This window comes from Ceratotherium simum, chromosome 5 (genome assembly GCF_057802395.1).
Source record: "Ceratotherium simum simum isolate JZ-2026a chromosome 5, ASM5780239v1, whole genome shotgun sequence".
Lineage (NCBI taxonomy): Eukaryota > Metazoa > Chordata > Mammalia > Perissodactyla > Rhinocerotidae > Ceratotherium > Ceratotherium simum.
Window position 1 is genome coordinate 21,234,983 of NC_141904.1, and position 251,178 is coordinate 21,486,160.

Here is a 251,178-nt window from a genome sequence, read left to right on the forward strand (position 1 = left end):
ATGTATGTACACACACACCCCTCCCCCAAAATGGCATCCTAGAAAACATACAGTTTTAAGTTGTTTATGATTGTATGGTAGAGACTAGGGTTGTCAGATTTAGCAAATGAAAATACAGAGAGCCCAGTTAAATTTTAATTTCAGATAAACAACAAGTAAAAATTTTTAGTATAAGTATGACCCAATGCTGCATGGGACATAATTTTACTAAAAAAGTTATGTGTTGCTTATCTGAAATTCAAATTTAACTGGGCACCCTGTATTTTATCTGACAACCCTGGGTGGAGACAGACGTTCAAAATGATCAATAACAATATGGTACTGTATTTGCAGTAATGGAAGTCAAGACACAGGTTGAGGAACCACAGAGGTGAGATTGAACCTCTGTCATGCAAATCCAGGAAATGCTTATAAAGCAGACGTTTGCACAGGGACCCAATATATGAACATGAGTTTGACAGTTGGAATTATAGAAAAATGGCAGGAAAGAGCATATGCAAAGGATAGAGTTGTGGAAAGATTGAGTGGGTTTGGAAAATAGTATGATATTTAGTGTCATACAGGTTTTAGTGCCCAAGAAGTTTGTAGGGGTAAAATGGCTGGAGTAGGAAGAAGCTAGAGGAGAGGTGGGTCAGATTATGAAGAATCCTATACACAAACTAAGAAGGGGAGTTATTATTCTATAGACCAGCATTTGCCAGACTCCTCCTACTTCTCCCTTTAAGAAAGAAATTCTGGAACCCCTTTCACAGAAATACATTATCTTCTTATTTTTATTTATTTGTTTATTTTTGGTGAGGAAGATTCGCTCTGAGCTAACAGCTGTTGTCAGTCTTCCTCTATTTTGTATGTGGGTCACCGCCACAACATGGTTTGATGAGTGGTGTAGGTCCGTGCCCAGGATCCGAACCCACGGACCTGGGCCGCTGGAGCAGAGTGTGCCGGAGTAGCAGTGTAGTTAACCACTACACCATGGGGCCAGCCCCCCAGAAATACATAATCTTACAAATCCTTTTTGGATTTATTTTTTATCATTTTTATGGTGTATTATAATTGAGTGAACTGAAGCAAAAATATATAACTATTGTATAATAAAGTTTATTTTACATACACTCCTAGTGTCAGTAATATATGAAGACAAATCTTGAATATTCCCCAATTAACAATGAATGCATACTGTTTAATTTGCTTTTAACTCTGTAATAAGTGTGATTTGTCAACTAGTAAATTAGGTATATGATACATATACTAAAATGTGGAAATGAAATTTAATTTTGTTCTATGGCATCCAAAAGAGTTCAAGATTTTTTCATGACCTGATATTTGGTATTCTTGCATTTTTGCAGTTTTAAGATATCAACAGATTTGTGTTTATCTTTTTATGTTTTGCTTCTTAATGACATGATAGGAGATAAAATTTCCGACTTCTCTTGGCAAATAACACATGGCTGGTATGCATGATGTTTACATCCAGCAAATTAAATTACATCCCAGCCAAATGGACTATAATTACCACTATATTCCCTCTTTTAACACTGTTTTTGTAATTACTTGATGGGCTCTCAAAGCTTTTGATAAGAATCACGCAATTTACTGATCTGTTGAAGTTCCGCTTGAGGCAAATTAGCAGTATTATTATTTTTTATCCTTATCATCTTGTTATATTTCAATATTTATGTTCTGTAGGCTTTCTGTCTTTCACCAATGGTCCAAACAGCTTAATGAATTATTATAAAGCTAACATCCTTGAAACCACCCATCATGTCAGAAGACAGGGACTTTCCTACACATGTCCTGTCCCAATCTCAACTCAGCCTTCCCTCAAGAATAAGCACTATCTTGACTTTATAATATTTACTTCCGTATTTTTTACAGTTTCATAATTCAAGTGTGCTACAATCTAAACTAAACTCTGTAATTTAGTTGTTGTTTTTTTTTTTAAGGTTTGCCTTTCGCGTCTCTTAATTTACAGGTTTCCTCTTCATCTCTTTTTTTTTCCTTTTCCCTTTTCCTTTTCATCCTTTTTTTCTCCCAATTATTTGTTGTAGAAACATGATGATTTCTCCCACAGTTGCCCACAGCCTGGATTTGCTGATGATACTCCCCTTTGAACATGTTCCTCTGCCCTTGTATTCCTGTAAACTGGTGTTTGGATCCTGAGGCTTAGTCAGATTCAGATTTGATTGTTTTAGCAAGATTATTTCATAGATTGAGGTATATTCTTCATCCAGAGGCACACAATGTCTGATTGTCCCTCTTTTTGTGCCCTGAGCAGCTATGAATGCTTAATATTCAGACAATTTAATTCCCTAGGAGTTGCAAAATGGCAATATTTCCATTCCTGCTTTACTACTTCTTTATTTATTGGAAATCATTTATAAAGAGAAACTTGGCCTCATCTATTATTTGATTATGTAGTGACACAGGAAAAACATGATAAATAATTCTTTCCTTTTATTTATCAATTTCCAAAATGAATAGCATCTCCAAGGTGACCAACTAGCTGTGTGTGTGTGTGTGTGTGTGTGTGTGTGTGTGATAATGAGCACATGGGTTTAAACACTATTTGATGTGTTTAGACATTCTACAGATATGACCCTTATTCCTACAAAAATTGTCCCATCTTTGGGACAACTCTTCTAGTAGGATCCCATGTCCTCGGAAGATATATTTTTAAAGTTTTTGTAATGACAAGAATCTGGATGCAAGAAAAGACCACAAAAGAAATAAGAATTTTGCACCAAAAGGATTTGGTTTGGCTCACTTAAGGAATTCTGTTTTGTCGTGTGTGCATACGATATTTTACTGGAAATTGAATTTTCTTTAATATTGTTAGTCTCATGCCTATGTGGGTGGCAAGATTTACCAAACGGAAGCGATATTAGAATGTGAATCACAGAAATTCTACCTGATTTTAAGAGAAACAAGAGGTTGTCTGACAGGTCCAACTACCTTTCTTGCTGAGAAATAACCTTGGCTGGCCTTGAAGAGAAACCACCCTCCGCTCTAGGTGACTATAACTGAGCTTTGACAATCATTCACTGCCTCTGGAGTACCGGCGCTGTCTGGGTCCATTTATGCCCTCAAGCCTCTTTGTCCTTGATTGCAGCTTCCTTACTAGGGAAGCTCTATGTTTAACTCCTTTGAAACTGCTTAGGATAGAGAAGTGTTTGGTATTTTACTGAAAAAAATTTTTTTAAGTTAGCTTTTTTTTTCTTTTTGTGAGGAAGATCAGCCCTGAGCTAACATCCATGCCAATCCTCCTCTTTTTGCTGAGGAAGACTGGCCCTGGGCTAACATCCATACCCATCTCCCTCTACTTTATATGGGATGCCACCACAGCATAGCCTGACAAGCGATGCGTTGGGCGCGCGCCCGGGATCTGAACCCGGGCGGCCAGCAGCGGAGCGCGTGCACTTAACCGCTGCACCTGGGGCCAGCCCCTGCTGAAATATATTAAACATACAGAAAAACAAAAAGAGTAATGTTACAAATATCTGAATGGTAACTATCTAGAATTCACAAATTTTGTTATTTTGTCATGTTTACTTCAGCCCATTTTTAAAAAGAAAATATTAAACATATGGCCCCCTTTGGACTCCACATTAGTCCTATTTACCTCCCTCACTGTAGAGGCAACCACTATTCCAATGTTGATGTATATCCTTCTTCTGCATATTTTTATGCTTATGTTCTATGTGTACGTGCCTATGAAAAATATTTAGAATTGTGTGTTTTCAAAGTTTATCTAAATGTTATCATACTGTATGGCATCTCATCCCTAACTTGCTTTTCTCACTGAACATTTTGTTTTCAGACTCGATCTATGTTGATATGTCAAGTTTATTGACTCCACTGCTACATAGTATTCCATCATTTGAATATATATGAATTTATTTATCCATTCTCTTATTAATATACACTTACATTTCTAATTATTTCCTATTATAACACAGTACTTCAAATAACATCCTTGAATCTGCAGGTGGGAGAGTTTCTCTAGGGACATATGTAGAAACAGAATTTCTGGGACATAGAATACCATACATTTCAACTTCATTAGAGATGGCCAAGTTGCTCTCTGATATGGTTCTGTTAGTTTACACGACCACCAGCAGGGGCTGAAAGTTCCTACTTCCCCTTATTCAGTGTTATCAGACTTTAAAATTTTTGCCCGTCTGATGGATATGAAACGGTACCTCACTGATGTTTTAATTTTTATTTGCCTCATTGCTAATGAAGTTGATATGTTTTCATATGTCTATTGGCCTTTCTTTTTTTTTTTTTTCTTCAGTGAGTTGTAAGGCAGTGCTCTTCATATTGTTGGGGGCGATGACTGTAATGGGGATAACCAGGGATAGGAAGGACTTACACACTGGCAGTCCTCACTATCCTCCTTCTCAATTTACATCTTTTCCTTAAATCTCTGTGTCTCGCCATTCTCCTGTACATTTCTTGTGTCAGGTATCTGAGAGAATAATATAAGGCAGACGAACTAGAATAAAAAGGAAAAGTAAGAAAATAAGTTCAAGGTTAACAACAAAAAGAAAGATAATAGAGACACTGAAATCTACTTGGCCTTAAGCATTATAAGTCTCTCTCACCCTCTATTGTGTCCATTGGGTTGACATGACCACTAGTACAGTTTTAACTAGAGAACTAGGAAGGGAATTATAGAATTTAGATTCTAGGCTTTGCCTTTACACTCCATAGCTTTGCTTTTCAGGGTTTCCACTTCTCTCTTCACAGCCTTTGAAGGTACATCTTCATTGCCTGGTGTTTTGGGTAGATGAACAGATTATCCTCTGAGGTGGGCTATGTTGTGGGTAAGAATGGGGTTCTGGAATCAGGTACCAGGTTGATTGCTGGTTCTGTCACTTACTAGCTGTGTCAACTTGGAAAAGTTTCTTAACCATTCTAGATGTAGTTTTTCAAGATAACAATAGTACCCACTTCATAGGGTTGTAGTAATGATTTATGGAGGTGGTATGTGTAAGTACTAAGAACAGTGCCTAGGATACAGTAAGTCCTCAATGTCAGTTATAATTAATAATCTCAAAAAATAGCACATAAATGAAATATAAATGATATATAAATTCAACATTCTTATCTCACTGGAGAACTCTGCAAGCTCATATGACATTCATAGAAGTATCATGGATGTTTTCCATGATTGATAGATGTACCAGTAACTTTAGAGTGATTTCAGTGCAAATGATTCAACTGCTATTAGAATTTCAGCTCAATGTTGGGGAAAAGATGACTACATTATGAAAGCATTCATTCATTCATTCATCAAGCATTGGTTGAAGACTTACAATGTGCCATGAATGCCCTGTACAAGACAATGGGGAAATAAATAAGTTAAATGATACTTAGTATCTGCCTTTAAGAAGTTGAGTAGGCGAAATAGCCACATAATTAAATAATTCAACAAATTTCACAACAAGGGTACAGTGGGAGAACAAAGACGGCAGTTGCCAATTCTACGTGAACATATTAGGAAAGCTTCTAGAGAGAAGCAAGTAATGAGGAAGGAGATGTCCCCATTGCCTTTCAAATTATAACAAGTAGTTGCTGTTGGGCCAAGCCAGCAGGGAGTTCTATGATGAAGGGTGGTTTTGGGAGGCAATGCCTGGGAACAAAATCAAGGTAGGAGGGTGCTTGAACCCCGTAGTCTGTGGATTCATTGCTAGGCCAGAGATGCAAGGTAGTCACTGGGAGAGTCCAAAGTTGTGACTAGGAATGTGAAATCATGGTTAAGTTCAAGGCAGTGCCAAGGCCTATCTGGAAAATAATCAGTGGAGTTGGAGGTCCAGCCTGAGAAAGAAGAGGAGGTTTGTTGTCCATATTTAGCTGGAGATTCAGGCTCATTCAATCAACGAGACTCTTTGGCTGTGCCAAGTGCCAGCCTTGGATAGCGTGAAGTTATTTCAAGGAGTCCTGCCAAGTTGAACAGATGCCGCCTAATTTGCCATCTCATAAGTCTGGTTTTCTGGTTATTTTTCCTCTTTATTCTAGTTCATGTGGGTACTCTCATCCTTAGCACAATTTTTGCTAATATGTCCTAAAATTTTAAAATCCTGCTTAAAAATAGTCTTATTTCCATCAAGCCATATTCAGGCAGTGAAATACATGACTTATCTGTGTTATCTGAAACGTGTCCTATGGAAATTGTGTTTAGCAGGTTAGATATAAAATTATATCATCCTATTTAAGGGCTTAATGAGGGATTCCAGGAGAAGGTGACCAAACTGGGATGATTCAACGTGGAGGGTGGCCCAAAAGAGGGAGTTGCTTGATGTCCCAGCTACTGGATTAATAGGCCAGATTGAAACACTGAAAGCATGGCCAGTACTGACATCTATCACCGAGTGCATGCCAGAGCAGTGGCCCACTTGGCAAATAACCCACATCATATGCCTTGTCTTCCTACTTGTGCTATTAATTTGCTTTCCATGGATCAATGACTGTAAAGCATGATGAGAATTCTGGCCAGATCAAGAATGATTTATCAGTCTCTACAGGAATGGCCAGCTTGCTGGAAGGGCAGTAGCACTTCTGTAACTTTGCCAAAGTTCACAACTGGCGAGGGATAATTAAACCCAGGCACGAATCTCAGAAGTCTTTGAAAGCTTCTCATAAGGTTACCTTCTGCTTCAGGATTTGAGGCTGAATTCAAAGGTCGTCCTCTGAAAAATCAGAAATCATCCAAATCAGCACATTTAAAATAATACCACTAATATAACCCCAGACAGCTTTCTTATCATTAATTCAAAGGACACCTGTCTGTCTCCCTTCACATCTTAATAAATTACTTTTGCTGCTAGACAAAGATATCCTCTGTCACTCTGCCAAGTTCTTACCTACACACTGGATCCACGTTAATGGAAGAACACAGATGGATGTTAATTGCTGCTGTGAGAGAGCTTAGCTTTCCTGGATATGAGGAAATTAGCTCCTTTGTGGTTTAGATCTTTCCTGGAATTCATAGTCAGACATAGTACAAAGCTACCCTGAATCTAAGTTATGAAACTGGGCCGGAAGAACCTTGCTCACACTAAGCATAGTCTTAAAGTTCTATATTCTCAATTTCCCACCTGTGGCAAAAAGCTTAGCAGGGAAGAGCAAGGCCAGCCCAACTTGTTTAAGTCCCTATGACCTGACAGATGAAGGCAAGTGGTGTCTGTGTGGGTGGTGGTGGGCAATGGAAGGACATGGTGTGCTACTCAATGTAGTTGAATGAGAATCCAAGACCAAAGAGGAGGATCTAAGTAAAAGTCATGAGAAGGTATATGAGAGGATATTATAGACAAATCTTGAGATATATTGTTGTCAGTTGTGTGCTTGCTTTGCCCTTTGTGGGACAATGCACAGGTAAGTCAGACCCATCTAAAGGAACAGCGTGGGGTCTGTTTCCTTTGATTCCCTCTGTTCATTTGACTTGACGTGGTCTGTTACATTCTGTTTCCAAGGTGAAAGGGAGAATTCCATGATTCTTCTTTCAGCCACTCCCTTCCTAGTGAACCAAGCACTGGATAAGCTTTGATGTCCTCAGGAACCCCCTAGATCTTCTCAATCTTTGCTCACTGGGGCTTGGCACTGGGGTATGAAGCAGAGGATAGGATCTTCGTGGCCAGGAGAGAATAGTGAAATTTTAGTGGAGGCCCATGGAAGAGGGGTGCTGGACTACAGGTGACAGGGCAGACTATTTCTGTTATTCAGAAGTGTTCCTAGCAGAGGTCCTCTGGTCTTTGGCATAGGTGGGGGGATTAGCAGTGGAAGGGGAATCAGTCAGAAGCTACCACTTTGAGTTTCTCTATGCCTGTTGACATGTTCTTTGGCATGCAGGTCTTCTTGAACTGTAGGTATCTCATCTTGGTAAAGACTGGCTCCTAATTGTTATGAAAGGTAACAGTTACGGGTAGAGGTTGCTATAAATTGTAGCCAAATGTCATAGTAACTAGATCAGCCTTTAACTCTAGGAGTGCTATCTCAGCAGCTGTAGAAATGGAGAAACTCTGAACCCAAATTTTGTGCTCTATTAGGTAAAATTGTTTATTGAGGGTGGGAAGAGGGAAGGTGGATGGAATTTTTTGAGATCTTTGAATAGCATCCTACAAAATAAAAATATAAAGAGGCTGCCTGAGTCAGAGATTGTGTAGTTGGCTCTTTCATGGACAGGGATGATTTCCTTGATGATAAAAGAGGCAGTAGCAGGTACATATGATGGAGGAAGACAAAGGTGGAAGGGGACATATCCATTCTTTTTGAGGATAGTCACAAGTAGGAGTGTCCTTGTATTGGGGGTGCATTCTGAAATGAAGTTCATTGCCAGAATGTCCCCATTTAGATTTAGAACTGGGAAAGGATATATCAGATCCTTACATTACCTTGGCCTATTCCTAACTCTCAAAGTCTCTGGTGGTTATGTTAGGGTTTTCACGGAGTTATCGATGGTAGTTCCTGGATGAGAGTCTCTCAGGCTATGAAACAGAGCAGATCATCTTACTAGATTAGAGGCCTTTGAAGCCCTTGACCCTTAAATCTCCTTTGCTCTGGAGCTCTTATAAGAGCTATTGCATATTTTTGGTCGCTGAAAACCGGGGCTGGATGGCCAAAGATTTCTTACACCAATAATTTTGCAGGGTCTGGTGGCCTCCCATTATCATCCATTTTAGTTTGAATTTTCTGCCTGGTGAGGCCAGAGCTGGACAAGGAGAAGCCAGGGATTCCACCCCAGGCTCTCTAGGACTTATTTCCTGGTCTGGCCCCCCAGTAGTCCTATTGTCATCAGTCAAAGAATACTCAGATCAGGGAGTTTTGTGATGCCGGGATTGGTGACTGTCATCTATGTTCTGTGGTACTCAAACATGGAGAATCATCAGAATCACCTGGAGGAGTTTTTATAGAATTCCAAACTTCTGGAACTTGTTTTATAGAAACAAAAAAATTAACTTTCCTCAGGTGGTTCTTATTATCAGCCAGATTTAGGAACCACTGTACATAATAACTTTTGGATCCAGAATATTTAGCAGAAGCCTGTAATTTAGCAAATTATTGTTCTTGCTAAACTGGTCAAGATTGTTGGTGCCCTGGAGCTTTAGGTAGGTCAGGGCTGCCAGAAAGGCAGGGATCAGAGGGTACTTAAGTTGAAGCTGCTGTAGTATTTTATATACATCGAGTTTCATATTCTTCTTGATACTTACGGAGGTCCTGGTTTTCTGGAGGACACCCTAGTGATGAGAGCTTGCCTTAGGATCCATCAGAGCACATTTGTAATGGTCAAGTGGATGGAAGAACAGCTTGTCAGCTTCCTGGTCTGATGATATTTCCTAGTGGTCATCATGAGCCTAATGTTCCAAGGGTCTATCCTGGTTTAGATATGGAGGTGATTACCTCCCAGCCTTAGTTTTATAAGAATGTATTGTCATTTATACCTGAGGTTGGAATATAACAAGGTATAGGAAATCTCTAACCAATTTCCTTCCTCTCTATTAACTGACCAGGTGAGATCAAATAAATAGGGAGATGAAAAAAGTGTACAATGAGTTAATTAAGGCAGAGGAAGTAATGGTGATGGTGGAGGTGTTGGTGATGGTGGAGAGGGTGGTTATCTTGGTGACACTGGTGATGGTCATGCTGTGGAAATGGTGGTTATAGTCTAGGCAAATGCCTGAGATGGCAGCTTTGCCTGGGATGGCTTTTATTTGATCTTTTTTCAGACGATGGGTGGTGGTGACTCAGCTACTTTTAAAAGGCTAAGAACGGAATGAACAATATATAAATCAAAGTTTTATAAATTAAATATTTCTAGTTTGACTCACACTATAATTTCAGAGGCATTAAATCTTTATTTCTGAATGACCTTTCATTGTCAGTGATAGAATATTTTAGCCTTAAGTTACTCTGCACTATTTGCCTCGGTAACATATAGTTACTCTGTAAAGGAACGCCTAAATGATTACTGGAACTCTTATTTAAAGAATCATTTTGTAATGAGTAACTGGCATGTGTGACAATCTATTAAATATTTCTATTTTTCATCAGATAAAATTTTTTTACACTGGGAGTTCTAAGAGAAATATACTATACCATCCCTGGGGCTACATAGCTCATGAGAAATAATATTTAAAAGCATTAAAAGACAAATTATCTACATATTCCATTTTTTCCTTGGGATGTTGACAGATTATTCAGTTAGGAAATGAAAATAAGTAGCAAAAATGTGATAATGATATTCTAGACATTAAAAGGACAAAAACAACATTTTGTAACAACATGAAAATTTTTCTCTTTGAGGTTTAAAAGTGCTGAAGGTACAGTATTAGAAAAAACAGAATTCTTATCAAAGGGGATAATTTATTCAAAGTCAATTAAAAATGTATTCCACCACCAACTCTCCAATGTAAATTTCAGTAAGATAAAACGATTCAACAAACCTAAAAACAACTCAGTCCAACCTAAAATTATTTTAATTTTTCTGTGCTCCTTTTTAGTCCTTTTTGTCATTATTATCATCATCCTGCTATTTTTTTGTTGAGCAATATTATACGCTTGGCATCACGCTGAACGTTTTACATATATGATCCCTTTTAATGCTCACAACAGTCCTATGTGGTTTCTATAATTTTCTCCATTTTACAGATGAAGAAACTGAGGCTCAGAGGTTTTTAAGTAACTCATCCAAGGACACATAGCCAGTGAGTGGTCACAACAGGGATGAATCCAAGATCTGAATAAGACCAAGATTAAGTCCTAACTACTATGTGATAACGTGTCCACAAACATACATAAGTTTTACAGAGTATCTGAATTCTAATTTTTTTTTCCACTTAACCTTATGTTACGTGGAAAACATTTTCCATGTTTGCTGCATAATCTTAATCCAACATCCTGGGAACATCAACCATGATCCTGCACTGGGATGCACTGCCCTCTAGTGGAATTCTGTTTATAAAGAGCTTTCACCCTCTCCCCAGCTCCCAGGGTGAAAAGGAATTTTCTATTGCATAACTATCTATTTTTACTATTTTATCTTAAATATGGTAAAATGTTAAAAAATCTTTTTTCCTGTCTGCTTTAATGTAGAGAGATATGATTATTTCCAATTTTGGGGTTAGGGATTGAAAATAAAGTGAACCCTAGAGAAGTTCAGAAATGCATTCCAAGGAATGAGATAAGAATTCATTATTCTTGGTGCTGAAATCAACATGGCTGCTCTGTTCACTGACGTAACAGGATATTTCAAGCATCTCCCTTCAAATTACATTTAAAGGCCGAGGATATGTCAAACTGTGTTAGGGCCAACACTGAAAGACACAGTAGACTCTCCTAGAATCCATAAAGAACTTGAAAATATGTTTAAAACACAGAAAATTCAAACAGATCAGGATTTGTTTTCTCCTGAGCTCACATTAATTCTTCAGTTTTAAATATTTTTCTAATGAATCTTTTCACTTTGATATTGTTAAAAATCCTCATAGTATTAAAATGCTTAATTGGATGGCCTTGGTTTAATTAGGAAGGACTGAGGTCAATATCGGATTGTTTTGGAGAAAGCAACAGGGATAGATTTTTTTTTTTTTTTTTTTTTTTTTTTAGTGAATTAGGCCATTATTTCTGCAACTGTTCATCAAAAGAGAAGCCCTGAACAAAATTGCTGATGCTATCACATAGAAAAGGGCTGCCTGGTGAGTTGCAATTGCTTTGTGTGTGCAGCCAGTGGGGCATACTGTGGAGAGGAGGGAGAAACCTGCCAGTTTGATCTTTATTAGAGACCTGGCTCTTGAAAATTAGATGTATTTTTATGCTTAGTGAATGATCAGTATGAAAAAGGAGAAGCAGCAAAGACAGTCTTACATGGCAGGTATAATATTTAATAAAAGACAATAGTTGTCCAAGTATTCTCAAGGAAATTACATCTCTTCATGCCCCACATTAAAATTGTTGATTTCGTCTGAGCTTAGATTTCAGCATAGGGGAGAGGAAGGTCAAAAGCTAATAAAAAACAGTTTTTAAGGCAAATATTCTTCCAAATATTACAGAAATAAATTACCTGCACAAAGGGTAAAAAAGTCCATGACAAAAATGTTCTTTAAGTGTAGAAATATAAGATAGGTAAAAGTTATGGAATATGCATTTAATAAACTCATTTTGTTCACTGAGGGTTTTTTTTCTTTTCTAGCTTTAAGATATATTTGACATATAACATTTTGTAAGTTTAAGGTATACAAGGTGTTAATTTGATATATATATATTGTGAAATGATTACCTGCACAGTGTTAATTAATACCTCCATCACCTCACATAATTACTATTTCTTTTTTGTGATGAGAACATTTAAGATCTACTCTCTTAGGAACTTTCAAGTATATAATACAGTATTGTTAACTATAATCACCATGCTGTACATTAGATCCCAAAACTTATTAATCTTATAACCAAAAGTTTATACTCTTCGACCAGCATCTTCCCATTTCCCTTAGCCCCTGGTAACCACCCTTCTACTCTCCGTTTTTATGAGTTCGACTTTTTTAGATTCCACATATAAGTGATATCACACAGTATTTATCTTTCTCTGTCTGACATTTCACTTAGCACAATGCTTTCAATGTCCATCCATGTTGTTGCAAATGGAAAGATTTCCGTCTTTCTCATGGCCAAATAATAGTCCATTGTGTGTATACCACCTTTTCTTTATCCATTCATCCGCTGCCAGACACTTAGATTGTTTCCATATCTTGGCTATTGTGCAAAATGCTGCAATGAATACAGAAGTGCAGATACCTCTTCGAGATCCTGATTTCATTTCCTTTGGTTATATACCCAGAAGAGATTGCTGGATCATATGGTAGTTCTTCTTCTTTTTTTTTTTTTTTGAGAAAACTCCATACTGTTTTCCATAGTGGCTACACCAAATTACATTCCCACCAACAGTGCACAAGGTTTCCTTTTCCTATACATTCTAACCAACACTTGTTATATCTTGTTTTTTTGATGACAGCCACTCTAACAGGTGTGAGGTGATAACTCATTGTGGTTTTGATTTGCATTTCCCTGATGATTAGTAATGTTAAGCATCTTTTCATGCACCTGTTGGCCATTTGTATGTCTTCTTTGGGAAAATGTCTAATCAGTTCCTCTGCCCATTTTGTTTGGTTTTTTGCTGTTGAATTGTAAGACTTCTTTACATATTTTGGATAGTAACCACTCATCAGATATAGGATTTGCAAATATTTTCACCCATTCTATAGGTTTTTCATTTTGTTAGTTGTTTCTTTTGCTATGCAGAAGCTTTTTAGTTTGATGTAGTCCCACTTATTAATTTTTGCTTTTGTTGCTTGTGCTTTTGGTGTTGTATCCAAAAAGCCAGTGCCAAGACCAATGTCAAGGAGATGTTCCCCTATGTTTTCTTCTAGGAGTTTTATGGTTTCAGGTCTTATGTTGAAGTCTTCAATCCATTTCACAGGAATTTTTGTGAGTGGTGTAAGATAGGGGTCCAATTTCATTCTGCCTGTGTTTATCCAGCTTTCCCATCTTCCTTTATTGAAGAGACAATCCTTTCCTTATTGAGTCTTTTTGGCTCCCTTGTCAAATATTAGTTGACCATATATGTGAGGGTTTATTTCTAGGCTCTTGATTCTGTTCCATTGGTCTATGTGTCTGTTTTTATGCCAGTACCATACTATTTTGATTCCTATGGCTTTGAAGTACAACTTGAAATCAGGAAGTGTGATGCCTCTAGCTTTGTTCTTTCTCAGGATTGCTTTGGCTATTTGGAGTCTTTTGTGGATCCATACAAATTTTAGGATTGTTTTTTCTATTTCTCTGAAAAATGCCATCAGAATTTTGATAGGGATTGCATGGAATTTATAGATGGTCTTGGATAGTATGGACATTTTAACAATACTAATTCTTCTGATCCATGAAGAGTGTTTATCTTTCCGTTTATTTGTGCTCATTGAGAGTTAATGTTCAATATCTCATATTTGGCAAAAAAATTTGCCTAAGTATGACCTTTATTATTTGTAGACCATAAATAGTACATAACACCAAATATCAAATAAAATCCTTCTGTTGGAAGACTTCTAAGATTTTAATGTTTTCCATAGGTCCTTCTACCCTCTATGTAATTATTCTAAATACTTGTAGAGTGTTAACACACAGGATTTCTCAACCTCTATTGAGGCTAGTTCTTCCTGTGTGTGTGTGTGTGTGTGTGTGTGTGTGTGTTTGTGTGCGTGCGCGCGCGCCTGTTCTGTGCATTGTAGAATGTTTAGTAGCATCCCTGGCCTCTAACCACTAGATGCCAGTAGCAACCTCTGCCTCTCCTCCCCATTGTGACAAAAAATATCTCTGGACATTGTCAATATCATCAGAACACATACATATGGCATGGCTATTCATTAAGGAGTTAGGGTGCTAGTATAGCATGGCAGATTGTGTTTTCCAAAGATGCTTTCCCAATGTATATATATATCTCATCCTACTTGCTCTTCTTATAATGTGACCTTGTTATGCCTCCATTGAGAGATGTATGGACAGAAGAGGGGTCTGTGTTCCTTTCCCTTGAACCTGGGTGGACCTTTGTAACTGCCTCACCCAATATAAGGTGGTGGATGTGACAATGTGCCACTGAGGCTAAGTTATAAAAGGAAACACAGCTTCCCCTTGGCTCTTTCTCTCTGGGTGCCTGCCCTTGGAACCCATCCACCATGTTGTGAGGAAGCCCGGGTCACATGGACAGGCTGTGTATGGGTATTGCAACTGATGACCCCAGCCAAGCCTCCACCATGGCCAGGCCCAACTCTAGACATGTGAGTAAAAGAGCCTTTAACCTCCAGCCTTCAAGTCTTCAGCTGAGGCCCTAGATGTCATAGAGCAAAGAAAAGCTGTCCTTGTCTGAACTCCAGATCCACACAAACCATAAGAGATAGTAAATTCTTCTTATTTTAAACCACTATTTTTTGAGGTAATTTCTTATACAGCAGTATATAACTAAAACATGTAAGTTAAATCAGGTACTTCTCCTCTGAAATATATATAAAATATATATATGTAAATGATAAAGAGAGTCTAATAGGATTAGGATTAGCGTGTAATACTGATCTTACCCTGTCCTTCCCTGCAATGCACAGGTGTTCCAAAAAGAAAGGAGTCTCGATCTTCCTGAGTTCCATTAAAAACAAAACAAAACAACCATAACCTACCCCATAACTACCAGATTCTTCCCTATAGCACCATCTTTAACACTATTCACAAAAACATCATGGTATTGATTCATGATATGGCAAGGACTGTCAAACTGAATCAATTAACATTTCAGGGGAATTTCCATTCCTACAAGCGAACCACATTCAGCTGCTAGAAACATATGAAGCAAAGGCCATGGGTTTAGTTTTATTGTTCAAGCCATGTGGGCATATCCACCTGCTACAAACAAGAGAACTGTAAAGGTCAGACTGTAATATAAAAGTCATCGCTAGTACAATTGCAAACTCTGAACAGTGATGTCCCCTGGAATTAGGTGACTTTAAAGTTCTAGAGCAAGATAAATTAATTTTTCACAGTACTTTATCAGTTAAGGAAGATCTTCGGTTACAAGTCACAGAAAATCCAACCAACGATGGCTTAAACAAATGTTTATTTTTCTCATGTAATGAAAAGTTTGGAGATTGAGGCTGGTGACATTGATTCAGAGGCTCGACCATTATCAGGGCGTACATTTCTGTGATTCTCTTTAACTTTTACTCATGCCTCTTGAATAGAGATCACATTACGGCTAATGCAGCTCTGGATATCGATCACATCTGTGATCAAGGGTGGAAGAAGGTCAAAGGGAAAAGTTTGTGTCAGTAGATTTCTTCTTACATCTCATTGGACAATGTTGGAGGAGGTCATCGAGAGGACGTGACCACTGGTTGACCTGTGAGCTAGACCCAGGTAATCAGAGGCTCCTCACCCCCTCCTCTGTCCTTGGAATGTACGTTCCACTCACCATTCCCATAGTGTGAACCGTTTTCAGGGACTCAGCCGTGAGAGAGCAATGTGTTGTTGAGACCATCTGGATGGTATACGTGACTGAACCCAGTTAAGGCCTCTATATAAATTTTAAGATTCTGGCAGCAGGGGTGGAGATCTATTCGTCTTGAAGACACTCAAGACGAGCCTCCTATGTAAGTTCCCTTGCTTATTATTTATTAAACCTGCTACCTACCCATCTGGAGTGGCCTGCTTCTATCTTTGGTCTCTCCTTGCCCTCTGTGTATGGAGGCCAGTTTCAGATTTCACCTGGGGTAATTCCCTAAGTTGCAAACCTACAGGCAAAATATCCCATGGCCAGTCCTAGCGTAAGGGAGACTGGAAAAACAAGTATTTAGCTTTTACAGCCTCTATAGCAGAGGCAGGCAAGGGAGAAGTTGATTGGAACTGGGTGCTGGATGAGCCTGCTATGTCTGAAATTATTACAAAAATGACAATTTTTCTTGGTCAAAAACTCATAAAAACATTCACCAATAGAATGTAAGATACATAGGGCCTCATAAACTCATCCATCTGACTATAATCTATATACATATACACCTCAGTTTCCAAAACTGTGTGGATTTTTCATTGATTAGTCAGTATGTACAGTATGATTCCATTTTTATGAAAAATAAATATGAACAAATAAACATTCAAAACAATGTGGAAGGATAGATACATACTAAAATATTGACGGAATTGTGCATCTTCCCCTCTTTTATATTTTCTCACTTTTCTATTATAAAACATATTAACTGTGAGTAAGAAAGAAGAGTGATACATACAGAGAATTAGCATTTAAAATTTTAACTTTTAAGAATATGAACTAATAAGAGATAATCTCTGTTAACAATGGTATATAGTCTCTCAACTGGATACACACACACACACATTTAAACATTTAATGTGTCAAAATCCTAATATATGTTAGTATTATTTCCTTTAATCTGAACAATTGTGTGATAAAGTTACTACAGGGAATCTTCATTTCCCATGTATTTATTATCTAATGCCCAAAGTTACAATGTTGAACATGAAAAGCTACAATCATGAAAAAAATAATAATCACTAATGAGCAGACCACCAATGAACTTACTGCCTGGTCAAATATTGTTCTCCACTCAAAAGCTAGCACATATTCTTGTCTAACACATCAATATCTTTGTGTTTCTCATTTACTACTTTTAGACTTACTAAGAATGTGATCTTAGGTAAGTCATTTACCTCTCTGTGCCTCCATTTTATCATCTGAAAAGTGAGAGTGTAAAGGTACCTACTTCATGGAATTACTGGGTAGTTTAAATGAATTAGTATCTGGCATACTTTAAGCCCTATAGAAGTGGTAGCTTTTAAAATCAATATTACATGCTCAAGTGTAAAGGTCAAATAGATACTGGATACCTGTGCTCAGGGGCTGGGTAAGAGTTTGAGAGGAAAAAATTTAGCATTATCAGCATACTGGTGATATTTAAAGCCACAGAACTGGAAAAAGTCACCTCGAAGGGAGTTTAGATGGAGAACAAGTACCTAGAAAAACAGAAGATGCTGCAAGCATATTACTGAATTGGTTTCAAGTGGTAGGCACTGTATTTTTCAAACTATTTACCTAACTCTATAGAAGAACTCCGCTCATGATGCTTACTTAACATGTTAACCAATGTCTTTTGTGTAAAGATTCAAATGAAAAATCCCACTTTGAAGTTGGTCTAGGGAAAAAGATTTCTTTCTATATTAATTAGTTTATTTCCCTTTACTGCACAATGAGAACTACATAAACCACAAATTTACCTCTTGGGATTAGTTCCCGCAATTTCAAAGCTAAGTTGAAAATTCATCAGAAGTTCAATTCACTAATTCCAAGTCCTATTTCTCTGATCCTTTTAATGAATATTTCTGGTTTCCATTTTCATTGTCTGATTTAATTTTGTAAAGTCACTTCAGATCCCCTGTGGAAGAGAATTGGTGGAGGAGTAGGAGCGGAAAAACAGAGGCAGAGGAGAGGAACAGCTTTGATATATGGGTTCTGTTTGCCCGCCTCCCCGACCACAGCTGGCATCCCTCACTGTCCCTCTCAGCCCCCCACACTGGCCTTCTCTTTGTTCCTAACCTGTCCAACTTCTCCCCACTAGGCCATCACATTTACTCTTTCCTCTACTCTTTATGTAGCCAAAACCTTCTCATGTTTGAAGTCTCCGATTAAGTGCCAACACTTCAGGAAGGTCTTCTCTGAATGCTCCCCCCCAAGGCTCCCAATTCTGTAGTCTCACAGACCATGTGCTTTTTTTTCATAGCACTTATTGTCATTGAAATTGTTTGATTTTGGGGGCAACAATCATCTTTTTAAAAAAACTTTCTTTAGCCCTTGCATTCCCATTTATTCAAGAATAGAGTTTTAGCCAAGATTATACATTCATAGATAATTGGAGTCGAGCTCTCTCTACTCTTTGTTCACCAATCCCTCAGCGTGTAGTGGTGAAACAGCTACAGGTCAGGCAGCTTTGGTGTTTTTAAAAGACCTGGAGAAGTGACAGCAGAATGAAATAATTACCAATTTTTAGAAACATTTTTGCCATTTCTTTCTCTCTAGAATATTCAGTCCACTTTCAAATTTCCCCAATCATGCACAAAATGCCTTTTATAGTTTCTAATTCTGGATCAGGTTCAGGGTCACATATTGCATTTGATTTTTATGTCTCTTTAGAGACTTTGAGTCTAGAAAAGTCTCTTCATTTTCTTCATGGTATTGACTTTTTTTTTTTTTTTCTTAGGAAGATTTGCCCTGAGGTAACATCTGTCGCCAATCTTCCTCTATTTTGTATGTGAGCTGCTACCACAGCATGGCCACTGAGAGTGGTGTAGGTCTGCGCCCGGGAACCAAACCTGGGCCGCCGAAGCAGAGCACACCAAACTTAGCCATTAGGCCACCAGGGCTGGCCCCATGGTATTGACTTTTTGAAGAGTCCAGGCTAATGTTCCATTTTCTAGATTTGTCAGATAGTTTCCTGATGGTATCGCTGAAATTATTCTTCTATCTCTTTTTATTTTTTATAATCTGGAAGTTAGGTCTAGAGCAGGGCTATCTAATAAAACATATAGCATGAGGCACATATGTAATCTAAAATTTATCTAATAGCCACACTTAAAAAAGTAGAAAGAAATAGATTAAATTAATTTTAATAAGATATTTAACCCAATGTATCTAAAATATGATTTCAACATATAATCAATATTAAAAAGACATCAATGAGACACTTTTTTGATTTTTTTGGTACTAAGTTCTTTAAATTCTGTGACTTACAGCACATCTCAATTTGGAGTAGCCACATTTCAAGTGCTCAATAGTCAAATGTGGCTAGTGGCTATCATATTGGACAGTGAGATGTAGAGGCTTGATTAGATTCATTCTTGGTAAGAATGCTTCGTGGGTGATATTGTATACTTCCCATTGCATTGTGTCAGGAGCCTCATAATACCTGTGTCCTACTGTTAGTGATGTTAAGTTTATCACTTGGAAAAAGGGTTTACTGCAAGAGTTTTCCACTATATAAGACTAATTTTTTTTCTGCTTTATTGTGTGGAAAGTAATCTGTAGTATTCCTTGGGCACCATGAGTCTATCTTGTTGACCCACATCCTTTTGTGCAATGATTTTAGAATCCATTGAACTTGTGGCAACCAGTTATTACACTGCAGGTTACAAAATGGTAATTTCTTATAATTCCTTTTACATCTATTAGCTGACAATCTTCTACAAAAAGAGAAACTATTTACTATTAACTGGAAGGTATTTACACCAGGGATTCTCTTTACTCCTTTTCCTTAGGATGGAAGGATTTCCTTAGTCTAATCCTGGACACCTCACAGGATTAGAAGTGCAGTGGTGAGGTAAGCAGCCCGGGGGAGGTAGGGAATGAGTAGAGATCAGGATGATGAATGTATTTGTTAAGGTAAGTTTAACTGCTGTAGCAAATAAATGTCAACGTGGCTTAACACATAGGAGTTTACTTTTGCTTATGTAGAAGTCCTATGTGGGTGTTCCTGCTTAACAGGTGGTCTTTCTCTACACTGTGATTCAGGGACACAGGCTCCTACCATCTTGTGGCTCTGGCATTACCTAAGGCCTTGAAGTCCCCTGCATCTAGGCTTAAGAAAAAGAGAGAGTGGAGAAGGTCATTTACCTCTTAACTGCCCTGACCTGGAAGTGAAACACATAATTTCCACTCGCACTTCATAGTGAGAGCTAGTCAAATGGCCCCACTTATATGCAAGGGGTGGGGTGCGCTGGAAAATATAGGTACAGCTAATTTCCAGAAACATCTATTTTCTATAGAAGGGACAGTTAGCCATCACTGCCACAATGCAGCTGAGAGACTTTTTGCCAAAGGATGGAAAAGTGTTTGCTGGCTCTTTTTTCTTTTTACTCCACCAGTGGCAAGAAAATTTAATTTTTTTATTTACTCTGAAAAGGACTAGGTGAGATTCCTTTAAAAAAGCCTCCATGGGCAGCCGTGTTAGCTATTTAAAAATAGAAAAAAGAAAGAAGGAAAAGAAAAGAAAACCATAGAGCTGAGTATAGAAGGCGTTGAAAAATATTTTATGAGTTATTTCACGAAATGTGGTGGTGGGGAAAAATAGATGTGGGGAAAATGTGGGAGTTATCTAAATTGAGACAGATTTATCACATTTCTACAACATCAGTTCTCTATTGGAGAGATGTTTAAAGCATTTACATACATGGTATTCGGAGTCTGAAATACAAACATAATCTTAGAATAGTATGTGCTAAATAACTGTGTGCATGTACTAATTCTTCTATATATTTTTGACATTCCTGGTCCTGAGACTCGTGATATTGGCCGTAATGGTCACAAACCTGACAAGGCCACATCTATTGATTCAACAAATATCTATGGAATGTCTACTATATGTCAGATACTATTCTAGGTGTTGGAGACGCCCTGGTGAATAAGAATTACACAACGACTGCCCTTATGGAGTTTATGCTACGGTGGGAAAACAGACATTAAGTATATAGTTACCACTCCCCCCCAAATCAAATGAATTCAATGATAATAAGTGCTAAGAAGAAAAAACTGAGGGTCCGTGAGATTACACAATGGGGATGGAGGCTTCAGGGAAGACCTTCCTGAAGTGTTGGCACTTAATCTGAGACTTGAAAGATGAGTACGTTTTGCTACATAAAGAGTAAAGGAAAGAATGTTACAAGCAGAGAAAAGAGTAAATGTGAAGGCCTAGTGATGGGGAGAAGTTGGACAGGTTAGGAACAAAGAGAAGGCCAGTGTGGGTGACTGAGAGGGACAGTGAGTCATGCCAGCTACAGTGGGGGAGGTGGGCAGGGGTCAGATGATGCAGGGTCTTGTAGGCCAAGCTAAGGATTTTTAACTTTAGTCTAAAAACAAGGCGGGAGAATCTGGAAGAATGCAAGCATAGGTTTCTTATGATTATAGTTGTATTTTAAAAAAGATTACTCTGGCAGAAGCCATGTTAGACATTAAAATGTTTTACAATGAATAAAACAGTACCAGCAGATGAATTAAATGGCAACTAAATGAACAGAAGAGAAAGTCCAGCAGAAGACCCAAATAGATATATAGGAAATTTGTATATGGTAAATATGAAATTTCAAATAAGCAGGGGAAAAATGGATTACTTGTTAACCTTTTTGGATACCTGAGTATCCCTCCAGAGAAAAAATAAAATTGGACCCATAATTCAGAAATTTAAGAACACAAAATGAAGTCATAAAATACCCAGAAGAAATCATGGGAGAAGTATGAAAAATAATATTATGGGTGAGGAATGTCTTTTCTGAGTAGGTTTCAAAATCCAGACATCATAGTAATGATGGTGGCTTGGCCTAGGCCATGGAGAGATGGCAGTGGATGGCTTCAAGACATATTTTGGAGGTGGAATCAGCAAGAGCAGGTGATTATTGAATGGGGTGGGTGAAAGGGAGAGAGTAGAAAGATGTCAAGGATGACTTAGTGACTTCCAAATTTGTGGTCTGAGGAATCTGGTGGGTGGTAGTGCTGCCTGCTGAAACGGGGAAGAAAGGCAGAGGGAATGTTGCAGGGGTGATAAAAAAAATTCAGCTTTAGATTAAAATATTTTGTGTTTCAAAGGACACCAATAAGGAAGTGAAGAGACAACATGGAGAAAAACTGTTTGCAAATCTGATAAGGGACTTTTATCCAGAATACATAGAGAACTCTTCATTTATTTATTTATGTATTTTGTGAGGAAGATCAGCCCTGAGCTAACATCAATGCTAATCCTCCTCTTTTTGCTGTGGAAGACCAGTTCTGAGCTAACATCTATTGCCAATCTCCCTCCTTTTTATTTTTTCCCCAAAGCCCTAGTAGATAGTTGTACGTCATAGTTGCACATCCTTCTAGTTGCTGTATGTGGGACGTGGCCTCAGCATGGCCAGAGAAGCGGTGTGTTGGGGCGTGCCCGGGATCCGAACCCGAGCCACCAGTAGCAGAGTGCACGCACTTAACCGCTGAGCCACGGGGCTGGCCCCATAGAGAACTCTTAAAACTCGGTAATAAAAAGATAAATAACCCAATTAAAAAATGGGCAAAGGATTTGAATAGACATTTCTCCAAAGAATATATATGAATGGGCAATAAGCACATGAAAAGATGCTCAACATCATTAGTCATTAGGGAAATGCAAAAACCACAGCGAGATACTACTTTATACCTGCTAGAATGGCTGTAATCTAAAAGATAGATAATAACAAATGTCAGTGAGGATGTAAAGAAATTGGAACACTCGCACATTGCTGATAGGAATGTAAAGGTGCAGCAACTTTGAAAAACAGCTTGGCAATTTCTCAATATATTAAACATAGAGTTACCATATGACTCCACAATTCCGCTCCTAGGTGTTTACCCAAGAGAAATGAAAACATATGGTCACACAAAGCATTATACACAAATGTTCATAGCAGCATTACTCATAATAACTAAAAAGTGGAAACAACCCAAATGTCCAACAACTAACGAATGGATAAACAAAATGTGGAATATTCATACAATGGAATATTTGGCAATAAAAAGAAATAAAGTACTGACACAAGCTACAACAGGGATAATCCTCAAAAACATGTCAAGTGAAAGAAGTCAGTCACAAAAACCACATATTCTGTATCTTATATAAAAATGTCCAAAATAGGCAAGTCTTTAGGAACAGAAAGTAGATTAGTGCTGGGAGGGGGAGGAGGAGTGGGGAGAATAGGGAGTGACTGCTAATAGATACAGGGTTTCAATTTGGGGGTCATGAAAATGTTCCATTTTATGGTTCATTCCAATAATTATAGGGATGATTGAACAACTCTGTAAATATATCAAAAAATTGATTTGTGTATTCTAAACAGGTGAATTTATACTATGTAAATTATATCTCAATAAAGCTCTTAAAAAATTCAACTTGGGATATATTAACTTTCCTAAATAAGCCTGTGAATTCTCTTAAAGAACTCTGTTCTGGTGTACTTGGGCTGGAGGGGGTGTCTCAACAGGTTCTGGGGGATGTCAGAAGCGTCAGGGTCTAGGCAACCAGGGGTAGGAGCACAGGATGGGGAATAAATTGTCAGAGCATGTAATTTTCTCTCTCTAGTCTCCCTGAGCGAAGCCACGCCCCTTCCTCGTTTCCTAGCAACCAGCTCTCTACTGCTGCTCTTCCTCAAGCCTCACTCGTTTGTCACTTCCGCTCCGCGACAGGAAGTGAGGTCAGAGCCGGCAGCTTTCCCTGGAGTACGGCGTTTGGGGTGTCTGCTGCAGCTGAAGAAGCGGCGTCCCTGGAACTGGCGGCGTACCCCTCACTCCGGAGTTCCCCCTGCCGCCCTGGTGGGGCGGCCCTCGAGGAGTCTGGAGGGCTTCGCGGGTCCAGAGATTCGCGCGAGAGGAAGGCGAGGCCCGGGAACGCGTGGCTCGCCGGGCGGAGTAGGGGGCTGGCGGGGGCAGCTTCCTGGGTCTCTGTGGAGGCTCTTCAGCCTGGCGTCGTCTGTCTGCTGCGGCCCCGAGAGCTTTCCCACTTCTCCCCCGCGGACCACCGGAGTGTCTTGAGATTGGGACTTCCCTGCGTCCCTCCCCCAGCATCCCACCTTCTGCCTGTGAAGGAAGACCCCTCATAGAGAGGACTTACCCGGCTGCTGACTCTCTTCCCCGCCCAGCCCCTGAAGTGACCCACCATGGCCTTAGTGTGAGCTAGTGACCGACTTGTGACACTTCCCAGAGTCCTAGGGTAAATGTTAATGTGTGCGCGTGGCCGTGCGTGTATGTGTGCTTTTTATTTCCTGCAAAATCCGGGCTAGGAGAATCCTGGGCTGTGTTTGGCAAGTGTGTATTTTGGTTTACTTTTCGTTAATATTTCCGCCGAGTTTCTTCCCTGTCGTTGTTGCAAACGAGACAACTTTGTGCCTTCTAGTAGCTGGGTGGGAAGGCACGCTGGAATTAAGCTGGAAGAGCCCGGGAGATACTGATTTTTTGGATCTTAGTCTGACTTTTGAGGAGTTCAATGACCTGTTTGTGTTAGGCGATTCTCAGTCAGTTTTAAGTTTTTAATGTGTTTGTGTTATGTATTCAATACTGCAGGTATTGGGTCACATAGCACTGTCGTGACCCTCATAGACCTAAGCTCACTACTGAACACAGTAAAGGCTCATTAATTTTTAAATTTAAATATCAGAATATACACATTCTAACATTTTCAACTTAATATTGAAGGGGCCTATTTAAATGTAGTTTAGCTCTTGGAAAGGACAACGTAAAATAATAAAATCTTTTTAGATGATGTGTCTGAAATTTAGAGGCTGCCTAGAAGGCTAGGTACAGTGCTCTCCATAAAAGAGAAATATGGGTGCATCTAAGAGACCAAATAATCGTGTTTCTTTGCTTGTTTGTTTTTTCTCCTTTCTTTCCTTTTTTTTTAGTAGGTGTTGTTTCCTAATTTACTGACCCAGAGGTGGTTGCTGCCATTATGGGAAATCAGCTTGCTGGCATTGCTCCTTCCCAGATCCTTTCTGTGGAGAGTTATTTCTCAGACATACATGACTTTGAATATGATAAGAGCCTGGGGAGTACTCGGTTTTTTAAAGTTGCCCGAGCGAAGCACCGAGAAGGCCTGGTGGTTGTGAAGGTCTTTGCAATTCAGGATCCCACATTGCCTTTAACCAGCTATAAACAAGAACTGGAGGAACTGAAAATCAGGCTTCATTCTGCACAGAACTGTCTACCTTTCCAGAAAGCAGCAGAAAAAGCGTCTGAGAAAGCAGCCATGCTCTTTAGGCAGTATGTACGAGACAACCTGTATGATCGCATCAGTACCCGTCCATTCTTAAATAACATTGAGAAGCGTTGGATTGCTTTCCAGGTTCTCACAGCTGTGGACCAAGCACACAAATCTGGAGTCCGTCATGGGGATATCAAGACTGAGAATGTAATGGTTACCAGTTGGAATTGGGTCCTTCTGACTGATTTTGCCAGTTTTAAACCCACTTATCTTCCAGAGGACAACCCAGCAGATTTCAACTATTTCTTTGACACTTCACGGAGGAGAACTTGCTATATTGCTCCTGAACGTTTTGTTGATGGTGGATTGTTTGCCACTGAGTTAGAATATATGAGAGATCCTTCAACTCCACTTGTAGACTTAAATAGCAATCAGAGAACAAGAGGAGAGTTGAAGCGAGCAATGGACATCTTTTCAGCAGGTATTTGAGTTTGTCAAATTTGCTAAGGGGGGAGGCACATGTATTTTAACTCTCAAACATAGAAATGTAGCTTTTTTCATATGTCAGAAAATTAATTTCTTGGTATGTCCTTATAAACTATTTCAGATAGATGCAGCATTCTTTCATGGTACGTTAAGTGCCTTGAAAATGCAAAGAGCGATTTATTCATTCAAACATTTAAGAAATATTTGACTACTGTGTCAGATACTGTCTTCAGCACTAGAGACATAGATGGATAATTATGTCCCTCTTTTCAAGATGCTTATACTTTAATGTGGAGATAGATATGATATTGAAAAAGGACATTTTGGTGCAGTGTGGTTTGCTAAGGTGGTAATAAGAAGAGGGTGCTGTTATAGGAACCTATAGATACTTAAATTAGTCTCCAAGGTGGTGATGGGTAGAGAGGCAGGATCAGGAAACACCTCTTTATTGGAAGGATGATATTTAAACTGAGACCTGAAAGATGATTGGGAGCTAGCTATGGTAGGGGTACTTTGTTTCAGGCAGAGGGTGTTGCTTATACAAAGACTTGAAGACCAGAGCATGATGCACTGATTTTTTAGGGCACTTTAAGTAGTTGAGTGTATCTGGAACGTAGATGTGAGGTAGGCAAGGCCTAGATCAAAAAGGGTCTGGGATGGCCATGCTAGTCGACAGGGATATTATCAGATATGTGTTTTAGATAAAACGCTGACTTGTGGCATGGAGAGTGGATTTCAAGGGAGCTACACTGGAGAGGGGAAAAGCAGTTAGTAAACTGCCACAGTCCAGGGAAGACATGATCCTGACTGGCTTAAAGTTGTGACATAGTTGGAGAGGGAGTCGAGAGAAGTAACGCTTAAGAGAGAGTTAGTAGGTAGAATTGTTAGGACTTAGTGACTGATTGGAGTATGCAGTCAAGAACACTCCTTTCCACCCCATCCTGGGAACCTGGGTGGATGGTGATGCTGGTCACTGAGATAGGAGACGCAGGAGGAAGAACAGGTAGGGGGTGGGAAGATGATGAGGTCTGTATTAGTATGTTGAGTTGAAGGAGTTTGGGGGATATCCAGGAGAAGATGTACAACAGGTGGTTGGTTATAAAGGTTTGGTGCATAAAGATCTGGGATGGAGGTGAAGATTTGGTAGTTATCAGGATTGTAACCAAGGGAATGAGTTTGTAGCCAGAGAGAGTTTGTAGAGAAGTGATTCTTAAGCTTTTTTGGATCCCCTTAAAGAATTTGATGAAATCAGTGGCCTCCTTCCCTGGAAAAAAGTACCATGCATTCGTATACGTTCTTTCACATACACAGACCACATAAAGCTGGGCCGTGGATTCCAGATTATGCATGAACTTCTGGGAGAAGTGGGCTGAGGATGGTATCCTAAGGAATACCATGTGAACTCTGGCATCAGTGCCACTGTTTGTAAATTTTGCAAAGGTTGGGTTTACAGGTTTGCTACAATGAAAACGTAAATTGAGCTGTATTTTAGATTACTTAAGAAAAGTAACATAATTAATGAAGAAGTTTATTTCATCTAGGGGAGCAAATAAGAGTTGTTACATAGGATTGCACCTCTGTTGGGCTGTTCAGCTCACTAATCTGTGTCCCACGATAATACTGAAAGGTGTTTCTGATAAGATAGAGTTGGCCTCCAGACTGTAAATATAACAAAGTTAGAAATGCAGTTCATCAAAGTCCCAACTTTCTTGATCAGTGAATTTATCTAAATTTTTCTTGAACCATTTTTACATTTTAAACTTACTAACTGTTCTGTAAATAGGGCTCCTTTAGCTTGGAAATGTGACCACTTTCTAGCTTCGGGGGATCATTTATAGGTTTTTTTTAATTGAGATATAATGGCATTATATTGGTTTCAGGGGTACAACATAGTGATTTGATATTTGTATGTATTTCAAAATGATCACCACAATAAGTCTAGTTAACATCTGTCACCATAGATAGTTACAAAATTTTTTTTCTTGTGATGAGAACTTTAAAAAATCTGTTCTCTTAGCAACTTTCAGATATGCGATACAGTATTATTAACTATAGTCACCGTGCTGTGTGTTTTATCCCCATGACTTATTTATTATATAATGAAGTTTGTTAGTTTTAAAATTTCAGAGATTGATGAAGAGTTTACATTTATCCTTTCTGTGCGCATTATAGTGTTGTAAAAACGTAACCAAATTTTTACTCAGCATTTGTTTTTCCAGACTAAAGAGACCTACATTGTTTTGGCTGAAGATAGGTCCTTTCATTCCTTTGAAAGTGGTGGGTGGGATCTGTCCACCTCCCACGGCTCCTAAGATTTGATTTAGACTCTTTGGGTTTTGAGTGGTACTTTTCCGCATCTTCATGCATATCCATGGTTCCTGGCTGCTAGTTTGGGAGAAGTGAATATATTCTCTCTGGTCACATATGTGGGCAGGGCCTTGTTTGCTGGAGATCTTTCATTCATTCACTTGAAAAATATTTGAGTATCTTTTATGTGTGAGACACTGTGTTGTGTAGATGTTGGGAATACAGCTGTGAACAATACTGACCAAGTTTTTGTCCTCATGGCGTTTGCATTCTAGTGGAGGAGAGAGACTAAATAAGTAAATAAGAAAGAAAGTTAATTTTGGTTAGTGATAAATGCTATGACTTCTAGGTGCTGTGACAAAGGCTGGTAGGGGATAACTTTAGATAAAATGGTCAGAGAAGGCCTCTCTGAGAAGGTAACATTTGAGCTGAGATCTGAATGATAGGAGTGACTCAGTGATGATAGGGATAGCTTGAACAAAGTGTTTTATAGGGAAATACCACCCAATAATACGTCTTCCAGAAAAACATTCTAAAAGTTGCAAGGAAAAAAATCCTATATTCACTTCTATATTAGTCTCCTAGGATGCCATGACAAAATATCTGAGACTGGATAGCTTAAAAATTCTGGAGGCAGTTCTGGAGGCAGGCAGTCCAGGATCATGGTGCCAGCAGGGCTGATTTCTCCTGCGGCTGTTCTCCTTGGGTTGCAGATGGCTGCCTTCTCACTGAGTTCTCACATGGCCTTTTCCCTCCTGTCCCTTCTTATAAGGACACCAGTCAAAATGGATGAAGGCTGCACCCTTATGACCTCATTTAACCTTAATTACCTCTTTAAAGGCGGTATCTCCAAATACAGTCACATCCTAAGCTCCTGGGTGTTAGGGCTTCAACATATGAGTTTGGGAGGCAGGGGACACAATTCAGTCCACAACAACCTCCATTTAGTTGTAAATAGTCATATGTAGCTGTGTTTCTTATTTTTATTTGGAAATAATTTCAAACTTAATAAGCTTTAAAAACTTGCAAAATTGCAAAAATAAATACAGTACATAGAACACCTGTATACTCTTTACCCAGATTCACCTGCTGTTAACATTTTACTCCAGTTGCTTTATCATTTGTACCTTTTCTCTGCACTGCCCACCCCGCCCGCGATTTTTTCCTGAATGTTACATACATCATGGCGGTTTACCCCTAAATACTTCAGTATGTATTTCCTAAGATTAGGGATAGTCTTTTATGTAACACTTATGTAACTATATGTGGCAATTATCAACTGCAGCAAATTTAACATTGATACAATACTTTACACTTTTTATTCTGATTTTGCATTTGACCCAGGAATATCGCTTATAGCATTTTTCCTGCTCCAGGACGGGACTCAGTCTAGGGTCAGGTAGTACATTTAGTTGTCACATCTCTTTAACCCCCTTTAATCTGGAACATTTCCATAGCCTTTCTTTGTTGTTATGACATTGACATTTTTTGAAGACTACCTCTCCTTTAAATTTTTAAAATTATTTTTATACTTTTTATTTTCAAATGATAGACTCACAAGAAGTTTCAAAAATAGTGAAGAACCCTTCACCCAGCTTCCCTCACTGGTGACATCTTATATGACTGTAGTGCCATATCGGAATTGGTTACTGACATTGGTGCATTGCTGTTAACCAAACTATAGATCTTATTCAGTTGTTATCATCTTTTACCTACACTATGTGTGTGCTCGTGTGTGCATGCACATGCATGTCACCCCATCCCTTTGTTTTTTGATAGAATGTTCCTCATTTTGGATTTGTCTACTGTTTCCTTGTGATTAGATTTAGGTAATTCATTCTCAGTGGAAATACTGCCTAGGTGATGATGTGTCTTCACAGTATCACATTTGAAGGCAAATTGTGTCTATTGGTGATGTTAGTTTTTATTGCCTCATCAAGGTCTTGGCCAGTTTCTTCCCTCTATAGTTACTTTTTTTTTTAAATCCCTTGCAAAATAAGCAACCTGTGGGAAGAAATTTTAAAACCATGCATACTCTGTCCAAGAATACTCTGTCATTCATCATAATTTCCTCCTTGATTTGGCACCCATTGGTAATTCTTACCTGATCCAGTCTTTACTGTGGTAGTTGCAAAATGAAGATTTTCCAGCGCCAGCACTTCCTCTACATGTATCAGTAGGCACTCAGCATTCTACTATACTCAGGTGTTCTCTGTTTTCCCTCATTTATTTATTTATTATTGGTATAGACTCCTTAATTCCTGCACTCAGTTTGCTAATATTTTTGGGGGGAGTTTTTTGTTTATATTCATCAGGAATATTGGTCTGTAGTTTTCTTTTCTTGTGATATCTTTGTTTAGTTTGGTATCAGGGTAATATGGCCTCATAGAATAAATTGGGAAGTGTTCACTCCTATTTTTTGGGAGAATTTGTGAAGGATGGGTGTTAAGTCTTTTAATGTTAGATAGAATTCACCTGTTTAGCCATCGTGGCTTAGGCTTTTCTTTGTGGGAAGTTTTTCATTACCCGTTCAATCTCTTTGTTTATAAGGTCTGTTCAGATTTTCTATTTCTTTTCAAATCAGCTTTGGTGATCTATATCTTTCTAGGACTCTATCCATTGCATTTAGGTTATCTAATTTATTGGCATACAGTTGTTCAAAGTATCCATTATAATTCTTTTCATTTCTGTACGGTTGTTAGTAATGTCCCCCTTTTCGTACCTGATTTTAGTAGTTTGAGTCATCTCTCTTAGTAAAAGTTTGTAGTTTTGTTGATCTTTTCAAAGCACCAACTTTTGATTTCGTTGATATTCTCTGTTGTGTTTTATTCCCTATTTCTTTCTTCTTCTTCTTCTTTTTTTTTTTTTTGTGAGGAAGATTAGCCCTGAGCTAATCCGATGCCAATCCTCTTCTTTTTGCTGAGGAATATTGGCCCTGGGCTAACATCCGTGCCCATCTTCCTCTACTTTATGTGGGACACGGGCGCAGCATGGCTTGACAAGCAGTGCGTCGGTGCGTCCCCGGGATCTGAACCTGCGAACCCTGGGCTGCTAAAGTGGAGTGCGCACACTTAACCGATACACCACTGAGCTGGCCCCCTCGTTCCCTATTTCATAAATTTCCACTCCAATTTTTATTATTCCCTTCCTTCTGTTTGCTTTGGTTTTAGTTTACTTTTCTTTTTCTTGTTTCTTAAGGTTATGGTTAGGTTATTATTATGAGCTCTTCCTTTTTAATGTATGTGTTTATAGTTATACATTTCCTCTAAAGACTTCTTTAGTTGCATCCCATACATTTTTGTATGTTGTGTTTTCATTTTCATTCATTTCAAAATATTTTCTTGTTTCCCTTTGATCCATTGGTTATTTAGGAGTGTGTTGTTTAATTTCTGCATATTTGTGAATTTTTCAAGTTTTCTTGTGTTATTGATTTCTTATTTCATTCCATTGTGTTTTGAAGAACATAATTTGTATGATTGCAGTCCTTTTAAACTTATTGAGACTTGTTTCATGGCCTAGCACATGGTCTGCTTTGGAGAGTGTTCCATGTGTACTTGAGAAAAATTTTGTATTCTGCTGTTGTTGGGTGGAGTGCTGCTTTGATGTCTGTTAGATCCAGTTGGTTTGTAGTATTGTTCAGTTCTATTTCCTTCTTGCTTATGGTGTTTTTAGTAGCTGTTTTAAGTCTTTTATTCTAGAAGTTGACCCTATATGGGTAGAAATTAATTTAAGAAATTTATTGAGTGTTTATTTTGTGTCAGGAACATAGTTGCTTGAGATTTTTCAGTGAACAAAATAGACAAAAATCCTTACTCATTGAGTTTGCATTCTAGTAGGTATATAGACAGTAAAGAAATAAACATAAAATATATAATTTGGCAGTTGTGCTCTGGGGAAAAACAGCAGGAATAGGAGAAAGGGAATGTGCCAGGCGAGTATGGGGTAGTTGTGGTGGGGCTTGCAATTTTAAACTGGGCTGTCAAGAAAGGCCTTACTGCTAAGATGACATTTGATTAAAGATCTGAAGGAGGTGGAGGCATAAGCCACATGGATACTTGGGGGAATAGCATTCCAGGCAGAAGGACTAGTAAATGCAAAGGCTGTGAGCTAAGGTTATTTAAGGATCTTTTTAAGATGTGTTTACATTCATGTCCTATAATGACTCAGTGAGACTGCTTTGTCCTTTTGAGAATGCAGATACTTTTTTATTCCTTATTCGAAGATTATGTAAGTGCAAAATGATTGGGTTATCTCTCCTTCCCTCTCTAATCCCACACTTCTTAGCACTTATCATTTTATAATTGTCTTTGTTCACTGGTTTATTTTATGTTTCTCCTCCTAGAATGAAAGCTTCATGAGGGCAGGGATTTTTATCTGTTTTATGCACTCTAAATATATGTGTATATATTACATAACCACATATTCATTTTTAAACTATAGAACTAGAAAGTAATTTTATGTGATTTAAGCTTTTTTTTAAGAGAGAGAAAAATTGGTCCTTTTTTGACTTTATGCTTTTAGAAAGTGATGATTAGACAATAGACATTTTCTCTGTCTTGCTTGATTGTAGTTGTATGTTGCATCAAAAATTTTAGTTCATTTTACTTTGGGTTTTGCATTTGGAGTTTTATGAATTTTATGAATTCTTGATCTATATACTGATGATATCTTGCATTTCATTTTTAATGAATTATATCTGCTACTTTCCAGGTTGCGTGATAGCTGAGCTTTTTACAGAAGGTGTTCCACTATTTGACCTCTCACAACTTTTGGCTTATAGAAATGGACAATTTTTCCCTGAACAAGTGCTAAATAAAATTGAAGATCGCAGTATCAGAGAATTGGTAACTATGCTACAAATATTGGCCGTAAAGTTTTTAATAGAACTGTGTTCTCATTTTTGCATTAGTTAGCTCTATGAAATGTAATCAGTTTGGAACAAAGCAATAAAGCCTCATAGACTAATACAAATAGCCTATTGTTTTTAACTTTGTTAGGGAGAAATGTACAATTATTTTCCCCTTCTCAGACATAGGGCTCATTTGACTTAATTTTACACACACACACACACACAAACACACACACACACACCTTCCCATTATAATCTGTAGCTCTGCTTTGGACAGATTTGGAAGGAGGTAAGGCAGTGCTAGGGGGATAGAGAGGTTGTCCAGGATAGAGCTTGCTGGTAAGAAATGAAGACATGTAGCTAAAATGAAGGAGACAGGAGACATCACCTTGAATATAATACAGCAGTATAGGGTCGTTTCCTATAGAAGCAGTTAGCTTTGTGTACCTCCCTTGACCCTGATGGCAGTTCTGGAAGGGGAGATATAGAATCACAAATTAGTATAGCAGGACAGATATGAGGAATTCTGTGGGAGGTCACATAAGCCATATATCCACATTACTGTTTGAGGGGATCTTTTTTAAATCAGTCAGTACAGTAACTGATGCTTAGGATGATGACTCTGAGGCATGGAAAGATTATGGTATATCTAAAATATTCTTTAGTAAGGTAGAGAAACATATAATACATTTTGGTTTCTTTTACAAATGGTGAATATTAAAAAATAAGATGCTTCAGAGCATCTTTAGATGCAAATTTAGCTCATGGTCAGTGAACAGTACACTGGTTTAAGAGTTGGCCTACCTGGCTGTTCTGCCTTAGGATATGGCATCATTTGTCATGTTACATTGGCTGAGTAACTTCATGAATTTGGGCCTACATTTTCTTAACTGTGAAAGGAGTGAATTTGACTAATCTTTAAGGCTTAATCCAAATGTAAAAGTAGTTCTGTTAAGTCACCTTTCCTTATTTATCGTACATTTGATTTCCCCAGTTTCAATACTAGGCTCCTATTTAGAATATAAACAGAAAGCTCAAATAACTAGGTATATTTTTATGATATTTTGAGTATTTAAATAATGACTGATACACTATGAAGGTCTAGGAGAGATTAAACTATACTCTGTATGTTGAAAAAAAGTATTTCCCTGTGATGCTAGAAGACAAAAGTTTACGTTAGGTATATCATTTCTAGTGTTTGCAGGATTTAACATCTGTTTAACATACTTGAAAAGTTTAAACCACTGATTTCCTTTTTGACTTGATTTTAGAACTACACTTAAACCATGTATTGGGGCCGGCCCTGTGGCTTAGTGGTTAAGTGCGCACGCTCTGCTACTGGCGGTCCAGGTTTGGATCCTGGGCGCGCACTGACGCACTGCTTGCCTGGCCATGCTGAGGCGGCATCCCACATACAGCAACTAGAAGGATGTGCAACTATGACGTACAACTATCTACTGGGGCTTTGGGGAGAAAAAGGGAAAAAAAGGAGGAGGATTGGCAATAGATGTTAGCTCAGGGCCGGTCTTCCTCAGCAAAAAAGAGGAGGATTGGCATGGATGATAGCTCAGGGCTGATCTTCTTCACAAAAAACAAAACAAAACGAAAACCATGTATTTCCTTGGATTTGTGAAAATAAGGCTCTAAACCAGAACTTTGATATGTAAATAGATTTCAGGGGTTCTGTGATTCTTTTCAGAATTGTGTGTAATTTTATATGCAAAAATTATTTGTATACATTTTTCTCTGAAGAAAATCCCCTTGCTTTCCTCAGATTCTCAGTGGTTTCTCCTGCTCAGAAAAGTTTAAGAGTCCTTGGGTTGTGGACAGCAGTATATCACTCCCTGGTCTTAAATGGAGAATGCTGAGCAGGGTATATCTCCTCTTTACGTGTCTGGGCCATTCGTAATACGTTAATATGTAATTTCCTGTTGCTTTCTAGGACAATAGTAGAGTCACATATTACTCAGTCAGGTTTCTGCAAGTAGTTTGAAAGGTGAAGATTGAGAAGAGTCAGAATTACCTCGAAAATCCTTTAAATCATATGTAAGTTGCCCTTGTAGCTTTCATCTGATCTAATTTGCTTTTCTCAAATCTATTTTTTACTCCCTTTCTCCCCTTGGTGTAGGTAACTCAGATGATTCACCGTGAGCCAGATAAACGTTTAGAGGCAGAAGATTACTTAAAGCAGCAGCGTGGCAATGCCTTTCCTGAAATATTTTACACTTTCCTTCAGCCCTACATGGCCCAGTTTGCCAAGGAAACATTTCTTTCTGCAGATGAGCGTATTCTGGTTATACGGAAGGATTTGGGCAACATTATTAACAATCTCTGTGGACATGATCTGCCGGAAAAAGCAGAAGCAGAGCCTAAGGAAAATGGGCTGGTTATCTTGGTGTCTGTTATAACGTCCTGCCTACAGACCCTTAAATACTGTGATTCCAAACTTGCTGCTTTGGAACTTATTCTCCATTTGGCCCCAAGATTAAGTGTAGAAATTCTTTTGGATCGTATTACACCATATCTTTTGCATTTCAGCAATGACTCTGTCCCTAGAGTGCGGGCCGAAGCCTTGAGGACGTTGACCAAAGTTCTTGCTCTTGTCAAAGAGGTTCCTCGCAATGATATCAATATCTATCCGGAATATATTCTGCCAGGCATAGCCCACTTAGCCCAAGATGATGCTACTATTGTTAGACTAGCCTATGCTGGTAAGAGTTTATTGTCCAAGTAATAGTCACTCATATTTTTGAAGTTAGTGACTGTAATACATCTTGTTTCTCTGATTTCTTTGGGAATTCCAAGAATGAACTTTGGTCCTTGAATTGTTTGTGTACATTTTAATAATATTTATAGCTGTTCTGTTCCTGAGGCTCAGCTTTTGCGTTTACTCTCATTTATGAAGTGATCAGGATTATCAAGTGGAAAGTATAATGCAGAATCTTATGACTTTACTGGGAGTATTAACGTTTAATTTGGGGTTAAGACTAATGTTTATAAGAATGTGCTTCTGATCTAGTGTCTTTAGGCCTTTATAAAGTTTCTCTGAACAAATACGCTTGCTTGAATATCAGTTTTAGGATACAACAGTCAGTTGATGTTGAAAAAGATTAATTTTGCTGGGTAATTTGGTGTTGAAAGAACCTAGCTTACTAAGTTACTGAATTTTAAGATCCTGTCAGTTACTATAGTGTTGAGGATGTGTGGCTTCTTTGTGATGAGGTGAGTATGTTGTATAACACACCTACCTCTTTTACTTGTAGTTCTCACTCATGAAATCAAGTGTTACAGATTCATGTTTTTAGCTTCCCAAGTTAATTCTGAATGCTTATTTCTGCATGGAAAATGTCACTGAAACATTTACATAATTTCATAATTTATTTCTAAAATGTAAGCTGATGGAAATCAGGGATTCTATTTTGAAATCTTTGTAAATAGTACAAAATGTATGCATGGTGGTGATATTGTCACTTTTTTGAAAGATACATGCTTAGTTCATTGATTTTATGATTTGCCTGTCATTATTGTAATGGAACATGTGAAAAATGGTTTGGACTCTGGCCTTATCTCTAGGCACAGTCACAAAGTGATTGGTAGTTGTCATCTTTGTCGTTTTTTTTTCCTATATATATATTTTTATTTATATTTATCCATCTGCCGATTTACTGATTTGTGGTTTCTGGTTTCTATAACTGTATAGGTATAAATTTCAGACTTAGAAAATCCAGGATTTCTTTAAGATTTATCCAACTTTATCATTTGTAACAAAGCATATTTATAATTTACTTGGCAAATATTAATAATTGAATCAGATAAAATTAAAGAAAAGTTTGTGGGTTTTAAAAACAAGCTGTATCTTTTTTTAGAGTTTCTTGACCTACTTTGGCTGAGTGTATCTTAGTCTGTTCTCATTTGTGTTAAATAGGTAGGGTTCTGATGTGTAGGTGCCATATTAACATGTTGACATTCAATTATTAATAGTCATAGAATAAAAGTAATAGTTACTATTTATTGAAAGATCTGCTGTGTGTCAGGGCATCTACTGCTCAAGGTTGTTGCAAGGGTTAGTTGCAAGAGATATATAGATTCTAAAATAGATTCTAGATTCTGAGATACATAGATTCTAAGATTTTAAGATCTATATATCTCTCAAAACTAACCCTTGCAACAACCTTGAGCAGAAGATGTTATAGTACCTTCATTTTTACCGGTGAAGAAATTGAGAATGGGGGAGGCTAAATAGCGTGTCCCAAATGTATCTGGACTAATTATTTCTCACTTCTCAGAGCTGCTTGTCTAGACCTTGATTTTGAAGTAGCTCTGCTTTCCTTTGTTCTTCTGGGTCTTTGTGGGTGAGAGTCCGTGATAACCCAGGGTCAGTGTCAGTACCTTGCAGTGTCCCTCCATCATGGCTTAGTGCATGATAAAGCTGCCTTTTTTAATAGAGCCGTTAAGTCTATTTGAACTTGTATGGTTGAGTATAATTAACCATACGTGTCAGTAATTATAAAAGTTTAAAATCAATTTTTAAATTTCTTTTACAGTATTCTTTTTAAACTCAGATGCTGGTATAGATTTATATGTTGTGTAAAGTAAACTTTCAAGTGTGTTGTGGTTTATGAACTTAAATGGGAAAATAAGCATACATCTACTTAGACTTTAGAGGTGCCTAGGAAAGTAAGAGACTTTTCCTGATAAAGATATGTTCGTTAAAGTGGAGATTCCATCTAGAATTTTGACTTATTATCAGAGGATGGCCCAGAATTCTCCTATCTTTAGGGTGAGCAGGCATTACAGGGTATTATATCTTGCTTACTTAGAGGTAAATTTTTGTTCTATTCACAATGTTGAACCCGGCAGGCCTGGGGAGTGGGACTCCAAAATGAAAGGAATCAGTCTTTTAGATAGACTCAAAAATCTCAACCATTTATTGTGAGATGCATCTCAATTTCGGAGGTATTAAAAAGCAAAGAAAATGGGAGTCTTAGAATCAATAAAATAAGGTAGTTAAACTTTATGTTCAGTGCTATTCACTGCGAAGAAGGAAAAGAGTGCAGTCTGGCTGGTATGGTCATACGTTAAGATGCACAGAAGTGGGAGGGAAAGAAAGAGACAGAGGAGTAAATAAAAATGGAAGGAAGAAGAAAGTGTGAGCAAAGAGCAGATACAATTGATAGCAAATGTGACAGCAGAAATTAGAAGTAGATATTTTGGGCCGGCTCCGTGGCTTAGCGGTTAAGTGCGCGCGCTCTGATGCTGGCGGCCCGGGTTCGGATCCCGGGAGCGCCCTGAGGCACCACTTCTCCGTCCAACGTGAGGCCGAGTCCCACGTACAGCAACTAGAAGGATGTGAACCTATGGCATGCAACTATCTACTGGGGCTTTGGGGGGAAAAAACTGAATAAATAAAATCTTTAAAAAAAAAAAAAAAAGAAGTAGATATTTTCACAGTGGCGAGGAGTATCAGATAGTCTTAATAGATTATCAGAGAGAGAAAGGAGAAAATAGAGACAACTGCAGAAGTGTGGCAAACAGTCTCCCACTTGTCACTGAGAACTTCAGAGTATCGCTTGTAAAGTGGTCTAATAATGGTGATTCAGTTTGGTGATGGCTCTTTGAGGTAGATGTGACTCATTGATGTGTGAAGAAACTGAGACTCAGCTTGGTTAAACAGCCAGCCGGTGAGTGTTAGGGTCGAGATTTGAACCAAGACCCAAAGCCCAGCTTGATTTGTTATTTTAATGTGGAAGTGTGTTTCTCTTTTAGTCTAATGCATGTGTCTCACCTGTTAAGATACTGTTTAAAGGGTAGGTCTCTGTAGAAGGATTAAGCTTTTTTTGCCTCATGTTATATTTTGGGTTATTTTTGTATTTTTTTCCAGTTTTATTGAGACATAATTGACATACATCACTGTATAATTTTAAGGTGTACAGAATAATGGTTTGATGTATATATATTGTGAAATGATTACTGCAGTAAGTTTAGTTAGCATCTATGATCTCATCTATAGATACAATAAAAAGAAAAAGCAAAAAAAGAAAAAATTTTTTTCTTTGTGATGAGAACTCTTAGGATTTACACTTTTAACAACTTTCATATATATCATACAGCAGTGTTAGTTATAGTCATCATGTACATTTTTGTATTTTTTAGAGAACCTTATGTTTTATTATTAAAACTGATAGTTTGGGGGTAGTTGTAGATTATGAGATTAGTTACTGAAAAAAAATCGGATTAGATTAAGTGCTAAATGGAAAAGTCCTTTTCCTCTTAGGTTTTATGATGATTATTTATATGTATAAAGACTTAGGGAGGAAAAGTTATAAGCATTACAAAAATTTGTGATTATAATTATTATAAATTTTCTCCCTTTTATAGAAAACATAGCTCTGCTGGCAGAAACAGCTTTGAGATTCTTGGAGTTAGTACAGTTAAAAAATCTCAATATGGAAAATGACCCAAATAGTGAAGAAATAGATGAAGTTACACATCCCAATGGAAATTATGACACAGGTAGTATAATTTTCTCTGCCAGATTTCCTATTATTTAGAATAAATTGCTAATGTGAACTTGGAACAAACTATCATTTGTAATTTTCATGTAAGATGAAAGAATACCAGATATGTAGATGGGAAGGGTCCCTGGTGTCTGATTGTTCTCTCTATCCTCGTACACTGTTACCTAGTTAGAAATGATCAGCTTGACGCCACAGATTCTAGGCTCAGTTGTTTTTTAGCCAGAATTGATTTGTGTCAACAGTAAAGCTATCTGAATTATATAATTCTTATAAGATAAAAGAAAAAAATATTGGAAACTTCATAGCTAAAGAATCTAGGGGCTGGCCCGGTGGCACAGGTGGTTAAGCGCGTGTGCTCTGCTGCGGCGGCCCGGGGCTCGCTGGTTCGGATCCCAGGCGTGCACCGACGCGCTGCTTGGCAAGCCATGCTGTGGCGGCGTCCCATATAAAGTAGAGGAAGATGGGCACGGATGTTAGCCCCGGGCCAGTCTTACTCAGCAAAAAATGAGGAGGATTGGCAGATGTTAGCACAGGGCTGATCTCACACACACACACAAAAAGAATCTAAACCTTTTCTCCTTATGTGAGTACAGTCATCTCTCAGTATCTGTGGGGGATTGGTTCCAGGACCCCCATGGACACCACAATCTGTGGATGCTCTAGTCCGTTATATAAAAATGGCATAGTATTTGCATATAAGCTATGCACATCCTCCTGTATACTTTAAATCATCTGTAGCTTACTTATAATACCTAACACAATGTAAATGCTATGTAAATATTATACTGTATTGTTTTGGGAATGATGATAAGCAAAAAAAGGCGATGCATGTTCAGTACAGACATAACCATCGTAGGCCTTTTGAGGCCTATCTGAGGCAGAACCCACAGATACGGAGGGCTGACTATATTCTGAGTATCCTCAATCATAAACTGTGTTTATTTCATATTATCTGTGATTTACATATCAAAACCCACACCTTTTACTGTATAGGAACAGATGTGATGGTAGACTCTTTGAGGTCAGAGTCCCTGTCTTAAGTTTCTTTACAGCCATACACCTTTTAACAAGCTTTCAGTTGATGTTTATTGAGTTAAAGATTTATAAGTAAAATAATATAATTAGATCTGTTCCAAGATGTTTCTAGATCAGAAAAACTAGAGAAATCTAGTTTTCAGATTTTTATGCTGTAGACAACTGTAATGGCTCTGTTACTTGTTAGAATGGCATCATTTTAGACAGCATATAATATCAGGAGTTGAAGACAGTGGAATAATTTTGAACTTATAGAAGGATGTATCAGAAAGGAAATCCTTGCTTTTTTCGTGGAATTATGTAGAAAATAATACTTAAAAAAATTCTGCATTCTATAACCATGTAATTGGACCGTTTTAGATAATGAAGTTAGTCATTAAAATTTTTTGGGAGTTAATGTAAAGTTTTTCTTAATATGAACATAGAGTTTTGCGTATCAGACCGCCTTTTCCCTTGACAATGGCTGCATGAGTAGTGGCCTCTGCCCTCATTTAGCCACTGGATAATTGTTAAACATAAGCTCTGCCTCAGGCAATTATGTGCCTGCTCTGAGCACTGAGGATATGGTGGTGAATAAGACAGACGAGATCTCTGCTCTTGAGCTTACATTTTAGTAAGGAAAAGACAGACAACTAAGTAAATAAATAAATGAAAAGGGGTGGGTGAGTAGGAGATAAGGTCAGAGAAGAAGGCGGTGGTGGCCAGATTGTGTAAAGCCTTGACAGGACTTGCAGTTATTTTCTGGCTTTCTAAAATATAATAAACCGACCTTTAAAAATGCTTTCTAAAAGTATTGCCCTGTACCATCAGATTACATCCTGAGGCAATCTAGTATTTTCAAGTCCTTGATTAAGTTGACCTTATTGGGGCAGTATGATCTCCTTTCTGGTGCTTCCTCATAGTTTTCTCCTTGAGCCTCATAAATAGAGTTATTTAGTGATATAGTAACTATGCTTGTGGCATCTGCTTATTAGGATGTTCTTCAGTTTATATTTCATTTTCCCATTTATTCTTCAGATATTTGGTAGTGGAAAAACTTAGTGATTATAGACTTTCTGTGGTGGCTTCTGTAATCATTTTATTTCTCCAAGGATAAGAAAAGTTTGGGTCTATGTGTATGGGGAAAAAAAATTGATCCTATCTTTCCTTTTTCTTTTAGAGCTCCAAGCCTTACATGAAATGGTCCAGCAGAAAGTTGTCACTTTGCTAAGTGACCCTGAAAATATTGTGAAACAAACCTTAATGGAAAATGGAATAACACGGCTGTGTGTATTCTTTGGACGTCAGAAAGCCAATGATGTTTTATTGTCCCACATGATCACTTTCCTAAATGATAAGAATGATTGGCATCTGCGTGGAGCTTTTTTTGATAGTATAGTGGGTATGTTTTTTTGTTTGTTTTTAAATTCATCTTTAAGATTTTGCATTATCTTCTCAAATACTTCCATGCAACCTGAAAGGTGATGATTCTACCAAATTTTATTAATAATGAAATGAGTTCCTAGTATTTCTGTCTGTCTTCATGCTGCTTTTGGATAAGAGAAGTATCTTAGCTGATCAAGGGATTAGTTAACTGAACTGTGATACATCCCATATGAAGGAATAGCATGTGGTCATTAAAAACTGTTTTAGGGCCAGCCCCAGTGGCCTAGTGGTTAAGTTGGGTGCACTCCACTTTGGTGGCCTGGGTTTGGTTCTCAGGCACGGACCTACACCACTTGTCTGTCAGTGGCTGTGCTGTGGTGGTGGCTCACGTGCAGAAAGAGGAAGATTGGCAGCGGATATTAGTTCAGGGCAAATATTCCTCAGCAAAAAAAAAACTGTGTTTTAAAAGACTGTTTAATGACTTGGGAAAGTACCATGAAATATTATTACAGTGACTGAAGTAGGTTGTAAATCTACCTAAAGTATGATCCCAGTTGTGTAAAGATAACAGTAACAAATCATATATGCTTATAAAAAAGGCCGGACTATACTAAGAGGTGAATAGTGATTATCTCTGGGGCTGGGACTATAGGTGATTGTTTTCTTTATATTTTCCATATTTGTCAAATTTTCTACAATAAAAATGCATCATTTTTAAAATCAGAAAATAAAGTTAAAGTGTAATTATGATTGAATATCAGTGTTCTTGGAAAGAAAATTAAAATTTACAGGCTTTGCTTTGTATTAAACTGAAAACTTGTGAAAAATTAAGCAGGTTTTTTTGCTGTTTTTTCAAAATATTGCAATTCTTGATTTTCAGATTTATCTAAAGAAGGACATCTTATATTTTATCTGGATGACTCCTATTACATTTAGATTCAAAATTAGAAATAAAGTGGATTTTATTTTCAATAGATTAAGTCACGTTTGACATAGGATTTAATATTTTCCCTTTTGAACGATAACTGTCCTTTCCACCTGATTGTACTGATCTTTTCAATTTTAGATTTGGTCAGTTATGAAATATATGCTAAAACCATGTTATTATGATTAACCACGAATCCTTTTTATTTCATTTCGCACGTGATCGTAACAGCTTGTCTGTTAACGCAAAAGGTTTAAAGACTCTTCTACACATTGGAAAGCTTCGCTGGTGTCCAAACTTTCTCATGTAGTAGCAGAGAGCTCTAGGGTTTAGATTTTGGTTCCCAGTAATCTGGGAAAGTAACTGCTGAAGGGTTTGCTGTTGGATGTTTTTCCTAGAAAATAAAAAAAGGAAAGAAACTCGCATGGCAACAGTATTGATATTTCTGCAAGTGCTATCATATAATGTTTTGGAGATAAGGGTACTTCCTACTTCGAAAAGCTTTGCAGTTGTCTACTGTTCTTGCTTTGTCATGACTGGAGATTACTGTACCTCCTCTTTTCAGACATCTTTAGTTTGTTTTTTATTTTTGCATTAGTGTATTCATCTCAGTCTTGCGTGTCGGACTCCATCTAACTCAGTTCCTGAATACAGTGCTTTGCTTCTCACATCTTTGTGTCTTTCTTGCTCTCTTCTTTTGTCAAACAATCTATTTCTATTTCTTTTCTCGAGAAAAGGTGGTTCTTAGAACTGCCCCCATCTATTGGTCAATTCATATGTATTTTGAAACATGCCTTTGTATAAGTTCTTTTTTCATTTTAAAATAATTTTCATTGATTTTTGTTGTTGTTTATAAAAGGAATATGTGCTTGCTGTAGAGAATTTGGAAAAGTACAGAAACTAAGAAGCATCTCTAATCCTACAACCTGTGTACAACCTCTTTCCATCCCATCTGTCCCATTCTGTCATATATGCTTAGAGACACTATCATATACTGGTTAAGAGTAGGCACTCTGGAGCCAGACTGTTGGGTTCAAGTTCTGGCTTTGTCACTTACTAGTTATGGTTTTGGGGGAAATCATTTAATTTCTTTAGTGCTTTAGTCTCCTTATCTTTAAATGGGAATAATAATAGTATCTATCTCACTGGTTGTTGTGAAGATAAAATGAATTAACATATGTAATAGTGCCTGGCACATAAGTGCTATGTATATTATATTACCTCTTAATCTTATTTTATTATTTCTTAAACCTTTTTTTATAACATATATTCTAAACATTTTCTCATGTTATTAAAAATTATTTGAAACCATAATGTAACAGATCAAAATATTCCATTGTATAGTTTTGCCAAAATTTATTTAACTCTTCTTTTGGATATTTAAATTATTAAATTTTTTTCTATCAGATACTTTTACATAAATATTTATTTCTGATTATTTTCTCAGGATAGAAGTCTGAAATTTTAATTACTGGGTTGAAGAATGTGAATAAATTTTAGAAACTCTTTACACGTTATAAGCTTTTCAAAAAGGTTGTATCCTTTTCCACTCTAGTCGCCATTGTTTGACAGTACTGCACACCCTTCCAGCATGCAGTAGGCTTCAGTTAATCTTTGCCTGTTGGTAGGGTAAAATGATAACTTGTTTTGATGTATATTTATTTGCTTATCAGTGAAAGTGAAAAACTTTCCCGTGTTGATGACTCATTTGTATTTCTTATTCTATGAATTTTTTTTATTATTTTGGCCCATTTTTTCTGATGGTGTTATGCTTGTTGATGTTTTTGAGCCTTTTGTATGTATACATTAAGAACATTAAATAACTTTATAATTTCTATGGCAAATACTTTTCTCGAATAACTTGATTATTATTTTTTATGTCTTTTTAAACAGTTTTTATGTTGTCGATTTATTTGATCTTTTGCGTTGTGATTTTGTTACTTTTGTGCTTAAAGTCTTTTCCCATTCCAGAATTTGGTTAATAACCTATTTTGTGCACATCTTTTTTTTTAATGCTTTATTTTTCTCCCTTAATGTTTAATTTGGGCTGTGGTGTGAGATGAAATCTAATTTTTTCTCAGAAATATAACCAATTTTCCCAATACTATTTATTAAGCATTTTATTTCTTTTCCATTGATTCGTGAAGCTTCTGTTATGATCTGTTGCATGCTTATGTCTTTTTGGGTCACTTTTCTGGGTATTTACTCTGTTCCATGGATTTCTCATTCTTGTACTCAATATTATACTCTCTATTCTTATGGATATATCATTTTTAATTATTATATATTTATAAGCAACTTTAGTGTCTGGTAGAATAAGTTCCCCACATGTCACTGTTCTTTTCCAAAATATTTTGAGCTATTTTAGCTCATTATACATTTCAGTTTGTAAAGTTCCTAAATATAATCCACTGGAATTTTAGATAGTATTTTTCCTTTTATTACAGAAAAAAATTCAAAGATTATTTTTCAATTAATAGGGGAAATATGCTTTGGTAAATTATTTAAAATTTATTCAAAATTTATAGAGTAATGTATGATAAGCAATAGTTATATTTTCTAGAGGCAACTACTCTGGTTTGTATTTTTGTTTTGATATCTTTAGGTGATTATTGCCATCTCTGTAAATAATATTTTCATATTACTATTTTTAGAATTATCGACTTTAGACTTTATTTCTTGACTTTTTTCTATGCCAGATGAAGATTTAGCTCACTTGTATCATGACCCGATCCCTCTTCCCTTCTGTTTTTGAGATGTAGATCACTATTTTCAGGGCTTTACTTTTTATTTTTTTATTTATTTATTTTTTTGTGAGGAAGACCAGCCCTGAGCTAACATCCATGCCAGTCCTCCTCTTTTTGCTGAGGAAGACTGGCCCTGAGCTGACATCCGTGCCCATCTTCCTCCACTTTATGTGGGATGCCGCCACAGCATGGCCTGACAAGTGGTGCATCAGTGCACGCCCAGGATCCAAACCCGGGCCGTCAGCAGTGGAGCGCACGGGACTTAACTGCTACGCTGTGGGGCCGGCCCCCAAGTGCTTTACTTTTTAGTTTTTATAACTTTAAATAATTAAACCTATTTCTTTCTTTCTTTTTTTTTTTTGTGAGAAAGATTAGCCCTGAGCGAAGTCTGTGGCCAATCCTCCTCTTTTTTTTTTTTGCTGAGGAAGATTGGCCCTGGGCTAACATCCATGCCCATCTTCCTCTACTTTATATGGGATGCCACCAACAGCATGGCTTGACAAGCGGTGTGTCGGTCTGCGCCCAGGATCTGAACCTGCCAACCCCGGGCCACCGCAGCAGAGTGCACGAACTTAAGTGCTATGCCACTGGGCCAGCCCCAGTTAAACCTCTTTCTTATTGATCTACTTCTGATTTGGACTACAAGATTAGTGCTCCTTTCTCTCTGCCTCTCTTTTTTTTTTTTGTTGGTTGATAATTCAACTAATTGTTAGTTGACAGTTTAACTAACAGTTGCATTGTCATGGTTGATAATATTGACATTCTGTTGTGTAATCATAATAATGACTTGTGCTTTGTATAGACTGGCTCTGAAAACTCAAAACAAAATTTACATGATTATGAATGTGTAAATTTTTTTAACTGTAAAGCCAAATAGTGTACTATTTATATTTGCTTTGCTATAATTCCAGTGGTGTGACTCCTTTATCACTGGATGAGAATTTTTATAGCATCAAGGTCAGTGGATTCTCCTTTTTATCCAATGCTAATTACTAAATACATTGTACATTTTATTTCATATTTATACCATGACTTTCTTGAACAATTTTTTCTTTGTCCTGGAGCTTCAGATTCCTTTGTCTTCCTTATAGAGAGAAAAGTTATATACCTTCTTCATCTTATCTATAATATCTAGCCAATTTTATCTATTGCTTGTAACATATTCCATTTTTCTTCTTGATAACATTTTTGAAATTTATTGGCTTATAGTTCTAATTGGGGCTGATTGATTTCTAGATCTTTGCCAACTATTATCCCTTTTTTCTCCTTGAATTCCTGGATCATGTCTACCATTTTGTACATTCTACATCTTTGTTTTGCTGGAGTGCATCCTCAAGAAACTTTTATCAGAAAGGCTTGCATGGGAGATAAATTTGTATAGTCTTTGCATGTCTCAGAATGACACAGTACTGTTACTTAGAGTAACAGTAAACAGTAAAGTCTCTTACTTTACTGACAGTTTGGGTATAAAATTTCTTTCATAACTTTGAAGGTCTTGCTGTGTTGTCTTCTAGCCTCCATTGTTGCTGAAGATCATCTGATGTCGGTCTGATTCTCTTTCCTTTTTAGCAGACCTGTGTTCTTCTTTTTGTAAGTTTATAGGATCTTTTGTTTTCCTTGGTGTTACAGAATTTCCTGATGATTTGCTGTGGTGTGAGTCTTTCATTTATTATGCTGGGTAGGAAATGCGATGTCCTCTCCTGGATTGTTGCTCAGTGTATTTGGGTTTGGTTAATTTTATAGTTTTACTTAATGGCATTTGTACTTTTGGTTATTTGTAGAATCATGTAATGTTGCTTCTCTTTTTCAGGTGTTGCTGCCTATGTTGGGTGGCAGAGTTCCTCAATTCTCAAACCCCTGCTGCAACAAGGTCTTAGTGATGCTGAGGAATTTGTTATTGTGAAAGCTCTTAATGCCCTTACCTGTATGTGCCAGTTAGGACTGCTACAGAAACCCCATGTCTACGAATTTGCCAGTGATATTGGTAAGTTTCTGTTTCTTAAAATTAGGATGAGAATTCAGGGTGTGGGAAGAGGAATAACAACTGATAGAGCACTGTAAAATTTCTAGGCAATAAGAGTCTGATTTTCAACTTTATTGTGCCTATTGTATGTGTGTCTATGTGCGTACATGCATTTGCATGCTTATGCATGCATGCTGTATGTATGTGAGAGACAGGCAGGCAAACAAACAGGATCATTTGGTCCTCCAGTCCAGATTGGGAAATATTGCTTTGTTTTTATCTGTAGTTAAGTCTTTGTGATCCATGAAAAATGAAGATTTTATTCTGATTTTTGTTTTTTTAATACGATGTGGGTAAAGTCTTTAACTGCTCTGAAGAGTCAGCTTATTTTTTTGGGCACATGACCACTAGTCCAGTTGAAGTTGGATGTGGAGGACTGTCTATGACATCTGTCATTGCACTGATTGCCAGTTAAGAATTCATAGTATTGAAATTACTACTGTTAGTAATTTTATTAACTGATGAAAGGAGTTAATTCCTTGACACCTTTATACACTTATTTCCCTCAGCTTAAAATCAGAATCAGAACAAACAAATAGATATGACACATTCTAAAATTAAGACTATTTGGAACTTCTAGTCTTCTTAGCACTTGATTTTAAGAAAGTAAGCAGTATAAGATTGCAAGTTAGTTCTGTACTGAGAGGACATGAAATCTTAGAAAATTACCTTTTTAGGTAAAATAGTTAATTGCTGCTAAATGCTTTGCCAAGGAAAATTAATAGAAAGCCAAAACTGGTTAAATTTGGTTAATAGGTTTTTCTTGAGGCAGTCTTCAGAGAAAAAAGACAAAGGAGTTATTGTTTATTTTGGTTGTCGAGATAGTAGATGACAGCTAGTAGAGATGTATAAAATATCTGGAAATTTTTAAGACATGAATGTAGCTTTTTTTTAAAAAAAAATTGTGGAAAATTTAAGTATATGTAGGTTTCTTGTTTTGCTTTAGAGTATCTATAATCATTCTTTTAGTTTGTAATCCTAGTTTGGTTTGAATTTTTTCATGATTATGTTAAAAATGCGAATTTAATAGAATATTGTTGAGTATTGGCAACACAATCATGATGAGAATCTCTGTGACATTGAAATGTTTTTGATTTTTCATATAAGCTACAGAGTGCTGAAACTTGAGGGATTCATTGTCTCAACTTTTTTCTATTTTTGTAAGAGCTAATAACTTGGGAAGCATAATTATTAATATTATAATAAAACAAAAGATAGTAGAATTCTTTTTGAATTTCTAGTCCTATGTGGTGTAAGGCACATATAGAAAGCACCCATTTTCATAATAATAATAAGAAAATGTATCATCTTAACATGCCTGTCTTGCTACCTGGAATATTTTCCTACTCATTCTCACTTTCTGAATTCTCACATCAGTGCTTTCTTTTTTCTCCTGTGCAAGTGGCGTTACCTCCCAAGGGTTGAGGTTTTCTTGCTTTTGACTTTGATCCTCTTAATTTTAGTAAATATACTCTGTATAAATATGTACTTTTATATTCTAATTTCACATAATACATTCTTTCTGTTGCCTAATTATTTGGATATTATTTTTCAGATTTAATGTAGCTTATAATTAGCATTTTATTTATCTGAAAAGTGGGTGTCCGTTATTTTTAAGCAAAAATCATCATAAGGATAGTTTTCTACCCCTCAAATTTTGCAGAGATTTTTCTGGGCCCTACTGTTTCTAGTCATTGATCATGGGATGAACTTATGGGGTACTCATGTATCTTTAGTTTATCATCAAATTAAATGATTATCTTTAGGTATAGAATAAACCCAATGTGGTAAAACTTCTTGGATGGGGAACTCCCTTCGAACTGGAACTGAATTTGGTACCAGCTATGGGGGAAAAATGCCTTGCTGAGAAAAATCAAGTAAACAAGCATTTGTTGACACTTTAAACTATTTAAAAGAAAAAACAGTTTTTAGTAACTTAGAGACACTTAAAAGAAATGATAAACCGTATACATCTCTTTGTTCCGTCTTTAAACTGTGCATTGTCTATTGTAGTGATTCTTTTACTAAAGGGAATGGTGGTGGTGATGATAATCATGATTTCTTTGGTAGTTCTTTTAAAAACTACACTCTTCCCACTTAGATAGGAATACTCACCTTCCCCCATGCTTGTCTCCAGATAATTAGAATGTATTGGATGGAGAAAAGATTGAGTACACTGTTTTATAGGAAATCCTCTTTATTCTGGTTTCTTGTTTTTTGAGTGTCTAAAGTTCTTTGTATCAGTTAGCTGCTTACTGATAACAGTAATGCTGTACAACAATCAACCACAGAATCTCAGTAAATGCTTCAGTGAAGTTGTCATCATGCATCTGCAGGCTGTATGGGTGACTGCTTTAGGCTTTGGCAACTCCAGATTGTCTGTGGTGATTGTGATCCATGTGTCTCATTCTGGGGCCCAGGTTAGTTCTGGGTGATGGCAGAAGCATGAGAGAGCAAGTCTAGCTATACAGCACATGTCAAGCCTTTGTTTGTGTTATATCCTCTAACCTCCCATTGGCCAGAGCGGGTAATAGGACTGAACCAAAAGAAAGGGGCAGAGAAGTGCGCTTTGTACACCATGAGGGCAAGGCAAGAGTGTGGTTGTGTCATATAGCTAACATAAAGAATTGGGACCAATAATTCAACCTCATACAGTGCCTGACTCTGCCAAGTCGTTTTGGGTTTAGTTACTTTTTGGAAATTTTTCAATGTTTTTCCAGTCCTTGTTTTCCCTGTTGTCAAAGGAAACTACCAGCCCTCCTTTGTTGGATGTATTAGAGACTACAGGATGTTTATGAAATAATCAGAACCTTCTCCATGTGTAATTAGAAGAATTGGAAATGGGAGAGCTTTGGAGACAGATATTTTGAACAAATCTTTTCTCCTTCCTCTTTTTATATAAGTAATATTAGGATGTAACAGTATTCTCTTTTAGCTTGGATTTCTTATAAAATCAGTATCCTCTAAATGCTGATGATTTTGCATACTCAGAACTAATATAATTTTTTTTTTCTTTTAGAAGTTTGATTTTTATTCTAAATCAGGTTAGTTTAGAAGTTTGAATTTTTTTCTGAATCTTACTTGGATTAGTTGAAATCATTGGTTTTAGGTGTAATACACAAAATAGTTGAGAGGTGAAAGACATTCATTTAATTTCCTGGTTTAATCTTGTATTTTAAACTCTTTAAGAATGGGCACCATGTTTTCTGCCTTTTAATTTCCATTCATAATACCTTGTGAATGAATTTATGACTATTGTATTAGATTTGATCAGACCTTTGCATTAAAAAGAATGTCAATTAGGTGAAATTGTTCCCTTGATCTTAATGCTATGGCTTAGAGGAGAAATAGCTTCTCAGTTTCTTTGCCCTTTATGTGGTAGATGGTATATCCTTGGACTTCTGTGGGTTAGTGGGTGGGAGAGTAATAATTTGCTATATACTTTTTTTTTTTTTTTTCCCTGTGAGGAAGATTAGCCCTGAACTAAAATCTGTCACCAATCCTCCTCTTTTTGCTGAGCAAGACTGGCCCTGGGCTAACATCCATGCCCATCTTTCTCCGCTTTATATGGGACGCAGCCACAGCATGGCTTGACAAGCAATGTGCCCGGGATCCGAACCCCGGGCCACCGCAGCAGAGCACGCACACTTAACCGCTACACCACCGGGCCGGCCCCTGTTGCGACTTTCTATGTCTCTGTCCACTGGTTTTTAACCCAGTCTTATAAATGAGTAGATGCTCACCCATCTTCATTCCTGACTAAAAAATATAACTTTAAATCCTCAGAAAGTAGGTAACTGTTTTTATTCTTTTATGGTATTGCTGCTATTTATGATACAGAATATTATAATATCAGTATGTTCACTTAGTTAAGTTTATACCTCAGGATAATTGAGTATGTGAAGGCACTTGATAGTAACATTTGGTATAATCCCTTTTTCAATGTGTTATAAGGGCAAAATTTATTTATCTTCATAGTTTGAAACTATTTATGAACATGATTTAATCCATACCTTTTTTTCCTCTTTAGCCCCCTTTCTGTGTCATCCCAATCTGTGGATCCGCTATGGTGCTGTGGGGTTTATCACAGTGGTAGCTCACCAGATAAGCACAGCTGATGTCTACTGTAAACTGATGCCTTATCTTGACCCATATATTACTCAACCTATAATACAGGTATGCGTGTTCTAACGTGGCGTCAATCCTCCCTCCAAACTGTGCTCCTTTAAAAAAAGGACTATCTAAAGATAGTCCTATTTTTATTTAAATTTTTAAAGATTTAAATTAGGCTCCAGCGTTTTCACATTCCTTTCAAGCTAGCTAATGTTAAGGGAATGAACACTTTTGAAGATGAGAAAAGGTAAAGAGACTATTAGGTTATACATCATGTTATGCATAGCGTAGCACTCAGTGGTTCATACTTCCTTTTCTTATGTGTAATGTTGTAAAGCATCTGCTGTTCAAGTGAAATATAGCAGAAATGTGTGTTGATGGACCTCTGCTTTTATTGTAACAAGTATAATTGATTTCAGCCTAAGTCAGCATTTATAAAAAAATAGAAAAAGCCCTTTTCAAATGTTTGTTATTTAGATCTCTGACTGGTTCTGATTTCCTTTTTTTCAAATCTAATAACCACCACCCTCCTCCCCAGCAGTATAGCACTTGATGATAAACTTTGGGTCTTTGGTTTGTACAAGGCAGTTATTATTATTATTTTTTTTGGTGAGGAAGATGATCTCTGAGCTAACATCCATTGCCAATCCTCCTCTTTTTGCTGAGGAAGATTGGGCCTGGGCTAACATCTATGCCCATCTTCCTCTACTTTATATGTGGGATGCCTGCCACAGTATGGCTGGATAAGCGGTGCATAGCTCCCCACCTGGGATCTGAACCTGCAAACCCCGGGCTGCCAAACAGAGTGCATGATCTCAACCACTATGCCACCAGGCCAGCCCCTGCAAGGCAGTTATTTACTCAACTTGTCAGTATTCATACCCTTCATTTTGCTGGACAGCCAACCACCAAAATAGACATTTAAGTTGAATGGACTGTTGAGAGATGATTCTGGCTGTTAAAACATCCTGAAATGTTCTGTTTTTACTAAAACTCCATTTCCCTTTTGCAAATCGACATGCCTCTCTGGCTTTCTCCAATGTTTATATCCCAGCATGCCTTCCCTGTGGTTGGAGATAGTGGCCTTGGATATCCGCCGGAAATGAGGGGGCTTTGGCCATGTCTTCAGTCCTCACTTTTCCCCATAGATTCATCCATTTCTGGGTTCATCATTCTTTATTTCATAGCGTTTGTTGAATTTTTTATTTTTACCCCAAGGATAATTTATATATACATGAAAGATGGATAATATTACTAGGAAGTAATGCCTTTTTTTGGGATTTCATTAAAACTTGCTTGGAAGTCAGATCTAGAGATTCTACTACTTTTGACTCCTTATTCTTTTGGAAGTTTGTTTAGTAAACTCTTTTATAACACGATGTGGAGAAAGTCTCCCTGGGATTTAAAAATTGCGTGCATTTGTAATAACTTTTAGTTGTGGTTTACTAAAATAAATCTGACGTAGAAGTGGTTTGTTAGAAATCTGCACCATTCTCTTTGGTTTTTCAGAAATTATTATTATCATTTTTATCATTATATTATCATTGTTTTGTATTTTGAAAGGCCAGGATCAGGAGTTGAGAGGCTAATTATCCGTATGCTTCATAAATCTTATCTTTCTCCAGTTTGGATTAGACAAAAGATACCCCTTTATGCTGGTTTCCACTGGCCAACTCACCAGGTAGTTAAATATATCTAAAGAAAGTCCTCTTGGTTACATTAGTAGTGCTCATCCTTTTTATTATTTTTGCATTGACAAAGAAGAGTCTTCTTAGAAATAATGAACAATTTTATGAACTCTGTGGAGACTAATGTTTTTTAGAAATGTTTGAAGCTACTGGGAAAACCTGATGACTGAAGGGAAGCCCTGTGGCTATTGAGCATCTTTTCTGGTTCAGTACCTATTGGCTACTAGACCTGTGAACGGCAGGTACTTTTTAGATCTAGGAAGTCATGTGGCATTTTGGGATCTAGAAAAGACTCTCTTCCATTTTCTGAACTTTTCTAGCCTGGGTAGTTAATCATTAGTCTTCCAGTATGATAGACGCAGATGTCTATGCCACAGATGTCAGATGCCTAACAATGAAAGAAGAAATACCTGTGCTCTTTAAAGGTCACTAGTATTCTTTTTTCTTCTGGGCAAAAATTGCAGATGTTGATATCTCCCATTTTCTTAGAAAATAATGCAGATGTTAACTTTACAGAGGTGGTATTTATTGAATTTGAAAATAACTGTACTATATGTTGTATCTTTGGCTGATTGTTTTTATTTTTCTGATATAGATTGAAAGAAAACTTGTTCTACTCAGTGTTTTAAAAGAACCAGTAAGTCGTTCTATATTTGATTATGCTTTGAGGTCTAAAGATATTACTAGCTTGTTCAGACATCTTTACATGCGTCAGAAGAAACGAAATGGGTCTCTTCCTGACTGCCCTCCACCTGAAGATCCTGCTATAGCACAGCTTCTGAAGAAATTGCTCTCACAGGTTGTATCACCTTTTTGAAATCTTACATTTAAATGCAAATTTCATAAAAACATTGAAGCTTCCATCTGGCTATTAAAAATATTTTTGGTTGATTAGGTTGCATCATAACAAATGAATAAATAAATCTAGCAAATATGTTATGCATTTGCTTTGGTATCTGGGAGATACTACGATGATGATAAGGCATTGGGTAGAGCTAAATAAGGAATCTTGGGAGACCTGTTAAGTTTTCTTTGTGATTACTGGCTATATAAATGATGGAAAGAATAGATATAACCTTAGATGTAAGTAATAAGTCTTGATTCAGTTCCATATTTCACCAAAAATATAATGAAATTCAATTAGAAGAAACATTACAGAGCACAGATGTAACTCAGGAAAATCCTGGTTTATTTCAGTCTAAATTTAGAGTATTCTTACTACATACAAACAGCTAAAATAACAGAGATTTATAATGCGTCTTAGATTGAATAAACTAGCAGTTTACTGCTGTGTCTTAAAAGCCTATGAATTTGGTTAAATTAACAAATCTTGTTAGAGCTAAGATGTAATCTTTTTTATTATACTTGACATTTGTAAGGCCTTTTTAGAAATATTGTCTAGATTCAGCATCCTGTTTTAAGAGGGATGTGTGGAATCTAGAGAAGTCAACATAGGAATTAAAATGGTTATTTTTATTGTATAAAGAATACAGTTTCTGAATAAATGCTCCATGAGCCATAAAACAAATACTGAGAGACAACTTTCATGACTGTCTTTAGGTCTGCAGGACGCTTTAGTTCTTGTTGGTCATATCTTAACTAATGAGAAAAGAAGAGGAGAAAGTGCTTCAGTTGTAGGGAGAGAATTTGATCAGCTTTGGGATGTAGATCTTTTCATGTATTTTACTTGTTACTGAATATCCAGTACCGTTTGATGCCCAGACATTGGTTTGAGTTATTGAATATTGAAACAGGCTCCTATGAGAGGGTGTTTAGTAACCATTTTGGTTCTTTTAGGTCTAAATTTTCCTGGAGGCTGGAGCTGCCTCTGAATGTCCCTTCTAGGCCGGTGGTTCTGTTTCCTATGTTTTAGAAGCCTTAATTTTATGTGACTTGAATTGCCAAAGAGCTTGTTCTTTGGGTTTTCTTTTAACCTTGACTCATACATTAGATGTATTTTATATTTTAGAAAGCAATTTATGGAAAATTGGATATTGAGTCACATTTTTCTGTTGTTTCGCCTGAGTAAGTAATCCTTATCAAAAAGATTTCAGCATGCAATAAAAACCTTCCAATTTAGATGTTTCTTCAGGCTTGGATGGTGTGATTCTTTGTATTTCTCTTCCTCCTTCAAATCCTGTATATTAGATAAAAAGCCTCTATACTGAAATTTCCTTTTCATTGTAAGTCATTAGTTACTTCATGGAACCACCCTAGCCCCTAGTTCTTGCTTTTCACCTTATTATGGGTGTAGGTTTTGCCACTGCCATGGGTAAAAGGAGGGAGAGGGAAGGAGTAGTTTCCATAGCCTTTCTTCTTTCTGCTTCCTACTGTTGTCCCAAACCCTTCCCGCATTGTTGCTCCCTCAGTGGAGCCTCCATGACTGGGTGCCATGATGAAATCACCAAAACCCACTGACCTGTATTCCTGAAATGTCAGTGCTTCATGTATTCATTTGTCCATCATTTGTCCCTTCATTTGTGTAAATGGGAAAAGGGGAACACATAATCCCCTGTTTTATGTTGTTTGTGTAAATAATAGTTTTAGAAGACTCCTAAGGGTTAGGAGTACTCTGTTTCAAGGGACAGGTACTGCTAGTAGAAGGGAGAGCAGGCCAGAATCTCTGAGGTTTTCAGAAGAAGTAACAGCAGAACAACACCAGCTTCCAATTTTTGAGAACTTACAACAAGTCTACCACTGTAATTAGTGCTTTCCATATTTTATGACTGCCCTTAAAATTAGCTTGAATGATAGATATTATCCTCTTTTTATAGATAAGGAAACTGAGACTCAATGAGGGTAGTTAACTTGCCTATGCTCACACAGTTCAGTAAGTTTCAAAGCTGACATTTGAAGCTAAACCTGTCTAACTCCAAAGCCCATCCTCCTACACTATGCCATCTTGCCTCTCAAAATAAACGAAGGACAGGGAGCTTGCTTGGGTTTTATATAGACTGAGGAAGAAAGAAGTCCATGTGCAGCTCATCTCCGCCAGCCCCTTGTAAGCCTTTTCTCTGCCTTCACTTCTTTTTGGTCTCTGTACTACCTGAGTTTCTTGGGCTTACTAGCAGACTTGGAGCCAGGGGAGGCTTTGGAGGTAGGAATTAAGTCCTTGTTCTTATTGTCAGGGATACAGAGGGAAGAGATGTTTTTAGCCTCTGCAAGTGCAAATTCTGAACACTCCTACAGCATTCTTTTTTACTTGGGGTTCTACAGTGCTCTTTTTTATATATCATGGGTAAAATAGGCCTTTCTAGACTGGCCTAGCATTGTTTCTATGGGAAAATATGTTCAGAGTTCCAGATAATAGACTTAAAGTACACTTTTGGAACATTATCCGTATGGCAGTTGGAATCTGCCTGAACTCCAGATTTTCAGTAGGACTTAGCATATGGAGATGAGACGTGGCAGGGCTGTTTTAGATAGACCTCATCTACAGGAGCTGCCTGTTTTATTTGTATCCATTTAATCAGGCACTAATACAGAATACAAAATGATTTCACTCCCTACTTTAAAAAATGACAAATACTTTACATTTTGAACTTTTTAGTGATTTTTATTTTAATAATTTTTCACTGGATAGTATAGACACAAGGTGTAAAATTGAAAAGATATAAGAAAATATATAGTAAAATGTAAATTTTTCTCCCATCTCTGACCCCCAGCTACCCAGCTTTTTTCTCTGTTGATTGTAAATTTTATGTTGTTAGGCGCTGAATTTCTATATATTTATATATATAGGGTTTGTTCTGTTGTATGTTAAATTACTTGGAATCAGTTTGATCCTTTTAAGCCTTGCTTTTAAGCTTTGTTAGGACAGATACAGAGCAACCTTTGGTCAATGGCCAATTTAGCCCAACTACTAAGGACTTCTGAGAACATGATGCTCTGTGTAGTAAGAGGTCTTTCATCTCTGGCTGGTGGGAACGTGAATGATTCCCAGCCCCATGTGAGCTCTGGGAATTGTTTGGCTTACTGATTTCTGGTTGCTCTTTCCCTGGCCTCTCTCACACATACGCAGTTCAATACTCAGTCGAAGACTTGAGGAGACCCCGCTGTAGCACTTGCTCTGTGCCAGATCCCTCTTTTCCAGTTCTCTGCCCTGCACATTTAGCCTTTATGGCTTCCTTGAACTCTGATTTGTCTCTTGATCTCTGTTTGAGTTCCGCTCCTTGTGCCCTGGCCTGGAAACTTGCTCCAGAGGGGATACTGGGACAGTCATAGGACTCATCTTTGTCTTGGGGATCACAGCCCTGCGCTGCTTGTTGTCCAGGGCCTGAAAAGTGTTATTTCATGTTTCTTGTCAAGCTTTCAAGTTGTTTAAAGTGGGAGGGTAAATTTAGTCCTGTTACTACATCATGGCCAGAAGCAGAAGCGCGTGGATATGTTTATGTACTTACTTTAGTATTGCACTTTCTTAGGCTTGATCTCTGGTTAGAGCAAAGTCTCCCAGCTTGTTTTTCTTTTTCAAGATTGTCTTGGCTGTCTTTGGTCCTTTGTATTTTTCCATATACATTTTCCATATGATGTTTCCAATTCAGCTTGTCACTTTATACAAAAAAAAAATTTGTTGATATATTGGTTGAGATTGCATTGGAACCTATAGGAGAAAATTGAAGTTCTGACAATATTGAGTCTTTCAGGTAATGAACATGGTATGTATCTTCTTTTAATTAGATCTTCTTTAATTTATTTTAATAATGTTTTATGGTTTACTTTGTAGAGTTTTATACATTTTTTTTTTTTTTTTTGGTGAGGAAGATTAGCCCTGAGCTAACATCTGTTGCCAGTCCTCCTCTTTTTGCTGAGGAAGACTGGCTCTGGGCTAACGTCTGTGCCCATCTTCCTCTACTTATTATGGGACGCTGCCACAGCATGGTTTGACAAGTGGTGCGTCGGTCTGCGCCCGGGATCCGAACCTGCGAACCCCAGGCTGCCGAAGTACAGCATGCGAACTTAACCGCTATGCCACTGGGCCAGCTCCCATTATACATCTTTTATTATAAATATTTTGGGTATTTGATTTTTTTAATGCTATTATAACTGATATATTTAAAAAGTTATTTTTGTAGCTGGTATATAGAAAACATTTTTTATACTAACCTTGTAAAACTTACTTATCAATTCTAATAACTTGCTTATGTGTTTCTTTTGAATTTGTATGTTTGCAGTCATATTATGTGTGAATAGTAACAGTATTATTCATTTTTTTCCATTCTGAATACTTTCATTTTCATTTTCTTATTTAAATGACTAGCATCTTCAGTATAGTGTTAAATAGAATTGGTGATAGTGGGCATCCTTGCTTTTTTCTCATCTCATTGGGAAAATTCTCAACATTATACCGTTTAGTGTGATGTTTACAAATAGCTTTTTTATATAGTCTTTTCATCAGGTTAAGGAAATTGCCTTCCATTTCTAGCTTACTAAAAGGATTATTATGGAAGAATGTTAAATTTTATCAAATGTCTTTTCTTTATCTCTTGAGATCATTGTATAGTTTTTCGCTTCTGTTAATGTGGTGAACTATACTGATTGATTTTCCTATGTCATCAACCTTTTATTCCTGGAATTTTGGACTAAACACAACTTTATCATATTATATTTATATTTAAGTAATTTTTATTATAAAATACATAAATATAAATATAAATATACAATATATAAAATAAAGTGATATAAAATTATGTAAAATACATTTTAATATAGGCTAGATTTGGTGGTTTGCTGATACTTTATTGAATATTTTTGTATTTAGGTTCATGAATGATTTGTCCTTCAGTTTTCATTTCCTGTAATGTCCTTGTCAGTTTTTTTTTTTGATGGTGCATTTCTAACATTTTTTATTGAGATATAATTCACATATAATAAAATTCACTCTTTTAAAGTATAAAATTCATTGGTTTTTAGTATATACACAGAGTTGTGAAACCGTCACCACTGTCTAATTCCAGAACATTTTCATCATCCCAAAAAGAAACCCCATGCCCATTAGCAATCATTCCCCATTTGCTTTTCCCCTCAGCCCCTGGCAACCACTAAATCTACTTTCTGTCTCTACAAATTTGCCTATATTGGATATTTCATATAAATGGAACCATACAATATGTGGTCTTTTGTGTCTGATTTCTTTCACTTAGCAAAATATTTTCAAGGTCCCTCCCTGATGTGGCATATGTCAGTACTTCAGTCCTTTTTATGGCCTTTATGATGGCCCTACCTTTTGTGGACTGAAACAGAGCCCTTTCTCTTGTGAACTAAAACATAGACTAACGAAAAGAGTAAAACTCTTACTATAGCTATAAAATTGTCTACGTTAAGCAAATTTTAGAAGGAGAAGTGAAAATAAAAGAAAAATTTCAGGTTAATATTGGAAAAATTTCAGTCAAGAACTCTATGATTATTGTACTTTAATGCAATTTTCTTTCATTATTTCTTAGCTTGCTAACTTTCTAGGGTTTGTGTCTTATTGTTCCTGTGGATTGTGAATATTAATTTAAATTCCAATGGGATTCTAGATTGATGCCTCAGGGGAATTGCCATTTTCTTAATTTTTTCATTTGCATAATCACATTCTAGAGGATTCTGTGGATGGTTGGAAAGTTAAGAAAATGCAGAACCGTTCCATTTATCAGAATATTTGAGTTTCATGTTGAATTATTTAATATTTATTGGCTGTCAATTTCAAGTCTTCTAAGTGTCTTGGGTAGATTAACTTATTAAAATTTCATAATAACCTTATTTATTTATTTTTTGAGGAAGATCGGCCCTGAGCTAACATCTGCCAATCCTCCTCTTTTTGCTGAGGAAGACTGGCCCTGGGCTAACATCCGTGCCCATCTTCCTCCACTTTATATGGGACGCCGCCACAGCATGGCTTGCCAAGCAGGGCGTCAGTGCGTGTACGGGATCCGAACTGGCGAACCCCGGGCCGCCACAGCGGAGCGTGCGCACTTAACCGCTTGCGCCACCGGCCGGCCCTCATAATAACCTTATAAGACAGGTGCTAGTAATCTCATTTTATAGATATATAAATAGAGGTGCAGGGAAATTGGGTAACTTGCTCAGGGTCACACAGATAGAAGTAATGGAGCTAGAATTTGAACCTAAGCGTTCTGACTCCAATAATACCATTATCCTAGACTGCTAGTGAGTGTGTTGCTTACATTTGCAGTTCAGCCAGCATGCCTGTCAGTTGCTGAGGTGTGTAGAATGTTTTCTATATCATACAGTGCCTTCACACACGCTGTCTCATTTAATATTCTCAACACATCTAGGAGTAAGGTTGAAGTAAGTACACTTTCTTTTGCTTAATATTGGATTTCCAGAGTTTTTGTTTAGATACCACTGTTTGTTTATTCAAAGTTATATATTAAAGATCTACTAGATACTGGGAACTGTATTAAGTTCTTTGAATATTTCAAAGATGAAGTATACTTGAATGCTCTCATTTAGGACGTTAAGATATAAATCATGATTCAAAGTAGAAAGTGTTCTGGGAGATCAGAGTAGTGAGATGTTGTTCTGTATTGATACTTTCTTTTTCTCTTGCCTTTGCTTGCTTCATTTTGCCATTCTGACTCTCAGAATTTTAAATTGGATGACGTGAACCTCCATTCTGAGGCCTGTTGTTATGTTTTGCAAAAATAACCTAGAACCTATGGTTTTATTTGGTTTTAGGGAATGACGGAGGAAGAGGAAGACAAACTTCTGGCGCTGAAAGACTTCATGATGAAATCTAACAAAGCAAAGGCCAATATAGTGGACCAGAGCCATCTTCATGATAGTAGTCAGAAAGGTGTAATTGACTTGGCAGCCTTAGGCATAACTGGGAGACAAGTTGATCTTGTTAAAACCAAACAGGAACCAGATGACAAGCGAGGTTAGTGTATTTATGTGTGTGTGTGTGTGTTTAGCTTGTTATTATTAGTTATTTTATAAGGCTGGTTTTAGCTACTGAGTAGTAAAATAAAAAGTCACATTTCCCAGATATAGAACTTTCAAAATACAGTGAGTGACTCCATTATATAGCAGGAAGATTTGAGGGAGGAAAAGTGGAGAAATGAACTAACAGTTAAGAGATTAAGTAACCTGCCAAAATCATGGCTCTGTATGTGTCAGAATCAGGATTCAAACCAAAGCCTGACTCCATAGCCCTGCTCTTATAATAAAATCATGTTGACTCTGTGGAGGTGTATGATTGAAGATGAAATTCTGTTTTTTAATCCTTTAAACACCAACCCAAGGCCAATAGTCTATGTAAAATGAGATAAAGTTTTCTAGTTTGTTATTAGTCTGGTCTAGTAGACTTATTAGTCTAGTCTTTTAGTCTAGTTTGTTATCTCTGCCAGACTTGGCATAAAGTGTTTGCAACTTAATTATCAGTGGTTTACATCCATAATATGTAAAGCACTCATACAGGTTATTAAGAACTCTAAAAGGAAAATAGTGAAGGATTTGAACATACAACTGATAGAAGAATAGAAATGCATGTATTTGAAAAGGTAAATAAATGCAAATTAAAATAATGAGATGCCATTTTCCACCTATGTGATTAGCAAAGACTGATGATACCTAGTGTTAGCAAGGTTGTAGGGAAATAGGCATTTTGTTACACTGTTGATGAGATTATAAATTGAACATACTCTTTTTAGAAGGCAATGTCCTTACTCTTTGACTTGCTGTTTTCAGTTCTGGAAATTTCTCCTAAAAAACACTGACAGGAATGTGAAGAAATATGTATAAGAATATTCTCAAAGCAACAAAGGAAATACAGTAATTCCCCCTTGCCTGCGGTTTCGCTTTCCGTGGTTTCAGTTACCCACGGTCACCCATGGTCCAAAAATAATAAATGGAAAATTCCAGAAATAAACAATTAATAAGTTTTAAATTGTATACGTTCTGAATAGCATAATGAAATCTCACGCTGTCCCCCTCCATCCCACTCGGGATATGATTCATCCCTTTGTCCAGCGTATCCGCACTGTGTATGCTACCCGCCCGTTAGTCACTTAGTAGCTATCTTGGCTATCAGATCGACTGTCATGGTATTGCTGTGCTTATGTTCAAGTAACCCTTATTTTACTTAAAAAATGGCCCCAAAATGCAAAGTAGTGATGCTGGCAATTCGGATATGCCAAAGAGAAGTCTTAAACGGCTGCCTTTAAGTGAAAAGGTAAAAGCTCTCTACTTAATAAGACAAGAAAAAAAATTGTATGCTGAGATTGCTGAGATCTGTGGTAAGAACGAATCTTCTATTTGTGAAATTGTGAAAAAGGAAAAAGAAATTTGTGGTAGTTTTCCTGTCACACCTCAAATATGTATGTATAGAAAACAACATAGTATATATCGGGTTGGGTACTATCTGCAGTTTCCGGCGTCCACTGAGGGTCTTGGAATGTGTCCCCCTGTGCATAAGGGGGGACTACTATAATTGAGGTGTCCATTAATAAGGGAATGGTTACATAAATGTTCGGTGTATTTAGTTAAGTAGGAGAAAAAGGAAGTTGTGAAACAGTATATATTATTTTATTATTGCAAAATAATATAGTAGTATATCATTAAACTACTATGTAGTTTATGAGGCATACAAAGTTATCGGGGCAATTTGTGTTATATTTTGGTAATGCTAGAACTTTGTGTTACTTGATATACTTTTTGTAATTAGGCAAAAATTAAAAAAAAGGATTTCTCATCTGTTTATAGTCAGGAGGCAGCCATATAGCAATTGATATTTTATTTCTTCTATTTTTTTTGTTTTTTTCTTATGTAACTGACGCTGGAAATAGAGAGGTCATATTTAGCAGTGTAGTCAGTGACATTTGAAAAAGTTGTTTTTATTGTTGGTTCTTCAGATAAAGAGGTTCCTTGAGATTCAGCTAGCCTGAAACTAGGAAGCAATTGTGTCCAATTATTAATACTGTTGAAAACGCATCTGTTCCATCTGCCCTAGAGTTGCAGTGAGAGTTCATGAGTTGATATATAAGTATAAATAAATTGAAGATCATAAAGAACAAATAGGATGTGAAGTCCATTGCTGTCCCTCTCTGACCAAAAAAGTAAAAGTGAAAAAAAAGAGCAATAAAAGAACATATTGGTTTTAGAGGCTTCCTTCAGACTAACTATTCTGAATCTGTTTTCATAGCTAGAAAACATGTAAAACAAGACTCAAATGTAAATGAAGAATGGAAAAGCATGTTTGGATCACTGGAACCACCGAACATCCCACAGGCCCTACCAAAAGGGAGTGACCAGGAGGTGATTCAGACTGGGAAGCCTCCTCGTTCTGAGTCCTCTGCTGGCATTTGTGTCCCTTTGTCAACTTCTCTGCAGGTACTATCAGCTAAGCAATAGTATTCCTTTTGTCTTGCAATCCCATTCTAGTGTTTTAGACTTTTAAAGGCTGTGTACTATACTAGAAAAACCAATATAGTAACTTGCCCTTTAGGGAGGACATGTTTCTTTCTAAGACAGGTTAAACCTTTAATTTTATAGCCAAAGGGAAATTTAGTTATTGAAAACATCAAAAAAGGTCTCATTTTAGAGTACTCACCACCAATAAAGTGATCTGAAATTGTAGGTTGAAGACATCATTATGAACTGTGATTATAATTAGGCTGTAGTGAACCTTTTAAATCTCCTTGTATTCTTTCTCTAATATAACATGGTTATATGAGTAAAATAGCAAGAATACTTCCGGGAAGAAAAGTCCCAAATTTGCCATGTGTGAGAAATGTCATGATGATTTTGATAAATTTGAAATAAATTTGTAATTTAAGGTAGCTTTTCCCTAGCCAATCATATTTTAAATGAAAAATATTAACTGAACCAAGTGATAAAATTGTATTTCTTCTTTCACTTAAATTAATGAGGATTTTTGTTTAATGTTATTGATGCACTGATAATTTTTTTTAATAATGTAGAGGTTTGGAAATATAATATTTGTGGTTAAGCTTCATTTTAACTAGATTTTCATTGAAATAATGTCATTGTATTTAAATGGATTTAAAAATTAATACATAGTGGTCCGGCCCGGTGGGGTAGTGGTTAAGTTCGCGCTTTCCACTTCGGTGGCCTGGGGTTCCCAGGTTTGGACCCTGGGCACGGACCTATGCACCGCTCATCAAGCCATGCTGTGGCAGTGACCCACAAACAAAAAATTGAGGAAGATGGGCACAGATGTTAGCTCAGGGCTAATCTTCCTCAGCAAAAAGAGGAAGATTGGCAACAGATGTTAGCTCAGGGCCAATCTTCCTCACTAAAAAAAATATATATATAAATAAGTAAATAAATAATAATTAATACATTAATAAGGACAAAAAGCTGATATGAATAGAGAGAACATGGATACATTTTTATCATCAACTGTACTTTGCTTATGACATAAATACCTATAATTATGTTTGTTTTGCAGGTTCCAGAAGTGACAAATGTCCAAAATAGAAAACCAACAATACAGGTTTTAAGTAGTACAATTTTACCATCCACCTACCAGATTCGGATCACAACTTGTAAAACTGAACTTCAGCAACTCATACAACAAAAGCGGGAGCAGTGTAATGCTGAGAGGATAGCTAAGCAGATGATGGAAAACGCTGAATGGGAGAGTAAACCACCACCACCTGGTAAAAGTGCCATTGATAGGTAGTTGTATTCCAGCCCAGGCACTGAAGGCTGGAATCTAATGCAGGGTACTGATAATGAATTACCAGGCAAAGGAAGTCAGAACAGAACTGTCACTTTGGAAGCCCAGAGGAAGAAGCAATAAATGAGAAATCTTAAGTCATTATTTGTGGAGTTTGGATCTTCCTAATTCTGGGGACAACTTGCAGTGTCTTGTTTAGACCACTTACTGTTTTGTATTTTAGCCTGTCTGTGGTCCAAAAATGGACCCATATGTGGTGCTGGGTTTGACTTGCCTGCTTAGTGTCATGCCAATTTCTCGTTGAATGTCAGGCTTCTTGGAGTAAACTCCGGCTTTTAATTTCTGAAGAGTTTAACATCTATTAATTTCCTTTAAAAAAAGATAAAAAAATTCAGACAATAATGGATACTTTTAAAAAGAAAACAAAATCACCTATAACCCTACACTCAACAATTATCAACATTAAGATTTTGGGGAAACACTGCTATATTCTGAGAAAATTTAAAAGAAATTTAGAGGTGTTTCAGATGAAAATGTGGCTCAGTTTTGTTAACAGACTGGCTCAGTGTAATGTGGTAGAGCAAGTCTTTGATATTAGATTTGTAGATTTTGAAAAACATTTTTAATGAGTTTCTATATATAGATTTTAGTAATAAAAATTTAACTTGAAAACTCAGAGGAAATGCATAGTGTGCTTAAATGTGGAGATTTAAAAATTATGTGAATTCCCATGGACTTCTATTGTGAACTTGAGGAAGATGCTGGTAGAGATCAATGATTTAAAGATTTGGAAAATATTGTTAAGTAGTAAGTGGCATCTCTAGTCACAGAAATTTTCTTATCAAAATAAATGTCCTGGAATATTTAAATTGTTTCTGTAGTATAGTTTGATATTATTTACCAGCCCTGCTTTAAAAACAAAAAAAGTTGACCACAAACTATTTTATGATAGAATCAGTCTTTATAAGTGGCATTTTATACTTAAGTGGAGCTGTATGTTTTATTCAGTAATCACGGAAAAGGTGTCAGATTTTGTGGTTCTAGAAATGTGCAATGACTGTTGGACTTTTGATTTTTTCTTTTCACACTTGAGTGGTTGTGTGAAATTGATTTTTTCTGGAGGGAAATGTTCAACCTAGCCTGGTAGATTATCTAGGCTTCACTGGACAGTGTTTTTGATCACTTTCAAAGCCAGCATAGCCTCCTTAAAAATTGCATTCAGCTGTTCTTCCCATACATGTGGGCTAGAGACTCAAGAGGAAACATTGTATTTTTTTGTCTTAGAGTAAGCCAGGTTTGGCAGTAGTCTTGGTTTCATTTTTGTTTCTTGGCAAAAACAAGTAATTTCATCCTAAAATGACATTGTTATCACTTACTTAGGCACAATGCTGACTCCCAATATAGTATGATCTTCAGCATAGCTTTCTGTTTTGTTTTAAAATAGATTAATGTTAAATATTATTAAATGTTACACTTAATATAAAAGTTTATTTGTCAAACATTGAAGACAGTTATATGCAAGGACGTGCTAGATACTGTGAATGATTCAGAATGGATAAGACATGGTCTCTGGCCTCAGAATTTATCATAAAGGAAATTAATCATACACAAAAAGAATATGCATAGTAAAGCAGAAGGGTATAGATGTCATAAAGAAAGTACTAGAAAATCCATAGGCATTCTGAGGCTGTAATTTGTAATACCATTTATACTAACACGTTGATACCATAGGATAAATGATTGCAGATAGAGAAGAAATCAATATTTGGGAGTTTACTGTGGGCCTGGGACAATGTTAAACTCTGTATACATCTAATTAACCATATAGTCACCCTTTGGATCTGGGTCTTTGAGACTTTCAGGCTCTAGCTGCTTCCCTAGTGCCTGATTTCTCTAGGTCGGGATAGTCATTACCTCTTGCTACTGAGCAAGTAGTCAGGGTTTTTCTGGGTAGCAAGTGACTGTTGTGCCTTCTCAGACACTAGAGAATGGCCCCAGAGGCAGTCTTTCTAAGGCTATTTGAGCAACACTTAATTGCTATCTTGGATGTCTAATCTATTATCAGTAGATAATAGTTTCTGTCATGGTCCCAGTAGACCATTCTGTATTGGCTGGCTATTGGTACCCTTTGTTTAGTCCTTATGATTGTTCTCATGCCGGTTGTTGGTGACTATAGCTGGGAGGCTAAGGGGAAGATTGTATTTGTAAACTATAGTTTAAGACACGTTGCTTTGCTTTTCCTTAGGGTGGCGTCCTAAAGGGCTGCTTGTTGCACATCTTCATGAACACAAATCTGCTGTGAATCGAATTAGAGTCTCTGATGAACACTCACTTTTTGCAACATGTTCAAATGATGGCACAGTGAAAATCTGGAACAGTCAAAAGATGGAGGGGAAAACCACCACTACCAGGTAACATATGCTTACAAGGAGAATCTGTTCATTCATTTAGTCAGTCAACGAATACTATTGAGTGCTTACTCTTTGACAGGTGCTGTCTTAGGTGCCAGGGACACAGCAATGAGAAATGAACAAAAACACCTCTTCTGTGGAGCTTTCCTTCTAGTGGGAGGTGACAGACAATAAACAATATAAGTAAAACATATAGTATGTTAGATGATAAAAAATTGTTATGAAGAAAAGTATAGCAGGAAAGAGGGATAGGGAATGCAGTAGGGTAGAATTTTAAATAAATTGGCTAGAGAATGCCTCACAGAGAGGATGTCATTTGAGGAAAGACCTGAAAAAGGTGAGGGAAAGAGCCATGTGGATACCTTGGGGAAGAGCGTTCCAGGAAGAAGAAACAAGGATTTCAAAGGCCTGAGGCAGAAAGATGTTGGGCACGTTGGGGGAATAGCAGAAAGGTCTGTGTGGCTGGAGCAGCGTGAGCAAGGGGGGCGGGGGGTAAGAGAGGGCAGATTACATAGGGCTGTGTAGGCTGTTGTAAAGGACTTTTGACTTTTACTCTGAGTAAGATGGGGAGCCTTTGGAGGGTTCTGAGCAGACAGACAGGATCTGAGTTAGATTTCAACAAAATTACTCTTCGCTTTTCTGTTGAGAATAGACAGAAAAGGGGCAGGACAGAAGCACTTGGGAGGCTATTACAGTAATTCAAGCAAGAGGTGGAGTTAGTGGGAAATGATCAGATTCTGAATATGTTTTAATGGTGGAGCCGACAGGATTTGCTGAATCTTGAAATTTGGGTTAGATGGAGTGTGAGCAAGAGAAAAGTAAAAAAATGATAGAATGGCTAGCTATGTAAGGAAAAAACATATTATACCATTGCCCCACTGTTATGATCAAGATGGAGATAATTTATGACTTGAAATCCCTAAGACTTTTTAAATACGCATAATGTGATTTTGATAAGTGTGATTATAAAAGGTATTTTAGATTTGTACAACTTTATAGTTATGTCCCTACTTGATATGCAGTCTGTTTGTCTGCCCCTCCTCCCATCTCCCAGTTCTCCCATCCCCATCAGTTCTACCATGTTTATATTTGTTCAGTGCCTCGTTTGGTCTGTCTGAGAAGAAAACTACTAGAAATTAAAATTGAATCTCATGTACATAAAAAGATGTGGGGAATCTTTGATGCTTTTCTTGTTATCAGTTCATTGACCATAGTTAGCCACAAAATCATCAAACAAAAAATCTTTGATAACTAAAATAATTCAAAAGTTTACTCCTTACCAAATTGATACTATTTTGTGCTATTTATTTTTTTAAAAGAGCTCTATATTTTTACACCATGCTTAATTATTATTTTCACATTCGTTCTGTCTTGGCATTGCATTGGTCAAAGCATAAATCAAAGACCAATAAAAGAATTCTGGCTCCATGTAGCGATTTTTTGTCAGCATTTTATTATGAAATTTTTAAACCTATAAGAAAGGTTGAAGAGCTTCACAGTGAACACCCATGTACTTGCCACACCGATTCTATAATTAATAATTTTACTATTTTGCTGTGTCATATAATTATCCATCCTATCAATTCATCTTCTTAAAATGTATTTCAAAGTAAGTTGCAGACATTAGTACACTTCCCGTAAAAACTTCAGCATGCCTATCATTAACTAGAATTCAGTATTTGTTTATAGTTCTTTCTTTCTTTTTTGGCATAAAATTTGTATGCTATGAGGTACACAGTTTTTTTTTTTTTTTTTTTTTTTTCTGTGAGGAAGATTAGCCCTGCGCTAACATCTGTCGCCAATCCTCCTCTTTTTGCTGAGGAAGACTGGCCCTGGGCTAACATCAGTGCCCATCTTCCTCTGCCTTATATGGGACGCTGCCACAGCATCGCTTGACAAGTGGTATATCGGTGCACCCCTGGGATCTGAACCCCGGGCCGCTGCAGTGGAGCGTGCGCACTTACTGCGCACACTTAACTGCTATGCCACTGGGCTGGCCCCATGAAGTACACAGATCTTAAGTGAACCGTGCTATGAGTTCCAACAAATACATACACCATGCAACTTAAACCACTCTCAAGATACAGAACATAACCATAACACCAGAATGTTCCCCTCATGTCTTTTCATGCAAAATCCCTGCCTCCTCCCTGCTTACAACCATTCTTTTTCTTTTTATTTTTTTTAATTAATTAATTAATTTATTTTTTGTGAGGAAGACTAGCCCTGAACTAACATCTGATGCCAATCCTCCCCTTTTTTCTTGAGGAAGATTGGCCCTGAGCTAACATCCGTGCCCATCTTCCTCTACTTTATATGGGATGCCGCCACAGCATGGCTTAACAAGTGGTGCATCGGTGCATGCCCGGGATCCGAACCTGCGAACCCCGGGCCGCTGAAGCGGAGTGCACGCACTTAACCGCTTGCACCACTGGGCCGGCCCCCCATTCTTTTGATTTTTTTCCCACCACCATTAGCATTTTGGTAACTATTTTAAACACCTCTTCTGATAATTATTTTCCAAATGGTTCTTTGTTATCATCATCATCACTGCATTCATCATCCCGTTTATTAGTAGGATAAGTTTAATTGACATGAGTAAACTTCTCAAGAACTTGGAATCATCTGTTAGCTTTGCAAAAATCTCACTTGTAAATTCTCAAATAATTTTTGTCACAGAGTCATGCCTTCTGTATCCCAGTGTCACATATTTTAGGCAGTGGTATCACAGTGTCACATTTCAGACAGTGGTATCCCAGAAAATGTAGCAGTTTGGCTGACTGTATAGTCATTGAGAAGTTTGTGTGATTGTCAGGAGATTGGATTTTCTCTGGATGCAGCTGCTCTCTTATTGTGGAGTGCAGTAGGCCTTGGCTTGGAGGTTTCATTCCAGATCCGGGGGGGAAAAGGGAAAAGGAACAGAATGTGTTGCCCTTATCACATGCCTTCGTGAACTGATGAAGGGAGAAGGAGGCCATTATTTTTGCCAGAACCAAGTGGGAACAGCTGGGGACTGGGAAAGAGTAGCAAAACTGATGTGTTTTCCTAGGAAATGTTACTGGTACATTCTGACTGCTGATGCTTTTCCCCTATGTATTATGTTGGCTGACCACCCAGTTCCTAGTCCTAACTTTTCTCACTGAAGTATGATTGGTAATTTAGGCCACTTGGATTTGGCTCTGCCATTTTCTTCTTTCTTATTTGAGTTAAACTTTTAGTTTGTCCACTGGGGACTAGTTCTTGAAAAATTGCTGTTTTTCTAAACTTTCACACAGATTTTTCAACTTAATCTTTTATAGTATTATAAGTTATATTTTCCATATATACTTTTTATTCTACCCTATTTTGGGCTCATTTAGCTTCTCAATTTTAGGGGAGATGGGTGCATTTGCTACTTGTTGAATTTGATGGTAAAACATCTAAGTGAGATTTTATCCCAAAGAAGAATTGAAACAATATGAGAGATGTACAAGAAAGTTACTAGTATTAGGGTTACATATTTTTAGAGTGACTGATAGTCTTGGAAGTCAAAGTTTTAGAGTAGTATGGCTACTCTGAAGAAAAGGGAATGTAAAGAGTTGTAAAGGCTTGAATCTTAGGAAATTGAGTTTTGGGGACCAGAAGAGAGGGGTCTGAAAAGGAGAGAGAAGAAACTATTAGACTGCAACAGAAGAGAGAGTTTTAAGAAGGGGATTTATAGGCAGCTCTTAAATGCAATAAAAAAGCCAAGTAGCGTGAAAACCTAATAAGGCCGTTGAGCAGTCTCACATAGTGCCCTTCAGTGGAATGCAGTTGATACATCAGTCATCCCTGGAGGACTTTTTGACGATATATATCACAAGCCTTATGATGTCCATATCCTAAGGAAATAACTAAGAATAAACTCAGATTTAGTTTTAAGGCAGTTCAGATTAGCTTTCTTTATAATAGTAAAAAGTGAGAGGCAAACTAAAGGTTTAGCAGTAGGAATGAAGTTGGATAGATAAGTGATTATGCAAATGTAAAACTGATGTTGTGGAAATAAATATTTTGATATGAAATATATTGATATATTGTGTGAAAAGTAGTTGTTTAAGAAGAGCTTGTTGGGTTTCTATTTTTGGAATGAGGAGTAAGGACTTCCCAAAATCTTCTCCCCCATAAAAACAGTGAGAACACTGACAAAAACTGTCAGAATCAACTTTTTCAGAACTCTAGAGTTAGCTAAAGTCTTGCATCAATCCAAAGAATGTTATTCAAGAAATACAGCTGACTCTCAGAACAGTGAGCCATGTGCTCCCTAATTTAATCCCCCTCTACCAAACTCTCTGGTAGCTTTGAAAACTAACAGTCTCATCACTAAGGTAGCCATGAAAAACCAGCTGCTTAGTAGCCACTGGAGGGGTCATAATGGCCTTGGAAACTCCGCAAAAGCCCCATCTCCAGAGAATTGTCACTATTTGACCTTTCTGCCAGCTTGCTGAAAAGTTCCATCTCAGGGCCTGTCTTTATTTAATCTGACTCATACCTCGTTCTTTGAGAAAAACTACCCACAGGACATTGTTGAAATTATCGGTGTTCTTTATTTAACATTGCAGCTGCCTGAGGTGGCATTACCAGTTGTAGCTAGAAAGAGGCTGACAAAAAAACTTAAAAGGAAGAACTAGGGAATGAGATGTCCATAGGGGCCTTTGAAAAGTTTGGATGTACTCATGGACATATATAAGGCCACATGGATGTGCAGGGTTGTGCACATGTCCAGGAAACAACTGAGAAGAGCCTGAATTCTCACCTCCAGCTAACCTTGAGATTCTGTGCAAGCAAGAAATGAAGGATGAGGCAGAGTTGTGAACTGCTTTGTTGAAGGTGTGGCACAACACATAGAGAGCCTCCCCAAAGGCTAGAACACTCAGTTCAAGGCTTGTAAGGAAATGTCTTTGCAGTCCCTAGCTGACCGCTAAGCTAATTGAACAAGGACTTCAGTGGCCACACTGAAGAGAAAGAATACAGACTTTATGGAATCAGTCCACACGTGTGAAAGAATACAGATTTTATAGAATTAGTCCAGGAAAGCCACTAAACAAACAAACAACAACAACATTAGAATAATCTTATTTCCAAAGTTGACACATATTAATTAGGATGTCCAGTTTTGAATAAAAAATTACAAATCAGGCAAAGAACCAGGAAAGTATGGCCTATACACAGGGAAAAAGCAGTCAATGGAAACTGTACCTCCGTAATCCCAGACATTGGACTTACTAGGTAAAGACTTTAAATTAGCTATTAAAATGTGTTCAAAGATTTAAAAGGAACCATGTCAAAGAATTAAAAGGAAAGTATGAGAAAAATGTTTCACCTAATAGACAACTATCAATAAGGAGATGATAAATAGAAATTCCGGTGTTGGAGAGTATAATAACTGAAATGAAAAGTTCACTCAAGAGGCTAAATAGCACATTTCAACTGGCAAGAAAATAAAACAGAGACTTGAAGATAAATCAGTTGACATTATTCAGTTAGAGGTACAAAAACTAAAAAAGAATAAAGAAAAATGAACAGAGCCTCAGAGACCTGTGGGACACCATCAAGTGCACCAACATACATTTAATAGGAGTCCCAGAAGTTGAGGAGAGAGTAAAAGGAGTAGAGAGAATATTTGAAGAAATAATGGCTGAAAACTTCCCAGATTTGATGGAAAACATTAATCTGCACATCTAAGAAGCTCAACAAATTCCCAGTAGGATAAAAATCAAAGAGAGCCATTCCAGACACATTTTAAGCAAACCATTGAAAGACAAAGAGAATCTTGAAAGCAATGAGAGAAATATGACTCATCACAGACGAGGGATCTGCAATAAGATTAACAGCTGACATTTCATCAGAAGTGATGGAGATTGGAAGTCAGTGAGATGACATATTCAAAATGTTGAAAGAAAAAGACCGTCAACTGGTAATTCTATATCCAGCAAACCTGTCCTTCAAAAACAAAGGTGAAATCAAGATGTTCCAAGATAAATAAAAACAGGGAATTTATTACTAGCAGATTTTCCCTGAAAGAAATACTAAAGGGAATCTTTTGTGTTCAAAGGAAAAGACATGAGACAGTGACTTGAATCCACATGAAGGAATAAAGAGTATTGGCAAAGGTAAATACATAAGTAAGTGTAAAAGTACAGATTATTTTTCTTTGAGGTTGTTTTTACGTGCTGTCTGATTTAAAAGATGACCTATAAAGAAATAATTATAAAACTGTTTTGATGGGCTTATATAAATATGTAATTTGTATGACAATAATAGTACAGAGGAGGGGGGAGGAAAGAGAGATATATTGGAGCAAAGTTTTTGTGTATTATAAGTTGGTATTAATCTGCTCATTTTTAGATGTTAATTGTATTTCCCAGGGGAACCACTGAAAAAAAACCTTAAAAACATTTAGTAAAACTCAAAAACATATAGTCAGAGAAACAACAAGGGAATTAAAATTCCCTTGGGAATTTTACAACAACAAGGGAATAAAAATTAAAAAAAGAAAATATCGTTTTAGCACAAAAGAAGGCAGTAATGGAGGAATAGAAGAACAAAAACCTGCATAAGATACAGAGAAAACAAAAAATTTTTTAGCAAAATACGAAATAGCAAAATGTCAAACATAAATCTAACCTTATTGATAATCACATTAAATATGTAATCAAAGGCAGAGTTGGCAGAAAGGATGAAAAAACATGATATGACTATGTGTTGTCTGCAAGAGATACACTTTAGATTCAAAGACACAGGTTAAAAGTAAAAGGACTAAAAAAGATGCATCATGCAAAGAATACCTAAAAGAGAGCTGGAGCAGCTGTGCTAATATCAGACAAAATAAACTTTAAGATAAAAATTGCTACTAGAGACAAAGACATTTTATAATAAGAGGGTCAATGCGTTAGGAAAACATAACAATTATAAACACATGTACCTAACAACAGAGACCCAAAAGGAAGCAAAAACTGTGACAGAATTGAAGGGAAAAATAGACAATTTAACTATAGTAGTTGGAGACTTTGATACTCCACTTTCGATATAGATCAAACAACTAGGCCTAAGGTCAGCAAGGAAATAGAAGACTTGAACAACGTTGCAAACCAACCAGGTCTAACAGATATCAATAGAGTACTCCACCCAACAACAGCAGAATACAAATTCTTCTAAAGTGTGCGTGGAACACTTTCCAGATTAAACCATATATTAGGCCATAAAACAAGCTTCAATACATTTAAAAGGATTGAAACATGCCAACTCTAACTACAGTGGAATGATACTAGATAATGATAATAGAAAGGAATTTGGGAAATTCACTAATGTGGAAATGAAACAACACATGGCTAAATAACCAATGGTTCTTCAAAGGGAAATTAGAGAATACTTTGAGATGAATGAAAGTGAAAATATAATATACCAGAACTTATGGAATGCAGCTAAAGGAATGTTGAGAGAGAAATTTATAGCTGTAAACCTCTCTATTTAAAAAGAAGAAAGATCTTAAATCAATAACTTAGCCTTAACCTTAAGAAACTAGAAAAAGAAGAGCAAAGTAAACCCAAAGCAAGTAGAAGGAAGGAAATAATAAAGACTAAAAAGGAAATAATTGAAATAGAGAATGCAGAATAAAGGCAAAAAAGTCAACAAAAGCAAAAGTTGGTTCTTTGGAAAGATCAAAGTTGACAAAACTTTTCTACAATAACCAATAAAAAAAGAGAGAGGACTCAAATTACTAAAATTAGGAGTGAAAGAGAGGACATTACTATTGACCTGACAGAAATAAAGGAACTGTGAAGGGAATACTATGAATAATTGTATGCCAACAAATTAGATAACCTAGATAAAATGGACAAATTCCTAGAGAGACACAAGCTGTCAAAAATGACTCAAGAAGAAATAGAAAATCTGAATAGACCCATAACAAAAAGAGATTAAGTTAGTAATTTAAAAAAACTTCCCCTAAAGAAAAGTCCAGGCTGAGATGTCTTCTTGGTGAATTCTACCAAATGTTTAATGAATTAACACCCATCCTTCAAAAACTCTTCCAAAAAATAGATGAAGGAACACTTCCTACCTCATGCTGTAAAGCCAGTATTACCCTGATACCACAACCAGACAAATACATCACAAGCAAACAACAGACCAATACCTATAATTAATACAGGCATAAAAATCCTGAACAAAATACTAATAAACCAAATCCAACATATACCATGACCAAGTGCAATTTATCCCAAGAATGCAAACCTTGTTCAACTATGAAAATCAGTCAAATGAATATATCATATTAATAGAATAAAGGACAAAGACCACATGATCATCTCAGCAGACTCTCAGAAAGCATTTGACAAAATCTAGCACCCTTTTATAAAATTAAAAATAATGAACTAGTAATAGATGAGAACTGATAAAGGACATCTACAAAAAACTCACAGCTAACATCATACTTAATGGTGAAGGACTGAAAGCTTTTCCCCTAAAATGAGGAACCAAGATAAGAATGTCCACTCTTGCCATTTCCATTCAGCATTGTACTAGAGGTTCTAGCCAGGGCAATTAGTTAAGGAAAAGAAACAAAAGGCATACAGGTTGGAAAGGAAGAAGTAAAACTATGACAGCGTGATCTTTTATATAGACTATCTTAAGCAATAAAAATAAAAACTTATTAGAACTAGCAAATGAGTTCAGCAAAGTTGCAGAATACAAGATCATGCTGTATTTGTATGTACAGAAATCAATTGCATTTCTGTATGCTAACAATAAACAGTTCAAAGATGAAATTAAGAAAACAATTCCTTTGACAATAATATCAAAAAGAATGAAATACTTAGGAATAAATTTAACAAAAAAAGTACAAGACTTGTATACTGAAGACTGCAAAACATCATTGAAAGGAATTATAGAAGACCTAAATAAATGGAAAGACATACTATGTTCATTCAGTGGAATGCCCAACATTGTTAAGATAGCAGTACTCTCCAAATTGATCTACAGATTCAATGCAATCCCTATGAAATTTTCAGCTCCCTCCCCCCCCCAGAAATTGACAGTCTGATCCTAAAATTCATAAAGAAATGCAAAGGACTTAAACAGCCAAAACAGTATTGAAAGAACCAAGTTGGAGAACTCACACTTCCAGATTTGCTACAAAGGTACAATAATCAAGACAGTATGTTACTGGCATAAGGATAAATGTGTAAATCAATGGGATAGAACTGACCTGCAGAAATACATTTATGGTCCCTGCTTTTGACAAGGGTGCCAGGACAATTCACTGGGGAAAGGAATACTGTGAACAAATGGTGCTGGGATTATTGGGTATCCACGTGCAAAAGGATAAATTTCCAGAGAATTTTTCAAATGGATCATAGACCTAAACGTTAAGAGCTAAACTATAAAACTTTTAGAAGAAAACATAAGCACGTAACTCTTCATGAGCTTGGATTAGGGAAGAGTTTCTGACATATGACCTCAAAAGGCACAAGCAACAAAAGAAAAAATAGGCAAATGAGACTTCACCAAAATTATAAACATTTGTGCTTCAAAGGACACTATCAAGAAAGGGAAAGGACAACCCACAGAATGAGGGAAATATTTGTAAGTCACATATCTAAGTTCCCAGAATATCCAAAGAACTCTTTCAACTCAACAATAAAAAGACAACTCAATTAAAAAATAGACAAATGGAGGCTGGCCTGGTGGCATAGTGGTTAAGTTCGCATGCTCCACTTTGGCGGCCCAGGGTTCACAGGTTCAGATCCTGGACGTGGACCTATGTACCACTCATCAAGCTGTGCTGTGACAGACGTCCCACATATAAAGCAGAGGAAGATGGGCACGGATGTTAGCCCAGGGCCAGTCTTCCTCAGCAAAAAGAGGAGGATTGGCAACAGATGTTAGCTGAGGGCTAATCTTCCTCGCATACACACAAAAATAGACAAAGGATTCAAATAGATGTTTCTCCAAATAGGACCAATAAGTATACAAAAAGATGTTCCACATTATTAGTCACTAGAGAAATGCAAACCAAAAACCACAATGAGATACCACTTCGAACCCACTAGAATGGCTGTAATCAAAAAGACAATAACAAGTGTTGGAGAGGATGTGGAGGAATTAGGATCTTTATTTATTTTTTTTGTGAGGAAGATTAGCCCTGAGCTAACATCTGTCACCAGTCCTCCTCTTTTTGCTGAGCAAGACTGGCCCTGGGCTAATATCCGTGCCCATCTTCCTCTACTTTATATAGGACACTGCCACAGCATGGCTTGACAAGCGGTGCGTCGGTGCGTGCCTGGGATCCAAACCCTGGGCTGCTGCAGTGGAGTGCGCGCACTTAACTGCTACACCGCTGGGCCAGCCCCTAGAATCTTTATACATTGCTGGTGGAAACGTAAAATGGTGCAGTAACTTTGGAAAACAGTTTGGTAGTTTCTCAAAATGCTAAACATAGAGTTCCCATATGACCCCACAATTCCACTCCTAGGTATAAACCCAAGACAGTTGAAAACATATGTTCACACAAAAATCTATACACTGGTGTTCATAGCAGCATGTTTCATAATAGCCAAAAAGTGGAAACCACAGTGTCTATCAACTGTTGAATGGATAAACAAAATTGGTGTTATATCCATAAAATGGATTGTTATTTAGCCATGAAAACAAATGAAATACTGATACATGCTACAACATGGATAAACCTTGAAAACATTATACTAAGTGAAAGAACCCTGATCCAAAAGCCAGCGAGCATATTGTATGATTCCATTTATGTGAAATGTCCAGAATAGGCAAACCCATAGAGACAAAAAGTAGGTAGTTGCCAGGAGCTGGGGGGAAAGAGCGTTGGGGAGTGACTGCTAACGGGTAGAGGATTTCTTTTTGGGGTGATGAAAATGTTCTGGAATTAGATGATCATGACGGTTACAGAATTTAGTGACTATACTATAAATCCCTTTAAAAGAGTGAATATTGTGGTGTGTAAATTGTATCTCAATATTAAAAGAGGGGAAGAGAGAGAGTGAGAGAAAACAAGCAAGTTCGAGAGACCGAGCATACTGACATTCCCATCTCTCCCATTGCCTTGTCTCTGGCTCTCTCTACTTAAATGCCATACTGGCAGGGCCCCTGTAGGCACTATGTTTGAGACGTATGTCCCCTCAAAGACTTATATAGAAATGCTTATAGCAGCATTATTCATGATAGGTAAAAGGTGGAAACAATACATATGTTCATCAGCTGATGAATGGATAAACAAAATGTGGTATATCCATACAATGGAATCATATTTGGCCATAAAAAAATGGATGAACCTTGAAAACATTACACTAAGTGAAAGAAGCCAGATACAAAAGACCACATAATGTGTGACTGCATTTATATGAAATATCCAGAATAGGCAAATTCATAGAAAATTTAAGTAGATTAGTTGTTTCCAGGGGCTGAGGGGAGGGGAAAATGGGGAGTGAATGCTAATGGGGGTGAGCTGGGTTTTTTTTTTAATTTCTTTGGAATGATGAAAATGTTCTGGAATTAGATACTGATGATCTATGCAGAATTCTGTTAATATACTAAAAATCACTGAATTGTACACTTTAAAATGTTGTTATACTTTATGGTATGTGAATTACATCTCAAGAAAGCTGTTATTAAGAAAAAGTGAACTAGAGAGATATGATTAATAAAAAATATAAAATATGATTCCATATTTATTTAAAAAGCAAACATGGGTATATATGAATATAATATGCATAGAAAACCTTTTGACAGGATGTATGATAAAATGTTAGCCAGCCCTGATGGCCTAGTGGTTCAGGTTTGGTGCTCTCCGCTTCGGTGACCCAGGTTCAGTTCCCAGTTGCGGAACCACACCTCTCATCTGTCAGTAGTCATGCTGTGGCAGCAGCTCACATAGAAGAACTAGAAGGACTTACAGCTAGCGTATACAACTATATACTGGGGCTTTGTGGAGGGGAAAAAAAAGAGGAAGATTGATGACAGATGTTAGCTCAGGGTGGATCTTTCCAAGCAAAAGAAAAAAAAATAATAATAATAAAAATAAAATTGGGGCTGGCCCAGTGGCACAGTGGTTAAGTGCGCACGCTCCGCTTCAGCGGCCCGAGGGTTCTCAGGTTCGGATCCCGGGCGCGCACCGACGCACCACTTGTCAAGCCATGCTGTGGCGATGTCCCATGTAAAGCAGAGGAAGATGGGCACCGATGTTAGCCCAGGGCCAGTCTTCCTCAGCAAAAAGAGGAAGATTGGCATTGATGTTAGCTCAGGACTGATCTTCCTCACAAAAAATAAATAAATAAATAAAATAAAATGTTAATAGTGTTTCTCTTTGGGTGATAGAATTATAAATGTTTTTACTTTTGTGTATTCTTTTTTGTATTTTAATAATTTTTATACATTTAATGTGTATTAACTTGTATAATAGAATGAAATGAGTTGCACAAGGTAGAGATTAATAAATTTAGTGATTAGGGGCTTGTAACCTTTTAGAGCTATGGCCCCTTAGAAGGGTGAGTATGCAACCTCTGTGGAAGCTAATGAAGGAGGGAATTGGTGATAATGGGGGGCACCCTGTGTAGATCATATATTCAAGAAGTTTGGCAATGAATTTAAGGAAAGAGGATAGACAGTTTGAGAGGTCAGCATGTGTGTGGGAGAGACTGAATATTATAGTAATATTTTGCATTTATGAATATTTTATGATTTATATATTATTTGAGCCTCACTATGTCCCAGTTAGATAAGTTGGGCAGTCCTTGTTTTATAGATGAGTAAACTGAGACACAGAGTAGGTTAAGTGGCTTGACCAGGATCGTATAGGAAGTCAGTAGTAGAACTCAGCTCTTTGGTGTCAAAGCCAGTGCTTTTCCTGCTGTGCCAGGCTGCACCTGAGGGATATAGAATAACTGAAGGGAGGAAGAGTAGAGTTTAAGGTTTTGCAAAAGTGGAAGGAGAACTGGATCAAGACCACAAATATGGGAGTTTCAACTGGAAAGGAGGGAGGACAGTCTTTCTATGATGGGAGAGAAGTGTGTAAAGATGGCCATTTGAAAATATCGGAAGAAAAGGTGATTTTGTGCCAGGGCTTTTGAGGGAGATTCTTGTTTTTGTTATGAGATCAAGGAGATGAAACAGACCTCAATGTAGTAATTTTGTTTGTTAATAGTCATGTGGATATTTATTTAATATTAGCAGTCATAATGCTCTTCTGGCCCTTTCAGAAATGCAATCTTATTTTTCTTTCGTGCAGATCTGTTCTCACATATAGCCGCATTGGAGGGCGTGTCAAGACTCTCACGTTCTGCCAGGGTTCCCACTACCTGGCCATAGCGTCTGATAATGGTGCTGTCCAGCTTCTTGGGATTGAGGCTTCTAAGCCGCCCAAGTCTCCTAAAATTCTTCCTCTACAAAGCAGGTATCTATCTTTTGTGTTTTTTAAACTGCATTTAGTGCACTAGGGTAATTTAACCCCCCCCCCCAATGTAGTTTGGATCAACTGAGGGCCTATTACATTGTACTTAAACATATGAAATAAATAAAGCTGCATTTCCAACTCAAATCTATCACCTGTAGTTTCAGAAAACTATGTCTGCATATCTCATTTTCTGCCAACTTGTCAGTAGGTCAGAAGGGCAGCTTTGAACTTGTGGCTCATTCCAGTTGGGAATGTGTCTGAATGACTTAATTATCAATTATATCTTCTGTTTCAACTACTAAAAGCACAACTCTGGCTGGCTGATTTTGAGAATATGAGTGTTCTTCATTAAAGAAAACTCAAACGTTGTCAGCATTTTGTCACTTGGCATTAAAACCGCTGAAGTTGATGGGAAATGGAGTGGAACTTTTAGTTAGATGATTTACTTATCATTTTAGAACAAAATACTGGCTGGTTTTATTTAAGAATTTCCTTCACTTCTTATAAATTGTGGTTGCCTGTAGATTAAATGCATACAAGGTAAGATATTTAAAGATAAAGCAGAACAATTTTTCAGCTGACCAGTATGCACTACACACTGAGGATTCCAAAGACAAATAAGACGTGTTATGCTAAGAAACTACAGTCTAGTGGGAGAAACATGATTTCAGTGCAGTGTGATAATGTGCCATATTACGGGGGCAGGGAGAGCCAGCTTACAGGGAATAGGGAAGAAGGCCTGGAGGAGGGGAGATCAGTTGAAGTAGAGTAGTCACGTACAGCATGGCAGGCAGAAGTGGTGGACCCCACAGGAAGAAAGCAGAATGAGCAGATACTTACAGTTAAGTGGATTACAAGTCATGGCCGTAGGGTAGCTAAGGTAGAAAAGGATGTTTGTTGGGTCACCTACAATTTTATTTGTTTGTATTGTTTTATTGTTTATTCTTTATTGTTTAATTGCCTTTGCAATTAAAAATGTGTTATTTTTAATACATTCACTAAATAGATTTGGGCAGCTTTTGTCCAGTACATATTATGTATGGCCTTTAACTAAAAAACCAGTACCTTCTAGTTTTCTTTGAAATTGTTTCAGCAGAGGATGACTGTTCTGCGGTATACCTACTGAGTTCCATGTAAATTAACAAAGAGCTGTTGGCAAAATGTGTTGTGTGGTGACTGCTGACAGGACACCCACACAGAGCTGTGCACATTCTGTGCTTGGGGACCTCTCAGGCGACAGTGCTTTTCACTATGAATATTATCTTTACCCTAAGCAAACAGTGATTACCTATATTGGGAGATTGTGCGAGGATGATTAGATTTCACTCTGCCTGACAGCAGTGTGCTCCAAAGAAACCTTGCCGTGAGTCTTTTTTTTTGGTTTTCCTCGTTCAATCAGATCAGCTATTGTCATGGCTGTTAATAATTAGAATTTGTGGCACCTTTTCACATTTTATTTGGCATTTGGACTTTTCATCATTTCTCTAGGGGAAGTATAGTCCGTATTAGAATGTTTGTAAATATAATTGTTTATCTAAGTCAGAGGCTAGCAAGCTACAGCCTACCGTATGGCCCATAAACTAAGAATGATTTTTGCATTTTCAAAGGGTTGTTAAGAAAAGAAAGAATATGTAATAGAGACGTACGTGACTTGCAAAGCCTAAAATATTTACTCTCTGGCTTCTTACAGAAAATGTTTGCTGACCCTTGATCTAAGAAAGAAAACTAAAATAGTGTGTGCAAAAGCATGATATGTACTGATCAAGGAGGCTTGCCTGTATGTTTATGATCTTCTTTTTAGTTTAAAAATGCCTCAGCTTGAAAAAAAAGAGTATACCCATACAATGGAGTAGTACATAAAAAGGAATAAAAAGGCATCAGTAATATTTTATTACTTTTATCAGTAATAAAAAGGAATATGCTATTGACTCATGCAACAACATTGATGAATCTTAAATCCTTTTTTCTAATGAAAGAAGTCAGACCTAAAAAGCTATATATTGTATGTTTCCAATTGTATGACATTCTGGAAAACATAAAATTATAGGGAGAAAAACAGACGAGTGGTTGCCACAGGTTGGGAATAGGGGTAGGGGTTGACTACAAGGGGGCTGCACAAGGTAATTTTTAGGGCGTGGAATTGTTCTTTATGATTCTGTGGTAGAAGATAATTGGCTTGCATTTGTCATAACGCATAGAGCTGTGTACCACAAAAAGTGAATTTTGCTGTGTGTAACTTAAAAAATCAACCAGGATATAGGGGGAAAGGTAGAATGCAGTTTATGACAAATCAATCTAAGTGTTATACAGATGAATGATATAGTCACAGTGAAGAATATGGGGAATTAAGGAGCCAACCAAATAACTTTGGAAAACAGTGGTTTAATTGGATACTACAAGTCTAATGACAAAAGGAACTGAACTTAAACATTGTATTCTAGTTGGTTGTTTTTCACAGGAGTGTGGTTTAACAATTCCAAAACTACTTTATTTGTATACTAGGGTTGAACAAATAAGTAAATTTATTATAGATAATGAGAGCCAGGTTTCTCACTGTTGAAGAGAGAAGTTACAAATAAGGAAGGAGGCATGGCTAGAATGAATTCTGATGCTGGATAGATATCAATATGGACTCAATATCAATATGGACTCAATATATATATGCATGTACAGACATGTATATGTACACACACAAATAAATAGATACAGAAATACAGATGTGTCTGCATGCATGAGGTCATATACATAATGTATTTCATAGCTCTGGCCATTGAGAGGGGACTAGAAGCATAGCAGTGAGCACTTAGTGCACAGACCTTGGTTTTTAAACACCGTTCTCCAATAAAAGGAACCAGGGCTCCTTGGAGAACTAGTTGATTCCATGGCTGGGGCAGGGAAAATACAAGATGAGTGTGGAGCATCTTGTGATGCCAGAAAGTTAGGAAGTGCTCCAAAAAAAGCACATTGAAAGAGCATTGGAGCCAACCTGAGAGAGCTTCCCATGGCCAAACTCGAGCAACAAAATAAATAACGATAGTATTGGGTTATAACTCAAAGAATAAAATAAATATCCGAGTCCATAATGATATGAATAAATGAATAAATAAATAAATGGAGAAGTGACAACTCATCCTTACAGAAGAATTCTAATAGTGTAGAAGGAATGAGGGAAATAGAAAGTGACCATTAGAACATCACAGGCATGATCTGTCAACAGATCCTAAAATTAGTGGACAGAAGTGTGATTAGAAACAGGATTTTTGCATAGTCTCAAAAGTATTTCCCCTTGGGGCCAGCCTGGTGGCGTAGCAATTAAGTGTGCACGCGATCCGCTTCCGCAGCCCGAGGGTTCTCAGGTTCAGATCCCGGGCACACACCGACACACCACTTGTCAAGCCGTGCTGTGGTGGTGTCCCATATAAAGTGGAGGAAGACAGGCATGGATGTTAGCCCAGGGCCAATCTTCCTCAGCAAGAAGAGGAGGATTGGCATCGGATGTTAGCTTAGGGCTGATCTTCGTCACACACACACACAAAAAAGTATTTCCCCTAAATATTGAGTACTTATAAATGGAAAAATAATGAGTTTACTGTGGCGAATTCTGGCAGATGCCACCTGAGCCAAATGATCAAGGTTAACATCGCCACTAATACATTTATGAGAGAGCGCCATACCCTCTTATATGCACTAAGAAAGGCACATCACTTCTGTGGTCTCCTTCACAGTAAGGCATAAACTCAGTCTGTTTGTGAGAACACATGAGGCAAACCCAAGCTGAGGAACATTCTATAAAATAACTAACCACTACTCTTCCAAAATGTCAAGATCATGAAAGACTGAGGAAGTCAGCTAAATGCCATGTGGTTTCTTGGTTTGGATCCTGGAACAGTAAACGGACACTTGTGGAAAAACTGATGAAATCCTAATATGTACTTTACTAGTATTGTACTTTACTAGTGTTACTGAACAATGAGCTCGCTCTGCTCCACAATCTGAGCCAATCAATCACGAGTTAGGGACTGAGAAAGGAAGTTTTAATTCGATTAGCTGGCACAATCAGGAAGATGGTAGACTAATGTCTCAAAAAAACCAACTTCAAGGATTACAGAATCTTGAGGTAGTTATACAGGGAAAATGGGCAGTGAGGAGGGGGTCCAGGGATGTTGGTCTCTAGGCATAACGGGCTCCAGGCATCACATTGTTCCATTCTTCTGTCAGCTGTGATGGATACCTAATAGGTGTGTTTCCTGCCTGTGGTCAGCCTGTTCCTGGAGAGAAACTCATAGAACACAGTTTTAATTTATTACGCTATCAGGGAGTACATACGTAAACAGAGGCCATAAATCAGGAGAGCATGTGAATTTTTTTAGAGTACCTGTGAGTAGTCACACAGAGGAGAGGTTAGGCCATTTAATGTAACAAGATGGCCTCACTTATGTTCACTCACACTAGTACTTTACTAGTACCTGTACTTTACTAGTATTGTACCAAGGTTAATTTCTTAGTTTTGATAAATGTCCTATGGTTATGTAAGGTGTTAACATGAGGGGAAAGTGGGTGAAGGATATACAGGAATTCCATGTACCATTTTGGCAACTCTTCTGTAAGTCTAAAATAATTTTTTAAAAATGCCTCATCAGGGCCGGCCCTGTGGCTTGGTGGTTAAGTGCGTGCGCTGCGATGCTGGTGGCCCGGGTTCGGATCCCGGATGCGCATCGAGGCACCACTTCTCCGTCCATCCTGAGGCCGAGTCCCACATACAGCAACTAGAAGGATGTGCAGCTATGACATACAACTATCTACTGGGGCTTTGGGGGGAAAAAAATAAAATAAATAAAATCTTTAAAAAAAAAAAAAAAATGCCTCATCTATCATTGTCTTGATGGGTCACAGTTTTTATTTCTTGACCATGGTTAGAATATAAATTCATCTTAAATGGAGACTGGTGCTATGTTTTCAGTGACTGGAAAAGTCTTTGCCTTTTGCCTTGTGTATTTCTTTAGAATTCTAGACCAGAAGGAGGATGGTTGTGTCGTGGATATGCATCACTTCAACTCTGGGGCGCAGTCGGTTCTGGCCTATGCCACTGTGAACGGCTCTCTGGTTGGCTGGGACCTCCGGTCTTCAAGCAATGCATGGACATTAAAGCACGATTTGAAGTCAGGCCTCATAACGTCTTTTGCTGTGGACATCCACCAGTGCTGGCTCTGCATTGGTAAGTTGACTTTCAAGTCGTTGACTGGCTTTTGAATGCCACTAATGTCTGGAATTGCCTTCTTGTGAAAGCTTTTTCCTTTTTCTTCATTGGTAATTTTTTCCCGTCTCCTTTTTTTCATATTGTTGTAATTACTTGCAGTTTAATTTTTTTTTCATTAAAAAACAGATTTGAAAGAGTGAAATTAGTATCCCAACGCATAAAACAATTTCCTCTTTCTCTTTGTTCTTAAATGAGCCTCTTTACTTTATAATCATTATAGTGATCAGATTTGCTGGCATTCTCTTATTCTGCCAGCGAAGCAGCAGGCTTGGTTTATGGATGAGAGCATTTGAGTTTGGGCTGACTCACTTTTAAATTCCAATTACCTCAGGCAAGTTACGTAACGCCTCTAAGTCTCAGTATCCTCATCTTCAAAAGGGGCTAATCCTTTCAGGGGCTGCTTTGTGGATTTAATGTGGTTGAAGCATCTGTCACAGTGCCTGGTACAGGAGAAGGGCTAAGCCATGCTTTCTTGCCTTACTATTCTTCCCTGGCCCCTGTCCTCAAAGGCTGAAGGTACACCATGTGATCTTGCTTGCTTCTTTCCTCTGTTTTAGTTTCCCCCCCCCCCCCCCCCCCGCATAGGGCTTTGAACCTGCCCCTTGAGAAGGTACCGCATCTTGTTTTTTTCCCACTTGACACTCTTTTTTCAGAAGAATAATAATTTGCTGTGCTTGAATTTTGTTTTCTAGATTCCTTAACTTGTATTTGTGACATTATTAAGTATCTGCCCTTTCCTTTATTACTTTTTATATAGTTTATGTAGAATGTATTATTTTTTGCCTTTTGTGTGAATAAACTGCACAAGTATAGGAAGATGTAATGCTAGGCCTAGAAGAGTAGATATTATATACACTTAGCAAATTAGCAAATGGCAGTGATGGCTCTCAGGCACCCTGCTCAGCTTTGAGGAGGGCAGCCAGTACTACCTGTGGGTTTTGAGCCATTGTCCTGGAGTGGGGCATGGTGACAGAGGGGCCCTGTTGCCCATTCTGTCATTTCCCACCCCCAGTCTCTCCACTGGAATTGGAGACCAATCCAAAAATATGCTCTGTGCCTCTGTCACAACCAGCTGCTTAATGTTAGGGTAGGTGTTATTCTTTTGGGATGGGGGGTCCTTCTCTGGGGTTTCAGTTGTCACGGGCAGGTGTGCAGGTACTCACCTCAATTTCTGCTGTGATTTGGCACCCATACCTATCTCTAGAATGTTTTGGAGAAAAGGGCACACGGAAATGATTGAAATCTGATGATAGCTACAAAGCTGCTGCCACTTGAGATTGGCAAAGTGATCATTGAATGCCAGTAAAATATCTCTGGTTATTTAAGGCATTCTGAACATTTTGATTTGTCAGATTCAGTGTATGTCTTCTCTAGACCTTTTGTTTTTTGTGGGTGCCTTTGGCAATTAATAACAGTGTCAATAATTAATGAATTATTCATTTTCAATTTACATTTGTTAGACACATTTGTAGTAGCATTGTGATAAGCACTTTATGTCCTTGTTTAACAACTAGAGGTGCTGTTTGAAACTGGGGAGACAGCTTCATGAGAACAAAGCCTTTTTCTGAGTGACTCAGTTTCAAAATATATTCATATAAAGCTAATGCTGTTTACCATTTGTATAAATGTGGCCTGATGTGCTTTAATCATCAGATGGTAATCTTTTTGGCTTTTTTTTCTTAAAGGTACAAGCAGTGGTACCATGGCTTGTTGGGACATGAGGTTCCAGTTGCCTATTTCCAGTCACTATCATCCTTCCAGGGCTCGAATCAGACGCCTCTCAATGCACCCTCTCTATCAGTCCTGGGTCATTGCAGGTAAAATGGAGGGCTGGCTTTCAGGTGTGGGGGGTTTTCCTGGAAAATGCGTAATAATACCCTGCTGCCAAGATTCATATTCTTAGGATTTTTATTCTACATATGAACCGAATGCTTGATTTTGTTCTGTTCTGATTATGGAAGTTCCCATTTCATATTTATTATGTTTAAAAATGATCTCATCAGTCACCACCATCACCTTCATTCCTGTCTGCCACTGTTTCCCCTTCCATTTGTTTTCTTTCTCCTATATTCCATATTTCTGTTAAAGCTGCCACCACTTGCTAGAAATCTAAGTTAGAAACCTTGACTCATCCTTTTCAGTCGTCATTTCTTGGACGTTGTGTTTCTTGGAAGCTTCTCTTCCCTCCCCTCATTGGGCATTCAAATTTTCTTGTACAGATTCTTGGGCAAGACACTTGGGCAAGTCCTTGAAACTCACTTTCCTCATCTGTAAAATGTGGTTAAAAATTCTTACCTAGCAGAGTTGTAAGAATTTAAGGTAAAACATGTAAAGCACATAGCCTAGCACACTGTTATTGCTTGATAAATAGTAACTCTTGTTATTCTTATGTTTCTTCATTGGTCTTGCCTCTAGGCTCTTTCTGGTCCCTTTTCATACCCATAGTCTGTCTCATACACTGCTGCTGTCAAAGTCACCATGTTGACAAATTTGATGGCCAATACTTGGCCTGCCTGTTATGTGACTCATCATTTGGTCAGTTGGTCGTTTCCTCTTTCTGAAATACTTTCCTTACCTGATTTCAAGGATATCACTCTCTTGGTTCTCCTGTTCATTGATTTGCTGGTTCCCCCCCATCCTCTGACTTTTAAATTGTGGCCTGCCTCAAGGCTCAGTCTTTGGTCTTAACCTCTTCTCCTTCTACACTCAGTTCCCTGTATGATCTCATCCAGTCCCATGCTTTAAATACCAAATTTACTCATATTTTTATATCTGTCTACTTAAAATCTCCCCTGGAAGGTCTAATAGCCATCTTAAACCTGACATGTCCAGACTTAACGCTTCGTTTTCTCTCTGCCGGTTCCTTCACCACTGCCTCTTATCCCAAGACAAACCTGCTCTTCCTCCAGTACTCTCCCAGTAAATGGCAGCTCTTTCATGCTGGATGCTCAGGAGGAAGCCTGCTGTTGTCCTTGATTCTTGCTTGTTTCTCTCTCATCCCACTTCCAGTCCGTCAGCCAATCCTGTATGTTCTATCTTAAAATATATTCAGAACCTGACCACCTTTACTATCTCCATCACTGTCTCCCTCGTCCAAACCACCATATCTCTTGTCCCTATTAATGCAATATCCTTGTAACTCCCTGCTTTCATCCTTAGGTCTTAAGACTGTTTTTTCTTCTGCTCAGTACCTTCCAGTGGCTTCTCATTCCAAGTAACAGCTGGGCTTCTCACTGTGGCCCAAAGGCTTTATGAGATCTGCCCCTGCTACCTCTCTGACCTTTTTCAGTCAGGGTTCTAGCAGTAAACAGATGGCATACTCAAGGTATGATAATTCGAGGAGGATTTATTTTCAAAGGAACTATTTGCAAAGGTGTGGGAGTATTGGCATCATAAAAGATAGTGCAATAAAATAGGGCTGGTACGCAGTAGAAGGCAGGAGAGGAGGGATGGTGACTGGAATTTAGAAAGAAGTTGAATAGAGAAGGCCACCTTGAGAGGAGCAGTGATTTTGAGGTGAGGGACACAAACAGCCTGAGGTGACTGACTTGACTTTCATCCATCTCTTTGATCTCCTACTGGGGCTTTCACGGGCCTGTATTAGTTCCTATGACTACTGCAACAAATTACCAGAAACTTGGTAGCTTAAGACAACATAGATTTATTCTCTAACAGTTCTGGAGACCAGAGGTAGCAAATGAGTTTTGCTGAGCCAAAACCAAGGTGGCAGCAGAACCACATTCCCCCTGGAGGCTTTAGGGGAGAATCCATTCTCTTGCCCTTTCTTGCTTCGAGTGCTACATGCCTTGGCTCATGGCGCCTTCTTCCATCTTCAAAGCCAGCACCATAGCATCTTGCTTCATTGTTGTATTGCCTTCTGCTGTTGTCAAATCTGCCTACCTCTTATAAGCACACTGGTGATTGCATTTAAGGCTCACTTGGACAATCCAGGATGATCCCTCCAATCTCAGGGTTTAATCAGGCTTAATTTAATCACATCTGCAAAGTCATTTTACCATATAAGGTAACATTCACAGGCTCCAGATATTAGGACCTGGTTATTTTGAGGGGGCCATTATTTAGCTTACCACAGGCCAAACCCATCTAGAAGGCAGAGGGCACAGGAGCCTGTTGATGTGGTCCATGTGGGTCAGCCTTAGAGTGGCAGGTGGAAAGTGACCAGCCCTGCTGCCCTTTTCCCAGCTAATCGCCCTTGCTCAGTGTGCTCCAGCCACACTGGCATCCTGGCTTTTTCCTTGAACTAAGCATATTTCTGCTTCAGGCCCTTTGCATTTTTTGGTTTGTTGTCCACTAGAATGTAAGTTCCATGAAACAGGAAATTTTTTTTGCATTGTTTGCCTTCTTTTCCTTAGTGCCTAGGACAGTGTCTAGCTCATAGTAAATATTGTTGGTTCAGTAAATATTAATGAAGGAATGAAGCCTGGGGTCTTGTCACTCCCCCTGCTCAAAACTACCTAAGGGGTACTGTCCCTCTCAGGCCTGCAGTTGGCATTTTCTATAATCTTGCCCCACCCTTCTTTCCTCTGTCTGCCTTCATCCCCCACTCCTCCCTGTCACAAATGTGCTTCAGTCAGACCAACTACTCGTTTCCCCAAACATCCACAGATGTTTGTTTTTGTGGTTTTTGCTCATTCCCTTCTTTCTGCCTGAAGTGATTTACCTGTATGCCACCTGTGTCTGTTCCACTTGACTTGTTCTTTCAGTCCCAGTGAAAACACCTCCACGAGGCAGACCTGATTCTCACCCACTGGATGTGATCTTTTCCTTGAGTTCAGGTGGAATTTTGCAGTTCTCTCTTTTTGCTCTCATTGTCTTATATTTTATATAAATATAATTTTTTTCTATAGTTCTAGACTGTAGGTTTCTTGAGGGCAGAATCCATTTATGATTTGCCTTTCCTCCCCACAATTCTCTCCAGGTGATTGGATACCAGTAAATATTTACTGGTAGGCTATTAAAAACGTTTCATTTTTGTCCTCCAGTGTGGTGACAGGGTCACAATTGTTACTTAAAAGTACTAGTACATTTCGTGCAGGATGGGAAAAAATGGAAATGGATGTAGGCTGACTTGGATTATCTACCAAGATTTGAAAGCTCTGAGAGCCACGTTCTTGTCTGAGTAATGGTTCTGGCCTTTCTTCCCCTTAGCTGTTCAGGGCAACAATGAAGTGTCCATGTGGGACATGGAGACTGGTGACAGAAGATTCACTCTCTGGGCCAGTAGTGCACCACCACTGTCTGAGTTACAGGTTTGTCTCTGGTTTTTATTATAAAGGCCAATATAATTCCCACATCCCAGGCACTCACAGGCATTTTACCAAACATGGTATCTATTGGGCTTTTGGGTTATGTTTTAAATAAGTACTAGGTGGCTACTGCTGCATGGGTGCTTTCCAGTTCCTTACTGGTGTCTGCTTCATTGGGTGTTTTGGTTGCTAGCTCCATAAGGTTTGTGATGTCTCTTTGGAACCTCACTAAAAACCTGGGCTAATTAGGAAAAGCCCAGATTGAAGTTTAGATCATAAAAAAATGGAACATGACCCTCTTACATTCTCTTTTGTTTTTAATTGTCATGTTACCAAAGGTGTTTCATTGGGGCAAAAGGTAGGAAACATTGTTTTCTCCTTTAGTTGGGGTCCTTTTCGTCCCAAACAGAAAATTTTAGGAAGCTGAGCAGGCTTTGCCTCTTTATTCAGAATGATACAAAGCAAATGCATTTTAAAGTTCCAAAGAAAGAAGTATATAAGACATACGTAATCGATCTCTCATTTTTTCAGTTAACCAGGTGCCTCTAAAGTCACTGACAGTTGACTTGTCTCTAGAAATGGCACCATCATTTATGGAATACACTGGTGTCTTTTGACTCTCATTTATTTCTTTTAAGCCTTCTTCTCACAGTGTCCACGGTATCTACTGTAGTCCTGCAGATGGAAATCCTATCCTGCTAACAGCTGGCTCAGACATGAAAATAAGGTACAGTGTCTAATAAAGAGTACTTAATATGTAACACTTAAAAGGAGAAGGATAATAAAACATAGATGGATACTACACTTAACACTAGGGTGTTATTTATTATAGATATTAGCAATATTGTAATGTTTAAAATCATCCACATCTTGCAGGGACGGCTGATAATACTTTATTTGTAACTAATTTTATGCTAGTCTAGAAAATCTCTTTTCCTAATGCAAAAGAAGATAAGCTATGCATTGATGAATGTGAGCCAAGGACCATTAGTTCCTCTCCTTCTCCTTCAGAGATTATCACCGTTCGTTTCCTCTCCCCTAGGTTTTGGGACTTGGCTTACCCGGAGAGGTCCTACATTGTTGCAGGAAGTACTAGTTCGCCATCTGTGTCCTACTACAGGAAAATAATTGAAGGCACCGAAGTCGTCCAGGTATAGGCAGTCTTTTTCCTTTCAACTTTTGTAGGTACAAAAATGCCTTTCATAAACATTGACTTGATTAGAATAAATGGCTTTGGTCAACAATGGCAGTATTTCTTTGAGTTTAAGAAATACGTTTATTTTCTCTTGGCTTTTCTGTATTTTTTAAATTAACTTAAATGTGCACTTTATTATACACCTTTATAAAAGTACACAGTTCTAAAGTAAGCACTTTATATATTTGCTCAGTCCTTAAAACTGCTTTATAAGGAAGTACCTTTATTACTTTCCTTCTACAAATAAGAAAGTTAAGCAGAGTGAAGTGAAGTAGCTTGTTTACCATCATCCAGCTAGTAAGCAGCAAAGCTGGGATTCAGACTTGGCTCTTGGGACTCTAAAGCTGTGTTCCTGAGTTTGGTAAAAACGTCAAATGACATAACATACCTGAAAGTGTCTGGGCCCGAGTAAGTGCTCAGTAAATGCAAGTGTGCTTCCTTCATGACAAATAATAATGAGCTTTGGAAATGCTAGACCATCTGATATATATTTACTTCCATATTCTGGTCATTTATACCTCTCAATTACATGCTTTGCCTTTTTTCTTTTGTTATTGACAAAAGGTAATATGTACAGATTATTGGCTGATTTATACATTTTCCATTTGTAAGTGGCTACTCATGGAATCCAGTGACTGGAAACCTAGAATGTCATTTTGGACCCACTCTTTTTCTTCCTTTTGCTCAGTGTATTTGTGAAAAGCAGGACTACTTCACAAGAGGTGTTAGCTTAACAACAACATATCCCAGAAGCAAGAATACTGACAACAGGTAGAATATGGTAGAGGCTTTTAACTTCTGGCTTTCTCCTTGACTTTTAACCATGAAACAGGAAATTCAGAATAAGCAGAAAGTGGGACCGAGTGATGACACCCCTCGGAGGGGACCAGAGTCTCTGCCTGTGGGACATCACGACATGATCACGGATGTCGCCACGTTCCAGACAACACAGGGCTTCATCGTAACTGCTTCTAGAGATGGGATTGTTAAGGTGTGGAAATGAAAACCTAGTGATTTGTATAATTTGTAATAAAGTTATAAGTATACTATAACTCAAGAGAAAAGGTATTTTTAGAGAACAGAATTGAGAACAGATTCATTTGCTTTATTTTCAAAATCATGTCTCTATATTGCTGTTTTGTGATTAAACAGAGCCCACTCAAGGTGGTTAAGGAAGTTGCACTCGACTAGTATACTCGTTCATATCTCTGCGAGAATCGGCCAGATGACAGTATCTGGGACTTTTTTATTGTATATGTCACAGAGGTGAGGAATTTAAAATGCTAAGACTTATATCATCTCAGTTTACTTTGTATTGAAAAAGATGGTTGTAAGCTATTATGATGTAAACACATTTTTGCTATTAAAAATGCTATTCAAACCAGCCAATAAACTGTATTCCAGCATCTTAAGCGTTTTTTTTGTTGGTGTTTTTAACAATAAACTTGAGCAGAAAAATAAACTCTCCCACGGCATCTGTTCTGAAGAAATGGACTCGGTGTCACAAGGAATCAGTGAGAGAACTAGGCCTTACGCCCAAATCCCTGGACTCCCAGTATTATGCTCTTTCAGCTTTATCTTATCTTTCTTCCTGTGTGTATTATAGTCTGCCTTGTTAGTTATTTAACACTGGGGAATTGATCTTCTGTGTATCAGCTCTTGGCCATCATTACTGTTTTTTATAGGGTCCATTATAAATTCTGAAACTTGGCCCATCAGCTTGCTTTTATCCAGTGTAGATATGTATTAAATGCATGAAAAAAATGGATTAAGCTGTTAAAAAAAATGCCCCAAATTTATATTTTTAAAAGACTAAAATTGGCCTTTCCCACTAAAATAAACCCTTCAAGGTTATCAATTTTTGTTTGTACAGAAACCTAATTCTCCACATTTAATTTTCATCTACTTGCAGAAAGATTTATGGTGTTCAAAATAGTTTGAAATTAGTTACATGAGTCTATAAAACCAAAAAGTTGAATAGATAATCTGAGCCTGCGGAAAATACTACTTATTTAAGAAATACTCCAAAAATTTAATTTTCTGTAATTACATAATTCAGTTATGGTACATGACAATTTGCAATGCATATATCTGGCTTCACGATTCAGTACACTTATGTTTAGACAGGTAAACAACAAAACTATTGGAAAATCTCATCATTCAGAAAGGTCCAAGTCAGGAGTGATGGACTCTGACTAGGCCAGATAGTTTAGTGGATCCATAGAATTTGAAAATTTGGCATTGACATTGTCATGTTGCCTTGCCTCTGTTTCCCTTAAAGTCTGCTAAGACCATATTTAGAGAGTTTCTAGCTACTAAGTCAGATTTAGAGTCTGCAGAGGTTAGGGGAAAGTTTTTTGAGACATAAACCGTTATGCTGAAAATGGGCTTCAAGCCTGGAACCATTAGATAAGCCATAAGACTGATAAACATGGGAATAGCTGAGGAAAAAAATGGAGTGGGCTGATGTTCTGCTCTTATCTCCCTACCACCTATTCTTCTCCCCGTAAAAAAACGCCCCCCTTTAGAGGTCATTTGGTTGAATTGTTACCGAGTGTTACAGTCTGATGCCATGTTGAGTTGCATCTCTTTTTGACTTAAACATTTTTTTTCTTTAACACGTTTGACTCATTGTTCAGTGCGGAGATAATAGGAATGTCCTTTATAGGCAATTTACGTGTTTAAACCAAGAAGCATCACTGCTTATTTGTGTGATTCTTGGTTTAAACAGGGTTTCATTTAACTTACACTCAATTTTTGGTGCTTTCCCCTTTTAGGAGAAAAGGATTTATTTTTTAAAAGGAACTTATGGGGCCAGCTGGTGGCGCAGGCGGTTAAGTGCGCGCGCTCTGCTTCGGCGGCTGGGGTTCGCAGGTTCGGATCCCGGGCGCGCACCAATGCACTGCTTGTTAACCATGCTGTGGCGGCGTCCCATATAAAGTAGAGGAAGATGGGCATGGATGTTAGTTCAGGGCCAATCTTCCTCAAGGAAAAAGGGAAGGATTGGCATCAGATGTTAGCTCAGGGCTAGTCCTCCTTACAAAAAAAAATAAAAATAAAATAAAAAGCACTTAATATTTGAAGTATGCTGCAGGCCCCTCACCTAGAAAGATGACCCAAAATGCTCAAATAATCTCAGTCACCAAGGGAATATTTATTTGGTGTACTTTACTTACCAATGCAGAAAAAATAAAAATAAACACATTTTTTAAACAATAAACGGAGTTTTTGCTTAATCCAAAGTTAACCAGAAAAATCCCTTTTACTAAAATACCTCTAAAATATTGCTCATCAATTTCCTGTACTTGAAACATAAATTTTTACTGAACCTCTAAGCACCACTTAGGATATATGAAGACACCTGATGTGCATTGTTCTTCTCTATTACCTGAGTATAAATATGACATTTTAACTCCTTACTCCTCCGAAGACATTGGGAGCTATCTCTCTGGAGTTGCCTGAGTAAAGATGGCAGAAGTGGTTTAAAAAAACACTGCAGATGGCCTTTCTTTCCTAGATTTTAAGAAGAAAGGTATAGAAAAGAAAATCAGACCATACCTACTGGTCTTATCACCAGTAACTATCTGCCCCATGCATCCAAGCAGGGCCTCTTTCCCTCCCCCAAGAGAGTGATATTCTGCCTGGCAGGGCCGTTGCTAGCAACTGTGGAGTCAGCTCTTAGAATCTGAGGTAAGGTCCAAACATTGTGTCTAAATTAAATAATGCTACTTTGGTGTTCAGTTGTTGAAAATATCAGCCCCATCATAAGATTAAAAATTAGTTCTGTGATCTGGATAGGGGTGAGGAGCGAGAGAGCCGTCATAGAATGCTGCTAGAGGTATGCATTCGAAGACCTTTCCTGCTTTAACTTACTCTGATCTCTTGTGCATCTCTGCAACCTTAATTTGTAGATTAAAACATTAACATTTTTCTTATCTTTTCCAAACTCAGTGTGCATTTAAGGCTCTTTTTAGAGCTCTGCCAGTCCTGTTTGGTGCTGTTCACTATTGACTAAATAGCTACCTGATGGGTAAAAGTAACTCAGAGCTTCACCCATGACAAGTTGTGTCTTTACTGTCCTTGTCTAGAGAATATATGGGTTAGTAAATAATAATAAATGACGATAATGGGAAAGAAAGAATAAAAGTCCATCAAAATGGCCAGACAAGAGGCTCCATATATTGACGAAAGAACTTCCAGCTCAAAAGCAATAATTTCTGTTCTGATAAGAGTTTCTCAGTGAGCTGAGGAGGATTTGGAGCTGGGGAAAATTACCCTTTGCTTCTCGCCTGTCTGAGCAAACAACTACAGAAGGTGGGAGGAAACTTTCCAGCACAAGCCATCGGAGGTCTGGTCAGTCCATACAGAGATAGTGACATGTTTAAAAATGGAATCGTCGTGGAAGGTCAGATTTTCAAAATTACGACATATAAACAGCATCAATTTCTAGGGTAAATGTTAGGGTCTCCCAAGACATGAACCTTTGGTTAAACAGATGAGCATTAAACTACTAAATTGAGAAAGAAGCTTGGTTTGCAGCAAGTAGACTGGACAGGGACCTACAATCAAAAGAATTAGCATTGGTCCGTGTACACACATGTGTACACTATAAAATTCACCTTCAAATTATTTCTCCATTAGACTTTTCAAAACACTTCTTTCATTCTTCCATCTTTTAATGATAACAGTTCTTGAACATACCAGTCTTAGAGTGCTGGAATTATCAGGAATGGTCAAATAAATGGACAAGGTATATCTTAATACCAATAAGTGCAAGGGGTCAAGTTGCCTGATAATCTACAACCTGTGGCTTGTTCAGCCCTCCAGAGTGGACCTCTGGATACAGGCAGATATCCAAATAAAAGTTGCCCATAGTTATGGCAGTGAATTTAGTTAAGTCCAGAGTCTTACCATGCTTCCTAAGGCTAAATTCTTCGAGCACTTCCTTTATCACGTTGATGGGGAACAGCTTTTATCACCTTTTTTCCATTTTTAAAGGTATAGAATGTGTTTCTGGTAAAATTTTGAACAGTATCACCTCTGCTGTCTCTTGCTACTATTGAAAGATATTTTTTATCTTGAAAGAATTTTGCCTTCTGTAATGCATCTTCTTTGAGGGCAGCTCTGTGTGGTCCAGGAACAAAGCTATACAACAAAAGAAGAGAAACATCATAGAAAATAAATGCCATTTCAACTTCAATAGACTCTATATTAATCTGTCTTCCTAAATTGATTGTTGCACCCATTCTTTGTTACATCCTTCCTTCAGGGTAATTTTATTAAGATTACTAAACTGGGGATTTACACTGGGCAGATACACCAAAAGCTGATGAATAAGACATCTTGCCAAAGTATGCTAAAGTATAACTTTGAACAGCAAAGTTTCTTCTTCCTGGAACGTGTTCCACCCAGAACTTCATAGGGTTGGCTCCTCATTATTTCAGATTTTGGTTCAAATGGTACCTCATTAGAAACCACTGTATCTATAGTTTTCCCAGTCCCACTTGCAGTCACTTGGCACAACATGCTCTTCTTTTTTCCTCAACACATCACTATTTGAATTTTTATTTACTTATAAACTGCTTTGTGATCTGTTCTCCACTCTTCCACCCTCTCAGAAAAAAAGTAAGTTTCACGAGACCATGTCTGGTCACCATAGTAATCCCAGGAACCTAGAAGAATGGTTAGCACGTAGTAGACACTCAATAAGTATTTGTCTAATGAAGGCATGAATGAATGGCACTCCCCTCGTTCCTCCCTCCGTCCCTTTCTTTCACCCATCCATCTATTCATCTATCCATCCATCTAAATGTTTACTCTCTGCTCTATGGAAGGCACTGTGTTAGGTTCAGTGGGGGACACAGAAATAGTGCCCAGTCCGGCAGGCACATAACAAGTTTGGGAGTCATGAGTAACCCAACAGTAAAGGAGAGCTGGAGTCAGACTCTAGAAGGCCTGGAGTGCCAGACTGAGAAATCAGGGAAACATAGAAGCCAAGTGGTGGGGCCGGCCCGGTGGCACAAGTGGTTAAGTGCACGCACTCCGCTGCAGCAGCCTGGAGTTGGCCGGTTCGGATCCCGGGCATGCACCGACGCACCGCTTGTCAGGCCATGCTGAGGCGTCGTCCCATATAAAGTGGAGGAAGATGGGCACGGATGTTAGCCCAGGGCCGGTCTTCCTCAGCAAAAAAGAGGAGGATTGGCAGATGTTAGCTCAGGGCCAATCTTCCTCACCAAAAAAAAAAAAAAAAAAGAGCCAAGTGCTGACTAGGCATTCTAGCCTGTCCAATAAACCCACAGGAAGGCAGATGGCCTGGGGCAGGTTGGACAGTTAAGAAGGAGTGAGGAGCCTGGCACATAAGCTCTTCATAAATATTTTTAGAATGAATGTGTGAGAACTCGATGGCATAAGAAGAGAAGGTTTATTAATCCTGATAAACCTCAGAAATTAGCTGAACTGTGGTCAAGGGAAAATTCAAGAGAACTCCAAAATGTTGAGACCAGGAGAACAGTGGCAATCTTCACCATGATCCGTTTCTTCACATTTGGATTTTTCTGCTTTCGCCAGCTATAAATCTGATCTCGCTCACAAAAACATCAATGCTTAGAAAATGAATAAGTGAAATATACAGAAAGAATTTAAAATTAAGTTATAAATAACCTTCTCTCTCTCACGCACGCGTGCACATTCACACACCACACGTTCCTTTTTCATCTATAAAGAGAGTTAGGGGTGAAGGAGACATCAAACCAACAAAGAGAACCATGCAATTGATGTTACATAGACCCTGAAGCCTCCATGCATTATATACTACACGTCTGGGCTTCTGAAACTCAAATCCCAAAGTGTATCTCAGTTCACTTCCGCCAGTGGGATTAAGAATGTGCTAAGTTGATCAACAAACTTCTCCCAGTTACCATGAACAGCAGCCATAGCTAAATTTCACTGAAAATATGATTTCCTAACATCTTCCCCCATTTTTGCTCTTTCCTGTATTTTCTTATTAATTTCCAGACTAACTATTATGAACTCAAATTCTCCAAAGTCGTAATTGTATGCACAGAACATGGCTCCACTGATCACGGAGAGTGCATTCTTTTAAGTCTGGAACATGCTGCTTTCACAGCTTGAGTTTAATTTATCTATACTGGTCTCCCCCCACCCCTACCCCCACTTCCCTTTCCATTGGATCCTTTGTATGGTAAGTTCAGATATCTAAAGATAACTAAACTTCTGTAGCATGGCATTGCTATCTTTTTTTCCCCCTCTAACTTTTTTTCTCAAAAGGGTTGAACATGATAAATACCATATCTCTGAGTCCCCCCCCCCCCGTTTTTTTCTGTGTTGTACATACGAGTTAGTATTTGATAAGAATCCTTTGATTACCCTGTTTGGGAATCATATAGACTTTATACTGTTCAGATACTTCTTTGCTGATTGGTAACCCCAAAGAAACAGGAATGAAACACAGTCAATTGTTTTGCAATTTGTGCCCAGCTCCAGTAAAGCTTGTGGAAGGAAAGACGTGGCAACTAGATGAAATGAGGTAGGTGGGACTAATTGTGGATTTCAGTTCTCTGTGCTCACAGATTCCTCCATCTACGCAGATAACCAGGAGTCAGCCATGCTGCATTTACTGGTTGGCTGAATGCACTCAAGCAGAAAATGCAGACAAGATTGCTTCTATTTCGAGAATTCTTTTTATCTTAATATGCATTTTGTGTATCCAGAAAACACACTTTGGAAAGCAGATTACAACAGATGTATTATTCACGTGGCATTGGTGACTGTGTCCATTTTTACAATTCAATTGTTCTGGCCTGTCACCACTTTAAAGTCTGGTACAAGTGCTCTCCTGACTGGATGAAGCAATAAGCAGGTGGCTTTCTGTCTTTTATCACCTCTGAGCGGATCTAATTGCTTATAAAGAGGCTGCCCTGCGATCTCCCCCTCACAGGCCATCTGTCTCCTTGGTTGCTTGTGGTTTGGTTCAGTTCCTTTCTTTTCCATCTGGTAAGAACTAGCTTCTACTTGTATTTCTCAAAATCTCACCAAGAAATAACCTAATTCTTATGCAAGTCACTCGGAGGACTTGACAAGTCACCTTCATGGCCAGGCCTCTTGCCTAGCAGGCATTCTCATCGCCCTCAATCCTGTGTGCTCAATTCTGCCTCACTTCTCTTGAAAGGCTCAGGCAGGGAGTTTCAGAAGTGGCTGTGTGGCTTGTTACCTTTCATTATAGCCCTTGGTCACTTAGAGAAGGCCTGGGGAGTCCAGCCTAACACACTGTCAGGGAGTTCACTGACAGTGGGACGGATTTCATGTCTCAATTCCTGATGCCCCAGCCACTACCTGACATTCTACCATTTCAGATACACTGGAGCAGCTGAGCCTCCAATATATCTAGGGCAATGGGGAGAGGGAGGAAGAAACCTTCCATCCAAAATCACTGTGAATCCCCTCCCCACTCACTGTTCTTCAAACAGAACGCATGGTGGGAGTGGTTTTCAAAAATGCCTTTTAATTAGAACAGGCTGGCTCCCGCATCTGCCCTGGCAGCCAAGGCCAGCTACATAATATGTGAGCCCAATGCAAATGCAAATGCAAACGCGAGGCCCCTTTCCATGCTGCCAGACACCTGCAGCAGGGGGAGCCCTGCTCTTGGTGGACTGACTGCGCAGGCCTGTTTTAGGCCTGACTTCAGGAAGCATTTGCTGCTGGACAGTTCCCCTGCCTCCCAGCAAGGTGAGGAGAGAGATTCCGGGCAGAGCTGGGGCTTCGGGATTGGAAGTGTCTCTCTGGTCCTGACCACCACACAGAAATGCACACGCTGCACAATAAAAGTAGGCACACTGTCAAAGGCATTTGCCTAAGTGTGATCCCCAGGGGCCGGTGCACATCTGATTTCAGTCAGTTGTGGGGCATGTACGCGTGCGAGTACAGCATGACTTACCACTGAAACAAAAACACTCTCCTAACTACTTGGTTTCAATTATTTCTACTTTAAGAAATGTAAGTAATATTCATACATGCAAACTATATGATATATATGTATATTATTAAGTTTTAAAAGAACAAACTTTTGCCTTTGTTGATATTCTCTCTTCTATATCTTAATAAAAAAATATTAAGTTCTACTCATTTCTTTCTTTGGCTATTGTATTTTTTTTTCCTGTAACATCTTAAGAGCAATGAGTAGCTCATTAGCTTTTAGAGTTTAAAAAATTTCCTGAACATGAGACTTAAGACTATAAACTTTCCTAAATTATGACTTTTAACGCAACCCACAACTTTTTTTTTTTTTTTTTGTGAGGGACATCAGCCCTGAGCTAACATCCATGCTAATCCTCCTCTTTTTGCTGAGGAAGACCCGCTCTGAGCTAACATCTATTGCCAATCCTCCTCCTTTTTTTCTTCCCCAAAGCCCCAGTAGGTAGTTGTATGTCATAGCTGCACATCCTTCTAGTTGCTGTATGTGGGACGCGGCCTCAGCATGGCCGGAGAAGCAGTGCGTTGGTGCGCACCCGGGATCCGAATCCCGGCCGCCAGTAGTGGAGCGCGCGCACTTAACCACTAAGCCACCAGGCCAGCCCCAACACAACTTTTGACATAAACCATTTTGATTATCATACAGCTCTAAGTATTTTAAAGTTTTCATTATGATTTTTTTGTTCCATTAGTTATTAGAAATGATTTTAATTTTAAAATATAGGCTTTAAAAGTATTGTTTTTATTAATTTCTAACTTCATTGCATTGTGATCAGACAATTTGGATTGTATGACACTGGTTCTTAGAGATTTGTTGACACTTGTTTTTATAAGTTAAAAATTGCACAACGAATACCTGTAAACTCTCCACCTTGATTCAACAGTTGTTAACGTTCCATGGGTTCTTCAGAAAAATGTCTCATTTTTCTGTGCAAGGTTCTATATGAGTCTATTAAATCAAGTTTGTTACTTGTGATTAAATTTTATATCTTTATTAATTTTTGTCTGCTTGACCAACCAATATTCAAACTGGTGTACTGAAATCTCCAACTCTGATGATAGTTCAGCGGCAATTTCTCCTTGTAGTTTTTCAATTGGCACTTATATATTTTAAGATTATTTTATTACCCTCTTACAAATTTAGAATTGTTATATCTTCTTCATAGATTGAACACTTTGTCATCAGGTAGCAATCCTCTTTATCCCTACAAAATGGTTTTGTTTAAAAGTATATTTTATCTGATATTAATATAGCTATTCCAGTTTTCTTTTTAAAATATTTGCCTGGCGTATTTTTTCCATAGTTTTACTTTCAACTTTTCCATTTCCTTATTTTATAGCTGTGTCTCTTGAAAACAGTTATAGCTGGAATTTATTTTGTTTCTGAAGTCCATCAGTCTCTGATTGGAACTGCCGTGTTTGTCTGTGTATTTTTATTATGGTTACCAATATATTGAAATGCATTTGAATCTGCCGTCTTACGTTGTGCCTTCTGCTTGTCCTTTTTTTCCTTTCTTGCCTTTTTATTTAAAAAAATATTTATTATGTTTGTTTTTATTACATTTTTCTTCAATACATTTTTGGTAGTTAGCTACTATCTATTTTTCTTTCTCATGTATGCCTTCAAAATTTTTACTGTATTTTTAAGAGAGTCTAAAGTTTTTCAACAGCCTAACCACCAGCCCAACCAATGCAAGTTCGTGGAACCTTTTACCCCATTTACCTCCCCATGACTTACATTATCATTGTCCCTTTTTTCAGTACCACTTCTTCCCCTTAAGGCTCAAGTCTTCATTTTTTTTTTTAATAACAAAAGATGATTTTATTGTTCAATGTCTTTTCTCATATTTAAATAATTAATACATAAATATTTATTAATATTTATAGTCTTAGTATGATGTTTTTTCTGTTAAAATGACCAGATGCCAAATGTTTTATTTTCATAGCCTTGTTAACAAGTACCTCTTTTTTGTAACCACACAAATTAGATAATTACTATTATTTAAAAATACAACAGGGGCTGGCCCGGTGGTGCAGGCGGTTAAGAGCATGCGCTCCGCTGCGGTGGCCTGGGGTTAACCGGTTCAGATCCCACACACACCAACGCAGGGCTTGTCAAACCATTCTGTGGCGGCGTCCCATATGAAGTGGAGGAAGATGGGCACGGATGTTAGCCCAGAGCCAGTCTTCCTCAGCAAAAAGAGGAGGATTAGCAGATGTTAGCTCAGGGCTGGTCTTCCTCACACACACACAAAAAATAATAAAATAAATAAATAAATAATAGATTTATCTAAATGTTGACCAATTTTTATCATTCACTATTCTTGCATGCCAGCCCTTCCTTCTGTGTTCATTTTTATTTTCCTTAAAGTACATACTTCTAAAGTTCCTTTAGCAAAAGTCTTTGTGGTGAACTATTGTTTTTTGTTTATCCAAATTGTCTTTGTTTTATCATTATTTTTGAAAGACAATTTTTCTAGGTTGACAAAAATTTTCTTTCACTACTTTAAAGGTTCTCAATAGTTTTATGGCTTCCACTGCTGCTACTGATCATTCAGCTGCCAGCCTAATAGTTGCTTTGTAGGTGATCTGCTCTTTCTTTCTGGCTGCCTTTAAGTTTTCTCTGTCTTGGTGTTCTGCATTCACTACACTCTGTCTAACCTTTGCTTTCTTTTTATTTACTCTGCCTGTTATATTTTGTATTTTCTTCATCTTTTGATTTATGTCTTTCATAAGTTCTTGAATATAAGTATCCCTTTATGTCTTGGAACATTGTCTCTCATTTATTATTTCTATTTTATTTTTGTAGAATTCCAATTAGATATAGGTTAGATCTTTCCATTCTGTTCTGTCTCTAAACTTCTTATATTTATCTTCTCTGCATTCTGAGTAATTTCTTCAGCTTTATTTTCCAGTTCATTATGTTTCTCTTCAGATGTGTATATCACTGTTTAGTCCATCAATTGAGTTTTACAAGTTATTTTTTTATTTTGAAAATTGTCAAATTCACAGATTATTGTAAAGAATAGAACTATGAATAAATATACCTTTCACCTAGATGATTCTCCAACTGTTACCATCTTGCTACTCTGTGTGTGTGTGAACACACACATATACACATATATGCACATATACACAAATATCCACATATACATGTATATATACATATACACATACATGCATATACACATACATACACACACATCCCTCATCCTTCTTCCCTTTAGGAAAACCACCTGAAAGTAGGCTGCAATCTTCATACATGTTACTCTTAAGTACCTCAGCATACCTCTCTCAAGAACAAAGGTATTCTTTTACACAAACATGATACTATTACTACGTATAAGAAAATCCACATGAATCAATAATATTATCCAACATATCGTTCATACCCAATTTCCCCAATTGTCCCCCAAATGTCATTTATATAAGCTTTTTTTTCTGATCTAATCAAGGTTCACACCATTAGATTTGGCTGTATGTCTCTTTAGTCTCTCCCATTCTAGAACAGTAAACCCCCACATCCCTCTGCTGTTCATGACATTGAAACCTATGAAGAATATAGGCCAGCTGTTCTGAAGAATATTCCACCTTCTGGAATTGTCCAATGGTTTCCTCATTATTAGACTTGGGTCAAACATTTCCAGCAAGAATCTCACATAGGCGATGTTGTGTCTCCTGCTGCATCACCTCAGGAGGCACATAATGGCAGATCTTGGTTAAGTGGGTACTGCCAGATCTCACCATGTAAAAGCATGTTTCTCTCTTTGTAATTAAGAAGTAAGTAATATGTGCATGGTCCTGTGAACGGCCTGCTCCTCAACAACCTGTCACCTAGTACTTTCAGCACTCCTTGATCCTTGCCTGCCTCAGTTATTACACTGAGGATCACAAATTGGTGATTTTCTCATTCTACCATTTCTTCTACATTTATTAGCTAGCATACTTCTATAAAAAAAGAGCCTTTACTCCCTCACTCCCTTTTTGGGTCTCTATGTAGACTTGCCGATTTTTAAAATTCAATGTGTTATAATTCATTACCATCATTATTCTTTCTGATGTTCAAATTGTCCAAAATTGGGCCAGTGGGAATTCTTTCAAGACAGCTCCTTTGTCCTTTTGACATGACACTGTTAATTTTTTTTTTTTTTGTGAGGAAGATCAGCCCTGAGCTAAGATCCATGCTAATCCTCCTCTTTTTGCTGAGGAAGACCGGCTCTGAGCTAACATCTATTGCCAATCCTCCTCCTTTTTTTCCCCCCAAAGCCCCAGTAGATAGTTGTATGTCATAGTTGCACATCCTTCTAGTTGCTGTATGTGGGACGCGGCCTCAGCATGGCCGGACAAGCGGTGCGTCTGTGCGCGCCCAGGATCCGAACCCCGGGTGCCAGTAGCGGAGCGCGCGCACTTAACAGCTAAGCCACGGGGCCGGCCCAACACTGTTAATTTTTGACTACTTTCCTGCTTTCTGGAGTAACAAATGTTCCAGACTCGCACTGTACTTTCCCTGCTTCAGCTGGGACTTAGCTATTTCTCCAAGAAACCCTAGTTCCTTTTAGTGGGGAATGATACTTAGAAATCAAGATCTGGTCATTAGACATACTTGTTGCCACTGGGGTGCCCCACTGGTTGTTTTATTGCGACAATTAGATTTCCCACTTTTAAAAAACTCTGGTTGTTTTTTAGATCAACCTGGTCATTTTTGATTATCTCTTGTTCCAATAAATTATATTTTAATATCATGTAGCAATAGATTTTTGTCCAAATAGGACAGAAAAGAAAGAAGAAGAAGAAGGAGGAAGAAGAGGAGGAGGAGGAAAGTAGAGAGGAGGAGAAGGAGGAAGAGGCATTTATCCAGTAACACCAAGCAGACAGTACCTCCGCAACTGCCGTAGAGGCTGCTTCATATCTGTAGAGCCGAGTCTATTGCACTTTGTTTTGAAGTGTATTGGTGGATATTTGTTGATTGCACCTAGAAAGAGGAAAATCTGTGATGAGTTTCTTATTTACGGCTATTAACATTACAGCAATCTACTCTGTATGCAGTGTCCCACTCACCGTTTTCACTATCCATCAAAGGAAGATACGAACCAAGATGGCATATGAGATGAAGGCAGATTTCTCAGGGGAATCTCTAAAACTGGGTTTTGAAAATATATCTCTGGCAAATTATAGGTGGAGAATTCCACTTACTTTTCAGTAGATGTCCTTGGCTGTTAAAATCAGCCAAGCATTAGAGGAGCTATCATGAGCCAGTCCTAAGATTCTGGCCTCTAATTGACATGAACTAATCAGAATAGTTATTTTTTATTTGCTTCTTTGGAATACAAAGGGAAAAGGATATTCCCTTTATGTTCTCTGTATCATTAGCAACAGTAGCAACAGCGCTATCTTGGATTTAATTCATTAGTGGCTCATTTCATTTGGCAGTATATTAATTTTTCAAAATAATAAAGCATGCCTCTTCCCACACCATTTAAACATTTAAAAGCCATTTTTTGATGGAAAACTTTTCAAAATGTATTATTTATTTCCTTGAAGCATTAAATTGAGCAGACTTGTAAAACAATTAAATCTCTTTCTGATGATCCAGGGTTGTCATAAGTAGCAAGTTTCTCCTGGGTTGTGATATGGCACAATCTCCAGAGCTGCTGTGGTAGATGGGGCTGTGTGCTTCTAGATTGAAGGGCCCAAGACTGTGACGTTTCCCTTATTGTGCATCTGATTTTTAATTTTTCTGTCTGTCTTAACTCTAACCATCAGGTTGTTTCTCAGCAGTTTTGTTTCTCTTAGAAAATGTGTTGATTCTGATGTGGACTGTGCTTGACAGCCAACTCTATCACAGCAGAGTGTTAAGTAAGAGCCACAATGACTTAGAGAGTGAGCTGGACTAGAATCCCCAGGAGGGCAGTGACCATGTCTGTTTTGGTCACTCCTTGATACCCCACACTGCAACAGTGAGTGGCTCAAAGCAGGTACCTAATAAATATGTGTTTATGTTGAATAGGTGTGTGTGAGTCTGTGGGCCTGCTATGGAATTAAGTATGCAGGCCTGAATATGATTTTGCCAAAGCCTTCTTCAACCTCTTGTACTTTTACAGCTATATTTTAAAGACTGGAGATTTTTAGATACTTAAGTTCTGGAAAAGTGGTATATAACTGTGTTGTAATTATAGTTTTCCAAAAGCACTTTATATATCTCTCACCTACCTCAAGTAATTCTTCTTAAAACACGTCTTCCCCTTTCCCTGGGTGGTGGTGGGGGTGTCATCTAATCATATAGTTTGCCTAATTACCATAAAACACAACTAAGAACTTTGGAGGACTGGGGAAGGAAATTCCATTTTAAACGTCCTTTCAACTTTTTGCCTCATGAGGAGTGTTTCTTTACAAGTTTCTCAGAGTCTTTCCAGTTGTTCCTTTGTTTTACCCTTACAAATGCCTTGTGATTTCTTCCTTCAAAATGACCCCTAGCCCCCACTTTTTTTTTCCTTCTCTTTTCTAGCTCCTCTTTCTGGTTCCTTCCTAGAACGCATCCACATAAATTTTATTCTGAGAGCTTACTGCTCCTATATCAGTGTTTCTCAAACCATAAAGTGCATATGAATCAACTGAGCATCTTGAAAAATACAGATTCTGGTGCAGAATGTCTGGGGTGGGGCCTGAGAGTCTGCATTTTTCAGAAGCTCCCGGGTGATGCTGATACTGTTGGTCCTAGACTCACACTTGGAGTAGCAGAGGACTAGAGGACACGACGACATCAGTCCCATGAACAATTTCCCAAGGCTCCTCAGGCCTCACCTGCGCTGACTAGTTTGTGTCTTTGCAGCCTTAACTCGTCCCACTGTGTAATGTCAGTGACAAGTTTGGGACACAATTAGAATCTCCCTTAAGATACACTCTTTAGCCTGTGTGTCCACTTTTCTTTATATGAACTTCAAGGTTCATTCATCATGAAAACGTTCAGAAACCTGACCGAGTGCTTTTCAACCTCCAGAGTCATATCAGGACACGGCTTCTTTTTACCCATCCTGTTGCACTTAAAATCAACTGCATACTTTCAAGGCAAGCTCGCTCCAAGAACTATAGCCTATGGTGGTTTTTTTTGTTGTTTTGTTTTGTTTTTTTAATGGGTACCAGTCACACTAATTACTGGCATCATAAAAAGTCATTAACAACGCTGAGAAAGTTTTGCAAGGATGTATCTTTCATTCTAACAGGTAAAATTGTACCTCCTAATACTTGAAACTCTGCCTTTGGAACTTGTCAAAGCAAAGCCAAGGATTGTTGGATTTTTCTTTGGCTCTCTCTTTTGGTGTGTTAACTGATGAAACTTTCCATCAAAGGGCAGTGTGCTAATGTTACATGGCAAGGGTTTCTACTTTGTAGCTGAAGTCCGGGCTGTCACTTCACACTCCCAGACTACACTGCTCCATGCAGACAGATGTGTGAACAGCTGCTTGTTATGATTGCTTCTCCATGGGAACCAGAGGCATAAAAAAGATGAGCCAGAAAATTAAATGCTTAGGGATCAGAGGTTTCCTCCCTCCACCATACATCATTACACATTTTCCTTTCTGACCCTGCAGTGACCTTGAAGACAGACAAGAGTTTTCCAAGAATCCATGTCAACTCATCAGCCCTTCTTTTGGGAATACCAAGGATACTCTTAATGTGCAAGAAAGAATAGATTTTACGACTTACGTCTGATTGAGTTTATAAAGGACTTCCCAAACTTCACACCGTATCTGTGGTCAGGTTTATGAATTCGGCCAAGCTGGACCAAGTGATGATCCAAAGGGTAGCTGGCTAGATCTTCCAGTTCCTTGTCATTCCAAGCAGGGCCAAGGGAAAACACAAATAGGGCATAACCTTGACATTTGGCTCTCAAGGATTCTTTCTTTAAGGTTTCCTTGTCCAAGTGACTGCTTTCCCCAGTAGAGATCACAAATATGACTTTGTTTCTTCTCAGATTGGGTGTATTTAAAAAGATATTGTCCAGAGCCCATTGTAAGGCGTGACCGATAAAACTGTCTCCATTTAATTGTTGAACTGATTCTTCCACGTGCCTCTTCATGAGGCGCTTACTGTTGTAGGTGGTAAGGTTGAACTCAGTTCTAACAGGACTCTTCTGAGTGTTGGGCAGGAAGTTGGGGGGAGCATGGCTTAATAGGGCCACTCTGTCTCCAGTGACAGAGGTCTCGGGCTCTGGCGTGATTTCAAAGTGATCTAACAGTGCTCCCAGGAAGCCTCTTACGTCTTCAAATTCTGCACTTCCCACATGCCGGGAGCCATCCAGAAGGAAAGCAGCATCCATGTAAGACTGCACAGGGGGTGGTCTGGCTTGATCACAAGAAGCATCGGGCTTGCATACATCTGCAGACCAAAAGTCGTTTAGGGTTACAAAACAGAAATGGACAGAGAAGGAAAGATAGCATCTCAAATATTTGGACCTTTGTAAACTGCATAATCTTTGATGTTAAAGTAGAAACTAAATGACTTTGATATCAACAACAGGAAGGTCTCCTAGTACATGATTTGCATCTATAATCAAAAAGTAGAGATTTTATACTCAGCCTGTGTTTTGAATTCCATTTACTAGTGCTATCTGACTTTTAAAAATTAGGCTGCTTTCGACAGAAGTTTAATCTCGGCTATGTTTTAAGTTTATAAAGATTGAAGTGGACAATTTATCTCGTGCTTCTAAGAGTATACTGTACGATATCAAGACATAAAAGCTAATGCTCTCTCTAGATTGACAGTATACAGGTTAAATCAATGGCCCTTATTATCTGCTCACACTGTTCTACCATGAAAAGTAATCTGCTTAAAAAGTAAGAGTGGGGGCCGGCCTGGAGGCGCAAGCAGTTAAGCGGCCCAGGGTTCGCCGGTTCGGATCCCTGGTGCGCACCGACGCACCGCTTGGCAAGCCATGCTGTGGCGGCGTCCCATATAAAGTAGAGGAAGATGGGCACGGATGTTAGCCCAGAGCCAGTCTTCCTCAGCAAATAGAGGAGGATTGGCAGATGTTAGCTCAGGGCCAATCTTCCTTACACACACAAAAAAAAGTAAGAGTGAAAAGCAATAAATCTTTTATTTCAATTTAAATAAAGGTTTATAACTCAATGTCTATCTCTGTAGAGACATTAACGACAAAGCTACCACTCACGTTTTTATCTCCATAGTGCTTCTTAGTAGAAAGATCAATACATGTTTGTTAAACGAATATAAATACTGCTTTTGAACAGCTTTCATAAAACATGACGTCATTTTTACAAATATGCATATCTCATTTAACAAAAGAATGTGTAGTAATAAAAACAGAGAGTGAATTTTATTGACTCTGACCACAATGAATAATCAGAGGAATAAAAAAATTTGGAAATGGAAGGATCTTAGAGATCACACAATCTTTTAATTTTACAGAAGAGACTGAGGGCAGGAGAGCAAAATCATTTTGCCAAAGGATACACCAGTATTTCTAGAAGTTTATGCATATGAAGTCAGTGTTCTATTGTTAGAGACAAGGCCATGTGGTACAGCAGTGGGGAGGCCCCTTGGCCTGGCAGCCAGGACGCCTGGGTTCTGGTTTACTGTACCCAGCAACAAACACACTGTGCACCCCTATCCAAGTCACCATTGGGCCTCAATTCTGCACAATTAGGTGGTTGGATATGATTCATCCAGAGAGCCCTTCCAGGCTAACATTCCTTAACCTTAGGTTTTCAGCATTAGTTGATGGCTAAGGATGAGAATGGCCTCTTTAAAAACTAAAGAGAAGAGGTGGCCAACCTGGTGGCGCAAGCAGTTAAGTGCGCGCGCTCCGCTGCGGCGGCCTGGGGTTTGCCGGTTTGGATCCCGGGCGCGCACCGATGCACTGCTTGTCAAGTCATGCTGTGGCAGTGTCCCATATAAAGTGGAGGAAGATGGGCACAGATGTTAGCCCAGGGCCAGTCTTCCTCAGCAAAAAAAGAGGAGGATTGGCAGATGTTAGCACAGGGCTGATCTTACAAAAAAAAAAAAAAAAACTAAACTAAAGAGAAGAAAGAGAAATGGAATAATGTGTGTGGACAGCTGGCACTTAGATATGGGCCTGGGCCACGAATAAAAGCAGCAAGATGAAAGGTTAATAGCCAGAATGCAGATCCTAGGGGATATAGCAAACTTCCTAAGTTTGTGAGTCTTGCACATGGACTCAATAAAGATGTGGTTCTGGACAAGTTATGTTTCCCTCATCGAAATTCAGTAAAATTTTATGACCTCATTTAGTGAGCAGATGACAGAACAGTCACCTGTGTGCAAGGCAGTTTCTAAAATCAGCGACAGCAGGCTGCCCATTTGCTCAATTTTGTGGGGTTTTCTAATTGCAGGAAATGACAGCCAAAATATCTTCCATTATATGCCTAAGAGACAAGACAAGGGTTTAAGCCAAGAAATGGAGCCAAAATCTATCCCCAGTCACACATGTGCAACTTCTGACGGTGCAACATACCAGCACCCTGCTGTAACGGACGTGTTTGAAAGCACAGCTGAGAATAGAGAGGGTGGGATGATCTCCCCACAGTACGTTAGCCCTGTAACTGCCTTAAGTAAGAATGCCAGTGCCTAACCCACTGACTGGGAGAGGGTTCCGGGGGTAGGGGCAGGGGAAGGGAGGGAAGGAAAGCAGGAGAAAGGAAGGGAGGGAAATGGAGGGAGGGAGGGAGGGAGAGAGATTGATTAGAGGGAAGCAGAGGGGAAGACAGAAAGCAGAGAGGGTTATTAGAAGAAATTCTACTTCTGCCTCAGAGTTACCACCTCCCTGTGAGGTCATTTATATGGCAAGTATTAGCACCTCACTGATACACAGGGAGAAGGAGAGGAATTAAGCATGTTATTCAAGGCCAAATACAGAGTTTCAGGGGGTAGAATAATGGGATCTCTGTTACTTACGAATTGTGGGCTTTTTAAAGCCAGCTTTCTTGGGTTTATCTGGCTGTGGGCAAATCATTTTATCTGTCTAAGCCTCATTTTCCTCATCTGTAAAATGGAGCTAATAATAGTTCAAACGTTTTAGGGTGATTATAAGGACCGAAAGAAACAATTAGAAGAGTGCTTGGAACACAATAAGCACAATAGCTTAAGTATTAACTGTCTCATCGCCACCATCAACGTTTTATAAAGCAAGGAGAACAGTGCATGGCTTATAATAAAGGTTTGATAACTGTTAGCTATCACACTCACCAGTAATCTCAGTGGCTTCCACTGTCTTCATAATTATCAGAACACTCAAATTATTTGCATACTCAAATATAGGTCTAGCTCGTTGTCTAGCTAGATCTATAGATTGTATATAAAACACAATACCAGACAAACCAGCACTGCAAATCTTTTTGATGCTTAACATTTGGGAGTCCAAGAAGCCTCTTTGCAAAGAGAAATGCATGAATTTCTGCTAATTTCCACTTCTCCTGTAAAGCATTTCTTTGGGGTTGTGAACATTTGAGATTTAGAAAACACATAAATATACTTTACAGCATGAAAAACTTGGCAATGAGACAGGCTAAGTTTTTCTAAAAATCATTACTGTTTCCTGGAATTTGCAGAGAGGCCTGGAATGTAATCCTCCTGCTGTGACATCTAGGAGAACTGCTCGCTGGGCTGAGAGGCTCCATCTGTGGCCGAGGCAGTGTGATGAGGTGAGCCCAGAGCCCCAGGGACATTCTCCCAAGGCCACTTATATCCCCGCTGCCAAGTTCCAGCTGCTCCTGCCAACGGTGACTCAATGTGCTTCACAGGCCTGATCAAATTATGTGCTCTCCGTGGGTCTTACCATAGCAGAAAGTGCACCGCTGGAGTCTCTCTAAGGCTGGCGTGGAGTCGGCCCCGGATTGAACCATTACTACTTGGAATGTGCCAGTGTCATCGATCTGCAAGAAGCAGAAGCAAGAGAAAGACAGCTTAGTGGGAGGGGCTGCAAGTATCACCTAGGTTTGTTCTGAGAACTCAGATCTGGAGAGAGCAACGCTGCTCCTTCTAAGGAGATCATGGGAGCTGCAGCATGTCAGAGTGGCTAAGAGCACTGCTGAGTTTAACCCCGACACTCCCTTTAGCTGTGACAAGTTAGTTTGCCTCTGTTTCCTCATCTGTAAAATGGAATAATCACACTACTACCTACCAGGGCTACTGTGAGATTAAATGAGTTCAAAATTGAAAAGTACTAGCTGGCACAGCATGGTGCCACATGGGTCATTAGAGACACAAAACAATTCCTATCCATTATCCATCAACCCAGTGAGTTCATTCTTACGTTCATCATCCGCATTTAACAGATGATGAAACCGAAGTTCAAAGAAAGCTTAAAGGATTGATCAAAAGACAGTGAACATGGAAACCATTTAAGGAAGAGGTTCAATGACCTCCCCCTTCTCCAGGTCCCAGAGAACCAGGTGCAATCACAGGAGGCACTTTACAGCTATCTTTGAGTCCTTCCTATGTACCAGACATTGAAGCTGACTTTGCACTGCAGACTGAGAGCCACGCCCAGGCAGCTCTCCTCTGAACAATTCCCACTCTTTCCAATTGGGCCCATTGTTAGTAACCTACCTGAGGCTGGAGAGCAGGCAGAAGATAGGGAGGCTCCAAATAATGAAGACTAATCAGCTTGTCAGTTAACTGACTCAGAGATCATTGACAGTTGAAGGAAAATTGTAGGTATGATCCTATCTAATGCCTAAGAGATGGGACAGACGACATTTAGTTTCCCCTGTGAATCCTACTGGCTTACTCCCCTCTTTCTCAGGAAAGAGTCCTTCCCACACTTTATCCATGGAGGTAGGACTTTGGCTGCCGTGTCTATTTGGGGTGACTCCATCTCTCCAAGCTGAGTGGATTGTTCCAGGGATGGACAACTGAGTGAATCAGATCCATTCTCTCAGGAAGTTGGAACTGGGGTCCTGAGGACAGTGAGTCTCCCCGTGTTAGTGGTAAGCACTAACAGAGCTGTGGGCTGGCCATGTTCTATCTTGTGGACTGAGGAGCAAGAGAAATGGGCAGGAAGAGGGGAGTGCTTTCCCTGAGGCTTATTCCTATTTCTCCCCATCTTTTATTCCGTATATAAGAGATGGAGAAATCTGTGCTCACCAGGATTCCTCCCTGGGAGACCACTGTGTTTGCCTTCATAAGCTGTCTGGGTTAGAGGGAGAGACTCGGAGGGAACATGGGGTAACTCAAGCTTTCAGCTAAATTTCTGGGCACGAGTATACAGAGAAAAGAACATGTAGTGCCCGGGAAAGACTGAGAGGGAAGAAATGTAAAGTAGTGAAGGTGAGTATTGCGTGGTATGAGAGAAGAGAAAAAAAGAAAAGAGCCTGTGATGGTAGGCAGTGGACAAGGACAGGGGCAGTGGTGACGTAAATGGGGACATCTTGTAGGGGAATTCAGCGCTCTGCAGCCCTCCTTGTGACTCAGCATCTTCGGTAAAATCTGCATTGCTCACTGATTCTTTGTGCAAATGGATTCTTTGAAGAAGTGCTGAATGGTTTCTGTGTCCACATGAGCATAAGGTGAAAAGAGGTTGCTTACCTGGACTCAGAGCCAGAGGACACCTGGGTTATACCTAGATCCTTACGATAAATTCCCTTGGGGTACGTACATGAGTGCACTTAAACTAGCTGAAATTGGTTTTGGTGAACAAAGAGTCTTGACTCTTAACAACACCAGAAACAATTAGTCTGTATTGTTAATGGCTTTTAATAGGTATCTGGGTAATGTTTCAAGTGAATCATGCCTTCCCTTCATCTGGATTATGATGAGTGACCGGAACACCAAACCCAGAGAACATGGATCAGACCACGTGGTAGGGACAAAGTGCTTTCCTATTGCCAACTACGAGATCAAAAAAAAAAAAAAAAAAAAAAATCACAGAAAGTTTGAGCTAGAAGTAATCTTAGAAACCATATAATCCAATCCCACCACTTTACAGATGATGAAAGTAAGCCCAAAGGGAGGTGGAGTATGGAAGCTCCAGTTTAAATTTTGCTCTTCCCCAATAAGACCTACCTTCCAGCTTCTGCATGACCTACCTTTATGATTGCAGTTTTGTGTCAGTGGGTCCTAACTTAATTCAGAGCAGTGTTTTCAAGATGTCATCCAGGCACTGCTGCAAGTTTGTTAACTAGTTTGTGTTCTGTATGTCTACAAGGTGACTTCATATTTCTGGCGGTGGCACTAGTTGATAATTTAGGCTTCACATTTAATCATGTATCAACGTGTTGATGTCAACCTAAACCATCATCCTTCTCATTGATTCTATTGCTTTACTCTATTGCTTTACTGCTTTATTGCTTTATTTACTGCTTTATTGATTCTGTTGCTTTACTGGGAGAGTCCACAGGGAGTCTGTGCTCTCCCTGCCCCGCCCACCCCCCCCCAAAGTAATCTCCTAATCAATAAAGTTTGGCAGATGTGGTTTTTGAGCTCACTCATCCTACCGCACGTCATTGGAGCAACTATAGTTAACTTAGTACAGAAAAGTCCTTAAGCTGGATATAAGTTGGGGATTTGAAATAAAAGGGTCCTATGGTTCACTTTTCTTACTTCTCACTTTCTGTGGCTTCAAAGAAGCACCAGCTTGGATGGAAGTACTGCTACAAAGTCCACAGATGGGTGATACATGGCATTCAGCAAATGGTTCTGGATGATACCCTGTTCTTTCTTTTGTAAACATCATGGGGCTCCATAAATTGGTGCATTCAAGAGAAGATACAATTAATATTATGTGTAATCTTCTTTCTTTAGACAAGTCTATATTAACAGAGGAAATCTTTTTAAAAATAAAAAGGTTGGGTGCTCAAAGTGTTCAAGTTTCCCATTAACCCCCCCCCCCATTTCAGCTCTGCCTCCAATCATCAGAATAGGTTGTAACATCAAATATTACACTTGATGTTTCTCTCATCTGTAGTGCTAAACAGCAGAGTAAAATAAAAAAATTAGACTAGCTAAAAAGAGACATTTCTTATAAGTATATTAGAAAGGGAGACCCACTCTACAGTAAAATTCTTAATGTGCAACGAGTAAAATTTCACCAGAGAAGGTAATCGCCAAAGAAATTTAGAAGAAAAACCTTAGTGACAAAACAAAGCTGAGATTGAGGTTTTTCCAGTTAAAAATGGCCTTCCATCTCAAAAGGGACGAACAGCTTGTCGCTCAACTTCATACTATCACGAAAAATTTCCAAGATGGTGATCACAGTCCATTTGCTAACGGACATGGGGAAGTCAGCCCATGTTGTCGGAGCAGCTGCTTCTGAGTCCTGCCACACATGTCTGCACAGGTCTCAAATTTCACACTGCACCACTGAACTCTCAGATGCATCAAGATTTAGAAAAGGCAGGATAATTATGAAACAAACTAGGATTTTAAAATATAGCCCCCAAGTAAAAATTCATTGTGTTGTTAAATTTTTGAGTTCTGTTCTTAAAACAGTAACAAATAATAGTTTAAGTATAGGTAAGCACAATTGAAGAGACTGGATAGAAGAAAGAAAAAGAGGGCAAATGAAGAAGTAGTAATGTAATTTCTCCTCTGTAATGTCAGGTGTTGGGTTCTCCCCAACTCGTATATATGCCTCTGTTTTGAGCCCTTGTAGACAACCCTGCTTAGTTCTATCCTCTAATGGTGGCTCCATGAGAAAGGGTCTTTTGGTTTCCTACTCTATTCCTGTATCCCCAGAGCCTAGGACAGAACCTGGTATATATGAAGTGCCCCCTAAACATTTGTTGGGTGAATGAACCATAGGACCAGTTCCAACTTCTGTCTGCATCTCTAACTCTTCTTCTGCCCAAGGGGTGTTTAGAGCCAACGCTGCTCAGATTTATGTGGGTCATTGTCAGGAATTCGAAACTTCATTGGTGCTCTTTTGAGATGAAGTCCTTTAGGAAAGGAGCAAAGAGTCTCTAGGTGATTTGGGTAGAATCTCTAAGTGAGATTAACACTCAAAAGATTTTTTAAAAATCCACAAAATACGTTTTCTTAAGTTATGTGCTGTGCACACACCTTTGAGTGGATGGTAGAATTGTGTCAGTTTACATTTATATCACAAGTACCGTCAATTACTTGCGCTAGGATATTAAGTTGTCTCTTGTTTTGCGACTAAATAAAGCCAAGGGACGATGGGGGCTCTCAGTAAACAGAGGGACTTATGAGGACTCTGTGTGTATCTGAATCCACTCATAGAATTTTTGAGCTGCTGTGTCTCATAGCAGCTTCATTTGCATAGTGCCGCCCTACTCTTTTCCAATGTGTGTGCATTTTCTTGTCTGAGCCCGATATATCAGCCTGTCCATCTGCACAATTCTGAGTTAGTTCAATGATGCTAACAGCAGTTTCAGCTCCTTCACAGCCTGGACTTCAATATTGTTCAACAGATTTTAGTTCAGCATCAAGCAAATGAAGGATAACAATAATAAAGCAAAGGCTACCATTCTTGAGTGCTTGCTGTGTACTAGGCATCGATGTGTGGCTTTACGTCATTCCCTCTTCACGGCAACTCTGGGAAACAGAAACGCTTTCCATATTTCACAGATGAGACCTCTACTTCAACTCTCTTTTGCTTATTTTAACACTTTTGCAGAAAATTATGGAGCTGGAAAGGGCCTCAAAAGGCCACTTAATCCAGGAAAGAGAGAAGTCACCTTTGCTGGTGAGTGACTGCCCCATGAAAGGCCTTCAGGAAAAGGTGGCATCTTGACCACCTATATTTAGCCATGTACTTCATGCCAACAGTAAATCAATCTGGCCTTCAGAAAGTTCTTACTTCAGTCTAACCTGAGGTTTCCTATTGCTATTACTTCTAGTTTCTCTAATATGAGATTTTGCTAAGTTGGAGTTCAGCTGGCTAATTTTCTCCAGTAATAATTTTTCACACACTTGAAGACAGTGATTCGGGTGCTTCTTACTTCCCTTTATCTAAATGAAATACTTTTCAAATGCTTGGCCTTTTCGTTCAGGTTGCATTTTCTAATACCCTTTTGCTGCTGCTTGGGGCGCCTCTTCATGGTTTCCACATAAATGGAGAACAAAACACCATGTTCGGTCAACACAGATGACTGGAAGGACAATTTATGGGTCCTGCAGGTCTTTTGTAATGGAGCCCTGTCACTGAGCCACCATTGACTGGGTGTTTAAAAGGTTAGGATGGCTATTACCAAAAAAGCAAGAAATAACAAGTGTTGGCGAAGATGTGGAGAAAAGGGAACCCTTGTGCAGTGTTGGTGGGAATGTAAATTGGTGTAGCCACTAGGGACAACAGTATGGTGGTTCCTCAAAAAACTAAAAATAGAACTACCGTATGATCCAGCAATTCCACTTCTGGGTATTTATCTGAAGAAAATGAAAACACTAACTCAGAAAGATACATGCACCCTCGTGTTCATTGGCAGCATTATTTACAATAGCCAAGATATGGAAACAGCCTAAGCGTCCAATGATGGATGAATGGACAAAGAAGATGTGTATTTATATGCAATGGAATATTATTCAGCTGTAAAAAGAAAGAAATCTTCCCATTTTCCACATGGACAGACCTTGAGGGCATTATGCTAAGTGAAATAGACAGTGAGACAAATACCATATGATCTCATTTATACGTGGAATCTAAAACCAAAAGGAAAAACAAAACCTGAGCTCATAACGAGAACAGATTGGTGGTTGTCAGGGGTAGGGGGTGGGAGGGATGAGTGAAATGAGTGAAGGGGGTCAAAAGGTACAAATTTCTGGTTATAAAATAAATAAGTCACAGGGATGTAATGTACAGCATGGTAACTATAGTTAATACTGTATTACATATTTGAAAGTTGCAAAGAGGGTAAATCTTAAAAGTTCTTATCACACGAAAATTTATAACTGTGTATGGTAATAGATGTTAACTAGACTTATTGGGGTGATCACTTGGTAATATATACAAATATTGAACCATTATGTTGTACGCCTGAAACTAATACAATGTTATATGTCAATTATACCTCAATTAAAAACAAAAAAGGAGGGGCAGGCCGGGCGGGGCAGCGGTTAAGTGCACGCACTCTGCTTCTGCACGCACTGTCGCACTGGCTTGTCAAGCCAAGCTGTGGCGGTGTCCCATATAAAGTAGAGGAAGATGGGCGCAGATGTTAGCCCAGGGCCGACCTTCCTCAGCAAAAAAGTGGAGGACTGGCATCGCATGTTAGCTCAGGGCTGATCCTCCTACCCAAAAAAGAAAAGGTCATCTTGTTCCCAGGTGGCTTATTTAGGAATGCTACACAGCAAGATTTTAATCCTTAACCTAAGAAACTATACTGAGAACGACTTTTCCTTTATAAAATTTGGATAGTTACATGATTGGTGAAGTTATAAAATCAGTCAATTTGTGTTCATCAGACAGCAACGATTACTACTCAGGCCATCTAAGTGTCCTCCAGGAATGTTTATTGTCCTTCCTCATTTAGTATCTTTACACCCAGAGGCAACTCAGGGAGTCCCTTGGAGAAGCACTAGAATAGCAACCCTGGGTTCAAGTCCAGACACTGCCACTTCTTAGCTGTGTGAACCTAGTTAACAGTGGTTAACTTCTCCAGGCTCAGCTTTCTCATGGAAGCAAGGGCGATAACAGTTATACCTATCTTGCACATGCTTCTTGTGGGAATTAAAGAAGATAACGCATATAAAGGGCTTAGCATGTTTCTGGTACATAGTAATAAGTAGCATAGTTCTATACTTTGTTATAGAGCCTTCTGAACATAGAGGCAAAAGAAAAAAAAAGTATGTGAAAGGCTTAACCCTCTTACCGTAAATGAACGCTTGATGGAGGGCACGTTGCTGAAAGCGATCACGACCGGAATGATGTCAAGGGCAGTGAACTCAATGGTGGCCGTGGTGACGGACTGGGCATCGGCAGACTGACCGCCGCTGAAAAATGTGGCGATTCTTCTTGTGTGAGCCCCTGGAAGTGTTCGCTTGAAGACATTCCTGGAAATAAACCTCATTGTTTTGCCGATATCCCTGCCGGCTGAGGATCTCTCGTAAGGAATGGCTTCAATTTCCCTGAGAAGTTGGCTCTTCTTGTAGGCGTCTGAGAAGCGGATGAGGTGCCTGGCGTGGGAGTTATAGGAGAGGATGGCAACGCGCGCTCCCACCGGGCAGCTGTTCTCCCGCACTCGGACGCCTCTCACGAAGGCAGATACCATCTCCTTCATCTGCTCAAATTCCTGCTCGGTCACGTCCCGGGACTGGTCTAACGCAAACACCATCTCGGTTGGATGCACCGGGCATTCTGGTTTTCCTAAAAGGCAAGAACATGCTCCTTATCACATAGCATGCTTACTTTAAAAAAAGGACACAAAGAAGGCAAAGTATTTTTAAATGTTAAATATTCATATATTTAAATATTAAATAGTTAATTATTTAAATATTAAAATAAGCATTTGAAATATTAAATATTTAAAATAAATAATTAAAAACGCTATTCTAAAAATTGAATTTGATCTTTTAAATAAAGCACAAGAAAAAGTCTATAATTCAAATTGAGGTTTAATGAAATTTGTAAGTTAATTACCAAATTCTTTCTAAATAATAAAGAACTCATGGACATGACCTTTTACTTACAGAGATTGGATCAATGGTATCATGTTTGTGGCTGGAACTTTACTCAGTTAAATGAACTAAAACGTACATTTTTTACTTAATGAGGAAATGTAACAGGGATTAAAAAAATGGGTGTGAAAACTCTGAAAATAATTTCAGAAAGATTGGAAGAGAGCTGACATACACTGTACAGAACTGACCATTAGTAGCAAAGAGAGTAGGTACCACAGGGAAGTGTTTAGAGCCCTGGCCCAACTACTTACTACCATGTGACCTCGTCCAGGTGACTTTTCCTCTCTGTGACTCAGTTTGCTCATCTGTAAAATGCCAGTCCTAAGAGCCTTTTTTCTTAGAGACATTGTGAAATATGATTGTTAGACTCGACTATAAGCGATAACTTTCGATTTACTCATTGATTCCAATTCATTCATTCTAATCCCAGTACCTTGCACTTATCACAGCTGACAATTTATATTTGCCTGATTACCCAATTAATGTTTGCCTCTCCCACTAATTTGTGAAGTGTGGAGACAGGGCTTGTGTCTCTCTTGATCCGGCAGATTATTAGTGCCTGCCTTATAGCAGGGATTTAATAAATGTCGACCGAATGAAAAGAACAAAACTAAGGACAGTTCTTTGCAACAGGTACAGGAAGATGGACAAGACCTGAATAATGGATGGGATGCCTGGGGTTGAGATGTAGGTTGGGAAAAGGAAATCTCAATGATGTGCTTCTCTCGGAGGGGTGGCCCTCTCATTCAGATGCCAGCCAGCTGAATTTGGAGATCATGAACACAGCGTGAGGCCCACCAGCTCTTCACGAGGAGCTCAGGATCTCAGACCTGCTGGAGCTGGTCCAGGAGAGAGTCCCTCTGCTGCGGCCTGCTGGGCCTCGTTTCTCCTTAGCGCTAGATTATTATGTCCTTCTGGCCCTGGACTCCACGACTTCAGAGGTCAAATGACCAGTAAGAATAAACGTTCAACCCCAGACCAAACTGTGCATTTCAGTAGAGACAGGACAGAATTTATTAGTCTCTGAGTCTAATTTAGAGGGCGGAGCAGATATTTAAAAAAAAAAATTGAAGTCATGTCAATTTTACAATAAAAAATGAGTAGAATTATGACCAAACATGAAAGTGGTTCTGCCAGCTTTTCTTTTGGCTGTTATTTGCATGTGGGAACAACAACAATGTAGCTTCAAGTGTAGTTTAGAGATAAAGGGAATAAAAGATTCACAGCAATGACTGAAGATATGAAAAAATTCAAGTTCTCAGGGAAAAACATCTAAGGGCTAATTTAACTTGCAAAATACATCCCTCTGAACTCCAGCAAGCTGGAGGGACCAGAGGATTCTAAAGCATGCTGGGATGGACTGGGTTGTGGTGGCACCTAAGCGACCCTCCTCAAGGCATGGATCGCCACACGAAGACTTAACGTGGCCACACCCTGTACACTGATGGTTGCTGCTTGGCACAGAGCAGGTGACGAGGCGGACAGAGTAAGGCAAAACAAACCACTGCCATGTAACTAAGACACAGCAATGGCGGCCCTCGTCCAGGCCACCACCATAGTTGCCTGGAATACCACAACACACTCCTAATTAGTTCTGTGGCTTTTACACTTATCCTCTCTATAATCTACTTTTCCATAGCAGCCCAAATAAACTTTACAAAACTGTTCATCAGCTCATGTTCCTCCCTTAAATACTTTCAATGAACTCTTTAATTCCAATTTGAATAAAGTCCAGCCTCCTTATTATAATTTACAAAGTCCAGCTTGATCTGGCCCCTGCCTGATCCTTCTCCATTTTTTCACATGTCAATCTCCCCTTCTTTATTTCTCAGTCATACTGGGCTTCTGTGGGTTTCTAGAAAATGCCTAAGTCAGGCTTCTTTTTATTCTTCACTTCAAACTCCAATGTCATTATTTCAAAGAGGAGCCCTCCATCCAAAAGGATTTCTCCTCTCGCCTACCATTATTCTGTGATGGAGCATCCTATTCTTTATTTCTTTCACAGCAACTATAGGATTCTGCAATTCTTTCATTTGTTTATTTGTTTATTATCTGGATCCTCCATTAGAATGGAAGCTTCTGAAGACAAGAATTACGTCCATCTTATTCAGCTCTGTATCCCCAGTGCCTGGGAAACAGACTGGCACATAATGGGCTTTCAGTAAATATTTGTTGAATGAGCGAACAAGCAATCAGAGGGCATGGATTGATGGGTTTATACAAAAGGTATAAAGGTTTAAGAAAGTGATGATGGGTTTATACAAAAATATCATGTAATAAGCACTTGTAAAAACTTGAAAACTGGCACAGAATGATATTAAGCCTACTTGATAATTAGCATCAGGCATGAGCTCTGTGGATTTTAGCACCATCCGAGCTACACATTCAGCTTACTTGCTGTCTGATCATCCCTATTTTTGTTCTTCATACTTCACCCTTTGCATCTTAATCTCTTACCACTAGACTACTAGAGACCGTATGACAAAGAGAAAGAAAATGAAGGGAGGGAGAAACATTATAAAAAAAATCTAACGTTAAATGGTAATGTTAGTCATTAAAATATTACTAATAAAAAAATCAAACCACTTGGTGGGGAAATAGCTGTGAGACTCAGCTAAAACTGTGTCATTTATCAGGGGCGGGTCTGTGCTACCAGTATGATGCAGCAAAGATAGTCCAGATAAAACTTATATCATTTGGCAGGCAACACATAAGTTCTAACTCATCTTTCCAGATGTACGACATTTTGGAGCTTGATTATAATATGCTGTAAATGAAGATTACTCACCACGTCCGCCAGCTGGGGAAGAAGAACAAAGGAGATTGGGTTATTATTTGGTAGGAGCATGGAGTCCTGTATTGTGTAGGGAAGTCATGGCAGCCGAGGCTTTGCTCTGGGTGCTTTTTGTAGATGACTCAAAACTCAAGGCAACAGAGAGGGTTTGGAGAAAATGCAGATGGATCTCAGCATCTTGATAAAAGCATTGTTCCTTCCAGAGGGAATAGGCTGGGAGAAGTGGGACAACATTCAGCCATACATCAGCAGCCTGCAGCCAGCTGTCAGAGGGAAAAGGCCTTCGCCTGAGAGGGAACATTATGTTGCAGAGAGGTGCACTGAATTGAGAAAGTTAAAGGTCCTATCCTCTCTTTATTCTAAATTTTCCCCATGTAGCTATCTATAGCTATCGATTTTATATATACACATATAAGTGTGTACATATGTGTATTTATATGTGCGTGTGTGTGTAAATAAATGTCAGAGGTGGATTTACTCTGAAGCAAATGAAGTTTAAGCTTTAGGTCTGTACTGCCCAATATTGAAGCCACTGTAGCCACATGTGGCTATTTAAATTTTAATTAATTAAAATTAAATGAAATAAATTCAGCTTCTCAGTTGCAGTAACCATCTTTCAAGTACTCAAAGTCACATGTGGCTAGTGGCTACTGTGTTGGACAGTGCAGTGGAACACTTCCATCACTGCAGAAAGTTCTATTGGACAGCACTGCTTTCAATTGCTCACCTGCTGGGATCCCTTGCAAGGCCCTGAGAAGGGCACTGGCCATGTGTTCACATGATCATGTGCTTGTATAAATGCTAAAGTCATTGGCTGCGATTTCCTTTCTTGTTCTAAATCACACTTACTTGAAATAATTTTGTATCTACTTTTGGATTTGTAATTTTGTATTGAGCCCCTCCAATTTTAAAAGATCAGGGCTTATCACACGTGGATCTACCCTTGAGTCATCACAGTTCGCGTGGCTCCTATGTCAGCCTACTGTGCTAGCTCAGCCCCAAAGCAATCAGTCTTCATGACCTAATGTATATATTTTGATTTCCACCATGGATGGTTTCATTCTGCTACACAAAGGCAGAGTTAAGATCAATACTTCACTTAAAGCTTTTAAAAGTCTGTGTCTTTGAGACGAACGCTCTCTACAGAAATGGGCTCTAATTTGTCTTTTTTTTCCCCTTAAAATGCCTTGAGGGAACTTTTGACATTCTTTTCAGTCATAGTGTTTATTTGGGGAGTGATTACACATTTGTAGATGAACATTAAAAGGTCGACTCTCTCCTCATCTTGTACATGGAATTTCTTTGATGGTGCTAACACATATTCTGATGGAAGAGGCTGCTATATTTTGAAAGCAAGTTCAAAAGAGCATTTGCCAAATCAAAATGTCTTTTTGCTTTTAAAATTATGAGAGAGAAAAGAAAATATAAGCAGAATGAATAGTTTTACAAGCAAATCAATCAGTCTAACTGAAAGTAATCAAGCATACCTCTCCAGGAAAGGAATAATTAACAACAAACCAAAGTCAGGGCTCCCACCCACCAGGACATCCAATTATCATGCTGTCTCTTTCATACTAGGTGAATTCAATCCTGCCAGTTATTGTCAGGTGTTAATAATCATTTTAAAATGTTCAATGTGACTCTCCATGGACTGATTTCACCATCAGGAGAGTTCTGACCTCATCTCTCAATTTTCCCTAGATTAAAAGCACTAGATAGATTATTACTTAGTGCTTGGAACAGGTTCCAATAGACATGCTGGCAGCCAGAGAGGGAGTTAATAGTCACCAGTCTATGCTGACTCAAAATATATGCAGTGACATCTCTAATTTTAAGAAATCAGCTGGTAAATTGTCTCAATTTTGAATGCAGAATTTGCTGCTTTTCTTCTATGAATGCTGACAACTTGAGTGATCATTTTAAATGGTACTTACGACTGTGGTCCCGCACATACTGAATGAGGTCACATGTCTACAGTTAAAAAATAAAACAGAAAGAATTAACCAACAGACTGCCAGGTCCTGAAGTTTAAAAATAAATAAATTTAATGGAGTGCTCAGAGCACTCTGTTGGAATCAGGAGATACGTACGGAAAGCGAAGCCAATCCTTTGGCCCCTTTCATACCCTAGGAAACAAACAAAAGTGGTTTTACCGCTCTAGACACACATATCAGTAGCCAGAATGTGCACCAACGTTACCCTAAGAAAGTGAAACCTTTAAAAGGTTTTTATTCTTATTAAGTTAGCAGGGAAAAAGGAATCCATGTAGGATACTCATCACCTAGTTAACAGTAACAGTCTAAGGGGAATAAACTCTAAGCAGCAAGCTTGACGCATACAAGCCTCCAAATGCCACTTTCCTCCAGCCCCATCTCTGGATGACAAGGGGTGTTCAGAATCTAAGGATGGAGCTGAGAACTTGACAATGGCATGGAGAGCTTTGGAACAGGCTTAAAGCTTAGAACTAGGTAAAGCTGAACCATCCGTGGCAGCTGCCCCTCCTTAAGGCAGATGTTCAGAGTCCCTCAACCCCATGCTTTGCCTTGGCCACTGGGCAGCCCCAGAACTGAACCTTAATCTGTTCCTGTCACTAGTTGGATGACAAAGGGACCACCAAACTCAAACCAAATATCTGGAAAGGTAATCCCAACTGTCTTCCAAAAATGAGTATAAATATACATATCTGTATCGGTTGGGGATAGAAAGGTCAAAGTGCAAATGGTTTTAATTTCATGTGTTCAATCCCATCTTTGGAACAGAAAGAGTCTGGCTATTCTCAGAGAGGCACCCAAGGAAAAATGCAGTGGATCCCCACCCACAATCCTGAAGACAATAAGTTCCATATGAATACAACTTTGATCTTTTATTCATTATTTATTAATTTCCTCTCTCTTTCATTCATTCACTGATCACTTATTGAATGCAAGAAGAGGGCAAGTATTGGACAAATAAAATTCACCGATATTTGAGAAATCTTATTTTAGTCTAATACTTTTGGTTTCCTCCCTCCATTGCCCCCACCTCCCAAGAAACGGCAGCTGATATTTAAACGGCATTTTTTTCCTTCTCTTTCTGAGCAGATAAAGGTGGAAAAATAGTGAAAATCGTTGCCAAGCTGCAAACACAGAAAGCACGCACATTTGGACAATGAAGACTCCATGCAATGAATTTTAATTTGGAAAAGGAGCTGGTGTGATTTATGGCTTTTCAAGTTACCTTGCGTCCGGGAGGTCCCAGCTCCCCAGGGGATCCTGGTTGTCCTGGAAGCCCAGTGGATATCTCAAAGCAGAATTTATTTATTTTAAAATTATATTTATACATATACGTACGTGTCTTTGTGGGTGTGGGTGTTTTAAATTTCAAAGACAATACACTTTCGTTTTAGAAAATTGAGAGACTTCCAAAAAAGCACACAAAGGAAAAAACATCCTCAGCAATCCCTTCTCCCCTAAATAATCTTTGCTAGGGCCGGCCCCGTGGCTTAGCGGTTAAGTGCGTGCGCTCTGCTACTGGCGGCCCGGGTTCGGATCCTGGGTGCACATCAACGCACCACTTCTCCGGCCATGCTGAGGCCACGTCCCACATACAGCAACTAGAAGGATGTGCAACTATGACATACAACTATCTACCGGGGCTTTGGGGGAAAAAAAAAAAAAAGGAGGAGGATTGGCAATAGATGTTAGCTCAGAGCCGGTCTTCCTCAGCAAAAAGAGGAGGATTAGCATGGATGTTGGCTCAGGGCTGATCTTCCTCAAAAAAAAAAAAATAATAATCTTTGCTAACATTTTGATGTCTTTTCTTCTAGTCATTTACTTGCTTATTCTTTCGGTATTAATCTATATGTTCTTTTAAAAATATAATTTTATACTTTTTCCTGTTGCCTTTTACTAAACTAAACTAAATATATATCTGTGGACATGTTCATATTACTAAATATCCTTTTCGCAAAATCATGGCTGCACCGTATTCTGTTACATGAATATACCATGATTTATTTAATCAGTCTGTTATTGTTGGTATTTAGGTTTGCTGTCGTTGTAATAAGCAATGCTACCATACAGTTGTTATATGTGCAATTCTGATTATTTCCTTAGGGAAGATTGCTAGAACTTGAATTACCTGGGTCAAGGGAGAAATATCTAAATTTATCTAAATTTAGTAAGTGACTAAACTGAAACACAAACAAATTAACAAAAAACCCAGAAAAACAAAAATTTAAGTATAAAAACCATGAAACAACAACAAGAAGAAAACGTTTAACCATTGGCTGGAAACATTTGTAGTGAATTGGGGAATAGCAGCAGTAATAAAACAACAGTTATTGATCACTTACTATACGCCAGGAACTTTTCCTTGTGCATTTAACAATATAATTTATCATAAAGAAAGCTAGAATTTATTTTAAAAATTAGGGCAATATTCCTTTGTTCATTCAAAATGCCACAGGATTTATAACCTTTATAGGAATAAAAAATCAAAGTTGTCTAAAATCAACTTAATTTGTAAAATCATTGCCTATGGAACAGAAAATAATTATTGATGTTCTTTTGGGTATTTCACAGTGTGCTGGTTGAGTGAAAAAAAACTTACTGATCACATTTTATTTAGAAGATATAGATTAACTTCCCAGGAAAAAGATGGTAGATTGAACATATGCATTTACTTTTGGTCCCTCTTACTAAAATGATAGTAAGTAGACTTTTTAAAAAGGCAAAAACCCGACAAGGATGGGGAGAATGAAAAAGGAGACAATAGCCATAAACCTTTGGAGGCTGGAAATCAGATATATATATCTGTTAAATGACTTAGCAGATCTGAAAAAGCTGAGTCCTAAACCAGCGGCAGGGAAAGCCAAGAATCCATGTGTGTTATAACACGTTCCCAGAAAGCTCAGGAATTGGCAGCACCAGGTGCCCCTAGAAGTGAAGGTGAAGGGGAGGGGCTAAATGAGGAGGAGTGGTGGAAAATCATTTGAGGAGCCCCCATATCTCCTCCCCATTCTCTAAATGTGGGTGAATGTCCCTTTTCCCATCTCAACAACAGACAGAGGTAAAACCGAGGTGTCTGCACTAGGCAACTCCAGGTAGCGTTGAGGGCCAACGGTGCCATCCTGAAAACAGGGAGGTTTGAGAGTGACATCAGCATCACGGCAGAGTGATGTTCCCTTTGTCTCTCCCCTCTAAGTTACAACCAAACAGACATCCATTGACTAACAGAGGATCCCCTACACAGCACAACAGGACACCTAAGAGATCCAGGCATCTATACATCTGAAGGTAGGTGGACTAGATCCCTGGGAGGCAGTGGAAGTAGGAGAGCAGCCCCCCACCCCCCTGGCAGGAGTGATCCAGGGTGATGCAGTGGCCCAAGTGACTGTGAGTGGGGGTGAGGGCAGCTGGGCGTCACACATGCATGAACACCTGTGGAGCAGCAGAAGCCCATGGCAGCCCCGTGTGTGCAATGGTTGGTGGAGTGGCAGCCCAACCCGCACAACTGTGAACAGATAGGACCGGAGCAGAAAGAACAGCCTCAGCACCCCTCCTCTCCAGTGGCGGCAGGTGGAAACTGCAACCAGAAACATCAGGAACCACAGCAGAACCAGTGACCCAGCCCCCAGTGGCAGCACCCCTGACACCAGCAACACCAGCAGTGGAGGCTACATACAAGTCCCTGGGTCCCCAGGCCCCACCAGTGACAGCAACACCTGTGAACCCAGCACCCCTGACAGCAGTGCAACCAGTACACCCAGACAACTTGGGAACAGCAGTGCAGGTGGTGCACGGGACAGCAGCATCTGAGCCCGCGGAGAGCCAGTGGAAGAATACAAGACCCAGGCGACCCTGGAAGCAGCAGAAGTGCTCACAGCCTAGTGACCCTGGTGGCATCCCCCAAGATTGCAGTGGTATCTCAGTAGCAAGGCACTAGCAACCCCAGAGGCAACAAGTAGCACAAGGAGGTCTGACAATGCTTCTGGCAGAGGCAGTGGAGGGCGGAAAGTGCAGGCTCTCAAATACAACCAGAAGCAGCTCAGAACCAAAGTAACAAAGCAGTACCCAAATCAGAAAAGGTGATTACTACCACAAAGGCACCAGCAGAGGATCAATTCATCAAACACCATGAAGAACTATAGTAACATGGCAGAATAGAAGGAAAATGACAACTCACCAGAAACCAAACCTGAAGTCACAGAAGATTACAATCTTTGGATCATACAGATTTGACAGAGAATTCAAAATAGCTGTCATAAAGAAACTCAACAAGTTACAAGAAAACTCAGAAAGACAGTTAAATGAGGTCAGGAATAAAATTAATGAACAGAAGGAATACTTCACCAAAGAGATTGAAGCTCTAAAAAAAAAAAAAAAAAAAAAACCAAACAGAAATTCTGGATATGAAGAACACAATTAATGAAATAAAAAAATAACATAGAAAACAGTAAAAATAGCATAGACCTTATGGAGGAGGAATTAGTGAGCTCAAAGATAGAAACCTAGCAATGATTTGGGTATAGAGAGAGAACTAAGATTTTAAAAAAATGAAGAAATTCTTTGAGAAATATCTGACTCAATTAGGAAAAGTAACATAAGAATTATAGGTGTCCCAGAGGGAGAAGGGAGGGAGAAAGGAGCAGAGAGCTTATTCAAAGAAATAATAGCTAAGAACTTCCAAAACCTGCGGAAGGAACTGGACATGCATGTACATGAAGCTAATAGAACTCCTAATTATATCAACGCCAAAAGACCTTCTCCAAGGCATGTAATATTAAAACCGTCAAAAGTCAATGACAAAGAACAGATATTAAGGAGAGCAAGAGAGAAGAAAATAACCTACAAAGGAACCCCCATCAGGCTTTCAGCATGTTTCTCAGCAGAAACCTTACAGGCTAGGAGAGAGTGGAATAATATATTCAAAATACTGAAAGACAAAAACTATCAGCCAAGAATACTCTATTCAGCAAAATTATCCTTCAGATATGGGGAAAAAATAAAATCTTTCCCAGACAAACAAAAGCTGCTAGACCTGCCTGACAAGAAATGTTGAAGGTAGTCCTCCTACCTGAAACAAAAAGGCAAAAGTTTACAAAGCTTTGAGCAAGGAGATAAATAGACAGACAAAACCAGAAAATTGCAGCTCTATATCAGAATAAGTAAGTAAACACTTAGTTATAAAATAAAGGATAAAGGGAAAGAAAGCATCAAAAATAACTATACACACTTCAATTTGGTCACAAACTCACAACACAAAAAAAGAATAATTTGTGACAACAGTCACACAGAAGGGGAAGAGGAAAGGGATGGAACCTGCTAATGGAGATAAGAGGCTATCATAAAAAGTACTAGCTCATCTATGAGATCTTTTATGCAAACCTCATGGTAACCACAAAATGAAAAATCAGAGCAGAGTCACAAATCATAAATAAAGAGATAACTGAGAGAGCCATCATAGAAAACCACGAAACTGAAATGGCAGACAGAAATACAAGGAAAAAGAAACAATGGAAATATAGAACAATGGGAAAACAAAAGATAAAATGGCAGTATTAAGCCCTTATTTATCAATAATCACTCTAAATGTAAATGGATTGAATTCACCATTCAAAAGATGCAGAGTCATTGGATGGATTAAAAAATAAGACCCAATAATATGCTGCCTCCAGGAAACACATCTCAGCTCTAAAGACAAACATAGGCTCAGAGGGAAGGGATGGAAGATGATACTCCAAGCAAAAGAAAACACGGAGATTCAATGAAGGCTGTAAAATAGGCGGCAAAATAGATGTGAGACCCCTCAGCTCTCCTTTTCCATGTGGCTCCTAGAAAGCTGGCAGCCAGACCTTCACCCTTGGGCAGGAAATTGAAAGAATCTTCTCAGGGGAATCTGACTAAACAAAGAAGAAAGACCTAAAGATACTGATAGCAGATGTTTGCTAAGTAAAGAACTCAGTCAGATCACTCTTCAGTGAAATTTGTAGTTGACCAGCTCCATCCATGTCCTCAGAGTTCCAATCAGTCTTTTTGTCCTCAATTGTTAAATAGGAAGAGATAGCCCATTCCCCAGACATGTGAGAAATAGAGAGGAAAATGGAAAAAAAAAAAAAGAAAAACTATAGGGAATAGACTATGTTGGGCAAAGAAGATTTAAACATTAGTAATTTACATTCTTAGAGAGATAAATGAAGATGTTCCAACCATGAAACAAGAACAGGATAGTATAAAAAAAGAATACTCAGAGAATAAAAATGAGCTCTTGAAAATTAAAATATGAGAGGAGCACTGTAAAATAAAGTCAAAGAAATCTCACAGAAAGTAGAGCAAAAAGACAACCTGGAAAATAAGAGAGAAGAGATAAGGGGCAGAGGGATTGCCATTTTTTCACAACAAACCTTGCAAAATTATTTGGCTCTTTAAACCTGTGGTTCTCAACTAGGGGGAAATTTGTGCCACCCCCCACGCCTGAGGGGCATTTGACAATGTCTGGAGATATTTTTGGCAGTCATACGGGATGGGGGAGGGAGGAGTGGTTGATGCTGACAGGGGGTAGAGGCCAAGGATGCTGCTAAACATCCTCCAATGCACAGGACAGCCCCTGCAAAAAAGAATTATCCAGTCCAAAATGTCAATAGTGCTGAGGCTGAGAAATCCTGCCCTGAAGTATGTGCATGTGTAAAGTTGATCAAAAATATACACACATACAAACATACATGCGTACACAAGATAAGACAGGGTAAAAATCATGGCAACTTAAAAAAAAATGCTTCAGTTGGGGAAAAATACAAGGCGAAGATTTAGAAAACTTAAATTAGGAGTGTAATCATTCCAAGAGAACCAAAGAGGCACTCAAAATTTAAGGCAAAGCTTTACCAAAATCTTCCAGTAGAAACTTCAGCTCTTTCAGAGGGAAAACCTGGATGTTTTCAGTCTCTAAACTTCAAAAATACTGACATAGATGTGGAAAAAGCAGGTTGGCAGGTGAAAAGAGCAAGTCATAAACAGTGACAAATTGTCCAGCATGGGAAAAAAAATTCAAGTAACCAAAAGCCAAGAGAAAACGTTTCTATATTTCCCAATAGTTTACTGTGTTTTAAACATGATTAATGTGCCCCCGGGGGGAGGGAACCCATCAAACAGGAGAACTTGTTAGAAGCTTCCAATGATGAAGGGTGAACTACTTCATTAACAAGCCGAGGGAAAGGATCCAGACATCTCTCAAAGCACATGACATCTGGATTAATTTGAAAGTCTTTTCCAATTATCTTTCTAATTAAATCAGTCCTCGTTTTGTTTTTTTGTGAGAGCATAATGTTAAAGGATAGTCATCCAAAAGCATGTATGAGGAAGAGAATCATAACTGGGAAGCAGTCCTCTTGGGAGAAGCAGAATGGAGGGAAAGAGTAGTTTCTTTATTTTGTACCCCTTGAAACCCAAATAAATAATCTCTATACATAAAGTTCTTGTTATATTTTACATAAAAAAAAGATCAGAATAGAATTAACTATGATGACAAAATGGGAAAACCATCTGAAGTATTAAGTTTTATCAGACTTGGTGTTTTTCTTTTCCTGCGAATTGACATGGTGTTAAGATGAGTTTACTTCATCAGTGCTGTTCTGAAGAAAAGAGACCAAGAATGTATTGAGAGACAATTATCATAAGATGGTCTCTCTTTTTTTTTTTTGTGAGGAAAATCAGCCCTGAGCTAACATCTATGTCAATCCTCCTCTTTTTGCTGAGGAAGACTGGCCCTGGGCTAACATCTGTGTCCATCTTCCTCCACTTTATATGGGATGCCGCCAAAGCATGGCCTGACAAGCGGTGCATCGATGCGCGCCCGGGATCCGAACCCGGGCTGCCAGCAGCAGAGCGCATGCACTTAACCGCTATGCCACGGGGCCGGCCCCAGATTGTCTCTTTTATAAAACAGCTCTCTCATTTATACACAGTCTAAGATATACAAAGAGTCAGCAAATGCAAAAATTTATTCTTAACCCCAGGATGCTGATGCCTATGAGATGTACTGGAGACTTGTGCTGATTCCAGTGATCCAAAGAGTTAGACAATATCTATGCCCTTCCACGGAATAAAAAGAACACACTCAATTACACAATACGAAATGAAAACAGCATCACAAAGCTTAGGAGGTACCCTCTTGAGCTAAATGAGGGGAGGATCTTTCAGGGTACACACCTCATTAAAAGCAGTTTAAGAAAACCTTACACATAGGGACAGAGATTGGATTGGTGGTTACCAGAGGGGAAGGGGGGAGGGAGGAGGGTGAAAGGCATAATTCGGTACATGTGTGTGGTGATGGGTTGTAATTAGTATTTTGGTGGTGTACATGATGTAATCTATGCAGAAATAGAAGTACAATGATGTACACCTGAAATTTTTACAATGTTATAAACCAATGTTACTGCAATAAACAAAAAATTAAAAAAAAAAAAAAAAAGAAAACCTTAATAGTGAAGACAAGATACGAGTGGGCATTAGGCTGCACTAAGTCAACTCAAATGATTGTAAAGGCATGAAAAATGACTTCCCAAAGTAGCTGAGCTCGTAAGGCACTGGAATCTAAGAAGCTTACCGTCTTGCCTCTAAATCCCTTGGGTCCAGTTCCTCCTGGACCACCAGGGTCCCCAATCTCACCCTATAAGTTCAGAAAAATAAAATACAATGGTTATTAAAATCAAAGAGATAGATCTCAATGTGTTTTTAAACTGATTCCAACATGAAGACATTTTTCATATACATTTTTATCTTGAACAGTGTTCTTTGAAGCACCCTCCCCCCGTTTTTATGGCTCTCTGCATAGCACACTGCATCCTCATTGTTTCCTCTCTGTCTCTCCAGCCAGAACACAGCCTCCTTAGAGACATGAACTGTGGCCTTCATTTTGTCCTCTGATCCTATCACAGGACCTGGCATTTACCAAGCTCAGTAAATGTTTCTAGCAAAAGCCTTACGGTAGAGGACATCGTTGCTAACATTATCTACAGGTGATTTATAAAGACATTGGGAAAATTGAGCCAGGTGAAATCAAGTAATTTTGGTTTTCCTTACATTTTACTTTCCTTTGAGCAAAGAAGAAAATACATATGATAGAGGGGAGGGAGCACATGTGAAGAGAAAAATAAGGATGATTTCTTCCTTTACCTATGAATTGAAAACTAGAAGTGAAATTTTTTTTTTAAAAATTCTGCTTCTTTCCTCCCTGCTCTCCCCCATAAAGGTTTCTTTTTATTCATAACATTTATAATCAACTCTCCTTCTATTGTCCTATGATACATTTAAGACCCCCAGCAGTAATTCTGATTGATCTCTAGTTAGTATGAAGTACATGGTACCTTAGGTCCACTTTCTCCAGGGAATCCTTCTTGCCCCTGTAATTGATAGCAAGGAAAATTAATATATGCACATATCACCGAGGGAGGTTTATATTCACTTTAATTTTACCTGCTGCCTTATTTAGTTTTAGTACCTCTGAACCAAGGAAAGGCCAAAACAATTGAAAATAAAACTGTACAGCACTATTTGAGAAACTAACTCCAATTTCTAAATTAAACTATTTACTGGTTTCACCAAAATATCATGACAACCTAAGATAAGTGGATAAATGTAGTATCTAAGGAATTACAAATTGGCTTGCCTTCTACTGTAAGCACATAACAGGATAGCTGGTGATTTGGCCTCGTGTCTCTGAAACAGTCCTCTGAAAAAGGATTTCAATGAAGAAATTTGGGAAGCCTGGAGTCTGAGGTTGATCATTCATTTTCTGGTCCTCTGTTTACCTTACTTTGTCCACAGACTATAGCTGAAGAGGTACTATAATCCTCATTTGATGAAAAAATATTTAAAACAAAATTTATTTTCTGATTAGTAAAAGTAATATCTCCTCAAACATATATACAACACAAAAGAACAGACAGAAAAAAAATCACCCAAATCTCACAACCCAGAACCACTATAAATATTTTGTCATTTTTTCTCTAAGCTTTTAAAATACACTTTCGCACAATCGGGATAAATGTTTTTTTCTGATTATATTCTGATTTTTTACTTGATATTTTCACATTATTTCTTTACATAATTATAAACTTCATATACATTCATTTTAAAGAGTGGCTAATATTCCAATGTTATAGGCTACTTAATATTTCCCTTTTTATCAGATATTAAAGCTTTTTTTCAATTATTCTCTATTCTAATGAAAATTTCACTAGAAATCCCTCATTGATTAGTTGTTTTTTTTTTCCACAGAAATTTTTAGCTTTTTTGGGTTTGTTTATTCTTCAAGACAGCCTCTTGTATCATTCCTGTTGGGATTTCCCTTGGAATCCTTTATAATGTTTTAGACTTTTCAACAAGAACTTGGTATGTCTCCATTTATTGAAGTTTTATAGCTCAGTATTTTTTTGTCATAGGTCTCAAACATTTTGTAGAAAGAATATTCTGAACTATATTATGTTTTTGTGGATGTTGTTATTATGATTTCTAAGTGGTTATTATTGGTATATAGAAATCACTGGTTTTGGTAAGTTTATCTTCCTTCCAGACACTTAAATATTTAGTGACAATGGAAAATTATAATTCTGATACCAAGATCAAAGGTTTTATTTTTAAGTCACTGCTTGGCCTGATGCATTTAGAAAGGCCATGAAAGACTTCTCACCAACGAGAGGTAAACCTAGTAAGAGGAGGACAGATGTTGGAATGCCTCCCCAAGGCAACTGGAGCCCAGAGCTGCTATGACTAGATGCATTGTCCAGACTGGAACAAGTCAGGCCCTGGCTGCACATCTCTGCAAAGAACAGAAAATTAATTTCCAAGTTTCAGGTGTTGCCTGCAACTTAACCCATCCAATTGTTTTTTCTTCTACCACATTCCTCATGGAATATCAGCAACTAAATTATCAAAATCTATCTCTAAATGTCCCAGACTGTCTTACTCCCTGTTTTTTTCCCTTAAATGTGGCAAAAAAAAAAGCAACAAAAATAAATGGAAAATGTCCAGCTTCCAGTCAATGTGTCTTACCTTTGCTCCTTTAATTCCAATGCTACCGTAGCCTGGGGTGCCATCATCCCCCTGTAGACAAAGTAACTAATTACAAACATCCCAGACTACAGATAGAGGCAGGATTATTCAAAAGACAGCAGGACAGCTAGGTTTTTGTTTTGATTAGGAGAAATTAGGAAGTGGGATTCTCCCTGTGGGGCAGGCCACCGACATTTGGTGATAGTGGTACTAAAGGCAGCTCTCAATAACAGATACAGACAATGCATTGTCCTAGTCTCACTTGTCTCACCTGTAAAGTGGGAATAATAATTATACCTATTCATGGTTTGTTTATGAGGATTGAAAGAGAAAATTTCAGGCACATAATCTCAATAAAAAGAGGTAGTAGTGTTATCTCTTCCAGATAACACTTGTATTTTCATACCTTATCTCTTACCCATTTTCAGTATGCTAGATAAAAATAAGACCTCCTAAATGCTTGGGCATTGGCTACTGTTGGACCCTTATAGAGGCCTTAGTGAGAAGTCCTGAGCAGTGGGGGAAGGTTGGGCTGGGTTTCTGATGAATGGATTCCAAGGTGAGGAAAGAATGTTATGAGGATGCTAAAGACAAGTTTTGTCCATTTTATCTTTTGGCTTCAAGAGCAACCTGGCCAGGATGTTTGGTACCCGGGAAGTTGCCACCTTGGAAAAGCTGGCCAAGGGACTAATCCAAGATGAGGATAATAACTCAATTTCTAGAAGACTATAAAGCTAGATTGGGATGGTATCTTTAACACTCTCTTCAGAGAACCACACCTGATATCTACTGAACTAAAAGATTCCAAGGGCCAGATCAAAAGTAGTGATAAAACGCAAACCTGCAAGCCTCGAGGACCGGGAAGGCCAATAGCTCCTTTTTCTCCCAGATCTCCAGGTTCTCCCTGTCAAACAGAAGAGTGAAATGTGTCCTTATTAGGTTGTTTTTGTAAAGGAAGTTAGAAATGATGGCACTAAGACAACAGTTTTTGACTGCATCCACACACAGGGACAACGGGTTCATGGCCACGACTGTGAGTTGTGCAAGCAATACAGAGAAACTGCTGTTGTTGGTCAGTGAGGTCTCCTCTATTGATAAATGAAGCCTCTGTAAGTCTGATGTATTGTTTAGTGCAAGTGGCCATCCTAGCAGCTCAGTGCCATGAACCGCACCCTTGGAAATGTCTTACCATGAGTCAAAGAGGAGCTCTGTATTGTTTAAAAAAAGTAACAAAACTGTTTTCCATGATGACCTATGCAAATCAACCGGCTGCTGCAAAGACTACAGACTTCTTAATTTACTTTTAAGGTTTTAAGTGTCAATCAAGATAACCAAGGTGGCATGACATCTCTGGCAATAGTTTCTGCCCTCTGACTAGCAGAACGTCTACTATGGGTTATACATCAATCCCAGGATTATCTTGAGGGAAGTCCAGCTCCTTGGGAAAGTTAACACAGGCTTACAAAGGAAGGTTAACTCCTTTTCTCAAAAATAAAAAGAACAACGTTTAAAGTTTTAGATTTTAGATGTATAGAAATGTTGTGAAGATAGTACAGAGGGAGTTCCTATGTAGTCCACAACTAGTTTCCCCTGTTGTTAACACTACGTTACATTAGTTACATTAGTAGGGCACATTTGTCACAACAAATAAATGAATATTGATTCATTATTATTAACCAAAGCCCATACTTTGCTCAGATTTCCTTAGTTTTTACCTCATATCCTTTTTCTGCTCCAGGATCCCCTCCAGGATACCACATATCATGTCTCCTTAGGTCCCTCCAGACTGTGACAGTTTATCAGATTTTCCTTATTTTTGATGACCTTGACAGTTTGAGGAGTAATGGTCAGGTATTTGCAGAATGTTCCTCAACTGGGGTTTATCTGATGTTTTTCTCAGGATTAGGTTGGGTTTTATGGGTTGGGGATAAAGACTGTGGGGCAAAGTGCCATTCTTATTACATCATCTCGAGTATACACTATCAACATGGCTACCACTATGATGGTAACCTTGATCATCTGGCTGAGGTAGTGGTAGTCAAGTTTCTCCACTGACTACTCACTCCTCCCTGCCCTTTCCATAATGTACTTTTTGGAAGAAAGAGTATGGAAGTGTGCATGGCCCACACTTAACGAGTGGGAGTCATTAACTAATTTTTAAGGACACAAAGACAATACACTAGGTGTGGGAAGTGCAAATGGACAAATGTTCACCAGTACTGAACTCTGGGGGTGAAACAGATTAGGGCTTTGGGGAAGGGAATCAAATCACCTGCCCCAATGCCTTTCTTTCAGGGCACTGGCTCTCAAAGTGTGCACTGGGGGCCACAGCCTCACAATACATGGGGTCTACATGCAAAAGGAAATTCCTGAACTCCAGTGGGATCAGTCTTTGGTAGTGGAGCCCAAGAATATGCCTTTTTAAATAAGCTTCTCAGCTGATTCTTATGCACACTGACATTTGAGAACACCTGCTTTAGGGTAGGGAAACAAGGGAAGCCATATGGCTTGTCCAGGGTCAAACACTCTGTCACTGGTACAGCCAGGCGTTGAGCCCAGGAGTAATTGCTGGGTTCCTTGCCTCCCTGAGAGCTTGAGCTTACTGGAGTAAGGTAGGAGTAAGTGTTTGGGGCTCATCTCAGTTAACAAGGAGTCTAGAGGGCTCAGTTCATCTTGGGGCTGTCCAAAGGGTTTGGGTTTGCTTTGAGGACACTTACCTCCCAAATTCTTATCCCCTCTCCTTTACAAGTCCTTCTCATTAACAATGATCTTCTTTGGCACAACTACCCTGCTCATATCTATTTCCTTCCACACTCTCACCTATATCCAGCTCTATGGTCCATGTTGGCCCCTTCTATCACACCCTATGGAGTGCCTTCATTTCACATGCAAACTTTCTCTATACATCCATGACATCTGCCCACACACATCCTTCCTCACTGTAAGATAAACTCGGTTTTCATCAGGGACACCACTTCCCCTGAAGCCTTCTCCAGGGCAAGAAGGCAGCGTTGTCTCTGTTCTAAACTTTCCTTTCCAGACCGTTATTGCTACACCACATGCTCTAGTAATCCCTTCTTTTTGGAGTTGATTATCCTTGTCATCCATGTATCTCATTTCATCCTCCAGTCACCTTTGGAACACTCCACTGCTGGCCTCCATCATTTCAGCCCTTCTTAGCAGTTCTCCATTACAATGCTAGCCAGCCCCTCCTCTTATGCCCTCAATCGTATCGCCTGTGTCAAGAAATTTCTCCATTAATTATCTCTTTCTTACATCTTCAACCTCCTTCTTTCTGTTTTCTCTTCTCTGCTCGTAAATATGCTGTAGTCTCTCCTATCATTGAAAACAAACCAATACCCCACTCCGATCTGTGCTACGCCTTGCCAGTACTAGTAGTTAATGTCTTTCTCCTCCCCTTCAAAGACTGGTTTCTCCAAAGAGTAGTTTACAGCTTCATATCCATTTGCCCCTCGTCAACACATTGTCCAGTCCTTGGCAGCCGGTCTCCCTTTCTTTCTCCTCCTCTCAATTGCTACATTTTCGAAATTATTCTTTGGAGAATCTTACCACCAGATGCAATGGCTTCTCGATTCCTCCCTTCCTCACCTGTTCTACACCAGCTGACACTCTTGACCTCTCCTCCTTGAACTCTTCCCAGAATCCAGTGTGCTTTTCTGTTTCTTTCACCTCCTTTCTAATAATTCATTGTCTGCCTCCTCTTACCCTTCTTACAAATAGACATCACCAAGAGTCTTTCTTAAAATGTAAATGACTCTGAAAACTGCATCTCCAACCAGCCCTAAACCCTTTCCTCTACCCCTCAAACCAAGTGATTTCCTTCACTCTTAAACCTGCTCCTTCCCTTGACCTTCCTGCTTCTGTGATGATGTTACCACTCATGTTGGAAGCCCACGAGTCATCTAGTCCTCTTCTCTCTGCCTCAGTTCCCTACTAGAAGAGTCCTACAGAATCATCAAGAGCCCCTCCTATCCTCACCCTGTAAAGCCATTTAATCATCGCTTGTCTTGGACAGAGAGACACAGAGAGAGCATTCCAACTAGTCTCCTAGCTTCCAATCTCTCAGCCTTCAAAATATTTCCACACTGAGTTGTCTATTTAAAATCTTCCAAAATCTGGCTGTGTTCATACACTCCATTCAAAAATTGTAAATAGCACTGTACTGGCTATCTAATAAAGTCAGTCATCACCGACTTTCTTGTTCTTTATGTGCGCACCAGACAGGATCATTTTTCATTCCCCAAACACTAGCTCCCAGGGTTTTCCAACCCTGTGCTTTCCCTCACACTATTTCTTCTATCTGAAATTCCACACACCTCCTCTCTGCTTGCCAAAATCCTTATTTTCTAAGGTCCACTCAAAGTCTGTATCCCCTATGATGCCTCTTTTCCCAGTCCAGAATTATTTCTATTAACACTATGTTTAAACCTCCATTTCAGTCCCTTATCCCTAACTACTTTATGTCATAGATTATTGACTTGAAAATATTCTAAATTCTGTGGGGTTCATTCCATATCTTATTTTTCTTTATACAACTCAGAAATTCTTTGCTTAAACAAACATTTACTAAGCACTTACTATGTGCTGGGTACTGTTCTAAGCACTAGAGATGCATCAGTGAGCAAAACAGACAAAGATCTCTGCTCTCCTGGGGCTGACTTTCTAGTCTAGCTGAATGCAGTGCCTTCATCTTAAAGGTGTTCAGCAAAGGTTTGTTGTATGAATGGAGGGGAGAAATAAAAGAAGAGAAAAAGAAGAGAAGGAGGGAGGAAAAAAGGGAGCGATGAAGGGAGGAAAAGAGAAAGGAAGGCCTGCCCCAGAACAGTCCCCCTTCCCTCAGATCTGTTAGCTCAGATTGGGTGTAGCCCCTTGTGAGATTATGCTGAGCTGGAATTCCTGACCTCATCCTGGTTCACACCCAGGTTTTTAGATGTTGCTGGATCTTTAAGAATCAAGCCAGGGTGTAGGGGCAACGAGATATGCTCTCCTTTGTGTTGAAAGGGCTCTGGCTAAGGTAACCAGACACACTTCCCTTGAGGAGAAAACCTCAACCTTGGTGGATATAAAGAATGCGACCTACTTTATTTCCTTGGCTTCCCAAATGGCCTTGACTCCCTGCCTCTCCTCCTGGTCCCGGAGGCCCCTGAAACAAAACAAGGATTGTAAATACAGCAGAACATAAAGCAACTTTCCTTTAAACAGTTTCTGTCTCTTCTAAGAGGAAAATGAGCCACAGATGGGAAAAGAGTTATGGCTTTATTGATTCCTGCTTTGGAAAAAGTATCACAGCTGTCAAATAAAGACTCGTAAATAAAAGAAAATTAATAAAGTAATTCATGCCAGATGTTGCCTAAATGATTGTGCTTCCTTGTGAGTCTTCTCTTCCAAAGAGATTTTAGGTTTTCAGTGTTTGGCTGTTAGAGCAGATGTTGCTCAAATGTCTAACATTTAAAGAAGGCATTCCAAATGACATTTACTTTGAACTATATTCTTCCTGGTTCTCCGCGTTGTAGAAAGCATTTTTTTTTTAAGGTAAACATCTTTATTAGCAAATAATATGATTTGTACAATAGAAAGCTCAAGAAACTTTACTAAAAATAATTAGCATTAATAACAAGATATGTTCAGGTGGTACAAGGTAAATATTCTGAAATAGTTTTCTCTTTCCTAACAGTAAGGTAGAGAAGTAAATGTAAATAAATTCCCATTTACCAATAAGAGAAAAAAATGTAAAATACTTAGAATACATTTAACAAGAGAGATAAAGGACCTGAATAAAGAAAGCTTTAAGATCTTATTGAAGAACATAATAATAAAACTTAAACAGATGGATAAACATACCATGCATCTATATGGAAAATCTATTTGATATAGTAGAAGTCTCTCCAACTTTCTAGAAAGCACGTTTTATTGGAACAGGTTTGGAGCTGAACATTTTTTTTCTTTTTTTGTGAGGAAGATTAGCCCTGAGCTAACATCCATGCTCATCTTCCTCTACTTTATATGGGACGCTGCCACAGCATGGCTTGACAAGCAGTGCATCGGTGCGCACCCGGGATCCGAACCTGCAAACCCTGGGCCGCCGAAGCAGAGCACACTCACCTAACGGCTACACCACCGGGCCAGAGAGCCCAACTGCCTTCCTATGTTATATGTTATCGACACTTGGGATCAGAGTTTTCCTTTGGGATACCTAAACGCACGGCAAGAGAAATCTCTTTTGGTTAAACTGTCTACAGGTATTTGTAAACAATCCCAACACCAGTGAATTTAAATCATTTTCACAATTTTTTTTTGCCATGGTTACTATAATTTAAAAATAATAAACCAAACCTATGTAATAAGCATGATACTTACCAATTAATTTTGTTCAGAAGAAAAAATTATGACATTAACCTTTTCATCTTTTAGAAAATTAAAAATGTAATAAGTTGGACATAAAAAGTTTCCTAATAGGACAAAATGTTTAAGGATGAATTGGTTACTAGGGAAGATAATAATGATCTTTCTACAACATTCCATCTTTTCCCCTCCCTTCTTCATGTTAAAAGAGTCTTAATTTCTTCACTCTTCATGGCTTCCTTTTCCCTTCTAACTTTCACTTCTACCATTGCATGGAGCTAGCTCCTGTGACCTTCATGTTCAATCCAGTCAACTTTTTTTTTGTTCTTACCTTATTTGAGTTTGATCATGTATTTTCTGAAATTTTCCATTAACTTCTGTAACACCAAGTTACCATGGTCTTCCTGGTCCCTCTCTGGTCTCTTCGCAGTAAACTTAGAAGACTCTCCTCCTTCTTTTTGCCTCTTAAATCTCCATGTGCCCCAAGGCTCCATCCTCTAACCCTATTTTCTTACTTCATCCCTCTGCCTGAGTGATATCCCCATCGATTCACATACTACTTCTACAAAATGACTCCTAAATCTGTGGATCTCCTGTCCAAACCACTCAGCTGAACACCAGACCCACATTAAAATGCCTACGGGATATCCCATAGGGACTGATTACCAAAGTTAATCATATTTACCATAAGTCAGGCTTAGTCTCATATTCTTTTCATTAAGGAATGGTGCCACCCTTTACTCCCCCTGAAATCCCAGCCAGAAACATAAGAATCATTTAGATCCCTCCCTCTAGCTCACCTCTCAAAACCAATCAGCTACAAGTTCTACAGATTCTATCCCCTGTCTGCATCCATCTCTCTTCCATTCTCTTTGCCGTCACCTACCTTCAGGCCCTTTTTGCATTCTGCCTAAATTCCTGGCTTCCCTGACTGTAGCCAGGCCTCTTTCTAATCCATTCTCCACTCCTTTTTCCTTTTGATTTAAAATGTAGGACTCATGCTGCTACTTTGTCTGAAATTCTGAATTCTGAGTAGCCTTCAGAATAAAGTTGAAGGTTTTATTAATATGTAAAATCCCTCAAAATGTTGGTATCCCATGCCTCTGAAGTAGTCATCTGTGACTACTTTAATCACTCTGTGTTCATGCTCATCAAACCATTTGAAGTAGCCAAATACTTCTTGTTGTCTTACATCTCTGCACTGTGAAATTTTTTTCCTAGCTGGTCCATTTTTCTGTCTAGGGAGTGGTACAATCTCCTTCTCCAGAAAATCTTACTTTTAGCATCACTGTTTCGAGAAGAATACCTGAACCCCCTGGCTGTGTTGGGTCTCACCAATTGTTCCACAGATTCCTCCACTCTGTATGTAATTGTTTGTTTATTTCTCCTCTCATCCACTAGATACTAGCCTGTACAGTCCCTGAAGCGGGGGGCACATCCTATTGACTTTATATCTCTGGAACTTAGTACAGTACCTAGAACTCATCAATCCACCCATCTATTCATCTATCTATCCATCCACCTATCCAGGAACGGTCCCCAAGAGGAATGATATAATGTTGAAATTTTCTTGGTTTTCCATATTAAATTTTCATGTACTTCACAGAAGGAGATGAAGTAGAGAGATTTTAATTGTCCTTGACAATAAGGGGTAAATTGGAAGTCCTACCTAGGAGCTCACTTTCTGTGCTTCCTTCAGACATAATGAGCTCTATGAGATGAAGGAGATTTGTCGGAGATTACTCCATGTGTAGTCACCTCAACACACACAAGCACAATGAGATTTTCCTGTTTGAAAGCCCTCCAAAATAAAAGATTTCTTAGATGGATGGATGGATAGATGGACGTAGACAGGGCTTTGTCATTAGAATATCAGAAAACCTGATTCTATTTCCTGTGCAAGACCATGCAAAGTACCAAACTAGGGTTTGTGACTGCTTGAATGGGGCTCAAGCAACAATGAATGGTTACCCAGATATATTACCTACTCAAATACTGCTGGTTGTATAAGGGACCATGTTTCTAAAGGAAAGAAGAAAAATTCCCTGCTACACCCAAGATATCAGAGTCAAAAAGTTGCCTTGGTCTGAGATCAAGAGCAGTTGTGGAGTATAATGAGAGGCTTAGGGCATTTAAAGGGAAAGGGCGTTAGCTAGAGGTCAAATCTCCATTGGCTTTGTTGTATTGGTGGCCTTTTATTGAGCATTTATTTTGTGCAACGCACTGTGCTAAGAGGTATATATTTATGTATAGATTTCTTCAATCCTTACAACAACACAATGAGATACATATTAATAACACTATTTTACCAAAGACAGATTCTCAAAGCATTTAACCCAAAATCATTCAGTTAATAAGAGGATGAGATGGAATCGAACCTGATTCTAACTCTAAAGACTGAACTCCCAGCCACTCTGTCTGCTGTTCTGAGTCCCGTGTCTGGGACAGGATTCCCAAACTCTTACCATCCATGCACCAGCCAAGATTGGAGTTTTAAAAACGTGAATCTCCAAACTTGATGTAGGAGGCTGGGGCCAGATCTAACCTCCACTATGGGCACTTAGGCTGGGGGGTCTTTTGTCCATGTTGAGACTCTGTCACAGAATCCTTGGCAATCACAACTGTTTTAGCGTTAAGCAAGGATAGAAAGGAGATATTTAGAGTTTAAATGTTCTAAAAAATTTCCTTAGATAGCGTCTATCAGAACAGATTGTACTAGGAGTTTGGGATTAATGGCTGGGACATCGCCAAGACCTCTTGACTTGGGATGGGATATGGCAGGACAGGGGCAAGAGGTGTGGGTTCTTCTCACACTTGAAAGGAATCCTGTCACTTATTATTTTCACGAGGGTAAAACCTTGCCTACACTCACAACCAGCAAATATCAGGCTGGGATGTATCAATACAAGGAGATTAAATGCTCAGCTTCCATAAGAGTCAAATATGAACTAAGTCTGAGAAAACAAAAATCAAGAGGCCAGCAAGGGCGGGCTAATGTAAGAACACACACCAGGACACTGGATGTTAATCTGGACAGACTAGTCTGTGCGACAGCCCCTAACCTCAGCTTCCGATCCTTCTTCATGCATCCTATACCTCACTCATATGGAACCATTTATGAGTTCCCAAACTCACTTTGACACGTCTCTTTATATACCCTGGTTCTTTTTCCTGAACGCCCGCCTCTCCCGTGGTCACCTGGAAAACACCTCCGCATCCTGCAAATCTAAGCCATTCTTCTCCTTTAACTCCATCCTTTCTCCCACCACTCTGCCTTGGGAATAATACTATTTCAACATTTAGCACATCGCGTGTCACATATTTGTTTTCATGGTCTCCTTTATGAGACTGGGAGCACTTGAGTCTAGACTCTGTGTCCGAGTCACCCTTTTATCCTACTACAGAGTCTGACACACCGGAAGTGTGGAAGTGCTCAGTAATCATTTTGTCAAATGAGTAACAGGAATGGTTGATGGATCATCCAACCTAGACTATGCAGAATGATGAAATCCAATGATTGCAATACAGATTACATATCGTTATATCATTATTATTATTACGCCTTTCCCTGGATTAGGGGCTAGCATGCTTTGGACATAAAATGCCCCTGTTAAATTAGGTAATGTTGATGCAATCTCATAGTAATAAACATTTATATAGTGCTTACTAAATTGTGGGCACTGTTCTAAGCACATACATATTTTAAACCATTTAATTTTCACAACAATCTGATGAGGTAGCTCCTACTACTATTCTTATTTTACAGCAGAGAAAATTGAGGCAAGAGAGGTTAAATGAACTACCCAAGGCCACATAGCTACGAAGGTACTGGCAATCAAACCTAGGCAGCCTCGCTCCAGATTCTGTGCCCTTGACCACTGTGCTCTGCTTTGTAAAGATGGCAACAGAAATTTTACTTTGTATCCCAAATTTACACTGAATAATTTCAACCTTTCTTGATCTTGCATATGACACTAGAGATTATTTCACTAAAAATCCTACGTATTTAGAGAATAATTCCAGCTCTAATTGGAATTAGCATTTTAGGTCTGATTTTCCAGTCCTTTGCTAGGCATTGGTTATATTAGTGTAGAACTTGAAGGTAAACCAAACAAGAGGGGAACAAAGGAAGGTACAAAAGAATATACTATTTCTTTCAAAGTTCTTTCTTTTTCATTGTGCCATGGACTGTATTTCTTTTATATCATAGCCATATCCTTGGCTGGATTAGCATGTGTTTGAGTTATGCAGAGTGACCCCAACACTGCATAAATTAACACGCCTTCAGAACACTGTCAACAGAAATCACATCCCTTTTTCTAAATGTATACCCTAAGAAAAGCTTTAAAGCCCATAATTAGAAAACACTCATGTTATTCCACTTGAATGGCTGGTCCTTGTGCGCTGTAAAACAATATGAAGCCTATGTCGGTGGATTTATAGAGCCAACAAAGAATAACACTCTCTTGTATATCTGATTGCGCTTGTCTCCTGTGGTTTTCCTTTGAAAACAACAATTTTGAGATCTCATTTGTCATGTCCTGAACATAGAAACTTCTACACATCTTTGAAATAGCACTTTCACTGTGTTGACAAGAATATTTCAAGAAAAGCAAGCAAAGAAAGAAAACCACGCTTTCCAGCCAGATAAATAGAAGAGCTAAGCTAGAGAGAAATGGCACCTTTTGACTAACTCTGGCAATGCCAACAGGTTGAATGATTTATGACTATGACTAATCTTGCCAAGGCAAGATTAAAGGGGACTCACTCATAGAAGGACATTATAAGGCAAATGGAATAAGTTATTTGAGTAACAGCCACTTGGATGCAATTTTGGATTCTAGAGCAGGGGACTAACCAAGGTCTTTGGATTTCAACCCACCTACATCTCAATATTTTATATAAACAGATGAGATAATCACCGGGTATGTTTCCCTTGGCATTTACCATTTTTTTTAAAAAATCTCAGTTTGTGGTGCCAGCAAGTTTTTAATGATTCAAGGATGTGAATGCAAAATAGTTACTTTTCATCAATTTAATCTTACCTTGAAATTTTAAAGTTTTCATGCTTTTTGAAGGAACACAGTCATCAAAATTGGGAACAAAAATCCTCATGAGCAGTAATTAATATGCTTTAAAATATTGTGTCATGAGATACAAGTTTATGCAGATAGCTTCTTAAATATTTCCATAATGAATACATCCACTTAAGTGTTGGACCACTGCCCAGTCTAACTAATGGACACAAAGTAATGGATTCACTTCACCCTCATGTCAGCCAAGAGAGCGCAAGTCGCAACTGTCTCATTCGTTCATTTACTAATTGATTCATTATACAAATATGTGTTGCACTCTACTGTGTGGCAGCATTGTCGTTCTGGGCTCTGGGATATAGTGTAAGCAAGACAAAGTCCTGGCCTTCACGGAGCTTATAATCTAGAAGGAGAGACAAACAGTCAAACAAATAAATATATACTATGATAGCAGGCAGGCGGGGTCAGATCACATAGGACCTTGCTACTCAAAGTGTGGTCCAGGGACCAGCAACATCAGCATCACCTGGGGGCTTATGGGAAGTGTAGAATCTCAGGCCCCACCCTAGACCTACTGAATCAGAATCTGCATTTTAATAAATTCTCTAGGTTATTGTTAAGCGCTTTGAAGTTGGAGAAGTGATGTTATTCCCACTGCTGGGTGTGTATATTAGAATCACCTCTAGAGAAATTAAAATTGCTGATACCCTGGCCTTACCTCCAGAGATTCTGATTTAAGTGGTCTGAGGAGTGTCCATCATGGAGTGTTTTACAGTCTGCCCAGAAGATTCTCATGTGTAGCTAGGTTGAGGACCACTGAAGTAGGTTGTATTTTGAGTGTGATGGTAAGCCCCTGAGGAATGAGATCATGGGAGTGATGTAGCCTGATTTACAAAGAGGAAGAATTCTTAACCTCAGAGGAATGGCTGAGCTGCTGAGGCAAAGAGGACTAGAAACCATCTTCCGCCTCCTGTTTGAGAGAATGACAGCCGACTCTGCACGGTGGGGACAGAAGGTGATGTGGCCACCCCATCTAGCACTGAAGTCAACCCTAATACACTTTGCTGGTTCACAGGCAATAAATAGCTCCATCTGCAGGGAAGAAACCATAAGCACATCCATATTAAAGCCAAAATCAAGGTCAGAGGCAGGCACTTTCTCTCATTACATACCTGGGGACCTTTACTTCCCAGATCTCCTTGATCTCCTTTCACACCAGCCTCTCCTCTTGGGCCCTATGTACGGAGAATTAGAGCATTATTTTCTTCCCCAAAGAAAACACTTGAAAATTAACTTGAATATTAAAAGTGGAAATGCTAAGTTAGTAACACGGACAAAAACTGGGAAGACAACTCCACTCATGCGTTTGGTTCTGTCTTGATCTATCGAGCTCTTCCTCTGTGGCGGGGGTACAAGGGTCCAATATGACATTTAGGTGGTTGGGCATTTGCAGTCAAAGTGAAGAAATACTGAACGGTTGAATTTTTCAGTATTGTTTTCTAATTATCCTAACATGTTTATACTCCAAATATATATATTTCTTATGTTATAAAGAAAATATTCCTTAATTACATAAATCTGAAACTAGAAGATTTAAATGGATTTTCTATTCAATAACAACACTGAAGACTGGTCATAAATAAGATATGACACACAGTAAGATAAAATTTGGATATTTCAACTTCTGGAATATTATATTGCCAATTAACTGTGGCTTCCATGCACTTTACAGAGAAACCTTCATGATGTCTTTGGTTTTGCATCTCCTTTTAAATTATGTCAGGAAAAAAGTGAGAGTCTATAAAATGGAAGAAGGGGTGTTGTAGTATTACTTGTTTAGCATGAAATAAAGCCAGCCTATCTAGTGAAATGCTTCCCCACAACCCCAATGGCAAATATTTCTCACTTGAAGGTGAGAAAAGTGAACTTTCCTCAGCTGGCAAGTAAGACAAAGAAAAGCAGTCAAGTTAGAAAGAGATAGAGGTCCAAGGGGCAGACTGTTTACGGCTCTGAAATCTCAGTAAAATGTGGACAGAGTTTCTCTTCTAATGTCTAAGGATATTTTGTCCAACTTCCATGCACCAAGCTGCCAACATATAATAGTTACTTTAATTTTTTTTAACTATATGGATCAAAACTTTGAAGAATTGCAGAACCACTGCTTGTCCTGCATTTGCCAAATAACAAAACGATTTCTCAAGCTTGCAAAACTAAAAGTTTGGAGAGATAAAAATATGTTCTAACTTTCTGTAATCTGACCATCTTTCTTTCATTTCAGCATTTTCTAGGACTTCCTTTCCCTTCATTATTACTTTAGGCTACATTTTGCCCTTTCTGGCACACACTTCCTTTCCCCTCATGTGATCAGTGTTAGAGCCAACCACGGCTTGCTCCTTGCGAAGGAAAAAGTACTTAAGGCAGCTCCCTGGAGAGGTGAGCTGGAGAGAACAGGCTGAGTGCCACCCTATAGATCACCCTGCTAAAGGCTTTAGCTATATTTGGAACAAATCTTTCCCAGAGTAGAGCCAATTTTTCTATATTATGGGCGACCAGATATGCAACGTTGAGCTCTTACTGTGCTAAATTGACCAAAATTCCCAGTTCTGAGGTTCAAGGTCTCCCTAGAATACCCTAGCTAGCCTAAACCCATCGCACAGGGATGCTGCCCAGAGTGTTCATTCTCTTTTCACCTCTTGACTGGGACAAAACTTAGATAAAAGAGATCAAATGCTGTATAAGTCAAGACTACATTGCTTCATTACTTTCTTACCCTGAAAACACTTTAAACATCTGTAATTCTGCAAGGAGGTATGAGGGATTCTACCAAGGCTTCAGATTCTTCTTTATGTTCTCACACTCTGATTAGTCTTGATACATACCTGAGGGCCCTTAAGTCCCAGGGAGCCTTCAAGCCCATCTGGGCCTGGGATGCCTGTTGTCCCCTGTGGTGAGAGAGAATCAACCTGTTAACACTGTTTGCTGAGAATTTTGTCTCCTTTATGTGCAAGATTATAAATATTTTTTGTCACAATGGCAGTGCAGGATCTTTGCAAAAAACATGAGAAGTAGAGAAAAATACATAGAAGGAAACAAAAATCTTCTATAATATTATCAAGCAGAGATAACTACAGCTAATATGTTGGTGTATTTGCTTCCAGTCTTTATACTTATGCGTGCACACACGCATTCTCCCTTCTTTTCCTAAAACATTTGTAATATACTGTTACTAACTTGGGTATTTGGCCTGAAAAAACTTACAATTTACTTCACATTTTCTTCAGCCATCTTTCAATATCATATTTATATTCAAACAGATTAAATATCTAGGGATCAAAAGGTGAGCATTCTCTTCACATTGCCCCTGAATTCTACCACAGATAAGAATTCCAAAAAGAGTAAAGAAGGATTAAAAAGTTTAATTTAGGGAACTATTAGGATAGCCTAAGTTTATGTCTCAGTTGTTACATGGTTAGATGCAATTAAATGTTCCTCACTGATGTCTTTTCCTAGAAATCAGAAAGAGGAAATTTCTCAACACTTTCTCTCCTCAATCACATTTCATTCTTTTCATGCCATTTTTCTGGATTTGCTCTCCTTTTAGTTGAAGTGTGTGTGTGTGTATGGGGGCAGAATAATGTCTGCGGATGGTAAACTCTCTTAGTCTTTGACTATCTGAAAATGTCTATTTTACATTCATTCAATTTTAGTTAGGTATAAAATTCTACGTTAACAGTTATTTTTCTTCTGCACCTGCAAGGTACTACTTCGTTGTTTTCTGGCATGTATTATTGTTGAAAGAAGTCTGCTGCAATCTAATTTGTTTTTTTTTTTATGGGTAAAACTGTCCCTTCTGGTAGTGATTAAGATGTTTTCTTTAAGATTCTAGAGTTTCACCATGATGTGATTGAGAGTGGATTTACTGTGTATCTTCATTGTATTTTCAATCTGAGAATGTGCGTTTCCTCAATTTTGTAAAATTCCAAGTCATAACTGCTCTTTCATAAATATTGGAAGTTCATGAAGCATGTATAGTGTATCACCAACATGTACAAAAGGGATATGATATGATATTTGGTATAGTCAACTAAAACATTCAGAATATCCAATTTGTATTAAGGTTTTATTGTACTCCTGGTTTAAAAGGGGTTTATGTAAATTGTAAGTAAGGTTTCAGAGTTAATTAAACAAAAATCTAAATGAAAGGTCACCCACTGACTTATTAGAATTTGTACTTGAAATCCAAACAGAGTTAAATTTAACAATAATTGGGCCAAATAGTGTCCCTTGTCATTAATTACAGTTTTTGATTAAAGTACCCAAATTTTCATTTTCTTTTAAGATTTGAGTTCTTGAAATTGTAGCCTAACAGTTTTCCAATATTTTATTACATAATCAATATCATTAAAAAGCGAAAGAACTTTAGGCTTGGAAGAGACTTTCTAGAGCCTTTATTCCAGCTCCTTGACTGGACACAGAATACTTATCATTTGGAGTTAAGGAAAAAAGCATTGTACCTGGGGGCCCGTAAGTCCCCTTCGGCCATGAGCTGCCTAAAATGGGAAGAAAACGTAGGTATTATTAACTCTGAAAAAATGCTTTTTATATTTCATTTAAATTAGTAATGGACACCTTAAGGTGCTGACATTAAAAAAAAAAGTTCCCACATATTGCTCAAAACATTTAATTATCTACTGCACCATGAAAGCAAAATGTTGCCATCTCTGAATTTCTATCCTAGGGCAGTAGGTAATTAAAATCATAGACAATGGAAATCTATGGATACTTATGAGAACAGATAGTCGTCAATAATTCACTCTCCACTAAACTATTACTAGAGCTGGTCACAAGCTCCAAAATTGACTAATTTGAATTTTATTTCTTTTCATTTTTCCAAATTGCTACCAAGTAAGCCAGAAATCAGGAGTGGAGTGGCCAAAGGCAGGAAGCCAGAGGAAAAACTGGGAGAATTGACTCCATGAACTTTATTATAGATTATTTTCAGAAGCTAAACATAGCCAAACTAATTTTATCCCCTCTACACAAAAAGCTAAATAATATGCTTACCTGTAAAAAATGAAAGAATCATCCCAAACATTTAAAAGTTACTCAACTCAATATGTTATTAAAATATCCAATCAAAATAATGGCACTACACAATCAAGTGGATTTTTCCTAATACTCTCAAATGTAAGGTTAGGGTCTGGGTATATTCCAGACCAATATTTCATAGATCTGGAAATCAAGAGACAAAGACATTTTATTATCTTACTTATGATCTCTCATAAGATTATAGCAAGACTGACATTCAGGATTTGCAAAATTCAATAAACATCAGACAACATTTTCTTGATGGAAATTTATTTGAGATATTCAGGTCAAAATTCTATGTGACGCCAGTACTGTATTGCAGACTTTAAATTCTTCTCATCATATTTCAGTCAAAGTCTATTGTTATCTAGGAAACAGACTGTGTATCTGGGGAAACGGTTGGAGGCCTATTTCTTTAAAACCCTGATGAGTCATCTTGGATGAAAGTCTAAATCCTATCAGAGGGAGGAAAAGAAGCTTTCTCCACTCCTTTAGCACAAAAGTTTCTCTGTTCTGCTTCAATTCACTTCAGTTTCATTCAGAAAAATATCTACCAAGGATCTACTACCCACAAAGCATATTGATCGGAACCATAGGAGCATAAAGCTGACAAACACACAGTTCTTGACCTCAGGGGACCCTCACTCTTTGGGTTATGGGGGAGGAGATAAATATTACAAATATTCACAAGGCAGAGTATGGCAAATGTCAAAAGGAAGGGCAAACAGAAAGATGGTTTCAAAGAAAGCAATCATATCCAGTTGGTCAAATCACAAAAATCTTCCTAGAGGAAGAGATTTTTGAGATGGGTTTCACAGAATGTGTAGGAGTTTTACAGGTAGAGGATGAAAGAGGTCTTTCTAGCAGAGGGTATAGCCTAAGTAATGAAGTAGAGGCAAGAAAATAGGAAATGTCTTTGACAGTGGCAAGTCTGGGTCAAAAGTGTGAGAAGAGAGGGGAGTAGCAGGGTTACTAGGCTGAAAATACTAGGCTGAAGGGTTCATACACCATTTAGCAGAAACCACTGGGGTTCTTGGAAATGTACACGGCCAGACCTGGACTTTAGGTGGATACGTCTGGTTGTGGTAGGAGCAACTGAATGAAACCTTATATTCAGACAAAATAAAGAGCTTCCTGTATGATATTATTTAAGGGATATGAAACATCCAAAGATTTTTACATCCAAAAATCTTTCTCTGGTCCACTGTCACAGTGTTTGAAACATCATCAATAAACATTTGTTCTCTGTGTTTTTAAAGTTTGACTTTGGAAGAGCTTGATTAAAATTAGTCATCTCAACACTTTTTATCGAGCTCCTGCTCCCCAGTGAGGCACTGGGGTGAGTGGTGGTGAGCAAAAAACTGACTCCTGTCCTTAGGCAGGAGTTTTTAAGCCTAACAGAGGAGACTGACTTTGATCCACCATTCACACAAATAATGGAAACATCTCCAGAAGCAGTCACCTAGCAACTTTGTTAATGGCTATTTGGGATTTAAACTCCAAAGGAAAGTCATAGGTTTAGATATCGTGGGTAGGTGTGAGAGAAAGAAAACAAGGAAATAGGGGAGATGACTTTACAAATGTTTTAGATGGGAAAGATTAAATCACAAAATGTCTTAATGGTTTGCCCAAGAGCTTTCGGTTGTCTGATAACACATCCAGACAGCCTAACTTATCTGTGAAATTGAATGTGAGTGGGCACAACAAGGAAGACAATCTCCCCAAAGAAAACCTGACTGTAAGAAGATCCAGAACAGGGTACTCAGTCCCTTGGTCCTCCATAGTCTGGTGGTTTACCAAGACCCACTTCCCCAGATAGGTATGGACTGATTTGGGACACAGAATCCCCAGGGAAAAAGCAAGACATTTTTAACAATAAAACATCACATTAATACTGAATCTTAACGGCAAACTCATTCACAATGATGAATGATTGTCCTAGAGAACTTCAAGCTGCCCCTCAAGTATGCCAAGACACATGAAAAGGGCAAAACATAACTAACAGCCTTCTGGACTGATAGGACTGGAGGCCATGCTTTAGTTTGAGGCTACAGCTACTTCCTATCAACTATGCCACGAGAATCTATTCTAATTTTCAGTAAAGTTTGGCTCAGAAAGAGCCAACCTCCCCTTCCTCCCCACCCCTCAATGCCCAATCCATTACAGGCCCCTGGCAGAGCATCCATAACAGCTTGTTATCCCTACAGGTCCGTCCCCTCTACAACAGTGGTTCTCAACCTCAAGAGGGGGATTTAGCAACCCCCTTCCCTGGGAACATTTGGCAACGTCTGGAGACATTTTTCGTTGTCACCAGTTGGGGGTGCTACTAGGACCTAGTGGGTAGAGGAGAGGGATGATACTAAACATCCTACAATGCGCAAGATGGCCACCCACAACAAAGACTTATTCGGCCCAAATGTCAATAGTAGGTTGGACATAGGCTCTACAACATGATTATAAGTTCCGTAAGAGCAAAGATCATGTCTTATTTGTGTTTGTAGCTTTAGTGGTTAGTAGAGTTGCTGGTACGTTGTAGGTGTTCACTAAATATTTGCCAAATGAATGAAGGTCAGATTTGGTCGACTATTATTATTTCCCTGCATGCCACACCCTACCACTGGCCATCCTCCAATCTCTTATCAGTTCAGCAGAATCTTGTTGCACCGAGTCCTCATGCTCACTATCTACCTACATTTTAGAGTTTTTCAGTCAGTGGTATAGATTTTTCTTCTTTCTAAAATGATAATGACTTTACTGTTGTTATAAAAATGATACATGTTTGTTTTTCAACATTCAAATGCAGAAAATACACAGAATAAAAATTTAAAAGTCATCCCAAATCCTCCATCTAGAAATAACTATCATTAACATTTGGTAATCATGATTCCTGACATCTTTTCATGCTTGGTTACAGACAGAGTTCTAAATAGTGTACTTTTGATTAAAAAGGGATCATGCTGTTCACACTATTTTAAAATTAAAATATTGCATTTAATTTTACTTGAATTTAATAGAAGAAAAAATAAAACTGAAACAAACTGGAAATGTCAGATGGTAACGTTTCTTCACTATAAGAGATATGCACTCCTAAAAGAGGAAATAATGATTATCAAAAAAATTTAGGAGGTTAGGGTATGTTTGTAATACATATTTTAGCTTAAGATGATGTTTAGATACTGACTCTCTACAATGAAAGATGAGGACATATTGGTACTTTCCCCACACCTTTTCCTACTTTCCTACTTTCATATGATTTTTAGATTGTCAAATGTATAACATTTACGTTTTGTTCTGTAATCACAATTTCTATGGGTTAGTCCTATTTCTATACTTAAAGGGATTCAAATTAATATCATTAAATTTTAAAGAAAGGATCCTGGGGGCTACACTGCCTGAATTTTTGAAGGCTTGAGCATGTTGATTATTTATATGTTTCAGAGACAACTTGGGTGGGTATAAAAACCTTGGACCACTCTCTTTCCCTCAGAACTCTGTGGCCGTTCTATGTTTACTTTTGGCCCTGAATGTTGTGAAGAAGGCTAAAGACAAACTGAGTTTTCCATCTTTTGTGTTTGGAAAGTCTCATGATTCTTTCTTAATAAATTTGGTAATTTCACTACGATGTGGCTCAGTGTTGATACTTCTGTATCAATTTTTTTTTTTCTGAGCAAGAGTATGACCTTTCAGTCTGCACATTTGAGCCTTTGTTTCAAGAAGTTACATTCTATTGCATTTCTGATTTTTTACATTACATTTGGTTTGTTTAACTTAGTAATACAAATTGTACATTTGCTAACTCTTCATTGTCAATATTCCATCTCTATCATTGCTTTTGTGGCTTCTTAATTTATTTGCTCAATATATTTTCAGTCATATTTATTCTAATTTTTTGCTTCTTTTTTTTTTTTTAAAGATTTTTATTTATTTATTTTTCCCCCAAAGCCCCAGTAGATAGTTGTCTGTCATAGCTGCACATCCTTCTAGCCGCTGCATGTGGGACGTGGCCTCAGCATGGCCGGAGAAGCGGCGCGTCGGTGCGTGCCCGGGATCCGAACCCGGGCCGCCAGCAGTGGAGCACATGCACTTAACTGCCAAGCCACGGGGCCGGCCCTATTGCTTCTAATATATATTACGTTCAACATTTTTTCCCTTTTCCATTGTTCCCAAGCACTACCAGCTTGCTTTCTTCACTTTCTATTATCTTGTCACTCCTTTTATTCTTTTGGTGAGGAAGATTGGCCCTGAGCTAACATCTGTTACCAATCTTCCTCTATCTTTTGTATGTGGCACGCCGCCACAGCATGGCTTGACGAGCAGTGTGTAGGTCCGCGCCTGGGATCCAAACCAGTGAACCCCGGGCCGCCGAAGTGCAGCACGTGAACTTAACTACTATGCCATAGGGTCAGCCCTTCTTGTCAGTTCTTTAGACTCTTTTTTTAGAGTAATCATGTTGTCTTAATTTTTTTGAGTTTGGAGAACTATTTGCCAGAACTGTTCTACTGTTTCCTTGAATAGTTCCTCTTCTAGTGAGGGTTCATCTGCCCTTTGCTCATGTAGCTTTCCTCCTCTTCTGCAATCTCTATGCGTAGTTCCTGATTAGTTATCATCTGATTAATTAATGAAGATTTTTACTATTTCTGATTACTAATCACCTTCAAACAGGGCATAGCTAGACTTGGGTCAGTAGCTTTGATATAGATATGCTGTCTCAAACACTTTCTCATCATGAATTATTTCTTGATGGCTCCTTTCCCTACAAATTTTGGCATTTAAGAGATTCATGAAACTCACAAAAGCCCCCTTAAGTCATAGTTTCTTTGTGTTGTGATAGACACTGTTTATTCTGTCTTGGCAGCCCCCACGGCCCAGACTGCCAAGTTGTAGATATTAAAAATGCAATATTCTTCACTTTCTCATTATTTCTGTCTCTTCTATAAATTGTGTTTCTATCAGTATATTTCTTGATCTTCTCAAAATCTATAGTGCTCCTGGATTTTGTTCACCAGATTTTTCAGGACTATGGCAGCTACTTTTAGAGAAATCTGTTCCCTGCTTGAGGTGTGAGGTGGTATGTATCAGCTCTCCAAAGCCTCCATCATTGAGATCCAGATTTAAAAAATAGTTGGCCAATATTTGTCATCATCTATGGCTTGAAGTTGTGGTCATTCTTTGTTAATCTATTTTTAATTTCTCTCCTTGTTTTTGGTGAGTTGCACAAAAGGGGAATAATATGTAAAAAACACCTTGACTTTCCCATCGTTAGCTAGAAATCCTACTTCTACTCCTGAATGACACTGCTGAATCTATAACCCAAGATAAGGCCATATTTCTCAGGAGTTGTGCAGTGTAAACAATACATAGTGATACTGCATTAGCCTCTAGAGAGAGTATAGCCTCTGTGAAACAATAAAAGTACCTCTCCCATGCCAGGATTTCTTGGATGATACTCTTTAAGTTCCAAATATTTTCCTGGGGTATGTAAGCTGGCTACACCCTTTTAGAAAGTAAAATGAATAGCAAATGTATTTATCTTTAGGTACATTAAAACTGCAGTAGTAAAGCATTTTTCCAGTAAATTCTGTACATTTTAAAAATAATCTCTGTTCTTATTCTCATTTTCTCTACCCTATAAAGAAGAGAAGTGTGTTCCAAGGTACAAAATTATTTTCTTGATCAAGTATCACAGCTGGTTCTATGAACTTCTGCTCGTAAAATATAATGCAAAATAAATTTAACATATTAAACTAGTTTTTATTTGTGCTCAATTTTAAAACATTATATATTTTTTGGAGGGAGGTGGAGGAATTTGGAGAAGGCTGGATAACTAAATGAAGAGTGGAAAGAAAGTGTTGCATAATGAGAAGAGACAGGTCTCATTTAGAACCCAATGCAGGCATTTAAGTATATTTTATTAAAGTTATCTCTTCTTATTGGATAAAGATTGTCTTTTGTAATCTCTGTGCTCTTCCAAGAAGTCAAGCACAGAATCATTTTTCAAAAGTACTCATTGAAAAAATAGCAACAAAACAAATAAACAAATAAAAAAGACCCCAAAAGGTTACATAAGCAAGTGACCTAATTTTGCTTAGATATATATTTTTACATGCATAAATGTTTTCAACAGTATGGAGCTTCCTCAAAAAATTAAACATAGAAATACCATATGATCCAGCAATTCCATTTCTGGTTATTTAACCAAAGGAAACAAAAACACTAACTTGAAAAGATATCTGCACCTCCATGTCCACTGCAGCATTATTTAAAATAGCCAAGACATGGAAACAACCTAAGTGTTCATCGATGGATGAACTAATAAATAAAACTGGTATGTTGTGTGTGTGTGTATATACACACACACACAACAGAATATTATTTAGCTATAAAAAAGAAGGAAATCTTGCCATTTGTGACAATATGGGTGGAACTTGAGGGCATTATGCTAACTGAAATAAGTCAGAGAAAGAAAAATACTATGTGATCTCGCTTATATGTGGAATCTTGAAAAAAAAAGAACTCATAGATACGGAGAGCAGATTAGCAATTGCCAGGGGTGGGGGGCTGGACAAAATGGTGAAGGGGGTCAATAGTACAGACTTCCAGTTATAAAATAAATCACAGACATAATGTACAGCATGGTGATATAGTTAAGAATACTGTATTGTAAGAGAGTAGATCTTAAAAGTTTTCATCACAAGGAAAAACATTTGTACCTACGTGTAGTGATGGATATTAACTAGACTTACAACTTAGGTGATCTTTTCACAACATATATCAAATCATTATGCTGTATACCTAAAACTAATATAATGTTATATGTCAATTCTATCCCAATAAAGTAGATACATATAATGCTTTGAAATTGAGCACAAATAAAAACTAGTTTAATATATTGCATTTATTATGCATTATATTTTCCCAGCAGAAGTTCATAGAATCAGCTATTATACTTCATAAAGAAAATATTTTTCTATCTTGGAACATACTCCTCTTCTTTGCTAAGGCAGAGAAAATAGAAGTAAGAACAGAGGACTTACAGCAGGACTGACTTTTCTAAGTAGTCATAAAATTTGGCAGAGGAATGGAGTCTTGGATTAAAACGACGTTGCTGGCAACCTCAGTTAGGGTGTAGGCCAAACTTCGACCACTCTTCCTCTAGTTGGCGCCATTTTGGTTCTCTTTGCCCAGCTCTCTCTCCTGATTGGTGTTTCGCCCACAGTCTGCACCTCAGGTTCAGGGGCTTTTCCAAGTCCTTTGCCAGCTCTGTTCTCAGAGGCGTCCCAAGTCAGTTTCCCCAAGAGAGTGAGCCCCAGTGAAACCATCCCGTCCGTTCCCCACAATCAGCCATTTTCATCACAATATAGGCCACCAGAGCAGTGGGTCTCCTTGTCTAGAAGGGCTCTTACTGTCTTTCTTCTGGAGCCTGGTGTCCCAGGGGGGCCTGGCCAGCCTCTTCTACCCTGTCAAATGAACAGACAGACGTATGACAATAAGTACACAGCAGTGACACATTTCCTCTTCAACATCAGCTTGATGTGCTCCAGGGAGGGCGAATGGGTACACACCAACTAGAGAGGTACCCTCCCATTGGAATGCAGCATTACTTCCACTGGTCATAAGTCACATCCCTATGTGGGTCATGAGGAACCACAGGACAAAATGCTAATGACATGGCTTCATCTGTTCATCACCACTGTCTAACTTGTGTTTAGGGCATAAATTAGAGTACTAAAACCTAACTATCCCCACTACGTTGCCACAGAGTAGATCACTGAAGTATGCCATGTGTCAGGTATGGCTACTACTGGTTTGATTTCTACCTTGGGGACTTGTTCTGTTTGGACAACCTGTGTAGATTAACACCCTAATGTGAATAAAATCTCACAATAATCACAAGTCTTCCCAAGACAGAAAAGGAGGGAATAATTATGAATCTATTATGAGACATACATTTGCCGATTAATAAAAGTGGCAGGTAACATTTACTGAAGGTGTATGATGTGGCAGGGTCAGTCACTGAATTCCCATCATAACCTTCAAAAGTAGGCTATTTGTCCTATTTTGCAGCTGAGAAAATCAAGGTTTACAGAAAGTGGCCTGAGGCCACAGAGCTGGTAAGGGACAGAGCATGAAACAGGACCTAGGCCTGTCCCCAAAGCAAAGTTCTTTCCACCATAACAGACCTCTCCCCAAGGTGGAGTCAACCAAGGGAACTTCCTCATCAAGAAGATTCAGAGACACATATTTTCTAGATAATTATTTTTAAAAATTCTGAAAAAGAAGTTAAGATGATCAAATTGTGACTTGTGAGATTTCATGAGATTAATCCCAAGAGACTTGCCTTGAAAGTGTGGGCTGTATATCTATCAGATTTTGTTCTTTTTATCATGTACTATGAATCATACAATGTCTTTTTAGGGTATGTGTCCTCTGGATCCTGGGAAGGCCAAGAACTCTTTGCTAGTTCCTTCTATCAGCTAGCTCTACATTTTAGGTTAGAGTTTAGATGTTTGCATTCATAAATGAAGACCTCAAAGGTATGGCTTAGTGAAGCAAGTCACCCAAAATTCAGAAGAAGAAGAAGAGAATGTTTCTTAAATCCCAGGGTAGCAGATAAGGAGGAGTAAAAGATCTTTTTGCTGCTAAAAATAGCTTTTCTGTATCAAGTATATCCACTCTGATTCCATTCTTTATATGCATTTCATATTCTATCACTAAGAACTTGACTCTCACAGTTGCCACATCATTACAAGTTTACTTTCAAATGCCCACGTAATTACTTGTCTTCCACGTTCTCCTTTTAAGCCCTTGGGTCCTTCCATGCTATTGTCAAATCCAGGAAATCCCTAAAAAATAGAAAATAAAGAGAAAAATTAATAGGTTTTGAAAATTTCTCCTTAAAAATGTAACTTGTGTACAACACATTTAATCACTCCCCAAAAAGTTGACGAGAAGCCCAACCCATTTGAAAGTAGAAATAGGTTAAAATTATAAACGGCTTACAAGTGTTTTCTTTTCCTCCTGTGCTTTGCATTATCAGAAAAGAGTGGAGACCTGAGGTGAGTGTGTGGGGGGAAAGCAAGAGCTCACCATAGAAGGCATAGCCAAGGGACGCCAGGGTGACATGACTTGTGGTTGTGACAACTCTTATCCTGGGTCTGGAGGTACCTCTTCTTGCGACTGCCATCCTTGCTCTTAACTTTTGCTCTTCCTTCCTGGGGCCTAGGCAAGTTTATACTTGAGGGTTGGTAGATTTTACTCTCCCCATCCTTGGGAGAAGGCAAATGTTTGCAATAGGTTCCACCACAAGAACATAAGTACACCAAGCAGTGCTGAAGGCTGTATCTGCCACCCACTCCCTCTTTCTCCTCCCGGACGCCTGGCTGCCTTCCATCTCCATACGCTCACCCCTGATTTTCAGGCTTACAGAAAATCCTGGGATCTTGAGTTTTTCCCAACATTCATACAAACATTCTAGCAGGAACTCATTGAAAACAGGCACACATTGTGGGATACATATTATCCTTAGCAGGCCAAACTGAAGCTTTCTATCTTGAGTAGTTAGGACCACAAAGAGAGCAGCGTTGCCATGATGCCAGGACAATCAATTGAGACAGTCAATTCAGTCAATGCTCCAATAAATTGAGAGGTGACAACAATTATCCACTCCTGCTGAGTGCCAGCTGCTGGGCTGTTTGGTTGATAGCAGCCCAGATTACCTTCATCAATCGATAAGTAATTTGAGATCACCAACAGGGATGTGTCATTGTTTCAGATACTTAGTAAGCTTTTAAAACAAGTAGTTTCTACACTTACAGAGCTTAGAGGCTAACAGAGTGAAAAGGATGGGCTCAGAATTTACTTTATAACTGATATCACTAAAACTTACATGAAAAATTACTTCTCTCCTACATACCAAAGCCAAAGATTATTTTCTACACTTTCTGTTTTTCTCTTAAGTTTAAATATTTGTCCAAGTTCTCCAAGCAGGGTATACCTAAATTACAATATTGCAGATTGCAGAATTGTATTTTTTTTTTTTTTTGGTGAGGAAGATTCACTCTGAGCTAACATCTGTTGTCAATCTTTCTCTATTTTGTATGTGGGTCGCTGCCACTGCATGGCTTGATGAGTGGTGTAGGTCTGCACCTGGGATCCAAACCCAAGAACCTGGGCTGCTGAAGCAGAGCAAGCAGGACTTAACGACTACGCCTGGGGGCCGGCCCCTAGAGAATTGTATCCTGGTGGGAAAGGTGAGTAAGGAAAAGGAAGGTAATGTAAAATCCAAAATTTTATTCCACTGGATATATAGACTTCTTATTGTAATCCAACTCTGAACTATTTGATTGAAGAGATGACATTAAAAAAATCACATACTAGCACATTCTACAGAATAGAACATCCCAATTTGCATGTGGAGCAGTTCGGTCGGTCTGAATACAGTCTGGTTCAGTCTTTCAATTTCTATGCAACTGGATGAAAGAGTATCATCTAATGCAAATTAATGATTAAACGTGAGCTTCTAATAATGATGAGCCTTACTAAACTCTGTAGGTCAGACAAATGATCTAGCTCAGTTTTCTCCCCAACATTACATGAGATTTAAAAAAATATTTAGGTCGAAATGAGAAATTCCAACAGCCAAACTAACTTTAAGGTGATCAGAAATTCTGTCTGAATAAGTATAGTTTTTCAGGAATTTGTGTCATCGGCATGCATTCCTATGAATAGTCTGATCATGTGTGTGTTCTATTTATTGTATCAATCTTGCTCTCCGAAATTTTTCCTGAAATAGTGACCCACAAAAAGCACATGTACAAAAGCACAGAGAGTTGTCTTTGATTTGAGATGTATATTCCCAAGTGGCTAGGAAGGACTATTACACATTGAAAGACTATCTAAAGTTAGTACAGTGACAAGCAGCTCATCACAGAGAAGCTCTAGTGGGTTGAATTTTGAGCCATCTTAAAGTCAGAGAACATTTCTTTTTTTAAAAAAAATTCTTTTACATTATTCAGATTCTTTTCAAGGTATTATATAATCATACAATTTAGCAGAAAATTAGGGGGGAATTCTGATTAAAGTGAATGGAGATTTTATAGCAATACCCCAAGTGAATTTTTGGCCATCATATACAGATGACTGAAATGTCTCTGTATTTAAACCACTATTTCTTAATTATCCTTATTTGTGGATAGTTTTTGTTCTAATTAGACGCTTTGAAGTTGTTTGGAAACTCAGGTCATCAGAAGATGTCACTTAGTAAACAATGTTGTCTTCAAGTGCAAATTCCTCTACTTTTTAAATAGAGTTATCTTCAATGCAGACCTAACATTTACATTTGTCAATATATATTGCACCAAATTCCTTCTCTAGTCAACCCATTGTGTACCGGAGGAGGAGTTACAAAAGACGAAGTCCTGTGAGAGTCCCAGTTGCCCCACATCCTTATCAGCCCTTGGTATTGTCAGTTTTTATGAATTTTAGCCATTCTGATGGATGTGTGGTACACTGCTCTGGCATGCTGGTGGGCGTGTAAATTAGTACAAACTTTTAAAAAAAACACTGTTTGGCTGTAAAGACTTAAGCTGAATATAGAAGTTACAAGTTATCATCTAGACATTCTACTCCTAATATACAGACCCAATACAAGTGTGTACAAAAGTGCACAAAAGACATTTTCTCTGTACAAGAGTGTTCAGAGCAGCACTATTTATAACAGCAAAAACCAGGAACAACCCAAATATCAACAGCAAAATGGATAAATAAATGATGTTATAGGCACACAATGGAATACTACACAGCAATGGGGTAGAATGACTATTGTTATCCACAAGGACTTGGATGACTCTCACAAGCATAAACTTGAGCAAAAGAAGCCAGAAACAGAAGAGTGTATCCTATATGATTCCACTTATTTAAACTTCAAGAACAGGTAAAACTAATTTATGGTCCTAGGATAGTGATTACCTTAGGGAGGGTTGGGAGTGATTGGAGTGGACATGAGGGGCTTCTGCGATGCTCTATTATTGTCTAATGTTCTATTTCTTTACTGGGTGGTGAGTGCACAGGTGTATTTACATTCATCAAGCTGTGCATTTATAATCTGTGTACTTTTTTGATGTATGTTACAATTCAATAGTAAGTTCTGGAGATCTAATGCACAGCATAGTGATTATAGACAATAATACTGTATCACATACTTCGAGGTTGCTAAGAGACTAGATCTTAAATGTTCTCATCACAAAAAAGAAATGATAATTATGTGATGTGATAGAAGAGTTAGCTAATGGGATGGTGGTAATCATATTATAACATATAAATGTATCAAATCAACACCTTGTACATCTTAAATTTACACAATGTTATATGCCAATTATATCTCAATAAAAAAGTTTAATAAATGTTTAAAAACAAACCTAAATCCTAATTCATCAAAGTTTTGGGGACTGACTTATATGTGGGCATGGTGATGGAAGTCCTGTAGCACTGATGTTCCCTTGGACTTGGCATAGTCCCTATGTTGCTGGGGGTCATGTCTGCTTGACTGGGTTGTGTGCTTGTGAGAGTAGGCGCCTTTGTGTTATAGATTTTGCCTGACATAATCCTAGCTGGCTTGGATGCAAGGCAATGAAGCTAATACTTTCAACTGAGAAAGACTCTTGGAACATAGAAAAAAAGAGATGGCTTTGTTTCTTCCATTCCGTCTATATTTTGAGGTACATTAGAGGAAGATAATAAAGTGGACCAGATTCCTTCACAGCTCTGAAGCACAAGGTCAATTCTGAATACATATTCTTAAAAAATATATGTGCAAATGATGTGCAAGGGTTTCTCACTCTCCATATTCATCCCGAATATGAAGAAGATCTAGCACAAGGGACCTGCTTTTAAAATTCGACAACAATTGTGCCTGTGATGATTTAAACTCAGCTACTGTGGTACCTTCTAGTTGGGGACTCTCTCCCTATCAGAAGTGCTGATGGGAACCGAGCCCCGATGTAGTTTACAGCCCATGCAGCCCCACCACTTACAGGGTCTCCTCGCAGGCCCTTTGCTCCACGGTCACCAGAAATCCCTCTCTGTCCTGGGCTTCCCTAAAGTTAATACAAATCAGAAGAAGGACAAGACAAGAATTTTTAATAACATTAACAACAGCAAAGAGTTTATCTTCCTGGTTTGAATAATTAAATATTTTTCTACTAAAGTTATTTTTAAACTAGAAAGAGGAACAACCAAAAAATGGTTTCAGGCATCATATGAATAATTTAAGAGCGACGTCAATTGTTTGTCACAGTGGTGAACTCTGTGTTCAAGACACATTTGTCGTCTTCTTTAGTTTTTACAACTACTTTATGAACCAGGTATTGTTTATTATCTTTCTTTTAATGAGGCAGCTGAGATTCAGAGAGATTATCCATTTTCTCCAAGGTGATTGCATCCACTAGAAAGTGGGTTTCTGACTCAACTGTTCATACTCTAAAGAAGATAAAGTAGAAGATCGAAGTCTGGCTGCTGCTGGTATTTGTTCTAGATGGGAATGAGTGGCATACACATTCAGTGTGCTGCCCTGCACCACAGAATCTTGTCAATACCCTGTTACTGTTCTTAGTGTGGTAGTGCTTTTCAGTAATGGCCCTGATTCGTCACTCCTCTTTGTATCTATGCCCTTTGCCATGTAACTCTGCAGCGCCTTCCAACTGTGGTGGGCAAGATTCTCTACCCCTGAGTTTGGCCATGACTTGATTTGGCCAACAGAAAGAGATGGAAGTGTTGCTGTAAGAGTACCAAGCCTAGGCCTTAAAATGCCTTAAGAGACTTTTTGTGTTTCTACTTGCTCCCTTGTGCTTCTGCCACAGCCATGAAAAGGTCATGGCCAACATGGCCAGGCAGCACTCTGGTCCCAGGAAGAGGATAAGAGACACGTGGAACAAAGTCCCCAGGCCACCTACAGACACAAAAGCCAACGTCAGCCACGCTCAGCCTAGAGCAGCTGAATGTCTGCAACACAATAAATGTTTATTGTTGAATGTGATTGTTTGTAACAAAGCAATTTTGTGGCGCTAGCTGACTGATACACGTAGGGTATCAGTCTTTTCCATTCTACTCCGTTAATCACACCTTTAATTCCCAGTGCAGTTTTCATGTTGTCTCTTTATTGAATCCCTACCTGAGATCCTTCATCACCTTTTTCTCCTTTTCCTCCAGGAAGACCATTGTCACCCTAAAAAACAGAAGAATAAACTCAAATTCCCATTTCTTAATGAGAAATAGCTCAGAAGAGTCTTTATGGTACAAAGAGAAGGTTCTACCTTTTCTCCATTTAATCCATCAATTCCACTTTCCCCAATGTCTCCCTGAAAAGACAGATGTGATCAGAATAGAATGTATTACATTTATGTGGAAAGAAGTCAGACACCAAATAAAAAGTCTAATTTTGTGTTCCATATACAGCCTCTTTGTTAGGCTGGCCCTAGGTAAAAACAAAGATGGCCGAGTAATAGAAACTGTCAACAAATAATATATGCTGCCTGTAATAAATAACAGGAATAAAGAAAATGAAATGGTTGGCAATAAAAAAGGAAGGTCAACAGAAACTTCATTCGGATGATCTACTGGTCAATAATCTCAAAAATAAAAACAGGGGCTGGCCTGGTGGTGTATTGCTTAAGTTCGTGTGCTCTGCTTCAGCGGCCCAGGGTTTGCGGGTTTGGAACCACAGGCATGGACCTACACACCACTCATCAAGCCATGCTGTGGCGGCGTCCCACATACAAAATAGAGGAAGATTGGCATAGATGCTAGCTCAGCGACAATCTTCCTCAAGCAAAAACAGGAAGATTGGCAACAGATGTTAGCTCAGGGCCAATCTTCCTCACCAAAAAAAATAAATAAATAAATAAAAATAAATAAATAAAAATATTTCTAGATAACAGACAGGCAGATAAATGGATATGTTTGCTACCATACCTCCTGTCCATTTAGTCCCCTGTTTCCCTGAAAATAAAAAGGACAGGAGTGGTTAGTGTAGGAACATAGAATAAATGTTGGGAAGACTTCACAATGTCTTATGCAACCTTACCTTAGGACCTTTGGCACCATAACATCCCTTAGTACCCTGTTCTCCCACCGGCCCAGGGTCTCCTCTTTCTCCCTGGGAAAGAGCACATACCCAGGTCAGCTTTTTCCATCATAATCTGGAATCTGTCTTGGAAATTTGACAAGTTTTATATTGGAAAAAAATGTGTGACTGCTTGTGGTTTACAATACAGAATGCATGCCTCTAAAAACTAAGAACAGAAGTAAACCAGAGCTACTCTGATGACAGCCCTTTGCTTTGGATCCCACCCTGATACTGCCCCGGGTTGGGTAGTATCTAAATAAAGCAGACCAACAACTGGCAGCTAAAATGTATTCTCAAGATTTTAGGAGATATTCCAGGAAGAGATAATGAAGAATTGGTAGGACATCAGAAAAGGGTGTACCAGATATGATCTAAGCAAGAGGCATGATTTCTAGACCAAAATACATCTTCCCCCTTTCTTAAATCAAATACTGCTCCTGCAGTCCTTGTCTTGGTAACCCCACCAGTCTGTGCAGTCTTGTGAGCTGGAAACAAAGATGTCATCCTCCCCTTCTCTCTCCCCAAGTGGTCACCACGTTATGTCATTCAACCTCCTTGACATATCCATTCATACTGCCCCAAACTAAGATTAAGACCTCTTTGCCTTGCACCTACTGTTACAAGACTTCTCCCTGTAACTTCTGCCTTATCTTCATCCATAATACTACCTGAGCGTGCTTTCTAAACCCTCATCAGTTTTACTCCTGTGCTTAACACCATTCAATGACTGTTCATCAACTGGAAGATATCATCCAAATCTTCTGCAGGACATTTAAGACTTCTAACAATCTGGGTCTTGCTTGCCAACTAGCCTTCTCTCACTGTGTCCTGGGGTCCAGCCATGTTGACTATGTGCCATTCTGCAAACACACAATTCTCTGACTCAGTTACATACCCTTGAATACACTGTTCTCTCTGTAATCGAATGTTCTTCTCCACAAATTTTGCCTGGAGACATTTCTATTTGTCCTTCAGATGTCTGGCCAAGCATTACCCTTGTTTGTAGCCTTCCTCTCCCAAGCCCTAACTGCCACCAAGGCTGTTACCTGAGGCTGTTAGGTATTTGTTTTGCCACACTCTGTCACACTGCGCTTCATTATACCTCTAGTATACTCCTTGTATATAACAACTGGAACCACTGCCGTCTCATTTGCCTTTGAGATAGGAGCCATGGTTTTCCTTTTATTTAGTTATTTTTATGTCTAGGGCCTAGTACTGTGCCTGGCACCTGGTAAGATGCCTTAATATATATTTGTTAAATGAATAAATGAATGGATGAGTGCATTTATGAGTAAGGTCTTTGATAAATAATGTGGAACTTGTAAGATTCTTAATATGTAATTGTTACAGGAATGAATGCATGGAAGGAAGGAAGGAATGATAGAAGGATGGATAGATGAATGGATGAATGCAAGAAAGAGTGAAGTTCTTGATAAACAATGTGGTGAGTTGGTTTACCTGTGCAAAATGGATCAGCAAGGGGGAAATGGTAGTGATTTCACTCCCCTGGTGAAGAAGAAAACTTCTGCATTGAGTTTATTGTGCAGTGTTGGTGGATAGTCAAAGAAGAGACAGTGAGTTAATAAACCACTAATGACCACCAGAAGCAAAGCCCAATGAGGATTAGGAAAAACCTCAGATTTTGCACATGAATCCTTAAAATCTGACTTTTCTTGCTTCCCTCTAAATTGACACAAAAGATTTCATATTATAGATATGTTCTTAAGAATAAATGAAGCTGAAAAAAAACGTGACTTACAGCAGTGCCTTCCTCTCCCAGGTAGCCTTCACTTCCTTTAAAACCTGGAGATCCCTGGAAATAAGGGAGGGAGGAAAACATTAGCACTCCATAGACCAAAAACCAGAGGTAATCCAGCAAAATTCTCACCTTTACAGTTTTACTTCATGTAGAACAGTAAGAGTTTGAAAAAAATAGTCCTCCCTCTACAACCTAGGCTGCATTTATACACTTAAAAATAAATAGAATTTTGAGACAAGTATCCAGATAACTCAAGGGTGTGTGCATGTGTGAATCAAAATATTGTCCATAATTCTCTCTGGGGTTATATATGGTGCTGGAGTTTTTTCAAGACAAATGTTCTAATGAACACAGCTATATTTGCCCCTGACAGGCTAGACTTATCCTCTTTTCATTAAAAAAATATTTTTTAGGATTTATGCTACACATAGAAAAATACACCACACACATTTCTTTCTATTCTTTCTGAGCCCTGTTAATAAAAAAATCTACCATTCTCTTTATATGAAGTTGAAGCATTCAGGAAGTATTTAGTCCAAAAACTTTCTTCAGAGACACAGCCAAGATGATTTGGAAGTTATAGTGCTATGTATAAATTATTCAAAAATCAGACACACATGTAAACAAGCAGTACTGAAATCATTATTAAACACATCCATAGCATGTTTATACATTATCTGAACATTTCCTAAAGTCCCAAATCATATTTTTACATAAGGGTACATGAATTTCTTTTGGTTAGGAAATATATGAACCTGTTGTTGGCTACTGTTTTTATAATTGGTCTGTTTTTACGTATACATCCGTGACAACATTTTGGTCTGGCTAAAGCTGAATGAAACATCTTAACATCCTTTGCTACGATAGGGTGACCTGATCTAGCTTAATTTTCAGCAGACTACACAAAATATTCCCTACTTGATTTAAATGACTCTGCAATCATTAAAAATGGAAACTGAAATGACTTATCAGTATTCAGTAATTTCATTACTCAACACGAGAGATCACGGTTGATTTTTCTGCATCATTGTCATCACTGCTAGAACACTGGATAACCAAGGATCTTGGCAGTTGTTTCTCCTGAGGCTTGTATAAAAAGTTTTCTTTAAAAGACTCCAACTTAGAATGCCAAGGAAAAGCCATGACTATCTAATTTGACATATAAAAAGAGGAGTATAATAAATGGTTACCTCGGAGGCTCTACCTAGAAGTTAAAAATCACTCCTTATTTTTACCTAAACCCCTGTCTGAAAGATATACTACAGTCAAATAAAGTGAGCCATAAATCCTAACTAGAATCACCTTTTTCCCCGGTGGCCCAGGATCTCCCATTTCGCCATCTCCTCCAATGCACTTGCAGAATAAACAGCAGCATGTCCTTTCAGCGACATTGACCTTGGGGGAGGGTAGGAAATACATTGCGTTTGGTGGCATTGCTTCCCAAATCACACACACAAGCTCAACGGTGTGATTCAGACTTCCGCCACAGTTTCAGAAGCCGGTTCACCAGCAAAGTGACTGCTCTAAAGAGAATGCATGAGACATGCTTTAGCTTCCATCTTTCCTTCTGTGATCTGCATTCTCTACCATATGCAGAATTCAGAATCAACTCAAAGATGTTTTCATGTTCTCAAAATGGTATCAGTTTAGCCATGCCAACTCACTGCATGCTAATTTATTAACGTGATTTCCTGTTCCCACCCCATCCCAGCGTTGACCACAGTATTGTTGATTACCTTATATAATTCTGCCCCTAATAGTTTGTTCAATAAATGCATGAATACTATTTTCTCCTTTTCCTGTTTTGTGAAATCTTTGTACGCTAGAGGTTTTAGACAGCGCCCAATGTCACACTACTTGGAACCAAGTCTGGTCGTAAACACTTCCAGAACAGTTTGTGTGTGAAAGGATTTCAAAAACATCAATTACATGTTCAACGTTTCAGAAGCAGTTGCTGTAGAGGGTGGTGGCATGGGGAGAATATTCCTCTTTATACTCTGGCCAAAAAACCATATTACATATTAAAAAATGTGAGTGAATTTCATCCTGGACCTAGTTACTCATCCCCTGAATAATTGACATATGCCATTGCATTTTTACAATTAACCCGCAAAATTTATTTTTAGGAAAATTCTGTTTGCAGTAAATTCCATGCTTTGCCTTAGTGGGGTAGGATCAATCTTTATGTTGAGAAGTTTCCCATTAAAATTCTAGTGTGATGAAAAATGAAAGTCTTTTGTTATAACCATTTAGTGATTCTCCCTCTTTAATTGTTTCTTATTATATAATGCTTATTTTCTGACATTAGAAAATTCTTCTTTTTTCTGAAAATCTCAGAAAAACCAATAAAACTGGAAACGTGTGAAAACCAAATAATAACAACAACAAAATGGATTCTGTGATTTCATTTTAGATAACATTAATTTTCTTTGGATCACCAAAACCCTACAGCATCAAATCTTTTACTGTTAACATTAAAACTGATCTATTTCTAAAATTAAGTTTTTCTTATATACTGTTGCACTTACGTGATATCTAAAAACTGACAGGCTTGTTTTAAAGAATAACTTCCTCCCTCTATGAATTACCAGTTAAGATTTCAAAGAGTAGTAGACAGAAAAAAATACATTTTGTAAAATAGACACTGTTGTCCCATGTAGAAAGGAATTCCAACAAAACTTGCATATTCTTTAAGTAATTATTTTTTTACACTGAACAAACTGGTTTTTTTTTTGGTGAGGAAGACCAGCCCTGAGCTAACATCCAATGCCAATCCTCCTCCTTTTGCTGAGGAAGATTAGCTCTGGGCTAACATCCATGCCCATCTTCCTCTACTTTACATGGGACGCTGCCACAGCATGGCTTGACAAGCGGTGCGTCGGTGCGCACCGAGGATCTGAACCTGGGAGCCCCCCGCCGCCACAGCGGAGCGCATGCACTTAACCACTGTGCCACAGGGCCGGCCCCAACAAACTATGTTTAAATATCTATTTATACAAAAATTCTACAGGTGGAAAATAGCAGGAGCCATCATTTCACTAGAAAGTATCCTGGTATGATGATTATAGATTTTATAAATTATAAGCAAATTACCAATTATTAGCCATTTATTGAGTTGAAAGTAGTGCCACATAACTTGGTAATACTTCATCACTCTAGTTTGAATTGTATGTTTCGGAAAGAAACATGATTGAGATGCGTCTTACATAGGTTTTAGGTTCTGAAAATAGATCATAAGGCAAAATCCCAATTGGTCAAGACACCTTTAAAAAGCTTTTGGTTGCTCATCAAGTACAACATATGAGGGCTATTGTCACGTCACTAGTTTTTCTTCCAACACTGGAGCAGATTTCTCTTTCTCTAGTTGAACTCTAAACGTAATCGGCTCTCATTTACAGGTAATGTTGCAGGGAAAATACAGATCTCAAACATTAGAATTATACTCAGTGTGGTGAGCTGTGACACTTAGGATCCTCAAGGGATGTGAAAACTGGCTGGCTGAGGGCACAGCTGATTCACCATGTGAGGCAGATTCTCTTCAGCACTTAACGTTCACTGACTATAATTTGGGCAGGATTGTAGGTGCTATTTAGTTTCCTCTTCCTTCTTTTTTTGCCAAGCATATAAATTAAATATGTTTTGACATATCTCTACTATATTACATTTCTTTCAAAACACCCTCTTATTTAGGCTGTTCACTAATTCAGAAAAGCCTTTCTTCACTCCCAAATGGACAAAATTTGTCCAAATTCATAAGCATAAATATTAAACCTAAATACAAAACAAATAGAAAATTTAAACGCATCAGCTTTTTCTGAATAACTTACCAGATGCTTTGACAGTTGGCTCCCAAGATCCCTCATTCCAATAGTGAGCTGGGTACTGTACTCAAATCCTTTCCCAAATTCAATGTAGAGAAGATCAGCCAGGTCACCTGAGTTGGTGGCTCCATCCAGAGCAACAGTTATGAGGGCATTCAGGCCTACCCAACACAGTTACAATTTTCCAGGTGAGATGGGTTTGGTTATTTTAATCTTTTTGCATATGTATCTAAATTGTTATTCTAGGAAAACAGTTGCAAGAAAAACACTCATTTTACTGTCCACTTCCCCCAACCACATGATGTACAACTGACAATTGACAAGACCATAATCATAGAACAAAAGGAATTACATTTTTCAAAACTAATTAAATTGGAGACAGGGGAAATTATAACAGGACTTCCAGTTCCCTGATGATTTGATGTGAGATAGTGAGTTTTAAAAGGTCCACAGAGCATGCTAGAGTACAGAGGAATTCATATAGTAAGTCAGTGTTCTAAATTTTTGCCACTCAAAGGGGGATCCTTGGAGAAAGAATGCAGGCATCACCTGGAAGCTTATCAGGAATGCAGAATCTCAGGCCCTATCCCAGACCTAAGGAATCAGAATCTGTATTCTAATAAAATCCCCAGGTGATTTGTATATACATTAAAGTTTGAGAAGCACAGCTCTAAACGACCTCATAAGGAATTGACAATCCAGTTGGAATTATACATAGCAAAAGACAGAAAGAGACCCTTTGTCAGGCAATTAGAAACAATAACATATAATCATCCAGAGCTGTGGCTCATAGGCTTTAGGATTTTAAGGACCAGAATATTTCAAAAAAAAACTTTTAGGGACTAACAGACGGTTTAATGTTATTTTGCAAAGTGAGATCAGTAAATGATGACAGTAATAAAACTGGCAATCATTAAGGTGGAGGTAACCGTAGCAACGACTGTGCTTTCATTTATTAATAGTTACTACGTGCCTGGAAGTTGGTTAAGTGCTTTACATGCATTATCTTATTTGTAAGATACAAATACAATTGTATAGGTATGTACAATTGTAGCTCTATTTCACAGACCAGCAAACTGAAGCTTGGAGAGGTTAAATGACTGGCTCAGTTGGCACTTTTAGGTTTTCATCGAGACAGTCTGATTCCAAAGCCTATACTCAAAGGACATTTTAATAAGAAAAATGTACTAAGGACACAGAATAAAGTTGGCTTTATGAAACCTGACTCTACTGGCATAAGTTTTCTCATTTTATTATGGATGGGTAAAGAATTCTTTGGATTGGACTTGGGAATCAATGAACTAGAACAGATAAAGAAATGTTCAAGGACTTGACTGAGCTAAGAATACCTTCTTATATAAGTTTATACATGATTTTGAATGAATGATTTTGAACGAGAGGAAAAGGATAATGAAGAGAACAAAGTTTCCGGGACATGGGGAGGCTCAGGTTCTAGGAGAGGAAAATAGAGTGGTTGGCTGACGTGGAATAAAGGAAGAAACAGCAAAGAATCGGGTGATCAACGCACCCTGGTTTGCCGGGACTTTCCTGGTTTTAGTGCTGACAGCCTCTGGCTGGTCTCAAGCAAACAAGGACAGCTAGTCACTCTTCTAAGAAACAGAATGAGGGGGAGAAAAGGGACGGTGGAGTGGGCTGGGATAGGCAATGAGGAATGCGGAGCTCATCAATTGGAGTTGAATGATCAAGAGAAGACATGCTAGTGGGTCATTAGTATGGGCCTATTTATAAGGGAAAAAATCTCACATCTTTTTTTCTTGTAAGTTCCAGGAAATGTAAAAATTTAAGAGTCATGAGAAGCAAGGGATTGTTGATTTGCAGGAAATATGCATGTAACTGTTATTTTAACTGCTTTTCTTAGGATGGGGGACTCCAGTCCTGCTCCTTTCAGACTCATCCAATAAATGAGTCATATGATCTTAAATACAGTGTCTTTGATTCCTAAAAATTAAGGAAGAAAAGATTTCAAAAATTGGGAGAATAAAGAATCACTGAGTAGATTCTAGAATATTAGATTTTAAAAAATTAAGAAACTAATTCAAACCCCAATCCACATGGATTAATTATAAAGCAACATCCACCATTGAGGATTCTTTTCTCCTGGTCTCCTCTTGTTCTGTGGTGATGGCACAGTTTACATGTATAGACACCTGGCCTCAAATTAGGGAGGCTCTCCTAGGTGAACAGACCACAGGGTCCAGGATCAACTGAAATCACATATGTTTAAATATGGGAATCCAGAGCTAGAGGTACTCCTTGTCCATATTGAGAGCCATTTGACACTTTTCAAAAAACATCATGGCCACCATCCCTTTATCTCTTGCATTCGAAGATTCTGAATTTCTGAGGATATTTAAAATTGAGCTTCTGAAATTGAAACTCATTTACTAGATTTCCTTGGTAGGTGGCAGAAAGAAGATTGGTCTTAGAAATCTGGGTGTTCCAAGAGAAACTTCCTGGAGAAAACTCTAACATTGTCTGCAAGAGATGCATCTTTTCCCTACAAAAGAAAAGCTGAAATTAAAAAAATCCTACCCACCCAAAGTAAACACTCTAGGGTCTTATTCTCAGTCTTTATTAATATCTCTACTACAGATCAGAAAAAAAGGCCAAGACTTGATAAAAGAAAGAGGAATGCAGCTTTAGTAAATAAAGGGCAAAATAAAAATCTTTACTTTCCAGCTGTAAATTCAGTGAACTTTGCAACTTGTTTAAGATTGAGGAGACAGAACCAAACAGAAAAGACAAAATCCAGTCAGCCTCTAACAGCTAAGCGGGGAGGCAGATATTTTAGGGCCGGTCCCCTAGAAGCAGAGTCTGAGACAGGGATTTGGATGCACACAATTTATTGAGGAAGCACTCCCAGAAGAAAGGGAGTGAGGGAAGCAGGATAGGGCAGGGGAAGGAACTGAGCAAGACAGCGTTTCAGCTGGCATCTAGCTTCAGTCTGATCCCATGGGGAACTCTGGAGCATAAATTACACCACAGAACTGGTGCCATTTTGAGGCAAAGATTCAACTATTTGTACTCCACCTGCTGCCCAGGGGTGGGGTAGGGAGTAACCTTCCAGGTGAGGCAGCTTCCATTAGCCAAGGGCAATTCCTCAGAGAAAGGAGAACCTGTGAGTTGTTAGCAGCCAACACTCACAGCAGCTAGAGGATGGGGGAACCTGCCTGGAAAAGGGGGTCTGGGTGGGGCACCAATAGCATCCACTTACAGGAAAGTATTTCTATTCTTAGTCAAACCAGACCATGTGGATGCATTTTTCTCCCATTGATTCATATTTTAGTAAGAACTGACAATGAATCAGACTGGCATTCGTTCCTAAAGCCAAAAGCCTGGTGCCAGAGTTTTAAAAACTCATAAACACCATGGTTGGTCCATCTGTGGTCTGAAGGAAGGAACTGATTAGATAGTCTCAAAACATGAGTAAACTTGTCCAACAATGCTTGTAACTCTGGAAATTTTGAGTGTTAGAAGAAAATAATCAACTCTCCTACTTCTTGGTCAAGGAGAAATACACAGTTCACTTCAGCTGACACTAGAGAAGTAGCAAGATTAGATAACGTGGGGCAAGGGAGACAGGAACCTTCTCCATAAAAGCTTAGGAAGAAGAAAACAGTAATACGAGACAAAGAATAGGACTTGGTATTCAGTGCTGTTTCATACACACAGGGCGTGAGGAAAAAAGTAGATCCAAATGTTCTGAGAGCTCATTTGCTCTGCCAAGTGCATACAGAGTGGAGATGTTGGTAAATTCAGGGTTGAGTGCCTGGAAACTTAAGAGCCAGAATTGAATTCTGAGATTATAAAGTTAATAAACACTCCTTTCCCACTCCTCCCCCATGCTCAGTACCTTCTTTTCTAAGTACATCAGATTTTTGTTCAAGTTTTTCAACATCATCATCCAAACCATCTGAAAACAAGAGAACCACCTAGGAAAGAGTTCAAAAAAAGAAAAATGAGCAAAAAGAAGTTCATTGCAACTATAGACCAACAGATAAAATAAAATCAAGTTACCTTTCCTCGCGTAGCCGATTTATTCTGAAACGCATCCCATAGAGAACTCAAGAGGTTGGCATTGAGAAGAGATGGTCCTTTAACTGTTACATCCTTCAAGCTGTTCAGTATGTTTTCACTGTAGATCTCAAACTTGGGGGAATATTTTTCCATGGCATTGGTCACTTGAAAAGCCACACTAACCTGAGTCTCGGTGCCCACCTCACAGCTTACCCCATTGAGGGAGCTGATGGCACGTAAGATGTGTTGAAGGTAGGTTTCCATCCAAGACTGACCTTCAAGCAAAGTCTGCCCCTTCTTCTGAGTTGAGATGTCAAATCCCAATACAACGTCCACAAAACAATCTAGGATTCAAGGGAAAAGCATATTTTATTGGATTAACAAATACTTTTATTTGACTTGGATGTCATGTCTGAATCAAGGGACTTGAAATTCTTATTTCTATTTCAGTTATAAAGTTTGGAAATAAGGAAGAGCATGAGTGAATAATGGAAGAGGCTCAGAATCACTCTTTTGTAACCTGTAAAAGTGTATAGTATTATTCTATTTTTAGTTGGTATAAAATCTATATGATTTTATAACAATTAAAGTTATGAAAGATTTTGTTGTGGCCATTGAAAAAGCCATGCAGAGTCATTTAAAAATCTCTAAAGTGTATTGTGGAAATGTTAATAGCCTACAACAGGAAATTCATGTCATACTACTTAATCAATTGCAGTCATTCAACAAATATTAAATTATAATAATTATAAGGGAAATATAAAAACATTTGAATATAAAAGTCATTCAGGAAAAGTAAATCACAAAAGACTTGTCGAAAGGAAGGGTTTTGAAGATTTATCTTTCTGGAAAGAATCTCCAATTCCTCTTTTGTCTTTTAACATCCACTCAGAAAAGAAAAATAAAAAATTCAAGAGATCCTTTGAGATCTTACTTGATTTAAGTTCTACAAGTGAAGAAACTGGGCACCAAATTATCCATATTCAGCCGTGTCAAAAACGGTGCTGCCTTTAGAGCTCAGTCACTCAGGGAGCCAAGGCCACTGCCATTTTGGAATTCAAGAAATACTTAGACTGATATTACATTTAAAGTGCTTTCTTCTTATCCTTTTAACTCCAGGAACATTTAAGCATTGGAGAAACTAGAGGGGGCTTGATATTTTAAGCTGAGCCTCCTAAAGGGCAGATAATTAGAGAACAAAATCATCTGACATATACACTCTTCTTTCAAGAGCTTTTTGGTTGGTTAAAAACTTCAACCTTTTCCAGAAAACTCAACACATACAGCTTGCTTGGTAAAATAAGGTGGAAGAGTGTTTATTTTTAATTTGCTTTGTTTAGATAAGCAGCTTTTCAGATATTTGTTGTGTGGACAAATGCCCACTCATACTACCTCCAGACACACTGGGCAGTTGGACATTTGCAAGTCTTCGAAAGCAAAATCTCAGTTTCAATTCTTAAAATAAGGGCCAATAACTTGATTCATTTTTAACGAGAAAAGAGTTGGGTGAGAGAAAATAAAAGACTTCTTTGATAATCAATTTTCACCAGGAGATTCAAGGTAAATCAATGTTATCAAAAACTATGAAAGGTGGGTCTTCTTATTTTACCATATTTACTTTATTGGAAAATCTCTTCTCTGACATTAAGAAAGTATAATGAAGAGAAAGAAAATAATCACAAGGAAGCATCAGAGTATGTCCTTTCCAAAATTCTTCTTGAATCTATGTCTTTTCATTCCTATCTTGAGATTGAAAGTTTCATTCTTGGATGAATATTGTTTTAGCCCCTTAAAACCATTGAGTAACCAAAATATGTTACTGCCTTCAAGGAAAACAATCTCTTGCGAAAAAACAAACATTGGCAGAAATGCCAAAATGACACCGAGTGATCCTGGGAACTGTCTCCTATAACAATTTAGTATTTTAAGTTTTTGTCTAGATTACTGAAAGTACAAGCTCTAGAAAATAAGTTCCATGTGTTTATTTAACTAATACAAATTGACAAATGATTCCATGAGAATGTGATCAAAGGAATGGAATTTGGGGAAAAAGTCCAGAGTTAGCAACCATGGGTCTAAACACAATTAGAGAGATGAGGCTATACATACTAATCAAGTGGCTGTCGTGTGATGGCCTTGCAAACTCTACAGAGAAGTCTGCCTTCCACTAAGGAGCCCTTCAAAGTTAACAAGAAGCAGGGATGGTTTTGGAAGTGAGCTAGGGAGAAAGCTAAAATTAGATTTCCAAAGAGAAATAATGAATGATGAAACCAGAAAAAATGAATGATTAACTTGGATTTCCAAAGAGAAATAATGAATGATAGAGGATGAGAAAAAGAAGGAGGGAAACTAGGGTTCTGAGCCTGACTGCTCACAACAGCAGTGGGGAAGCCTGGAGCAGGAGGCACAGAGTTTACTGTTAGTCGTGCACTGGTCACAAAGCTGTTGTTGCTAAATAACTTCTGGCAAATCTCTTAACTTCTCTGGGCATTAATTTTCTTGTCTATAAAAATAAGGAGATTGTAAATTTCAAGATAAAAATACAAAAGAATAGAAAAGAGTGGATTGGACTAGACAGAGTCTTATGGTTCCCTGCCAGACCCAAAAGCTGATTTTAATTATCTGACTTATAAAGACAGTCCTTAATTGGAGTTGATGATGGCAGATTCTTAGTATTAAGAAATAACGTCAAGAAGGTAGGGTATATTAACAAGATTAGAAGACAGATTTCTTGAGAAAATACTTCAAAGAGGAAAGTCAGGCTGTTGGCAGTTATTAGCTGGGATAGAAGAGAAATTTGTTGGGGGCCTTTGATAGAAGGGGTATCTTAGATGAAAAAAGAGAAAGAATGATCTAGGAAACATAGTTAGGTACTGTAAGAGACCTAGTTTATATACTGCCCCCCCAGGACTTGGACATTTGTTCAGTGGAGAACCTCAGCTGCCACCATTGTCTGGTCTCCCAACACTGTGGTGGGGAGGACCAGGCTTTGACACAGCCTCCACCATGCTTACTGCAGTAGGGCCACAATGACTCTGGTGCCCATGGCCAACCCAACTGAACTCATGGGAGTTCCAGCTCCTTCCACCACTTCCAGCCACAGATATAATGCACTGTGGGTCCTATGTCTGGTTTCCCCTAAAGGGTTGAATAACACAAGGCAGTAGAGTGGGAGAGTTAACTCTCCATGGGGCACACTCTGACCAATGAGAGGCAGTATATGGGACGGAGTTGGCAGATTAATCCTCTTGTGTATTTCTGCTGATGGACTGGTCTATGCAGTGGCTCTATATGGTTTTCTTGGTGATGTTCTGCATGACCAACGTACCAGTTATGCCTCCTCAAGAAGCTGTAGCTAGCTTGGTAATATACCATCTCATATTTATTTTCCCTTCTTTCCTGTATCACTTCCTTTCCACTCACTCTTGCTTCCCTGGGATTGTACTCCCCCTAAAGTATTAGTACATAGACTTTCCTCTGAGCTTGGTTGTCTAGAGAACCCAGTTAAGACAGGAACATACAGAGATCCTTGTCAAGAAAAATTGGAAATGACCATCTATTTTTTTCCCTTATGTTTCCCACATTCTTTGAATCAAATCCTGAGGGTGTCTCTTACCTCATCCTAATCAGGTTGGTCTTTTGCTTAATCTCCTTTTTGATTCATCTATCCATGATGATGCAGAAGATGAGAGGTGTTCTTGATTCTTTTGCTCCCTAATCATGGTTCCCTATCCTGAAAACCACCTGAAGTCTCCTCCAGGTGGTCAGAGTAGCCAGGCTCAAAGAAAAACCAGGAAAATAAGCATAAATGAGGTAAGAAAGACTTTGGAGTTTAGTTGCTTAGAGGAATTTGGTGTATGTCGACACATAAAGTTGAACATAGCTCTGAAATGTTGCTAAAATATTTTAGTTCCTAAACCAAAGAACTCTTGGTAAATTGTCCTTCTGTGAATTAATCCCATCACTCCATGCATTTGCATTTATAAGATCACGTCAAGGTACCCTCTGCAACGCTCTATGAGAGTAACTAACACTCATTGAACATTTACCATGCCCTTCCCACTCATTATCTCACTTGTCCTTATGAAACATAGAATAAGTAGAAACTCTTCTAATATTCATTTTGCAGAGGAGGAAGCTGTGACTTAGAGAAGCTTGCCTGAGGTCTCACAGTTATTACTGTGGATCTCACATTTGAGATTCAGATCCAGGCTTGTCTGGAGTCCATATGCTGGTCTACCTTATGTAAGCGCTTTCTGGGTGATAGGTCATGCAGGTTACTAGTTCTGCCTCTAGAATGTGATGTTGGAAGTGCTAGCTTAGCACCTAGTGGTTTCCTTAGGGAGCAGTAGCTGTGGGAACAATTTCAAGATACAAACCCATGATTTCTTTTTTTTTTTAATTTTTTGTTTATTGCAGTAACATTGGTTTACAACATTGTAAAAATTTCAGGTGTTCATCACTACACCTCCACTTCTGCACAGATTACATCATGTTTACCACCAAAACACCAACTACAACCCATCACCACACACATGGACCGAACCATCATGGGACTACATCAAACTAAAAAGCTTCTGCACAGCAAAGGAAACCATCAACAAAACGAAAAGACAACCTAACAATTGGGAGAAGATATTTGCAAACCATACATCTGATAAGGGCTTAATCTCCAAAACATATAAAGAACTCATGCATCTCAACAACAAAAAAACTACCAACCCAATTAAAAAATGGGCAAAAGACCTGAACAGACATTTCTCCAAAGAAGATACACAGATGGCCAACAGACACATGAAAAGATGTTCAAAATCACTAACTATCAGGGAAATGCAAATCAAAACTACAATGAGATATCACCAAACCCATGATTTCTTAATAAGTGCCAGCTATTAATTGGTGAAGCACAACATTTAGACACTAGTTCTTTATAATATCAGCATCAGATAACCTGGACAACAACTAGATCAAGAAAACAGGCAGCTTAATTTAACAACAAAAAAATGGGTTGGAGTCAGACAGACTTCGGTTTCAAAATTCTGTCACTCCCTGTATGATCTGGGATAGGTTACCAATATTCCTTCGAGCCCCAGTTTCCTCATTTATAAATGGGAATAAAAATACAAACCACATAGAGTTTGAGGAGAATTTAATGAGGTAACATTTAAAATGCTTAGAGCACCCCACGCTCGACCCTTCACAGATGCTCAAGAAATATTCTTAGTCACTTCCCTCATCTCTCCATGCAGCTGACCTCCCTTTCACATATACTGAATCACAGTGTACAATTAGAGAAACTCAGAGATGATGTAACTTTACAAATGAGAAAACTAAGAAAGGATAGTGACTTCTCCAATGTTATGCATATTTTAATAAGAAGCAAAGCTATATGTTCAGGCTTAAAGTCTAGTTTGCTTTGAGCTATACCAAGCTACTGTTTGATTTCTTTGATTTGGGGGTTTATAGCTTAAGAAGAACCAGCAACCTCTAACATATTTGCACATGCCTTTGAAGGTTTGTCAGTGTTCATTCCAGCCTCATCTGTCCTCAGCCCACAGCTTGGCTACAAAGGCCTCACATTCTTGCTTGCTGCAATAATGACTTCAATTTATCTTACTATAGAGTACTTCCCTTATTTATTTATTTATTTTTACATTCATGGCTCTTTCCTTTAAAAATAACTCAGTCACCACTTGGAGTGAATACTCCTGGTTTGACTTTCCACACCATTTTCTTTCACTCTCTCAAGCAAAGACTAGAAGGTCCAAGATAATTTCTCCCTAATAATTGGGAATGGGTATTTTATGTGAAATAGAAAATTAATGTGTAAGGTTTGGCTGAGGTCACCAGACACATTCCAAAATATGAGGAGATCATGAAGCAGGATTTACAAAGACAGCAGTTCCTAATCAATTATGGGATTCTTAACCTTTAGCCTACACATTGGGTCTTATAAAAGGTTTGAGCCTGGAATTCAGAAGAGCTTTTTTGGAGAGACTGTTCATGTGCTGTGAGCTCTCCCACCACAAGCACATATACACACACACATAAAGAGAGGAGGTAATTTCCTCCTTAAGTCAAGAGAGAGGAGCTTTAAAGAGATAACTTGGAGATGACCCAAGCCTAGAAATTCTAAAGAATAAGACACAGGATGGCATGCTGCACTCTCTGCAAAGGAGAGACGGCCACATCGGGACGCCATAACTTCCACTGTTTATCAGGGCAATTGATATGTTATTGTTTCCCATGGAGCTGATATGGCTGCTCGTAAGAAAGAGCTGTTGTGGGCTCTTCTGATCTCCTGTCCAAGAAGGCTACCTGGAGAGGCAAAGAGATGGCAGAATAAAGCTGGAGACATCATCAGATATCCAGAGGCTGAGGAAGGCATAAGGGAAAATCTGGAATAGAGGACATTCTTACCTTCCTCAAGGGAACTATGGTTGAGAGACAAATATGCTTTGGTGGGGGTGGAGATGGTGGGAAGCAGCAGGGGAAGCCTTTGAAGGACCCATGAAGGGACCCAGCTTTAGACACGGGCTGTTGTCAGAGAAAACCAATTCCTGATGAGTACCATCAAGTAAGAACTTTCCTGTACCTCTTTAGCCCTTTTCCCTTCCCCAGCCCATTCTGGAGAGGCCAGAAACCATCATTAGCAAGAAGGGGGAAGGGACTGGGAGAAGAAGGTAGGAGTGAAAAGTGGAGAACAATAGGTACAATGCCAACCACATGTGGCCTCTTCTCTGTGGCAGAGGAGCAGCCTGTGGCAGGCTGGGAAAGCAGAGTAACCTTGAATGAAGTTTGAAGTTTTAATAGTTACATTGGGATGCACACATTAATCACCAAAAAAAGGTTGACTTATTTCCTGAAGATGGCTAAGGGCAAGGGGACAGCTGGCCCCCATGAATAAATTTAATGGGTCAATGGTAGACAAAAATGAAGTGACTTTATAATTACATCCCAGGTGTCGTGCTTATTCAAAGGAAAGTTTAAATATCCATTTTCTCATTTAAACTTCACAACGATCTTTTGAGCTAGGCGCTGCTATCACTCACATTTTACAGATGAGAAAATTAAACTTTGAAAAGTTAAGCAACTTGTCCAAGAAAAAATGGCCATCGAGCAAGGATTTGTAGCCAGGTTGCCTGTCTCCAGAGCTGCCTCTTAGCAACTGTGTAGCTTTCCCCTCCCTGGTGGAAATCCAGGGTTAACGTTTACTATGGATAGTTATACAGAATCACAGCCAACCTATCAGGCACCTTTATAAAATAGTAAAAGTTATCCTTCCTTCAAGATCTTCCCTTCCACTTGCTGGAAAAATGTCAAAATGTGCTAATTTGTAAGAAGCTATTTACTAACTTCTGTAGTAAAATTTCATAATAAAGATATAAACCTCCAGGGATGTTCTCTACATACCAATATGCAGCACTTGACAGCCCTGTGGGCCCAACTGCCAGGCAACAAAAATTGGCAATTTCTTTGAGGCATGTCCTCTAACCTCTGAAACCAGCCCGATTGTAAACAATGGCCTTTTCCTCACATCTTCTGAAGTCGAGGCATTTCCATTCACAAAGGGGGCCACACTCCCAGGAGACAGGGAGACAAAAGAGACAGGCTCTCAGATGTCCTGTTTCTCAATCCACAAGTCACAAAAAATACTTCATAACTGTGAAAAGTTCAGTTTGAAATCCAGAGGCATAAATCTAAATTCTCCCACCAGCCCCAGGGGATGGAAATAGAGCTTGAGGAAAATGTCAGCAAGACAGGGGAGGACAGATGCTGGAATCCTGGATTAACGGCAATTCATCTAATAAAAATACTTAGTATTTTTAGTAAAACGCATCTTAATAAGAATACTAAGGAATTTTAATAGACCACGATCTCCCTTTGAAACAAAAGTGTCAAGTAGTTGCTGAAGGACGCAAGAAATACTTACTGCTCTCTCCCCCTGAGGTACAGATGTTGCGAACTATCCTTTTCTTGACCTTTCTCAGTTCATCGAAGTTATGAACTGTCAGTTTTTTATCTGCGGTCCCAGTGATCTGAATGAGCTGCTGGTCATCCACATCCCCGATGCCCACAGAGTAAATGTTGATACCTTTGCGTCTCAGGTCCTCAGCGGCCTCAGCCACGTCATCTTGGGACTGGCCATCTGTGAGAACCAGTAACACCTGTGGGGTACCTGCATTTATCCGGCTGCCCATGTCTGGCCGGAAGTAATGCCCCACCTGCCGGAGCGCAGCACCAATGTGTGTGTATCCGAAGATCTGCTGGATCTTTTCAATCTGAAGTGATATCTCCCTTTTGCCTATGAAAGTTCCCAGTGGAAACTCTGGCTGATAGCTATGGCTAAACTGGGCTGCTCCTATACGCACTCTGTTAACACTGACATCGAAGTCTTGAACAACGGATGCCAAGAATTCCTTCATCTTCTTGAAGTCTTCTGGATCAATGCTATTAGAACCATCCATGAGGAAAACGAGATCTATTTGTCCAATTTCACAATCTACAAAGAAGAGGAAAGGGAACAACAAAAAAAATCAGATTGTTATTCCTTCTTTAACCAAGTAAGACAAATTAAATGTTTGCAGCTATAGAGAAACGATATTTCTGAAGGTTGTTTCTTATCTCATGCCACCCTGTGGTCACGTTAATTGGAGAGGAAATAAAAACAATCAGTTCATAAAGGCAGCACTAGGAATGAAAAACTCACACATCCTTTTATGCTTCTCTTGGCTTTTCCATTTGGTGTTACACCATTTTCTTCTTGGAGATGCCAGAGAATTGGGGGTGGTGCTACAGAAAACTTATTCTCACCTGCAATCTAGCCTTAACCCTTCCAGAAAGCCTAGTGATAGTAGTAGCATAGCAAGAAAAAACAAAATAACACACATCCACTTAGGGATTCAAACAAATAGACAGATGGTCTGTATTATTGACTTGGCCTCCCTGGCCAGTTGAGCCAGTAAGCACTTTTCTAGTTTATTATGGCAAATTGAGGTTTTAAAATCATGCCTTCTAGCCTAAATTTAGTCAGTTTTTCTCTTTATCAGGCCCCTTTCTGGTGCATATAGGCAAAAATATCTACTTGAGAAAAATATTTTTGAACAAACAACGCAGTATAGTTTAGAGATTTTTCCCCTGTATTAACACAGCAAGTACAAAACAAAAATATGAAAGAACACTGCCAATGAATGAGTTATGCTTGGCACATGCTCATGTGTGTTCCTTAGCCTTCTGGTGAGCATTATCATTTCCTTGAATTCCTCAGAGATCTCACCACTGACCTAACTTAATTAATTCTCATGTTAGCCTCAGAAAAGATTAAGGTGTCTGAGATTCCTGTGGTTGAGATAAGCAAGGAAGAGATAAAAAGAAATGTGATAAATAGGTTCTTCAGGAATTAGTTAACTCATTAAATTGCTTTGTTTTAGATTCAAATAAAGGAAATAAAGTACTTTTTTTCTACCCAAGGGAGAACTTTCCATATAAAAACTCAATGTCAACTTCTACAGTGGACTTGAAAAGGACAGATCAAGTTTTAGGCATTGGCCAACAGAAAGTAAGAGATTTGTCCCAGTTTTCAATAAGACCTAGACAAATTGTGTTAGTTTTGTGAAAGAAAAAGATAGTATGTAGTTGCATTCTAAGGAGGCAATGCATATATGAAAACCAGAAAAGTTACATAATTTTTCAAAGGAACTACAACAAGATGTTGGAATCCTGGATTAACAGCAATTCATCTAATAAAAATACTTAATATTTTTAGTAAAACACATCTTAATAAAAATACTAAGGAATTTTCATAGACCACATCTCCCTTTGAAACAAAAGTGTAAAATGGCAGCTGAATGAAGGAATGAATACAAACACACATACGCACACACACACACACAAATAAATGCGGCAATGCAATCTCCAGCTGCTGAGACAGAAATATGGCATCCCGGGCAAAGCAAATCTCACTGTACTCTGCTCTGGAAACATCTGAGACTGGAATAGAGTGTCTAATATTGGGCTCCATGTTTTAAACGAGTTTGTGCCATAATAGAAAAAGGTGAAGGAACTGGGGGCTTCTAGCCTGGAGGAGAGAAGACTTCAGGCAATGATCGCTGGTTCTTAGGAAGAGATGAAATTTGATTTCTCGTGTAAAGAGCAGGAAGAAGAACTAATGGGAGGAAATGATATGTAAACAAATTTGTGTTCCAATAAAGCCTGTAGAAAAATGGTGAATTCCCCATCACTAGAAGAGTTTAGGCAGAAGTAGGTACGAATGTCGTAGAGGGTATTCCTCTTTGGGCAGGAGGCCAAATGAAATGTCCTTGAGGTCTTTCCAACCCTGAGATTCTATAATGTGGAAGTTCCCATGAAACAATTAGTGCTTTTTCTTTCCTCTCTTGAGAACTTGCTCCTGAGGGCTTTGGCTTTGTTTTCTCCCTCATTTGGACCTCGGCTGATAATTAAGAAAAACTTAATAGACAAATCTTACCTACTTTTGAAGAGTTACACACACTAGCTGACACGTCTGAAAATATCCCCTTTAGGCCTCCAAAAGTCTCCACGAAGAAGTACTTGTCACTCGATCCTGCCATGGCTAGCAGCTCCACGGGGTTGGCACCAGCGATTCCCACAGCCAGGACAAGAATGCCTTTGTCCTGCAAGGCCTTGGCTGTGGCATTGAGCTTATCTGCATCATGGGATTCCCCGTCGGTGATCACAATGAGGACTTGGGGGACCCCCTTGTGCAGGCGGCTGCCCCGGGCTTCGGTGAACATGTGGTCTGAGAAGGCTAGTGCCTCAGCGGTGTAAGTGTTGCCCCCCATGGGCTGGTCATTCTGGAGCATGGAAATCACCTCCCATTTTGTGCCAAGGTTATCCAGATAGAACAGCACCTCTGGGTCGTCAGCATACTTCAGAGCCCCAAACCGGACCTGATTCTGGCCAACATCGGCTTTTTTCACCAAGTCAGTCATAAAGTCCTTCATGATATTATATTCATCATAGTCAATGCTGCCAGAGCTGTCAATTACAAACACAACATCTAAAACTTCAATCCGCTTGCATTCTAAAAGAGGAGGAGAAAGGAAAACCATAGCAGATTAGCTTTGGACATGACAGGAGACTCCTTCCCCTCAACCTGTTTTTTCAGTTGCTGGTGTCTCCTCCTCAGGGGATCGAGCTGTATATTAGGATTTCCGTCCCCTGGATAACTGACACAATACACATACATTTGTGCTGTCAGTACATAGTAACACTCAATCAGGTGAGCTTTTAGGATAAGACAGATGTGAAATGAAGCCTATTGTAGGCAGTGGCGGGTAGAGTGGTGGGGCAAGTCACAGGATCATCAGAAATAAGCATTTCAAATGCTTTTGGACTAAAAAAAAAAATCACAATTCTGTGGAAATTCTCCTGCATAAATGGTTCATTCAACATGTGCTTTCATTTATACAAGTTTGCCTATTTTTTTTCAAGCCACAGGGATCGTGCAGTTTTATTCTTAAGATAAACCTTGGGGAAATGACCAAGTGAAAATGAATTTGGCAACAGTGTATATTTTTTCATGGTTATATGATGGCTGATTTTTCAAGGTTACATTTTCTCCCATTCTGACTTTCTCAAAACATTATCTATTTTCATTATTGGGCCTCATCATAGAAATAAACCCATTTCACACTTGGCCCAACTAAGTGGCCCTAGCATGATGTTCCTACTAACTTTTTAAACTTTGGGTCGATGCCATGGAAAAGTAAAGCAGGAAAGACCCAATTAATACTTAATCCATGTGTGTGGAGCATATTCTATCTAAAGGTGCAGAGTCCCAAACTCCAACTCATTCATTCTGGTGAAATGGAATTGTAAGATGGTTAATGATTTAGTCCTTATGTAGCACAATCGCTCTACAGGCTTTAGAAAGGTATGTTTTAAATGTTAACTCATCGAATCTGGAGAAATGGAATTGTGAGAAAGTACCCCCCTCCCAGAGCTCACCACACTTCCTTCTTATGCCAGCTTCTTGCTTGCTATGTGGTAGGGCTGTTGAAAACCCTAGAGCCAATGTACTCACTCCACTGACTAGAGGCCATGTGTGCAGGAGCCATAAACCAAATTATCAATTCCCAAATCCTCTATAGGCTGGTTCCACAAAAGAAGAAACTACATCTCTCTGCCTTGGGGAGCCTGCTTGCATTACCCAGAGGATTGGGGGGTAGATTGCTCAGTGTTGGCACACTTTAAAGAATTCAGATTTGTTCTGGGTGGAATTACCAGGAAATACAATCCAGGTGTACTCTTCTTTCCACAAAACACAGACCACAATCACCAAACCTTCTAGTAGGAGTTGAACAGAACTGTTATTTGAATAACAGAACAATGTTCCTCTCTTCCCTCAAAATGCCATTAAGATCCATCTCCTTTAGATCCATCTAAAAATCTATAGAGATTTTTCAGAATGCCTCTGTCATCAAGCCCTGTGGGTCACAGTATAAATCAGCTCCTTGTATTTGCTGACCTTTTGTTTCATCACTTCCATCATTCTGCAGTTTCATGGAAGGAGAATAGGGACGATACTATTTACTTCCTTAGAAGCTTCCATTGCTCAAGCTCCCATACTATATTCCTCCTTTATAGGATTTAATAAATATTAAAGTGTTTTTACAAACATTATCTCATTTTATTTAAGTGCTGGTTTTTAAAAATTGTAAAATAAACAAACATATGTGGTGAATGTTAGGTCAAAGGGGGGCCACCTTGCCCAGGAGGTTATGCCCCTCTACTGCCTGCCTCAGCAGCCCACATGGAGCCCAAGGACTCAGCTTATATGAGGCTGGGCCCCTGGCCTCAAGGTGGAACCAACTCTGGTGTAATTCATGCTCTAGAGTTTCCCATGGGATCAGGCTGAAGCTAGACTCCAGCTGAGACCAACTCCTTGCCAAGCACCTACCCATGCCCTGTCCTGCTTTCCTTACCCTCTTCTGGAAACATCTCCTCAATAAATCACTTCCACAAGAACCCCTGACTCAGCTTCTGCTTCTCGAGAACGAGACCTAAGACTCGGTATGATACCACTTTTCTTAAATAGAAGATTCATCATCCTCGTGCTCTTTGTCTACAAATGGGAAAGAATCTAGGTGGACCAAAATTGTTCCTTACTGTCTAATTCAACATTTTGTTGAAGAAAGTTGCATTTTATATGCAGGTCAAAAGCCACTAGCATAAACATTTCGATTAAACAAAATGTTTACCATGTTCAAGTATTGGCCTACTTAATTCAAGAAATAATGACTAACATGGACATGTGGTGTTCAGATAGTCCCGCTAATGGATATGCCCACGCCTACCTTCACGGGGGCTGCATATTCCAAAAACAAGATCATCTTCAATATGCTGTAGAATGTCAAAATTCTCAACATAAAAAACCATCTCTGGCCTCCCGCTGATCTCCTCAAGCTGGGTGACATTGGAGCCAAACACTCCCACAGAGTAGATAATTATGCCTTCTTGCCGAAGTGCTACGGCTGGGTCCTTGACTATGTCCTGAGCTTCACCATCCGTGATGAGGATGAGAAACTTCCTGACGTTGGGCCGGGCCCCCTTGGCAGCGCTGAAGTACTGAGACACAAAGGTCAGGGCACCACCGGTCAAGGTGGTTTCTCCAATGTGAGCCATTCGGTCTATTGCACCTGAAATTTCACTTTCGGACACGTATCGGTTAAGCGGAAACTCTTCCTTGTTGACGTCGCTGAACTGGACTACGCCAATTTGCACTCGATCTGCCCCAATCTGAGATTTGCTCACGAGGTTTTTCATAAATGTTTTCATTTTGCTGAAGTTTTCAGGTCCTATACTGCCAGAACTGTCCACCAGAAACATGATGTCAGCCTTCATCTCTTTGCAGGCTGCATGGGAGGAAACGAGATGTTTATACAAGTTGGCTTTGCGTAAAAATATTAAGAGTGAATAGGAAAATCCAAAACACAAATAATTCTACAGTGAAGTTAAGTGTGTGCTTGGGAAGGATTGTTAGCAGGTAAATAAAGCATTGAAGGCAAAGAAAGTGAGACTATTCTGTTAGTTAGCAATTTGCTTTAATATATAACTCAGGGTTTCTCAACCTCAGCACTACTGACGTTTTGGCCCAGATAATTTTTATTGTGGAGGGCAGTCCACGCATTGTAGGATACTATAGGATGTTTAGCAGCATCCCTGACTTCTACCCACTAGATGCCAGTAGCACTTCCCCAGTCATGACAACCAAAGATATCTCTAGATGTTGCCAGGTGTCCCCTGAGGGAGAAAAAATCAGCCCCGGTTGAAAACTACTGATATAGCTCTATAAGATTTCATAAAAGTTTTATGAAAAAGCAATTTAAATAAACCTGAAGCACACCTTAAAATCTGAAATCATTTGATTGTACTACACACGTAGCATCTAATCATATATCTATCCTAGCGGGGATTTGTGGGAGGAAGCTAATTAATACTTATTTGGGAGAACTTCTCTAAATATCTTTAATACACTTCACATGTTAACTGGAGCAACACTGTAACTGGCCCTTAGTTTCGTTCTGGAGAACAAACATAGTTACACAGGTTAACAAATCTCAACTTGGAAGTTTATCTTGTTTCTCTAAACCAGCAATGTCAAATATTGAAGGAAGGCCACTTGTAGGCTGAAGTCAAAAGGTAAAGCCACCATTTCTCCTACCTTCTTCAGCACAGATTTCTTGAACAACTTGGTTTCTTATGTCTTTCAAAGCGTCAAAGTCATGTACGTAGTATACCCTCTTTTCCTCGCCTGCAATTTCTCGCAGTTGTGTCTGGTTGGCCTCCTTGACCCCAATGGCATAAACGTGGATGAGTTCTTCTCTCAGTCTGTTCGCAGGCTCCAAGATGCTATCCTTGGACACACCATTCGTCAGGACAACAAGATGACACGGCACTTTGTTTCCTCGCTGCTTCTTTGCCTTTTGCAACAGCCCCAGTGTGAAGTTCAAGGCTGCGCCAGTGTTTGTATTCCCACCCATCTGCCTGATGTTCTCAATGGCCTTTCCCAAATCATGCTTATTAGAGTATTTATTGATCTCAAATTCCAAGTCCCAGCTGTCAGCGTACTGAACGGCCCCAACCCGCACCTTCTGCGGAGCGATGTTGAACATCCCTACAACCTCCGACAGGAAGGTCTTCATTTCGTGGAAGTCTGTGGCCTGGGTGCTCCCGGAGCCATCAATGAGCAGATAGATGTCTGCTTCTTCAGTGTCCACACAACCTAAAATGGAAACAAAAAGTTGAGTGTGGCAGTGGGGCAAGTGTGAAGAAGAAATGGGAACAGATGGAAAGAATAAAAACCATGAGCCTCTTCAGACAGAAAAATAGGAAACAGCTTCTAAGCTTAAAAGGCATGCACTGCCAGCTTAATGTGGGAAATCTTAGCATCAGTTGGGCCAAACGAATTGCTTCTGACAGTTTAAGACTATTATCCAAATAGTCTTAAATAATTCTCTGCTGTGAGTCAGAGTAAATCTGGATATAGTAAAAGATAAGAAAGAAAACTTGAAGATGTCTTTTCACAAGTCACTTCTCTCATTAGTGAATAACTGCTTAGTAGTCAAATGGTGTGTTGTGAAATAGAGAGGACATTTAACTGAACATTGTGGACATATGAGCTCTCTTTCTTGAAATTTTTTTTTTTGTGTGAGGAAGACTAGCTCCGAGCTAACATCCGTTGCCAATCCTCCTCTTTTTGCTGAGGAAGATTGGCCCTGGGCCAACAACCATGCCCATCTTCCTCCACTTTATATGTGGGACACCGGCCACAGCATGGCTTGACGAGTGGTACTTCAGTCCACGCCCGGGATCCGAACCTGCAAACCCCGGGCCGCTGAAGCGGAGCGCACAAACTTAACCTCTACACCACCGGGCTGGCCCTCTTTCTTGAAATTTTGAACAAATTATTTACTCCTCATCCACTCTTAGTCAATTAACAAAAACTAGGGTTATTGTCAGTAGCCTTATTTGTGTAGGACAATGAAACTTTTATAGTAAACATGCTATAAATATTTGTTGAAGAATGTATACATATATATGTATATGTATACACATACAAAAAATATTCATATAGCATACACATTTATATATGAAATATATAAAACATTGCTTTCTGTCTCTCTAAACTCAGATACTAGATAGTACTTCACAACAAATTCATTACTGGATCTTCAACCCAAATCATGCTTCCTTATATTCTCTAATTTGGAATTTGAGGATGATGGAACACTAGAAAGGAGAGAAAAGTACAAAAAGAAAAAAAGAAATAAAGGAGAAAGCAGGGGAACATGGGAGGCAAAGGAGAGAAAAGAAAAAAGTGAGGAAGGGAGAAAAATAAGAAAGGATGGTATTCTGGGGTGTTTATAAGTAATGTAGAACCCAAGTGAAGCTGCACCAAAGAGGAAGTAAAAAGGGAAATCTCTTCTCCCCATCAACACCTCAATAGCTTTTATTCTCCTCCCATCTACACTTCGCAAGCTCAAGCTAAAGTAAAATATTAGGAATTTATTCTCCCTACCCACATCATACCTCGCCAATCCCTTTTGGATCTATAACACCTGAAAGACAAGAAAAAAGAAAGAGGATCGGAAAAACCCTTCTCTCAGCAAAAGACTTTACCCGATTTGAGAGTTTCGGTCCGTTCTGAAAAGACAGAGACTTTGTGCGTTATTTGGTTCCGCAGCTTCTTCAGAAACGTCTGGTTGTGAGCGGCCAGGTCAGAGAAGGTTTTCAGTTTGGAGAGGTACTGCTCGGCGGGGTGAGACGCGATCTTTTCCAGTTGGGTGTCGCTGGACCCCTCTATGCCCAAGGTGAAGATGGTCACGCCCTGGCGCCGGAGGGTAACAGCTGCCTTGGTCACATTGTCTTCCGATGGTCTGTGGGTCACCAGCACAGCAATCTGGGGCACCCCCTGATTCTTCCGACTGCCATTCTTGGCACTGAAGACTTCCTTCCTGATCTTTCTGATGGCAGCTCCGGTGTAGGCCTTCCCAGCCTGGGGAGACAGGTTCTGTATATACTGGAGAACCTCTGACTTATTTATGCCCCTGCTGAGTGAATTTATCACCTTTGTCTCGTTGCTAAAGGCCACAAGGGCAACCCTCATGCAATGTTCCTTTATGTCAAGAGCAGATACACTTTCTTCTAGGAACTCCTTAAGATAGTCAAAGTTCTCCTGGCTGCCATTGATCGACACGTCCAACAGAAACACAACATCTGCCACTGAAGGCCCTTGGCAAACTGTGGGGACCAGGAAGGAACAAGCACAATTTTAGTTGGAGGTTCAGCATCTCTGCTCGGCATTAGAAAGCACAAAGAGCATCTACCAGAGCTTGGTTATGCACTTAAAGAAAGAAGGAGGTAGACAAAACGATGATGAAGCTGAGATCAGAGGGTCCTGGGTTCAAATATGGGATCTCAGCTAAACTCTCAGCTTCAAATTCCTCACCTGTAAAAATGGAGATAATAATATTTATCTCATGGAGTTGTTACAGGGATTAAATGAGATAATGTGCTTGGCATGGGGCCTGGCACATAACACTCACTCAATGAACAGCAGCTACTGCTATCATATTAACATTATTTAAGCACCATCAGTGTTCAAAACAGCAGTTATAGTCCAAATGTTCCTAAGGGATGATAATGGAATAGTAATTGCATTTTCCATTATTTTATGTAGGAAAGATGCTGGTAATGGGATTCATATTTTCACAGGTTACCAGAAGAAAAGCATTCTCTTATATTATATATATAATAAATGTCATGTCATTCAAACTGATTTAACAATGTGAGTTTCCTTATTTGGAAACTTATTTGGAGTTGTACACTTTGAGCAAATTGTTTTTACTGGCTCTCCCCTGCCCCTCACTTGAATGATTTTCATAATCTCTTGGCCCTTCTTGTTAGTTAATAGAATAGTACAAGAGGACAGACCAGGACAGCAGGTTGAAGATGCAGCAGAACACAGGGAAGCTAATTCAGAAGAGAGCAGCAGGAAGGGAGGCAGCGTGGCGCTAAAACTACATGGGCCTGGGAATCGAGAGACCTGACCTAGCTCTGACTTCAAGCTGCAGCTGGCCCCGGGCCAGGCCACGTCACCTCTAAGGATGCCTGCAAGTTCCTTTCCGCAGAATCGGGAGTTTGGACTATCTGAAGTTGTTTCTAGCGCTAACGTTCTGTGATTACATTACATGGTTTCAGGAGTCAAGGATATCTTTAGCAACCATTTTACCTTTTAAATGAACTGTAATAATACTACATAGCAACTTAAGTCCAGGGAGATAGCTCAGAGATAAGCTGAGTAGCAGGGAAAAGGCATCCCTGAATTCTAAGAAGCCTGTAAATGACATGCAAGATGGATAAGCAAACCATGGAAAACCAAGGCTTGTGGGGTTCACTGGATTTAAAATGGCCACAACCATTGGGCCCTCTTGAACACATGGATATTTAACATCTGAAAATGCAGCCCAGCTTTCGGGGAAAGGGATGTTCATAGAGTTTCAATTCTCTCTCTATGTTGATTTTTCAAAAGCATTTTATCATCATTCCTATACACGCCCCCTAAGCCCACCTTCTACAAGAATATCATTGACTGCTCCGTCCTTGTACTGAGTCGCATCCTTGATGATCTGCGTCATGTTTTGGGAAAACGTGCTGAGGTCTCTGACCGTCCGAAGGTTGAAATGAAACGGAGCCGTGGCCATGGCCTTCAGGTCCTCCTCAGAAGCTGTCTGCATCCCCACGGAGATGATTCTCACTCCATCTTTCCTCAGGGCCTTGGAAGCCTCTTCCACGTCATCCTCGGACTCAGCTGAAGCCAGGACCACCAAAATTGGGGGAAACTCTTTCTTGTCTCTCCTGTTTGGGGGTCCAGAGAAATAGGTTCTGTGAGCCTCCTGGAGGGCGTTTCCTATCCGCAGGGAGCCGCCAGTGAAGCTGAAGTTCTTCCTGAGGTGGTTCAGCATGGGGTTCCTGCTCTTGAAGGTGCTCAGCTGAAATTCACTGTGGAACTTGTCACTGTACTGGGCCAGGGCCACGCGGTATTTGTCGGCCTCTATGGGGAGACTGCTGATCACTTTGGTGATGAACGTCTTCACCAGAGGGAAGGACTTAGTTCCCAGGTGATCAGAGGTGTCCACCAGAAACACCACATCTGCGAACTGAGGGCCTACAAACAAACATATAAACAAAGCAAAGAGTTTAAAAATTTACCACCATGGTTAATGCCAACCATATGTGGAAAAACTTACTTTCCTCTTTTATTTGTATTTTTAATACCTTCCCAATAAACTGAAAACTAACAGCCTGAAATTACATACTCTCTCAAGAAAAGAAATATTGTTTCTTGGGCTGATCTTTTATATCATATACCATTTCATTTGAACTGACCACAAAATTAAGCATCACTTTTGCAAGGAATTAGTTAATTAGAAATAGGTAAATTTAGAGAAGTAAAAAGTCCTGGGTTTTTATACCTTTAGTGGATAATTTCCCCTTGTACGTTTTTGTTTGTTTTCAGAATTTGACCTCAATTTATATCGAGGATAAAATTTTTAATTGAGAATCAAACTGCTTCGAATTTGTTTGCATGAAGAAATCTGAAAGATAATCTTTCATCGTGATTTCCTTTCGATGCAACAAGTTGATCTGATTACAACACATTAGTTTTGTGTTACACAGTGTCAAATTGGTGACATTTAAAAAATCATAAAAATATGGGATTGTCCTAATCTATCTTAAAGTTATTTATAATATATTTTGATGAATCATGAGTGGGCATTATAATTGATGAATCATATGAGTGAGCATTTTAAATTTATTCTCACATGTGATAGAAACCAGTATACCTTAAGCTGGGAAAGGGATTATATTTTTAGTCTCTATTAAAAATATGATTTTTATTTGGGAATACACTACTTTGCTGAACTTTAAGGCTTCATTCAATGCTAGATTCAGTACTAGGTGTGTAGAGTTAACATTTTTATGTGATAGAGAATCACTCAGTGCAAACACAAAATGTTGTTTATTGGTGGTCTGCTGGTTTGAATTCAGAGCTCTCACTACTTTGGTATAAGATCCATTTCTTGTTCAGGGAAGGGAGGGAAATGTCTGGATGGTGTATGTTTAGGAAAATACAGTGTAGGGCCGGCCCCGTGGCTTAGCGGTTAAGTGCGTGCGCTCGGCTACTGGAGGCCCGGGTTTGGATCCCGGGCCATGCTGAGGCTGTGTCCCACATAGAGCAACCAGAAGGATGTGCAACTATGACATACAACTATCTACTGGGGCTTTGGGGGAGAAAAAGGAGGAGGATTGGCAATAGGTGTTAGCTCAGAGCCGGTCTTCCTCAGCAAAAAGAGGAGGATTAGCACGGATGTTAGCTCAGGGCTGATCTTCCTCACAAAAAAAAAAGAAAGAAAGAAAGAAAGAAAATACAGTGTAATTGAAGAAGTAATGGAAGTCCTGACTCTGTTATCAGCTAACTCTAGCAGCTCTGGCAAGTCATTCAAATACTTGGGCCTCAGTTTCCTCACCTTTAAAATGAGTAGATTTAACTAGAAAATACCTAAGGTTCCTCCTCACTCTGAGATTCTGATATCTGAAATGGTTACTAGCTAAATTCTAATTAAATTAAAATAACTTCCATCTTTTCCTATCTACAAGTGCTAGGAAACCAGCTTTGGTCCTCCTGTGTGTTATTTAATTCTCTTTATAGCCATCTGATCGAGGCATAGTGGATAAAATTGTTCTTTCTCATCTTCTAAATAACCTAATTACCACCAGTTTGAGATGCCTTTGATGATCATATAGGCAGCAGCATTTCAGGGGAAGAAGTCAGTGAGAGGGAATCAACATCTTCCTCCAAGAGAAAACTGGACCCCCTGTGAGGACTGTCAGGTGTGCCCTGCCCAGGATGGCTTGACTTGTGACCAAAAGTGGCCTTTCCATTCATGGATAAACCCCCACATCTTGTTTGGAGAAAGGAAATGTAGACACTGGCACATGAGATAGATTCAGGTTCTGATAAGGCCCATCACTATGTCTAAACCATGGAACAATTGGGGGAAAAGTGTTGCCTCTCTTTAAAAAACATAACATCAGGCCCAGCGAGACATCAAAGGAGGATGTTTGCAGGGCAAAGTCTAGTTTATCTCTTCTGAAAACTTGCTGCAGGGTCAGAGTCCTTGAGAAAGCTGTAAAAGCCAATATAGGTGGCCCTGGACATGAAGTGACCAGTATAATAGCTAATTATTTAAGAGGTGATACAGGCAGTGAAGGATAGGCCAGTATTTTGACTCCAAGTCCACGGGACATAGTTGCTGACAGACAGTAGACAACTATGGAGCTTTCTCCTCAGGGTAAAAGCACGTTCTTCACAATAAGCAGACAAACAGTTTAAATTGGAGCAAAATCTGGATGCTTAACCAAGACAATGTTTTGGCACAAATGAATTAAGAAGAGACAATTCAAATTTTCCAGGCCTGAAGCTAATATTAAGAGATAGAATTTTCATGCAACCTCCCAGAAGACCTAAAAAGGGTTGAAACTGAGGACAAAATAACAGCTCTCATATCTTTCTATCATTAACGAGGAATAAGGTCCAGAAACAAATGATCTGCAAAAGAAAACAGGGTGACATCAAAAAGAAATTGAGCTACCATCCCCATCCTTACCACCATCAAAATCAAAACAAAGCAAAATAAAATTCTTAACTTTTAAGTAGGTCAAACTCATATATTATCTATTTTCCATAATGAAAATTAAAGAAAGAATTCTTTCCATTTTTTTTTCCTTACCAGAATCTTGGTTCACAGAAACATGGGGACACATTATTATGAGGAACAAAATCAGCAGCATTTTCATATTATGACCTGAAAAATCTCCAACTTGAAATCTGAAAAGGCAAAAATATAAACACGTAAAATTGTTTTGGATACTATTTAGGAATCAAGACACACACATAAGAGCAAGCAAAATTGTATAATAAATTGGGTGCAACAGGGGACAAGGAATTTCTGAGGTTCCCTGACCTTCTGATCTGGGAAGTGCCTTAGAGAAAAATGAACCACCAACATTTACAGAATCATACAAGTTTCTCCTGGTCCCCAGACCCTGTAGACATGTGATATCTTCGATTGTCACTGGAGGTAGCCAGATGCATTCTAGTTCCAAAAATATTATGTGTTCCTATTAGTCAGTTTCCCCTGCACTGTAGTGTCCCCCTCTGTCCACTCATAGCTAAGACAATTCAGAGGTCACGGTTGGGACACAGCCTAAGACTTGACTGGTAATTTCTCCATCATGAACATGGGGGTGTGTTTCATACTTGAGCAGTAAGTATTTGTAGATGTGGCCAAAATTTCCTGTTCTTTCATTTTCCTATATAATTAGAAAGGTACCCATTTCCCTTTGTCCTTAATTTTGAGAGAAGACACAAAAAAATAAGTAGTGACTCTCCACATTCCATACAACGTCTTGCTCCTCAGAGTGACTCAATTTGTACGATTTTGCTTCCACCAACCTAGAACTGCATGAGGTGAGGGTTTCCTAATTCTAGTTTGGCCTAAAGAATTTTCAGCCACCTTGAATTATTCATTTTATGGAATGAAATAACATATTAAAGATATTGAAAATAAATATTTTAATTGAGCAGATTGGGCTCATTCACTCATTCATCCATTGAATGAATGAATTGATTTTGATAAACTAATGTCTCTGTTTCTTGCTTAATTCCTTCCCAAACACGTATTTGCAATATTAGATATGGGTGTCTCAGTCTTTGTCAGGAGGGCTCCTAGTGCTTGATATTTCATTCCTTCAAAAAAGGGACCTTTGCCACAAGAAATTCCTTCCCCATTTCCTCACCTACTCCGTCGTCCCTCTGACATTCTGGAATTTTGGACTCAGTTCTATTTCTTCCTAAGATATCTAGATGAAATAAACTTTTCAGGCCATAAGTCAATCTATCAATCCTATTCCAGAGGTAATTAGCAAGCTGGAAGGGGCTCATAAGAGGTTGCTTTTAGTCCAATCTATTCATTTTAGAAGAACTTTAGTCCCAAAGGCAATTGCCCAAAGTGGAAACCAAGCCACACTATTGCACATATTTTCTAATAGCGTGTATAATGATAACAAATTCTACCATCTATTGAGCCCTTATCCTGTGCCACACCCTGGGTTAGCAGCTTTACCTTTGTTCTCCTGTTTGATGTTGATAACAAAGCTGGCAGTAGGTGATATTATTGTTCCCATTTTGCAGATAAGGAAATAGAGATTCATAAAGGGGAAGTAAGTAACTGACTCAAGGTTGCATTGATAAAATGGGCCACAGTTGAGACTAGAGCTCACATCTGTCTGACTCAAAAGTCTGTACTTTCAAACTCAGTTACCTTGTATCCCAAACTCAGCTTTATGAACACAAAAAGTGTCTTAAGTTTTTTTGTTCTATATCTTTTTTCTAAGTATTAGGAGAATACTGGGACTTGTTTTCACGCCTTTTTATTTTTGCTTTTCAAAACCAGAGCGTTATGCTATTCACTTCTTTTCTGTTTATATTATGAGCTTTATAAATAAGTGCTATCCTTAGGAGTTATGAGAGATAAAAGAGAAAATGCTTCAGGAAGAGTCCATAGGATCAATGTCAAAGATGGGAAGAAAACAGCACTGAGTGAAAGTTAAAACCCGGATAGAAAAGTGAGGATTAGGTAAGGCCACAATAGTCCCAAAGCAGCATGTAGCATCTGGAAATTTCCCCACGCAGACGGGCAATACCACTGGTACATTAAAAGTTGAGTTCTTTGGGATAGCGTCTTGTGAAACAATTTTCTCATAGCCTTTAAATGAAACCCAAAATCTGGTGTGCCTTAAGGCTAGACAATGTGGAAGCCCAGTGAAAGATCCCCTTGAAGTGTTTATGTGCCCTGCTTTGTGTGTGCAGTAGGACTGGTGGAGGGACTAACCCTCTAAGTTCATGCTTGGGAGGTTTGGGTTCGTTTTTACCACATCAAACATGGATGAATTGCCTATAATGTGTATGTTGTTCTACTACCAGACACGGCCAGGATTTACATACTTAGATTTTTTTAAATATCTGAATATTTAACATAAATTTAAAAAATACCCAAAGGCATGAGAAGAGAATGAAGGAGATACTTACTTAAAGTAACAACATAAAATTTAAATTCATGGTACACTTCATCTTAATATAACAACAGCAAGATGGATTGCTTCTCATTACAGAAACCCTCAAAGGTACAGGTCTCTTTAATCTGAATTTTGTTATACTCTATTCATTCTGAATCAAGCAAGCTGAGTTAATACATCTCTTTTAGAAGTTATAGGCTATAAAAGCCTTTAAAAAAATCGGGATCTCTGTAAAATTTCTGTTGAGAAGGTAGAATGTTTCTAATTTAAATCACAGCTGCAAAAGCAACACAGCCACCCAACCCTTGGCTTCAAGCCCAGAATGTTTAGAACTTGTGCAATGCCTCTCTTGAGGCTATTAGGAACCAGGAGGTTCACAGAGACCTCTGCCCCATACAAGCCAATTCATAATCTAGGACATGTCTTCAAAAAAAAAAAAAAGATCCCAGAAGGGATATGAAAGAGACTTCAGCAGAATTAAAATAAATGCCATTTCTTTCCTTTAAAATGCATATGCAGGACACATCATTTCTAAGTACTGATTTTATTTTTCTTCAGAAACAAGAATATTGTCAGCTGTTGCACTGTGAGAAACAATGCTGGGTCTGTGCCAGCAAAGTTCAAGACAAAGGGTTGTTTGTTTATTTAACCCCTGATCTCATCACTGTTTCCTTTCCTTGAGCCATTCTACTTCTCAGAAGTCTAAAGGTAGAAAGAAAAATATACAACATGAACTTAAGTTCATGTTGAAATGCTTCAGGATAAATCCTTGGCACACAACAGGAACAAATAAATAGGGAATCAATGATGGTAAGCAAAACAAAACACGCAAGCCCTCGCTGGGCAAGCAAATTTCATAGTTTTACTGTTAATGTCACACTTTTCCCCAGATGCATTTTCTAGAATCACAAGAAGTGGCCATATATGTTGATCATATTTGAACAAGGTCATGCAGGTGACCTTGCCACTTTGTAAAATGAATGCTCGTCTGTGTTGAGGAGCGCTTGGCTCAGTGGAAAGAGCACAGGCTACAAAGTCTCATGACCCGGGTTTCACTCTGTTCCTAAACTGTAGTGTGACACCACCGCCTCACTTCCATACATTCCTACTCTGAAGCATAAAGGGTTACATCTCTCTAAATTCTAGCAGCTCCACATGTTAACAGTTCTTTGATCTGACAAATAGTGCTAGAAGAAAAAAAAAAATATGAACAATTAAGCCAAGAGCACATTGAAATATTGAGCACATGTTTTGAAACAGCCATGGAGAAAACTGCCCCTCAGACAACCACCTGTGCAGGTCTTCTCTTGGAGGGGCTAACGACAGACAGCAAGAGAAGGGGCATGTCTGGACTACTGATCCTTTCTGGGTCAAAAACTCTGCTGAAATCCTTCCACATCCAACTACATGAACTTAAGGTGACTAAAATTTCAACAAGGCAAATTCACTAGGAATTAAGTGCCCAACCTAGAAATTAGAAAGAGTACAGAATAAATCCAAAAGAAGTAGAGATACTAAAATAGTAAAAATTTGAGCAGAAATCAGCGAACTAAAAAATAAAGATGAAGAAAATTAAGCTTTGAAAACACCAACCTCACAGTAGGCAGATCAAAAAAAAAAATGGAGAGAGAGAGAAGACACAGATAATTGTATGAATGAAAAAGGAGACATTACTATAGATAAGGCAAAGATGTTTTAAAAATTGAAGTGGTAGTTAAAAAACATTCACTGAGGGGCCGGCCAGGTGGCATAGCGATGAAGTTGGCACTCTGCTTCGGCAGCCTGGGGTTCGCAGGTTCAGAACCCAAGCGTGCACCGACGCACCACTTGTCAAGCCATGCTGTGGCGGCGTCTCATATAAAGGAGAGGAAGATGGGCTCAGATGTTAGCCCAGGGCCAGTCTTCCTCAGCAAAAAGAGGAGGATTGGCTACAGATGTTAGCTCAGGGCTGATCTTCCTCACACACACACACAAAATTCACTGAAAGAAAACTCCAGGCCTAGATGCTTTTATTGGCAAATTCCACCAAACTTTCAAGAAACAGATCATCTTAATCTTTTACAAATTGTTTCAGAGATTAGAAAAAGATGAATAGTAGCCATTTTTATGGGGATAGTATAATCTTGATATGCAAACCAAAGATAATATGAGAAAGGAAAATTAAAGGCCCATTTTACTCATGAATATAAATATGAAAAATCCTAAATAAATCACTAGCCAATCCACTCCCTGTAAGGAAGATGGAAACTTACTTAACCTGACAAAATATATATTTTAAAAATATGCAATGTATATCATCCTAATGGAGAAATATTAGAAATACTCTCTTTAAATGAAGAACCAGAAAAGGTGGCCCTCTTTCACTGCTAAGTTCTAGCAAAATTAAAGCCACAAGGACTGAAAAACAATAAGAACAAATAAAACTGTCATTGTTTACAAGTGATATGATTGTTTACATATATAGACAAATTATTAAAAATAACATGGAAAGTATTCAAGGTGTCTTCATAGAACCTCAAAACATAAGAGTCAATCATATTTCCATATGTCCAGAATAAGCAGCTAGAATATTTAAGTCTTTTTAGGTGTTAAGTTAAAATAGCAACAAAATATCAAATCAAGAAATAAACATTAAAATATATAAAAGATTAATAAAAAATAAACATTAAATTAATTATAAAACATAAATTAAAAAACATTAAAATATGTAAAAGATAGCAAAATTTATAAAACTTTACTTAAGAACAATGTGACCAAAGGAATGGAATAGACAGCCCAGAGACACTCGTGCATAGTTGCCACAGCAGACCAGTGGAGTTGGGGGAGGATGGTTATTCACATGGAAATAGGTAAAATTGAATCTCTCCTTCACACTGTACACAAAAGTCAACCACAGATGGATAAAGTTCTTAAGTGTTAAAAGCAAAACTTTAAAATATTAAGTAAAAACCATAGGTGGACCTATGGACATATTTTTCACCTGGGTTAGACTTAGGGAAGAATTTCTTAAACTAGACACAGAAAGTACCAAAAAAGAAAAAAAATTAATAAACTTTACAATGTTAGAGTGAGAACTTCTGTTCAAAGATATCACAAAGAAAGTGGAAAGACAGATTACATATTAGAAAAAGATATTCATAATACTGACAAAGAATCGGTATAAAAAAATATATAAATGTTTCTAGAATTTCTAGGAATAAATAGCCCAAAAGTAAATGGGCAAAAAAAAATGAACAGACATTTCATAGAATTGAAAAACATATGGGCAATAAACATATGAAGAAATGTCCAAACTCATTTGTGATCAGGGAAATACCAATCAAGATCATATTGAGATATTGTTTTATATTCATTCAATTGGCAAAAATTAAAAAGTCTGACAAAATCAAGTATTGAAGAGAATGTGGATAAACAGGACCTCATACACATTGTTGGTGGAAGTGTAAATTGGTACTGCCACTTTGGAAAACAGTTTGGCGCTATCTTATAAAACATTCTCATGCCCTATGACCTGGCAATTCTACCCATGTGGGAAGTTCTTGCACATATATGTCAGGTGATGTGTTCAAGTATTTTCACAGCAGCACTGATTGCAATAGCACAAACCTGGAAACAACCCAAGAAGTTGTTGTTGGTAGGAAAAAGGAATAAATCAATGTAGCATAATTGCACGAAGTAATATTATAAGTCAATCAACTGAATTAACTACAGCTAGGTACAAAAACTTGAATAACTTAGGAATATAATGAGTGAAAAATAAGTTCCAGAAAACTACATGCAGCATGATATTCTTTCAAATTAGAAACAACTAAAATTAAGTTATACAGTTTTAAGGGACTATAAGTGTGATGACACTACAATTAAAAAGCAAAGGGATGGTTTCCAGTCCAACATGTAAGATGCTTGGGAGTTGCCACTCCATCCCAACAACCAGTAAAAAGCTGAACAAACTGAACGGTCAATGACTCTTCTTAGATCTGTAAGGGAAGTGAGGTCACAGGGCAAATGGCTACCCCCAAAACTGGAGACCAATGGGCAAATCCAGAGATCACAACTGACCAGAGCAGAAACCAATGAACTGAAACCTCCACAGGAACCAGTGCTGAGGTAGGAAAACCTGAACTGTAACTGATGAATTGCTGGAGGCTCAGTGTGGACAAGTCTGAGACATAAAAACTCCAGGAGGACCCAGTCATCGGGGGCCCCACACTTTTGTGAGTTTTACCTTAGAGCTCCACCAGTTTCTCACAATGAATATCTGAGAAAAATATCCCCCTGTTTCCAGCAGGGATAAGGGACAAGGAACCACTTTGAAATACATCAGAGCATTCTGTTCTTCTTAACAAGTTCTGCCCTCATGAGAATCTAACCAGAGCCTAACCAGCTGGGTTTTTTTTATTAGAGCCTAACTAACCTGGGAGAAGGAATACATGCAATTCCAGCCCCCTCTAGCCATGCCGTCCCACCTAAGGATGGGGGGTGGGGTGGAGATGAGAAGCACTTGTAAAGTTCACAGTCCAGAGGCACAGGCTCACTAAAAGACTCAGACGTAATCACAGGGCTATAGAACACTTCCCTTCCCCCCACCCCACCCTACCACCGGGTTACTGCTAAAGATCTATTTACAGCAGTTCCTTTACCCACTACATCATGTCTGGCTATCAGGAAAAATTACAAGACATACTAAAAGGCAAAAAAACAGAGTTTGAAGAGACAAGCAAGCAGAACTAGACTCAGATATGGCAGGGATGTTGGAACTATCAGATCATGAATTTAAAACAACTGTGATTAATATGCTAAGGGCTCTTATGGATAAAGTAGACAGCATGCAAGAACAGAGAGGCAATGTATGGAGAGAGACGGAAATTCTAAGAAAGAACGAAAAGAAATGCTAAAGATCAAAAACACTGTAATAATAATGAAGAATGTCTTTGAAGGGCTTATTAGTAGATGGGACACAGCTGAGGAAAGAATATCTCAGCTTGAGGATATCTCAACAGAAACTTCCAAAACTGAAAAGCAAATGGAAAAACTGAAAAAAACACCCCAGAATATCCAAGAACTGTGAGACAAATACAAAAGATGTAATATATGTGTAATGGGAATATCTGAAGGAATCCTAAAGACAGAGAAAAAGGAAGATAAATGTTTGAATTCATAATGACTGATGCTCCCTGATTTAAAAATTCTATTATAAAGACTCTATAGTAATTAAAACAGTATGGTATTGGCATAAACAGTATGATATTGGCATAAAAACAGACACATAGATAAATGGAACAAAATAGGGAGCCTAGAAATAAACCCATGCATATATGGTCAATTAATTTATCACAAAGGAGTCAAGAATATACAATAGGGAAAGGATAAAGTCTTTTCAATAAATGGTGTTGGGAAAACTGGACAGCTACATGCAAAAGGATGATAGTGGACTACTATCTTACACCATACACAAAAATTAACTCAAAATAGATTAAAGACTTGAACATAAAATAAAATTGTAAAACCCCTAGAAGAAAACATAGGTGGTAAGTTCCTTGACATAGGTCTTGGCATGATTTTTTAAATCTGACACCAAAAGTAAAAGCAACAAAAGCAAAAATAAACAAGTAGAACTACATCAAACTAAAAAGCTTCTGCACAGCAAAGGAAACTATTAACAAAATAAAAGGGCAACCTACTGAATGGGAGAAAATATTTGCAACTCTTAAACCTGATAAGGGGTAAATATCCAAAATATATTAAAAAAAAAACTCATAAGAAATTAGCAAAAAAAATCCAACTAAAAAATGGGCTGAATAGGTATTTTCCGAAAGAAGACATATAGACAGCCAACAGGTACATGAAAAGATGCTCAACATCATTAATCATCAGGGGAATGCAATTCAAAACCACAATCAGATATCACCTCACACCTGTTAGAATGGCTATTATCAAAAAGACAAGAAATAAGAAGTGTTGGCGATGACGGGGAGAAAAGGGATTCCTTGTACACTGTTGGTTGGAATGTAAACTAGTGCAGCCACTACGGAAAACAGTATAGAAGTTCCTCAAAAAATTAAAAGTAGAGCTACCATATGATCTAACAAGTCCGCTTCTTCTTAGCTGAAGAAAATGAAAATGCTAACCCTCAAAAATATATGCACCACCATGTTTATTGCAGCATTATTTACAACAGCCAAGATATGGACACAACCTAAGTGTCCATCAATGGGTGACTGGATAAAGAAATTTTGTATATATATACAACGGAATATTCAGAATAGAATAGTGTGCTCTGGGGACCAGAAGCATCAGCATCCCCTGGAGACTGTTAGACATGTGGACACTCACGCCCCACCTCAGACCTGCTGGGGACCATTTTTATAAGATATCTAGCTGATATGTATGCATAGGAAAGTTTGAAAACCACTGGACTAATGGACAGTATTTGTATAGTTTATGGAATATGATCTCAGGGAATTAAATTTACTCAATTAAAAAAAATGAAAGGAAACAAAGAATGAAATCTTGCCATTTGCAACAACATGGATGGATCTTGAGGGCATTATACTAAGTGAAATAAGTCAGAGAGAAAGACAAATACCATATGGTCTCTCTCATATGTGGAATCTGAAAAAAACAAAACAAAACAAACCAAGCTCATAGATACAGAAAACAGATTTGTGGTTGCCAGAGGTGTGGGGTGGAGGTTGGGAGAAATGGGTGTTATCTTTTAAGAATTTTAAAGACTAAAAAAAAAAAGACAACAGAAGGAAATAAAAAGTATAAATATTGGGAAAGAAGAAATCAATTATTTTTGTTCACAGATGACACAATCATCTATGTAGAAAATCTGAAAGAATTGACAAAATGCTCCTGAAACTAGTAAACAATTATAGCAAGATTGCAGGATACAAGGTTAATATACAAAAGTCAAGCTTTTCTATATACCAGCAATGAACAAGTGGAATTTGAAATTAAAAATACAATACCATTTACATTAGCACCCCCTAAAATCAAATAGTTATAAATCTAACAAAATATATACAAGATCTATATGAGGAAAACTACAAAACTCTGATGAAAGAAATTAAGGAACTAAATAAATGATGAGATATTCCATGTTGATGGATAGGAAGACTCAATATTGTCAAGATATCAGTTCCTAACTTGATCTATAGATTCAACACAATCCCAATCAAAATTCCAGCAAGTAATTTTGTGTATATTGACAAACTGATTCTAAAGTTTATATGGAGAGCCAAAAGACCCAGAATAGCCAACACAATTATTGAAGGAGAAGAACAAAGTTGGAGAACAGACACTATCTGACTTCAAGACTACAGTAATCAAGACAATGTGGTATTGGTGAAAGAGTAGATCCGTGGAACAGAACAGAGAGTCCAGAAATAGACCCACATAAATATAGTCAATTGATCTTTAAGAAATGAACAAAAGCAATACAATGGAGGAAAGACAAGCTTTTTAACAAATGGTGCTGAAACAACTGAACATTCACACGCAAAAAATATCTAGACACAGACCTTACGCCTTTCACAAAAAAGTAACTCAAAATGAATAACAAACCTAAATATAAAATACAAAACTATAAAACATTAGAAGACAACATAGAATAAAATCTCGATGACCTTGGGTTTGGCAATGACTTTTAGATACAACACCAAAGGCACAATCCATGAAAGAAATAATAGATAAGCTGGACCTCATTACCGTTAAAAACTTCCAATCTATGAACAACAATGTCAAGAGAATGAGAAGACAAGCCACAGACTGGTAGAAAATATTTATAAAAGATACATCTGAGAAAGGATTGTTATTCGAAATATACAAAGAACTCTTAAAACTTGACAATAAGAAAACAAACAGCCCGATTAAAAAATGGGCCAAAGACCTTAACAGGCACCTTAAAAAAGATTTACAGATGACAAATAAGCATAGGAAAAGATGTTCCACATTACATATCATCAGAGAATTGCAAATGAAAACGATTAGATACCCTACACATCTATTAGAATGGCCAAAATCCAAAACACTGACGACACCAAATGCTGGTGAGGATGTGGAACAGCAGGTGCTCTCACAAATTGCTGGTGGGAATGCAAAATGGCACATCCACTTTGGAAGACAGTTCGGTGGTTTCTGACAAAGCTAAACATATTCTTACTAAATGATCCAACAGTTGTGCTCTTTAGTATTTACCCAAAGGAGCTGAAAAGTTATGTCCACACAAAACCCTGCAAATGGATGTTTATAGCAGCTTTATTCATAATTGTCAAAACCTGGAAGCAACTAAGATGCCCTTCAGTAGCTGAGTAGATAAATAAACTGTGGGACATCCAGACAATAGAATATTATTCAGCACTAAAAAGAAATGAGCTATTAAGCCATGAAAAGATATGGAGGAAGCTTAAATGCATATTACTAACGGAATGAAGCCAATCTGAAAAGGCTTACATGCTGTATGATACCAACTATATAACATTCTGGAAAAGGCAAAACCAGGGAGAGAGTAAAAAGATCAGTGGTTGCCAGGGGTGAGGGGGAAAGGAGGGATGAATAGGTAGAGGACAGATGAATTTTAGGGCAGTAAAACTACTCTGTATGATACTGTAATGGTGGATACATGTTATAAATTTATCCAAAGCCATAGAATGTACAACACCAAGAGTGAACGTAATGTAAACTACACTACGGACTTTGTGTGGTAATAATGCATCAATGTAGGTTCATCATGTACCACTCTGGTGAGGGATGTTGATAATGGGAGAGGCTATCTATGTGTGGGACAGAGGGCATATGGCAAATCTCTGTACCTCATGTACAATTTTGCTGTGACCCACTCTAAAAAATAAAGTCTATTAAAAAAAAAGCAAAAGAATAATAAACACAAGATCTAGGATAGTGGTTACATAGGATGTGGGAGGCAGGGGGATGGGATTGGGAGGGAACTCACTGTAGATATAAGTTATTGTTAATATTCTAGCGTTCATATGGGTAGAGTTTCATGGTTTTATTACATTAATTAAAAAAGCAAATAAATAAGTAGAAAGTCTTGCAAGGACCCGTGGATGAGAGTGTGTAATAAACTAAGGATTAGGATTAATCCAATTCCATGTACCTCAGATCTAATAAATGTATAGAAAAAGAATAACCAATTTTTTGATTAATTAAATACAGTTAGAGGAAACAAACAAAAAAAAAAACCGGAGAATTAAGCCAAGAGCCCAGTGACATGTTGAGGGCAGGTATGGAGCAGTTACAGGGAGAAATGTGTCCCCCTGAGACTGTCATCTGTGATAAGTTTTGTATTAGTAGGATGGGAAACAGGGAAGCAAGACCAAAAAACTTTCCCCAAGTTCATAACCCCCCCTGGAATCCTGAAGAACCCAATTAAAGGAACTCAAATAAAATTTCACCCATGATAAACCACTTAGCATAATCTTGATTCCAGTAGCAGACACCTCTAGCTATCCAACAAAAATTTGTGCTACCCCCACTACATTGCAGAGTTGTCACTGAGCAGTGGCTGCCAGCTGGGGACTACATGGCCCAGACCCACTTGCAATGGCTATAGGGTAGAGTTCTAGCCAGTGGAATGTGAGCAGAAGTGATAGCACCCACTTCTGGGCCTGGCCTTCTATCGCCCACAGGGCCCTCCTCCATCTCTTTGCGCCTTCCAGTTGCCTAGACTGGAGACAACCTCAAGAGCCAAATGTTGAAGATGGCAGAGCTACTCTCAACCTGGGGACCTGAATGACTGTGTGGAGAGGAGCTGCCCCATGAATGTGTCTATCCACCTACTTCTGTTAAATCAGTAATAATGTAACATACTATTGTGTTTTCCAGTATACATTTTTGGGTTTATTTGCTACAGCAGCAAGTGTCACCTAAACCAATTCAGCCTCCAATACCTGTGATGGTGGGAGAGCATGAAATAGTAGGGACAGGAAAGAAACTGTGATCAGCACATAGGAGCAGAACAAATTCCTGAGGCACAGGGGGAAGTTGCTTCACTGAAAATGACTTGGCAACTCCCAACGCTGAGGTCACACCTCAATTACACTCTGATCCAGCTGTAGGCTGTGTAGCCTAATAGTTGAACTCATAGGTTCTGGCATCAGGCTACCTGATTAAAAATCCTGTTTGTGTGGCCCGCTAACTGCATGACCAGGCAAGTAATTTAATCCCTTTGACCCTGTTTCTCATCCATCAAATGGTGTCAGTAACCACATCCTCTTCAAGGAATTGTTGTAGGGGTTAAATGAACTGATACATGTAAAGGAGTTGGCACAGCATCTGCTTTGCAGTGGATATTAAATAAATGTTAGCTGTTATTTTTATTCTTGTTATTGCCATCTTTACAATGGGACGGCTTGTGAGTAGAGCAATCTAGAAAAGACACTGGCTAAAAATATCCTGGAAAGCAACTTACTTCCTCTCCTAAAGTCTTTCTCCCATACATTTCCAAACCTTAACATTTGTTTTGGGTTGTATAGGTATAATGTTTGCTTAGGTTTAACATTTTGCACCTTTCCAAGTCCTTTCCTAGCCATTGTCTCCCTGAATCCTGATAGCACCCATGAGGTAGGTAGGAACTATTATTCCCATTTTACAAAGGAAACATCTGAGGCTTAGCAAGGTTGAGCATCTCCCCAGGTCACAGCCAGCTCCAGCGTTCAGAGTCCAGTACTTTTTCCATTACATTATATTGCTTTCCTTGAGGCAAAACCTTCCATGCTATCCAGTTCTCTGAGGATGAAGGAATTTTATCTAATGTGTTAGAATGTACCAGATAATCTATGTTTGTAATTATTTTTTACTGGAAATTATTTCCTTAAATTGTCTTCTTTCTCAGTGAATGAGTTATCAACTGCTGTGAATTTCTGCTGTTTATAGCTGATCCCATTAAGTCTGAATCGAGGCTCCTCATCGCCAAGTTGCTGTTTTTCTATTTGGCTAAAGCTACAAAAGGGCAGCCATACTGACACAATTCACAAAAGCCAACAATGACATCAGCTAGTCTGAGATCTGTCCAGCAATACCCAGAAGGAACAGAGAAGTAATGAAATATGTTGGGTCACTGATAAAATATTTATTCATTGCAGCTAAATCAAAAGCATACATGGCTTAGGATGGCAGGAAGAAAGTCTAACGGGTCCTTTTTAATATCCTGGCAGTTAAGCCCGAAGTAGACATTCAACACATATCTACTAATTGTCGACCTCCTACATTTCAGGTTTAGAAAAGCAAGAGGTAACTGACGAGATTCAGACACAGAGTAGCAGTCTAAAGTTGGCATGGATTTTCTCTATTAGCTTTGAAAAATATTCTGACCTTTCATTGAGCAAAGGAAAGAGTAACTCAGAAGATCCCTGATTTGACTGACTATAGTTGAGGGGAGGGTTCCCTGAATGAATAAGAAGAGCTAAACCAACTGAGCGCTTACTATGTGCCAGGCATTGTTCTAAGGGCTACACTTAATCCCCTCAACAACCCAAGGAGTATCAATAAATATTAGACTCGTTTTACAAACGAGATTGAATCAGAGGGTTAAGTAGCTTGCCAAAAGTCACACAGGAATTAACTGATAGAAGTGGAATCAACTAATCAATCAAATGTGAATATACTGTCCCCAACTGTGTTTGCCTATGTTGAGGGTACACTAAGTAATTAAAGAACAATTAATGGTTAAATTATGCACAATTGACTGTAGCTGCCATCTCAGTAAATGGTACCACTACTACAAGTTGCCCAGGCTAGAAGCATAGGGGTTATCACTGATTCCTCTCTTTCTTTCATGCCCATGAGCAAATATTGTTGGTTTTATTTTAAAAAGTAGATCTGAGATCCAGCCATTTCTCAATACTTTTTTTACTTCTATCTTAATCAAAGATACCATCTTCTCACCTGGATTTTAGTAAAAGCCTCCTAATTTGACTCCCTGCTGCCACCGTTGCTCAACTACAGATTCTTCTAAAATGCTTTAAACTAAAAAATAAGATCACACATCTAACTCAAAATTTCTTACCATGCCCATCAAGGCCCTACAGGGCCTGGCTCCTACTAATCCCCATCTCCTTCTTATCTCCCCCTCCCCCACACCACTCCAGTTTTGCTGATCTTGATTTTTCTTGAACAGGACAAGTTTGCTCTACCTCAGAACCTTTGCGTTTTCTGCTTCCTCACTTTGCTAAGATGTTTGTTTAAATAACATGTCCTCCTTAGACTTTTGATTAGCACCCTATTGAAAATAATTTCCCCTCGCGTGTCCCCCATCACATTATTGACTGTGGAAAATATAATAATTTGGGGTATTTTAAAATAAAATATAACTAAAATATTAGACAACAATAACACGGAAGATGGGAGGGGGATATTATTCAAGAAAAGCATAGCTATTTATTAAAATTAAACTCTGATAAAACAAAAGACCCTCCAAAAACAATATGTCAAAATACAAACCAAAATCATTATGACTTTGGAAGAAATTCTTAAGGAAGATACAATAAAGTACAGACCGTAAAGGAATGAATGTAAGTACATCAAAATGTTAAATGTTGACAAAAGACATCATAAATAAGAAAGAAGCAACTAGAGGGGCCGGCCCGGTGGCGCAAGTGGTTAAGTGCACACGCAACGCTGCGGCGGCCCGGGGTTCGCGGGTTTGGATCCCCGGCGCGCACCGCCGCACCACTTGGCAAGCCATGCTCTGGCGGAGTCCCATATAAAGTGGAGGAAGATGGGCACGATGTTAGCCCAGGGCCAGTCTTCCATAGCAAAAAAAGAAGAGGATTGGCAGATGTTAGCACAGGGCTGATCTTCCTCACAAAAAAAAAAAAAAGAAAGAAACAAGCAACTAGACTAGAGGAACAACATATTTAACCAGCAAACGATTACTACCCAGAAATATTAAGTATTTCTACAAATCAATAAGAAACTACTAAACCCAATAGAAAAATGGACAATGGATATGAATAGGCAATTCACAGCAGAGGTAATCTGAATGGTCAATAGACACATGAAAAGATCCTTAACCTTATCAATAACAGGGAAATGCATATTAAAACAATAAGATTCCATTTCCCTCCTATTAGACTGGCAAAAAGTAGAGACTGACAATACCAAGGCCTGAGAAGGATGTAGGAAAATTACAGCTCATGTACATGGCTGGTGGGAATATAATTTGACACACTCACTTTAGAGAGCAATTTGGCATTATCTATTAAAATTAAAGATGATCCAGAAATTTCATTTAAAGTATATACCCTAGAGAAACTCTGGTACAAGTGCACAAGAAGACTTCTATGAACATTTGTAAAAATTGCAAATCATCTAAATGCTCGTGAAGAGGAAAAAGAATTAAACGGGTGCATACTCATACATGAAAATAGTATTGAAGCATTAAATGAACAGTTTAGCTCTACATGCTTTAATAGGAACAAATCTCAAAACACATTGAGAAAACTAGTTGTAGGTTGATATGACCTCACCGCAGCAGGGCTCCCATCCCTGGATGAGAGGATGAGGGAAGATGTCCCAGAAGAAGTATAATGTCATCCATGTAAAACTATTAAAACATATCAAAATATTTTTTAAGCATATGTATGTGAAAGCAAACCTGGGAATAACATGAATTAACTGAAGAACAGTGGTCCCCTCTGGAAGGCAAAATGGAAAACAGGATCAGGGCGGGGGACGAAGGGGACTTCAACCCTATCTGGAATATTTTATTTCTTTAAAAAAGTCTGAAACAAACATTGCAAGATGTTAGTATTAAATCTGGCTGGGGGGTATTTGTTACATTATTCTTTGTAGTTTTCTGTATATTTCAAAGAAACCATGAATAAGGGAAGAAAAAAGAGTGTTAAATGATGTATTGCCGGAAGTAAGAAGGAGCCAACAGAAGCTCTTGAAAAGAGAGTGTTCATGTCTTATGAAAACCAATCTGGTAAGGAAACAAATTAAGTATCCCCAAATAGTGAATAAATGAATTTCTATTTTCATTTCAATATATCTTGCCTTTAAAAAAAATTCCTGAGGTGTAAGGATACAAAAGCATCATTGACAGAGACAAGAAACTGCACTTAGAAATACGGTAGATTAAATATGGCCATGAATTCTTTGTTACTGCTTCCATTGAGACGGGGGTCTAATTTCCCTCCCCTTGAACCTGGATTGGCCTTATGACTTAATCAATAGAATACGGCAGAAGTGATGTCTTGAGACTTTCAATACCATGTCATAAGAAGCTTTGTAGCTTCCACCCAGGCTCGTAGAGCTATTGGAGCGTGAGAAGCAGCAGCCAGCCAATCGCCATGTAATAGATTCCACTATTCTGGAACCACCATGTTGTAAAGAAACCCTAGCTAGCCCCATGGAAGGGCTACGCGGAAAAAAGACAGAGATGTCTGACCAGCCCTCAGACAATCCAGTCATCCCAGCCCAGATGCCAGACGTGATTGAAAAAGCTTTCTGATGACTCCAGCCACAGCCACCATCTGATGATCAAGACCGTGAGCAAGAACTGCCCAGGAGACCCCAGTCAACCCACGGAACCATGAGAGAGAAATTGTTTTTAGGCCACTGTGTTTTGGAATGGTTTGTTTTGCAAAATTAGACAACTGGTACAGGAGGGAAGATCCAGACTTCATATTTTTGAAATTCTGAGTTTGAGGCGTCCACATGTCATGGAAGTAGAGACACCCTGCAGGCAGATGGACACGTAGTATCAGAGCCCTAGTGAGTCATCATCACACTCGTGAGTGTAGCCACCTGCTTTGGCCAAACAGTGCACCAGCCCCTGGGATTACAAAATCCAGTAAACACAGCCCTCAGCCGCATGAACTCACAGTCTGATGGGGGGTGGGGGTGGGGCGGGAGGTAGATCTGTGCTATGGTGCAGTTGGGCTGTAGGAAATCAGAAAAGAAGCATCTCGATGCCTGGGCGGCGGGGGGTGGGGGTGGGAGTGGGGGGTGGCGGGGGGGGGGTTGGTGAGGGATACAGAGATGATTTTTCTGGAAGAGGACTGCTTCAGCCAGTTCTGAAGGACAAATACTTGGCCTCAAGCATGGGTGCTCCCTAAGGAAATAAAAGACGTAGACAATGAGAATAAGTAGAATTATGGATGAGGGCCATCATTTCCAGGAACTTGAAATCAATAACTAGGCAAATTGCATTGCCTTGGCAGCTGCCCCATTAGGTAATTTATATAATAATCTCAGAAGGACACAGAAAGGACGCCGCCTACATTACTTTAAAAGCTATCAGAAGAAGAAAATAAATTAAAACAAAATGCAAACTATGATATGCAAATTCATGTATTTGTTTGTTCATTTAGCATTTTCCAAGGTCATATTTCATCCTAAACTCCCCTGTACTGGCTCTTCTCTTAACAAAAAATAGAAAAGCCACAGTTTTGCTTTTGGCGGGAAAAATCCTATATTTTTATAGTTTAACAAGTGCTTGTACTTCATAACCACTCTATCAAATAGACTCCACCATTTCCATTTTGTAGATACTAATACTGAAACTCAGGAAGAATGAATGACTATCCCAAGCTCACAAGCTGGCAAACGGCAGGATTTGGACTTGAATAAAATTATCTTCTCCTCTTATCAGGGCTGCCCCTTCCTTCGAGGAGGTTCAGCGGAAGTGGGCCAAGTACCTGTATGTGAATCTATGAAAAGACTGTTGGAAAACAGTGTCATCAAGCGAAATGTGCACAAGGAAAGACAGGCATAGAGGTGGGATCTGAAAGAGGAGGGAGGGCCATTAGGGCCACCTTCGGCGGGGCTGGGTTTTGAGCCGGATTTTGTGGAAACTGACAAACTCGTTTTGATGGGGGAAGGGAAGAGTGTGTGAGCTCCACGGGCTGCAGGGCAGCCCCTGGTTTAATGGGGGTGAACCAGGGAGAAATGGCCCCTGCATTTTCATAATTATTTATACCCATGGCTTACAACTAGGGGAGATTTTTGTCTCCAGGGAACATTTGACAATGTCTGGGGAGACTTTTCCTTTTACTGCCGGGGGAAGGGGGTCAGTGCTACTGGCATCTAGTCAGTGGAGGCCAGGGATGCTGCTAAACATCCTGCAATACACAAGACAGTTCTCCATAACAAAGAATTATCTAGCTCAAAATGTCAATAGTAAGGAAACTATATAGGTTGAGAAATGCTGATGTACACATATTTAACACATTGTATTAGGGGCCTCAAGAGAAATAGAACCAATAGGGTGTGTATGTATATATATCTGCTATGTATAGAGACTATATCTAGATCTGTATCTGTATAGCTGTATCAAGCGGGAGCTTTAAGAAATTGGCTCGTGTGATTGTGGGGACTGGCAAGTCTGAAATGTGCAGGGCAGGCTGGAAATTCCAACAGGAGTTGGCATTGCAGTTTTGAGGCTGAAGGCAGTCTTCTCTGGAAACTTGGGAGACTTCAGTCTTCTCAAAGTTGTCAACTGATCAGATGTGGCTCACCCACATTATGGAGAGTGATCTGCTTTACTCAGAATTTACTGATTTAAATGTTAGTCACTTCTTAAAAACCCTTTCAGAGCAACTTCTAGATTGGTGTTTGACCAAATAACTGGGCACCATAGTCTAGCCAAGTTGGCATGTAAAATTAACCATCACACACATTCAACTTTCAAAACCCTGTGAGGCAAAGATTTTACCCTCATTTTAAAGATAAAGGAAGTAGGAGAGATGGGTCAAGATGGCAGCGCAGGCAGACTCTGAACTCACCTCCTCCCGTGGACACAGCCAATTTACAACTACTCGTGGAAAAATTACCCCGAGACAAAACTGAAAACTGGATATGAGGAACTTATGCAACAACAGACAATCTTAACTGAGGTAGAAGAGGCAGAGAAACTCCCTTCTGGAGAGAAAAAACGCCGCCTTCACAAGCCACAGCGCCTCATGGCCGCCCGCCCGGGAGCAGCGCACAGGTACGCAGCCCTTCCTGGAGGCGCGGGGTCCTGAGCCGGGGAGTGCCCCCGCTGTGGGCATTTTGTGGACCCAGCACAATCGAGACCAGCGGCATAATATCTGACTGTGCCTGCTACTAAAGCATTGGGGAGCACCCCCAGAAAAGCTGGTTCACAAAGAAACTAAAACCGGCTCTTAAAGGGCCCGCACGCAAACTCACCCGTTTCAGAAAGCAACCTAAAAAAACCAGAAAGAAAGGTGCACAGTGCTGTGGTGAAAAGACACTCACCTAATAGGCCCTGAGTGCATCTTGGTGAGAGGTGAGACCTCTCCAGGGACTGGGACATTGGCGGCGGCCATTGTTGTGGCCTGGTGTGGGCGTGCTGACACAGACGCCATTGGAGTTCTCCCTGAGGCCTGCTAGCCCAGGGTCTGCCCCACCTGCTACAGCACCGATTTAATCCAGCTCAGTCAGGGCAGGCAGCCCACCCTAGAGACTGGCCCCACCCAACAACAAGCCCTCAGGCAACTTGTGGGCCTGCATAGATTGGTGACTGGATTCTCTGCAGCCTGACAACTGAGCCGACTTCAGTGGGGCAGGGAGTGCACAAGGAGCGGGTGGAGAGTGTGGGGCATCTGTGGAGTGTGTGGGGCTCCCGCCATGGAGAGACTGGGTCCGCTTCGGAAGGTCGGGGCACGCACACGGGGCAGGACTGTGTTGACTGTGTGTGTGGACCTGTGGGTGGCAGGGCTTGTCAGCTGCAGAAGACGTGTGCTTCTCAAAGACCCACATAGGGGGTTTGCCCCACCTTCAAAAGCCTGAAACAATTGGGTGCTCCCATGCCTGAGGCCAGCCCCACCCAGCTGCAACCCTCAGAGAACTGACAAGAGACCTAAAGGCTGGAGGCTTATAGCAATTGTAAGGCCCTGAGCCTAACAACCTGCCATGCTGGGGGCCTACTCACTTAAAAGAAATACTGCAACACAAATGTGTTAATAGAACTTGCAGCCAACTGTGCTGGAGCTCCCCACACCTGATAAGGAGACTGAAGGGCCCACAACAACTACAAGCAGCTGAGCATTACAACAGCTGCCCAGGAGCATAACTCGGCCTCTCTGGGCGCCTACAGGGAAAGCAAACAGGCCACAACAGAAGGACACACGTAGCCCACATAGGGGTCACCCCTGGAACATTGAGAACTGAGGGAAGCACACAGCAGGCCTCCTAAGCCATCACTTACATAAGGTCACCTATCCAAGAGCAGGAGATGTAGCTGACCTACCTAATACGTAGACACAAGCACAGGGAAAGAGGCAAAATGAGGAGGCAAAGGAATACATTCCAAGTAAGGGAACAGGACAAAACCCCAGAAAAGGAACTAAGTGAAACAGAAATGAGCAACCTACCCGACAGAGAGTTCAAACTAAGAGTGTTAAGGATGCTCACTGATCTGGGGAGAAGAATAGATGAACTCAGTGAGGATGTCAACAAAGAAATGGAAGATATAAAAAAGAACCAATCAGAAATGAAGAATACAATACTGGAAATGAAAAATTCACTAGAGGGACTCAAAAGCAGAGTAGAGGATACAGAAGAACGGATCTGTGAGCTGGACGAAAGACTAGAAGAAATTACCCAAGGTGAACAGGTAAAAGAGAAAAGAATTAAAAAGAGTGAGGAAAGTCTAAGGGACCTCTGGGACAACATCAAACTCACTAACATCCGTGTTATAGGTGTCCCGGAAGGAGAAGAGCAAGACAAAAGGGCAGAGCATCTATTTCAAGAAATAATAGATGAAAACTTCCCTAACCTAAGGAAGGAAACAGACATCCAGGTACAGGAAGCACAGAGAGCCCCAAACAAGATAAACCCAAAGAGGCCCACACCAAGACACATCATAATCAAAATGTCCAGAATTAAAGATAAAGAGAGAATCCTAAAAGCCGCGAGAGAAAGTCAAGTTACATACAAAGGAAACCCCATAAGGCTATCAGCTGACTTCTCAGCAGAAACCTTACAGGCTAGAAGAGAATGGCATGATATATTTAAAGTGTAAAAGGAAAAAACTTACAGCCAAGAATACTCTACCCAGCAAGGTTATCATTCAAAATGGAAGGAGAGATCAAAATTTTCCCAGACAAGCAAAAATTAAAGGAGTTTGTCACCAAGAAACCAGTGCTACAAGAAATGTTAAAGGGACTGATTTAAGGGGAAAAGAGAAGACCACAAATAGGAAAAATTGTCTATTTCCATGATAAGAGGGTAATGGATACAAATGCACAAAAAAGAGGTTAGATATGATATCAAAAACATAAAAGGAAGGAGGAGGGGAGTTAAAGAGTAGAGCTTTCAGACAGAGGTCAAACTAAAGAGACCATCAATTCTGTATAGAAGAAGGAAGGAAGAGAGAAGGACTACTAAAACACTGAGAAAAAAAAAAGTTAAAAAATGGCAGTAAGTACATACTTATCAATAGCTACTTTAAACGTCAATGGACTAAATGCTCCAATTAAAAGGCATAGGGTGGCTGACTGGATAAAAAAACAAGACCCATATATATGCTGCATACAAGAGACACACTTCAGACATAAAGACACTCACAAACTGAAAGTGAAGGGATGGAAAAAGATACTCCACGCAAATGGCAATGAAAAGAAAGCTGGGGTAGCAGTACTCATATCAGACAAAATAGACTTTAAAACAAAAACTGCAAAAAGAGACAAAGAAGGTCATTACATAATGATCAAGGGAACAATCCAACAAGAGGATATAACACTTGTAAATATCTACGCACCCAATGTAGGTGCACCTAAATATATAAAGCAATTATTAACAGACATAAAAACAGAAATAGACAGTAACACAATAAGAGTAGGGGACTTTAACACTCCACTTACACCAATGGATAGATCATCCAAACAGAAGATCAATAAGGAAACATTGGCCTTAAATGATACACTAGAACAGATGGACCTAGTAGATATATACAGAGCATTCCATCCAAAAACCGAAGAATACACGTTCTTTTCAAATGCACATGGAACATTCTCCAGGATTGATCACATATTAGGCCACAAAACAAGTCTCCATAAATTTAAGAAGATTGAAATAATACCAAGCATCTTTTCTGACCACAATGGTATGAAACTAGAAATCAACTATAGGAAGAAAATCAGAAAAGCCACAAATACGTGGAGATTAAACAAAATGCTACTGAACAATGACTGGGTCAATGAAGAAATCAAAGAAGAAATCAAAAAATACCTGGAGACAAATGAAAATGAAAATACGACATGCCAGAATTTATGGGATACAGCAAAAGCGGTTCTAAGAGGGAAGTTTATAGCAATACAGGCCTATCTCAACAAACAAGAGAAATCTCAAATAAACAATCTAACAATGCACCTAAAGGAACTGGAAAAAGAAGAACAAACCAAGCCCAAAATCAGTAGAAGAAAAGAAAAAATAAAAATAAAAGCAGAAATAAATGAAATAGAGACCAAAAAAACAATAGAAAAAATTAATAAAACCAAGAGCTGGTTCTTTGAAAAGATAAACAAAATTGACAAACCTTTAGCTAGACTCACCAAGAAAAAAACAGAGAAGGCACAAATAAGTAAAATCAGAAATGAAAGAGGAGAAATTACAACAGACACCTCAGAAATACAAAAGATTATTAGAGAATACTATGAAAGCCTATATGCCAACCGATTCAACAATCTGGAAGAAATGGATAAATTCTTAGAATCATACAACCTTCCAAAACTGGATCAAGAAGAAGTACGGAATTTGAATAGACCAATCACCAGTAAGGAGATCGAAACAGTAATCACAAACCTCCCCAAAAATAAAAGTCCAGGACCAGACGGCTTCCCTGGTGAATTCTACCAAACATTCAAAGAAGACTTAATACCTATCCTTCTCAAACTCTTCCAAAAAATTGAGGAGGGGGGAAAGCTCGCTAACTCATTCTATGAAGCCGACATTACCCTGATACCAAAACCAGACAAGGACAACACGAAAAAAGAAAACTACAGGCCAATATCACTGATGAACATTGATGCAAAAATCCTCAACAAAATACTAGGAAATCGCATACAACAATACTTAAAAAGATTATACACCATGATCAAGTGGGATTTATTCCAGGGATGCAGGGATGGTTTAACATTCGCAAATCAATCAACGTGATACACCACATTAATAAAATGAAGAATAAAAATCACATGATCATCTCAGTAGATGCAGAGAAAGCATTTGACAAGATCCAGCATCCATTTATGATAAAAACTCTGAATAAAATGGGTATAGAAGGAAAGTACCTCAACATAACAAAGACCATATATGAGAAACCCACAGCTAATATCATCCTCAATGGTGAAAAACTGAAAGCTATCCCTCTAAGAACAGGAGCCAGACAAGGATGCCCACTGTCACCACTCCTATTTAACATAGTACTCGAAGTCCTAGCCAGAGCAATCAGGCAAGAGAAAGAAAGAAAACGCATCCAAATTGGAAAGGAAGAAGTGACACTGTCACTATTTGCAGATGACATGATTTTATATATAGAAAATCCTAAAGAATCCACCAGAAAACTTTTAGAAGTAATAAACGCATATGGTAAAGTTGCAGGATACAAAATCAACATACAAAAATCAGTTGCATTTCTATACACTAACAACGAAGTAGCAGAAAGAGAAATTAAGAATACCATCCCATTTACAATTGCAACAAAAAGAATAAAATACCTAGGAATAAACTTAACCAAAGAGGTGAAAGAGCTGTACACAGAAAACTATAAAACATTGGTGAAAGAAATTGAAGAAGACACAAAGAAATGGAAAGATATTCCGTGCTCTTGGATTGGAAGAATTAACATAGTTAAGATGTCCATACTTCCTAAAGCCGTCTATAGATTCAATGCAATCCCTATCAAAGTTCCAACAACATTTTTCACAGAAATAGAACAAAGAATCCTAAAATTTATTTGGAACAACAAAGACCCTGAATAAGTAAAGGAATCCTGAGAAAAAAGAACAAAGCTGGAGGTATCATACTCCCTGATTTCAAAATATACTACAAAGCTATAGTAACCAAAACAGCATGGTACTGGCACAAAAACAGACACACAGATCAATGGAATAGAATCGAAAGCCCAGAAATAAACCCACACATCTATGGACAGCTAATCTTTGACAAAGGAGCCAAGAACATACAATGGAGAAAAGAAAGTCTCTTCAACAAATGGTGTTGGGAAAACTGGACAGCCACATGCAAAAAAATGAAAGTAGACCCTTACCTTACACCATACACAAAAATTAACTCCAAATGGATTAAAGACTGGAATGTAAGACCTGAAACTATGAAACTTCTAGAAGAAAACATAGGCAGTACACTCTTTGACATCGGTCTTAGCAACATATTTTCAAGCACCATGTCTGACCAGGCAAGAGAAACAATAGAAAAAATAAACAAATGGGACTACATCGAACTAAAAAGCCTCTACACAGCAAAGGAAACCATCAACAAAACGAAAAGACAACCTAACAATTCGGAGAAGATATTTGCAAACCATACTTCTGATAAGGGCTTAATCTCCAAAATATACAAAGAACTCATGCATCTCAACAACAAAAAAACCAACAACCCAATTAAAAAATGGGCAAAAGACCTTAACAGACATTTCTCCAAAGAAGATATACAGATGGCCAACAGGCACATGAAAAGATGTTCAAAATCATTAACTATCAGGGAAATGCAAATCAAAACTACAATGAGATATCACCTCACGCCCGTCAGAATGGCTATAATTAACAAGACAGGAAACAACATGTGTTGGAGAGGATGTGGAGAGAAGGGAACTCTCATACACTGCTGGTGGGAGTGCAAACTGGTGCAGCCATTATGGAAAACAGTATGGAGATTCTTCAAAAAATCAAGGATAGAACTACCATATGATCCAGCTATTCCACTGCTGGGTATTTATCCAAAGAACTTGAAAACACCAATGCATAAAGATACATGCACCCCTGTGTTCGTTGCAGCATTATTCACAATAGCCAAGACTTGGAAGTAACCTAAGTGCCCATCAAGGGATGAATGGATAAAGAAGCTGTGGTATATATACACAATGGAATACTACTCAGCCATAAGAAACGATGAAATCCAGCCATTTGCGACAATATGGATGGACATTGAGGGTATTATGCAAAGTGAAATAAGTCAGAGGGAGAAGGTCAAATACCGTATGATTTCCTTCATTAAGTAGTAGATAACAACAACAATAAACAAACACATAGAGACAGAGATTGGATTTGTGGTTACCAGAGGGGAAGGGGGGAGGGAGGAGGGCGAAAGGGATAATTCGGCACAGGTGTGTGGTGATGGGTTGTAATTAGTATTTGGGTGGTGAACATGATGTAATCTATGCAGAAATAGAAGTATAATGATGTACACCTGAAATTTATACAATGTTATAAACCAATGTTACTGCAATAAACAAAAAATTTAAAAAAAAAAGATGAAGTAAAATTCAGTGAAGTTAATAAATTTTCCCATAGTTGCTCAGCTAATACTACTAACAGTTACCCTATTTTGAGTACTTCCTGCAAGCAGAGGCTGTGCTAACAGCTCTGTATTGTTAATCCAATTGAGGTAGCTACTATTATTTTTGTCATGTCCATTTTATAGATGAGAACACTGCGACACAGAAAGGCAATGTAGATTTCCCAGAGCCAAACAGTTTTTAACAGAGTTTCATAGGGCCAGGCTTTGAAACAATGCAGTTTGGCTCCAAAGCCCATACCCTAACCTGTGGTCCTCACACAGAGTCACTGGGAGGGCTAATTGAAAGAAATTCTTGGACCCTATCCCAGAGACTGAATCAGTAGGTCTGGGGTAACAATTTGTAACAATCCCCCAGGTGATGCTAATGTGACAGGCCTGGGGACCACACTTTGCCTGTAAATCACTGCACTGCGCTCTGCTTTAAGTAGCAATGAGCCGGGCTGGGCCAAAGTGCATTGTCGTTGTTAATGCCATCGAGTCCATTCCAACTCCTAGTGATCTGTATACAGCAGAGTGGAACCATGCCTATTCCTTTTGTCCCATCCTCTCATCTTCTGGTGCTGATTCAGACAACGCTCTGCTGCTATTCATAAGGTTTTGCCAAAGTGCGTGCATTCCACAAATATTCCTGAGCCCCTGTTATACGCCAGGTATGCTGGTTCTGGTCACCAATTCCAATGTGTGTGGGGGGGATTCCACAACTTCAGACAATTCTCTAATGCCAGCTGGGTGTCCTACAATTCAACTCAATTTTGACACTATCGATCTGGAGATAGCAACAGATCCCACAGGTTAAGGGCTCAGTCCCACAAGAACCCCACCCCCACTTCAGATGTCAATCACAAGTCCAGGTTGTCACCTGTGCTTCTGACTGAACGACTAAAAATCAGAGGTTCCCACAACCTTCTCCTAGGGTTAGATTAATTTGCTGTACCAGCTCACAGAACTCAGAGAAACATTTTACTTACTAGATTACTGACTTATTATAAAAGGATATAACTCAGGAACAGCCAGTTGGAGGAGATGCATAGGGCAAGGTATGGGGAAAGGATGAGAAACTTCCTTCCCCAGCATCTCTATGCATTCACCAACTTGGAAGCTCTCCAACCACCGTCCTTTTGGGTTTTTACAGAGGCATCATTATGTAGGCATAATTGATTAAATCACTGGCCATTGGTGATTGAGTCAACCTCCAGCCCCTCTAACCTAATAGAGGTTAGACTGAAAGTTCTGACCTCTATTCATGGTTGGTTCTCCTGGCAGCCAGCCCCCATCCTTAGGTGCTTTCCAAAATTCACCTCGTTAACATAAACCCAGCTGTGATGGGAAGGGGCTCATTATGAGTAACAAGACACCATTTCACCTTTATGGCTCTGAAGCGTTTTCAGGAACTGAAGAGACCAAATATCATAACAAAAGATGCTCCCGTTGTTCTTATTGCTTAGGAAATTCCAAGGGTTTTGGGAGCTGTTAACCAGGAACTGTGGACAAAGACCAAAATATATATTTATTATAAATCACAATATCACACCAGGTGCTAGAGATAAAATGATGACAAGGCAGTTATGGTCCCTGCCCTCATGACTGTTCCAGAGTCTGGAGGATAAGTCTGTGTAGACAGAAAAAGACCAGGCTCCCCCAAAAGATGGAGAACCTTACTAAGAGCAGGAGGTGTTCCCAACAAGGGCCCCTCCTCTGGGCGTGGGGTGAGGGAAGACACCCCAGAAGAAGCGGATGGCTAAACTGAGACCTGAGGGAGAAGCAGGAATTAGAAGGGGGATTCTAAGAAGGAGGCGAAGTGTGGCCAACGCAGGGAGACTAGCACGTACCTGTAGGGGCCCAGAGGTGAAGGAAGGGCTTGCACATTTGGGGAACCAAAGGCAGTTCAGCAAGCTAAGTCACGATATTTTGCCTGTATCTCCTTGGCATATCATCATACAACCTGTACAATGCATCTTCTGTGTCTCATTTTCCTCATCTGTATAATAGGGATGAAAATACCATATTTCCTGGATTTAAAGTGCACATTTACCCCCATTTTAACATTCATGAAATCAGGATGATTTGTACAGATCTATAGATTTGTACATTTCCTGCTGTCCCCCCCCGCCCCCGCTTCTTGAAAGCTATTGGGCAACTGATGGTGTTTCAGAATTAAAGAAATAAAGAAAAGTGGTGTCATTTTTGCCTCACCAATCTCCTAGGGCTGAGAGCATACGGACTATCAAATGAGATTCAGGCCCACAGTGGCTCTCAGCCCAGGCTGCACCTTAGCATCCCCTGGGGAGCTTCTAGACTCTACCAATGCCTCCGCCCCATCTCCAGAGATCCTGATTTTACCGATCTGGAGCAGGGACCTGGTGGGTATTTTTGAAACTCAGGTGATTCTATGGTACAGCCAAGGTTGAGAACCGATGCTACCTGATCCTACAGCAGAGTCAGCAAACTACCACCTGCGAGCCAAATCACACTCTGTTTTGTTAAAGTTTTATTGGAACACAGTCACACCCATACATTTACACTCTACCTATGGCTGCCTTCACATCACAGTGGCACAGTGGAATAGTTGCCACAGAGACAGTATGACCCCCGAGTCTAAAATGTTCTTTATCTGGCTCTCTACAGAAATCCTTTACTAACCTTGCCTATACTGATGCTGCTCAGAGTGCGGCTCTTGGCTCAGCATCATCAGCACCGCTGGGAGCCTGTGGGAAATGCGGAATCCCCACTCTAGTGAAGCAGTCTGCAGTGAAGAAGATCCCCAGGTGGTTTGTGTGCACAACAAAGTTTGAGAAGCCCTGCCCTGTGCCCATCTGGCCACTGCCACCCTCTCCGGCCACTTTCTTGCCCCTCTACCTTTGTTCTTGCTCGGCCCTCTTCCTCCAGCTCTTCATCACAGTGCTACTTCCTCAGGGAGGTCCTCTCCTGTCCTCATAAATTAGATCTTTGTTATTTTTCTCTCATGGCACCTTATTATTTTTCTTCATAACATGTCTCAAATCTGTGACTAAACATTCATCTGATTGTTTATCTCATTAATGTCTGTCCCCCCACTGGACTGGAAGCCTCAGGATGGTGGAGATTGGGTCTCAGGGCACGAGAAAGCTCTGAAAGTCATAAAGCACACTGGGTGCTGCTTCCAAGAAAGGGCAATGACAAGAGGAAAGGTCACGGTGGAAATAACTTGATGGGAAAGAACAGAACCAATTACTAAGCAGAGCAGGGAAGGTGCAGCCTAGAAGGCCCCAGATGGTGAGCAGCTAGGTTACACTAATTTCCTCTTTTTGTATTCCAGGGTTAAATATTAGCATTCAATCACACGGAAATGTTGAAGCGCTTTGGTAAACCTCCACAGAGCCAGGATCCAATTTTGCCAGCTGTTCATTAAACAAAATATCCATATATCTAGATATATCGATATATCTAGATATATCGATATATCTAGATATATCGATATATCTATATATATATCAGGAATTTAATTAGAAAGGCAGAGGGCCAAGGATGTGATCATTGCTTGAGAAAGTTACATTTCAGGCAGCCTTCCTTTCCAAGAGAACTGAGGAAACTCTTAATTGCATTCTATTCTTTTTTCCCTGGCTTAATCAGAGCTTGTCTCAACTAATTTTTTTTTCTCAAAATGCCCTTGGGAGGTGAACATTTTTGAACAGTTAACTTTTTGTATGAAGATTAAGCACACCAGCTACTCTTGTCTAAAGCTGTAGTGTCTTTCAGAACAGAACACAAGTGAGATGGCTTAGGCTGGAACTCCTTCGGGTCCTAGGCACACCACTCACCAGTGAGCTAAGATCAGTGATTTTACTGGAGAAGAAAACAAGATTGAAGAAGGAAAGAAGAAATGTCATAGACTCAAGGTGCCCCAATAGAGCCTCAAAGGTGACTAGAATAATGCTGGCTGGCATCTGTGGGTGCCTGGCTAAACAGACGAGTTGCTCATTAGGAATATCTGAAGTACCTTTTGGTAATCCCTTCCTACCCCAAATAAAAGAGCATAGTGTTTGGAAGGGGCTCCACTGCAAGAGGGCAAGTAGCCTGAATGAGGAGTGTGGAGATATGGGGTTCTAGTCCAAGCTGAGAGGGCTTAGGTCGATCCTTTAAATTAAACTCTGAGGCTCATTTTACTCATCTGTAAAATAAGGTGGTTTTAGTTTATTTATTTATCCATTGATTCACTTATGCTAGGCACTGTGTACGGCAGGAGGTAGGCAATGAAAAGTAAAACCACACACAGTCTTTGTCCTCATGGACCTTAAAGTCCATTGAGGAAGCAAGGTATTTTTGGAAGAATTACATCAATAAGTTTAATGTTACAACTATGTTACATGCTGTAAAGAAGAGGTTTCTTGAAGACCCACAGCCAATCCATGAGTAAGTCTTCTTACCAGTACCTTCAAAATACATTCCAAATCTAACCACTTCTCACTACCTCCCACCCACGTCCATGCCACCAGTGCTTCTTGCCTGGATTACTGCACCAACAGATCTCCCTGCTTTGACTCCTGCCTTTCTTAATGTACGGTCTGCCCTCTGTATCCGTGGGTCCCACATCCACAGATTCAGCCAACTGCTGATGAAAAGGCCTACCATGGTTGTGTCTGTACTGAACATGTACAAACATTTTTCGTCATCATTCCCTAAACAATACAGTATACCAACTATTTACATAGCATTTACATTGTATTAGGTATTATAATTAATCTAGAGATGATTTAAAGTATGCAGGAAGATGTGTGCAGGTTATATGCAAATACTATGCCATTTTATGTAAGGGACTTGAGCATTCTGGACCCCCATGGGTACCAAGGGACGGCTGTATTCTTTGAAGACCATAAATTAGATCAATATCCTCATGTTCAAAATCTCCAATGACTTTCCATCAGGCTTAAATTAAATTCCAATAGCATATGCATGGCCCATAAGGCTCTACCTGATGCGAGCCATGCCCCATGGTCTCTGATCTCATCCTCTTTACTCTTCCTCTCATTCTCTCCCCTCCAGCCACATTGCCTCCTTGCTTTGCTCCAAACATGCCAGAGTTGTTCCTGCCTGGAAATGTCCTTTCCCTTCAGGCAGCCTCATGTTTTGCTCCCATGTTCACTCAGGTCTCTGCTCAAATGTCACCTCCTCAGTGAGGCCTTCCTGGCCACTCCCCAAAATAACCTCCCACTCCCTTACAGTCAGTCACTAACCCCTTAAAAAATGCTGTTTTTTCCTAGTATTTAACACCACCTGGAAGTTATTTGTTGACTTCTCTATTGTTTGTATCCTTCCTGGAGGTAGGATTTTGTCTATCTTGTTTTCGAGCACCTAAAACAGGGCTTGTATATAAAAAAGTGCTTATAAGTCTTTGTTGAATTATTATATACTGTGATGACATATAATAAAGAGAATTGATTAACTTGCAGAGGAAAGGCTTCCTTAACGGACTGTGGTTTGAGCTGGTACCCAGAGGAATGGTGAGAGTTAACTAGGCCAAGAGGATCATGGTGTTGCAGAAGTGAAGAGAGCTCGTGTAAAGATCCTGTAGCAGGAAGGAGAGAACAGAGTGGTCAAGGAACCAAAGGAAGTCCAGTATGAATAGACCACAGAGCAAAGGAGAGCATGGCATTGGATGAGGCTAGAAAAGATGTGGCCAGGCCATGCATGGCTTTGCAGGACCTATTAATGATTTCCGTCTTTATCCCAAGATCAGTGGGAGGTCATTTAAGGATTTTAATTGTGGGGAAGGGTGGGGAAAGAACAAACCACTTTTGTTTACAAAAAACACTTAATATGATTTATAAGACCTATTTTTGCTCTGAAATTCTAGGATTCTATAAAAAGTCAAACAGCGAAACGAGAATGGACTGTTGCAAATATTAACCAAAGTCAATTTCAGTGACAGAGATTCTAGCTACTGAGTTTTGTAGCTACTCAAACACTACCACTTTGGGACTTGATGCTCATATTGAGTTCAGCACACTACTTTCCCTCCCCTAAAAAAATATTGAGTCAAAATTTCCTCTTACCATGAAAAATATGACTTCTGAACTATTATTCTGACCATGCAGGGATCTAAGTTGAGCATCAGCATCGGAAGCTTCTAGGCTTTTGAAGCACACATTTTCCAGCTTACTCAGCAGAATAAGACAGGTAGCAGTGTCAGGGCCTGGGTTTTACCACATCCTGAAATCAAATCCTCACTGGCCAGCTGTGGTTTTGAGCAATTGAAAACCTCAGACTCCCATCTGTAGAAGGGAGATAATGATAGTACTTTCCTCACTGGGTTGTCGTAAGGATTAAATGTGATAATGTATATCATGTGCTTACTAAGTGCTGAGTTAACTGATGTTGAAAACTTCCTGGATTGGAGTATTCAAAGATCCACTGTGTGAAGAAATCTGGAGTCAACCATCTCCTTCCACCTTGGGTGGTTCTAGCCTAGTCACCTATTGCTTTCTGGCTGAAGCTAGTGGCATGGCTACAGCTCTGAATGCAGGGCACACATCTCCTTTCTCAGTGGGGAGTTTATCAGACACGCAATGTACGGAATCACAACCTCTCCTTTGGTGTCTGGTGCACGACCCGACTCAATGACTTCTACAGCTGCTGATTGAGATGACAATGGAACATCTATGCCCAACTGTAACTTTCTCCATGAAGAAATTGAAAGAACTGATGAAACGCTGAGAAATAAAATAAATGAATGGATAAATGAAAACTCTCAAGTTTTTGGGAGAAAGCAAGTATCTATGTAAAGTATTTTGCACCTAGGGGTACATATTTACAGATTTATGAGGTAGATCTCTAACACAGAGAACACTAGCAACCATCAGTTTGCCTATTTTTCTCACTATAATGACTGTTGATTACAAATGACTGTGTGTGCCCAAACTCTTGGGATATGTAGGAACAAAGGCAGTTTACAAACTTTGTGTGCCAGAGTGGGGCGGGGCACCCCTGGCCCAGTAAGCTTGAAAACTAGATTGCCATAATCTTAGATAAGTGCACCAAATTAGTAACTTACCAAATAATACCTAAAAGTCTTTAAAGTGTGCAGACATCTCCCGGAGATGCTATTATCCTAATTTCTCCCCCAATTATGTACTTAACTCACTCCCCACTACTAAAGTCTAAAAATTCTTTGCCTTAACCATTGGACCAGTACAAATCCGTTGATGTGTTTAGTGCCTCCACCCAGTTAAATCCCCTACAAATGTGCATCAGAGTTGGTGAGCATTTTCATGACAGGTCCCTGGAGGCCCAACCATGAGGTGCTTAACGCTGCTGTTTCAGGATGATTACAGTAATCACGGAGAAGCGGGGAACGAACAAGGAACTGCAGTTGAGAATAATTTCTTAAGGCAAAACTCTTGGAAAAAGCTCCTCAGCGTAGAAACTGGATTTGTGGCATTAATCCAGGGAATGCAGATGTTGAAACTCAAGGAGAAGTATTGTTTGGAAGAAACTGTGAGGCAATTAGATGCCGTTATATGTTATTATATCATTTATATTTCCAAAAAACACACTCCACGTAAGGTTTGAAAGGGCATCAGAAAAGCAGAATGCTTTTAGCTAAATGACACTTTCCTCCCTCTGGGTTCCACCCCAAGCCTTTATATCAGAGTGCCCCTTTAACTTACAGCTTCCGGAATGTGGTCTTTACCGTCTCCAAACATCACAGGGTCAAGTCAAGCACAGTACTTATCTCGCGGAATCCAAAAGAACTATCATCTATTCGGCACCAACTACGTGCCAGGAACCAAAAATCCATAATTTCATCAAATCCTCTCAATTTTCCTGTGCTTGGATATGGTTTCTACTTTAGATGAGAAAACTAAAGTTCAGAGAGCTTAGGTGACTTGCCCAAGGTCATCAGCTAGTCAGGAAGCTGATTTCAGCTCATTTATTCACACAACAGAGATTTATTGAGCATCTACTAAGTCGCTAGCACTGAAGATACAGCCTGGTGAACATGAAAGACAAAGTAGCCCCAGTTTAGTGGGACAGCAATATGACTAGGGAAGCCCAGGGTACGGTGGGGACCCAGGACAGGGCACCTTACCTAGTAGACAGGGTCCAGTAACGCTTTTTCAAGGAATAAACATATTAGCTGAGCCCTCAAGGGAGAGAAGAAGTTAGCCAGATTTAGAGTCTAGAAAATACTGTTCTGGGTAAAGGAAATTCCAAATGAAAATGGCAGGAGGTGGGAGAGGGCAAGGTCTCCTTAAAGAATTGAAGGATTGAGAGTGGTGGTGGAGAAATAGGAAGACATAAGGCAGGAGAGGTAGATAAAAGTTGGATGGTGGGAGGATTTTCAACCATGGTAAGAATTTTGGATTTTATCCAAAGGCATTGGAGTGTTTTAAGCAGAAGAAAGTATGAGCAGATAGTTTCAGAAGTGCACTCAGGCTGAAATAAGGAGAATGCTAGAAGAGGAGCAAGACCAGAGGCAGGGAGGTAGACCAGGAGGCAGCTGTTGTCTGGGTGAAAGAGAGAATGGTGTTTGGGACCTAGGAGCAGAGAAGACAGGGAGAATGGAGAGAAATTTGCAGAGAACATTAGGAAATTAAATTGTAGGGCTTAGAGACTGATTACGTGGGATTGTTGATGAGGGCTAGGGAGAAAAACAGGGCTTTAAGGCTACTTCGGAGTTTTCTGGTGGGGCCATTGGATTGTGCCATTCATAGGAAGAGGGGAAGGTCTGTGGGGAAGACAATGAATAGCATTTGGGATTTGTTGGATTTGTTGGACGTCCAAGTGCCTGGTGGGCAGTTAGATATCTGGATCTGGAGTTCTGAGGAAAGGTCTGGCTTGGGGGAGTGGATTAGGAAGTAACTGGTAAATGCGATGGTTAATTTTATGTGTCAACTTGACTGAGCTAAGGGATGGTAAAATGTTATTTCTGCTTGTGCCTGTGAGGGTGTTTCTGGAAGAGATTAGTATTTGAATCAATAGAAGGAGTAAAGAAGATCACCTTCACCAATGCTGGTGGGCATCATCCAATCCACTGAGGGCCTGAATAGAATAAAATGTGGAAGAAGGGTGAATTTGCTGTTTTTGCTCAAGTTGGGACATCCATCTTCTCCCACCCTCAGACATTGGTGCTCTTGGTTCTCAGGCCTTCAGACTCCAACTGAATTACAGTGCTGGCTTCCCTGGTTCTCTGGCTTGCCAATGGTAGATCGTAGGACTTCTTGGCCTCCAAAATCATGTGAGCCAATTCCTATAAAAAATCTCCTCTCTATATATCTGTATATATCCTATTGGCTCTGTTTCTGGGAGAACCCTAATACAGTAAGTAAATGGTGACCAAACCTGTGGAGGGGACAGGAACACCCAACAGAAATATTGAGAGGTCAGTTCCATCTTTACAGAGCATGTCTTTGAGCCACTTCTCATAACCAGTGGAACGTGCTGTTTCTCTAATGATCAAATCACACTGAGCCCTCACTATTCTGGGGTCACCCTGAGTCCTCACTGATATCTCCCTCCATGTCCCCATGACACAGTTCTCAAAGAGCTGATGGGAATTCAGGATCAGGTCATGACCAACAAACTAACTGACCCAGACACAAGTGAAACAGCACTGGGTAGGGACAAAATTCTGTTCTCCAGTGTGGAAAGCAAGAATTCCATTCTGATTCAATTTTTGGCTAGACCAGAACCTACAGTATACTTATAGCAAAAACACTGCACTTACTGAAATAGTTAACAAGCTTATGGTAGGTTGCTTTTCCCTAAAAGCAGACTCCGACAAGAATTTGTGTGATTAGTTTATTTAGGAGGAAGCACTGGTAGAGGAGCAGGGAAGTGAGACAGGGAAGGGAAGGAAGCCAACGTAGAATTGTTAATGAGCAGGCAGGTTACCATTCTGGGCAGCTGGAGCTCATTTACTTGGAATCCTCTAGAAGAACGTATAGGTCATACCTCAAGAGTGGCCTCTCGCAACGCGTGAGAAAGCTGGGATATTTATTCACCAACTTTCATCCATTACTGGGTGAGGGGTTGCTCCCAAGGCTGTTAACTCCCAGGCCCTTCTGGAGTTAACTCCGCATGAGTCAGGCATGCTCCCAAGGCCAGAGAAAGCCCTCAGGCCTTCACAAGTGTTTAAAGCAAGAAGTCTCCAGCACGCACTGAAACAGTGAATGCAGGGGGAATGTGGGCAGGGCTCTGACATAATCTGCTAGCCAGCAGAGAAGAGAAAAGCCTAGACATTAGGGAAATCTGCTACAATGTATAACATCATCTTCTTAGTATTACAGATTCTAAATGTCCCAGAGAAATGTGGAAGTAAATGTGATTATAGAGTTAACTACACATGCTGGATTATGGCGAGGTAGGGGTACCGAAAGATGGCACACGGACCATCTGACACACTGTGGGATTTTTCCAGCAAACAATAATAGCCAAATGTGACTATAACTTGCTCATGATCTTCAAAGTTCTATTGTATTTGGACTCATGTAACGGAGACTTTCAGTCAGAATTTCTCGCCAAACATTAATCAAGTTGTTTTTAAAGGACTTAATAAGTGATTAGCTTATGGTTTTTCAAGCCAACACAAATGCCTTTGCCAACTAACTCTGGCAAAATCTTTCCTGTCTAAAGTGTGGGATACAGTACTTAGAGCATTACAAGAACATTTTAGAGTCAAATTAATACCCAATCCTTAATTGAAATGGTTAAAGAATGGTTCAATGTGTAAGTAGTGTGTCTTTGTGGTTTGAGGGGAATGTTGAGGTTTACATTTGTAAGACTAAGTTAGTTTGTATGCTCCATTTGTCTTCTCTCCCCTCCACCGTTTGAGCATTTGGGGGAAAACTCTCTATTCATCACAATAGAAATCAGTAACTTTCCTTAAACTTGTTATTTGGAACCATAAAAAGTATTAGCTTTTAAGGTTATCCCAGTCAATCAAGACAACTGAAAAGGTAAGATCTAGAGTCAGTAACGACAGACTGGCTGTTTCTTGCTTTAGCAAAACTGAAGGTCAGAAGCCGAGACACAAGCAGAGGCGATACCATCTCCTTTATGTTGCCTGAGATTGTGAATGTTCCTGGGTTTCTAAGCACAACTGCCCCAGATTTACATGAAAAGCACATTTCAACTAGACTTTTGAAGTTTTAAGTCATTCATTTATCAGATATTTATTAAGTACCTACTAAGTGCCAGGTACTGTGGGAAACGTTGGGGATATGAGAGACGCAAGAGATCTTTCCTTCTGCACATGGTTTATGTTAACTAAACAGTATCCATTTTCATTCATGGTAATATCTTCCAAATTCCCCTGCCAGAGCCTTGGAGTCACCCTAAGAAAAGCCAAGTCTGAAAGGAGAGTGAGGAACCGGGAGAGGAAGTAAGACCATATCTCTCTATTATCTCTTCATTTAAAAAGTTTGGCCTTTAATTAGTCACCGTTTTGTGAGGCTCCTCTATGCCTTTTTAACTCTCCATTCCCTTGAAGAACTTAACGTTGATTTGGGGGCCTTTACCTTTCTGCTGAAACAGAACCATTATCCAAAGAAACTAAAACATAGAGTGCACTTTTAAAGCCTTCTACCTGCAGAACAATTTGACTTCTCTGGGAAAAGTCCCCCCCAATGTAAAGCATAAGATATGAAGAAATATGTAGTGAAATCAGAATGGCCACACTCCCAAACATCTCTTCCAGGACAGCAGCATGCCTGAGTGACAGGTCTTTCCTTAAATGATCTCCACAAACTGGAACACTTCCAGGGAAAAAGGGAGATTACAATATTTGGCGAGTTATGCATTTCTGTGAATCATGTGTTACACTCCATGGAAACGAGGTATTTCAGTGAGGTCAAAACATAGAATAAAATAAAATAAAACATTTACTGAATTATTGGGAACACTTCTATTTGCCTTGACCCTTAAAATTTACCACCACCATCGCCATCGCCCTCATTTATTGAGCACTTATGCCTAGCATTTTATAAGGATTTTTCTATTTTTTCTCACACATCCGTGAGGTAGACATTGCTGCTCCATGTGACATGTGGGAAAAGACTCAGAGGTTAAGTGAATGTCCAAGCTAGTCTGTAACTCAAACCTAGACCTGTTTCAGAGCAAAGCTAAACCACTTCCTACTTTAAATAACACCACCACCACCAAGGTCATGAAGGGAGAAAAAAGATTCTGGCCAACATCTGATCATCCTGGAAAAGTCTTATATTCATCATCCTTATAAAAGTAGAAGCATAGAAAATCTACTCTTCATACTTATTTCTTGGGACTGTAGGAGGGACGGATCTTTGGTTGCAAACACATACTCATTAGTCTGGACCACTCTTATTCATTTGCAGAGGGTATAGCTACCAATCACATATTTTTTGAGAAATTCCATGGGCAGGGAATAGTTACTGATGGGGAAGATTTTTTTCCGTCATTTTTAAGACTGTTATATTAGTGGGACTATGTAGTATGACGTGCATATAGATCAATAAAGAACGCACCAACTTTAATTCACAATTCTTGTCACCTGACCTTCATTTGGTGACTTAATTGCACTGTCTATGCAAATAAATAAATAAATCTTTTCTTTACAAATATTCCAACTATTCAAACTTGTCTTAAATTCAGACTATCTGAAGGGAATGGGAGAAGTGAACATTGCACATATACTATATTGAACAACGGTCTTTTTTGAGAATTGTTTCACAAGACGAAATAGTAAAATTAAAAGGTTTTCATTACTAAAAAATGCTAAAGAAGATTCTCCAATGAATGCTTAAAATCTTTCATGTACATCATAAAATTTAATTTCACATGGCACAAAGTCCAAAACACACGTACTTTTTAGTGGAAGACAAACTCTCTTCTCAGGGTTCTCCTCTGCACTTCTAATATTTTGGAATAAAATGAGGAGAAGGGAGGAAATTGGCAACCTCTTTCATAAGGAAAAAAACTTTTAAGGCCATGTATTTTACAACACTTTATTTAGACTCCAGGATTTTTATGTTGGTGATCCCATTTATGGAGACAATAAACAATAAGTTTAACATTGTAACTTCAAAATGGAATACTTGAAAATTTTATATTGAAAACACTACTCATCAAATAGATTCTTATTTTGAAAAGCAACATGACTGCTGATTCTGTAAGGATAGAAATTCTTAAGACTTCTGATATCCTTCCTATCTTGTCTTATGATTTTCACCCACATCTCAGATACTCCTAATCAACGTCGCCACTCCTCTCCCCTATCAAAACTTTTCCCCCCACTGGCAAAGATCATCTTTAAATATGTCCATAGAGTAGACTTCTGAAAAGAGAAATGAGAAATCTTCATCACAAAAGGATACAGAAGAAAAGAACTGACTTCCTAGTTCCAATATCTTTCCCTCTTCCAGCCTGCCTCCTCCCCTCACCACAATTATTTGCACTGTTGATACTGAGCCAGGTAGCTGGGGTTCCACTCATTGCAGAGTTACTGGACATTTAGAAAAGGGCGCGTTTTTTCTGCCTTCTCCCCTCTCTTCAGGCAACAATAAAACCCCAAACATCTTAATAGATTTGGGTGAGGTGCAAGAGCACAAGTACAGGCTGGGAGTGACTTTCCTGACCCAGGCTGGTTAACCCCATTCATCTGTTCCAGCGTAGTTCTGGGTGCCTGCCACATGCCAGGCCCTGTGCTGGGTGTGGGGACACAGTGTTGAGTCTGGCACCTTTCAGCCTTCGAGGCACTCGAGTGTGCGGTGGGGGACACGGAGCCCGGAGCAAAGAATGACAACAGAAGGTTCTCCGACAGAAGGATGCAGAAAACTATAAGAAAGACGGAGGTGGGGGTGGGGGGGGCAAGGGCAGCGAACTCAGACCGTAAGAAGTGCAAGACAGAGGGAGGCGATTTTGAGCTTCTGAAATTCGCTTCTTTCCTTCACCGCAGTCCTCATGCAGCCCCTCTATCCGGCCCGTCCCTCCCATGCAACAACTGTCCACTTGCTAACCTAGTTCTGGCTCTCGCCGTCCCAGCGGACTTCGGCTCCAGGACTTACCTCGGGGAAACTTCCACGCGGTCCCCAGCCTTGCACTTCCTAAGCCCTGGGCGGGTTTCCTCGCGGCGCGCACTGAGCGGATAGAGCGCACCGCCCCGGGCGCAACGCCGGCTGCCGCGAACCGCGGGGAGACCGCAGGGACCTCGGGAACCGTGGAAGGCACGGGAGGCGGCGTGGGTAGCCCCTCGCCTGCTGGTGTCCTGCGGGCTGGCGGGCGGCAGCTCCCTCGCCCCTTCTTGCCGCTATATAAATACTTCTCCCCGCCCCGGGTCCGATCCTTCCCCGCCCTGGCGGCCCCGGGCCCAGCGCACGTCCCCCGGGAGCGGGGCGCAGCCGTAGGGAGGTGACGGAATCGGGAGTTGGGGGATTACGGGGGCTGCAACTGCTCTGCGGGCTTCTTCTCTACATGGAACCTCAATTCTCAGCTACAGACCGTGGGAGGATATTGACGGCGGGGAAATTGGGGCGTTCATGGTGCGCGTCCTCTCTGCGCCCAGGAGACGGGCAGGGCGCGCGATCCGAGGTGCACAGACGGTTGCATTGTTGGAACTGCGGTCGCTTGGCGGCTTTGTCTGTGTTCTGTGGTCTTCTTGCAGAAGGCAGGGGCTAGGAAGGGAGCCCGAGAGTCTTTGGGTGGTGAGAACTTATCCCTCTTGCCTGGGAACCGAGTCCAGCCACAGCGCGCCCCTGATTGAGGTCAAGCGCCATCGGGACCCCGGCTCGGAATTCAGGGTCCCGAAGAGAATATCCTTGACTCGCTGGTCTACTGACTTTTTCTCGCTGACTGTCCATTTTTTTATCTATCCATCTATTGGTTTCACAAATATTGGAGCACCTAGTATGTGCTACTATTAGGTGCTTGCGATACAAAACCAAATAGGACACTCAGTTCACAGTCTCTTCGGGGAGGCAGATATGGAAACAGGAACCGGGTGGTAATTGCTGGATGGGGTAAGTGCTACTCTGGGAACACGGAAGAGATCTTAACTCAGCCACTGAAGACCCGAAGAAGCTTCCCTGAGCAAACTGAGTCCAAACTGAGATCTAAAGAGTGAGATAGGCGTAAAAGCAGGGAAAAGAGGGTCCCAGACGAATGGAACAGCAGCTGCAAAGGCTAGGAAGAGGAAGAGAGCACTGTCCCGCTTCAGGGGAACCAAGAGGGTTTGTTTTTAAAAATTTGCTATTTACTGTCATCCTAAGAAAATTTTAAAAATCTAAAGAAAGATAAACTTGTACGTGGTACAACTGGAATCCCAAGGCAGGCAGTCTAGCCCTGGAGTGTGCTTTTGTAACATGGAGTGTCAACTTAGCAAATGACAAGTTCAAAACAGAGATGATCCCCACGGAATGGGGATTCCTCTGGGACTGGGGCATAACTTCAAGTCTCAGCTAGACCATCACCAACTGCAACTCTGACTAGGTGTCTGGCTGCACGCCCAGTTGAGTGAGCAGTGTGGGATAAGTTGCCGAGAGACTAATCAAAGACCGGGAGACGGTGAACAAGACATGTAGGTTTATTGGGAGTTGCTTACAGGGAGGTCCAGTGGCTGCCGGCTGGACAGAAATGTGCACCCACAACCGTGGGCGGGGAGGGGGTTGCATATATAGGCAGAGGACACAAAGGCTATATGCTTGCCAAGAGGCTGTCCCTGGTATGACTGGCGTTCTCAGGAACAGTAGCTCACATGGAGGGGCTCTGTGTCCCTTTAAGACGTGATGTTTTTTAAGTGAGGTAAGGTAAGATCTGGGCTGGCCAGGCCCTGGATGGTTACAAATCCCAGCAGCTGGGCGTCCTGCCCAGAAGGGAGCCAGAAGGACACATGGTTGCAATGGGCTTGTGGGCTTTTGCTGAGCAAGCAAGGCCCAGGCCCTACATCAGGTCATTAACCTCAGTTTCTTCCCCAGTGGAATGTAAATAATAAAGACACTTTCTTATTTCCCTCATTGAGTGTCTTGGATATGAGACTTCACGTTCTGGTTCATAGATTTGGCAGAGCAGCACCAGGACAGGTGGCTTCAGAAGGGTGACTTCTCTATGGGTCCCTGGGTTTTGGTGCAAGGAAGACTAGGAGAACATCAGAACAAAAAAAGAAAAAGGCAAACACTGGAATATTTCAAATTACTATTGCTTTTACCTAAAATGATTAAAATTAAGTAATTCAAGTTCTCATATTTCATATAGTACTATCAGTTTAAAAAATACACTTCAAAACACAAGTATACTTTCCTCATCCCAGGGTCATTATTTAAAGAGGCAGATGTAACTCTTGGTGGCAGCGTTTCTAGCCAATTGCCAGCCCACTTGAAGCTAGTTTTAGAAACGTGCCATACATACAAACAATGCCCATTTTATTAGAGCCCCATAGGAAATACCAGTCTGATAGAAGAGCTTCTGGGATTCATAAGCCTGTGACCCACGGCCCAGCCAGGACTAATGATCACGTCAGTTCAATGTGAAGTCTCAATGGCACTGCCTTAACAATAAGCCAAGTTCCCTTGACATATTGTTTTGGGGCATCTCAAAACACTCTGTCTTATGTCCTGGATCTTTTTATGTCCAAACCAATTTTCATAACTGGATCAAACTTTGACCAGCATGCAAAAAATTCCTTTCACCTAGACTAGAGCAAAAATGCAGAAAAAGAAGAAACGTCCTTGGATCTTGTCATGCAGGTGGTTACCTAAAGTGACCCCAGTTTTTCCCATTATGCAACCCTTCATTTCTGGACCAGAGAGATGACGGGCAAGTAGCCAGTGTTCTTTGCTGTATTTCCAGAGCTTTTTTAGGAACAGATGTAACTTAAGTGGAAGTGTGGGTGTCATTTGTGGTTGAATGGGTTTTTGGAGCCTATGACATCCTCATCAAACTGGTGATGAATTATGTCAGAAAACAAGGGCAACCCTTAACTTAAGCCATACGCATGAGCTGGTCTACTATGACAGTGTTTGGACTCTGGGAGCCTTGTCCATTCATAGTTCAGCCTTTGGGAGAAAGTCAGCTACTTTGGAAGATCCATGTTGACTTCTCAAATGTCTCCAGAACTCAACCCAGCTTGACCTTCATGATTCAGACTCTCAAGCTACTGAAGTTGCCTTCTATTTGATCTTCCAAAGTCCAATCTTCTCCTTCACCCAGTCTACCCCAGCTGATTCCTGCCAATTCGTCCTGCATTCTTCTGACAGAGGGATCTTTCTAAACCATATGTCTGATCAATCATTCTGCTGACTTAATGCCATAAAGGGCTCCCCACTGCCTACAGAGCAGAGCCAAAACTCAAGGCCCTTTATCTCTCTCCACATTCTTCCTTCTTGCCTCATATTCTGCCATCTTGCCACACTTCCACCACTAATTGTGAGCTCCAGTGCCCTAGAAATGACCCACATTGCTGGACCTCATGCTGGTTTCATATCTCCTTGCCATTGTCAAGGCTGTTTCCTCTCCATTTATTTATTTATGCATTCAGCAAAATACATATTGAATACTTACTATGGGCCAGGCACTGTGAAGGACTGGAATCATTTTTATAATTATAATCTATATATTTTTCATCATAAGTTAAAATAATATACTTAACCCAGACATCTTATTTGGTTTACTAGGATCTATTTGTTTATCAAACATGTTTTAAACACCTACTATATGGTAGATACTGTATTAGACACCAGGATGCAATCACGTAGTCTTTGTCCTTAGGACCTCAGAGCCTAGTGTTAGAGATGGATAAGTAAGCTACTTATTAATGTGATAGGGATCTGTATGCACTGGGCACTATGGGAGGAATCCTGGGAAGAAGGTGATACTTGGGATAAATATTGGACCTGGGGTGGAGTGAGGAAGGTTGAGAGAGGGAAGAAATAGTAAGATAGAGGGAGCAGCATATATGAAAGCATGGAAGTTAATGGTGGCTGGACAACGAAGGGGCATGGTGTGAAATGAAGTTGGAGAAGTAGGTGGGGTAAGTGATGGCTTGGAGTGAGTGAGTGAGTGAGAGAGGAGTCTAGGATAACGCTTAGGTTTCTGGCTTGCAACTGTGGGAGGGCAACACCATTTACTGAGATAGTGAACATAGGAGGAGGAGGAGGCTTGAGGAGGGAGGTGGAAGAAAATCTATTATGGATATTTTGAGTTTGAGATGCCTGGGAGCTGTCCAAGTGGTGATGCTCAGTGGCTAGATGGATACACATAGGTCTGGGGCTTGGAAGTGAGGCCTCAACTGGTGACAAGGATTTGGGTTTATCATGAAATTGATAGTTGAAGCCAGAGGAGTATATGAGGTGATATAGGGAGAGTTCATTCATTGAAGAAATATTCATTGAGTACTTAGTATGTGGGAGGCACTGTTCTAGACCTCAGGGATACTTCAGGGAACAAAACAAACAAGGTTCCTGCTCTTCTGGTGCTTGAGGAAAGAGGATTGGGAGCATGTTATTGGACGGCAGGGGAAGATTACAATTTTAATGCAGTGAGGAGGTGATTTTGGGCAGAGTCTTGAATAGAGATGAGAAGTAAGTCGTGATAGATATCTGAAAGAAGAGTGTTCCATGCAGAAGGAATAGTCAGTGCAAAGACTCTGAGGCAGAAGCATGGCTGGTACATTTGAGCAGAGAGAAGAGGCCAGTGTGGCTGAAACAGGGTGATTAAAGGGAGGAGTAGGAGGACATGAAGTCAGAGAGGTAATGGGAAGGGGGCAGTTCATGGGGAGCAATGGAGGGTTTTGAGCAGAGGAATGACATGGTATGATTCCTGTTTATAAAGATTAACAGACAATAAGAGGTCAGGTATTGAGAGCAGAATCCTAGGGAATAGCTGACATTTAAGGGATGAGCAGAGGAAAAGGTTGTTCAGGAAAGTGGGAATGTTGCCGACGGATCAGATCCAGCTGACCTTAAGGATGTTAAGATCTTAAGACTCTCCAGGACATGATGACTAGGTGTGAAAGAATGGCCAACAAGGCAAGAGGAGACCAAGGAGGAACGCTGTCTCGAAGCCAGCAGAGGATAGCTGTGTAGCAAGAGACCTGTGGATGATGCCAAGGGTCACAGAGAGGTCAGGAAGGGTAAGGCTTGGAGAGCATCTTTTGGATTTGGCAGTGCAAAGCTCTGTGGCTGCTGCTACAGCAATGCGTGGGTGGTGGGAGTTAGAACTCGGTGGCGCATAGAGTGATGGGAGATGAAGGAGTTGCAGGAGAGCCGACTCTCAAGAAATATGGTGGAGAAAGAAGAGTCAGGGTTATAACTTCACCAAGGCCTGGTATTGAGGGGATATTCATCTTAGTGATAACACAGTTTTTCTCTCTTGGCGACAAGCGGAGGAGAACTTTTGAGCTCATCAAGTAGACCAGCAATGGGAAAAGGAGCATGCAGAAGATGTTCACATTGCAAGACTTCCGAGTCCATACTTTTCGAAGTTTGCCATCTTTTTTAGCTTTCAAAGGACCTCTAAGAATAGGGACACTAAATAGGCTTATAGCAAACAGTCAGGAAATGGGGAGAACTTTATGACAATTTCTAATTGTACCTCAGGGATTCTGAAGTAGTGCAGTAAAAGTCCAAGAAGGGTAGGTGAATTTGGGTCTGTCACCATTGACAATTGGCTCTTGTCCCCACCCATCCTCATTCTCAGACAAGGGGGGGCTCAAGTTCTTATCATGGATGGTAGGGAGGGAGAGGCCAGTTGGGAAATACTGTCTTGCAGTCACTGGTGAACTTGCCAGTTACATGGTCAGTTGCAAACAGTATAAATTTCACTGTCTTTACTTTTGTGCCCTCTGAGACCTTAGAGAATGTCCGGAAACACTGGTTTTCATTAACCTTGCAATAACGCAGCCCCAAATTTTATGCAATTCGTTTTCAGACCCCACTTACCATAGCATGGCAGGTGTCTACTGGTACCATTACTTGCTTAGGGCACATGTTGAATCAGTTGAAGAGAAATATATTTTTTCAAGCCCTGAGATTTTGAATCAGGTGTGAAGCCAGAGTAGAGGAAGACTTTTCCCCCATTCAGTCAAATAAATGTTAAGAAGCTGGAGGCGTTGAGCTAGATTCTCTCACTGTGTGATTTACTTCTCTGGTACAATTCTATGAGGGGCCAATTCACTCTTATAGGCCAGTAGGGTATAATTAGGATTCAGCAGAAATGTTCTAAATCCTTTTCACAAGACTGAATGGTAGGTACTCTGTCTTTAAAGGGATAGAAAACAAAACCCACGATGGAGTAAAATTTCCTTCATCTTCCATAAGAAACTCACTAGCTCCTATAATCAAGCCAAACCATAATTCTCCAAGGATGGCAAGGGAGGGGCAGCTGGACTTTGTGAATCTGACCACTGACCCTGAGATTTCCCTCGTTTGTGGGAACTTTCCCTCATAGGTGTTGCTATCACTGTCAAGTATCTCATTCTAACCCTTTGGGCCAGGAGGAGGCTCACAAACTTCCCTTCAATTTCTAGATCACAGTCAAGAAAGGCCAAGACAACCCTACAGGACTGTCTAAAGACTCAGGATAATAAAACAAACAAAAATAATAATAACAACGACAACAACAATTAGTCAACTCCATGAAGTAAGTATCTTTGATAGATGAGGGAACAGGCACAGGACGTCAAGGAGGCTGCTCAAGCTTAGTTGTGCAGCTACTAGTTGTTGAAACCAAGATTGCAACTCAGGAAATGAATCAGGAAGTGAATATGTGGTAATATACAAAAACCAAGCAACCGGACGTACAAGGTATGGGTGGTAGATGGTGTTTCCAAAAATGGTTGCAGCACCATCTCTCCTGTTTTTGTCTCTGCAATTTGAGTAAACACAATTTCACTGTCTTCTCTGGGCTAGGCTTGGAGACTGTCCTCCCACTCCCACTCAAATGCAGACCCCTGAGACAAGGATCCATGTGCTAGTAGTTTATTTGGGAGGTGATCCTAGAAAACACTACTAAGGGAGTGAGACAGGAAAGGGAAGGCCACCAACAAAAGGAGTGTTATCAAGCAAGTGACCACCATGGACAACTGGGGCTCGGTTCTGCTGGAGAATGCTGGGAAACAATGCAGAACATGCCTCAGTTATTTATCCCTGAGTGTTACCACCAAATCCCTGTGTGTTACCAGCTGAGGATGCTCACAGAAGGATTAACCCTCTGGAACTGCCAGCTCAGCCTGGGGACAGGCAAAGCAGCCTTCAGCATATAGAATTGAGTGCTGAGAGGAGAGGGGAGGGCGCTGACAACATCTGCTGGAGAGACTTTCCAGTCGGTGTGTTTGGGTCAGTGTGTGAGCTCCAAGGAGAGCAGAACAGCAACAACAAAGAAAATTAAGACATGACCGAGGGTCACGTTACCCACTCACACAAAATATACAATCCTCCTGAAGTCGTGTGCAGGCTCCCACACAGGCCCCTGTCACTTTTCTCTCTGAGACTTTGCCTGCCGCAAACGGTTCTCCTACTTGGTTCCCGTCTGCCCCAGGCCCGTCCTCCAGTGCTCATGGTGGGGATGGGCAAACAGCTATCTGCCTGCATGAATGTTACTTTATTTTTTATTTTATTTTTTTATTGAGGTCACCTTGGTTTATAACTTTATATAAGTTTCAGGTGTGCATCATTACATTTCGACTTCCGTATAGACTGCATCGTGTTCACCACTAAACGTTTAGTCTAGTTTCCACCCGTCACTGTACACATGTGCCCTTTTACTCCTCTCGCCCTCTCCCTGCCCCCTTATCCTCTGGTAACCACCCATCTGGTCTCCTTATCTTTTGAAGTATTTACATCTCTAATGGAGGAACATCAACATGAAGCAGCACCCCCGCATTGTTCAAAGAGGCTGTGTCATGTGCTTTGTGCAACATGGGGCTTGTTGGGGGTTGTTAACTCTAGCTGTTGGTAAGTTTAATTGAAAATTTATTGAAAAAGCACACATCAAAAGCTAGTTAAGAATGTAATTTTCCTTTATCTGACAAGAATTGTTCCTCTTGGTTACATCTTAAATAATTCAATATGTTGACTGAGTGACCAGCTCAGATGACCAAATCTCTCCAAATGGGAAATCACATAATTGCTTTGAGAAAGGCTTGAACTCATAATCTGAGTGCCTTAATATGTATGTATTGTCTTTTCACGATAAAGTGGATTTATCTATCATAGTGCATTTTCCAAAGGTTTTCATTTTTGAAATGAAAATGCCAACAATTTTGTTCTATTTAAGTGTTATGGCATGATTCCGAGGGCCTCAAGAGTTTGTGAGGAAATCCCTCAGTCAGGAACATGATACTCTCTGGAGGCAGACTTCAATTGAGGTTCCTTATCACTTTCTAATTATTTATGAATTTAAGCTAAGGCAGGCTGTGTTTTTATACAGTGACCACAGATATTGAATTTTCCAAGGCTACAGTTTCACGTTAGTAATAATGAGATTTCAGACTTAAATATTGAACAGCTAGGAAGCGTAATCTCTCAATCTGCACACATGTCTTTAACCACTGTTTAAGGAAACACGGGACAGCGTCTGTAACACGCGATGTAGGCTGCACAGCTGATGGTATTGGGAAGCCGTCTCTCTGCTTTCAATTCATGCTGACCTTGCAGTTACATGAGAGGCATGCAAAGAGGAATGTTGAATTTGGAGGGAAGCTTCTTGTGGTAGGCAAATAGTAAAAAGAGTTCAGATAAGTTTTACGAAAATTTTATCTTAGGATTTTCTTGGAGTTAGGGGGTGGACGCCCTGCTGTGAATAAGCCCTACTCTGAACTTTCGTTCAGCCAGAAGAGATGGTGTTATTTAAGCTGCCTGAACTAAATCCCCATTTTAGGCGTCTGGAGAAGCAGCCAATCTCTGTTGTAAAAAAAAAAAAATGAATAAGTCAGGATTTTCAGTATGATTCATCCACTTAAGAACAATTAACTATAGTATTTTGGTGTAAATTTTGAGTCTTATAGTGTAAAGTATGTATAGCAACTCTATGTTTCTATCAGCTTTGAATACTCTAATAATAGACTAGAATAAGACCAAGAAGGACAATTAACAGCAGCAATTGACATTACTGCAACTGGTAATTTTTCTGTAATTTATTGATTATTGAATAAATATGTGTAAACATCTCAGTTTTTTATTTAATTTAGGAAAGCTCTTTTAGGGAATAATTTGCCTTTTCCCACCAAAGTCACACAAAACTATGCCCTTCTTGTATATTATTTCCCTTCCATGGTCTCATGTGTTGGACTTTGTTGTTATTGAACGTTGGATCTGGTATTCTTCTCCCACTCTTTTCCCCAAAAGCTCTGAAGAAGTTCAGATTTATTGTGATTAATCACCCATCCTCTGGGATCCCAGGTGCAGAATTACACCATTCACACACATGCACAACCACACACACACACACACATGTACGCACACACTCCCTGTAGAGATGCATATACACATTCTTCCAATTTGCAGAGGCTGCCATTTCTGGGGACAAAACTAAAATTTCTCTGTACAATAGTTGCGGGAATGATGGGAAAAAATAGCTATGGCCATATATGAAATAAAAATTTTCGTAAAGAAATGGAACACCTAGTAAATGCATCCAAGGTACAAAGATTTACTTCCTCTGACTTAAGCGTGGAGTTTATCTGGTCAGCATTTAGCCTCAGAGCCCTATCTCTTCTTAATTACAGCTTTGAGAACAGTTACAGAACTTGCTTGCATAGCTCCTCTCCTACACACACTCTATGTCCTTCTCACCTTTTTAGCTGATCTCTTCAAGTTAAAATTTGGGAGTTGAGGAGGAAATGATACAGGTACATTTCTCCTGCTGAAATTGTGGACTCACATGAATTCTAAGCTGGGAGTAATTTTCTATTCCTGAGAAAGAATTCTAAGACATGGCTCTTCGTTTATTGTTACTAAGGTTCATAACAGTTTCTGTTGCTGTTGTTGCTATGGGAACGCAATGCAAAGGTGGAAAAATCCACGGTTCCTACTCTAACTTTTTTGAGGAGTGGATTACTTAATAGGGAAGAATATTAATTAGCAGTCAGAAGTATATATCATGGCATTATTTCCATCTTTCCAGGAGTGAAGGTTTTCCTATCCTTGTGCTCAGACTCACAGATGAGGAACTTAAAAAAAACTTCAGGATTATCTAGTCCAACCTCTTCCTTTTTCACCTGAAGTAATGGAGGTGCAGGCGGGGCAAGCAAAGTCACAGAGCAGTTGATGGCAGAGCCAAGTCCCAAACTACAGTTGCCCTGATTTCTTCCACATGACCTACTGCTTCTTACCTCGAGACCTGCCATGCTTCAAAATATACAACGCAAACCAGTTTTTCTTTCCCGAGTAATCTCCATCTAAGTTTCCTGGATTGATTCCTTATGGGAAATTAAGTAATTCCTTATGGGAATTAAGTAAATTCCCAAATTCATAGCCCAGAAAGATAGATTTCACTATTTCTTTTGAAAACAATGAGTCACAACTAGGCTTCTATATTTTCACATATTTTTGTCCAGAAATAAGCTACTAGAGGCGACCAATACACGGGAACAATGAGATCCTTCTAACAGAAACAACTAGTTCTCTTATTTCTTTGCTGTCCAAGGAAGAATAAGGTTCAATTTCTTTGATAAGTGAGTGTGTCAGACAGCTGGTTGTCCCACCAAAGTTCTGTGTTCCACCTTCCACAGTGTGAAGTTTTTACTGAAAAGCTAGGAACCACAATTTCCAGACTCCTTTGCATCTGTGTGTGGGCCTATGACTAGTTTTAGTCAATAGAAATGCGAGTGAAGGTGATGGGTTATTTCCAGATCAAAAAGCTTAAGAAGCAAGTTTTCCGTCCCTACTTACTTTTTCCCTTACTCTTTCCCCATAGAGTAACAGAATCCATAGGGGAGGGTGAAGTCAGAGATGGAAGACGCATGCATCCTTGACGTCTCAAAATTACCATGGAGAAGGCTGCTTGTTAACCACCACATGAGCGTTGGACTATGAATGGGAAATCAACTTCTAATGTGTTATGCTCCATCCGTTATCTATTGCTGTGCAACAAGCCACTCCAACACTTGGAGGTTGAAAATAACAGCAATAATTTATTTTACTCACAAAACTTTAACTTGGATAGGGTTATGTAGGGACAGTTGTCCCCTGCTCCACATCGAATCAGCTGGGGCAGAGCCACTGGGGGCTAGAGGACCTACTTTCAAGATGGGTCACACACATGGCTGGTAAGTATGTGCTGGGTGTCAGCCAGGAGCTCAGCTGGGGCTGAGGAATGGAGGCCTCCAGTTCCTCTCCGTTCTGGACTCTCCACTG

At 39.2% G+C, this 251,178-nt stretch overlaps 2 protein-coding genes across 4 annotated transcripts; one reads left to right on the forward strand and one right to left on the reverse strand.

Annotated features, from left to right (window-relative positions):
• The first annotated feature begins 23,797 nt into the window (after positions 1-23,797).
• Positions 23,798-93,951, forward strand: PIK3R4 (phosphoinositide-3-kinase regulatory subunit 4). Of its 3 annotated transcripts, none has more exons than XM_087430572.1 (20): positions 23,798-24,296; positions 24,985-25,764; positions 32,787-32,920; positions 35,054-35,636; positions 39,304-39,438; positions 41,638-41,859; positions 47,326-47,499; positions 51,569-51,714; positions 53,935-54,138; positions 61,020-61,221; positions 63,484-63,671; positions 64,753-64,963; positions 67,229-67,394; positions 80,662-80,826; positions 85,830-86,041; positions 87,769-87,900; positions 91,253-91,353; positions 91,989-92,077; positions 92,393-92,501; positions 93,378-93,951. In XM_087430572.1, the coding sequence occupies exons 2-20, from the start codon at positions 25,032-25,034 to the stop codon at positions 93,546-93,548; spliced, it is 4,077 nt and encodes a 1,358-aa protein (XP_087286698.1). In that variant the 5' UTR covers positions 23,798-24,296; positions 24,985-25,031; the 3' UTR covers positions 93,549-93,951. The 3 variants fall into 3 exon arrangements, with proteins under 3 accessions (XP_087286698.1, XP_004419440.2, XP_087286699.1); XM_004419383.2 differs by having other exon boundaries at positions 24,988-25,764; XM_087430573.1 differs by lacking the exon at positions 39,304-39,438.
• Positions 93,952-97,133: 3,182 nt separating this feature from the next.
• On the reverse strand, positions 97,134-219,749 carry COL6A6 (collagen type VI alpha 6 chain). Its single transcript, XM_087430574.1, has 37 exons — positions 219,602-219,749; positions 200,026-200,123; positions 196,803-197,399; positions 194,852-195,472; positions 192,894-193,454; positions 191,527-192,084; positions 188,676-189,251; positions 186,123-186,692; positions 178,190-178,533; positions 178,026-178,104; positions 174,158-174,312; positions 171,633-171,725; positions 170,331-170,384; positions 168,530-168,601; positions 168,418-168,444; positions 167,760-167,804; positions 167,618-167,671; positions 166,482-166,544; positions 162,228-162,293; positions 160,854-160,907; positions 152,877-152,912; positions 151,242-151,304; positions 149,535-149,597; positions 142,068-142,130; positions 137,808-137,870; positions 136,967-137,017; positions 135,280-135,315; positions 134,520-134,582; positions 127,155-127,217; positions 126,029-126,064; positions 125,873-125,909; positions 123,933-123,944; positions 120,337-120,830; positions 113,346-113,442; positions 109,238-109,909; positions 106,412-106,505; positions 97,134-97,690 (listed from the first exon to the last, which is right to left on the reverse strand). The coding sequence occupies exons 1-37, from the start codon at positions 219,709-219,711 to the stop codon at positions 97,471-97,473; spliced, it is 6,960 nt and encodes a 2,319-aa protein (XP_087286700.1). The 5' UTR covers positions 219,712-219,749; the 3' UTR covers positions 97,134-97,470.
• Between the last annotated feature and the right edge of the window lie 31,429 nt (positions 219,750-251,178).

What these genes read in the sequence shown, in the direction of transcription:
- PIK3R4 (XM_087430572.1), top strand. Translation starts at nt 25,032, where the DNA reads ATGGGAAATCAGCTTGCTGGCATTGCTCCTTCCCAGATCCTTTCTGTG. An exon ending in TTTTTTTGATAGTATAGTGG is followed by an intron (nt 41,860 to 47,325) that starts GTATGTTTTTTT and finishes TCTCTTTTTCAG; the next exon opens with GTGTTGCTGCCTATGTTGGG. An exon ending in AAGGCACCGAAGTCGTCCAG is followed by an intron (nt 92,502 to 93,377) that starts GTATAGGCAGTC and finishes ACCATGAAACAG; the next exon opens with GAAATTCAGAATAAGCAGAA.
- COL6A6 (XM_087430574.1), bottom strand. Translation starts at nt 219,711, where the DNA reads ATGGCGTCTGTGTCAGCACGCCCACACCAGGCCACAACAATGGCCGCC. An exon ending in GTGTAACTCTTCAAAAGTAG is followed by an intron (nt 186,693 to 188,675) that starts GTAAGATTTGTC and finishes TCTTCTTTGTAG; the next exon opens with ATTGTGAAATTGGACAAATA. An exon ending in TGGGACTTAAGGGCCCTCAG is followed by an intron (nt 149,598 to 151,241) that starts GTATGTATCAAG and finishes CTCCGTACATAG; the next exon opens with GGCCCAAGAGGAGAGGCTGG.